The 266,150-nt window shown below is 49.1% G+C and overlaps 2 protein-coding genes across 4 annotated transcripts; both read left to right on the plus strand.

Moving 5' to 3' along the window:
* The first annotated feature begins 17,304 nt into the window (after positions 1-17,304).
* On the plus strand, positions 17,305-136,280 carry WWC3 (WWC family member 3). 3 transcript variants are annotated; one of them, XM_055338204.1, is made up of 23 exons: positions 17,305-17,611; positions 56,119-56,228; positions 61,733-61,936; positions 73,777-73,853; positions 75,009-75,088; positions 87,032-87,161; positions 90,009-90,152; positions 94,263-94,336; positions 107,537-107,779; positions 110,380-110,469; positions 111,460-112,025; positions 117,499-117,619; positions 118,391-118,465; positions 119,240-119,326; positions 120,372-120,564; positions 121,634-121,798; positions 122,154-122,305; positions 122,809-122,974; positions 126,386-126,550; positions 129,354-129,446; positions 131,163-131,390; positions 132,004-132,131; positions 133,526-136,280. In XM_055338204.1, the coding sequence occupies exons 1-23, from the start codon at positions 17,328-17,330 to the stop codon at positions 133,590-133,592; spliced, it is 3,642 nt and encodes a 1,213-aa protein (XP_055194179.1). In that variant the 5' UTR covers positions 17,305-17,327; the 3' UTR covers positions 133,593-136,280. The 3 variants fall into 3 exon arrangements, with proteins under 3 accessions (XP_055194179.1, XP_055194180.1, XP_055194181.1); XM_055338205.1 differs by lacking the exon at positions 17,305-17,611 and adding an exon at positions 55,570-55,609; XM_055338206.1 differs by lacking the exons at positions 17,305-17,611; positions 56,119-56,228 and adding an exon at positions 58,253-58,386.
* A 16,371-nt stretch (positions 136,281-152,651) lies between these two features.
* CLCN4 (chloride voltage-gated channel 4) lies at positions 152,652-217,722 on the plus strand. Its single transcript, XM_055338642.1, has 13 exons — positions 152,652-152,787; positions 153,971-154,242; positions 181,131-181,285; positions 183,592-183,691; positions 188,421-188,608; positions 190,993-191,115; positions 197,282-197,488; positions 197,607-197,687; positions 198,650-199,195; positions 201,157-201,343; positions 203,202-203,600; positions 210,734-210,950; positions 217,557-217,722. The coding sequence occupies exons 3-13, from the start codon at positions 181,142-181,144 to the stop codon at positions 217,645-217,647; spliced, it is 2,283 nt and encodes a 760-aa protein (XP_055194617.1). The 5' UTR covers positions 152,652-152,787; positions 153,971-154,242; positions 181,131-181,141; the 3' UTR covers positions 217,648-217,722.
* The last annotated feature ends 48,428 nt before the right edge of the window (positions 217,723-266,150 follow it).

The following is a 266,150-nucleotide window of genomic DNA, read 5'->3' on the forward strand; positions in this document are numbered from 1 at the left end:
GGTGGCAGCCAGCCCTGAGAACTGGAGATAGCCGACGTGATAAAGGCAGAGAAGAACCTCCTCTCCCGGACACATTCCAGGATCCTAAAGCCTTATCCTGCCCTCCCGAGACCTTTGCTCACCTCCCGGTGTGGCCCCAGGGGGCTTCTGCTTGCATTCCAGATGGGGTCACCCGTGGGGGGGGTGCCTCGGGCCTGATGCCAGCTGGCTTTCCTAACTCGGATTCCTGCCTTGCTGCGCACCGCCCAGCCCGCCCCACCTGCAGCGAACCTCACCCCGTGGGAATCGGGGGACCGGCCGGTACCCGCTCGGCGCAGGGCCCTGGTTGCTGCTTTTTGCTGTAATAAAGTCTGTGTCTCTGACCAAGGCTCTGGTGCTTTCGTCAAGATACATACACGGAGGGACCCCTGGGTGGCTCAGCGGTTTGGCGCTGCCTTTGGCCCAGGCCGTGGTCCTGGGGTCCCGGGATCGAGTACTGCGTCGGGCTCCCCGCAGGGAGCCTGCTTCTCCCTCTGCCTGTGTCTCTGCCTCTCTCTCTGTATCTCTCATGAATAAATAAAATCTTTTAAAAAAAGATATATATAAGTGGAAAAAATATATATATGCTATGCAGGAAAGGCATCCAGGGCGGCGAATGGTTTGAGCTTTGCAAACGTCTTCTCCCCGGCTGTGGCTCGTCGTCCCTCCGTGATATGGTCTATTTGATAGCCATAGGTTAGGGAGGTGTCCAGACTTGCTCTGTATCCTCTTACGGTCCGTCTTTGTAACTGTTCCACGCACGCATGGGCTAACTGTGGTGTGCTGGCTTCTGTGCACGCCCCTGTAGCTCAGGGTAAACCAGGACAGTAACAGTGACTAGCTGGAGCAGGGTGTATCTGTGGGTTGGTTAAAAAAAAAAAAAAAGTGGAACGACAATACTTGACAATAGCCGCATGCAAGAGGGCAGGCGTTCCTGTGAATTAGAATGTTCTGGGCTGTGAGTGTCAGAAACCGTGACTCGGCTGGATCAGACAGTAGGGAGACTTAGAGCCCTTTTAGCAAACCCAGATGTAGCTGTCCTCAACGTTGGTTGAATCTTCAGCTTCGTGATGTCATTATGGACCTAGACTTTTCCATTTCTCTTCCCTACTATCCTTGGTTTAATCAACATGTTGGGAGCAGGACATTTGTAGCAGTTCCAGGTACGTCATCCAAACTCGACAATGTCAAGAGGAAGAGATGAATAATACTGTCCTATGACTCTTTCTTAAAACAAGGGGAGACTTCTCCCAGAAGCCTGCCTACCTGATACATAGCTAGAGTTGGGTCACACTGGTTTTCCTGAAAACAGGACGAACAAGGCAGGAGATAATAAGGTTACTCACGCTGAGTTGATTCTTGGAGCAAGAGAAGGAGTTGGCTTTCCCTTCAAGAGACTTGCTGTGCAGTTCGGGGGTGGCTGCTGAACAATATTCGGACTCTCTCAGGTAGAAAGGAGAGTAGGTGGATGCTGGGTAGGCAACCCAAAGCTCCCGCTATAGGTGACCAAACTCTCAAATTCACCAGTAAAAGCCAAACAATCCAATTAAAAATGAGGCAAAAGCCATGAAGAGGTATTTCACCGAGGAGGATACATAGATGGCACAGACGAGAAAGTGCTCAACATCCCTAGCCATTCGGGAAATACGGATCAAAACCACAGTGAGAAAAAAATAAAATAAAATAAAAAAAACCCACAGTGAGATGCGATTGCACACCCATCAGAAAGCCTGAAATTTTAAAACAGCAACAACAGCAAATGCTGACGAGGATGTGGAGAAACCTGATCACTCTTTTTTTTTTTTTTAAGATTTTATTTATGCATTTGAGAGAGAGTGTGTGCTGGGGGAGGGGCAGAGGGAGAGAGTGTCTTCACCAGACTCCACACTGGGTATGGAGCCCGACTCAGGACTCGATCTTACGACCTTGGGACCCCCACCTGAGCTGAAACTAAGAGTCTGATGCTTAACCGACTTTACCACCAAGGTGCCCCAAACCTGAATGTTCCTACGTTAGCGGTCTGAGTGTAAAATGGTACAGCCACTGGAAAAAACATTTGGGCAGTTTCTTAAAAGGCTAAACATCAAAAAAAAAAAGGGGGGGGGGCTAAACATCCACTTAGCCATACGAAATTCAAATTTCAGAGTCAGAAAAAAATAAAAAAAAACAAATTTCAGAGTCAGTAAAGGCAGTTAGGGTGCACAGCCACATCCATCCACTGACTTTTTTTTTTTTTCATCCACTGACGTTTTACGGGAGTATGTGATACTGTGGCCGCTTTCAAGCTACAGCGGCGGAGACGAGTAGTTGGGACAGACGTACGGCCTGCAGTGACTAAAAGATTTACAGTCTGACCATTTCCAGGAAAGGTTTGCTGACCCTGCCTTAGGTAAAATCAGCCCCCACACAAACACGTGGTGGTTAATCCCGCGATGATGCTCACCATTCCTGAGATCAAATGGGCCACGATGACATCCGACAACACGAATGAATCCCACAAACATAAAGCTGAGAAAAAGAAACCAGATACCCCAGAATACACATGGTACACAGCCTAGTGACAGAAGACTTCAAAGCAGGCCTGACTGACCCACGCTGAGAGGGCTCAGGAGATGGAGACCCCCCAGGGATGGTTCAGCGAGGGGACGAGGCCAGGACACGTGTGTCTCGAGGGCTGATCTGGTGCCAGGGCAGTGGGTGAGTTCACTCCGTAAACATTCGCTGAGGTTTGCACTTAGGATTTACACACCTCCTTGTAGTAAGTTATGCTTCAGTGAAAATGTTAGGGAGGACACAGGGTTGGGGGTGCCGCTGCTTGGCCACATCTGGGAACGGGTGGTTAAACCAAAGCAGGCCCAAATTTCTTCTGTATTTGCTCACCTTCTGTCTCTCAGCCTGTCTTTGCTATCTCAGCTGCCATCAGTTCCTCTCTTTTGTCCCCGCTGAGCTGGGGGAGGGGGGTGACACGGGGACTCCTCTCATGGCAGACCTACTCTGTGAGCAGAGGAAGTAGGCTGCAGGTCTGCGCTTTTGTCCTGGATATTTACCGCCATGCGACAAATCACCTCCAAAATTAATGGCTTAAGTGACAATACTTTATCATTTGTTCATGATTCTGTGGGTCAGGCAGGGCTCAGCTCGGCTCCATGTGGCCTCAGCTGCACTCATGCACCGGGCTGCACAGCCCGCTGACACAGAAGGTTCAGGAAGCCTTAAACTTATCCAGTTGGCTCCCCAGTGTTCCTTGCCACAGAGCTATCCTGGGCTGCCTTGTAGCATAGCGGTCTCGGAGTAATCAGACTCCTTCCACGGTGGCCGGCTTCTGAGAGCAAGACAGCAGAAGGGCCCCTTCTCTCAAGCCTGGGAGTGGAAGCCCTAGCACATCACTTCCACCCAGTTACACTGGTCAGAGTGTAAACAGACCCCCTCCTGATATAAGGATCAGAAGGGCATGTGTGACCTTCTTTAATCCACCCAGAACTTTATCTAGGGTGATAGGACTGGAGTTGGCTGGAGCTTAGCACACTTCCTGGAGCCCTCGGGTGCTAGGGCTCCACTGATTAGAGCAGAAACCTCCCAGCCCCTTCCATGTCACGGGAGACTCCTATAGAAACATCATGTTCCAATCACCCAAGCGCCATTTGCCTTAACTCAATCACAAATATACACATAATTGAGTGATTTAGAGAGAAAACTTGCAGAAAATTTAAATTTTCTTTTTTTTTTTAAATATTTTAATCCTTTACTATTTTTTTTTATTCATAGAGACAGAGAGAGAGAGAGAGAGAGAGAGAGAGAGAGAGAGAGGCAGAGGGAGAAGCAGGCACCATTCAGAGAGCCTGATGTGGGACTCGATCCAGGGTCTCCAGGATCACGCCCTAGGCTGCAGGCGGCGCTAAACCGCTGTGCCACCGGGGCTGCCCAGAAAATTTAAATTTTCATTGAAAACAAATGCTACTGGGTGACGGGCATGAAGGAGGGCATGTGATGTGATGAGCACTGGGTGTTCTATGCAACTGACGAATCACTGACCTCTACCTCTGAAACTAATAATATTCTATATGTTAATTAATTGAGTTTAAATTAAAAAATAATTTTAAAAAATTGGGATTTCACCTTTGGCATCTAAAAGAAGAAGAAGAAGGAGAAGGAGAAGGAGAAAGAAGAAGAAGAAGAAGAAGAAGAAGAAGAAGAAGAAGAAGAAGAAGAAGAAGAAAGAAAGAAAAGAAAAGAAAAGAAAAGAAAAGAAAAGAAAAGAAAAGAAAAGAAAACCGAGTGCAAAAAAAATAAAACTCGGTACTGTGTACTCCATTGAGCAGCAACTCAAGCAGCAGGATATCACCGTGACAGTGATGCTGTCACGAATTCTTCTCTAAACTGATGCTTCCTAAACTGTCAGGAGTGTGGGACTTGCTCGGGGATCTTGTTAAGAAGCCGGTTCTGATTCTGTAGGTCTGGAATGAGGTGCAATGGTGCTGCCCTGTGCACCCCGGAGTCTGACTGTCAGTAAGTTTGGGCACAGTGGAATTCAAACAATCAGAGATCAGGATCTTCCAAAGCACACGGGGGCCGCAAACAGGGTTATTTGGACCCTCCAGCAACACTCCCTAGTTAAAGTAGCACAGAGTTAAGCTGATCCTTTATAAGGAACCTAAACCAGTTGGTTAGGGGTGAAATAATTTATTCAGAAGACAGCCAATCACTCACACACACACACACACACACACACACACACACACACACACACATCTTTAGTGGATGAGCACATGACAAGGGCAGAAAATTAGATTCAGATTATGCAAAAGAACAGAAACATAAGCACCTTGGGAGGAATGCACCTTGAGTCATATCAGACCTTATCAGCTCTAAGCAAGATCTGGAGAGCTGTGTAAGGTTACTGAATTTGGGTGGAATTTATTTGGTAAACAATATTGGTATTTGTTCATATTATTGCCATAGGCTTGCAAAGACGGACTTGTGCTTTTTAAAATGTAAGCACAGTAATTTGTACATTGTACAGCTCTTCAGAAGTGGTGATTACAGCCCTCCAATGTGTGTCTGTGTGCACGCGAGCAAAAACAGATTTACTCCGTTTTACAGATTTAAGAATCAATTTATTTAAGTTACAGGTTCAGGGACGCCTGGGTGGCTCAGGGGTTGAGCACCTGCCTTCAGCTCAGGTCCTGATCCCGGGGTCTTGGGATCAGGTCTGGCATCAGGCCCTGCAGGGAGCCTGGTTCTCCCTCTGCCTGTGTCTCTGCCTCTTTCTCTCTCTGTGTGTCTCTCATGAAGAAATAAATAACATCTTTAAAAAAAAGTTAGAGGTTCAAATGCCTTGTTTACCTTAACCTTCTAAGTTCAGGCTAGAAACCTTATTATTCTTTTTCTTAATTCATTTTTAAGTCAGGTAAACAGTAGCAACCATTTTTAAATACTTGATCCTACTTTCAAACTTAGTTAATTAAATACTGTCATGAATTTGCAAGAACATCTAAAACTTAGTGTGGGAAAAAATAAAATAAATAAATAAATTAAAAAAACTTAGTGTGGGGCACCCGCCTGGCTCCATCAGCGCAGGGTGCAATTCCTGATCTCAGGGCTGTGAGTTCAAACCCCACGTTGAGTGTAGAGGTTACTTAAAATAAAACCTTAAGAAGACAAAAACCAAAAAGGGCCCAAAATACTCCACACAACTTAGTGTACTGCAGTCAGTTTCCTTTTTAATCACTTCAACCCTCTCAATTAACAAATACATTTCCATGTATGCAAATAATTTTTAAGTGAAGCTTAAGTTTTCTTAAAAATGTTCCAATACTGAAAAAGAAAAAAAAAGTTCCAATACTGTAGATAAAATTAGTTTTCAACTAAAATCACAAGTTTAGATTATCTAATTATGCATTTTACAGTGGTTTCCAAGGCTCAGAAAAATCCTTGAAATTTTATAAATGCATAAAACATCAAAGAGGTACAGATTCTTTCTTCACCCCAGATATGAATCCTACAGTTTTGATTCTTTTAAATTTCTGTACTTTACCTAGATTCTCGAGCTCAGAGATTCATCCCCATTACAGGCATAATTAGCACCCCAAGACTGAGGCTGCCTACGCAACCAAGATCCGGGCTGGCCCCTGGCTAGATTCTTGTCAGTGACCCTAATGGGACACGTGAGCCTATTAATGATTGCTTTGTCCACGATGCTGTATTTCATGGGAGGTGGTCCTAAGACCCTGACCCTCAGTTTTTTTCTTCTTTTTTTAAGACTTAATTTTTAAGTCACCTGTACATGCAACATTGGGCTTGAAGTTACAAGCCCGACATCAGGAGTCAAGTGCTCCACCGACTGAGCCAGCCAGGTGCCTCCCGTCCCTTGGTTTTAAGCTGTACCCACTTTGGTGTTTGCTGTGCACCCATGGACATTCGTAAGACTGGCAGCTCGATCCCTTGACTGGATGTTACATTTACGTGGTTCTCACAATATGGACTTTTCTCTCCAGCTCCAAAGACCTTTGCACTTGAGGAATCCTGAGATGTGTAAATACCCTTTTATCTGCTAATAAGACCTTGGGAATCTGTGGAATCTTTCTAGAGGCTTTGATCAGACTGGGTTTGGATTTTAGGGCAGGATTGCCTAAGAAGTGGTGGTGTTTTCTTCCCTAGAGGCACATCAAGTCTGGGCACCTCTCTTTTTGTGATTTCAGCAGGAATGCATGCTTTTTTTGGATATTCCAAATTACATTCAATTTTTAATACCTCACATGGCTCTCTCTGAGCTGTGGTCACTAAATCTGGGGTCATTTTACTGATAAGGTGTGATGTCTATGATGAGCAAACTACTTATTTATTCATTTAACAAATATTTGTCAATGACCTGCTCTCTGTAGATACACAATAGAGAACACAAGGTACTCTTTTCCTTCTGTTACTTCTTGCCCAGAGTTTCTCAACCTCTTGTACTATAGTCCGTGGCCTCTACTCACTGGATTCCAGTAGCACCCACCCGACTCCATGTCTTGACAACCAAAATTGCCAAATATCCCTGGGAAGTAAAATCATCCCTGTTGAGATATGCAGAAAACATACTAGGGTGTCCCGTTTTTTTTTTTTTAAGATTTTATTTATTATTCATGAGACACACACAGAGAGGCAGAGACACAGGCAGAGGGAGAAGCAGGTTCCTAGAGAGGAGTCCGATGCGAGACTCGATCCCAGGACCCCGGGGTCACGCCCTGAGCCGAAGGCAGACGCTCCACCACTGAGCCACCCAGGCGCCCCCATGTCTCTGGTTTTGAACAAAAAAATGTTAAGTCTTTATCAATGTGCAATACCTGGCCTGAATCACATCTGTGGCCGGCAAAATAATGCCCCCCTCGAAGATGTCCAGACACATCTGAATCCCTCAAATCTACGTTTCTTTACATGGCATATGGGACTTTGCAGATGTGGTTAAATTAAGGATCTCGAGATGGGAAGATAATTCTGGATTTTCCAGGTGAGCCCAATGTAATCACAGGGGTCCTCATATAAAGGAAGCAGGAGGTGAGTGCTGGGGAGGGAGGGGTGAGATGTAAGCTGAGGGTAGAAGAAGGACCCAATTGTTGGAAGGGGCCATGAGGCAAAGAATACAGGCAGCCTCTAGATGCTGGAAAAGGTAAGGAAACAGAACCCCCTGGAAGCCCCCAAAAGGAACGAAGTCCTGCCAACGCCTTAATTTTAGCACAATAGACCCATTTCAGACTTCTGATCTCCAGAACCTTAAGAAAATAAATTTCTGTTCTCTCAAGTCACTATATATTTCCAGTAGTTTGTTACAGCAGCTAGAGAAAACTAATCCAATATCCAAAATTCAGATGCCATTGGCTCAGCTGTTTTTATGAAGTTTGGTGGAATTCAAACATTTTTGTTATTACGGAAATTTTAAGCATATATAAGTGACAGAGAACAGTGTAATGAACCTCCTTGACCCACCACTGGCTTCAACAATTATCAACTCCCAATGACCTTGTTTTAAACCCACTCACTCCTGCTCTCCGTCACCTGTATTATTTTTAAACAAATCTTGGATATATCACATTTCCCATAATTATTTCCAAATGCATTTCTAAAATGTATGGACTATTTTAAAAGTAACTGAAATATCATTATCCAACTTAAATAAAAAGATAATAATTCCTTAATATGGTCAACTCTCAAGGAGTGTTCCCATTTCCGGTTGCCTCATAAATATTACAGATGTTTTTTCCAGTTGGCTTATTAATCAGGATTCAAATAGAGCTCACACCATGCTACTGGCTGTTCTGTCTCTTTACTCTCTTTTTCATCCACCGGCTTCCTTTCCATCTCTCTTTTGTTTCCGTCAAAGTGTATTTTTTGAAGAAATAGGCTCATTGGTTGGGTAGAGTTTCCCCAGCTGGGATTTTGCTGGGATAGCATCCCCGAGATGTTAATATATTCCTGTGATGTCTGTATTTTCTGGAAGCTGGTAATCAGGTTTTGATCCGATTCAAGTTTGACTTTTTGGCAAGACTGCATCATGGGCGGTGTGTTCTTCCACGGAAGCGAGGCCGGTCAGGCCAGCTATCTTTTTGTGATCACAGCAGCCATCGAAGCTCAACGCCAGGATGTAGTCAATCCGTGGGGTGGGCAGGGGCTTCATTCAGATTCTGGTTCCATCACTCCTACTGCGGGATTAGCTGAACGTTTTCACAGAGAGGCGCTTCTCGTATTTACAGATCGGACACCCGGTGGCCCAGGGTAGTTCTGAGCTTTGGGCAGCACACGACGGCAAATGCGGACATTCCTGGCTTGCTCCTGGTCCCCACTGGATGTCAGCCACTTCTGCTTATGGAATGGGGTCTTGGAGCTGAGTGTGGCATACCTGGGGCTCCTGGGTTTGGTGGGATTTCGGCGGGCTGTCGTGGTGGGTTTCTGTTTTCTGGGATTTCCTGGCATCGGTTGGGACTCTGTGGACAGAGTTTTATCGATTCTTGTCTCCATGAAGCAAACAGCAGAAGCCTGGGGACAAATTTCTGGGCATATTAATTTTCTGGGGCTGCAGTAACATAGTACCATAGACTGGGTGGCTTAAAATAGCTGAAATTTCTTCTCCCACTGTTCTGGAGGCTAGAAGTCTGCAACCAAGGTGTGGGCAGGACCATACTCCCTCCGAAGGCTCTGGGGGAGCATCTGTTCTGTGTCTTTCTCCTAGCTTCCAGTGTCGCTGGCAATCTTTGGCATTGATTGGCTTGTAGATGCATCACTCCAATCTCTGCCTCCTTCATCACATGGCCTTCTCCCTGTGTGTCTGTGTCTTTTCTTCTAAGGACACCAGTCATATTGGGTTAAGGGCTCACTCATCACCGATATGACTTCATCTTAATTTAACTAATTCTATCTGACCCTATTTCCAAATAAGGGCACGTTCACAGGTACCAGGCAGAGGCTTGAACCTATCTTTGGGGGGACATAATTCAACCCACAACACCAGGGCACCCAGGGCGTAGGAGCAGTGGACGTTCTTCTTGCCAGCAATATCCTGCTGACCTTGGGGAAGTAATCGGCCTGGCAGAGAAGCCTTGGGGAACAAATGGTTTGATTTGCAGGGACAGGGTCTCTTTCCCCAAAACAATCTTCTGTGCTATCACTGAAAATTGCTGTCCCTGCAGAATATTCGAAGGACACGGCAACCAGAAGTCAGAGGCTGGACAGGGCCCTGTGCTCCAGAGGACTTGTGCTAGATTTGATGCTCTACTGTCACCATGTTGAAATTCTTCATTCTTTTTTTTTAAACAAGGCACCTGCTATGGTCTGAATGTTTGTGTGCCTCCCGAATTCAGATGTTGGAATCCTAACCACTGATGTGATGGCATTAGGAAGTGGAGTCTTTGGGAGGTATGTACGTCATGGTGGTGGAGTCTCTTCAATGGGATTGATGTTCTTTTATTTATTTATTTTTTACAAGATTTTATTTATTCATTTGTGAGAGAGAGAGAGAGAGAGAGGGAGAGAGCGAGAGAGAGAGAGTGAGAGAGAGCGAGCACACCAGCAGGGGAGAGGGCCAGAGGGAGAGGGAGAAGCAGACTCCCCGCTGAGCAGGGAGCCCAACTCAGGGCTCGATCCCAAGACCTTGAGATTGTGACCTGAGCGTAAGGCAGACACCTAATAGACTGAGGAACCGGGCGCCCCAGGGTTAATGTTCTTTTAAAAGAGACCTCCCAGAGTCCCCTCACCCCTTCTGCCACAGCAGGAGACAGAGATCCAGAAGGCCCTTCCCCAACCGTGCTGGCGTCCTGATCTTGGACTTCCCAGCCTCCAGAACTGTAAGGAACGAATTTCTGTTGCTTATGAGCCACTCAGTCTGCTGGTCTTTTGTGAAAGCAGTCTGAACGGAGTAAGACAGGGTCCCATGTTCCCAATGCGCACCACAAAACACACACCACAGATCATGTGGCCAGTTCTGGGCAGGGACACCAGGTGAGGAGAGGCATGGAAAGCGAGGCAAAAATCAAACGTTGTTTACAGCGTAATTGGCTTGGGGCTGGCTTTCTGCCCATTTCTTCCTCTGTGCCAGGGAAGTCTGGCTGAACTTCGCGGAGACTCGGTCTGAAGTTGAGTGACAGACCCGGCTCTTAAATGTGCTGATCACGCAGAGCAAGTGTGAACGTGGCTGTGATCATACTTTGCTCAGTGACTGGAGTAGGGCTTGGCACTTTTTTTTTAGATGTATTTATTTATTTGGGAGAGAAAGGGCAGGGGGAACAGAGAAAGCACCGAGGCAGAGGCAGAGGCAGAGGGAGAAGCAGACTCCCCTGCTGAGCAGAGAGCCCCGATCCCAGGACCCGAGACCACGACCTGAGCCGAGGGCCGACTTCACCGACTGAGCCCGCCAGGCATCCTGGGCTTGGCACCTCTTAAATGATAAATAACCCCCTGTTGGTTACGAAGTGAGGAGAACCTTAGGCAGATGGCTCTTTGAGTGGACATTCTGAAATGGTTCACCGCCAGCCCCGTGGCGGCCCCCGTCGAGCGTGTAGCCCGGCTGCGGAGGGTCCGGGCTGGGCCTTCCAGCAAGCTCCCGGGGCTTGCCGCCCGGAGACCCCCTCGGGGAGCAGGAAGGGCTGCAGACACACGCAGCGACTGGTTAGAGAGTCGGAAGAGTGACTGGTAATTTATGTGTTGACCTGACCGCACCGTCGGGTGCCCGGATATTTGGTCAAACGTTATTCCAGGTGCTTCTGCGAGGTGGCTCCCGGCTGAGACGAACGTTTGAAGCAACAGACTGAGGAAAGCAGCTGTAGGCGGGCCTCATCCGATTCCCGAAGGCCTGAACAAAGCAGAAAGAGGGACTCCCCGCGAGTAAGAGGAACCCCTCTGGGCTGACGTGTGAGCCAGGGCGTCGCTTTTCCTGCCCTTGCACTTGAGCCCGCCCGTCAGCTCTTCCTGAGGCCCGAGCCCGCGGGTGCCCCCCTGGTCTCCGGGGCCCCAGCTCGCCCCCTGCACACCTTGGGGCTCGTCAGCAGGCTGCTTACGATGACCCTCTCTAGCCACCTTTCTCCTGTCGGTTCTGCGCCTCCGGAGACCCCCGAGGAACACAGAGGTCAGACGGGAAGGCCAGGCCGAGCTTGCACCCGAGGGCAGGGGCTTTCGCGGTGGCCAGATCGCGTCGCACGGGGGCCTCGCAGTCTCGGAGCCTTGGTTTCCCCACCGTGAGGCCTAGGCAGCGCCACGTCGGCCTACGTGACACATGCGCCACGGGGCTCTCAGACCGAGGGGCCGTCCTGTGCACTCTGCGATGCGGGCAGCCTCTCTGGCTTCTGCCCCCTGCGTGCCCGGGGCACCCTCCTCCCAGAGCCGCCCCCGACACTGCCACCTGTCCTCCGAGGGCCACGATCGTCCCTGGCTGAGAGGCGCTGACGCGTAGCAACCACCGCGTGCACTTGCAGGATCGCGGCTCCAGGATCCAGCGAGGTTAGCTGCGTTCCAAAGCCGGTCCATCCACGCCACAGAAGACGCTAAGTCGTAACACTAGTGTTGTCAAATGGAAAAATAAACGGTTCACGACCCAGAGGCTGTTCCTTTCCGTGTTGCATAAATCCTCCTTCGTGTTTCTGTAAGCGGGAGACGTCCAAGCTGCTCGGCTTGGCTCATAAGGCAGAGGTCTGCAGTTTAAGAATCTGTTTTTCCAAATACACAGGGGACCGGAGTCCTAATCCTGAACCAGAGGGCCCAGCCAGGAGGACGCATCTTATAGTATGCTGGCTCAGGGCGGCTGCGTCTTCCGAAAATTATGGCCTGCTCGGAATACATTTTCGGTTTACTCGTTAGCATTTTGTTGAACATAACCCATGGGTTGGGAAGGAGAAAAAGTAAAAATGTAGCCTTGGGAGGGGAGACTCGGAGAGGAAGGAAGTGGGTGGTTTGGAGCATTCTAAGTTTGGGAGAGAAATTGGGCTGACGTTTTTTTAAATCTGAATTTTAATAACTCAGGTACGAAAGGAGTCCGCCTCCAGCCTGACAGCCACGACCAACTCTGAGAACATTCTGGGAGCTGACACAGGGCAGAAAAATGCACTCAATTGGACCAGACACAGGCTGCCGGGCTCATCCACGCAGCTGACTTTTCCGGAATACCCTGCACGTTTTTGGAGTGGAAGATGAGGAAATGGGAAAAACCTGAATCTCCAAACCGGCTGCATCGACCCATTTGAGAAAAGCGCTGTCAGGCTCTCAGTCCACACTCAAAATCTAAACAACTTCTGATCACAAGTCAAATAAGTGTCTGAAGTTAAAGACATAAAGCCACAAAGTAGAGCACCAGGGAATAACCCCACCCTGTCCCCATTCCGGTCCCCCGAGCCTGCCGAGGGGTTCCAGGGTAGGGATTTTGGGATTTCTTTCTTCCTTTGCTGTCCTGGAACCGGCAAGACAGGAATTAGCAGGAACTACATCCAATCTCCTCCACAGCTTGTGCATTTGCATTATTTAAATATATGGGAAGTGCCCATAATTGAGTAATTATTCTAGCATTTAAAGAATGCCAAACAATGAGCCATTTCTTCTTCAGACCCAATCCGGCCCACTTCCGGTTTCCTCTCAGTACAATGTGCAGAATTAGCCAATGTGTCATTTCCTAGAACACTTGATCGTTTATACAAGTAAGCAAGACTCCTTTGGCAGTCTTTATTTCTCTCATTTTAGACCCGATGATTGTGGCCTTCATGGTACTCCCTCTTCTAGAAGCTTCTCAAGCATCGAATGCGTATAGATGCAATGTTGTACCTTCTCCTCTAAAATCAAGATTATCCTTTGGGAAGAGGGTTGGTGGGAGAAGGTGGAATGTCACGGGAAGGGTAAAAATCTTCAAACTCTGCGTTTGCTCGTCTGGCATGCAAAGAGTGTGCTGGTTTTGCCCCTTAACAAGCATTTTAAAAAAATAAAAATAATAAAAAAAAAACAAAAAAAAACCAAGCATTTTAAAGAAAATATTATTGCAAGCTATATTGAGGGCATTTTAACCGTTTCAGAAAAGGGATTTCCCAGAAGGTCGGTGCAGTGAACAAGTGTTTGTGCCTTCATCACCCAGAGCCTAAGTGGATTTTTCCTGAGCGGTTTTTCCATCCGAAATCTCGGGGAGAGGATAGATCACTGCAATGTTTGTACTTCTGTTGTTGGCAAGGCTGTGGTTTTAATACAGAGGCAAAAAGGAATGCATAATTGTGCATTCAGCTCAGACCAAAGACTTCTTCTGCTACAGTGTCCGGTGTGTGCCTATGTTTTTAGTTCCACATGGAAAGCCCCACTTGACTGTAAGAAAGACGGGCCTTCTTCTCGCCGACAATTACCACGGGCTACAAGACTTCCCAATTCACCGCGGTGCTGGGGAGGCCGCACTCCCTTTCTCGACCACCCCACCGCCTTCTCTTCGTTGTTGTTGTTGTTGTTATTTATTTATTTATTCATGAGAGATGCAGGAGAGAGGCAGAGACGCAGGCAGAGGGAGAAGCAGGCCCCCCGTGGGGAGCCCCATGTGGGACTCACCCCGGGACTCCAGGCTCCTGCCGGGGGCCGAAGGTGTCACTAAACCGCTGAGCTGTCTCACCGCCTTCCCTGCCAACCCAGCTCCCTGCACAGGTCTGCAGGGACGCCCAGAGGCCAGGCAGATCTTCCAAGTCAGAAAGGATTAACGAAGCTGTCAACAGGCCTCAGGCACCCCAAGTTCTGGCCTCTTCCATTAGTTAGCTCATTTTAGGAAGAAAAAGGCAGCAGGCCTGCTGTGCTTCTCTGAGTCAGAGAGGTCCAGGGGCCACGAGTGGGCATGTGGCTAAAGCTTTTTCAGTGAGGGTGTCCCATCTGTCTTCACTGGCACGCCATGTCCCCCTATTTCTGAACTCTCCTCTAATGTGCACACGGAATTAGGAATATCTGCAGACGTTGTCACGATGATCAAATGATTTATATTTGCTCAGTGCTCGGCAGACAGCAAGCGCGGGGAACCCTCATAGGTCAGGCTCCCCAGAAACAGTGCCGGAGGTGGCCGTGGTCAAGCGAGTGCCGGACTGGGGGTGTGCTCACCGAAGGGGGTGTGGAGGTGGGTAGGGTGGGGGGCAGCTAGCAAAGCCATGGCAGCCCATGGGGAGCTCTGGAGTGTGGCCCACTGGAGTCTGTCCCACAAAGGCAAGAGGACGGGCTGTCCCGCAGCAGAATCAGTCCCTGGGGGGGGGGGGGGCATAACCTCTTAGAAGTCTGTCAGCCAAGGGTGATCCTCCAAGAAGGCTGTGCACCCCAGCCAAGGAAATCTGGGTGGGATGCCGCATCTGCTATCAACATCAAGTATTGGGTGCCAGCAGCTCCAGGTGCCAAGGGGACAGGGCTCAGAACTTGGGAACCTGGAGACCTGAGCCTCAGTTTCCTCATCTCAGGTGTCTTCCTTGGAGTCTCACGGGCCTCCTGCATCCTCAGTTTGGGGATGAACCTGAGTTTCATTTGTAGACAAATCACAGTCGTAAGTGCTTATTTCTTTGTGGCATGGGGGGTGCATAGACTCAGTCCTGCTCTCTGCAGCGTGCCAACACCTTGCACAGCGCTCGTAAGCAGTAGGTCTGTAGCACAGTCCCAACGGGTACCTAAAGTCTCCCGTCCTCAGGGAAAGCCCATCCATGCTTGCCTCTCAGCTCCCACCTGGGTGTGGTCCCCCCACCCCTTACTCTTTACCTGATACTCTCTCTTCTTGCCTTTCCTTGTAGGAGTCCTTTGATGTGTGGGTGTGTTCTCTCTCCGTAGGGGCTGCTTCACTCTAACACACTCCAGCCCGATTCAGGGCAGGTTCCAGCGACAGTACCCAGGTCTGTGAAATTCTGGAAGGACAAGATGCCTGGGAGGGTGGACCTGCAGCTTCAGCCTGGCCATGCTAGGTGGCAAAGTGACTTCGGGGTGGGCAGGAAGAGAGAGGAAAGGCAGCGGCAGCCCCCTTGGCAGTAACTCATGCCAACCAGAAAGGATGACGTCAGAGCGGGGATACTTGGCACTTGGGCATCCCCTGGAATGTGCGAGATCAGGAAGTATTAGCCTTTTTGTTACTCTCCCTACCTTTCCCTGGGACATTTAATAACCATTCACGTTTAACTAAAAGGACTCTAGTGGTGGAATTTCCGGCATATAATTTTGGGTGGGGGCAGACACTTGGGGGGAATAAGGAAGTTCCTGTGTTGTGGTGGGAGGAGGGGAGGAAAGACCTTCCTTAGGTATGTCCCAGTGAGCGGTCTCCAAGAACATTTCCCCCTTATGAAAGTAATATTATCATTTTACAAACAATTTGGAGGGTAAATAATTTTTAAAAAGCCACCTCACTGAAGGAACGCAAACTAGTTTTGGAAGGTTTTCCTTCAGTGTCTTCTCTCTATCTAGATTTGGATCACACTGACTTTTTACTAGCTGTTTTTATATCACCGTAACAGTGTTTTAAAACCTTCCTGATAACTTTCCTGCATTTCCTGGCTTTAAGTCTCGTGGCCAGGGAACTGGAGTAGTTAAGTAGCTGGGACACTTGGAGCAAGAGAGAGCCCCAAAGTTGGGACTTCAGTTTCTCCAGCTTGTGACGCGAGTGGAACATAACGTATCATCAGATTTTAGGGGTTGACACAGCTTCCTCCCCAGCAGTGGTCAGCTTGAGTCTCTGCTCAAACTATCAGATCCTTCAGTCTGGAAGGTGGAAGAGCTTAAGGCAGGTCAGGGGGCCTGGCCCAGAGCGGGGACTGCGGATCAGCCCTTCTGGGGCTCTCCTGGCGGGGATGCCTAAGTGGCCACCCGTCCAGCTCTCGGTTACAGGTGTGTCGCCCCAGCTCCACCCAAGATGACTGGCCACGGGCTCCCCCTCGGCCTCCCCTCCGGGGCTTTACCCGGCTTCGCGGGACCATCTTGGCTATTCGGGAGACCCAAGGCGCAGTCCCCCCCACAGTGGGCAGAGGGGCTCTGGAAGCCTGGGGGTGGGTAAAGCGAAGTGACCGCCCTCTCCCCCGGGAATTGTTCGCGTCCCCGGAGTGAGCCCCAGGCGGGCCGCGCCTGCAGCTCGGGTGGGGTGCCGTCTTCCCGGCCCCCCTTCCTCTCCGCGGTGGCCCGGGGGCGGACGGACGCGGCTGCGCCCATCCTGGCCCCCGCGCGGTTTCCCGGCGAGGCCGGAGGAGGGAGGTGATGGAGTGGGAAGAGGGAGGAGCGAGCGGAGCAGGAGCGGGAGGAGGAGCTGCAGCGGCTGGGGGACGAGGGAGCCTCCGGTCGGGGAGCCGGGGGGCAGCAGCAGGAGGGGGCGGGGGCTCGGGTTGGGGAGACGGTGGCCCGGGAGCCCCGGGGGAGCCTGGAGGCGGAGCAGCGGAGGGAGACGGCGGACCCGGCGGCGGGAGCCGGCGCCGCAGGCCGGGGGACGGGGCGGAGGGGCGGGGCCGCGGGCGGGGCGGGGCCTGCGTGCGCCCCGCCCCTCCCGACCCGGCCGCGCCGAGGAACGAAGATGGCCGGGCGCGCCGCGGGAATCGAGGGGCCGCCGGCAGCGGCGGCGGCGGCGACTCCGGGGCTGTGACTCCACGCGTGGCGGCGATCCGAACGACCCGGACGGGCGGGCGGGCAGCGCGGGCGGCGACGCGCAGGGTCGGACGGGCGGCGGGCGGGCGCCGGTGCGCGGGCGCCGGGCGGAGGATGCACCGGGCGCGGCGGGCGGCTCCCCGCGGCCGCCCCCGCGCCCCGGGCGCCGGGCCTTAGTGCTGGCGGAGGACGCGGCGCGCGCGGGGCGGCCGGGCGGCGGCGGCGGCGGCGGGGCCCGAGCGGTCATGCCGTGGTTAAGCGGCGGCCGGCGGCGGCGGCGGGGAGAGCCGCGGGAGGCCCCGCGGGAGCCGCCGCCACCCGCGCAGCCCCCTCGGGAGCAGCCGCCGTCCGCGCCCCCTGCCGCGGCCCCCGCGCCCCCCGCGCCCTCTGCGCCGCCGCCGCCGCGGGCCCGGGAGAGCGCGGAGCTGCCACTGCCCGCCGGTTGGGAGGAGGCGCGCGACTACGACGGCCGCGTCTTCTACATCGACCACAACACGCGCCAGACGTCGTGGATCGACCCCCGCGACCGGTAAGAGCGGGGGTGCGGGCCGCGGCCGGGGTCCCGGCGCTCCATCCCTCAGGCTCTCGGAGGGGATCCAGGACGCCGGCAGGCCTCCGGGTCTGGGCGCAGATCGCGTGTCTTCGGGGGGCCCCGGGCGAGGATCTGGGCGCTCCACGCCCCCACCCAGAGGCCTTGGACGAGGTTCGAGGCGCCCGGTCTCCGGCCTCGAGCCCCCGGAGTGCGGAGCCCCGGCCGCCTCCCGGCCCCCGCTGCGGGGCCGACACAGTGACTTGGTTCCCTCACGTCACCCGCTGACCGGCGCCTGGAAGCTGGTCGCCTGGAATTTCCTCCCCCGGAGCTGACGGATGGCCCTCTTTTCCTTTTTCCGCCGCGGCCTCGCCCATCCCCGCCGGGCCTCGGCCGCCCACCGCCCCCGGCCCCGGGGTGGCCAGATGAGCTGTCATCTTGGAGCATAAACGTGCGCTCCAGCTTCGTGGTGTGGGTTCCTTGTCTGGCGGGCTCAGCCTACTTTCCATCCAAACACTGGTGCCAGATGGGCCACTCAGGGATTCCCAGTTCTCTTGGAATCGGGACACTCTGCTCCCAGACTATGATGGTTGCTCTTTAGCGCCTTAAAAATTGAGTTGAAATTCTGATTGAAATCGCCTTGTGTACTGCAGCCAGAATGCAATATGATTAGACCCATATGCTTTTGCAGTAAACGAAAAACAAGAGCTGAATTTCAGGTTTCCTTTTTGTGCAAGATGTGAACAAGGGCACTAAGTTGTCTTATTATTTATGTGACTATACCATGGAGTGAAACATGGATTCTTCTAAAAGCACTACCACATTGCATTTGATTAAGTTCATGTAATGATGCTTTTCCTTAACTTTCTGTGTGATTGCTAGTTTCAGTGGTTCTGCTCTTTTGGAGAGGTGCTTTTGTGTGTGTGTGTGTGTGTGTGTGTGTGTGAGTGTCTGTGCACGCTCGCACCGCGTAATTGGGAATTCTGTTGAAACTAAGTGTTTCTAGTGGTTACCTGATACCTTGTCCTACCTGCAGCAACTTCTCTCTGCACTAGGCCGGGGTGCTAGAAAGGAAATACTGCAGGCTTCTCAATGATTTTAAGACTCAGGACAGGCTCAGTGTGATGACATTGCTCCTGCTTCCTCCTTACCTGCAAAGGAAAGGCAGTGCTGCATGGCACTGGCGTTTGAAAATAAACTTTGGAGGAGGGAAGCTGTTGCATTATTGTTTGAAGAATCTCTCTGGGTTCAGATAGGGAAAAACAAAACAGCAAAATGAGCGTGTTTCCCTAACATCCTCCCTGAACACAGCAAACTTCTGGACTCAGAAACTTAGGTAAATCCTAGCACACTTTTATGGGTTAAAAAGATGCTTAGTTATTTTGAAAATCAGGTGAGATCATATAATAATTTTACCAAAGGCTAGAGCCACAGCTGTTTGATGAAGTCTTGGATGGTTCTGGAATTGGTGGAACTGCTTGGAATGTAGTGCCCTTTTATGCTGTATGTCTGCTAAAAACCCAAACAACTGGAAAATGAACCAATTAAAAATACTGTTTGGCTTAGAAAAGGCTAAGAAAAGGTTCATTTTATGAGGGTAATATAAAACAGTTGTGGCTACATTGGAGTGGGGATTCAAGATGAAAAATATAAACGTGCAAATTTCCATTTTAATGGTATGACCCAGGACATAGGTGAGCAGACCCTACAGGAGTCAGCTTGTAGTCTTCCTTTCTCTGTGTTTCATACACATTTCCTATGTTCTTTTTTCCAGAAATCTGTTTGTTACTGAATGACATTTTCACCCTTTGCAGGCATCACTTATATTATAGATTTTTTTAAAGTCCCGTTTCTAGTGCTAAAAGTGTCAATTGAGTGAGTAAAAGTGCATAGTTTACATTTTTTTGTAAAGTAAAAACATGTGTATACTTTTATGAGACATTGTTTTTATAGTGAGTGAAAATTCAGCAGGGGATAGCTTGCACTTCAGCTCCCATAATACCTTGCCCGAAATATGTATGGAATGTTCAGCAAGCCACAAACATTTAAGTGGAGTCTACCGAAGGGTGTAAATGGCTATGGTGTAATAGCCATTCTTCTTCCTCTTTCAAAACAGAACCCTGCCGTTTTTTATGGGTGACTGATTATCCTTTAAAGTTGTAATTGATTTTTATCATATGGAAAAAAACTTTGTCAGAGCACATTTTCTCCATGTGCATCTGACAGTTAAAGTCCTTTTTGAGTTGTGTTTGATTCGCGCAAGTGGAAGACGGTGTTCAATGATTTTCTCCAAACAGCTTCCAAATAGAGAACTGACAGGATAGTAGCAAATAAATAGGCTTTTAAAGAAAATGAAATTATGAAGGAATAAATGAATGTAGTAGGTGTGGTGAAAATTGATGCTGACTTAAAACGTTATTTCACATACAATTTAGTAAAAACTGTCATAGTGTAAGATGAGGCCCTGTAAACACAGTAACTGAGGGCCAAGGGTTGTAGATAATCTCTTCTAGAGTTTTATAGTAATTCCCTTCAATGTTGTGTGTAATAGCATTTGATATTGGCAGCTTCAGGGTGTGTGGGTGAATTACTGTAGTTGTAATTTCTTTTTCAAGTCACAACCAAAAAGTTGCAAGCCTGAGGAAATAATCTTTACAGATGTGGCTACAGATGTATAAAAAAATCTCAGTGTTTTCAAAATGGAATTTTCTGGGTTTGATTTTGAACCCTCCTTAGGCTTAAATTCACTATCTCCGCAGATCAGTATTGTCTGTATAGTTTTCATTCTTTGCTGCGAATTGTATCCAAAGACCTTGTTAAAAAATATAAAGTTAATTGATCGTTTCTATGGCTGGCAGTTTCTGTGGGTGAGTCTTGCCTGGTTCACATTGGTCACACGTATGTATTCTACATATATTCGCTCAGAGTTCAGTGATCACTCTATAAGAAGATATTTGCTATTTAGGCAGAAAACATGGGAAGAACATTTTGCCTCCTTTGAAAAAATTTAGTGCCTTCAGCAGTGCCTGTGGGTTGTGTTGATGTTGTCTTATATGTGGACCGAGTGAGTGAAACTGCATGTTCTGTTCTTGGAGCTCAGTTGAGATTACAATGCCGGACTGCCAAGGCCGAGCAGCCAGTCCAGAGGATGGTGGACGTATCACATTTGAGATCAAAACGAATGTGAATAATCCTGATGACGGTGGAAGGCCCAGATTATAGCATGACATAAACTTTTAGGGACCCATTTGTTCAGGAGATGGGATTTGACCTGCTCCAATTGGAGAAATTCTGTGGTATATTAAAATTCCTTTGAACAAGCTATTTTATGGAGAAAACAATCCATGGTTTGGGAAATTGCAAGGCCGGAGCCCCGTATAACAGAGTCGGATGACATCATTGCCACCTCCTTGCGACCTTTATTTAGTATTAATTAATAGGAGGTTTACTATATTTACTCCACAGAGTCTATTTCTGGATTATACAAACTTTCTGAAAAACAAGGAATGATTTCTCCGGTTTTCATTTTTTAAGATTATAGGTACTGGGGATCCCTGGGTGGCGCAGTGGTTTGGCGCCTGCCTTTGGCCCAGGGCATGATCCTGGAGACCCGGGATCGAATCCCACGTCGGGCTCCCGGTGCATGGAGCCTGTGTCTCTGCCTCCCTCCCTCTCTCTCTCTCTCTCTGTGTGTGTGTGTGACTATCATAAATTAAAAAAAAAAGATTATAGGTACTGTTTGTATGAACATGGGGGAGCGTCTTTGCTTTTAAGGCCATAAGGGGTGAGCTCCTGGAAGAATCTTTATCCATTTAGATCATCAGCAATCATTTCTTGGTCTATTCTTGGCTTAGTATCGGTCTTTTTCTTTCCTTCCTTCCTTCCTTTTTTTTTTTTTTTAAGAAAAGTGAATGGAAAAGTCATTTCTGAAAATAGATCCCGGATGTTTAGAAATCTCTAAGTTTCCTTTTCTCCCTTTTCACTCTGCTCTTGGAAGTGGGAATAATGTATTCCACCTTCTCTGGTAGGTTCTGCTTTAGGAACCCATGGGTCAGGTGACATGGTAAAAGCCACCTGGCGAGCCTAGTGAGCTTCTTCTAGCCCAGGTCCTTTTGCTGATGTTGGTTGCCTTCCCAATACATTCAATACAATTAATCTGATGGAATAAAGCAGAGTTAGGGCAGCCCCGGTGGCGGTGGCACAGCGGTTTAGCGCTGCCTGCAGCCTGGGGCGTGATCTTGGAGACCCGGGATCGGGATCGAGTCCCACGTCGGGCTCCCTGCATGGAGCCTGCTTCTCCCTCTGCCTGTGCCTCTGCCTCTCTCTCTCCGTGTCTCTATGAATAAATAAAAAATAAAAAAAAATCTTAAAAAAAATAAAGCAGAGTTAAATTCTTCTGAATTCACTTGTTCCTATTTAAATCCAGTAAAGTGAAGAAATATTTACAGAGATTCTTGGCCTCCCGCGTTCTAGGAAGGCGGATGGAGACCGAGTTTTCTGGGAGATGGGAGACAGACACAGACACGAAGACAGTGGTCACGAGGTGGTGATGGCTTCTGAAAAAAGGAGGGAGGGCTCATTTGAGCTGGGGGCAGGGGAGCGTTGTCTTTATTTTCTTCCATTGAGGGTTTCTGGTGCTTTCTGGGAGCTGGGGAGGAAAGGAAGGAATGTGAGGAAAGTGCCGGAGGCAGGAAGTGCCTGCGGGCTGTTGGAATAAATGAGGTCAATTTCCCTGACCCAGCCTCCGCGTGAGGGAGGTGTGACTGGGGCAGGAGCGCGCGAGCTGGGAACCCTCAGCTTGGGAGTTGGAAGTGCTAGTCTTGTGCAAGCTCCTCATTTCACACTGCAGGGCCACAGCTACGGGGACGGGGACGGCCTGCTGGCAGTTGGAAGCACAGGGACTTGAGCTGAGTCTTCTGGCCAGGAATCGGTGCCCTTTCTCGGATGCCACTCAGCTGCCCAAACCCCTCCCACTTTGAAGCATCCTGCCCGAGTCATTCATTCATTCATTCATTCATTCAAACTGTTGCACAGCCTCTGTGTCTCAGGTGCTCGTGCTCTCCTGTCTGCCTGGATGCTTCCACTGAAAGCCCACAGCGGCCACACAGGGTGTAGGTGGGCAGATGATGAAATAGGACAGGGAGGTTGACTTAGTAACCTCACTGTCCACAGCCAAAGAGGGCTCCAGAGCTCTCTCTGGCTCCAGAGCTGAGCTCAGGTCTACTACCTGGGCTTGACCCTCCCTTCACTAGGGTAACTGTGCCCCTTGTACTGTGTCATACCCAGCAGTTATTTTTTTTTATCTTGCATTCATTGTTAATTGATATTTTGCCCCACCACCTCCTTCATGGAAGGTAGAATAATGGCTCCCCCAAAGATGTCCATGTCCTAGTCTCTAAAACTTGCTAATAAGTGACCTTCCATGGCAAATGACATTTGTAGGTAGGATTAAGTTAAGAATCTTGAGATGAGGTGATTATTCTTGGTTATCTGGGTCTACCTGGTGTACTCATGGTCCTTATAAGAGGGAAGCAGGAGGGTGGTTTTCCCATTGAAAATGGAAGCATCTGGTCGGCTTGGTGTCTTTGAGAACAATCACAGTAGCTGACATTTGTGGCGTGCTTAGGGGTACCATGCTAATAAGCTTTTCACATCCGTCTTCTCCCTGGCTCCTTATAACATCGAGGAGTCCTTGTTCCTTGTAGATTTGAGCTGGGGAGCCTCACCTTAGGCGCCAGGTCATCTGATGAGTAGCCAAATATGGGGTGGTGGGCAGGGGTGGATCTCCAAGAGAAGAGACCAGTTGGAAACTCTAGGGAGGTCTTCATGGATGGCGACAGGCCCTGAGCTAGAGAGATGGAGGGCAGTAGGACATTAGAAAAGGCAGAGATGATATCAGAGAAATTGTGAAAGAAATAAGGAGTGCACGGGACTTAGCCAATACTTGAATTACGGCAGGTGGGATCGGGAGCTCTAGAAAGATGTGGTGAGGGCATCTTGCAAGGGTGCTTGTGGAGTGGTGGAATCTCCAGTGTTTTCTATCTGGCGGGATCTCTTTTTTGTCTTTTTCTTTTTCTTTTTTCTTTTTATTTCTTTAAAGCTCAAGGGTCTAAGGAAGAGAGAGGGGAGAGGAAGGGAGCAGGTTAGGGCAGCCCCTGGGCAACAAGCCCAGCACTTGGGCAGGTGGGCCAGGGCGCCAGGCGGGAGAGCCTCCGAGCGGCCTTACGTGCCAGCCTCGGCGCCACCAGGAACTAGAGCACTGCCAAGGTGCCTATGGCCTTTCCAGGCCGTGTGGAACTCAGGACAGCAGAGAGCCACTGTGCGAGATGAACTCCTTCTGCCCCTTGGAGCCCTGTCCCATGGGAAGGTGCCTGAAGGTGCCTGTCTCCCGCATGGGGGAGGCCTCTGAGCTGGTGGATCACCCTGGATTCACCCTGAAAGTTACCCTCACTTAAAAAATTTGAAAAAAGATTTCCATACCATCAAATGTACTATTTCAAAGTGCACAGTGTAGTGGTTTTTAGTAAATTTGCGGGATTGTGCCCCCATCACCACTGTCTGATTCCAGGACATTTCCCTCGCCCCAGAAAGACACCCCATACCCACTAGCAATCTCTCCCTGCCTCCCTGAGCCCCTGGCAGCTGCTCATCTGCTTTCTGTGTCTGTAGATCTGTGTGTTCTGGACATTTCATCTGAGTGGAGTCATGCACTCAGTGGCCCCCCGGCCTCAGGCTTATTTTGCTCAGTACGATCTCCCCGCGGTTTGTGCGCGTTGCCGCGTGGATCGGCCCTTCGTGCCTTTTCACTGCCAAGTGCTGCTCCACTGAGCGGCTGGGGCCCAGGATGTTCGCTGCCCCGAAGTGCCCGCCTTGTCCAGGGGTTCCCCTGCAGAATACCGGAGCTAGCCGGGGCCTGGAGGCCCCAGTGGCAACTCCAGCCGTCGTGCTGTGGTGGGGGGAGGAGGGGAGGCCCGCCTGCGCGCATCCCCAGCGGCAGGGCGGAAACACGACCCGTGTGTTGCGGGCGCCACGAGGTCCGGGGCCGCCCGATCGGCGGCGGCGGTGGCTTGCTCTGGCTCCTGGGCCCCGGCCAGCCTCCCCCGCGCTATGCCCGGCGGCAGCGGGCGTCCTCGGAGTCCCGGCCCCTGCTCGCGGTGCCCAGGGAGCCCCGTGCTGGAGGCCGCGGATCCTGGCCGCTGCCCGGAGCCCCGGCGGCTTCCGGTTTCCAGCGGCGCTGGCGCAGTGCGGAGTTTTCCCACGTGGGCTGCGGTGGCATTTGCAGGTCGGTCCCTGCGCTCGGCCTTCCGGCGTCCTAACGGACCTGCTCATCCCCGCCCTTGTCACAATGTTTTCTTGCCCTTTTTCCCCGGTGTCTGTTAATCCAGGGACGTGTCCGTTAGCCCGGGACGGTCGGGCGAGCTCGGATGAAGGCTGTGGGGGCTTGGGACACGGGTTCGCGGCGTCCTGGCTCAGGACGGCTGGCATCGCCTGCCGGGGCCCCGGGCCCCCAGGTGCCAGGTGGGGCCCGGCGCTCGAGGCCGGTGCGGGGACGGCCGGGCGCAGCGGCACACGTGCGGCCCCTGCCCCCCTTCTCCCTCCCTCCCCGGGATCGCCCGTGTGCACCCTGGCCTGCTGCTCAGGGAACACGCACGTTTTTAAAGAGGGGCCGATGCTGCCCTGACGGGGGGGGCCCTTCCGAAGCCCGTGGGACTTGCTGGTGAGGTCTCACGCACTTCATATGACCTATCAACGGACGGATGCAGCCAAAGCCACGGGAAACTCCGTAAAAATTCCTTGTTTGGCATCACGGCGCCTCCCAGTCCTCACTTGGCGCCTCGCTCCCGGCACAGCTGTGCGTGGAACCGACTGGCCGCCCTTCCAAGTGCTCGGGCCCACAGGGACCTGGGCTGTTTTTTCTATTACACGGGGACCCCACTGAAGCATTCTTGCCCTGTGAGAATGAAACAGTGCACAAATATGCCGAACACATGGAAATCCCCACCCGCCCCTTCTCAGAGGGAACCTCCCGGAACAGCCTGCCGTGTGTCCTTCTAGTCCCTTCTCTCACTCTACCCAAATACATGTACATAGGGCTGGACCTTTGTCTTGGGATTTTACATAATTGGGATCATACTGTCACCTTTTTTCCCCTGTGACTTGACACTTTCATTTAATAATAGGTCTGCGTGCTCTTTCCACTACTGGAATACACAGATCTACCACCATCCTTTTAACATCTTTTTTATGGAGGGAACTTTCACATAACAAAGTCACCATTTTAAGTGAGCAGTTCCGTGGCACTTAGCGCAGTTGTGGTGTCGTGCAGCCACCCCCTCTGTCCAGTTCTAAAACCTTTCCTTCACCCCAGAAGGCAGCCCCGTCCCGGTAAAGCGGCCCCTCCCCACTTCCCCTTCCCCACGGCCCCCTGTACCCCCCAGGCTGCTTTCCCTCTCTCCGGCTTTGCCACTTCTGGATGATTCCATCTAAATGGAATCGTGTGATATGTGGCTTTTTATGTGGAGCTTCTTTTGTCTACCTTCAAAAACATTTGAGGTTCACCCCCATCATAGGAACCTGGTTTTTTGCTTCTGCTTTTGTTTAAACACAGGGACATGCCCTCCCGTGATCCCGAGGGCAGCTGTGTGGCCTGCGCCCATGGGAACAGCCAGCACACTTGAAAAAAAACCAATTGACCATCAAAGACAGTTTCGCTTTTCGTTTGTTCCTTACTTTAGCCTTTGATTCATTATGTTGAGAAAGAGAGAAGTATAAAATCTCTCACATGTCTTTTTACCATTGGGGACAGGGAGCCAAAAAATTAAATACGTAGTAAGACTTTTCAGTAATCTAGATGCTGGGACGCCTGGGCGGCTCAGCGGTTGAGCGTCTGCCTTTGGCTCAGGTCATGATCCCGGAGTCCGGGGTTCGAGTCCCACATCGGGCTCCCTGTAGGGAGTCTGCTTCGCCCCCTGCCTGTGTCTCTGCCTCTGTCTGTATCTCTCATGAATAAATAAATAAAGTCTTAAAAAAATAATCAAGATGCTGCCTCTGTGCGAGGTACCATGGAAAATAACAAATGAACATCATTGAGGACTGGCCCTTTCCCTCAAGGAGTCGAAGATACAGCTGGGGAAGCAGAGAGACCCTCCGGAGTAATAAGCCAGAGTGGAAGCAGTCACCAGCGTGCTGCCAGGGCTGGGGCCGCCCTCGGGTGTGAGGATGCCCAGGCTCTGGGTTAGCTCCTACCACCCGTGCCCTGCTGCCATGCAAGTCCCGGAATTTCCTCGTGCCTGGATTTCCTTACGTGTGCAAGGAGGATGATAATACTTGTTGTTAGTCGATGAACAGATGTTTAAGTGTAAATTGTTTCCCAGACGTCATGGCTGGCCCCGGGAGATCCTAGGACAGGAGTTGGTCATCAGTAGCCTACAGACTGAACCCGGCCCACCACCTGTTTTTATACAGCCTGCAAGTGAAGAATGAGTTTTCCACTTTTAAATGGTTGAGAAAGAGTAATAAGAAGAGTGGTATTTTGTGAAATTTATGTGAAATTCAAATTTTAGTGTCCACGAATAAAGTTTTGTTGGAGCTTAGTCATGCATGCTGTAGCTGCTTTGGAGCTGTAACTAACTACAAGGACAGAGTTAAATTGCTGGACAGAGACCAGATGGCCCACAGAGCTGAAAATAATACTGTGTGGCACTTTACAGAAAATGTTTGCTGACCCCTGATCTTAGAATACAGGGTTAATTAAGGTAACCATTGGTCAGTGGGCTTGTACGGAGTTGGGCACAGGATGAGACCTGCAGACCCTGGTGGGAAGTCTAACCAACCAAAGGAAAGGAGCTCAGAATCATGAAAGCCAGTGGGGGCCTTTTAGTCAACAAACCCCTCTGTAGAAACTTCTTTTTTATTTCCAAAGATTCTATTTATTTATTCATGAGAGACACAGAGAGAGAGAGACATAGGCAGAGGAAGAAGCAGGCTCCAGAGATAGAGAAAGTTAGATGAGAGCATTTAAATAATATGCAAATCAAGATTAAGAAGCCTGGAAAATAACCATATTTGGAAAGATTTTCATTAGGGGCATCTATGTGGCTCAGTTGGTTAAGCATCTGGCTCTTGGTTTCGGCTCAGGGCCATGAGATTGAGCCCTGTGGAGGGTTGGGGGGAGCCTGCTTAAAGTTCTCTCTTCCTCTCTTTCCGCTCCCGCCCCCACGTGCGTGTGTGCGCACTCTCTCTCTAAAAAAAAAAAGGGGGATTATCATTAGAAACACACATTTAATTCTGGGGATCTAGTGTACAGCATTATGATTATAGTTAACAGTGCTGTATCCTCAAATCGCTAAGAGAGTAGATCTTAGTGGTAATTATGTAATGTGATGGAGGTGTTAGCTAATGCCATGGTGATAATCATATTGCAACATAGAAATATCAAATTATATCATTCACTTTAAACTTAAACAATGTTGTATGTCAGTTATATCTCAATAAAGCTGGAAAAAATGGAGTTAAACAGCTAAGATTTAAAGGTACAAAAAGCTTTAGTTCTTGGGAGAATTTGAGTAAGGGATTCATTCTTTTGTGCTCCTGGGTAAATGGATCCCCCCCACCTGTACTTTAGGAACTTCAGTGGGTTTTAAAGGCCCATGAAGAAAACTGTGTGTGCGCACACATGTGCTACTTGAAACATGCAGATGCAAAGAAGAAATGCAGCCATTCTCTACCCCTCCACGCCTCCTTCTCGCAGATCAGAAAAGAACCCCTGGGACCAGTGTCATTAGCCTGTTCCTCTTGAGAGCAGACTGAGTGGCAGCCCAACCTCAAACCACCATGTGATTCCAAGCAGCACAACACACAGAAGGAAATGAATGTGAGATTCTGTTTGTAGAGCATTCTCGACATAATAACATTACAGAGATGGAGAACAGATTAGTGGTTGCCAAGGGTTAGGGATGGAGGCGGGGGGACACGTGGCTCTAGAAGTGGCTCGAGGGAGGCTCAGAGTGGCGAGGTATTTCTCTGTCGTGATTGTGGTTATGGAAGCTACACATGTGGTAAAATGGCACGGAGCTGGTACATATACACCCAGCCACTGACACACGCAGAGGCACGCCTGCGAACTCAGGATGAGCTGTGCGGCGATTGCAGTGGTGTCACGTCCGTGCTCTGGCATGGTGCCAGGGCTGGGCAGGATGGGACCCCAGGGGGGACTGAGTGAAAGAAACCCCCCATACATGTCTTTGCAACTTTCTGTGAATCCATGATTATTTCAATTTTTTTTTAAAAGATCAGAGAATGAAGGGACCAAGCAGTTAGTCATATATATATATATTTTTAAATCTAAACCATCTCCTTTCCTTTAATTTATTTAGATTTTCTCTGCTTATTCACAGTACAGAGCACGTAGTGGGTCCTCAGTAAATGTTGAATGCACTTATGCACATAGACATGGGTTTTACTTATTTGTGTATTTCAGTATTTTACTTAGTTTTTCTCTTTTTTTCTAGGGTTCTCAAGAGTACCTGTCAGCTGTCAGAGCCCCCATTTTGTTAGAGTGGCCACCCTTGTCTTGACCTAGGGGATGTGTCCCTCTCTGTAGCTCCTGGTGAAGTCCTGCTTGCTCAGAGCCAGTGGGTCTCAACTAGGCATGATTTTGTCATCCCCCCCATTTGGAATGTCTGGAGCCATTTTTGATTCACAACTGGGGGCGGGGATGGGGTACCACTGACATTTAGGAGGTAGAGGCCTGCAGTTGGCTGGGGCAGGAGCACACGGCCCCAAGCCATGTGAGCCATGTGCACAGGGGGAGGTGTGAGATGGGCATAGTTGAGGACCAGGCTCTTTGTTCCGATAGACCTATATGAAAGTAACTCCTCCTCCTGCTGCTGGACGTCCTGTCTCCACCCCACTTTGGAACCGGGCAGTTACATTTGCCACAAAACCTAGGAGGGAGCTGGCTGAGAAGCTGCAGGTGGCAGTGGGGAGAGGCTGCATCCTTGGTACGGTGGTTGGTGGCTGATTTAAGGTTCTAGAGCTACCTGCTTGCAGCACCTTTTCTTACATGAAATGTGAACTGGCAACGTCCACCTAGCCTTCAAAGCTGGTGGAACTAGGGTTTTTTATTATTAGCAACCAGCACAGGTGTCATCACCCCACAGGTGTGGAGCCTGCTTAAGATTTTCTCTCTCCCTCTGACCCCCCCCCCCGTCTAAAAAAAAGCAAAAACAAAAACAAAACCCCACAACTTTAAAAAATGTTTTTGCACTCCCCAGGACGTCCTATGTTAGCATCGTCCAGGAGTTTTGCCCACTGTAAGGGGAGAATATAACCTTGAACAACCCAGTAACCGTTACTAGGTTAAAAGATAGATAGTTTTCATGAAGGCAACTACCTCTTTCATTCAGAGGACTTTAGCTTCTGGGACGATTTATTAGCACTGCGGTTTGTTTTAGAATAGTTGATGTGATACCTGATTATGTGGCAGTGTTTGGAGTAAAATGAAGTTGTGGCTAAAGGACCAATTAACAATTGAGCCTTCACATATCAGCATTCTTACCTTTCACACATTTTTTGGAAGAACCTCTTAAAATTATAGTACATGCTTTTGTTACTCAGATACATTAAAGTGTGACATTTTCTTGACAGTTAGGGTTTGGATGGGTGAACAGGGGCGTTGGTATGTCCCGGGATGTACTGCTAACCATAGGGACCGCCCAAGTGTGGTTAGCCCCAATTTTGGACTTAGAAGGTCTTGAGTCTGACTCTTGGCTCTGCCATTTGATGTGTGCCCTAAGGCAGTATTTGGGCTCTCTGAGCCTCAGTTTCCTCTTCCATAAAGTGGGGGCACTCAGATCAACGTCTAGTGCATAATAGACACATTTTGATTGTTTTTGTGATCATTTTAAATAGTTATTCAGCATTGTGAGTCTTTAGTTCTTTAGTGTCTTTTTTCTTTTGCCCATCAGACTTTGCTCCCGCCGTCATATCACTTTCCTTGTAGCCCTGTGACCCTGGAGGCCCACCAGTGTAAAGACAAGCACTCAGATTTCATGAAAACTATTTTTCTCTCTGCTTGAAGGTGTTCTTTGCATGTTTTTGGTTTTGTGGCTGGTTAGGTTGCTGGTAATGAAATGTTACTAAAGAGTTAACAGATTAAAAAAAAGAGTTAACAGATTAGTGTAAAGCCATCACACTTCTTTGGTAAAGGACTAAATAAGAAATATTTTAGGCTTTATGGGCCACGGGGTCTCTGCTGCAACCACTCAGCTCTGCTGTTGTAGCTCAAGAGCAGCCAGAGACAATCCCTAAATGTGGATGGGCCTGGCTGTGCTTCAATAAAGCTTTATTTATAAAGATAAGAAGCAGGCTGGATTTGGCCTACGGGCTCTACTTTGCCAATCCAAGAATGATGTCATGCTTGTTTGTGTACCATGTTAACACATCCAAAGCTTTCACGTGTTTAACTTTCATTATTGTTATGTTAGCTTAGATACAAATCAGAAAATACCTCAAATATGTACAGAATTATTGATTTCCAGGTTTTGGTATCCTCTTGTTCTGGAACTTTGTATTTGTAGCACTCATTGATGTTGGAGACTCTGAAACAATTCACATCATATGATTAGACCTCGCTCCATAGTTAATGTCGGATACTTAGTATTGGACAGGTATTAAGAATAGGAGAAGTTGGTTCAAGGTCAAGATGTTCAGCTACATCTTCTCAGCAACCTTGTGCAATATCTATAAGACAGTTTTCATATGTGTATTAATAGCCTTTGGCTCTACATTTAACAGATGAACTTACTTTTGGGATGAAATTAAGTTTACCCAAATCACTGTGCTGTTTGGGCCTTGGAAGGGGACTCTCAGAACACATGTCCATGTCCATACCAGCACCTCCGGAAAGTCCTCCCTCTTGTGGGGCTCACATGCCAGTGGGGGGAGCTGGGAAAGTGGGTAAAACGGGGCTCCAGGGAGGCAGTGCTAAACCATGATCAGTCACTTTAGCAGTTACCTTAGGTATTTTCCTAGCAGCATGTGGCCAGAGCAGTAAAAGGTATTTTCCCACCCTTAGATTCACCAATTCCACTAAAACAAAGGCTGTCGGCTGGGGGTGGTTTTTCCCTCCAGAGGACACGTGGCAGTGTCCGGAGACAGTTTTGACTGTCCCAGCTGGCGGGCACGGCTTGGGACTGGCACGTAGCAGGTGGAGGCCGGGGCTGCCGCTCACATCCCACAGCACGTGGAGCCACCCCACAGCGGAGGGTGGCCCGGCCCTTTCAGGTCAGCAGCACTGGGGCCAAGGGCCTGCCCTGGGGGAACGCAGATAAATCCTTCTCAGACACCCTGGCTCCTGTGGGGCTCACACTGCAGTGGTGGCAGGTGGCGATGGCCGACCCCATCGGTACTCACTCGGGAGAGCCCTCCGGCAGGGGCAGGTGGCCGGGGGTGGGGTGGGGGGAGGCCTCGCTGGTACGGGGGCCCTTGCGTGATGCTTGCAGGTGCTGAGGAGGAAGCCTGGCAGTGTCTGGGGGCTGAAGCTTTTGGGGAGGAGTGCAGGTGCCAAGGCACCAGTGATGGGGGGAGTGGTTGGGGCCAGGTGGCTCCTGAAGGGCCTCGTGTGCCGTTGCGGGGACTCTGCCTGTGACTCCCAGCAGGTCAGGGAGCCTTCTGTTGGGGGACTTACCATCCAGTTGGGGTCTCTCTGCCTACTGTGGGGGTACTGAGAGGGAGGGATCTGAAGCAAGAAGACTGACAGGTAGCAGTGGGGGTGCTCCCAGACCTAGGCATGGTTTCTTAAGGACCCGGACCCTGGGTTGCACATGCCCGTCTGCTGGACTCCGCTCCTGAGGCCCTCCCTCAGAGCCCTTGCAGGCTTGGAGAAGCAGGGTTTGGCCAGAATTGAGAGTGTAGCCGTCACATTTGGATCGGCACAGAGGAGCTGAGCCTTTTGCCTGTGCTGTTCCAGGAGCTTTGCTCCTGGTGGCTACGAGGAATTCCGTGGAACCGGAAATGCACAGCGGATGTATTTCGTTCTTGTTATTTTAGCGGTTGAGCTGTGTGTGGGCTTAAAGAGTATGTCTTAAGAGAAGACTTATATATGCTTTTAGAATGCCCCTATCATGTTACAGATACTTGTGTTTAGAACCTGATGTTTTATTATTACTTAAAAAAAAAAGTGGCGGGTAGTTGCTTTCTAATGGTTGGATGATTTGGGATCTAAAATGATAAGGCAAGGGCAGCCCGGGTGGCTCACCGGTTTAGTGCCGCCTTCAGTCCAGGGCCTGATCCTGGAGACCCGGGATCGAGTCCCACGTCAGGCTCCCTGCATGGAGCCTGCTTCTCCCTCTGCCTGTGTCTCTGCCTCTCTCTCTCTCTCTCTCTCTCTCTCTCTCTCCTCTCTGTGTGTCTCTCATGAATAAATAAAATAAAATCTTTAAAAAAAATAAAAAATAAATAAAAAAATAAAATGATAAGGGACAAGCCCGTGGTGGCCAACTCTGCAGAGTATTTTTCCCCACTGTGACTTTTCTTTAGAAGCACTATGGTGCCATTTGTTTGCCGTATGGAAGCTACTTCAGAAGGCATCTCACGTAGATCATTCTGTGATCGATCGGCCTAGGTTAACCCAAGATTGTCATCTCCTTAATCTCAGTATTAAGAGCCGAGACACCAGAAACCAAACCCTTCCTCCTCCGGTATCATAAACCTCCCAAATGTCACCATGCAGATGGCATATTGACAAAAATGTCGAGGATTACCAAGAATAGCTTCTTGCATTCACATGTGTATCTCGGGGAGAAGGACAGAGCAGCATTTCCATTTAAAGTGCCACCGCAGTGGCCAGAACCAATCATTCCTCTTTGAGCAACTCTCAACACTCAGCTCTATCTTGGAGCTTTCGACATGCTTACTTCCAGCTTTTAACTATGAACTTATGCACTTATTGTGCCTTTAAAATTATGAATATTTGGGGATCCCTGGGTGGCGCAGCGGTTTGGCGCCTGCCTTTGGCCCAGGGCGCGATCCTGGAGACCCAGGGTCGAATCCCACGTCGGGCTCCCGGTGCATGGAGCCTGCTTCTCCCTCTCCCTCTGCCTATGTCTCTGCCTCTCTCTCTCTCTGTGACTATCATAAATAAATAAAAAAACTTACAAAAAATAAAAAAATAAAATTAAAAAAATTATGAATATTTTTCTTATGCCACATATCACCCAGCTCCTTTAAAAATATGGATCACTCTAGTGTTTGATATAAACACATAACTGATAAAACCACGTTTTCCCTGAGTCATCGTCAGCATCTCATCTGAAACCTAGTGCCAACTCAGTATTTTGGGATCCAAAGTCTGAGTTTCCTTCAGATGGGCTGATTTTTATCTGGTGTAAAGGGGAGAAGCCTATTGCTTTCTTGCCATCTGTTTTGGGGTGTTTGGTAGCCACTTTTTCATTAGTTGGAGTGGCTGTCATCCCTTTTTTGCACCAGTGAAAATAAAACCCTGTCATGCTACTTTGGGGATGAAGGTTGCTTTTGTCATTTTCAGGGCTATAAAACCATGTGGATTAATCCCAGCCAGGTGGTGGGGAAAGGAGCAAGAGCTAAGCTGGTTCTTCTACCTTCTTGAGCTGTGAGATTAGTTTCTGGAACACTCTCCAAGCTCATGGTAGTTCAAAGACAACTTGGTTTGAACCTAGCACTGGAGCTAGACAGTGTCCTGGTGAGCTCTTCATTGATGGTGCCTCTGAGTCTTTTCTCTTTTTCCTGTGGTCTTTTATTTATTTATTTTAAGATTTTACTTATTTATTTGAGAGGGAGTGTGTGTGTGTGTGTGTGAATGGGAGGAGGAGCATAGAGAGAGGAACAAGCAGATTCTGCACTGAGTGTGGAGCCCAACTCGGGGCTTGATCCCAGGACCTTGAGATCACAACCTGAGCCAAAATCAAGAGTTGGATGCTTAACCGACTGTGCCACCCAGGTGCCCCGCCCGTGGTATTTTTTATGTTCCACTGGTATTTGGTTGCTTTACCTCTCCACCCAGAGTTAAAGAAGGTGCTTTGGCATATTCCAAACTATGAAAATAAATGAAAATGAAAAATTTTCCATGAAGCCGACCAATGACATAATGTTACCACAGGCATATGAGTTACTGGAATTGGTTTTGTGAAGCAGTGGGCTGGTCATGTTTCCATGTTTGCAAAGCTGGGAGGTGTAAGAAGTGGTTGGGTTTTGTTTTTTTTTGTTTTTTTTCTAATCAAAAAGGTAGCCCTGCAGTGAAGTTGATACATTCTTGTATTACTTAATGGGTTTCAAAGAAACTGAAGGGAAGTTCTTTTTTCCTCCTGTGCAAGTAAAGGTGAAACAGGAGGGTGACCTTCAGGCCATCGTTCTTTTGATAGTTAGGTTTTACACTTACTAGACAGATAGGATCAAAGTTAGAACTTTCCAGAAGCAAGGAAAATAAAGTGCTGGAGAAAGTGTCAGTTGCAGCGCAGTTTGCTTATAAAGGAGCAAACGAATACAACGTGCAGTGGTCCGTCGTGGTAACTCCCTCCACGCTAGTGGAACTGTGTAATAGGACAATGTCTCACCATCTCCGATCAGTATTAATACAACGAGATTTCTGAAATACGGTGCGTAGAAGTGGAGCGGCATAGGCTTGAAGCCACGGGCTTATTTCTGTTCGAGGCGGCTCTTGCTCCGCAGCCTCCTGCAGGGATCTCAGACTGCGTGTTGCCGTCGACAGTCAGGTGGCCAGGTCCTTCCTGCCCGACGCCGTCTCCAGCCACGGATGGTTAGCCAGCTTGGAGTGAGAGCAGTGTGTCTATGGTTGGGCTGGCCTGGGCCACAGCGTCAGTGTCACCTACCCCCTTTGGTCCTGGTTGGTTCCCATGAGAGCCTGCTAATAACATCGGCCCTTATTTCACGTTTGTCATGAGCATGCCGTGGTCGGTGCTCCTTGAGGACACCTCCACCGTGCATTCATCTGTGTGGCTGCACTGCGGGTCCTTCCACATGCTGGGGGCAGGATTTCAAATCCACACTGTCCTGGTTATGTTGCTCTCAAGTGCCTCATAACTGATTTCATCACCGCTTTCTATTTCTGAGTGATACATATCTGTATTTTTAAAAACTCACTGATTGGGACGCCTGGGTGGCTCAGTGGTTGAGCGTCTGCCTTTAGCTCAGGGTGTGATCCCGGGGTTCTTGGATCGAGCCCTGGATCGGGCTCCCTGAGGAGCCTGCTTCTCCCTCTGCCTGTGTCTCTGCCTCTCTCTGTGTGTCTCTCATGAACAAATAAAATCTTAAAAAAAAAAACAACTCATTGATTTTTTTTTTTTCAGAGGCAGGGAGGGACAGCGTGTCGTACTCTTTACCCATGATGAGTGTGGCATCGGGTAAAACCTTGGGGTCTTAGCCACAGAGAGGCTTTCATTTCTCTTAAGTTGCACATAGACATATACGGTATCCTGACCTGGTCCTTTCCAATCCTAGATACCAGATTAACGTAGGGGGCTCTGTGTTTGTGTATATTTGTGTTTACGCACACACACACACACACACACACGTGCGTGCGCGCAGCCCCACCGCAGGAGATCCCGACCGGCGGGGCCCAGGACGCCGTGGCATCCATCTTTGTCCTGTTGGGAAAGACCGGGGGGAAATTCACAGAACATGCAATTAGCCACTAGCCATTTTCAGTGGGTGAGTCCGGGCAGTTAGTGCTTCCACGGCGTTGTGCAACCACGATCGCTATCTAGTTCCAAGGTATCTTCACCACCGGAAAGCAAACCTTGTCCCCGTTAAGCAGTCACTCCTCATTCCTTCCTCCTTTCAGGCCCCGGCCGCTTATCTGCGTCTGTTGTTTGCCAGTCCTGGCCATAGCAGAGAAATGGGGTCATGGAATATGTGGTCTTTTGTGTCTAGTGTGAGGCTTTCGGGGTTCATCCGTGTTGTAGCACGTGTGGGGGCTTCAGTCTTACGGACGCATACCATTTCACTGCGTGGAGGGAGCCCCTCGTGTTTACCCTGTCATTGGTTGCTGGACACTGGTTGTTTCCACCTCTTGGCCGTGCTGACCGGTGCTGCTGTGAGCACGCACTACAGGTCTCTGAATACCTGCTTTCAGTATCGTTGGGTATGTAGCTGGGGTTGGGTTTGCTGGGCCGTCTGGTGATTCTGTGTTTAACTTTCTGAGGGGCCGCCCCACCATTTTCTATTCCCACCAGTAGTGTAGGAGGGTTCCGGTTCCTCCACATCCACTCCAGTTCTCGTTGTTTTCTGTTTTCTGTGAGCTTGTTTGCTTGCTTTTTTTTTTTTTTTTTAAAGATCATCCTAGTAGGGATGCAGTGGTATCTGTTGTGGTTTTGATGGGCTTTTACCTGATGACTAATGATAGCATCTTTTCATGTGCTTGTTGGCCATTTGTATACCTTGGAGAAATATCTGTTTAAGCCTCTTGCTCATTTTGACGTTGGGTTGTTTGCCTTTTGGTTGTTAAATGTGACGATTTGTTCCTACATTCTGAATACTGGACTCTCATCAGACATGATGATTTGCAACTGGTGTCCATTTTTGAAACGTTCTCCCGGTGGGTTCCAAGAACCACAGATCTGGACCACTGATTGTTGAGGTATCCTACAAGATACCTAGAAAGCTTTCTAAAAACAAATAACACCCCTCCAAAATGCAACCGCCTACCTTTAAGCCACCCTGGGGTTCTGGTAAGCTCCGTCCTTCCCCAAAACACAAATAACTACATGCAAAGCAATAGTTAGAGGTGACTAATGACCTAACTGAATGGACAGGTGTCATTAAAACAGAGACTCCAGCATTTCCATAGAGAATCAGCCAGTATCAGCTCCCTACTGCCCTTTCTCCAGAATATTCTGTGTAGGGCATTTATTAAATGTGCAGTAGGCTGCCCTTCATCATGCTCACGTGCATTCCAGGATGTCCTGGCTCTTCTGAAGCGCCAGCACAAGGACTTGCCATGTTTGGCCTCTCAGGAGGTAACATTTTGTCTGCCTGTTTCTTCTGTGCCCCGGGGGAAGGGCAGCTCGGCGTTTGCACATAGGCTGCTGAGCTGGGCACTTAGTATTTCTTTTCACTTTCTTCTGATGGAGAGAGCACTGTTGGTGTTTGCTTGAAACATCATTTTAATCATGTTAATGTGGAATATTGAGGTTTTCCACTCTAAAGGAATATATTATCATCCTATTTTCTACCATCCTGTTTCCTCTACCTCGTATACCCTTAATTCCAAAGGATGGCTGAAGGCTTGGCTCAAAACCGAGAAGGTGGGATGGTTGTGGGCCAGTTGATGGAACTTTCTAGTGAAAGAAGGTCTCATCTGACAGGGCATGGGGGTGGAGAGGGTGGGATCCCCAGGGCTCTTGGCTTCATAGGGATCTCTTAGGAGAAAATACCTTCTGCTGACCTGGCCTCCCTGGTGGGGAGTACCCTTTATCACCCTGGTGGGTCCCTCCTCATTCCTGGGTTCATAGGAGCTGAGAGCCTGCCATGTTCTGCGGGCGTGGTTCTTCCTTTCCATACCTTCCGCTCCCAGTGCCACCTGCCTTGCTCTTCCCATGGCTCCAGCTGGTCTCAAAGGACTTACTTCCGTGCAAACTTTGGGAACTACATGGGAACTCCGAAGAAGACGATTTCAATGGGTGGGAGAGGAAAAGAAAAAGATGCCTTAGGCGGATTCATTGCCACAGAGCAGCATGTGTTTTATTAAATTCCAAGTTAGGGCACGAGGTAGTTTTGCTGGGTTGTTTTTATAGATTCCTTATGTGCTCCATCATGTCCAACCTCAGAGGAAGAAGGCAACAAAATCTGTTTTGAATAATTGCCTGATCAGCCATACATCTCCTGCTTATTAGCACGTGCTCTCTGCACCAGTTTTAAAAATCCATGACTATTTTAGAACTACTGTCTTCCCCGTGCAAAAGGAGAAGCTGACGCTGGGGTCAGCATTGCATTTTACTGCTTACGCCGTGCAGAGGCCTGTTGGGAAACGTAGGTGGCCCACGCGTTTGGTTGGCACTTTCTTTTCTGTCCTTTGTGCCAGACTGTGTGCTGTCCGGGGCCTGCCTTCGTCTGCTTCCTAGAGCTCTTCCTATATGTGGCCAGTGGCAATGCCATCCTCTGGGTGGGTGAAGAAATCATTATTTGATTTCAGTTCTAAAGATATTTCAAGTGTTCAAGGTGGAATTCTCGGTTCAAAAAGCTTGTGAGAATAATGGATCACGTGCTCCCCAAACACGCTTCCTGACCCTACTCACTGATCATCTTCCCTCTCGGTGGACATGCCACACATGCAAGAGGCAGAGGACTACGTGCCTTTGAGCATCACGGATACGAGGGTCTCAACCCAGATTTTGGGTTACGGCGCTTAAAAGCCGTTGTTCCTCGGGCTTCACCACAAGCCAGTTAAGTCCAGGTTCTTGGGTAAATCCAAATGTCCCTCATGAGTCCCGCTGCAGTCCGGGTGCAAAGCCACTTTCTCGTGGGCGCCCTCTTGTTCACAGTCACGAAGGAGTATGAGTATTCGTTGTTGGTTACAACCCCTTTATGAAACTTGGGCTGCTCAGCCCTGATCTTGGAAACCAGAGACGTTGAGGTTTGTCAAAGGGAAAGAAAGGTACGGTAGCTACTGATGCTGTTGTATTATTGTTTTGGAGCAATAATGAGAGGGCGAGAAGAGGGAATAAGGACTGGATGTTCTGCTGACCATAAAAATAATTTATGCTCATGTTGAATCGCTTCCTCCTTTAAGTTTCCAGAGCACCCTATGTCCCCAACATCGAGGGAATTTGTCGGGTTGTGGCCATTGTTATTTATTTGCCCCCGGCTGAGATGGAGTCCTTGAGGAAGCTCCTGGCACCTAGCACCTCAAATAGCTTTCCTGCAGTGAATATTTAAACAAGCGGATAGCCCTTTACGGTGGGATTTCCACGCAGCTTGTCCTAGGGTGTGGGGTCCCCAAGCCCTCTCATCCTTAGCCAGGATGATGCACCTGAGATGGTGAGCATCATTTATACCAAGCTTTGTGCCTGTCCCTGCTTGGCAGGAGCTCTCTGTGTATATAGCCTGTTTGCCGGGCTCTTCTCTGGGAAGGACTTTCCCACCTTTACGCCTCACCTTGGCACCCGGATTACAGATGCAGACGCCCACCAGGGCCGGGATCCCCACTTAATGGCCAGATGTCAGAGGTGACAGCGTGTGGCAGGGTCTGTGGCTGGCTAGCTTGTGGCCCCTTCCAAGAGGGATGGCCCTCATTGGCTTTAGTCATTTTTTTTTTTTTTTGTCTTTGGAGACTATGATTCCCGTGTGCCAGTTCTTTGATGTTCAAGAGAGTTAGAAATTCAGGTGTTTGAAATGAGGTCTTCTGAGTTTAAATGTTGGCAGCTCGATGGAGTTTTGGTAGAACACTCTGAGGGCCAGCACTGCAAACCAGACAGGACATGTCTGCAGGCCCGGTTGGCTCCCTGGCAGCTTTGGGATGATGCACTCCCAGCTCTTGCTACCTGGCTTGCCCTCCCCGCCCCGGCACAGAAGCAGGAACCCCAGGGGAATGCAGTGGTAGCCACAGTTGTCTGTAGGGGATCATGGGAAGAGGAGAGGGGACAGGGCTCTGTTGGATTCTGGGTAAACTCTCCCTTTAAAACAATGATTTATTTGTATAAATGCACCACAGTTCAGTCCAGCCATCTACCTAAAATTCTGCTGTGGAGGTGGGCAGGGGGGTGGGGTGACTGGGTGACGGGTACTGAGGGGGCCACTTGACGGGTTGAGCACTGGGTGTTATGCTATATGTTGGCAAATTGAACTCCAATAAAAATAAAATAAATTAAAATGCAAAAAAAAATTCTGCTGTGTTCAGGTGTCTTCTGTAGTCTTTTTTTTTTTTTTGTAAACAAAGGAACCAAAATGTGATCACATATCAACTAATTTTATAGCCGCCCTTTTCCCCTGACCAATGACCAAAGTATTTATTGAGTACTTGAAATGTGGCTAGTGCAACTGACGGATGAAGTTTTAATTTAATTTAATTTTAATTAATTTTCTTTTTAAAGATTTTATTTATTTATTCTTCAGACACACACACACACACACACACACACACACACACAGAGAGGCAGAGACACAGGCAGAGGGAGAAGCAGGCTCCATGTACGGAGCCCGAAGTGGGACTCGATCCCGGGTCTCCAGGATCAGACCCTGAGCCAAAGGCGGCGCTAAACTGCTGAGCCACCCGGGCTGCCTTAATTTTAATTTAATATTAAATAGCCACATGTGGCTAGTGGCTGCCACAGTGGACAGTGCAGGAAAGCCTCTCTCTGGCACCCCCAAATGGCCCACCCTTTCTCAAAGTGGCCCTGCTGAAAATCAAATCAATAGCAAGTTTTGAGGCAGCTTCTCTGTGATTGGCGTGCGGTTACTGTGGAGTTCGGCTCCGGCTCCCTCTTTCCTTATGTTCCAGCCTCCCAGTGAGGAAAGCCATCTAAAGAAATAAAGCCTGATTAAGATATGAAGGAACTGGACTGCCCTCTGGCCCCCTAAGCCTGCCTGGAATGTGTTTGCCCGTAAATCCTGAAGGACCTGGTTTGGGAATTCTGGCTTACAGTTCCCCTTAACTCATACTATTCGCTTCCTCCTTTTCAAGAGCTTTCCTCCCCACTGGCCTATATAGATGGCTTCTTCATCTGTCCACCCCTCCCTTTCTTCTCCATCTATCCCTTCATCCTTCTGCCCATCCCTCATCCATCCCTCTGTCCACTCATCTGTCCCTCCACCCCTCTGTCCATCTAACCATCCATCCATCCATCCATCCATCCATCCATCCATCCATCCATATTTCCATTGACCCTCATCTCTTTTTTTAAATTTTTTTTTCTTTTTTTCATCCAACTCTTATCCATCTGTCCATCCCTCCGTCCACCTCTTTGTCTATCCTTCATTCCATCCCTCCATTCTTCCCGCCATCTCTAGCTTTCCCTCTCTCCCTTTGTCCATCTGAGCCTAGTGCACTCCTGTTATAGGGCCAGGCTCTGTGCCAAGTACGAGGGAGGCAAGACCTCTATGACCCTTGACTTTTTGGTGGACCCAGACTAACGGGGGCACCCGAAGACACCTGTCCTTCAGTGAAGATTCAGAACAAAGTACTGGGAACAAGATGGCCTGGGCTTGCAGTGAGGTTGCCTCTCCAGGGAAAGGGGGCTGCAGATGCTCAGAGTCAGAAGATGGGGTAAGGTCATTTTGGGGTTTAGAGCATGGGGATGGTTTTTGCAAGGATAACAAAGACCAGGGGCCTGTGTCCCTGCAGTGTCATTCTCTGTGATTGTATTGTCGGGCCAATAATGCCAGAAAGCCCCTTGCTCTTCCTTGGTTTCTGGTCCTGGGAACAGCTCCTTCCTTTCCTCGTGTCCCCTCTGACACCACGAAGCTGACCTCAGGCACAAAAGGCTTGCTTGGGTAAAAGACACTGGTCATCGAGCCCTGGTAAGCCTGTCTGGTGCTCAGATGGGCTTGGGCTCTGGGTGCTGGCGGCCCGGCCTGGGAGATGTGCGCTGGAAAGTCTGGCACAACTGGTGTGTTCCGGGAGGAGAGCCGGTCACTTGTCCGAAGTGTTGCTGTCTGTTCGGGAGCCACCGGGTGCGCTGCTTCGGTTTCAAGCGGCCGCAGCCTGCCCCGTTCTCCCAGGGGCTCCGGGTGGTACGCGGGTCCGCAGAGACGAGGAACTGGGCGCAGCCGCAGAGTGCCCCTGGCCGGGCTGGAGGGACGATCCCGCGGGCTGGGTTTAAGGATGGGTGGAAGCCCCGGAGGGCTGGGAGCCTGGCCCTGGGGAACTGACCCCCCAGCATGCACAGCTGGCCTCGGGGGGCCTTGCCCGCGCCCCCGGCCTACACGCATGTCCCCGCGCTGGTGCTCCAGAGACTCGGTGTAGACGTGAAGGGTCTTCTAGAGGCTTTGGGGTCCCGAAGGTTCAGCCAGAGTGGCAGGGGCATGAGAGGAAGATGCGGCGGAGCTGTCGAGCTGGGGTGGGGGATGGGGGGGGTGATGTGCCCTGGCTCGGGTCCAATTGGCGTCAGATTTCAAGTAGTTATGATGCAGCGTATTTACTGTGCGCTTCCAGGTGGGAAACTTTAGCTTCTTTTCCATTGTGGAGGAGAATTTGGGGCTTACCGTGAAGCCACTATGTGGGGCTGCTCAAGTATTATTGCTCTCAGTTCTGCTCTGAGGACTTTGATATTGAGCAAAATGACAGATTGCCTACTGCATCGCCTGCTCTTTTGGGAGCAGCTTCTTACCTTACAGGCCATCCTGACTCCAGCCCAGTAACACCCGGGCTGCCTCCCTCATTCACGTGTCTGCTGGGCTGTGCATTGGGCCCCTGCTAGGAATGCTGTGATATCAGGGCAGTAGTGACCTGTTCCTGCCTCTTAGGAGAGTAGCAGGGGGCCTGGCCTTGTCGAAAGCTTCCCACTGATAACGAATTACCCTGTGGATACGTGCGTACAAAAGACCTCAAACTTAGCACCTCCCTGATGTTCCTTAGAAAGGACACCAGCAGGGTCATGGGAGCGAACGGAAATGGTGACAAAGCAGTGCTGGTGTTCCTATTACTCTCCCTGGGGCACACAGCCTATGTAGGGATGCCCATCTCCCCTGGTCCAGGTCCTGGCCCCGGCCCTGGTCCTGTTCCCATGGCCCCACGCTCCTCCGGCCTCATCGTTCTCTGCCCACACCTCCGGTCCCTCCACCTGCTGTCCACTTTCTCTGCAGCCCAAGGGATCTTTCCACACAGCTGATCAGACCATAGCGTGCCCTGCTTCTGCTCCTCAGGACTTCGTACTGCCTCCAAACTGCAGCCCTGCTTGGTCAGGACGGCCCACGCCTTCTTCGGGAAGCTTCCTTTTGCCACACCCCGCCCTCCCTGCATCTGCTGGGGCCAGGGCAGGTCCCCAGTTCCTCTGGGACCGGCCGCATGGCTCTGGCAGCCTCCCGTGCCCTCTGTGGGTAGGTCAGAGGCAGCCTCGGTGCTCCACTCTTGGGCTTTGAACCTACCACGTGAATCCGGCCCTGCCCCCGGGAGCTGCACTCTCTACCTGGTGCCTCTTCCCCTGGGCGGGGAGCCCTGGGAATAGGGATCCTGAAACTGGATTTCCCGGACTGGCAACATTTCACATATACGTGAGGGCAGCGTTTTGGGTGTATGTGTAGGCACATTTTTTAAGGGAGGAGGTCACTGGCTTATCTCAGATTCCCAAGGAGATCTAAGACCTGAAAGACCCGCTGTCCCTGAGAACTTAACTATTCCCTGTATCCTCTCCTGGCCTGTGTTTCTTCATAGGACCTTGATGGATGACAGAAGGTCTTCGATGTTCAGGCACTTCCCCTGTCCTTGTGTTCGTGTATTCAGTTGGTGACATGTGCAACGATGCATTTATAAAAAGAATGGAATTCTCACCCCAAAAAGAAAACAGACTGCAGAAAAGTTGGCTGTTTTGGTGTGGGCAGGGGTGGGGGGAAGAGGTAATTAATACAAAAAAGGTTGCATGATAAAATCCTTTTACTCTGAAAAGCCTGGTGCAGGATTTTTGCAACTGGGAACGGTACAAAGGGGAAAGCTTGATCTGGGCACTATTTGCAAAGCTGAAATTGAGATCACAGAGCCCAGAGGACTGTGATGTCACCGCTTGTCTGAACTGATGGCCAGGACCCTCCCTGGTCGCCTCCCCCTGTGATGCCATTTCTAAAGAATGTTATTGTTGGGCCTCTCAGCTCTCCTCTGCCTGTGAGGTTTTCCTCTCCCATTTGGGTTGAATTTACTTCTTCCGTCAATTGTTACTATTTGTTCCTTTTTTCCCCCTGCAAATCCTTCCTTAAAACCTCTCCTTTTAATTTTTAAATATCCCCTCCTGTCCGTTGTATTTGGTGCTAAGAATCAAACTTTTCTAACATTGTATTTTATTTTATTATTATTATTTTTTAAAGATTTTATTTATTTATTTGATAGAGCTCACACTAAGCAGGTGGAGCTGGAGATGGGGAAGCAGATTCCCCGCTGAGCAGGGAGCCCAATGTGGGGCTCGATCCCGATCCCGGGGCCCTGACCTGAGCTGAAGGCAGACCCCGTTAAATGACTGAGCCACCCAGGTACCACACTGTATTTTATTTTTAAAGGAGTAAAGTCCCTCCTCTAGCATTTTGTCCATATGAAAAATAAGGTGGTCCTTAACTTCCATAAGTGTACTCCCTGGTGCGTTTATGCTCACAGGCTCACCTTGGGTTTGGTTCCAGACCACTGCAGTAAAGTGAATATCCCTAATAAAGTGAGCCAAATGAACTTCTTGGTTTCTCAGTGCGTATAAAAGCTATATTTACACTATACTGTAGTTTAGTAAATGTGCAATAGTATGATGTCTAACAAAACAGCCTACATACCTTAATCATAACATACTTTATTTTATTTATTTATTTATTTTAAAGATTTTATCCATTTATTCATGAGAGACACACACACACACACACACACAGAGAGAGAGAGAGAGAGAGAGAGAGACTGAGAGAGGCACAGGCACAGGCAGAGGGAGAAGCAGGCTCCATGCAGGGAGCCCGACGTGGGACTCGATCCCGGGCCTCCAGGATCACGCCCTGGGCTGAAGGCGGCGCTAAACTGCTGAGCCACCCGGGCTGCCCATAACATACTTTACTGCTAAAAAATATTAGCCATCGTCTGAGCTTTCAGCGAGTTGTGATCATGGATCACAGATCACGGTAACAAATAGAATAATAATGAAAAAGTTGGAAATATTGTGAGAATTACCAAGATGTGGGAGAGGCATGAAGTGAGCAGATGCTGTTGAAAAATGGTGCCGACAGACTTACTCTATGCGGGGTTGCCACAAACCTTCAATTTGTAAAAAAAAAAAAAAACACAGTATTCGCAAAGTACAATAAAGAAAACCCATATCCTTACAGCATCTTTAGTTCTAGGGTTTTCCCCAGGGATGGTAGCTGCTGCCTGATGGGCTCTCGGCACCCTTTGGGTTTTGCTTGGAGTCCCTCTGAGCTCAGTGGCAGTGCGGGGAGCCAGCCGGTGACCTGTAGGGCCTCTTCCCTCACTGTCCTGGCTGGTCTGGCCGCTTCTCAAGTGCTCAGTCCTGAGTTCAGCTTCCCCCCAGGTGAAGTCGGGGTGATGATAATGGACTCCTCTCTCACGCTGCGCTCACTGAAGGAGATCCTGCCTGTCTGGCCGGAGCACACCTTGCGTTTGCCCCGGGGCTGGCGGGCGTGGCCGTGCACGCTGCGCTGTGTCTGCAGGAGCTGCAGGAGGAGTCCTCCTGCCACCCAAGTGCGCAACGTGTGACTGGGTGCACTCACGTCTAGGTGTATCCCCGAGCGTTGCCTTTCTGAGTGTTGCTGGCTGCTACAGAAAGGAAGGAGACTATTCTGTATCACACGCACAACAAAAAGGAAAGTTTCAGGACATAGCACGTGCCATACAACCCCTGTGAGGCGGGATGTGCTCTAATATATATATATATTTTAAACTAAAACACCGATTGGGACCAACTCAGTGGATTTCACTGCTCACTAGTGGGTTGCGACTGTAGCACGTGTGCCCGATACAGAGTGACGTGATGAAGGAATGTGGAGGATTGGAAGTGGTTGCTTTAGAGAATGTGTCAGCATGTGTCCAGCTCTTTGGAGGGCGTTCTGGGCCCTGTTAGAGCCCTGACTTGGAATTTGGGGATCAGAATTGCCAGATGCATGTAACAACTTAACGTGAGATGACCGTGAGGCTGGCTATGTCCTGTTTCATAGGACCTGGAATCCTGAAGTTGTTTCTTTCCACTGTAGATGAACTACTTAGGAGGAATCTCAACGCATGTGTGTAGATTTTATTTATTCATGAGAGATATAGAGAGGCAGAGAGAAACAGGCAGAGGGAGCAGTAGGCTCCCTGCAGGGAGCCAGACGTGGGACTCTATCCTGGGACTCTATCCTGGGACTCTAGGATCCCACCCTGGGCTGAAGGTGGAGCTAAACCGCTGAGCCACTGGGGCTGCCCGCGTGTGTAGATTTTCAACACACTTTTACTGGGCTGTGATTTATATGCCACAAACTTCACTCGCTGCAGTGTAGTGTGATGACTTTTAGTACGTGTGTACAGCTGTGCAGCCGTCACTGTGAGTTGGTTTTCGGATATCCCCGTCTCCCAGGGTCACCCCCGCCCCAGCATGTGCCTTTTCCTCTTCCCATCCCTCAAAGCCAAAGATCTGCTTCCTGTCTCTGGGTGTATTTTGGAATGCCTGCTTTTCTGGTTCCTCTTTGGAAAAGACAGATTCCACAAGTCAGACTTTCCTGGAAGTCGTCATGTGTCCACCCTCCCTGCTGAGAACTGCAGTGGTTGGGGCTCTCCTGGTGAGCAGCAGCCTGGTCTGGAGCCCAGGGAGGAGGACCAGTTTGGGTCTGTGTGCAGGGGGTGGGCACTGAGGGCTTGTCTGTGCGGGCACGGGGTGGAATATGGGAGGACCTGGAGTTGACTTTGGGTCTCCTGGTGAGGGCCCCCAGTCTGCACTGGCTCCCCTCGGTCAGCACTGTGGGTCCCGGATGCCATTTCTAACTTGACAAGCCCGCATTTCCTATTGCACCAGTAAGCAGATCCCGAGCACCTGTCACTCCCTCCCCAAGAGGAAGAGATGCATCCGCCACGCTGCAGCCCACTCCCTTGGATCCAGTCTCTCAAGCCTCAGTTCTGCACACCTGCTCTTGAGCATACTCTGTCGAGACAGAGACATCTAAAAACAGCTCTAGAGGGACACCTGGGTGGCTCAGTGGTTGAGTGCCTGTCTTCGGCCTAGGGCATGATCCTGGAGTCCCAGGATCGAGTCCTGCATCGGGCTCCCTGCATGGAGCCTGCTTCTCTGTCTGCCTCTCTCTCTGTGTCTCTCATGAATAAATAAAATCTTTAAAAAAATAAATAAAAACAGCTCAGGAGCTACCATAGACGTGTATGTGGGGGTAGATACCATTCTCCAATGATTAGGTCAGGTCTGTGGCTCCCTCCGTGTGTGTGCAGCTGTGGCACCTATGGGACACTCCCTGGTGCGCCATGGGGGCAAGTCACAGTGGCAGGAGATGCTGTTTTTGCCCGGAAGGAACACACGCTTGGGGGGAGATGCGACATGAGCAAATAACCACGTTCTGCTGGTAGTTTTAATAGATGTCCCAGGAGGGGAGAGAAGGTGCTGAGGCTGGCCGCAGAATGGGCAGCTCACCTGCTGGGATGGGCTGGGTCTGGACAGGAGGCGCTGGGGTTTGAATAGGAGGGGGGCGGGAGGGAAGCATGGCAGAGGGAAAGAACGATCCAAGTTTGGGAAAGGCAGTTCTCGAGGGTTGCCGAGAATGTGAGTGGACCACCCAGAGGCCTGAGGGAAGCAGGGTTTTCTGCATGAGGTGTTGTCTTTGAAACCTTTGAGCTCTTGCAAGATCCCCACTAGGGGCTTGTGGAAGATGGCTTTGCAGGCTGCATGTTTCTTCAGGGCTCGCAGTCTCGGGCTCAGTGGGTAGATTTTGCTGTGACCTCTCGTAGAATCAGATGATGATAGAGTGCGGGAGACCCTTGAGCTGTGCTGTCCAGCCCACAGCCGCAGCCACATGGGTGATTCCTCACGTCTGCTGTAGCGAGCCCGAAGCGAGATGGGCTCTGAGAGTAAAACGTAGACTTTGTAGGAAAAAATGTAAAATATCTGTTTGTAATCTTTACAATCATCACATGTTAAGTTGATGTTTTTCCATATATAGGGTTTAATACAATCTATTATCAGACTTAATCTTACCTGTTTAATCTGTTTACTCTTTGAAGTGTGGCTGCTAGAGATCTTTGAATGAAGTGTGTGGCTCTTGTATTTCTGTTGGATTGTGCCGCCCTAGAGAATTCTTTTTTACCAACTGGCCTGAAGTTTGTGTTTATTTCACTGTAAGTTGTATCATTAGAGCTCACGCGTGGAGGTGGACGGAGCATTTCCAGTGATCCCAGGGCTGTGCACTTGATGGGCCCGGTGAGATGTTCACGGCAGAGGACTGTGCTGGGGGAGGCGCTCACACACATGGCTGGGCTCGGACGCCCCCTGGCTGGGGTTTCCTGGGGCCGGTAAGCATGCATCTTGGCCTGGGGTCGGTTTGCTCAGCTCTGTGTTCTAGCACCTGAATCCCAGGCTTTTCAACTATGTTCCACTAGTACAGTATTAGGCTGCTAAATCAGAATAATAGTGACATTCTTCCAGTTTTTAGAGGGAAAAAACTAATATGGAAGGGAAAGGAACATTTATGGAGTCTGTAATAAGTTCCAGAAACCTTGATATTGGTCACAGCCTTGCAGCCTCACCACCCCATTGTAAAGATGAGAAAACCAAGGCCCCGTGAGACAGACATTTGCCCAGATCAGCCTCGCTAACAAGTGCTTAGTGTATAGTTTCCTCAGGTGGAGAATTTCTCTTAGCAAGTTTTAAAAAGTTATTGCAGTCTGTGTCCATGGTCACTATGATTGAATGAAATAAATACCGAGGGACCTTATGCTTATCCACTCACCAGCTCATGGGCTTTTTCAGGTGTTGTGACTTTCGTTCACCAGTGTCTGAACCACTGGAGAACCTGTAGGATCGCTGAGGAGGGAGAGCCTCTGGGAAGTTTGCTGGCCTTCTGAAATACCTCCTAGACTGGCTTGCCTTCAGACAGTGTATTCCTTGCCGAAGGAAAGGATATCTTGCCGAGATCTTGCCCCTGCCTGCTCTGGACTCCCCCTTCCTGGCAGACAGTCCTACACTCAGGAAACCACGGGATAGGTGAGCCGTTGGCTTGGTCAGTAGAGAATCAGAGTAGAAGGATATGGGAGGTCTTCAGGGACATTTCTTCAAGCTGTGTGGCCTGCTGAACTGCCTCTCTTCCTTCTAAGGACGTTTCTAGGAAGAGCTGTCCGAGGAAGGAACGACCCCACAGTGCCTTGGCCTCTTGAGCCCCACTGTTCCTGTAACAGAGGCCTTGTGAGCTCAAATTCTCAGTGCCCTTTTCTCCCTCCCGTCTGTCCTCTTACAATTGTTTCTTGACTGCTGATTGGTTCCATTTTGGTTTTTCTATGGTACCAGTTTCTGAACTGTCCCCATCAGTTTATCAAACCTTCTAATGAAGGCCTGTTGGGTGTGAGGGCTCTGGCTTACAAAGAAGCCAGAATTAGAGAAACAGCACCCTTTCTTTCAAGGAGCTCACAGACCAGTAGGGGAGGTGACTGTGTGTCCAAGCTGACAGCACTGTTGATAACAGAAATACGGGCATGTGGTCCTTTTTACCCCTTTTCCCTCAAGACTCCGTGGTGGAGGAAGGACAGACTATCCAATCCTCTCCAAATAATGCCTGTGCTTGGCTAACATGGCTTAAATCACTCATATGACCAAGTGAGATTAAACATGAAGACTTTTCACCGATTCTGATTGTCCTATGTCCAGATCTCCAAATGTGTTAGCCAACTAACTGCTCTAACGGCTCAAAATCTCAGTTGCTTAACAGAATAGAAGTTTTGGGGCATCTAGGTGGCTCAGTTGGTTAAGCATCTGCTTTCAGCTCAGGTCATGGTCCTGGAATGCCGGATCGAGCCCCACAGCAGGCTCCCTGCTCAACGAGGAGTCGACTTCTCCCTCTGCCCCTCCCCCAGCTCATGCTCTCTCACTCTTGCTTACTCTCACATAAATAAATAAATAAATAAATAAATAAATAAATAAATAAATAAAATCTATATATTAAAAAAAAAGAATAGAAGTTTCTTGCTTGTGTCAGTTCAGTAGGGGTCATGGGGCTTCCCGGACCCTCTGATCCACACAGTCATCCAGGGACCCAGGCTTCTTCCATGGTATGGCTCTCTCAACTTTTCAGGCTTTGTCTTGTTGTCTTAGTTTGTTCACACTTGCTGTAATAAAATATCACAGGCTGGGTTGCTTGCAAACAGCAGAAATGTATTTGTCACAGATCTGGGGGCTGGAAATCTAAGATGAAGGCTCCAGCTTGGTCAGGTTCTGGTGAGAGCCTTCTTTCTGTTCAGAGCCAGTGCCTTCTTCCTGTGTCCTCACATGGTGGAAGAGTTTTAAGGAGCTCTCTGGGGTCTTTTTTAGAAGGCACCAATTCCCGAGAGCTCCACCCTCATCACGTAAACACTTTCCAAAGGCCCCGCCTCCAAATACCATCATATGTGGTACATTAGGAATTCCACATGCATTTTCGGGGGGACACAAACATTCACACCATAGTGGCCATCTTCTACTGGGTTGTCTATTTGTGGCTGACGGGCAAAGGAAGAGAGAGGGCATGCAGGGTCTGTCAGGAAGCTTACAGGACAAGCCTGGAAGGTGTGTACGTTACCTGTGCCCACAGCCCATTGGCTGGAGCCCAGTCACATGGCTTTAACTAGCTTCACAGGAGGCTAGGAAATGTGGTCTTTCTATGTGCCTACGAGGAAAACGAAGCAGGGGATTGGTGGAAACGACAGCATCATTGCTGCTCCTTGTCCCTGTTCCAGCAGGCTGGAAAACTTATTGTGAGCCAGGTATGTCAGAAAAGGTGAAGGGAAGTCATTATAATTTCTTGAGGATTGGTTTGGAACTGAAATAAAAACAAACAGTATCTCCTCTGAATAACATATTAAAAACAAGCATGAATTTGAAATAGAACGATTATCTTGTTCCAGGAGACTGGAAAGTATAGTACAAGTGCGTAGGATCATCCTGGTCTCCTTTTGATAAGGAAAATGTGTGAAGAATCAGTGGTTAAACTTTTCTCTCTGCCTTCACCCTCTGCTGCCCACCTCCACTTCTCTGCATTTTGGTGCGGTTGCTGCCAGAGATTCCAGCCCCCTAAGCATGGCAGGGAAGGAGGGCCTGATCTTTGAGGCACAGGATTGCTACCAACTGCCCTCCCCAGTGGCTGGCAGTGGTTGGCTGAATAATGGCCTCCAAAGATGTCCACGTCCTAATCCCTGGAAACTGTGACTGTGTTATCTGACCTGGCAAGAAGAGACTTTGCAGGTGTGATTGAGTTAGGGATCTTGCAGTGGGGAGATTATCCCAAATATCTGGGTGGGCCCAGTGTCATCACAAGGGTCTCTGTAAGTCGAAGAAGGAAAACCAGAGAGATGGCATCCTGAGAAAGACTCGGCTGGCTGTGGCTGAGTTTGAAGACGGTGGAGGTTGGAAAGTCAAGAGAACACATTTCCTCCCTAGAGCCTCCAGAAGGGATGCAGCTTGACTGGCACTTTGGTTTGAGTTCTGTGAAACTGAGCTGCACTTCTTTTTTTTTTTTCCTAAAGATTTTATTTATTTATTTATTCATGAGAGACACAGAGAGAGAGGCAGAGACACAGGCAGAGGGAGAAGCAGCAAGGAGCCCGATGTGGAACTCGATCCCAGGTCTCCAAGATCACACCCTGGGCCAAAGGCAGGCGCTAAACCACTGAGCCACCCAGGCTGCCCCTGAGCTGCACTTCTGATCTCCACAACAACATTTGTGTTGTTTAAAGCCACCAGGTTTGTCACAGTTTGTTACAGCGGCAAAAGGAAACAAATACAGTCTGAAGGGAGGCTGCTGGAGAGCTGAGAGGGAGGCAGGAAGGGGAGTGGATGGAGCTGGTCTCCGCGCTGTCAGTGGAGAGGCTGCATCTGGCCAGCGTGACCCTGGCAGGCTTGTTTGATCATCCCCATTTTGAAGATTGGGAAACTGAGGCCCAGAGAGAAACCAAAGGAATTATCCAGAGTTTCATGGCAATGAAGGGGCTCTCTTGGAACTGGCTTTGACTGAGATGACTGAGATGGCTTAGTGCCACTTCTTAAAGAGCCCTGCAGGATGTGACAGGCAAAAGGGAACACAATGAAGCCAGCATCTGTGCCATCCATCATTCTCTCCCTTCTGGTGGACCGAGTCTGGTAAGATTGGCCAGCAAAATATATTCATTTCCTTTGCTGAGGCCAAGAAGAGCCACTCATTAATGGGAGGATCTGCAGTGGGAATCTCTCTGGGTAGGGGGTCGAGGGCACCTTTCTGGGCCAGTGTTGCTCAGATAGGGGGATGGGGTGAATGGACCGGTGAGAGCTGGCCAATGTCAGAGCTCGCTTTGAAGCCTGGGGACGGTGGGTACCTTGCTTCTCAGTTGGTTGCTTACCCTGTTTCCCCATCTCCCCTGTGTTCTGAAAACACTCTTAAACTTAACACTGTACTCCCTACCAACTTGTTCCTTGAAAGTAAAACATGATTGTGCCACACGGGTTTCCTCTGAGTGCTTGAGCAAGTGCATTGAAGATATCCCCAGAGGGTAATGAAAAAGGCCATCTCTTACTTCGCCGGTAGGAGTGTGCTGAGGGTAACACACCTCGGCAGTTCATATCAGGTGATTCCTGGAGGCTCATTTCGTTATTCACAGTTAAAGAGCAGAAAATTATTCACCTAAAGAGATGACTGGAGGTGCCTGGTAAATGAATTATGCTTTACTGCAAATGATGGAAGATTCTAGCATGACAGACAGTGGTACTGACAAGGAGGTAAGGCCATGAGGAAATAAGCAAATCAGTGTGTGACATTGTGGTATGATATTAGCGGTGGAAAAATGAGCTGCAGGACAAAGAAGAGAGGAAAATAAACGAAAACATGAATCCTGGGCTTCTGGGTTTTAGATGATTTTATTTCCTATTCTTAATACTTTACTGTGAATGTTCTACATTGAATTTGAGATATAGAGAAAAGAACTCCATATTCTTCAGCCTTGAAAATTTACTTCTTGGACCTTTTCGAGGAAAAGAATTATAAATACAGATTATGAGCTTTATAGTACACATAGATGTTCCTTTCATAATAGTTTTAAAAATTGGGATGTAAATCACATATAGCACGAAACTCACCACTTAAAGGGTACAGTTCATGAGATTTCCATATATTCATGTTGGGCAGCCATCACCACTGTCTCATTTCACAACATTTTTATTACTCCCAACAGAAGCCCCGTACCTATTAGTAGTCACTCCTGTGTCCTCTCCCCCAGCTCCTGGCAACCACTGATCTATGTTCTGTCTCCATGGATTTGCCTGTTCTGGACATTTCTTACAGAGGGATCCATACAACACATGGCCTGTGTCTGGCTTCTCTTACCCAGTACAGTGACTTCAAGGTCCATCCACATTGTAGCATGTGTTGTACTCCGTTCTTTTTTTAATGGTTGTGTAATATGCCATTGAATCGGTAGACCATGTTCTATTTATCATTCGTCAGTTGATAATCATTATTTGTTTCCACCGTTTGGCTAAGGTGAGTAATGCCAGTATGGACATTGATTTGTGTGGACATACGTTTTCGTTTCTCTTGGGTATACATCTAGATGTAGAATTGCTGGGTCATATGGAAACTCAGTATTTAACTGTTTTTGAGAAATGGCTGCAGTGTTTTCCAAAGCAGTGCTTATGAATATAGTAACAGAAGTTAGGAAGTAATGTAGCTGTCAATAGTAGGAGAGTGCTTGGGTGCGTTGTATTAATCCCCTTAGCAAACTGTTGGTAAAAATGCAAGCTCTTTATTCCTAGCTCAGATACTAGGGGTCAAAGGCAATTGAAATGGGATAATTGTTCTCAAGGAGCTAATCTATGATTGTCCTTCTTCAATTGACTTACTTCACTCAGCATAATCCCCTCCAGGTCCATCCACGTTGAAGCAAATGGTGGGCATTCGTCCTTTCTAATGGCTGAGTCATATTCCATTGTATACATAGACCACATCTTTATCCATTCATCTGTCGAAGGACACCGAGTCTCCCTCCACAGTTTGGCTATTGGGGACATTGCTGCTATGAACACTGGGGTGCAGGTGTCCCGGCATTTCACTACATCAGTATTAAAATGGTTTTATAACAGTTCTCAATTAAGAAGTGATGTGGGCTTAGTAGTGCTGTAAGGTTAGGTTTCCCACCTCTATCTGTTGATAAAATGAGATCATAGACGTGAACGTGCTCAGAATGTACCTGTGCTTGGGCATTTTTCTCTTGAGCTTATGTGTGACCCTGAAATGGCAGAGATGTGCCCAGGACTCCATATATCTTAAAGTAGCATTGTTTTTATTGTGGTTTGGTCCCATTCGGGACTTGAATCATGCCTGTCGCCCTACTGTTACTTGCTTGACTTGGAACACACCACCATCACGCCACTCGTGGCCTGCAAAGGAATCGTGCCACAGACATTGGCGTTGTGGAATGGGACAGACGCATGCAGTAGGCTCATCCTGAGATGCTGTGCATTTTCGAGTGCGTTGTATATGGCAGGCTGTCTGCGGTGCAGTTTACCTTCTGTATATTTCTGTTTTGATATTGACTCTGACGTCTTAAAAATGTGTGTGTGAAATGAAGACGAATTATAGTATGTGCCATTCTGATGGTGTTTATCGGTTTCTAAATGTTTCTGGGAGAGACAGAGCCTTGTTGTCTAACCAGTTTGGGGAAATAACATGTTCAGAATTCATACTGGTCATGTGAGGTTTGGCCGTGGTTGTGGTATCTCACTTTCCTGGGGCCAGGGACCTGAACAGAAGATGTGGGAGGATTGAGTTAGTGAAATTGAGGTTATCGGATTCCCATGCATACCAGTCAGTGTGCATTTATAGAGACAGCCTAGGAGATAGCTGCCCAGACTCAGACAATTATAAGGTGTGGCCTATTTTATACAACAGCTGTCTTGTCAATCAGTGTGATCATGGGATATGGGGGAGGGGGAGGTTCTCCCTAAAGAAAGCCATCTGGAAACCCTTTATCTGTCTATGTCAAGAAGCCAAGGTTTCCTTAGTCACATTTACTTCAAGGAGAGAGATCTGTAGACAGTGTGCTTTTGTTTTTCTCCAGAAAACAAAAAGGACCCTTTGCAAATTTCTGACTGTTACAGTATAAGGAACACGGCCAGTGTTCAGTAGGTGTGTCCTTGTATTCTTACCAGGCCTGTTGGGCTTTTTGCATTTGGTCGGTGGTTAACGTTTACCTCCTTAACCAATGACCTCTGGTAGGTGAAACCTACCGATACCTTTTAGATAGATTTCAGCTGTGATGTATGGCGACAGACAGCTGAGGTGGGGGGCATTTTGTAAGGGAATGAGACCAAAATATAGGTGTTCTATCGTGGAGGTTCCAGTGTCATCACCTCATTAAACATACTGCTTGGAAGAAAATGCTCGTTTTACCTGTTTTGTAACTGCCCATATCTATTTTCGCTCTTTAAAGTTGCACGTTGAGATAGGAACGCTTTTAACTGCAAGTGTACTGATATTGTTGCTGATTAGTATTTAGGCAAAGCGGGTGAATTCATTTCCCGACTAAATGGAGCAAAAGCAGTCAGTTAGATGAGATAATATCTAATTCTAGAGTTGATTCAGCAAACTTAATGAAATTGACCTTTCAAATTTGCTTTCATCATTTTATTTTGCAGGATAACAAAGCCATTGACTTTTGCCGATTGCGTTGGGGATGAGCTTCCTTTAGGATGGGAGACTGTATACGATAAACAAATTGGAATTTATTACATGGACCACATAAATAGTAAGTAGACTGCCACATTTGAGTTATTATATGTGAATGGCTTTTCAGGTTGATCTCAAAGATGCCAAGAACTCATTTTGTAGAGCTGAAACAATCGTTACCACCCACTGCGGTGGTAAGCTGGATGTCACAAATGTCACCTGAAGTTTTAGTTTGTTGAGTTCTTCAAAACATGAGGCAGTTGGGTAGCTCCCTTGCTTGTGTGTTGCTCAGGACTGCATGGAATATGTTTAACGGAGGGTTTTATTTTATTTTTTATTTTTTATATTTTTTAAAAATTTTATTTATTTATTCATGAGACACACACACACACAGAGGCAGAGACACAGGCAGAGGGAGAAGCAGGTTCCATGCAGGGAGCCCGACGTGGGACTCGATCCCGGGTCTCCAGGATGACACCCTGGGCTGAAGGCGGCGCTAAACCACTGAGCGCCCCGGGCTGCCCCTAACAGAGGGTTTTAATGTCTAATAAAAGGAATAAATTTCCCAGGCAGTCTGGAAATAGAAATACCTTTCATAGTGAGAAGGTTGTTTATTGCAAAGTGGAGCTTACAGGTTCTTGGAACAATAAACGCCCAAGCGATGACCTTAACTTCATTTTGTCTTACACGTTTAATTTTAACTTCCATATACCAAACCTTTCTGAGCTTTGTGAAGGGAGAAAACTGTGTAAAGACTACGGCTAAAATAACAGTGCGTGCTTGAGCAGGCCAAGGCATCGGTCAGAGCCGCGAGCGCCTCTCGACCAGGGCTGGTTTTGCTTCCCGGGACCAGTGGGCAGTGTCCAGAGGCATCTTCATTGTCACGGGCGGAAGGGTGCTCCTGGCACCTAGTGAGCGGGCCCAGGGTGCTGCCGACCCTCGCACCCGGCTCACGGCTCTGCTCCGGGTGCTCGACGGCCGCTCCTGCTGCCCCAGCGGGGGACCCACTCCTCTGATGGCGTCCTGGCTTCCCCAGTGTCTCTGCGGGGCATTACCTTGCGCTCCTGGGGACACGAAGTGCGGCCCCCCTCAGTGTGTGTTCCCTCCGCGTGATTAAGTGCGGGGGAGGCGGGGAGGGCCCGAGGCGGTGGGTGATCGCCGGTGGGTGATGGGCGCCCTCGCCTTGCTCCGCCCGCCGCCCCCTCATGGCGTCTCTACCTGGCACTTCCTGGCCAGCCTCGAGTCGGTTCGGAACCTGGACGGCGAGGCTGCCGTTCTCGGCCTGGGGCGGCGGAGTTGCTGGCACCGCAGGGGGCCTCGCGCCTGCGGAGCCCGGGGTGTGAGTGGTGGAGGGCTTCTGGGAACCCCACCACCCCCGGCAGAGCGTGGTGCGTGGTGAGGCTGCAGCTGAGGCGGCCCTCCCGGGAGCCCTGGCCCACCTGGTGCCCCAGGACTGGGCGTGTTCCAGAGGTCTTGCTGTCCCACCTTGCCTTCCCCGCGGCTGGTGAGGTTGCTCCCGCAGGTGAGGGGCTGCTCCCGCGGGTGAGGGGCTGCTCCCGCGGGTGAGGGGCTGCTCCCGCAGGTGGGGCTGCTCCCGCAGGTGAAGCTGCTCCCGCAGGTGAGGGGCTGCTCCCACAGGTGAGGCTGCTCCCGCAGGTGGGGACTGCTCCTGCAGGTGAGGGCTGCTCCCACAGGTGGGGGCTGCTCCCGCAGGTGAAGATGCTCCCTCAGGTGAGGGCTACTCCCACAGTTGGTAACCCACTCCCACAGGTGAGGGCCGCTCCCACAGTTGGGTGCCTACTCCCACAGGTGAAGCTGCCCCTGCAGGTGACGGCCACTCCCACAGTGAGGGTTGCTGCAGTCTGGGCCTGGGCACCTGTGCACCAGGGCTTCCCTGAGCCCAGGTGGTATTACTGAATGGCAGAGGCATCTGCCTTACACAACCTTTCTGGAAAGTCTGCCTGCCACTGAGGTCCTGGACCCGTTCTGGCTCGCCCCTTGTAAACCCAGCTTCCTCATCCCTCCATGCCCCCTTCTGTGGGAACCGTGGGTGCTCCTTGCTCACTTGTTCACTGTCACAGGGAGTGTTCTAGAGCACCTCTCTGTGCTAGTCACTCGGGGCTCTGGGAACTCAAGGAAGTGAGACCCAGTGTCTACCCTCAAGGATTCTACATGACACTAGATGTGGCCATGAACCCAAAAACTGAGTAATCACCAAGGACTTTCTTCCAGCCACTGTGAGTATAAGTGGGATGACTCAGCGCTGTGGGTGATGAAGACATCAGAGAACCCAACTTTTTTTTTTCTTTCGGGAATAAGAAAGGTGATTATTGTTCCATAATTTGTACATGGGGGCCAAACACTGCATTCCAGAAAACTTGCTCCCAAGAACCCAAGTCTTCATAGCACAGCTCTAAAACTCTTTAAAGGCACAGAACCTGAGGAGTCAGGTACTAAATTGGAAATGTGCAGGTTGTTGGTGGGGTGTGAGGGACCAGAGGGTCCCTGGGTTGACCACCTTCCAGGCTCCCAAGAGCCTCAGGTGCACTGTACAGAGTGCAGCCAGTGCCTGCGGGCTATGGTGGGCTCTGTGCTGCATAGACAGCAGCGACTCCGGCGGCTTACAGCTGTGAGTCGGCCCCGCCCTAGGCCCCCCAAATGTGAGCTTCGGGCTAGCTCAGGACCCTGATTTTTGTTGTTTTATTTGGTTTCTTATTTCCTGGTGTGAGCTTTTGGGGCCTGGAGGGGCTTTCCAGTAGGGGCCTGGGGTGGCATTGTTGGGGGGTAGGGGATGTTGGCGAAAGGTGGTTTCAAGAGAGAACTTCCTTGAGACATCCTAGCAGGCGTGTGTGTGTGTCTTTGGTAAAGTAAACATGACGTAACATTTACTTTTTCCAATCATTTTGAGATGAAATCCACAGAACATGAAATTAACCATTTTAAAGCACAGAGGTCAGTGGTATTTGGTGCGTTCTGTGTTGTACAAGCCACCACCTCTGTCTAGTTCCAGAACATTTCTTCACCCCGCAGTCAAACCTGGAGCCCATTAGCAGTCACTCCCCATTTCTCCTCCAGGCTCCCAGCCCCTGGCCACCATGAAACGTCCTTTCTGTCTCTGGATTGCCTCTCCTGGACATTTCATATAGACGGAATTGTACCCTACGTGGCCTGTTGTATCCGATTCCTTTCACTCGGTATGACATGTGTGAGGGTCATCCGTATTGTGGCATGAAGCAGCACCTCATTCCTGTTATGGCGGGATGACCTTCCATTGCACAGAGACACCGTGTTTTATTTATTCATTCATCAGTTGCTGGAATTAAGGTTGTTTCCACCTTTTGGCTGTTACAGTGCTGGCCAAGCACACTTAATTAAATTAATTAACTTATTTATTAAGATGTAATTGGTTTTATTAAACAGTTTGGAAATTAGGTGGCATCCCATCTAGCAAATAGAGGGGAGCTCCCCAGGCACATTTTAAAAGAATTACGTTGCACACTTTATTTACTTTTATTTTTTCAAATTTTTATTTCAATTCTAGGTAGGTAACATACAGTGATTTGGATATTTACTTAAAATTTGGGTTGGGGGAATGTTGCCTGCACTTCTCTTGTCGGAGCTCGCTCTTATTTTGTTTTGGCTGCCAGCAGCCTGCATGTGTTTACCAATATGTCATCGGTAAAACAGCCACCATCGCCTGGGGTCTCTGAGTTGGGAACAGGGACATGGCTTTGTGTTTTTTACTTTGTTGAGGCAACAACACTTGTGTTGAAATCTCCGTTAGGAGATCTGCTGCAGTGAAGGAGGCTAGCCTTTTCCGAGTCTGGGTGACTTGCCCCGTTTGCTCAGTCTGTATCCTCAAAGCCCGGATCAACTTTCAGGACCTCGGTCTTCTGCCTGTGGAGCACACGGCCCCCTCCATCCTCATCAATGAGCCTGCAGTCGCCAGTTAGCGATGGCCTTCTGGCTTTCAGGTGAATGGAAGGTCCTGAGGATAGAACGCTGGCTGAGGCCGTGTGCCTGCCTTTGAGGAGCCTGGAGTTTGGTGGGGGCGGAGTGGCGGGGAATGGGGACAGAAGCGTGGCAGCACTTGCGTGCTCAGTGGTAAGAACTGCAGTCTTGCCCATTGCAGAGAGGTGGGTGTGCTTGGGGTAGGGGGCAGAGGAGGCTTCAGAAAGGAGGGGCTTTCACAGAGGGACTTGGAAGATGGTCGGGTTTCCTGGTGGGCGGAAAATGACAGAAGTAGTGGCGCTTGGGAAAAATTGATCCTGTGTAGGGTGTCTGTGGGGGGAAAGGACAGAAACCAGAAATGGAGCTGGTGAGTGAGTTTCGGGACTCCTGATCACGGGGAGGATACTGCTATACTCATGTGCTAAAGAGTCGCAAGCAGAGTTAGGAAGGCGTCTCTGGTGAGTGCACTGAGCGTGGCCTTTGCTGGGATGAGACAGGAAGCCTGCGTGGTTTTGGAGGGGAGTCATGGGGATCTGAGCGAACTTAGGGGAGAGGGAATGAAGGGTATGTCGCCAGTCATTATTAATTCTAGGGGCAGGAATCCCCAGTTCTTGATGACCAGCGGATGATTCTGGGTGAGGGAGACGAGCAAGCTTTGTCTGAGGATGAGTCCCAGGGTGGCCAAGTGGATAGATCCAGGTGCTGCTGCTCACTTCTGGAGGGGAGGCAGGAGGAGAAGCGGGTGATTGCAGGGTCACTGTTCTGGTTCTGGTTCTGGTAGTAAAAGGGAGCTGTGTAGAATGAGATCTGCTTTGGATGACTGACTCAAAATTTCTCTGGGCCTGTCCAGGTAGAGATGCGTCTAGGAGGCAGTTGGAAGAAAAGTGGGAGCCCAGGAGAGAGGCTGGAGCCAGAGGGAGGCATGAGCCTCCCTCGTAGAGTGAGAAAGCCGGAATGGAAAAGGAGGGAATGTATAGGTGGCAGGAGATGAGGAAGCCGGCAGAGAACTCAGAAGGGCTGCAGCTCCGGGGCCGAGGCAAGGGGAAGGGGAGCAAGCTGCATCAGAGGGGCGTCCGGGGCCAAAGAAGCCAGCGAGAAGGTTGGAGGTAGCCGTTAGTTCGACTGTGACAAGGGGCGCCTACGGGCTCAGTGGGTGAAGCGTCTGCCTTCAGCTCAGGTCATGATCCTGGGGTCCTGGGATCTAGCCCCACGTCGGGCTCTCTGCTCAGTGGGGGCTGGCTTCGCCCTCTGCCTCTGCCGTTCCCCCTGCATGTGCGCGTGCTCTCTCTCTCTCTCTCTCTCTCTCTTACATAAAATCTTCAAAAGGTTTGCCTGTGATAAGCCCTCTGGTTTCATCTCCGCCAGTGTTTATTCACAGTAAAAAATTGTGTGGTACCGTCTTCACCCCTCCCACCCCCAGCCCACCATTGCATATCCATAGTTTTCTTCTCACCTCAGCCGTGGACACGTGAACAAAAGGTGTTCCACACGTGGGGAAGCTTCGTTCCGTAGATGCTTCCGGCCCGCGTGTCCCAGCAATTCACTGATTTTCGGGTCACTACCTGCCCGACGGCCGGTCACCCTGAAGACGTTACCGTTAAGGCACTTACGTTCTTGGCCTTTCACTTTCAGAGCTTACCCAGCTCGAGGACCCCAGGGAGCAGTGGCGGCGCGAGCAGGAGCGGATGCTCAAGGAGTACCTGGTTGTGGCCCAGGAGGCCCTCAACGCCAAGAAGGAGATCTACCAGGTCAAGCAGCAGCGGTTCGAGCTGGCTCAGGAGGAGTACCAGCAGCTGCACAAGATGTGCGAGGACGACAGCCGCTCCCACGCCAGCTGTGAGTTGCCACCTCTCTGCTTGGCCGCCTGCGGACGCTCGGCTCGAGTCAGGCGCCGTGGCCTCCCTGTGTCTCCCCACACGCTCATTGATTGTGGGACCGTGGAGCCCGCAAAAGCAAGGGCCCCTGCCCTCCGGACCTTACGTTCGTGGGGCAGGGAGGACATAAACTCGCACGTTTCAGGTAGCCACACGAAACCACCCCATGTCCTAGTCAGTCCGGAAAAGGGCTCCACCCCGAGATCTCTGCCGCGAACGGTGCTCGTCAGGGGTGATCCTTGGGAAGGCTGCATGGCGGTTTCATTGATCCCACGTGGAAGGATTCAGGAGCCATCCCCTGTGTCGAGCACCTGTCTCCTTGTAGAGTCCTTTCTGGAGCAATCCACTGACCGTGGAGGGACTCCGTGTGAGCCAGAGGGCTGGCCCAGTGAGCTGGGTGCATGCTGATGTTGTCAGAGGGAGTCCCTCTTAGTTGTAGAGGCCGCTGGATGTGAGCCCCCATTTCTGAGTGCTCAGCAGATGCTCAGGTATTGAAGGAACTGGGTCCAGTCTCAGAAAGCAAAGTGTTCTCTTCTGGACACACTCAGTCACCGCTTGAGCCTGTCCCCTCACAACAGAGTGGTCCCACTTAACAGCCCCCCACAGGTGCACACGGCCGTGATGGTGCTGGGTGCCAGTGAGCTTGCGAAGAAGGTTTGAAGGTGCCACTGCTCGGTTTTGTGTTACAACAACCTAAGTCTAGTTGGGACATGGAGAGACTTACCTGTGACATGAGTGCCACGTTGCCAGGTATTTGGCTCTGGTGACACTATTTTGAACATTAAAGATGCGGGCAGAGCTTTATTCTGTGTTGCAAGGCAAACGGTGTTAAGGCCAAGGGGCCATTGGCCTTTCTTACTGCCCCTGCTGTTGAGGGTGAAATCGCCTTACAAGCTGTGGGGAGGACGGAGGTGGGACATCCCCTCTGGAACAGGAATTTAAGAGGCAAGGTCAGGCCCCAGGTATAATGGTATGCTGTTTCCAGGTCGTCTTATCTCTTGTTCTTCAAATATTGATATCGACTAGATTGATTTAGTCTCTGGTTTTTGTTTAAACTGTCCGTCAGAATGCAGTGGTCAGCTCGGTGCTAATTTTTAGAGGCTGGTTTCTTATCTCCAGAGTTTCTTTTCTCATGCTGTCTTTCTCTGATTTTGGTTATCAGGCCTCACAGAATGAATTGGGAAGTGTTCCCTTCTCCTCTCTTTTCAGAAAGAGTTTGTGTGGGATTGGTATTTGACAGAACTTGAGAGAATTCACCAGAAAAGCTATCTGGACCTTGAGCTCCTTGTGGGAACGTTTGTAACTATAAATTCAGTATCTTTAGTAGATAGGCTTTTCAGATGTTTTGTTTCTTCTTGAATCAATTTTGTTATTTGTGTGTTTCAAAGAATTTGTTTCATCTCCTCCAAAAGTCAGTAAATTTTTTTTTTTTAATCAAGAGTTAGATAGTAAATACTTTAGGCTTTGTGGACCATATGGTCTCAGTTGCAACTACCTAACCCTGTCTTTATAGTCCAAAAGCAGCCAGAGACAATACATAAACCAATGTGTGTGGCTTGTTCTGATAAAAGTGTAAACACAGGTAAGAGGCTTGATTTGGCCAGCAGGGAACTTGCCGACTGCTGTTCCAAGTTGTCAAGTTATAAAGTAGTTTGTAGAATTCCCTTACCATTTAAAAAAAATATCCAGACACTCTGAGGTGGTGTCCTGTCTTTCATTCCTGCTATTAATAATTCCCATCTTATTTTTTTCTTAATCAGCGTAGCTAGACTTTTAATGATTGTATTTATCTATTACAGTCAATTGGCTTTGGGTTTTTTTTTTCCCCTTCTCCTGTTGTCTGTTTTTATTTGATCAATTTCTCCTCTTTATTATTTTCTTCCTTCTTAGTTTGGTTTTACCCTCTTCTTCCTTTTCTAGCTTGTCTAAGCTAGAAACTTAGTAAGTAGAAAGTAGATCTAGTAGAAACTTAGATCAGTGGTTTCTAAGCTTTCTTACTTTGCCACATAACCTCTAAAGGCATGACTTCTTCATTACGTGCCGTTTTAACTACATGCCACAAACGTTGGTATTTTTTCAGCCAATTCAAAATGGTTTCTCATGTACTTTGTAGTTTCTTTTTTGACCCATGGGTTCTTTTAAGTAATTTTTTTTTTACTTTTAAAAAATACATATTATAAATTTAAAGTCAGTTAACTAATAGATGATGTATTATTGATTTCAGAGGTAGAGGCCAGTGATTCATCAGTCTCACATCACACCCAGGGCTCATTCCATTACGTGCCCTCCTTAGTGCCCGTCATCACCCAGTTACCCCGTCCCCCCACCGCCCCCCTCCAGCCAACCTCAGTTTTTTGGACTCTTATGGTTTATCTCCCTCTTTAATTTTGTCATTTTATTTTTCCCTCTCTTCCTCTATGATCCGCTGTTTCTTAAATTCTAGATATGAGTGAGATCATATGATAATTGTCTTTCTCTGATTGACTTATTTCCCTTAGCATAAAACCCTCTAGTTTCACCCACGTCATTGCAAATGGCAATATTTCAATTTTTTTAAAAAAAATATTTTACTTATTCATGAGAGACACACAGAGAGAGGCAGAGACATAGGCAGAGGGAGAAGCAGGCTCCCTGTGAGGAGCCCCATGTGGGACTCGATCCCAGGACCCCAGAATCATTGCCCAAGCCGAAGGCGGACTCTCAACCACTGAGCCATCCAGGCACCCCAAGATCTTAATTTTTTGATGGCTGAGTAGTATTCCATTGTGTGTGTGTGTGTGTATCTGTATATCTATATCTATATATATCACATCTTCTTTATCAGTTCATCTGTTGATCGACATCTGGGCTCTTTCCATAGTTTGGCTCATGGGTTATTGGGACTTTTTCAACATGTCATGTTGATTTCGAATTTAATTCCATTGTGGTCAGAAAGTACAACTCTGTTGGATAAGATTTCAGTCTTTGGGAATCTACCAAGGTGACTTATGGCCCAGCAACTGGTCTCTCTTAGTGATCTCAGAGGATTAGAAGCCCATGGACTTTGTACCTCGAGGTCGCACCTAGCTGCAGCAGTAGCTTATAACTGTTTTTCAGAGCATATGGGTAGCGATTTTGAGCCTTTTAGAAAGTTAGGATAGAAGCTAGGTTAAACCATATGAAATTGTTACGTTTGTAGCTTAAAAAGGGCTGAACGTTGGCAATTTCATCTGATTCAGTGTGACAGAATATTTCTTCCCACTCACCTTTATTTATTTTTATTTTTTTTAAGATTTTATTTATTCATGAGAGATACAGAGAGACAGAGACACAGGCAGAGGGAGAAGCAGGCTCCATGTAGGGAGCCCAATGTAGGACTCGATCCCGGGACTCCAGGATCACGCCCTGGGCCGAAGGCAGGCACTGAACTGCTGAGCCACCCAGGGATCCCTCCCCCCTCACCTTTAGGGACTTTATCTGTCCCGTGATTGGGTTTGGTTAGGTCTCCAAAGGCTCTCCAGTCGGTTTTTGTAAGGATGGAATGGGAGAAAGACATGTCAGAAAATTTTGGTAGGAAGATTCTTGCCAGTGATTGAAACAAAAAAATTGCCTTGAGGGAAGATGTTTCTTACACATGACCTACTACTAGTGCTGCTGAGACTTGAGTTGCAGTGCAGGTGGGGGTCAGGACCTGAGCCCTTGCTGATGCAGGGACAGGAGGGCCCTTGAGCATCCCATTGGATTCCACACTAGCCCTGAGGGAAGTGAGGGAGGAGGAGTCCCGGGGCAGAGCTGAGCCCGCAGATGGAGAACACCGAGAGCTTGTAGCCCTTTAATGCTGGGATATCCCTCAGCATCAGATTTTTTATTTCCAGGGGCTTTTCTCTCCCCTGACATTGGGGCAAGTAGGGAATTGCACTCACTTATATTCCTTCCTGTGCTCCATAGAATTTAATGAAAACTCAAGATGCTGTCCTGAGCAGTGCATGGGGAAACCTGTAGTAGAGGAAGCAGATGACTCTGGAGTGTTCACTTGAGATTCTGACAAGCTCATCAGAATCCCAACCTGCTAGAAGTCTGTGTAGACGCAATCTCTGCATCCACTCGTGTACGTGGCCTTGGGGGCCAGATTGGGCCCATCTGTTTTCACAGAGGGCTGGAAATCCCAGTGGATTTTGCCGGGGCCTATGGGCTCATCTGGGAAAAAGACTCTGAATGGAATCTAGGCCTTGATCCAAGTCCTTTACCAGGTTGCTGCTGTCCCTGGGGTTTTGACCAAGCTCTTTCAGCTTGCCATTTAACCTGAACTATCAATTATGATGAGGAAAACTCTGTTGGATAATTCGAAGGAATCCTCTCTGGCCACATGGGTCTCACACAGCCCAGATTGCTGTCAGAGCTAGTCTCTACAGTAGGCAGGCTTCTCCTGGTACTGGGAACAGAATAACATTCGGGACTTATTTCCCATTACTTCCCTCATCGGCAATGACTTGAAGCGAAAGGAGCCAGTGTTCAGTGGGCTAGTGTTATGATCTCTGCATTGACAGGATTGCAACATTCTGAGGTACACGAAGCTGTCTTTGTTGTGCATGTGCGTAACGATATTGGGAAGGCTAACTTACATACCCAGTAAAGGGCTTGAACCGAGATCTGTTTGTGTGTGTGGCCTTCCGTGCTTTGTACTGTTTCTAGACATGGAAGAGGCAGCACAAAAGAGCCAATTGTGTTTTTGAAACACCTTGCCCTCTCTGGTGGTTCAAGTTATCTGGAAATAAAGACCGATTGTAAATTGACAAGTCATCTGGCAGTTTTGCAACACTAACAGGGGCAAGCAGATGGTAGAGCACCATCTACTCCTTGGCCTTCTTGTGGCCCATGGTAGGATCGCCAAACTATTCAGTAAGTTTCCAACACATACTTATTTAGCACCTGGTGTTGGTATATACTAAGTGTTGGGGGACAATTTGTCCCTAATGGCCAACTGTAGGGAAAGATAAGGCAACGATAGTGAACAGAGGAATGAACTAAAACAGCCATTTTTAATATTGGAGCAGAAGGGTACAGGGGAGGCTGGGAGGAAGGGGTATGCATTTCTCCCATCCCCTTGACAGATTTCACTCTGAGTTATGGAAATCACCAGAATAAAACTCCATTCACTGGAGAGAAAAGATTTTGTGTCAATATTGGGCCATCTGGAATCTAAGAATATCCAAGCCTTGACCATTTTTTTTTTAATTTTTTTTTTTTTTAGTTTATTTATGATAGTCACAGAGAGAGAGGCAGAGACACAGGCAGAGGGAGAAGCAGGCTCCATGCACCGGGAGCCCGACGTGGGACTCGATCCCTGGTCTCCAGGATCGCGCCCTGGGCCAAAGGCAGGCGCCAAACCACTGCGCCACCCAGGGATCCCGCCTTGACCATTTTTTATCCTCGAGCAAAGTAAATTTGGCTGGATTTTAGCATACATGTCCCCAAAACTCAGAACCCTACTCCACTTTATTTCTGGGGACTGCCTGGTCCCCAGTCCTGTTTTCTGCTCTTGCAGAGCAGGGGTTGGAGCTGCTTGGCAGTGGACGCGTGCTCTCTGACACGCACCCAATCCTCCTCTGCAGCTCTGTTTTGTAGTTTACTCCTATTTCTTCATGTATCGTGTTGTGTTGTGTTGCTGGCAAGGGAGTTTATTAAAATATTTGTAGTGAAGGAATTGATTGCAGCATTCTGGATAACTACAAACATTGAAAACAGAAAGTACTACCTGAGAATTGGAGACCTTTGTGTTTCTTGACCTGGGGAGTTACATTTGTATTTGCTTTGCATTATTAACTCACTGTTTTGCACACTTTTCTTTATGTGTGTTATCCTCCACCACAAAGTAGAAAGAAAAACCAGGAGGAACTGCAGTAAATTGTCAACATCGCTCATATCTAGAGGTGGAGAGAGGAAGGCCTTTTTCTGTTTTTAAATTTATTTTAAAGTTTGTCTCGAATTCCATGCATTTATTTTATACAGTGAGCATAATTCTCTCTGGGTGAAGAATGAATTGGTTCCTCATCTAGAAGAAGATGCCCTACCTTCTTCATTGTAGTGTATCCTTCCCTTTCTTTGCTTTTTCCACTGAATACGTTTGTTATGTCAGAGGTATTTATTCTGGAGCTAACTGTTCAGTTTTCCTGAGAAAATTTAGCTTCTTGATGCATTCAGATGAAGTATATGACCATTGCAGGATCTTTTGGAAGGGGTTCTTGCATGGGGTAAATTATAGTCTAAACCACAGTCAGTGGGCAGCCCCAGTGGCGCAGCGGTTTAGTGCCGCCTGCAGCCCAGGGCATGATCCTGGAGACCGGGGATCGACTCCCATGTCAGGCTCCCTGCATGGAGCCTGCTTCTCCCTCTGCCTGCGTCTCTGCCTCTCTCTCTCTCTCTCTTTCTCGTGAATAAATAAATAAAATATTTTAAAAAAACCACCGTCAGCAAATTATGTATGGCCTCTGGGCTGAATCTTGTCCACTCTGGCTGTTTATAAATAAAATATTAGTGGAACACAGCCACATCCACTCACTTAACCAATTTTCTGTAGTAGCTACCACGGCAGAGTTGAGGATTTGAGACAGAGACTATATGGCCCACAAAGCCAAAAGTATTTACTGTCTGGCCCTTTGCAGAAAAAGTTTCCCAACTCCTGGTCTACATCAGTAGTTCTGAACCCTGGCTGCAGGGTATAGTCTCCTGAGGGGCTTTTAAAAACTGCTGCCTGGACCCCACTCCCAGAGATTTTGATCTAGCTGGCTATGGGTGGGGTCAGACATTTTTTTTTTTTTGTAAAGCTCCCCAGATGATTCCCAGAGGTGAGCATCCACTAGTCTAGATTGACTTGTGATGGTGTTTTCCAGCAGCAGGAATATGACTTTGAAAAAAAAAAAAAGAAAAAGAAAAAAAAAAGGAATATGACTTTGTTATCCTGGCTCCTAGAAACTACCAGAAGTCTGCACCAAAAGTATCTTTGGGTGGTTGGGAGAGTTGGTCTACTCTCCCGTGAGAAAGTGCTGACCCACCCTGAATTCCTGGGTTAGGTGGTGGTGAAGCTTGACCTTATCAGTTATCAGTTTTGCCAACATTCTTTCTGAGGCTTTAAGCCCATCCCACAAAGACTGTCTTCCATTGGTTATCCACCGTAGAGGGTTTCTCCTCTACTATCTTGCTTAGGATAATGGCCACGGTCCATCCATTCAACCTTTTGTTTTCCTTCATGCAAGCGTGTTGGAGCTGGCAGGAGAAAAATGGATCACGCAGCATTTTTCACAGGTATTAGTTGGCAAGACTCAATCTTGAAGGTGATTGCAGGGCATGCATGTCTGTTGAGAGATAATCTCCCAGTCCATCCTGGATAACATTTCTGAGAGATTCTTATTTTGAATTTGGTGGCATCTTGTCTTACTTCTGTAGGTCACCCTGTGAGTGGGCTTGATTTTTTTTTTTCCTTCTTTTGCTTATGGTGGCTTTAAAAACAAATGTCATGCCCTCCTCCATTCGCCTGGGTTATTTACATGCGTGCCTTTGTCACTGCTCTGGTAATTAGTACCTGTCAGCATGGGAACTGTCAGGGCTTGCCATCCTTTCTGCCAGAATTCTCTTGGCTTCCTTGAGCAACTCCCTGCAGTGCTGTTGCCTGGAGGTGCGCACCTGGTCCTCAGGACCAGTCTGCCCAGAGGACGTCTTTGGAGAAGGACTTCTGGTCTTTTAAAGCGTGTCATCCCCCTGGGGCGATCTCAGGTTCTCACAGCACAGAGGAGGCCGGTGTGGAATGGAGAAACAGGGAGATAGAGGCGGACAGGCACACGGGCATGCATGTTTTCCCTTTTCAAGACCCCAGAAAATCGAAATCCAGAATAAGTACTGGGGTCTGCAGCATCTTGAGTGCTAAAAACACAGGTCATGGTCACCTATCGGACAGTTGGCACCAGGGAGCCAGAGGTCCATTGCTTCTCCTGATGGAAAAGCTGATCTGATTAAAGAATCTTGGGCTGTAGGCCCACAGGAGCCCAAGTTTGAGACAGAAAGTCCCTTTTTGACTGATGTAGATCAAGTCACTACAAACTTAGTCTTTGTCAGGTGGGGATAAGTAATCATCTCTCCAAAGATGTTTTATTTTATTTTAGGGAAAGAGAGCATGAGTGAGCACGCGGGTGGTAGGGGAGAGAGTCAGAGGGAGAGAGAGACAGAGTCCCAAACGTGGGGCTTCATCCCACGATCCGAGATCACGACCCGAGCCAAAATCAAGAGTTGAATGCCCAACCGATTGAGTCACTCAGATGCCCCAGTCTCACAAAGATTTTATGAGAATAGGTGAAATTAAAGGTAGAAGGCACCTTCTAATAGCAAGGTACGATAGTTTACATTTCTGTGGTCCAGTTAGATCATAACCTTGTTCTCAGATCCCCCATAGCGCTACTGTATGCCTGCATGGACTCCTTAAGCTGTTTAATAGCTGTGCCCACTCAAGTCTTCAAGAGAGAAGAAAGCTTTAGAGGTGAAAGTCTGGCATTTATCATAAACCTTGAGATCGGAGATGTGTCTTAACAGAAGATAAGGAAGATAATTCTTTTTTTTTTAAGATTTTATTTATTCATGAGAGACACATAGAGAGAGGCAGAGGGGGAAGTAGGCTCCCTGAAGGGAGCCTGATGTGGGACTCGATCACCCCGGGATCCCGCCCTGAGCCAAAGGCAGACACTCAGCCGCTGAACCACCCAGGCTTCCCAACAATTCTTTTTTTAAATGTTGTGAAATGTGTGCTGTGAAAAATGGAGTTTGGAGTCCGGAGGTATTCCTTGGACTCTGGAAATGGGTTACATTAGACTTACTGGCGGATGTAAGGAACTAAGAACTATATGAGTTGAATTATATTATTCAAAGTTATGCCGGTGTTCACGACTCTCCTTAGGGTTTGAAGATAAGTGTGCTCGCTGTTTTAGGTAATCGAGTTGCCTGTTCCCTCCTCCCACTCTTGGAATCTTAATATTGTAGGGACTGTAGCAAAGCTGACATGAATGCTATCTACATAAGCCAAACCTATTCCATCATTTAGGACGGTCTCAGCTGTAAGTAACAGAAAAGACTAACTCCCGTGGACCTGGACAAAGGACACCTATTGTCACACGACAGAGTCCTCCTGTCATGGGGTGACTCGGCGGCTTGTTGACGCTACGGTTTCTCAGGCTCCCCCTCCAGGGCTAGGTACACACCGAGTCTCCCAGGGCACAGGTGCATACCCGACAAGCTCGAGGTCCCGCTAGTTAGGAAGGAGAAACTGGGGGACAGGTTGCTGTGTGTTTGTCCAGCTGCATCCTGTTATTTCAAGTCTCTTTGCTGATTTTCCCTATGACATTGCACAGGAATTTTGTGGCAACGATTTCAGGCCAGGGTGTGACTGCTGTTTAACATCGCAGTTACCTCCCCTGGACTTTGGTGATGGGGTTACTTTCTACCCCAAAAGGGAACAATCCCAGGTGGTAACTGTTGGCATTGTCTTCCTCAAATGCCAGGTGACGAGTTGACACACGTGGAAGTGAGGAGTCAGCAAGCCCGAGGCTCATGGGCTTATTATCTGGGTCCATGTGGAAATCCCTTCAGTTCAGGTCTGGGAAACTTCTAAGTCCCTGGAGTTTAATGTGGAGATTTTATATAAATGATTTCTGACTTTTTAAAAAAGATTTTATTTGTTTATTTATAAGAGACACAGAGAGAGGCAGAGACACAGGCAGAGGGAGAAGCAGGCTCCCCGCGGGGAGCCTGATGTGGGACTCGATCCCAAGACCCCAGGATCACGACCTGAGCCAAAGGCAGACGCTCAGCCACTGAGCTACCCACGTGTCCCTGATTTTTTTTTTAAAAGATTACTTATTTTTCATGAGAGACACAGAGAGAAGCAGAGACAAAGGGAGAGGGAGAAACAGGCTCCCCATGTGGGACTTGATCCCAGGATCCCGGGATCAGGACCTGAGCTGCAGGCAGACACTCAACTGCTGAGCCACCCAGGCATCCTGGTGTCCCTGATTTTTGACTCTTAAGGGCTTTGTATAAGGTGTCACTCTTGTGCTGATCTTCCATGAAGCCAAAGAGCTAGTCAAGGTGGAAGTTTCTAGGGTTTGGAAATAGATATTCTTTATCTAAGAAAGAATTCTATTTTAAAAATGTTTTACTCCCTGTCTTTGAGATATTATGATTTTTAAAAAAGATTTTATTTATTTATTCATGAGAGACACAGAGAGAGAAGCAGAGACACAGGCAGAGGGAGAAGCAGGCTCCCTGGGGGGTGCCTGATGCGGGACTTGATCCCAGGACCCCGGATCACACCCTGGGCCGAAGGGAGGCGCTCAACCACTGAGCCACCCAGGCGTCCTGAGATACTATGATTCTAAATATAAGAGCATTTAAGATAAAGTTGGCAAATGCTTAGCTCGTCCAGATAATTATTTCTGGTAGATTCTAATGGTTTGAATTTCTGACTGATAAGGACTTCAGTGGTAAGTATTTCATAGAACTGTTTTTTAAAGAGCTGTCCTCCGAACTGCTCAGATTAACTTCGGGTGTAGTTCTGGTTGGGGCTGTTGAACAATCTTGCTGCGTAAGCCGCTTGATGACTTGGAGTCATCCTTCTCTGATACAAAGTCAGGAAAGGCTTTTGCACTAGCTTCTAGCAGTTGGCACCTGGTTATCTGAATGACAGTCAGCCTTCAGGACCAGGTCAAGGGAGTAAGGGGAGGGTGCTGGCACAGCAGCTGGGTCTCCTGCGCAGGTGGAGTTCATGTCAGTGGCCCGGAAGCAGATCAGACTGGTGTGGGGTGGCCACGGTGCAGACAGGCTAGGGTAGAGCTAGGCCGGGGCCCTGCTGCGCACACGCGACGGCTTCCGAAGCCAAAGAGAAAGGATGCAGGAGCATCAAGAAGAGGCGACGCGGAGAGGTGAACAGGGTGATAGAGGTGAGCAGCAGCCGCAGGCACCAGAGCCGCTGGAAGGCTGGGGGAGGCTCTTCAGTCTGTGCGCCCGCAGAAGTTGGCTGTGCCCAGCCCCCCGGTACTGGCTGTCGGGCTGCCGGTGCTGTGGCCGGTCGGGGTTTGGGCCCCGCGGGCTGTGCTGCCCAGTCGTGCAGTGGGTTTCAGCCAAACCCGCAGCGAAAGTAGCTGCCGGCGTCCCAGTCGGGGTGCCGCATTGCGGGGTGCCCGGACGTGCGCCTGGGACCAACAGCTTTTTGCAGGCCTGCCGGATGCGGACACGTTACTAGAAAGTTGTCTCTTATTTTCGAAATCTTTGGTAGTCGTTTGTTTCTTACATCAAAAATTGTTCACCTGGAGAATATAGATGTGAAGAAAATAGAAATGAAATCTTTGGTGATGAAACCATCGAGAATAACCATCCGTATCCGTCCTTCTAGAGGCATCCATGTGTGTACGTACGCATGTGCAAAGAGTGTCAAAATGGATTCAGGCTGCGGGTACTATTTCTGTAGTAAGAGCCGGTGTCCATACCACAATCACCCCCGCACCCTGCTGAGTGTATCTGTGGTTTTTAAACCTGAGTAAATTTGCAGTCGAAGTGAACAGAGTTTTGACTTACCGACAGCCATGGATTTCCTCATGTGGAATCACCCAGAAAGGCAAGTGAAACATCAAGATTTGAGGATGTGAAATGTTAATCCCTTAGGAGCCAGGGCCAGCTTATAAATCGGAGACTTAGAATTAATGGTTGATTCAGAAGTTCCTGTCTATGTGTATTTACTTATTTTAAAGGATCCATTATAAAATAAAGTATTTTCCTTCTGTTTAGCCTTCTCTGGATATTCAGCAAATACAAAGTACGACCCATACCAAATTAAAGCAGAAATAGCAAGTCGTCGGGATAGGGTGAGTAAAATGAGTGCTTTCATGACTAGAAGCTCCATATGTATTTTTATGTAACATAACTTATCATGGCTCACTTCATGGTGGTCAGTGTGTGTAACACTCGTATCTTGGTAAAATTTTCAATTTCGTGGATTATTATTACATTTGGTTTTACTTTTCACTTTTTTCTAATAGGAGGGGAAAAGTTTCTTTTTGAAACCTCAGCCCGTCTATCAAAAAATGGCCTGTATATCCCTCTAGATATACAGAAGAAGTCTAGAAATAGAGCTAGACTCTTCCCACCCAGTTTGGAAGGATTTGGTGACATTAGGCCCCGATCTCAAAGGACTGCTTCCCTGTATTAGAGGGATGCCAGGTCTGACCCTTGGCAGCTTTAGCACCCGCTGCTCTTCCCTGGTTGCTGTATTCCTAGGGAAATCCTTCCTGCAGTGCCATTATGACCAGAAGGTTCTGATGCTCCTTCCCCAGTGACACTGGAATTCGTTATGTGCCACCCTGTCTCATCCTTTCAGCCCCCTGTCTTGGTTGTAGGGGAAGGGGGACGGTTTTGTGGCATTGGCAATGAGGCGTGGGAGACATCTTGGAAATGAAGCCTCCTCTTCTGGTGTCTCGTTCCCGAAACCAGGGTTTCTTTTCTAGTGCAGTGGTTTTCAGAACTTAGTGCACCTGAGAAAAACACCTGGGGAGTTGATTAAACACATAAGCTCCCAGGCCCAGCCCCTGAGTTTTAACACAGGCCTGAAGTGGGTGCTGGAATCTGTTGAACTAAGCACTTCAGGGGATTGACTTTCCCTACTGGGACAGCATGTTTTTAGCAACAGTGTTTCATGCATGGGATCTAAGTAGTAAGTAGAGGGAAGATGAAAAAAAGTATTACATAGTTTGCTACTTGTAATGTATAAATCACTGCCTTGAAAAAGAAAATGGTTGGGGGTTCCACATAGGTAGGAACCTGTCAATGATCTGGGATTTTTGTATCTAAGCAAGGCACTTCTTCCAGGATGGCTGTTATATATGCCCGTGGATGGAAGTTCACAGAGAAGATAGATGATCCAGGGGGTTGTAAGCTAATCAGGAACTTGGATGACAATGCTAACAACTGTAGAAATCATTTTCATAGCTTTTTTTTGGAAAAAAAATGTAATTTGTCTTCAGCTTTCCAGATTAAAACGAGAGCTGACCCAGATGAAGCAAGAACTGCAGTACAAGGAGAGAGGGGTGGAGACCCTGCAAGAGTGAGTTGCCTGTGATTATAGAAGGGGCACTTTTCCTGTGATTTCCTCTTGGGCTGACCTGTGTGGTGCCTGGGCATGTGTCCCAAAGCTTCATGGGTGTTCGCTTTTATGCTTTTATTTGTGCTTATCTTTTCCCAGTCCTAAGCCTCAGACTCTTTCTTTTGCTTGAAGATAACTTGGTTCCTTTAAGTGGAAATATGTGAGAAATAAGACCTTTATTTTCTTTTTATGCATGTTCTCTGTAGCTGCACTGTCCAAGACACATATGGCTGTTTAAATTTGAATTCCAGTTTTACTCGGATTAGTCTCAACATTTTTTATCCTAAAACTTAAATTAATTAAAATGGAATAAAATTACATATTTATTTATTTATTTATTTGTTTTTTATTTATGATAGTCACACAGAGAGAGAGAGAGAGAGAGAGGCAGAGACACAGGCAGAGGGATAAGCAGGCTCCACGCACCGGGAGCCCGACGTGGGATTCGATCCCGGGTCTCCAGGATCGCGCCCTGGGCCAAAGGCAGGCACCAAACCACTGCGCCACCCAGGGATCCCCCAAATTACATATTTAGAACCTCAGTTGCATAGCCACATCTGAAATGCTCAGCAGTCACTTGTGGCTAGTGTAGATTTTTCTCTGCCTTGGCGTGATTGATGTTTTGGACCAAGTAACTCTTTGTGTTTAGCTATGGATGTTTAGCTATGACCCCTTAGATGCCAGTAGTACCCTCTCACCCAGTTGTGACTGCCAAAAATGTCTCTAGACATTGCCAAATGTTCCCTGGAGGGCACACGAGGCCCTGGTTGAGAACCACTGGGCTAGTGGCCACTGCCTTGGATAGCACAGATAATGGAACATTCCCATTGTCCCAGAACATCCTGTTGGACAGTCTGGTCTGTAGATCTTCTTCCTTTTGGCATCTTTACAGTTAGAACTTTATCCCTACTTAAGAGTTTGGGGTTGAATTCTTTTTATGTGAGCTGTATTAAGTCAGCAAGTTCAGTGAACAAAAGTTATTTTCTAACTGGTGATACTGTTCTTCCGAAAGAATTAATTTTCTTGAGAAAGGGTATTACATGCTTGTCTGTGGGTTGAGAGTCTATTCTCTCTTGATTCAGAGCCTGGCTTCACTTGTTGAACTTGAGCATGTGCTTCATGAAACCTTCTGTGCCTGCTTTTTTCATGGGTCAGTGGGGATGGTTTTAGCATGGGCTGCTATGACAAACTACCACAGACTGGGGGAGTTAACAGCCAACATTTCCTCCTCACAGTTCTGGAGGCTAGAAGGCCAAAGTCAAGGCACTGGCAAATTTGGTGAGGGCCTGCTTCCTGCCTTCTTGCCATGCCTCTCCATGGTGGTGGTGAGCTCTGGTTTCCAGTGTCTTTTCCTTTTAAGGACACCCAATCCTGGGGGACCCCATTCTCATGACCTCATCTAATTGCCCCTAAGACTCTGTCTCCATATACCATCACATTGGGAGTTAGGGCTTGCCTTGTGAATTTTGGGGGGACATGCATGTTCAATCCAGAGCCGTGATCATTGGGCTGAATTGTCCAGAGGGCCGGACACCTGGGTGGCTCAGTGGTTGAGCATCTGCCTTTGGCTCAGGGCGTGGTCCTGTGGTCCGGGATTGAATCCCCCAGTAGGCTCCCCGCAGGGAGCCTGCTTCTCCCTCTGCCTCTCTCTGTGTGTCCCTCATGAATAAATAAATAAATAAATAAATAAATAAATAAATAAATAAATAATCAATCTTAAAAAAAATTGTCCAGAGGGCAGCACCAGTGCCTGCCATAGTCAACCTTCAGCAAATGGCAGGGATCTGTGTGGTTACTATTCTCGGGAAGGGTGGGCAGCATGCCACTCTCTTGAATCCTGTATGCAGATACAATGACAGTGTGTCACATGTGACCAAAGTATTGCTCTTTACAGGGAAGTGATACAAGAATGTCAGTGTTTGACAAGCATAATTATCTCAGCCCCATATAAAGGGTAATTACTGGGCATGTCAAACCCTGTTGTTTAATACTAGGTTGAGATTCACTTTCTTAATCATCCAGGATTGGTTTGGTTGATGATTTGTTTGCCCATTTCTTTCTTAAGGACATATAATAGGCACCAACGGAGTCAAAGTAGACAGGTGAGCTGGGTCCTGCCAGGGGGTCTTGGCTTTCTCTGGCCCTGAGACATAATCATGCCCTCTGCAGGTCCCACCACACAGTGGATTTTGATAATCCCATCCACATGCTTACTGTGGCCTGGAGTCATTTAACTTTACTGTCAGCTTTTTGCTTCTCTACCATCATTATCCAGTGGTGTGTATGCACGCCCACCTTCTCCCCTGATTTCAGTCCATGGTGGTGGTTACTTTAATTAGCCCTGGTCAGTACAGCTTTTAAAATTTTTTTTTAAGGATTTTATTTATTTATTCATGAGAGACCCAGAGGGAGAGACACAGAGACATAGGCAGAGGGGGGAGAAGCAGGCTCCCTGCAGGGAGCCCGACATGGGACTCAACCCCAGGATCACGCCCTGAGCCGAAGGAGGATGCTCAACCACTGAGCCCCCAAGGTGTTGCAGTACAGCTTTTTAAAAATTTGCTTAGACAAATCGGTCTTCTTTTGTTGCTCATCTTGTCCATTCCCAACGCACTAGTACAGGTTCTGTTACCTTCTCCTTACTGCCAGCCAGCCTCCAGATGCTCATATGCCTGCTAGGGTACATCTCTGGGCTGTGACTGCATTTTCCTGTGTCACTTTTGCTAAAGGGCCAGATAAGAAATAAGCAGAAGCAAACAGTTTAATTTTGGAGGTCTTCTACTAGGCTGTCCGCTTGAATCGGAGATTGAGTTCATTCTTTCATTCGGCCACACGGTAGCTTTCTCTCGTTACCAGGGAAAGCTGGGACTTCACAGTGTGTCTAGGTAATATGCAACTGAATGCTAGGCATTGTGCCATGTGGATGTTGCAGTTAGGTCAGTTTTCCCTTGTAGAAGTTCTAGGGAAGGTGATTGAGATTCCAGGTGGGTCAGGATCACTCTGAGGCCACACAGGACCCCCGAGCCTCAGAGGGGAGCCTGGCCCGGCACTCTGCCCCCCTCCCCCCCGCGCCGGTGGCACTCTGGCTTCAGTAGTGAGGTTGCCAGGCCTGGGACCCATCCCTTTGGCCCCCGCTGCTCTGGCCATGGCTATTTGCTTGCGAGTACAGGTGCCACTGGCACAACTGTAGGCTGAACGCTCGAAAAGCAAAGGTGCCGGGGCTTGGGGTGGGGGTGAGTGGGGAGTGGTTGAGGAAAGCCCTTTCCGTCTGGGGCCCTGGGAAGCCGATTCATTGCTTGGAGTGGAACTAATGTCAAGAAGAGGAAGAGGTGGCCTCGGTTTCTGCGGGTTTATGGGATGGGAAGCACCCAGCACAGGGAGGGCTGTACTTGACACCTGCAGCCAGAGCAGAGAAGGGCCAGTGCTCTTCGTAGTTGCTTTCTGCTTTCCTTAGCAAGGTCTCACGTTGGGGACTCGCAGGGGTAAATGCATCCCTGCCCAGGGGGCAGTCCTCACTCCCTGCCAGAGTCTGTGGGGATGCCTACCCTCCCCAGTGGAGGCTGAGGCTTGGCATGGGAGAAGGTTCTGGACTCACTGTGGGTCCCGGGGGAGTCACTGCAGCTTTCTGGCTAGCACTGCCTTGAGAGGCAGTGTTTAATTGGCTGCGTTGTCACGGTACATGCTCACTCTGTCCTCTGAGGAAGGAGACAAAACATGGGCATGCATGCCATGCTCAAAATTCTTTGCAAGTGAAAAATAATCTCACAGCCTTCCCCTGAGTTAGGCTGTGTAGGAGACAAAAGCAGCCTCATTTTTCTGGTATTGAAGACTGGCTCTTATGTTTCTATCAACTCAGGTGGATTGGTATTATTATTGAGAAATTTGGAAAACCTTCTGTGAGCATTGATAATGTGATTAACCCTGCCCCTACTATAAAACCCTAACTCCAAGCACAGATGATACACGGGGTGTTGTACGTAAATGGGCTTCTTGGATGTTATGACCAATATTGACTTAAGGCAGAGACCCTAGGTTTTCCTCCAGAAAATTTTCTGCTCTTCTTGCTTCCCAGAATATCCAGTATATTCTTTTCCAGAACACCTCGCCAGGAATTTAGCCGCTTATAACATTTTAAACTCTTACTTGTTTATCTTGGTGAGCTTTCCTGGCTAGCAAGGAAATCCATCATTACGCTTGGGTCCAAGTGAAGAAAAAAGAACCTTTTGTATTTTTTTTTAGGTCTATGTATGTTGTTAATTTTTGTAAATGGGAGCTGGCCATGAGTATAATCTCTGGGTTAATGATAGAATTAGGTACGTGTGTGTGTAAGTGTGTGTGTAATATATATAAACTTTTAATGATGGAAAATGTCAAACATACACAAAAGTAGAGAGAATAGTATCATGGAACCCTTTGTGCCTTTCACCCCACTTCAGCAACTAACCACAAAGGGGCCAGTCTGTTGGCCACCGCATCCCCCAAACCCTTACTGCCTTATTGAAGCAAATCCTAGAATCATAGTTAATCCATAAATAGCTCTCCTAAAGTTAGGGATCCTTTTTGAAAACATAACTATAATGCCTGTACCTCCACTTAATAACATCATCTCTTAACATCACCTCCTTTCCAGCAAGTTTTCCCATCTCTCCAGTGCGTCGGGTCCAGCTTCGGAAGAGGCCCACGTGGTACGTTTGGTGGGTGTGTCTCTGAGTCTCTACTCCCCATCCTTATTTTTGTTTTTCCTGCCAACAACTTATTTGTTGAAGAAACCAATTTGCTTGTCCTGTAGAATTTTCCTGATTCTGAATTTTGCTGCTTCAGTACTCATGGGATCATTTAACACGTTCCTCCATCCCCTGCTACTTATGCAAAGTAGTGCAGTTAGTTTGAGAGGCTTGAACTGATTTCAGTTCAAGTTCTTTTTGTATTCCTTTTTGGGGGCGAAGTATGTTTTGTAGCTGGTGGTGAGGGTACTTACATCGGGAGATGCAGATTCCCCAGTTGTCTTTTTCTGTGATGTGGAGAACGTCACGTACATCCATTCATAACGTTTCCCATCGACTTTACTCCTGATGCTGTGCACGAGTAGATGTGAAAGAGCTCAGGATAAGTTCCCAAATGTGGATTTGCTGGGCCAAAGGGTAAATGCATAGATTGTATTTAGGAGACGTTGCCAAATCCCCCTCTCTAGGAGTTGTGCCATGTTGCCTTCCCACCACTAACAGATGAGTTTCTGTTCCCACAACTGTGCCAACAGTATGTATTATCAAGCTTTTGCATTTTTGCCAGTCTCAGAGGTGAGAGATAGTATCTCAGTGTAGTTGTAATTTGCATTTCTCTTGAGGCCCTCCTTAAAAGTCTTCAGAAAATAGGAGCAGCATTTATGAGTACAAAAGTCTTTAGAAAAATCGAGCTTTTCCTGTGAAAACGCTGCTGGGCTCCACTGCCCTAAAGTTTCTGAAGGTTGTTTGGAAAAAGTGTCTTAATGTAACTTGTTAGTGACATCCAGCGGGAAAGGCAGAGGACTCAGGACCAGGATGTGCGCAGTTTCGCAAATGGGTGATGTACTATGATGTGCTGAGTGTGCCAGTATGTGTGGGAGATTTCCCTGTGTAGTTATTCTAGATCTCCTGGAGATACGGAATGTACCTCGTGTTAGATTCCGTTGTCCTGCAGCCAGAAAGCTCATTTGACATTGCTTCACGCTGAGTTTCCCACGCTTACATGCCATCGAGGCCTTTCTCCACCAGGACACCTGTAAGGTCCCCGAGTTCTGGCGTGATGGGCCAGGACGCTTTGGGGGGGTGGGCAGGAGCACCGTCCTGCCCGCCTTTTTACCATCCATTCATGGTGTGCTGTTGCCACAGCTGGCACCCGTCCCCTTTTCCGAGCTTCTGCTGTGGTCACTGTGACGGCTCACATTTTCATGCCATAGTCATGGGGACTCGTACAGTGTCTCCTGTGCTTGCGGCTCCTTTGGGCTTTCTCTCTCACTTAGAATACAGTCCCCAGGACTGAATGAGTTGGCCCCTGCCCGGACCGCGTTTCCCCCAGTGTCACCCCCACTCACCTGCATCCACCCCCTGGCCACCCTGTGACTCTCCCCACTGGAATTTGTAGCTCCAGGTGCCAGGAACACCCTTTCTCCCAAATTCCACATGCCCGTTCCCTCCCTACTGTAGCTTTCTGGATAAAGAGTGTCTCACCAGGATCCTTGGTTCACCACTGGATCTGAAAAGGACCCTTTTCTGTCACACACTGTCCTGGAACCTGGCTTCCTTTTCCTTAAAACACGGATGGTTGCCTGCCCTAATTTTTGTGGTCTGTTTCCTTGACTAGCATAACGCCACACGAGAAGGACGACTTTGCTTTGTTCCTTGCTTGGTCCTCAGGACTCAGACACTTGCGGCCCAGGGCAGGGCTGAGTGGCCCAAGTGGACCCTGGCCCAGGTGCTGTGCAGAGCAGCTGATGTTGCTGCTCCTGCCCGCCAGGAGCCGATGCTTGGCTCATGTCACTGCTGGACACTGGGACCCTCCGAGTGAGGGCCTGGGCTGCCCGTACCACAGGGGGGCTCTGTGAATTGGCCCCGTCATCTTCTTACTAACTGCCCTCTAGTGCTCGCTTCCTTCTCTTCTTCATATTGTGTTCCATTGTGTTTTAAGAAATCCTATTCCTATTCCTGCTGTTCAGATTACAGAAAGGGGTGTTTGGTAGATGTTCCAATAACCAGGTTCCATGTGGCACATTCTTCACTACGAGGTGAACCTTTTTGCTTCGAACCTCGTAGCTGCTTGATGAACTTCTCTTCCCTTTATGGGTGGTATGAATAACACCCATGTGTCTCCCCTCCCGAGCATTCTGTACTACAATGCCGCACTGTTAGATATTGGAATTAGCATTTTCTGTCTGAGGGGAGTTAGTGTTTTCAGAAGAGAATGAGATTGTTCACAGTTGGGACAGGCTCAGGCCTACAGTATCGCATTAACCTAGCACATAGGGTGTGGTCCATGCAGAACCCCCAGCGCTGTTGCGATAACTGTGCAGCATACAGCGGCAGGGGTGGAAACAAAAAGAGCATTGTTTCCGGTTGTGGGACAGGTCTGGTGCTCCATACAGGACCTGCTGTTGATAGAAAGCTGCCAGAAGCTGTCTGAAGTGCATTCAAGGCCACCTGCCCAAGCTGGTGATGTAAAAGGTAGAGTTGTGACAAAACTTCTCATTCTTTTGGGTTGTAATGTGTGGTATTAATATAGAATATCTTTCGAGGCCTGGCAGCCCTTTTCTTCATGCTGTGGGTTAAGAAGCCATTTAGTTTGGGGCCCCTGGATGGCTCAGTTGGTTAAGCATCTGACTCTTGATTTTGACTCAGGTCACCATCTCAGGGTCATGGGATCAAGTCCCACATCGTCGGGCTCTGCACTCAGTGGAGGTCTGCTTTTTCCCCTTTGCTCCCCCACCAACTTGCGTGTGTGTGCTCTCTCTCCCTCTCTCTGTCTCTTTCTAATAAATGGATAAATCTTTATTTAAAAAAAGAAGCCATGTGGTTTTACTCTTGCCAGTAAGTTCTCTTAGCATCCTAAATTGGACAGCAAATATGGAAACTGTAGAGCAACGGGAGGCAGGGGTTCAGAAAAAACTCTAAGCTGCCTTCTCAACCACACTTCTGTCATCATGCGAAGCTGCACATTCTTCTCTTCTCTTTAACCATTTCTTTCACAAGCAGACCATAAAGAGCACCAGTGTACTTTGGGACGACATTTGATGGGCTGTGTGGGCGGCCTTTGGGTTTGACATAGTGTGAGTTTGGAGGCCTTGACTTTGAGTGTATTGCTAACCCAGTGAGGAAGAGGATGAGTGCCGATGTGAGGGTCCTTGGTGTGAACCTCACACTGTGCCCCTTACTGACTGCGTTACCTCAAGCAAGTCACCTCACCTCCCGGAAGCTGCTGCAAGATGTTGAGAGAAAAGTGAAGACTCTGGTCTGTGTACTAGATTTTTTTTTTTTTACACTGTGCCTTAGTCCATTTGGTCTGCTATAACAAAATACCACAGACTGGATGGCTTATAAACACTAGAAATTTATTTCTTTAAGTTTTGGAGGCTGGAAGTGCCAGCATGGTCAGGTTCTGTGTCCAGTGAAAGCCAGCTTCCTGATTCCTAAATAGCCATCTTCTTGCTGTGTCCTCCTATGATGGAAGGGGCAGGGAACCCTGTGGGTTGTTTTATAAGAGCACTGATCCCATTCATGGGGACTTCTCTCTCATGACCTGATGACCTGATCACCTCCCAAAGGCCCCACCACCTAACACCATCACCCTGGGAATTACGATCCCAGCATGTGAACAGGGTGGTGGGACATAGACATTCAGATCATAGCATACTGCATAATAACTTAGGTTTTCATTAGTACCACCTTTTGTTGAGTGGGTATTGCTTTTCTATCATTTTTTTCCAGATGTATAAGCACTCTCTTGGGCTCTTAATTAAGATTGAAAAAAGAAAAGACAGTTCTTTGGCAGTCACAGATGTTATGATTTTCTTTATGAAATGGAATATATTGGTATTTTAGAAAACACCAAATCACTGACCACATCCTCTGCGTTTGACCAGAGTTCTAGAGGGAATTTGACCAAAGGGAAAACACTCCCAAAGAAATGAATTTTGCAGATGTAAAGGAAAAGTTTTCCTCCTCTTTGAAGTTTTTATTAGATGAGAATTTATCATAGTTGCAAAATTGGAAGTGTTGGGAGTTCTGTGAAACATTGCTTGCCCTTATAAAAGCATATGGGCCCGACCTTGGCCGCCCTGAGTGGGGGCACGCCTGCTGTATCAAGGGGCATCACTGCACTTGGCGATCCAGTGCAGACTTGAGCACTGGGGGACGTGGGTTTGAATCCTGGCAGCTCTCCCAGACCTTTGCTTGTCATCTTGGGCCAATTAGTTCATCTCTCTGAGCCTCACGTCTTTCCTTATAAAATCTGAGAAGGTTATGCTTACCCCATAAAGCTGTTGAGGGGATTCCAGGAAGTGACAAAGGCAAAGCAATCAGCCAGACCCTGGCACCTAGTAGGTGCTTGATACATCAAACTATTTTAATGTACTATGTATATAATTATATAATATAATCGAATAATATGTACTATATAAAATGTTTCTAGAAGGTTAGATTTGCATAATATATAATAATCCTTATGTATAATTATATTTTTATATAATGTAATATATAATATTAATATATGAAATGTATACTTACTTAAAAATAGTTACATACTATTATTATATAACAGTATTTGCTCTGAAATACTAGGACTTCAAGATCACGTTCCCTAGTAGCTTTCACACTTTTTAAACATTTTAAACAGTGGAATCTTTTTCCCTTTCCTTTCCTGCAAAGGACATCCTCTATGAAACCAGAATGTCTGAGACAGAGCAAAGGGGAGGTGCTTGCTGAAGCGGGGGTGAGGGTCCCCAAGCCCTAAACAGGCTCTCCCTTTAGTTGCTCCTGCTCCCCATGCCAGGGCACCCTCAAAACGGTGGAAACAGCCGTTCTGGGCCACTGTGTGTTCTCTTCAAGGTCTCGAAGCCACTTGGGTCAAACTAAGGCCAGAGCGCATGTCCGTGACCTTGAAGTTGAGCTGTCCTTGTCCTAGGTGCTCTGCAGTGTCCGCTGGCAGGATGAATTATGGGGCTGCTGATCCCTCTTCCTAAGGGGACTTGGGGCCTCCTTTCCTCTCTGTGGCAGCCATTCCCATCGTAGAACTTGGTGCCTTGACAGGCTGCTGGCTCAATCCCTGGGTTTACTGATGGCCACACTTAGCCTTTATTGCTACTAAAAGCCAGAAGGAAATCCCAACACTTCAGTATAAAGCCGGAGCTGACATGAGTAGCGGCTCGCATTACAGCCTTAACACTGGGTATGTGTGTCTGTACTTCTGTGGCTATTTGATTAGCTTTGGTTTTCATGCAATTGAAAACGTTTTGCTCGATGCAGTGGAGTTTCATTTCTCCATATGGGTGTCAGTGTCACATGATGATCAATTTGCTGTACTTTTCATTCTAGAGGAGCAGTAGACCTGGTTAGCAGAGGTGCTGGTCATTGACTGTTCTAGAGAAATCTGATTTCTCTGGCCTTGGGTTTTTTGTCTGAGAATGATGTAAACCTTTTCTTTCTCCTTCATCAGCCTTTGTGGGTTATTGGTTGTGACATTAAATGAGATGTATTGGAAAGCCTTTTATCAGAAGATGAGTATAGGGAGACCTTATTACATGTCTAGATTTTTCTCTGCAAGAAAAGTAGGGCCGCTTCTTTGGTCGATGTGAGATGGATGGCCTTCTATTTCTGCCTTCTGTTAGAGACTCCTGGTTCTCTGTAAAACAGCTAAAATGGGAAAACACATGGCCAAGCCATGTTGGGATGTAGGGATGTCACCATTGAGTGTGTGGGGACCCATGATGCGCTCACATCCACTCCATGCTTCGAAGAGGACCCAGGACCAATTTTCATAAATACATCATTTCTAGCTGATGCAAGTCACAGCAGTGCTCTTGAGCCCTGAAGCCTGATTCCAGAGGGAGAGAACGGGTTCCTGCCTGTTTTATTTGTCCTTCTCTTATTCCAAGGCTGCTGATAGCACAGACCATCTCTGGCTTAAAGTAGTGGAGTTGGTCAATTCTTTACTTTGTCTTCCATGAGTTCGCAGATTCAGCACCATCCTGATAATAATAATCACTTGCAAACATTACATACCAGGAGCTCTGCCAAGTAAGCTGTCTCCGGACATTTTCTCAGTAAATGGGGGAAGCATTAAACTGAGGTGTAAAGAGGTGAAGTGCCTTGCCCAGGGTCCTGCTGTCATGCTGGAGTGTCACTGGGACTCACCAGCATGCCAGGATGCTTTCGTGAGTGGAGAATAAAGGGAGTTTGGGCTGGCCGTTAAAGAGCCAGATTTCCTGGTCACATAGGGGAAACTGTTGAGCACCAGGACCTGTGTGATGGAGGATCTGGAACTGAAAAGCATGCTAATGGCTTTCCAGAGAGGGAGTTCATGCCATTTCTGGACCAAAGTATCCAACCTCTTTAGCTCCGAGGGCTTCTAGGTCTCCAGACCTGGGTAGGGAAGGTAAGACAAAGGGTGTGCTGTAGGAGATTGCCTACTCTGGGAAAACCAGAGCCAAGCCTTGGCTTGGTCAGTGCTCTGTTTCCAGCACCCAGACCGGGGGTTGTGTGCACAGGGGCAGACTGCCCAGGAGGAGAGAAGGAAGGGGAGGAGCAGGGGAGGGAGGAAGTTTAGCTAGATGGAAGGAAGGGAGGAAGGATGAATGGATATTTGGATTGCAGGAAAGAATTGAAGAGGTGAGTAGTAGGGAGAGAGAAAGAGAAATTAGAACCAGAATGAGATAAAAGAAAGGTAGAGGAGACATAGAGCTGGCGAATTTATGTAAGGCATCACTATCACTTCACAACTTTTTGCCCTTTCCCATATGTTCTTACACACAGGTGTCATTCATGTGTTTATTAATAGACATTTTTGACCACTACCCCAGATGCTGGGGATAAACAAATAAGACACGATCCTCCTCTCAGAGAGGCGTTTAAAATCTCAGGGAATTACTTAAGCCAATGTTTGTTGCCTAATCATTAGTAGAGGTCATGGGAATCCTGACTCGAAAGTCCTCACCTGCATTGGATGTTCCTGGAGCAAAGGAAGTCGTCCAGTGGCCAACTCTCATCTCTGCGTATTTACCACAAGCAGGAAAGGTTTTATGGGATCTTTATTTCTCTTTGCCGAACCAATGAGTTTAACTCTTTTCCACCTTCCTATAAAGCTTCTGAGTTTTTCCTTGTCATTCAGTGAAATGCTTTAATCTTGCGTGGAATGACTCTATTTTTCTTTTTTAACCAGGATTGATCGTAAGATGTCAAGTGCTCACACCAACTACAAACTGGATGAGGCACAGGCTATAATGAGTGAGCTCCGGACCATCAAGAAAGCCATTTGCACAGGCGAGAAAGAGAGGCGGGACCTGATGCAGGTAGGGGCCTGACACTCTTCGGATCCCATGTCCGTTTGCCTGCCTGCCTGCGTGTCCATTTGTCTTTTTTTTTTTTAAGATTTTATTTATTTATTCATGATAGACGCAGAGAGAGAGAGAGAGAGAGGCAGAGACACAGGCAGAGGGAGCCTGATGTGGGACTCGATCCCGGGTCCCCAGAATCACGCCCTGGGTCGAAGGCAGCACTAAACTACTGAGCCACCGGGGATGCCCTCCATTTGTCTTTTTATTATAAATATATTTGTTATGTATTATAAATACATTTGTTATTTATTATAAATATATTTGTTATGTATACAATTCATATATATTTTAAAACATGTATGTGTCATATACAAATATATGTTCTTTATATGTGTATAAATTTCTGTATACTATATATTAAAATACTTAAAAATAAGAGTGTTAGTTTCCTAGGGTTGCCATGACAAAATACCACACGCTTGTATAGAACAACTGTGATTTGTTCTTTCGGAGTCTGGAGGCCAGGTGTTCAGAATCAAGGTGCCAGCAGGGCCACGCGCTCTCTCTCTCTCAAGGCTCTAGGAGAAGACCCTCCCTCACCTCTTCCAGCATCTGGTAGCTGCTGGCAATCCTTGGCATTCTTTGCCTCATAGATGCATGGCTCTGATCTCTGCTTTCATGGTCACATGGTGTTCTCCTTGTGTTTCTGTGTCCAAATTTTCTCTTCTTCCAAGGATGCCAACCACTGGACTAGAACCTGCTCGGATTCACTATGACCTCTCCTTAACTTGATTCCATCTGCAACAATTCTTTTTCCAAATAAGCTCGGATTCACAGATTCTTAGGACTTGAACATATCATTTGGGAGGACACAATTTAAGCCATACTGTGATAGGTGATACGTATTGTTCAATAATCAAAATAATGTAAAAAGCCTATGATGAGAAGTCTTGCTATCACCTCATTCTCTCATCTCCCGTAACTACTTCTGTTAGCGTCTTGTATACCCTGCCAGTATTTTTGTGGACACGGGAGATAGTGAACACATGTTCAGCTGTCCCCACAGAAAGCTAGGGCTGTGCCTACTGCTGTTGTGCCCTGGCTTCCTCACGTAACGATAATACCCTGTACCTTTTCCCGTATCTGTACACAATGAGCTGCTTTGTTCCTTGACATGGCTGCATAGTATCCTACTGTGTAGGTAGATTTGAATTAAATGGCTGGGATCATTGAGCTTTATACTGCTTTATTTTTTTGTCCCTTGAACATCTGTAGATTTTGTTATTTTTAGAAAAATGTTGAGTTTTTGCAGACGGATGCACGCTGGCCTTTTTGCTTGATCCTAGTATGCATTCGGATGTTTCTGTTATGGCTTTCATTTTTTGCTCAACACACTGGGTACCTAGTAGTCATTTGTCTACATTCTGCAGAATGTAAGACCTAGAAGGACATGTGAAGCAGAGCCCGGACTCGTGGGCCCAATGAGACAGGTTCACACATAACTGCCTTGCATGCAGTGTTTCCAAAGGTCAAGGATGCAGGAGACTTGTGGAGCGTCCCCACAGTGGCCATTAAGTTGACCATTGCAGGGCCCTCACCCAGGCCTGCTAGATTAGGCTCTGGGGATGTGACCCCCAAATCTGTATTTTCAGATGCCCTCTCCAGGTCATGAGAGGTAAACGGTCAATGGGTAGATTTTCTCCGAGCACTGGTGGCAGGAACAGCTACTGGCGTTTACTGAGGTCCCTGAGCACAGTGTTGGATGGGGTGCTACATGGACATCACCCATCTCATCTAAGCCCAAACCCCAGGGGTGAGCCACATGATATTTCACCCTGGGGGCTTGGAGGCCTTGCCAAATGTGCAGGGCTGGGGCAAGCCACCCAGGTGCCTCAAGTGGTTTGCCCACCATGGAGGCTGGAGATAGAGTTTAGATAGGTACACCTGCACATTCTGGTGTCTGCAGAAATGTCTGCTGAAGATAAATATATTCAAAAGTCTTCTAAAAAGCTGTTGAAGATCTGATTCCTTTTTGACTTTCACCCAAAGGAGTTACATATACCAGAAGGCATGCTTACTCTAGTTTTTGGCAAACTAACATCCATATGAGATGACTCTTGACCATGTAGAATTACGACTGAAAAATCAGGTTATATAAAATATCTAAACATCATCTGGGAGTGGTTTTCCTTCTGTGTGGTTTATAAAAATCTCAAGTTGGCACCACTCATCTCTGTCAGACTCATTTATTGATACAACATTTTGGATGGTAGTGCCCCCCGTTTTTATTGAGGTGCGATTGACAAATAAAATTTTATAAATTTAAGGTATACGACCTGATGATTTGATATACACATATACTGTGAAACGATTACCACGATAAAGTTAGTTAACACATCTGTCACCTCACATAGATACGTTGCTCACTGTAGTCACCATGCTGTACATTACAGCCTGGAACGGATTCATCTTGTAACCGAGAGTCCTTGCCCTTTGACCTACCCTCAGCCCCTGGTGACCTACCATTCCAGTCTGTGTCTCTGAGTTTGGCTTTTTCTTGACGGGAGGGTGGGATTGCTTATTTTTTTTCTTTAGGAAACAAAGGTTTAAGAAACAATCAAAATGGTACCACAGTTCTCTACACTCTTGACACGCTGCCAGGAGGACTCGGCCATTCTCTGATGTAGGTGGCCGTGCATTGTATCAAAGGTGCACCGCACAGCGGTGATGGCTGTGTCTTCTACATCTGGTGGGGCTGGGGGCTGGCGTGGGCCAGGTCTCTGGTACCAACGCAGCCGCCCTGGAGCCAGTGAAACGAAGCATTACCACCTCTGCTCAATAACTCGTTTCCTTCTGTTGCAGAGTCTGGCCAAGCTGAGCGATGGCTTCAGGAATAGCTTTTCTCTTAGCGACCCTCCACAAGAGCTCCCTCACAACCCAGCTGCGCTTGGCGATTTACCTCAGCAGTTCTGCGATGCTGGGTCTCAGACCGACATCATTGGAGAGGTATGCCAGGAACAGGAAAGAACCGAGTGTGCCCAGGGGGAGGAGAGTTGCTTTCATGTTGCCATCACTCATTTGTTTGACTTTGCCACTTTCTCTTCAGAAATGTTTTGGCTTTGGTGCCATTAAATTTGAAGGAAGAATCCAGCTGTGAAGGTTCCATGGCCTGGAAGGCAATCAAATTGCTTATTACCTCTGTCCTGGTGATTTGGATTTGGCAGAATCCTTTTGAGAGTTCAGTTTAGATGTGTGTGTGTAGTTTTTTTTTTAAGACTTATTTATTTATTTTAGAGAGAGAGAGAGAGAGAGAGAGAGAGAGAGAGAAAATGCAGAGGGGAAGGGGCAGAGGGAGAGGGAGAAACTTAACTCCATGCTGAACATGGAGCCTGACGCAGGGCTCAATCTCATGACCCTGAGATCACGACCTGAGCCAAAACCAAAAGTGGGACACTTGACCAATGGTGCTACATAGGCACCTCAAGTTTAGATAGGTTTTTAACAGACATATGACATTTTATTTTATTTTATTTTATTTTATTTTATTTATTTTTTAAGATTTTACCTGTCATTAGAGAGAGAGTGTGTGAACAGGGGGAGGAGCAGAGGGAGAGGGACAAGCAGACTCTGCGTTGAGCATGGAGCCCAGTGTGGGACTCAATCCCATGACCCTGAGCTCATGATCTGAGCCGAAATCGAGAGTCGGATGCTTAACTGACTTAGCCACTTAGACACCCTGACATATGATATTTTAGAGCAGGGATCAGCTAACTTTTCCTGTAAAGGTCCACATAGTAAATACTTTAGGCCTTGCAGGCCATGCAGTCTCTGCTATAACTACCTAATTGTGTTGTTATAGTGCAAAGGCAGCCATGGGCAATATGTGAACGAATGGGCAGGGCTGTGTTCCAATAAAACTTTATTTATAAAAACAGGATTTGGCCTGTGGGGGCCATAGTTTAGTGATCTTTGGCTTAGACCAGTGATTTTCAGAGGCTTTGTGGCTGTGTTGCCCTTGGGTTATGCTTTGATGCTGTTTCTTGTTCTAAAAGAATGTCAGGAAATTGAATTGAATCAAAATTAATTTTGCTTGGAATTTGGAAGGATTTTATAATGCCCCTTTTGATAATTAGTGAAGCCTTGAATTAGCCACAAAAACAAAGTTGGCAATCATCATCTGAAGTAGGGTAGTGAATACTTAAAGACATTACTGTTGTAATGTTACTGAGTGAAGTTTATTACAAACAGAAAACAAATGGGAAAAAAAAGATGGCTTCTTTTTCTTAGGGCTTATTAAGTAAAGATGAGCCATCAGTGGAATGTGGAATGTCCTCCCCAAAATTAAATAAAGAAAAAGAAAAAGGAGAAAAAAAGCCATTGACAAAAAACACTGGGTTTTAAATAATTAGTGAATATTTTGAAATTTGAGCAAATAGTAACTCTTTGAGTATAATGTGGTAAATAGTGACTCTTTCTGGACGTCCTGAAACAGTCGTATTTTCAGTTTTCCTGTCATTGCTCTCAGAAGTACACTTTGACAGTTTTTTGTTTTGTTTTTTGGTTTTTTACACTGAGACATTTTTGACAAGGCAATTTTGGTTGAAAGAATATGATGATCACCATCTGTATAACACACAGAAAAGAGTCTGTAGGTCAGAAACATCTTCCACTTTTGCCTAAAGATTTTGACATGTGGGAAGGAAAGAAACAAGTCTCATTGAATTCCATGAATAATTTATTACTTTTATCATAGGTTAGAGTTAGAATTTAGAGATTCAACTAGTTAGGAACAGGTAAGATCAAAGATTCTAATCTCTAATGATCTAGGAAGACTTTCTAAAAATGTCAGGTGCAGAGTGGCTGGTTATGCTGTTGCAGTAACTTGAACAGTAAATTGGCATGTTTGTGAGGTTACTGGGGCCCTGGGTTGACAGCTTCATGGCTGTTGTCTTGTTAGTTGTTTCCATATCCTTTTGATAGATGAGGGGATAGAGGTACCAAGTCACCTAAGGTCATGTAGCCAGGGAGAGGCAGATCTGCTTGGGTTTCAGTCAACATCTCTGATGCCTAAACCCACCCCTGTGCTTTCCACTATATCACGTAGTTATAAAAAAAGTATATTGAAAGGCTGTAATGGATTAGTTGGCTCTTGCTGCATAACAGATTACTCCCAAACCTAGCATCTGAAAACAGCACTCTTGTATTATCTCAGACTCATCCTGCTTCTCAGGAGTCTGGGCAGGGTCCTGTGTATTGGGTTCTCCCGAAACTCCAGGTAGGGTGTCACCCAGGGCTGCGGTCTCATCTGAGGACTTGACTGGGGAAGGGGCCACTCAAGCTCACACGACTGTTGGCAGGATTCACTTGCTCACAGGTTGTTGGATGGAGGGCTCTGCTGCTTTACCATACAGAGTATCCTCTCTGGCACAGTAGCTTGCTTCATCAAAGTGTGCAAACTTAGTCTGGTAGCAAGATGGAAGCTAATCACAGGAATGGCTTCCTATCATCCTTGTTGTATTCTGTTGGTTACAGGCAAATTATGGCTCTAGAGCGCACTCAAGGTGATTTCACTTGGGGCAAATCTGAAGAAGTGGAGACCATTGGGGACCATCTTAGACATCTGCATACCTGACTCTGCATACCTGACTTAGTTAGCACTTTGAGTCATCGGTTTTTTTAGGATGGGCCTTGATGTAATTAGACATACTTTTGCAAACACAAGTGTGTCTGCACTACAGGCCTAACATTGGGATTTAGTGATTGCGGTATGTGCTGTAAGACTACATAGAAACTGTGAAGGGGGAACCTGTTGAATCCATTGGGCCATAGGTTTCTCCTTTTTTTGACTAAGATGTCCATTTTGTTCTCAAAGAAGAATGCAGAAACAGAGCTTAGAGATCTATAGACAGCATGAAGAAGAGGTTTAAGAAATGACATTTACTGGTCTTGATGAGGGGTCAGCTGCAGGAGTCTCTAACAAGGTGATAAGGTAACCAATAGCTCATTTCTAGCGTAGACAATTTCTAAGAGATGTAATATAGCATCCATATATTTATACTGAAGAAACCATGGAGAGGGGTACCGGATGAGGCTGTTAAAATGTGTACAATTATTACCCATCCCATCAGAGAATGCTTGCTCAGTCCCCCATAAGCCATTTCTTCATCTCGCCATTCAAGGCAATGAAGATATGAAGAAATTCCTATTAATGTATATCAAAACTGGTATCAATAAATTCGTCACCAATCATTCAAATAGAATATTTTCAAATGTTTGTTGATACGAGATTAGTAAAAAAAAAAAGACTTAGTGGCTACAATATATGGTCTAGTTAAGGTCAGATCTACAGCAACAATTGATTTAATGAAGTAGTGTTATATATTTCCAAGAATGAACAAAGAAATAACCAAGGTGAGCTATAATTATCTCCATACAGGTCATTTTTTGTTTTGTTTTAGGAACTTCTTTAGTTCAGTGTGATTGATATGAAAATATTAAGTACAGCTAGTGATCACACCAGAGCACCACGTCGTTTCCATTCTAACTCTGAGGTGATGTGCCCTCAGCGGGCTCTTTCAGACCTTGCTTTCTTTGCTTTTGGCCTTTGGTGCTTTAACATGCCACGTAACATTTGAAGGAGGCCTGTAGCCCATACCTCACATAGCTTGTCTATCTCCTTCAGGTCTTGTGACTTCTTAGGAGAACATCATCATGCTGTATTTATTGAAGAACAAGAGAATGTACTGTACAAAATGGGATGAATATTTTTGCCTTTGTATCAACTTTTGCTAGACAATTATTTTTTTAAACTTAATTTTTTGTTGTTGTTAGGAATTACACAGTAGATGAATACACTTACATTGTGGGGGAAAAAAAAAACAAACAAATCCACCAGTGTTTGGGAAGCAGCCTTCCCAGCCCCACTCACAGCTCCCACCAACCAGAGGTAGCAACTGAGCATTGTTTAGTGTGTTTCCTTCCAGAGCCTTGAAAAATGGAAATTTAAGGACATATTAAGATATTATTCATTGTTGCTGCAAGTTGAAATGAATTTTCTCTTTTAAAAATATGTTTTTAATATGTCCCCCTCCTTTTTTTTTCTTCTGTTCCTGAAAGTTTGTCTTTGATGATAAAACAAGACTTGTAGACCGAGTCAGGCTTAATTGGCAGTATGAGGAAGCGAGAAAGAGGTAAGAAGTTCCTTTTTAAAATCTTGCCTTCTGCTCCCTTTCTTTCTCCCATGGGAAGAGGTTTTGTGGAGCGCCAGCGTGGGGCTGCCACCAGAAAGCAGTGTCTGCTTGAATAAAAAAAATCTAGGATCAAAAAAAAAAATCCAGGATCTTTCTTTCTGCATAAGCTTCTTAATACCCACACTAAAATTTCATGTGCATTTAAAACGTGAAATCCTTGCTGTTGTGAACAGTTACGAAGACAGGATCTAATAAAGACAGAGACTTTGTCGGCTTCCTTATCGTCAGGTAGCTCAGGACTCCAGCTCTGCGAGCAGCAACAGTCCCTCAGACCTGCTTCAGCATAATTGCCTTATCTTTTACGCATGTCGTTCCTAATTAATGGGAAAAGTCACATATCTTGGTTGAAAAGACAGTTTAATAAGGACTAAGGTCAGCAGGTGACAGCAGTACCTCACGGGCTGGATTTCGATGGAGAGAACGGAAGTACAGCCATTCCTGTTGACCTTCGCGTAAATCATCTGCCCTCGGAAAATTGAGACTTGACCCTGTCTCTCCATTTTCAGAATTTGTCTTTCTCCCCCCCCCCCCCCAGCCCTTAACTGTAGGACGAGGGCAGAAATGAGAGGCAGCATGTAATCCTCACCGGCAGGCAGTATTTTTAGCATGTCACGTCCCTCTGCATGTTCGCAGGACCCTGGTTTCGGTATTCTCACCCCACCCCACCCCAGCTTTCATGGTCTTTTTCTGGAGACTTTCTTTTGCATCTTCTGAAAAGAGCCTTAAAACCAAATTACTTCCAAATATGTGCTTCAGAAAGCTACGAAGATCTTTTTTAAAAAAGTCTCTTTAGTCACATACGAACTATTTTCCCGGAGGGTGGGGGGAAGGAGAGGAATGCCAGGTGGGATAAAGGAGTCCTTTCTGGAAGCTAACTGGTCGGGCCTGCTCAATACACTGTATCATTCATGATGTCTGGAAATCCACTTTGTCGCCTTTTTAGAAAATGTAAAAATAGCAACAAAAGCAGATCATATGACTCCCTGCTAGAAGGCCGGCATGCCCTGCACGGGCCTTCTGTTTGCTCAGAGCGTTCATGCCCGCTTCCTCCTGGCTTCTCACCCCGTGTCTGTGGTGGACTTTACGTTTCCAGCCGGACCGCTGCCAAGTCCGTTGGGCCACGCTGCTTATCTCGGCGATCAGAGTGCCCGTGTGTCATGCGTTCCTTCTGAACGTGGTGCCCGTTTCAGGGGCTTTTGTGCCCTTTGAATATTCCTCTGCTCATTCTTGCATGTTTCTCCTGGGCCGCACTGTGTGGGTGCTGGAATGTGCTATGCTGTATTAAAATGCAGAAAAGGCATGGTTGCTTGCCTATGAACATCACTGTTACGTTTACGTGTTTTGCTGTGACATTTACTGAACATAGCAAGTGATTTCTTTGTTTTCTAGAGATAGTATCGGGACACAGTAACCTCTTGAATGTTGAGATAATATGTTTGGGCGAAAAGGCAAGTATTTAAGAAAATTATTCAGGAGAAGACACTGCATTTCATCAGTATCTTTTAAATGACAGTGATATCTCAGGATCAGGATTGCTAGGACCTTGTTAGGAAATGTGCTGCAGCTATGTGGGACGGGGCTGGGGGAGCCCTGCCCCCTGCTTCAGCCTTCGTGGGACAGAAACGCCCTTCTGGGCTGCATTGGCAACATTTAAATATCAGACACACATTGTGAAGACGTCCTGGATTGGCTTGCACAAGCACTGCCTGTCCTTTTCCCACTAGCACAGTGGTTCCCGACAGAGGGAGTGAGGACTTTACCCCCAGGGGACTTCTAGCCGCGTCTGGAGGCATTTTTGTTTGTCACAACTCTGGGGGACCTGCTATTGGCATCTAGCCGGTAGAGCCCAAGGCTGCTGCTCAACATCCTGTGGTGCTTAGGCCGGCCCCACAGAGAGAAGGATCCCCCCATATGTCACCAGTGCTGAGGCTGAGAACCCCTGCTCTGTGCTGGAGGACTGTGCTGCCCGAGCGGGCCCGGGCCCATCCCTGTGTGATTTCCTGCTGGCCGGTCTGTGTGGGTGACCCCAGGAGCTTCATCCACACCCCACAGCAGTGGGCAGAGAAGCTGCTGGGAGAGTGGGAGATTGTACTTCTTTCTACCCAGTACCTGCCCTGTTCTGGGCATTTCAGAAAAATTGTGTGGTTTATGCGATGCTATTTTACATGGTCTTTAACCAATTTGGGAGATAAACTCCTCCCCAACTAACAGAAATATTTCAGTATCAGTGGCTCTGCCTGGCGGCGAGGACCTCTCCCTACCCACACCTGGACAGTATCTGCTGGGGTTGCGTATGTACACGTCTGTACACACATGCCAGAGTCAGAAGCACATGCCTGTGTGTGCTTGTACATACACATAACACATGCATGTTTACAGATGTGCATGCCCACTTGTATTCTCCCCTTTTTAAAAAATTTAATTTATTATGAGAGACACAGAGGGAGGCAGAGACACAGGCAGAGGGAGAAGCAGGCTCCCTGTGGGGAGCCTGATGTGGGACTCGATTCCAGGATCCTGGGATCACTACGTGAGCCAAAGGCAGATGCTCAACCTCTGAGCCACCCAGGCATCCCTCTTCTCTTTGTTTTAATTACAAAATAGTACATGAATTGTTTTTGTCACAGGCACAATCCGTAGAGACCACCCTCTTTCCCCTTCTCTGATTGCACTTCCCACCATTAATGGTTTGGCGTGGCATCTTCCAGGCTTCTATCTAAACATTTAAATAAATTAAGTTCAGTGTAGTTAAATGTAGTATGGATGCATAGCTTAGCATCCCTCTGTGGACAGACATCCTACCTAGATGGCTGCAGTTCTTCCTTTCCACAAACAGTGCATATCTTTTAATGGCCTCAGCCTTGCAGAAATGACTGTGTCCTTGGACTGATACTTAGTGAAATGTATGGGTGTAAAAGCACGTACATTGAAAAGTTTTATGGGTGCGCCTGGGTGGATCAGTTGGTTGAGTGTTTGACTCTTAATTTCAGCTCAGGTCTCAATCTCAGGATCCTGAGTTCGAGCCCTGTGTGGAGCCTACAAAAAAAAAAAAAAAGGGAAAAGAAAAAGTTTTGATAGATACCCCCAAAATGACTTAGCCACTTTTGCACTGCCACCAATGGTCATGGGGAGCTCCGATTTTCATATTTGCTTAGCGTCATTAAACATCTTCATTCTTTGTAAATTGTACTGGAGTAACAGGCAGAGACCTTCTCTCAGTTGTCCTGTCCTTCTCCCTTGTGTGAATGGTGCATTTCCTGGTGTGGTGCAGCATAATTTGTGTGACTTTTGGTTATTTTAATTGCTATGTCTGAATTTTTTTTTTTTAAGACAAGTGATCCTTTCAGAACATGGTAGGTGCTATCATTCCTCTGTTCCACATGATCTCAACCATTGAAGGAAGCAGCTTCTCCCCGGGGAACATCTGTGGTCCTCCTGACCAGGGACAGGGTGCTGCACCTGGTGGGTGGAGCCCAGGGAAGCTGCTGAATGACCCACAGTGCACAGGGCAGCCCCAGAGCAACGACTTAGGTGGCCTGGGGTGTCATTCCTGCCTTCGCTGATAAACCTTATTCTTGGGCTTCTATTTGGCTCCTAAATCCCTCCTGTGTTTGGGCAATGAGGGTCCACAGGAGCAGCTTTCCACGAACTCAGGGCATTAGCCCACTGCCCTGTATTCCTCCCTCCGCCTGTTCCAGGCAGGTCGGCTCCCCAGTATTCCACAGACACGCCGGGTATCAAACCTGCCAGATGAACTCCGGATTCAGTGCCTGGAATCAGCAGAATCATGGCCTCCTCGAGGTGTTCACGGCCTCATCCCCCAGCCCTATAGCTGTATTGCCTTCCACAGCAGATGGGACTAAGTTAAGGACCTTGAGATGGGGCGATGATTCTGGGTGATCCGTGTGGGCTCAATGTCATCCCTGGGGTCCTTAGAAGAGGGACAGTCTGGGATGGAGATATGAGGAGGGAAGCAGAGATCAGAGTGGTGTGGGCCACGAGCCGAGGCCTGTGGGCAGCCCCTAGAAACAACAATGCAATGGATTTTTTCCTAGAGCCTCCAGAAGGATCATGGCCCTGTCCTTTTTTTGATTTTTGACTTCTGGAACTGTAAGATGATTATGTGTGCTGTTTTAAGCCACCAAGTCTGTGATCTTTTGTTACAGCTGCAAGAGAAATCTCATGCAGTGCCCTTGGCCTTTGCTGTTTCCTCTGCCTACTGTGGGATGCTTTGCCTCAAATTGTCAGGTGGCTTCTGCTCTCCTCTTGGTCACCTTGTCAGACACACATCCCTGATCATCCAGAATAAAGTAGCATGCCCCATTCCCGTCCCCATCACCCTGATCCTCCGAGCAAATGTAATCACCTAACCCATTCTCTCTGTACATGTTTTGTTTTGTTTTGTTTTTAATCATTTGTTTTTTTCCCTCCAAGCACGTAAACCCCCGAAGGGCAGGGATTTTTGTCTGCTTAGGTCAGTGCTATAATTCCAGTAGCTAAATACTCACTGAATATCTATCAAATGAGTAAACGAGGACTCCAGTTGGTCACATTTGCTATCTGGCCTTTGCTTCTGCTAGTGGGCAGGCAGGAGGAGTCCTGGGGGCCCAGGTCAGCTCTAGGCTGACTGCTTTGCTCCTGGCTCCCGACCCCCAGGCCCATGTCCTGATGTGAGCCTTGGGATATTTCTCCTTGATCCGAGGAGAAAAAAGGCATCAAGATATGCATGTTTTTAGGGTGCTAACAGAGGCAGGGGTGGTCTTTCCATTTTAAGAACTGTGTTCGCACGGTATGTAATCACACCGAGCTCAGTTTGCCGTTCCTGAGCCTTTATGGACATCTGAAAAGGCTCGTGGTCTTGGATATTTCTGTAATGAATTCTCTTTTTGGGTGCTGGAGAAAACGGCCTTGGAGCTGCACCCTGAAGGATGCTGGGATCCTGGCTGCCTATGCGCCTGGGAAGGGCTTCTTAGCCAGAGGGGAGCAGAGAACAGGGTGGAAAGTTGTGTAATTGCAAGTTTCTTAGGGTGTGTGTGTGTGTGTGTGTGTGTGTGTGTGTGTGTGTGGTGGGGGGATCAGTCTGAGGCAGCCTGGCCCACCTGTAGCTACAGAATGAAGGGGAGTGAGGAGTGGGATGGAGGATGCCACAAGCAGGGAAGCAGGGCCACGTCATGGGGAGCCAGTAGTGCCTTGGAAAGGCGTTGAAATTGCTGGGCATTCTAGGACTTTTGAGTTGGGAGTGTTCAGTGTGAGCCATCCAAATGGTGACACGTCCAGGAGGACAGCTCGAGGCAGGAGTGTGGGAATCTTGAACATATAGATGGTGCTTAAGTCGTGGAGTGGCTGAGCTCACCTTGGGACAGAGCATGCGCTGAGAAAGGAAGAGAATTTGGGGCTGGGTCATAAGGAAGTCCCATAGCCGATGGCTTAGTGAGAGGGAACTTGGCCAGAGGATGGAAGTCAGAAGTCCAAGAGAATTGGGGTAGGAGTGAGCAGAAAAGAGAAGAGGAAGTAAAGCCTCAGAAGACACTCACCTCCCCGGGACCCACAGAAGAGGAGGAGATGCTGGCAAAGGGCATCGGGAAGGGAACAGAGAAGGAATAGCAGGGGGTGGACAGACAGACTGCTGCCCAAGCACTGCCCCGAGGTGTGTCCCTGGTCCATAGTGCACAGGGCAAAGGAGGGCAGTGACGGATTTGTATCAAGCCGATTGGCTTTTTGTCCATGCGAAGAACTCTTATTCTGATGTTTTTTGTTTGTTTGTTAAGATCTCTTTCTTTTACAAAATAATGATGACAGTGCGAGTAGGTGTCTTCAAAATCTATACTTGGGAAAATAAAAAGTTGGCAGCCCTACATCGGCCTGTCCCCCTTCCTTAAGTCACACTGGCCTGTGCCGAGTGTGACCTCTACTGAGTATGACCTGTGCCAGGTGTGACGTAGATGGCTCCCTGGAACTGAAGGAGGAGAATGGCCCGGAAGAGAGTTCTCTGTGGCTCCCTTCATGGCCGAGGATCATTTTTTAAATTTTTATTTTCTTTATTTAAATTCAGTTTGCCAACATTTAGTCACCTAATGCTCTTCCCATCAAGTTTCCTCCTCAGTGCCCGTCACCCAGTGACCCCATCCCCCCACCCACCTCCTCTTGTTCATTTCCCAGGGTTAGGAGTCTCTCATTTTTCTGATTTTTCCCACTCAGTTTTCCCTCCTTTCCCCTATAATCCCTTTTACTATTGTATTCCCTGTATGAGTGAAACCATATGATGATTGCCCTCCTCCGATGGACTTACTTCACTCAGCATAATCCCCTCCAGGTCCATCCACGTCGAAGCAAGTGGTGGGCATTCGTCCTTTCTGATGGCTGAGTCATATTCCATTGTGTATATAGACCACATCTTCTTTATCCATTCATCTGTCGAAGGACATCGTGGCTCATTTAAAGGTGGATCTTGAGTTTTGATACTCAGTTTGTGTTTTCATCGGACTTGAAGCTGCTCTAGGATGTCTGTGAAGCATTCCTGTCGGCAGAGCCCCTCAACTCCTGTTCACCAAGCCTGTGACCGTGGTGCCCTCTGTTGGGCACCCAGGGTTCTGGTTCCCTGTGGTGGCTGCAGGGCACATTTCCAGTCCCCATGGAGTCTTTGATTTGGTCTCTAGTCGCTGATGTCAGTTCTCCTAGATCTGCTTTCTGGATCTGGTGAGCAAGTGAGGCCTGACTTGTAACCTCCTCAGCTGTGCGTCATATGATGGCCAGCCGCACCTGGCCAGGCGCTGGATGGGGACACACTGTGGGACCATGGTCAGGATGGCCTTGCGTCCCTACCCCGCAGTAGATGTAGGAAATGAGGGAGGGTAGGTGTCATCAGGTCCCAGGGGCGGAATCATCCAGAACCACATCAGAGATTATACTCTGGTTGCCGATTCTGTTTTTTCAGACTGCCTCCAAATGGGACACATGATGAGAACAGTGTAGACGTGGGAGGAGCGCAGTGGCAGGCAGTTCTCTACCAAGAACCAAATCTAAAACTGACATTAACGTTTAAGAACCCAAGCAGTGAGGACCACACTCAAAGCATAGTGGCTGTGATGTTCTGTCCGGGGACGTTCCACGTGGCCACGTCCGTGACAGTCCCATGAGTGTCACTGCAGGAGGGTGGCCCCCATACAGGAAAGCAGTTCACCCACCAATGCGGGGCAAAGTGCATCGCTTCAACTGGCAGTGTTAGCAAAGAATCATGCGTCCTTCCTGCTCTTTCCCTCTGAGGCTGGGAATGGCAGGTGACTTTTTCTTTTGCTGCAGGACTTGAATTATTTGAGTGGTACGGTTCGGCGTTTGGTCTTGTCATTTCTACTGCCTCACCTGTGGACATCACCTGACCCCACCCCCGACCCCGAGAAGTTCAGCCCACCTACCCTCTGCAAAACCTCCTGGGCTTTACCACTTCTGAGTTGGGGGGAGAAGTCTGTGCGAGTGTGTATTGCAGAGAAGTCTTCCCTTGCCTATCTGGATTTGAGATGTTTTCCAGAGTTGGGAAATCATCCAAGTGCAGTGGTTCTAGACAATCAGAAGTAATCGGGATGTAGTCACATTTAAAGGAAGTTTGTGGAAGTGGGACTCATAATTCCAAGTGGTGGCGGGAGTGCTGGAGAATTCCCTGGACCAAACCACAACTATCATGGTGATTAGTTTCATGTTTTCAACTCAGGGTCATGTGAAATGTACCCAAACAACTGCTTCTTTGTTTCCCTTTGGGAACATCACTTTGGATTCTCAAGGCAGACCTTATGATAGGGGTATTTTCACATTATTGGTTAAAAGTTGTAGAATTTTATTTTTCAAAGCCAGCTTGGAGGAACAAGTCTTGAAGTAATTTCAGTGATGCAGACAGTTCCTTATTTTAAACCTAAGAGCTCTTGTTCCAGAACTGTGCACAAACTGTAGCTGTTTCCATAGAAACCCTCACAGCACAGATAGGAACAAAACATTTGGCCCATCCAGTTTCTCTGTGTCTTAGTGTTTGTTGCCGGGATGGGTCCTGCTGTTCGTCTGTTGTCAGGAATCACTGTAGTGTTAGGATTCCAGTCGAATTGGATCAGTCGCTTGGTGTTTTCCTGCATCTCTCCAGTGACTCTGGATCTGGGTTTGGGGGTGAGGCAGACCTGGGGCAAACACGGGAAAGCATCCTAGGCCCTGTTGCTCCTCCTTCCCCACTCAGGCCAAGAGAAGGAACCCTGCAGGTGTCCTGCTTTTCATTTAAAGAAGTCACTCTCTAAAGCTCTGGATGCTCAAAGGGGACACGGCATGAGGGCAGGGAGGGATTTGGGGGTGTTAGTAGATCCTGCCTACACCACATATTCTAGATTCAGACTTCTCGAATTTTCCTTTAGGATAGAGAGCTGAGCCAAATGGACACCAGTTTATTGATATTTAATTCAATCAGCTGCAGTGATTTTTATCTATCTGGCCTAGATCTCAGCTGAGATTTTCTTGAACTTTTGCTTTTCACTTACATGGGTTTTTGCAAAAAGAAAACTCAGGAGAGAAAACATACGAAGTATCAAATCTGTAGCTGAGATTAAAATCTGAAGGCACAAGTTTCTAAGCTGACTTCGTGCCCTGGAATGTGGCATTGGGGTCTGTCATGTCCCGTAACCAGACAGGACCATGGCTTGCCTGGAGTTTCGTTTCTCTTCCAGAAAGCAACCGTATTTTAGGAACTTGCAAAAATATAGTAGGCTGCAGAATTTAGGTATAAATTCCAATAATTAAGGATTATGTTGGATATATAAAATATACCTCAAAACTGTTATATTAAAAGTGCATTTCTAAAAATAAAAATGCAAATCACATTTAGGATTTCCATGTGAATTGTGAGGGGCTCAGAAGCTTTTGCAGCATAAATGCAGGTTTCCATTCATGGTTTAATGGTGGCTGGTTTATAATAGAAAACGTGTTCGGGGAAAAATAGGGAAAAATAATTCATATTTTATTTCTGTCTGCATTAGACCTGTTCAAGGAACAGAATTTGGAGATCACATAATAAATATGAAACCTGAATGCTTGAATGAGGGTTTGCTCTCATTTCTTCTCTATCCTGAGCACAGGGACATATATTTTAAAGCTTTTAAAGGCATTTGTGAGAGATTATATATCGGCCATAAAATGTATTACCTATCAAAAATTAATATCAATACAGATTAAAGTTGACTAATAGGAAAAAAAAAAAACCTCACCAATTTTTTTTTTTAACCCTCACCAATTTTAAGTTGATCTCAGTTTTCTTTAAAAATGACCTTGGAAAAAAAAATAAAAAATCAAAAAAATTAAAAAAAAATAAAAATGACCTTGGGAAAGTTTCTTTTTTGCAAAGTTTAATCATGACCTTGCTTTGCTTTCATGTATTTAATGTCACCTAAATGATATTTCAGTGGGCAGTGGGGCGGGGGAGGCTTTCTAGAGATTGTTTTTCTCATATTGTGCAGAATTAGAATAATAGTACTTGCCAGAGTGGGGCTCCGGCCTTCGGCTCAGCCGTGTGGTGTGGATGTAGAAGAAGGGGCGCTGTACCTCTACGTCTGTGCTTAGCCTTAGGTGCCAAGTCTGTTCCCTCCAGTAAACCTAATGCACGAAGCATACTCCTCGCAGATGGCTTGTTTCTAGGCCAGCAGCACAGTAGACGAGGCATACTGCGTCAGAGGTAAAGCCGTCTTGTCTGTCCCTTGGTGAGTGCACAAGAAATCATCGAAGGAATCCTTCGAGAGCTTTTGGCTTCCAGTGCAGACAGGCGAGACATATGTGCCACACTCTCAACCTGGCTGAGAGCAGGCCCCAGATGTCTGCGTCTGGAGTTTGGATATAGGGGAAAAAATGACACTTGGCAATATATATCGGTATTCTTCTAGATTCATAGCTAGCTCGGAGATGACCATGCAATCATTTGCATCATTGTGCAATTTAATTATTTTAAAAAGCACTTGTCTTAAGCGTAGACATGCTCGCCTTGTGTTTAGCGCAACTCAAACAACTTTTCCAGATGGATCGCATGACGTCAGCTTCATCCAGATTTTGTTTCTGTTACAGAGGTTGTCCCTTGCCCTATGTCTGTGCATGTTTCCCTTGTAAGCTGTACAAAGTCACAGTACTGTGCTTCACCTTGGCCCCAGTACTATTTCTCTTGTACCTTTGCTGGACAGACCTTTTGAAGAAGTTTGCCCCTTGCCTCTCTTCCTGCCTTTAATTCTTTCCTTCCCTCATTCTTTTTTCTGATAGTGGATATTATTTGAGATTTGCCTGGATAGAGTAGGATTATCTAGGGTTGGAGCTCCTGCCACCTTCAGCAACTTGAATGCTTGTAGAGCAGCAGCTGACGCACCTGGTCAGCACACGTGGAATCTGGATCACCTTCCATGTACACCTCAGAAAACTCTAAGGGAGTGCTTTTTCAAATGTGTGTGCTTGTAGTATATATATGTGAGAAGTAATATATGTTACCAAGTAATAACGGCTAACTTTATTTTTTTGTATAAAGATTTTATTTATTTATTTATTTATTTATTTATTTTGAGAAAGAGAGCATGTGAAAGAAAGCATGAGTGGAGGAAGGGGCAGAGGGAGAAGCAGACCCCCCACTAAGCAGGGAGCCTGATGCAGGGCTCAATCCAAAAACCCCAAGATCATGACCTGAGCCGAAGGCAGATGCTTAACCAACCTAGCCACCCAGATCTTCCATATGGCTAACTTTAGCTGGGTTCAGAGAGACTTTCCTGAGGATTGATCAGATAAATTAAATGAAAAATTATGAGGACACAATGGATTTGCTTAGGTTTGTTCATCTTTCATATTTATTCCTTACTTTTGGCTTGTCTTGATCTCCAGTAGAATGTTCCAGAAATTTCATTGGGTATAATGTCTGATTTGGCACTAACTTATTTATGGGACGACTTGGAGTATATTTTCCTTGGGCTTCAGTTATATGACTGCCATAAATTTTCATTACACTAATTAGACATAGATGGATGCTTGAGCCTGGTTGGATTCCTAACCCTGGTCAGCTGCCTCTGCCAGTAGTATTTTTCAGTGACATGATTTGGCACCATTTTCCAACACATTTTCAGGAAATTAGTTTTAAGTTGGGAAAGAACTTGCCTAATAAAGCTACTGACGTTCGGCTATTTTCTTTACCTTCTTAGGGAATTGGACTTGAGTAAAATGTGCATGTTTAAACTATAACTTGTATACTCTTTTTAAAAAAAGATTTTTTTTTTGAGAGAGAAAGAGAGAGCACAGGGAGGGAGGAGGGGCAGAGGGAGAGAGAGAAGCAGACTCCCTGCAGGGAGCCTGATGTGATGTGGGGCTCCATCCCAGGACCCCTAAGATCATGACCTGAGCCAAAGGCAGATGTTTAACTGACTGAGCCACCAGGCACCCCTACTCTTTTTGTGTGTGTGTGTGTATGTGTGTGTTTGTTTGTTATTGTTTTTGTTGTTGTTTTATTGGTTTGGTATCTGAAGGTGTCTTACCCAGCCCTCCAGCCAGGCTGGGTAGTCCCCAGGCTCATGTCTAGCTCAAGAGGAGCCTGAGCTGGTGCAGGGCTGGCCAACGGGCTTTACCATGAGGACTGACAGCAGTTGATGGGCAGTATCTGCAAGGGAGCACAAAGAAGGATTCTGAGGTCCGGACCTAGCAGGTGGGATGCCAGCTTTGATTAGTTTGTGTGCCCTGGGCAGGGGACAGGGTAGTGTCAGGAGCCCTCCTGCCATTCCTATTTTAGTGAGGATCATTACAGTGGAACCTAATGCAAGCCCCTAAGAGCTCCATGGCCATTTAGGATGCTTCAGACAAGGCTGGGCTGCCTGAAAGCAGAGGGTTTTCAGACTTAAGTAAGCATCAGAAGTACCTGGAGGACTTGTTAAAGCCCGGATTGCCCACCCCCATCCCCAGAGTGTCACATGCAACAGCCTTCGGGTGGCACCTGAGGTTTCCATTTGTCATGAAGCACCCACTAATGCCAAGGCTGCCGCTTAGGGACCCCACTTGGAGAGTCGCTGCCTTAGAGGATACAGGGCTATGAGCCCCTGCCCCTTCGCTGTCTTCACAACTCTCTGTGACCTCAGAGAAGTCCCTGGATTTTATTTTTTGGGCATGTATGCCAACATCTGCTGTCCACAGCACCGGGGTCAGGGCGAGTCCAGCATCCCTCGTCTGTCTGAAAACAGATAGCCCTCGTATTTAGCCTCGCTTAAACTTGAGAGGCGGAAATCCTTCTCCTCCGCCTGTGAAAGGGTGCTCTGAAAACACGAGCCACTTCCATCTCATTTCACCTGTGTTCAGCAACAGCTCAGGATGCAAAGCGATGCAGTGTGTGCACCAAGCAAGCACACGGAGACCTAGGCACGTGGAAAGTGACCCCAGAGCCCGTATTTGACACCTGGAGGATGGTCGTGCCGATACATTTAGCGAGGCTGGCTGGTTTGCACGCCCCTGCTGAGCTCACGCCACGGGCACGCTTAGCGGAGCCGACTCTCATGCTTTCGTGTATTTGCTGCTGTGTTTGCTCCCAGTTCGTGCGTTCGGCTCTTGCTGAGCGTGTGCTCTCTGCGAGGTGTTCCGAATGTCCCCATGCTCAAGGTCCCTGGTGCCGGAGAGGGCCCACCGAGCTGGAAGACGGGAGCGCCGGACTTGGGGGGTGGGGGCGGTGAGGCGCGGCAGTGCAGGCGGGAAGCCAGAAGCGTCTCTTGCACATCCAGCACCGTGTTAAGCTACTGACGATGGGAGCCGCAGGGAGAGGAGCTGGTTCCGCCTGCCCTGGGGCGGTGCCATGCAGCAGGGCTCGGGTCTGAGACAGCACAGTGCACGGCTGTGGGAGGATGCCAGCCTTTTCATCAGTGCTTTGACACGAGCATGCCATGCTTCCTGCCCTTCCTAATCTCCTAGGCCAGGGAGGTTATGCAGAGAACCTCCACACTCTCTTTATTACCCGCAATTTCCCAGTGCTTTGTTTTTGTCATTTAAGGGTCACTCGGTGCAATAATGTCAGTATTTACTTAGCAGAGTGAGTTTCTAGACTCAGTGTGATGGTGTTGAGAAGGTGTGAAGGTGATATTTTGACCTCACGGACTTTTCTGGGCCCATCTCTTGCAGAGTCTCTACTATCCAGCAGCAGCTGGCCCAGCTTGATAACGAGTCCTGGCCGGGTCTGGCCGAGGCCGACAGGGACCGGCTGCAGCTCATCAAGGAGAAGGAAGCCCTGCTCCAAGAGCTACAGCTCATCATTCAGCAGAGAAGGCCGGTGGAAGATGTGGCCCGGCTGGAGGAGGAGAGGAGGCGCCTGGAGGAGGAGATCCAGCGGGCCCGGGCCACATCTGTGCAGGGCGCCACGGAAAGGTGCGCTGGCTCCCGCGGTTTTGGGAGCATGCAGGCCTCAGCTCCGAGTGAAGAACCAGGTGGAAAAGCCAAATCAGAGAACTTGCACTGGGCAGCATCGGTCCTCAGTGTTGGTACTCAGGGATCTACCGCCTGCTATTTTCTTGCCAAGTAGTGGGAAGGCAGGAGGGGCAGGGAGCGTGCGCCCTCTCTTCTGCGGGCGGTGCCAGCTCTGTCCTGGGCTCGTGTTCAGAAGCAGGAGGGGATGGAGGGCGGGAAGATGGGAGCCCCCGGCTCAGCCCCCGCCCCTTCCCACTACTGGAGTGCTTTCCCCTTGTCTGCCCGCCAGCGGCCTGGACAGATGGGGTTTGGCAGCAGGAGGGTGGGAGGCAGGCGCTGGCACGGAGACGGAGCCCCGTGGCTTGCGACTTAGGTTTCCACCAGGAAAATCTACGCGCTCTGTTGCAGCAGGAAGCCGGCAGCCCGGCATGTGGCCGGTCTCAGATGTGCCTCTCCTCAGTCTGTGCTGGGCGCTTTGCTGGCGCCGAGGGTGTGAAGCTGGCCTAACATCCCGAGCCCTCGTGCTCAGCCCGGTGTGTGCCCGGCTCCCGGCTTCCACTCGCCACGCATGATCAGGGGCTGTGTCGCAGGCTGGGCCGGCTTTGCACATTTCACAGCTGCCAGAAGTTTATCTGTGGGTATCAGCTGAGCTTTGGAAAGCACCCTACTCCCCAGCATTTGATAATCTACTGGACCTTAAAATCCAGTGTGGTTTTTTTTTTTAAAGATTTTATTTATTTATTCATGAGACACAGAGAGAGAGAGAGAGAGACACAGGCAGAGGGAGAAGCAGGGTCCACGCAGGGAGCCCGATGCGGGACTCGATCCCGGGTCTCCAGGATCACTCCCTGGGCTAAAGGCAGCACTAAACCGCTGAGCCACCCGGGCTGCCCAAAATCCAGTGTGTTAAAGGACCACACACTGAATCTGTATGAGCATTCTGTACATACAGTTTAATGGTCACCTGAATTATTTCGTCCATACGGATGCCCTGATACCTGTTATCTAATCACCTGTTCTCAGTATGTGATGGGGGCTATCGATGCTTGATATTCATCGTTAATAGAGGTCTGTGTGGGGACATTAGTGGCTGATGTCTGTATTGGCGGGAAGTGGTATTTGCAGAGCCCAGCTCATCGGAATAGGTGAAGTGAATTTTAGTTTGCTTAAGATGGTCATGTGCCCTGTCACTTCACTCAAACAGGGAGTTTTGAGTCTGAAAGGGGCTGTGAACTGAAGTTTTCATCTGTGCTTCTGTGCCCTTGGTATTCTGTTGTGTGTGTGCTGGGTAGGAGGGGCTGGGAGTTCGTTGGGTTGGTTCTCTCTTAAGGGGGGTGGAGTCTGTCCCATGAATGTCACCTGCTTCTCAGGACCCCACACTCATGCACCCTTGACTGTTTTTGCCCTCGCCACATGGAAATGCTGGCCCACATGAGTGCTGGGGTCCCAGAATACAAATCTACAGACCCCCACAGAGCTGATGTTACCCTTGATGCCCAGGTTTAGGAACTGAGCCCGCCAGGCTCGTGCAGCTGAGGGAGTCTCTTGTGGGACCAGCCCAGGAGCTGAGTCCTGTGTTGTAGAGCCCTCCCCTGGGACCGATTTGGCCCACATGTGTCCTCCGGATCTGCGGCTAACCGGCACGGGCCCCTGAGGCAGGAGGCTTTCCCTGGGAAGGCTGGGGGGCCTTAGACCCGGTGTGGAGCCAGGACAAAGTGAGGAAGGTCAGTGTCTTAGGACTGAGATGTGCCAGCCGCTTGGCCAGTCTGCCTGTCTCGGCTCAGGGGCCCTCGTTGTGAGGTAGGAAGTCTGCGCTGGGGTAGTGAGTGTCACTGGGGGTTGGGACAGCATAAAGCCTTTCCCCTGTCAAAGGACAGAGCACCTGTCTTAAGGGTGCCCACGCAGTCACACAGTAAATGCCATCGTTTGATTTATAAATAAGGACTGTTTTGTTGTGAGGCAAGCATATTCATTCAGTAACTGTTGAGCACATGTAGTGTCGGGCTCTGTTCTAGGCAGTGGACTTAGTACAGTGGAGAAAGTTCATTTCAGAAATAAGAAAGAAGAAAGTGGAAAGAAGAAAAAAAATTACCTTCAACCCTGTGACAGTTGCTGTTTTATTTGTATCTAATCTTAATTCTATGGATTTTAGAATTGCATGCATTTTTGCCCAGAGCAGGGCTTAAGTGAGGGACTCTGATTTGTTCTAAGAAATTCCAGTAGATTGCTGTGTTGCTCTGTGTCTGAGCCCATCTTTTAGTCTAGCCTCTCATCCCTTCTGTCTGTTCACACACCTGTCCTTCCCCCCACCCCATCCGTTCACATCCCCCCATCTGTGGAGCTCCTGCAGTGGCTCAGGCACTGTACAGGGTGCTGGGGGCGCAGTTTCAAGCAAGATGAAACAGCCTCTTATCTTGGTGTCTGTGACCCAGATGTGGTTATTAGAACTTAGTCGTTGAAACCTAAATCATTTGGGGGAATTTACAGTTGAATTTCTGATTGGGAAGATCATAAACTCACTATTTTTGAAATCCACCAATGGCCTGTTTTCTTACCTACAGGATTCTGCTTCAGGAAAAAAGAAATTGCCTCCTTATGCAGCTGGAAGAAGCCACCCGCCTCGCGTCCTATCTCCAGTCCCAGTTAAAAAGGTAGGTAACTTTGATTCTGATTTTGAGGGGAGGAGGGGCAGAGGGAGAGAGAGGATCTCAAGCAGGCTCCGCGATCTCACCACCCTGAGATCAGGACCTGAGCCGAAATCAGGAGTCAGACGCTTAAGCCGCTGAGCCATCCGGGCGCCCCTGGGAAGGTAGGTGGCTTTAGAAGAGGAAACTACCGAATTACCACGTTATAATGACGTGTCCTTGAGCTTCATCATCCCCTTTAGCTTGTTTCCCTCCTCCCGGCACTTAGAGCCCGAAGTGCTGGCACACACAGTGGCAAGGGGCTACGCTGTATTTTTAAGAGGAACTGCTCATGTGGGATCCGGGGAATGTGAGGAGAACCAGGTTTGGCTGCAGAATAACGAGTCTGAAGTCAAGTTCGGCCAATGATTCTGTGATTGAATTAGCAGCTTCCGAAGTGTGTGTATCCATCTCCACATGCACATGGATGGTTCTATTTTGTTGTTTTAAAAAAAATGATAGGAACATTTTTAAAGGAAGATTGGCATGCTCGATAATAGCTTTGTTTTCCAGTACTTACTGTATGGTGAAGCGTAATATGAAGGGCTTTCTATGTATTATTTCTTTGTCATTCCTCCTAAAAATGCCTCGGGGTAGAAATGATAGTCTCCCAGCCCCCAGTGACAAAGTGGGGGGGGGCGGTCCTGAGGACAAATCACTTGACCCAGTGGACTCGCTGGTCCGCGTTTGAGCTGGAACTTGATGTTAGGCACGTTTCCCTGATGTTACCTACCACTCTCTACTGACACTCAGAGGGAAACGAAGGAAATATTAGTGATGGTGCCTTAGAAGTGCTCGTGAGTGGTTAAGGACGTGCTCTGGTTGGTGGCAGGATGGGGCTGGATGTCGTTCCCTCTGGAACAGACCAGGTGCTCAGCTCAGCAGTGGGGGACAATGGGGCTCCAGCATGGGCCTTCAGGCCACACCTCAAAGAGTGTGGGGTATGTCTCGTTTCAGCCTGTCTGCCAGCACCCTGACCGTGTCTTCAGGGAGCAGTCGCGGGTCCCTGGCCTCCAGCCGGGGCTCGCTGGCCTCCAGCCGCGGGTCCTTGAGCTCAGTCAGCTTCACCGACATCTACGGCCTCCCACAGTACGACAAGCCTGACGCCGAGTGTAGCCAGCTGCTGCGCTTTGATCTCATCCCCTTTGACTCCCTGGGGCGTGATGCCCCCTTCTTGGATCCCCCGGTGCCTTCAGGCTTCCACAAGCAGAGGCGCTCCCTGGACACACCGCAGTCCTTGGCATCTCTGTCCTCGCGCTCCTCCCTGTCCTCGCTGTCCCCCCCGAGCTCCCCCTTGGACACGCCTTTCCTTCCGGCCTCCCGCGACTCGCCCTTGACCCAACTGGGGGACACTTTTGAGGTGCCCGGCCTGGGTACCCTTGACAGACTGCGGGCTCAGGCCTCTGCTTTGGGGGATGAAGACTTGCCAGGCACGGTGTCCCTTCAGCCACACGGGTTCCCTGGGGATGGGGAAGGACCTCGCGAGCGGGGACCTCAAGTGACCACTGCTCCCACGGCTGCAAGTAAGTATCGAGAAGTCCTGGGGTTTCCTCCATCCGGGGAAGAGGAGGCTCTTAGATTCGGGGAAGAGACCGTGGGCCGTTGCACTGAAGTCCGCTGGCTCTTCAGTTCCCTAGCGAGCTTTAGGTTTCAGACTGTCGGCAGGGTGGGGAAGCATGCCCGCCTGTGTGCTGCGTGCTTTCCTCGTGGGGCTTGCACGCTGGGCCCGGAGAGGTCACGGAAATGGCACAGTCGTCTTTTCCCAGGTGTTCGGCCTATTATCCGAACATGCCTAATTGATGAAAACGATGGTGAGAACCGCACTCTCCCCTGGGCAGCAGCTGCTCCCAGAACCTTCCAGGGTGGGGGCCACCCAATAGCAGCACGTGGACTGTGTCTGCCGCTGGAAATCTCTACTTCCTCTGTCCCTGTGACTTCATCTCTTCATCCTGTGTCCTTACAGTTGTCAAAGGTGTAGTTTATCAAACATGGGAATGAAAATAATTGGTGTAATTTCAAAAGACGTGCCGGTAAGCATCCGTCATTTTTACTGAAGCGATTTCTCTGGTCCCCAAATTGAGCAACGTGAACTTTGTCCATCTGGTCAGTGTTAATTCAGCTTCTCCTTGGTGCCAGGCCCTGTCTGGTTGTAGCCCATATGGAAAACGGAACTCTTGTCCTAAAGAATATTCTAGCTGATGGCTTATGCACAAGGCGGGGCCCGGGCCCTGACTCTCCTGGTACCTTGACCTTATGTGCTTTCCTGAGCCAAATTGTGGCAACTTTTAACTTCCTTAGGTTCCAGAGAGGATTGAGAGCAAGGTCTCATTCCTGGAGTTCCTGAGCTGTTATTTACAGCAGAAAGGTTTTAGCCATTCTGTGTAGGCAAACACCAGGTATTTGTATAGCTTAGTGGATCTCAACCAGGGGAGCTTTTGAACCCTGGTAGGTGCTTGTCAGTGGCTGGTTGTCACAACTGAAGGCCGCGGTAGGGAGGGGCCCCTGGCCTCTGGTGCGGGTGGGGGGTGGGAGTGGGGGCACCAGGGATGCTGCTCCACATCCTGCAGCCCTACGAGGGCTGACCCAGCCAAAATGGCAGTAGTGCTGAGGCTGAGAAGCTCTGCACATGTGCCGGGGACTCCTTCAGCAGCAGGGGCTAGAGAGAAAACATGAGGACACAGCCAGGGTGGTGTGGTGGAAACGGCGTCAGCCTCGCAGCTTAGAGGCCCAGACTCTGCTGACTGGCTAGCTGTGTGGGCATGACCCGCCTGGGACTTGGCTGAGTCTTGGCTTCCCTGCCCGTGAGCAAGGCGCTCTTGATGGCTCTTCCATTCACCCCCGTTCTGTTACCCCGACTTTTCTGTATATAACCACACTGCTTGTCGTCTGTATAAGAGAATCTTAGTCCCGTTAGCACCTACATGCTGAACCAGAAATCTGTGAGGCCCTGAGGCAGTCTCGTGGCTTTTTGGCATCTGTTATTTGGGTGTCTCCTGTGTGTTTGTGAACGCACCTTTCATGTTCCCACCTCTGCTGCTTCTGTAATTCTCCTGTGCAGGTGCCCTTCGTTCACTTCATTCTTTATGATCACAGGTTCAGTGCCCCCTGTGTACTCCTTTCATTCAAAAAAGAAAATACAAAATCGGGCCCAAATTACACATCCATTGTTGCTTAAGCTGATCGCGGTCACTGCCTTGCCTCCCTGCCAGCCTGTCTTCAAAGGGTGAGACCCAAGAGTATCGGTGCCGTGAGACGGAAAGTCCACACAGGGCCCGGGGGCCTGGGGAAAGGCAGGGTGGGAGGGAGAAGGGCTGACTCGATTTCTGATCCTGATTTCTTTTTTCTTCCCACTCTGGCTGACTGATAATGGTTCAGACTCCTTCCACGGGGAGGTATTTGCTTTATGCTGGGTTCAGATACTGCCACCTCGTGGTAAATTCTTGTGTGACGTTGTCCGGTGACTTGGGTCTTTTCTTTTTTTTCTTTTATATATATATATATGTTTTTATTGGAGTTCAATTTGCCAACATATAGTGTGACACCCAGTGCCCCCCTCGGTGCCCGTCTTTTTCAACTCGAAGTAATTAACTCAGTGAATGCGTTGGTTGTGGAGGGTGCTCGCAGAGCGCTGGGTTGGGAAACCAGCCTCAGGCATGGACACAGGGTGACTTCTTGCCTCTCTTGACGTTGGGGGGAACGCTTGAGCCTAGTGTCCTCATAGCTTCACAAAGCTGGCACAGATCCTTCTAGTCCTTATGTTACTCCACCCCCCGCTTATGATGCCTGCTGTCGCGTAGTTCCCTCTGACTTTCTAGTTTCCTGAGGAAGAGGACAGTTCAGGTATGACCTCTGGAGAGTTTTAGAAAGATGACATTTGGGATCTCTGGGTGGCTCAGCGGTTTAGCGCCTGCCTTTGGCCCAGGGCATGATCTTGGAGTCCCGGGATCGAGTCCCGTGTCGGGCTCCTGGTGTGGGACCTGCTTCTCCCTCTGCCTGTCTCTCTCTCTCTGTGTCTATCATGAATAAATAAATAAAATTTAAAAAAAAAGAAAGATGACATTTTACTAAGATAAGATTCAAGATTGCCCAAACCTACAAAGCCAGCTCTGGGAATAATTCCTTCCATTGTGTGTTAAATCAATCCGAGGACGCAGACAGTGGGAGGGGGGAGTGGGAAAATACACTCTAACCTTGAACATTTTGAATATTTTTACTATACTTTTATCTTTCTGGGATTTTATTTATTTATTTTTTGAAGATTTTGTTTACTTATGAGAGACACAGAGAGGCAGAGACACAGACAGAGGGAGAAGCAGGCTCCCTGCAGGGAGCCCAACGTGGGACCCGGGATCACGCCCTGAGCGGAAGGCCAATAGTCAACCGCTGAACCACCCAGGTGCCCCTCTTTCTGGGATTTTAAAAACCAAATGTGTCAGGATGCCTGGTTGGCTCAGTTGGTGGAGCGTGCGACTCTTGATCTCAGGGCTGTGAATTCGAGCCCCACGTTGGGTGTAGAGGTTACTTAAAAATAAAATCTTAAAAAAAAAAAGTCAAATGTGTCATGATTTTGAAATCTTTTCCTGTTTTCATTTCCCATCAGTACTCACTAATCTAAATCTGGGAAAACCTTGATTTTGTTCATCTTACTGATATTTCTATTATACTCTGTTTAAAATTGTTGGCTTAAATTCTGCAGTTTTTTCACTTTGTGCTTTTCTTTTATCTCTTTTCTCATGCGGCTCGACAGAAACGTTCACTGTAAGTGACCTTGGAATCCTTCACCTCGTTGGTCAGGCAGCAGGCACGTCTTTGTGCAATGAATCAGTGTGTTTAGGATGGGGGGGTGTGGCCGAGAAGGGCAGACTGCATAGTTGTACTTTAACGTAGCTCACTAGTTACTATTATTATTAATTCAATATTAATATTTATTCTGGCTACTAAAGTTGTATAAGAACTTTTCTAAAAGCTTGCAGTACTTATTCCTCTGTATTTTTTACCAGACTTCAGTGGCTTTCATTATTTTAGTGTATGCCAGCTGGCAGCTTTGCCCCAAATGTGACTTTCATTATATTTTTTTCCGTCAAGCAGTGTTGATATCCTTAGGTCTCAGTGTGTGTGTATCTGTCTGTTGTGATGGAAAGGCCAGAGATTTTTAAAATGCAGGTTTGGAAGATTGTTTATTCCTGCCTTCACTGGCATTGGTCCCTGTGCCCCGTCTCACCTCGAAGCCGGAGAGCAGATGGCGGGGGGATGTAGCGTGGGATCTGCTGTGCGCTTTTCTTCACCCAGGACGACTGCTCATCATACTCCCTTCCAACAACTGCTTCCAGTTGCTCCGTGAGCGCGGGGACTAAGCCTGGGAGCAGTGAGGATTCATTCCTTCATTTCCTTTTTCTCCTCGTGGACTGCCATTGCAATGAGAGAGACATTCTGTGCGGGTTGTACCGTCGGGTGAACCAGGAGTGCTTAGGGTCACGGCTTGGTGTTATTTCCTTGAGGGAATGCAAGGCTGTGCCCAGGAGCCGTGCTGAGCAGCAGGGCCAGGGCCGGAGATGGGGAGCAGCTTTGTTTGCTAGAGATCCACGCAACGAACAGTTCCACCTGCAGTCCCCAGCTGGGGGGGGGGGGGTTGGGGGCTCCCTTGTGGCAGGAGTGACAAGAAGAGCTGGGCTTTGAGAGTCCCTGCGTCCGGCCACCCTAGACTGGAGCCAGCTTTGTTCCCTGACCCTCAGGGAGGAGCCTGTAGCTGCCCAGGCTTGGCATTGCAGACCTTTGGAAGGACAGCTTTTGTCTACAGTTGAGGTGGTTAAGACTGAACACCACAGCCCTGTATGCTGTTTAGTGTGTTCGGATTAAACTGTTGTGTGTGAATAATGGTTTAGTTGAGTGAGCTGGTCATCAGTGGACTGGACATTTCCCTCAACATAGGGATGCAGAGATGCCCAGGTTTTCACGTTCAGAACTTAGATGGCTAAAGAGAAGTGCAAAGTGGCCAGAGGGACCTGCGCTGTTAACGGGAGGCATGGCGATGTCAGAGTAAGGCTCAGTTCGGGGCTCCGTGTGAAATTTCTGTATTCTAACCAAGCCTGCCGCTCTGGAAAGTGTTGAGACGCCTGTGTGCACCTTCACGCTTGGCACGGGAGGATTGTATGCCTGCATTTATTGGCTTTGTGGGAAGGAACTTGTGCGGGGAAGAGCAGAGACAGTTGATGAAATGCTGAAAGGAAGAATGTTGATGCTTATTTTCGGCTCTTGATCAGAAGGGATACAAGGCAAAAATAAGCTGCCTTGTAACAGTAGCTTGCTAACCCCTGGAAAGCAATTTTGGAAGCCAGTTTGGCCCCAGGGCTGCTGCGGAGGATACCATCATCATAGGAGCGTTTCCAAAGGCTGAGTCTGGGGTCAGCTGGGTCCTCTGACTTGAAAGTCACTGTGTCTTGTTAGGGTTTATTTGGATAATTAAAAAAAATGTTTTTTTCTGATAAAATATATAGTATATGTTTAGTGTATGAAATACAGGAAATACCAAGCAGCATAAAGAAGGAAATGAAAAATGCCCCATGCCGGGCACATACATTTAGGTAACACATACATACACATAGGTAACAGGCACTGTCCACATTCGGGGTAACATCTCTTCCCCGTCTTTCCTGTGTGATGGTCTCTTTTAAAGTGTGATACAAATGGGCATCCCCCCTTCGTATTCTGTTCTGTGTGCTCATTAAAGAGGTGAAGAGAAATTTGTGACTGTTCAAAGAGCTTTTAAAGAAGTAGCCAGAAGTCTATTTCATCAGTTTTTCAATATTCAAAAAGATTTTGAGTGCAACATATTCAAACATATGTATGCATATATGATGTATGCATATATAATGGCATGTCCCTGGAACACTTAGTAACTTGTATGTGGCCTAACTTAGAGTGTTCATTTCTTAGCATCATGGTCCCTGGCCTCCCGTGCTGTCACCTCCTGACCCCAGGTGTGTCTCTTGTTTGTAGCAGTGACCCTTCGAGAAGACAGCGCCAAGAGGTTGGAGAGGAGAGCACGGCGAGTGTCTGCATGCCTGTCGGATTATTCGCTTGCGAGCGATAGCGGGGTATTTGAGCCTCCAACCAAAAGGTTAGATCTTACCCCTAAGCCCACTTCCCACAGTGTTACTGTTAAGCACAAAACGTATGCATCTTGGGACTTCTGCATATTGAAGGTTTGTGTGTGTCACCAAGGCTAGAATCTTTTCCCGACTTCTCTCAACTCTGGTAGGTCAGACCTCAGCAACCCACGAAGAAAAGTCCTCTGGCTTCTGTGTGACATCTGGAGGTTGGCCCTCCTCCTGTGGTTCGAGGATGACTTCCTCCAGGCAGGCCCTGGGCAGTTGAAGGCCTAAGCCCATGAGAGCTGGGGAAGGAGAGCCAGTGTACAAGAGAGACCTGCCCTTTTAGAAAGGGCATTCATTAGAAATGAGGTTCTCCCTCCTTCTCTTCTTTCCTAAGCTAGAGGAATCCGTTTGTAACAATAAAACACTTTTGGGATTCTGGACTTTATCTTGATTTGATATGTTTGATGTCATTGTTTCCTTCCAGGTGTCTGTCAGACATTTCACTTAGCACAGATGGTTTAAAAGTTAGTTTGGAACTTTGCCCTGAATAGCACATGTGATTTTGAAAAGTATCCCAAGTTATTTTCTCAAAAACAAGAGCACTTTGTAGGCAGGTGCCCACTGAGGTATGACGGGCCTGCTTTGTCCTTTTAGTCACATAAACTATTTATTTGTGTCGCAACTTAAGAAAGCCTTTCTCGGTAAGAAGCGCCCCTAACACGAGAGAGCTTCTGCTAAAGCTGCAGTGACCGGTTCCCTGTGGAATAACCCCAGTGGCTTTCTGGTTTGTTCAGGAGTGAAGATACTGAAGAGTCTACACACGGGGACATTTGTGGTAATGAAGGGCCCCAGATCCACGTTGGATTTTTGTGAGTATAAGAGAGCCCTACCCTGTTGTTACTAGAGATGACCTCTAGATTGGGCCCACCCAGTGACTCACACTTCCAGGCCGGGAGAGATGCAGGGACCCCTGTGGTCTGGGTGCTGCTCTGGGCCTGGACACCCCCGGACCACTTCAGGGTCTCCTGTGAGGGGACACAGGTGGCAGGAAGGAGAGATGAGGACGAGCAGCTCCACTGCTGTCCTCCAACACTGCTGTGATGTCACGGAGGTGGGGGGCACGGAAAGCCCTGGGCAGTTACCACACATTCCACCTGGAGTCGCCTGTGTCCGCCACTGCACAGGAGGCCGGTCCCCTCCTGCCCAGAGTGAGGTACCAGGTGGGCTGCCACACAAAGCTTTCTGGGTTCTGATCGCAGTTTCGGTGAAAAGCAGTAACCAGTAGTGTCCAGACTGGCACGGCAGAATGCTTGTGTCCCCACGACTTTGTTTTGCTCACTTATCACTCCAGTCGAGGTGGCACCATTGCCATCTGGGACTGGCTCCTTCTTCGCTTTGGGGGCTGACCTATGCGCTGGAGGATGTCGAGCAGCATCCCTGGCGGCTGCTCAGTAGGCGCCAGTAACACCTGGCCTCCCGCCTGCACCCAGTCCCGGCAGCAGAAGTGCCTCCAGATGTGCGCGTGTCCGGGGGGAGGGTGCACGGGCACCCCCAGTGGAGGGCCACCACTGGGGGTCGGCGGCGAGGAGCCTTCCACCGTGGGGCACGTGCAGCGTGTGGACCGCCTCCTCCTCCTTCTCTAGGCTCGACAGTGCCAACGAATGTCTTCTCGTGAACGTGCTCCAGCTGAAGAACTTTGCGGGGCTGGTCCTGAAGGAAGACTGCAAAGTGTAAGCTCGCTTGCCGGCAGCGTTTCCCTTCGGGGCCCCGGGGGGCACCCCCAGCCCACGATGGCAGCTCTTGGGCCGCCTGCCCGGCAGCTCCGGGACAGAAAAGATGGTTTTGGAACCCGACTTCCAAAGTTTATTCGTAATAAAATACCAGGGAATATTTGAAATAGAAAGGATTATTACATGTTTTAAGAGAGAGCAGTTATTATTTGAGGCAGACGAAGTTCACACACCCGGGCTGCATAGGTGCCGCAGCGACGCTAAGCAGCAGCGCTCGGTTTAGACCGCCTGGGCCGCGGCGCCGGCTCTGCTCCTGTGCACCGGGGAAGGGCTCCTGGTGGGACCGGGCCGTGGTTGCAGCGAAGGAGGAGCACGTGTCGGTGTCCTGGGAGACGCAACCCCCCGCGAGCCCCGCAGCCCGGACGGCTGCCCGGGGGGTCCCGCTGAGCGGGCGGCAGAGCGCCCGGCGACGGGCCCTTCAAGGCCAAGGTGCTCCCCTTCGCGAGTCTTGGTGAACTCGGCTTCTAAAGCCCTGGGAGCAACCCGCTCGTAAGTGGCTGAGGGCTCCGCCAGGGACTTTGCTCCCCCCGATGGTGTACTTTGCGGCGTTCACCGGTGTTTGAGTTTCCCGTCGGTCGTGGGGGGCCGAGGGTGGACGGGGCAGGCACCCCAGGCTGGCGCGCACAGTCTTGGAGGCGAGGCAGACGGAGCTTGAAGAGGGAGCCAAGGGGCCGTGGGGAGGTCAGCGCAGGTGGCTCCCCGACAGGCTGCTGGAAGCGGGCCCCCTGTTTGAGTCCTTCTGAAGTCCTAACGACTGACTTTTAAGCCTCTCTCTGTGAGTGCTCCCACCCCCCAGTCTCCAGGGGCATGGAAATTGTTGGGCTTCCTCTTAGTTGAGAAAAGGACCTTTCTTGGGAACAAAAGACTTTAAAATTCTGCCCGCGGACGTCCGAACAGGGAAACCCACGTGTGTGTATGCGTGTGTGTGGTTCGTGTGTGTCATCGTGTCACCTCTTTGTCTTTTCCCCCTTCTTTCTGGTTCCAGTCACATCCGCGTTTATTTGCCGCCCATCGACTCTGGCACACCGAACACTTACTGCTCTAAGGCTCTGGAATTCCAGGCTCCCCTGGTGTTTAATGAAATGTTCCGAATCCCTGTGCATTCAAGCATGTTGACGTTGAAGTCGCTTCAGTTATATGTATGTTCCGTGAATCAGCAGCTGCAAGAAGAACTGCTGGTATGTCCCCCATCTACCCCCCCATTTCCTGTCCCTCCTTCCTTTCTTTGTGTTCCCCTCAGTCTTTGTCTCTCCCACCCCTTCTGGTCTTTCTTTGTTTTTCATTCTTGTCACTCCACCTTTTGTCCTTCTTTCATTCTTTGTTTTTGCCTTGTCTTTCTGCCTGTCTCTCTTCTCTCTCTCTCTCCCTCCCTTCCTTCTTTCCCCTCCTCCTCCCTCTTCTCCCTTCTCCCCCCCCCCTTCCTTTTTCCTATGATAGGCTGCTTAGAAATTGTCATCATGTTAGGTGATCTCTGTAGCAGGGAATACAGGATTTGTCTTGCCAGGCGTGTTATACTTTAAATATATTATCTCGACTAATACTTGTAAGACTTCTATATCTCCCCCATTTTCAGGTGAGGGAACTAAGTAGGATTGAGAAATTGGGCAAATAAAAATGTAAGGTGATCAATTAAATGCAAATTTCAAAAAATCTGTGGATTTTTTTTAAATATAAGTATTATATTAATAAATAATAATATATGTTCCATGCAATATTTGGGACATACTTATACTTCCATTCACTGGCTGCTCTGTATTTTATCTGGTACCTCTAGAACTAAGAGCATGAGCAGCTTGTGTTCAGTGCGCCCACCCATGCACCGTCCAGGGCCATGACTCGGCAGCCAGAATGGTCTTTTTGCACAGTTGGAGTTTTGTCCCTTGGTCTCCCCCCTCGGCAGCAGAATTCGATTGTGGAGTTCAGGAAGCCCTAGAAATCTCAGAGCGAATCTGTAGCTTGTCACTTGGCAGACCCGAGCCTGCCCCCCCCCCCACAGGTTGTCCATCTCTGCCCCTGTGCCCCTCCTGGCACTTTCCCGCTGGGCTGAACCAGCAGTCGCAGAGCTTCCCTCAGTAAGATCCTCTGCTACCACTTTCACTTTACTGCGGTCCTTTGAATAGCAGTGGCACATTCTCCCTGTCTGGTTAAGATTGGAGGGTGACCTGGTGTTGGACAAAGTTCCTGTTGGTCGTTAAGGTGGAATCATTCAGTGCCTGTTCTGCTTTTTTTTTTTTAACACTCATGCAGGGCATTGCTCAGATCAACTTGGCCGACTATGACGGGTCCAGCGAAATGCAGCTGCGTTGGTACACAGTGCAGGTGTTCGGCAGCTGCGGGCCGCCCAGAGCGAGGGAGAGTGAGAGGGCGGGGGGTGCCGCCGGGGACCCCGCACAGGCCGCTGCCGGGAAGACGGTACGTGCACAGCGCCACTGCCCTCCTGCCACCGACGCCCGCTGTCACTAGGGCTTCAGCTGTCCCGAGCGCCTCTGCACACTTGGTGTTGGGTGCAGCGGTGCCCAAGAGGCGGTTTCAAGGGAAGGCATGGAAGTGGGAGGTTTTGAGGTATGTGGGCATCACAACAATGGTTTTAATGCAGACGAACTAGTGATCGGCAGTGACACATTGATGGTTTTAAAATTTGAGCCCCTGGAGCTGCACGAAGTGGCCAGGCTACGTCCTGCTGGCACGCAGTGTGTGCGCTTCTTGCCACTGGAGAGCAGCAGCGGGTGGCCAGACCCAGCTCAGGAGCACCCCTGTCCCCCCGCAGGATGCAGTGACGGCGCTGCTGGCCAGAACCACAGCCCAGCTGCAGGCCGTGGAGCGCGAGCTGGCCGAGGAGCGGGTGAAGCTGGAGTACACAGAGGATGAGATCCTGGAGATGGAGCGGAAGGAGGAGCTGGCTGAGGCCGTGTCTGAGAGGTAGGGCGAGGCCCTTCTGCACATCGGGGACACAGAGCGCACTTTCTGGGGCCGTCGCAGCCCAGTGCTGGGCAGCTGGAGTCCTGGCGGAGGACTTCAGTGCAAGTGGCTTTTCTCGCCCGCACCTCTGTGGAAACATGCTGGGCACGCTCGGGGCCACCCAGAAGGCAGGATGCTCACGGAGAGTGTATTTTATTATCGTGACACCAGAGTTCTGGCAAGGGGTTTTTACCAAAGTCAGCAGAGGTTACACAGAACATTCATGTACAGGATGAGGAGTGAAAGGAACCGTCCACAAAAGGAAAAACAGAAATGAAATCCTGGAGAGCTGTTAGCACCTGTTCCACTCCACACTAGTAAGATTCACTTAAGAATTCCTGATAAGGAACAGAAGACAGGGTGGTCAGGGGAAGCTGGGGAGGAAATGTTGGGGAAGAAGAGGTGAAGGGCCAGAAGACCACCTTGACACACATGTTGTGGGCTTCGGCAATGTCTGCCCGTAGGAGTTGGCAAGCCGACTCGGTCGACAGTGGCTGCAGCAGCTGCGCCCAGACCAGCCCCCCACACCCAGAGCCCTGCTGTGTCGGCGTTGACCCCCTCCATGGACATGCGTTTGCTGGCCAGGCAGATCCTTACAGTCTCGAGAAACTTCAGCCTCCACCTCTTAAGGTAAGTGGAATGGTCAGGGGACTTACGGGGGCCCCCAACGTTCTGCCGCACGACAATGGGCACTGCCCTGGAGGGGGGCATGTGTGCCCATATCCCCTACGCAAACCACACGGGGATTGGTGGGGACACGGATGAGAAAAAACTGAAGCTGACAGGCTCAAGTGCAGGAGTAGGACAGTGTGGCTTAGTGCAGACACTCCCCGCGACCGTGGCCGTGGGCAAGGTGCAGTGCACGACAGACGGTGCTGTGGGGCCCGGGGCCATCGCCTCGACGGTGTTTCATGGAGAGCCCAGGGAAAGAAGTGAAGAAGCCACTTAAAATGGGCACAGCAGGTGCCATAGAAATGTCTGTCAACTCTCAACGGAACAGAAAGGATAGCTGCAGCTTGAAGGTGTAGATGTGTCCTCCATGTCGTGCGGTGATGACCCACTCCTGTCTGTAGGGCCCCTTATAGCTCAGGATGGTTCACTTGTCATCACCTGGACACTTGTAATCTCTTTTCTCCCATAGTGACAGTGAGTATTATGAAGTGCCCCTTTGCTCCCTTCCGTTCACCTGATCTTAGCTGTGCTCATGGCCGTACCCTCGGTGAGGAAATCAGTCACGTTTGCCATGACACGTGCCTAAGGAAGCCCGTGAGGTCTGGAGACACTGAATCAATGCTCTATGGAACCTTTTGTCCCAAAACTGCTCAACTCTTTGAAACGTGCGCTCACCATGGCCCCTGCTGTCCCCCCACAGCACGGGTCCTGAGAGAGGTGGCATCAGCTGCCCACGCTGCACACATGCAGCCCCTCTAGGGGAGCTGTTCTGTGGACCAGGCCGCCAGTGTCTGCTGTTGGCCAGCATTTTAAGACCTTTAAAAGCGTGGGCTCAAATGGGGGAGGGAAACTGTGGGAGGCTAGATCGATGTGTGGTCGTCATCCCCACCCCCTGATTTTAATTTCAAAACACTTCTAATATACAGACAAGTTGCTAGACTAATAGAACAATTACCCACATGCCCTTCACCTGAGTTCCCCAGCTGTTCATTCTTGGCCATGTTTGCATTCTCTCTCTGCATGGGCGGGGCTGAGGGGGGGGAGGGGTGCTAGGCATTGCAGATGCAGCAGTGATGAAAGCGAATGGGAAATCTGGCCGTCCAGGGGGAAGCAGGTCACAACATCGCTCAGGAAAGTTCAGGAGTGCCTGAGAAGAGGGGCTGCTGGAGGATCAGGTGGTAGGGAAGTGGGGTTTGCGTTTTTAGAAAGATTTATTATTTTAGACGGGGTTTACATCTAGAGAGATAAATTTGCCCTTATATTTTAGAAAGATCGGGATTGTAAACTGGTGCAGCCTCCATGGATAAACAGTAAGGAGGTTCCTCAAACACTTAAAGATAGAACTGCCATATGATCCAGCAGTCCCACTTCTGGATCTAGGTCCAAAAGAATTGACATCAGGGTCTCCAAGAGAGATTTGCACACCCATGTTCACAGCAGCACTATTCATGATCACCTAGAGGTAGAAGCAACCCAAGTGTCCCATCGTCAGATGAATGGATAAGGAAACTGCGGTCTATCCATACAATGGAATATCACTGAGCCTTAAAAAAGGAAATTGCCTTACATACTACAGCATAGACAAACCTTAAAGACATTGTGCTAAGTGAAATCAGCCAGCCACAGAAGGGCGAATACTGGATGATTCCACGTACGGGAGGTCACTAGAGTATCCAAATTCATATGGACAGGAAGTACAGAGGTGGTTGCCAGGGGCTAGGGGGTGGGAGGATGGGGAGTTATGTAATCTGGACAGAGTCAGTTTGGGAAGATGATAAAAGTTCTAGAGCTCTGTTTCACAACAACGTGAATATATTTAACACTACTGAACTCTACACTGAAAAAAATGGTTAATGTAAATTTTTTTTTTTTTTTAACAACAAAAAAGAACAAAAGGTCATGGAAGCTTCACCGAGAAGGCAGTTTTTGAGCAGAGGCCTTAAGGCAGGAGTGTCAGGAGCCATGTGTGGGGCTGGGGAAGAACATTCTGGTACATGGAGCTGCAAGTGCAGGCCCCCGGGTGGGGTTGTGGGGGCTGATGAGAGAACAGCAGTGGGACCAGCATAGGGCAAGGGGTTCGTCAGAGCCAAGGATAGAGGGAAGGGAAAGGACCAGGTCATATAGGGCTCACTCCAGACTCTCCCTTTTCTCTGAGAGGATTGAGAAAGTGGTGGGTGGTTTTGAGGTCTGGTTGACATGATCTGACTTAAAGTTTTCCACTGATTTCTCCCTCCCTCCCTGCCTCCCTCCCTCCCTCCCTCCCTTCGAGAGTGAGCATGCAAGTGTTAGTGGGGTGGGGGTGGGGGGAATCCCAAGCAGATTCCGTGCTGAGTGCAGAGTTTGACACAGGGCTTGATCTCACAACCCTGAGATCATGACCTGAGCTGAAGTCAGGGGTTGGACTTTTAACCGACTGAGTCACCCAGGTGCCCCATGATTTTTCTTTTTCTCAAAAAATTTTTTGACATGAAATATGCAGAGTGAACAGTTCAGAGGCATTTAGCATATTCACGATGTGGGCAACCACCACTCTATCTAGTTCCAAAACATCTCCATTGCCTCCCAAATAAAGCCTTGTACCTATTGAGACTGTCACTCCCCAACCCTGCTCCCCCAGCTCCTGGCAACCAGCCATCTGCTTTCTGCCTAGGGGGTTGCCCGTTCTGGAAACTTCACTCTGTTTCACGGCTGAGTAGTATTCCCTTGATTGGCCTGCTGCCCTTTGTATCCATCCATCCATCCGTCTGTCCGTCCATGCATGGACATTTGGGCTGCTTTTACCTTTTGGGCTACGTGAATAATATGTTGTGAATGTTTGCGTGGAAGTATTTGTTTGAATACCTGTTTTCATTGTTCTGGAGTGAATGTCTAGGAATGGGATTGCTCGGTCTAACTTCAGCTTTACCAGGATCTCCCTGGTTGCTGAGTTGAGAGATTAAAGGGGGGAAAGAGGTGTGGAATCGGGGAGACCGGTCAGAAGCCTACTGTACCAATTGGGCATGAGATGATGGTCACCCAAATGGAAGGTTGGTGACAAGTGGTCAAAACATGCTTCTTCATAAACCCGGAACCAGTAGGATTTGATCTTGAACTGGATATGGTATCTATGAAAGAGCGTAGAATCCAGGGTGACGTGGAGGGTTTTGTTTTGTTTTGTTTTGTTTTGTTTTAGCATGAACAACTGGGAAGTAAGAGATTCTTATAGGAGGAGATGCGTGTGTGTTGGGAGGAGGAGTATCAAAACTTGTTTTGGACATAAGGGTGAAATCCCAGCTAGAACTCCAAGGGAGAAGAAGGTTAGGATGGCTCATGTGAAGCTAATTGCTCATATTCTAGAACAAACCATGGTAATAATGAACTACTCTCTAGGTTGATAAGGAAACCAACACTGAAGATGTCTTTCCAGAAGAAGTAGCGAGTCTTCCGAAGGAGAGGCCCAGCCGCAGGGCCCGCGGGTCACCTTTCATCCGGAGTAGCACGATTGTCCGTTCACAGACCTTCTCTCCTGGAGCACGAAGCCAGTATGTTTGCAGAGTAAGTTGAAATTCCTTTGCCACTTGTCTGGAGCATTTTCTTTTTTTTCCTCCCCCCTTTGTCATGTTTTATTTTTACTGTTCACGCTAGAAGACCTGTGTGTTCTCACAAGTAGTGATAATGAGCACCACACGTGTGGATATGCAGTCAGGTTTGTGACTCCGACTCCTCCGCTCCCACGCATATCTAACTCTGGATCTCTTCAAGATTCTAATACATCTCTCCCTAGATTTTCAGTGTGTATGTGCCCCAACTCCTGGTCGGCAAGCAGGGCGGGTTGTTTCCACATCAGCCTGAGGGCTAACAAATTGGAACAGGGAGTATCTATCCTCAGTTGAGTTGAGATTGGGAAGTCAGCCCACTGAGTGGTTGGAAGTCTTGCAGTGTAGCTGTAGCAGGGTCCCAGGGTGATGGCAGCCTTGAAGGCTCGGGGCACTGAGGCAGGGTTCTGACCCCCCCCCCCCACGTAAATTATCACCCCAAGGGTGAAGGCAGGAGACACCGGTGGTTCTCAGCCTTGGCCGCACTGCACAATGGAGTCAAGTCGGCATGGTGGGGGGTGGAGGGGTGAGGGCTTCACAAAATGCTGGTGCCCGGGTTCCACCCCTGAGATTCGTCATTGGTCATGGTGGAGCCTGGACATCAGAGCATATGGAAGCATCCAGATGATTCTGATGTTGAGAACCCTGAGAGAGAGAGGGAGACCCAATCCTCTGGGTCCTTGAGGATAGGACAGCATGTCAGAGGTTGGCTGGCTGTGGTGGTGTGACAGGGACAACACAGATTAGGAAGGAGAAGGGAATTTGGAGGATGAATGGTCATGGCACAGTGGCCTGATGGGGCTGTTTAGATGGAGGAGACCTTTGACCCTTCCCACCTCTGAACTGGGCTTATTGAAGTAAAGCACCTTCTGCTGAAGGGGATGACCAAAGAGCTGGCTCTGTTTGGGCAAAGCCGAAGTTCAGTCATTGGAGAGAAACGGCGTGAGAACTGTGCAGGAGACATCGGGAGAATGGTTCAGGGGTCCCTGAGCCCATGCTCAGGTTCAGTGACTTGCTAGTACCCACGGAATTCAGCAAAGCCACTATATTCACAGTTGTGGTTTATTACAGTGAAAAGACACAGACCAGGGTCAGCAGAGGGAGGAGGCACGCAGGGCAGCATTCAGGAGAGACCTGGCACAAGCTGCCGGTTCTTTCCCTGTGGAGTTGTGCAAATGGCTCTTGTCACTAGTCACTGCTGGGAGAGGCCGCGTGCACGGAGGGTTGCCAACCGGGCGTTCTGTGGGAGGTTGGTCGCAGTGGCAGAGCTGATTGCCTGCGTGGCTGACCTTAGTCTCCAGCCCCTCCAGAAGTCAAGCTGACGGCCTAAGGCCCCCACTAGGAATCACATTGTTAGCAGAGAATGTGCCGCCTGGCCCAAGGTCCCCAGGTAAACAGAGACACTTAGGCAGGACATTCCAGGGGTTTACAGGGCACTTCCTAGCAGCTGGGCAAGGACCAAACCTTCTTTGGAGCAGAGCTAACCCTTCACCCTACAGAGGGCAGGGGGGGTGGGGGCAGTGAACAGCAGGATGCTGGGGCCCGGTGGCCCAAGCTGCCCCTGTGCCACTTGCAACACCTGCTGCGCTTCTTCCCACAGAAGCAAGATGTCCAGTCATAGCTACCCTGGGTCACACGGGGTCAGGCTCGGCCACTCTGCCCCATCAGGCTACAGCCCCATGGGGGCTTATGCTTAACCAGACGCTTAGAGATACTAGATCGAAGGCGTCCCTCACGGCCCTTCCTTAGGCTCTGGCCAAACCACCGCAGAGTGGGCTCAGGTCTGCTCGGTGAGAAGGGTGTGGTGAAGGAGGAAATCCTTTCCTTCCCCAAAGAAAGGTTTCCAGCTCCTGTGCCGTGTTCTGTGCCCTGCCTAAGAGCACGCATTTACAGATGATGCTTTTAGAGGCTTCTTTGTTCTTATCTGTCTGTAACGATCGAGGTGGGGGGCATACACACTGCCGTGCCACCGCATTTCCTGGGCATTTGGGGTTAACTGGCATGGACAAGGAGGCCACGAAGGCAAGGAAGGACTTCGGCTTTCACACAGATCAACTTTGATCCTGAAGCAAGAACCCACCACGAAATGTCTCTGCTCCCATAAAGAAGGTGCTGCTACTTTTTTTTTTTAAGATTTTATTTATTTATTCATGAGAGAGAGAGAGAGAGAGAGAGAGAGAGAGAGAGGCAGAGACCAGGCAGAGGGAGAAGCAGGCTCCATGCAGGGAGCCTGGCGTATTTTTCATTTTAAAAGCAGTCCCTTTCCCTTGACTGGCAGAGGGGATGTAAGTGGTGGTGTCTCGTCCTACTACCAGGAACGAGTCTCTTTTTGGAAAGCCGTTTTTTCCCAGGTCTTGGCAAAGCCAGAAATAGAGCAAATGACAATGAGCGAGAGCAGGCGAGAGGCACTGAGGTCCGTGCTGGCTTTGTGAGCGCTGCACGCGACAAGTCCCAGTCGGTATTAGTAGGGCGGGAATTTGTTGACTCTGTCCCCCTGGAAACTTCACACGGTTTGGGTGAAGGAGGGTGGGGGGTTGGTTTGCTTATTTGATTTGTTCTTATTGGTCTTTAATTTTACTTGACACTTGCTTCAGTTTTGTCTTCACAGAGACCAGAAGGCTTGGTAAAAGTACCAGCCGTCATCAGTGGGTTCGGGTACCCGTGAAGGAAAATGAAATAATGCAGTTCAGATACATGGAGAGAATGAATATTGAATTTCTGAGAAAGTGTTTCTGAACATTATTATTATTATTCTGGCACAGCTTTATCGTAGTGACAGCGACAGTTCGACGCTGCCCCGGAAGTCCCCCTTTGTCCGAAACACCTTGGAAAGACGGACCCTTCGCTATAAGCAGGTACGTGCCATGTCAACTAATGTGGAGTGTACTCACCCCGGGAGTCATTTTTATAGAACTTAAAAGGCAATATTTTAGGTAACAATAATTAAAAGTAACTTTTTTTTAAAAAAAGGTAATGTATTTCCTTTTTAACTTAGGTATAAGTTTTAGGAGCCTATATGATATCAGAACATTACCAATATTTCTTAATTTCCTAGGATAACATCATGATCTAAAATAATTCATGATCTTCACGTTTTTAAATATGGTAATATAGAATCAACTAATCTGTACGAAAGATTCTTTTTTCTTTTTTGACAAGGGAGTATGTATAGTTGAGAAAATCTGCCTTTTTCGGCATCGAGCATTCTACATAGGCCTGTTCTGCTTTAATTTACTTTACCCACCATGTTTTTTCCTCCATATCACATCAGTTTACAGAGTTTGTTGCTTTCTGTTCTAAGCGGGTAGTTCCTTGTCTTTTTCAGGATAAGACTGTATTAAAGAAATAATAATAAAACCCAGATTTCCTTGCGGTGGCTGTACGTAGAGCAGCTGCCAACTGGGAACAAGAAGAAAAGACCCAATTCAGCTATAAAAGTGTTTCTCAGCAGCCACGCTGTTGACATTTCGCACTGGGGCCTGGTCCTGGGGACTGGCCTGGGTGCTGGAGGGCACAGAGCTGCATCCCTAGTTGCCATTAGGCGGCCTCCCACCCCCACCCCGACTTGTGACAACCTGAAATGTCTCCAGACACTGTCCAGTGGCCCCTGGAGGGCCAAGTCATCTCTGGTTGAGAACCACTGAGCTCTACCATGAATTGAGTAGTTTTAAATGAACTTGTGTTTATGAAATCCTCTCCTATATTTGCATTCACATTCCATATGTGTGCAGAATAGTGTTATGTGCGTGTAAGAAGCCTGCGGTTATTCAGCCCACCAAACGGCGCTGCTGGGTGTTACAGTAATTGCTGTTCCTACGGGCGTTTCCCATCCAATGGGAAGTACTGTTCTCAGCGCCACACACAAAAATTCTCCTCTTATCTTAGGACTTCTCTCGAACGTGGCAGGTTTGCTTGCTTGAGGCTTATACGGGGAGGAAAGGTTTTGACAGCTTGCGTGTGTGGGTGTATAATCTTTTAAACAAAAAGCATTCCTATGGTTTATGACATGCTTTTCCCCCTTTATATGGTGGATCATTTAAGATTTTCCAATATATTTTTTTCTGCTTTTTACAGTGGCTGTGTTTTATGCTGGCCTTGTAACTGACCTAATCCATTTTCTCTTGTTATATGTTTAGGTTTTCTGTGTCATAAACTTTAACTGGATCACTTTTGCATGTCATGAGTTATGCCTTTCAAAGGCAAGTCAAAGTGAAATTTCAGAACCAAAGAAGTGCACGTTTTGTGCCTTGACGTGTACTGTCAAGTAGGCCTTCAGAAAGGTGATGCCCATTTTTGACCCCACCAGCTCCATATGAGAGGGTCTGTTTCTCTACACTTTTGCAGATGCATAGGTCACCATTAAAGCAGACAACTTGGTGTTGAGCTGGAGATTCAAATTAATCTGGCCCCAATCAGTGTTCCCCTCGGCCATGCGCAGAGAACCGCCCCTCGGAGAGCTCTGATCCCCGGTCCCCTTTCTCGGTGGACAAGCGGGGCTGGGAGTCCGGGCCGCTGGCCGCGTGGTGCCCAGTAACAGCTTAGCACGTGCTCACAGCCGCCGTGTCCCGCAGCCCTGCAGGTCGTCCCTGGCCGAGCTCATGGCCCGCACCTCCCTGGACCTGGAGCTGGACCTCCAGGCCTCGAGGACACGGCAGAGGCAGCTGAACGAGGAGATCTGCGCCCTGCGGGAGCTGAGACAGCGGTTGGAAGACGCGCAGCTCCGAGGCCAGACTGACCTCCCGCACTGGGTGCTGCGGGACGAGCGGTTCCGGAGCCTGCTGAAGGAGGCAGAGAGGCAGGTGAGAGGCCGCAGCCCTGCGCCCTGGGGCCCGCCTGGCCCTGACGAGGACGCTGCACGTCGGCGCCGCACGGGCCGGGCTGCAGGAGTTGGCTGTCTCCCTCCGTGGGCCCCGCGGCTGGTGCTCCTGGGTGCATGGACACCTGCCTTCTGCAGCTGCCTCAGGTGGCATGGGGTGGGGAGGAGGGTGCTGCCGGCGGGCATCGCCACTCTCCGCTTCGTGGTGGAATATTCTGGGCCTGCCGTCCTCAAGGCATGATCCCAAGGACCCCAGTAGCTCCTGGGAGGATTCCCTGTGGTGGGGCCGTGTGAGGACGAGGCAGGCCTTTCTCCCCTCCAGGCCCCCAGAGCTGGGAGTGGCTTTCCTCATTCTTCCGTAAAACCAGAAGTAAAAGAGGCACCTGTGTGGCTCAGTGGTTGAGTGTCTGCCTTTGGCTCAGGTCATGACCCCGGGATCGAGTCCCACCCATGTCAGGCTCCCTGCAGGGGAGCCTGCTTCTCCCTCTGCCTATGTCTCTGCCTCTGTGTCTCTCATAAATGAATAAATCTTTAAAACAGAAACAAAAAAAAACTAGAAGTAAAAGGGCCCTGTTCTTCCAATGTTGCCGTTCCAGACAAGACAGACCAAACTTGACTTCCATCAGGAACAGGCAGCTGAGAAGATGCTGAAGAAGGCCTCCAGAGGGGTGTGCGAGCTGCGCGGACGGAGCCACAAAGAGCCCATCCAAGTGCAGACCTTCAGGTAGAGAAGGCCGCAGGCCCTGCCTCCTTGCTGGCTTTATACTGTCATACCTTCGTCATCATAAAAAATAGAGAGCATTAAAAAACAACCCACAGGCAGTTAAGGATAAAACCAGAATCCCCACTGCTGTTAGTATTTTGATGTTTTCTTTTCCTGATCCTTTTTGGTTAGGCGCTGGGTTTTTTTATGTTGCTTGTCATCATGATGTGGGTTCGAGTTTGCATTTAGCTTTTTTTTTTTTTTGATGAATATATCCTGTATTGCCACATAATCTGCTCTCTTTTGACTATAATGTTTCATCTAAGATATAATTTGCCTATTTTCTAAACCTCTTTCCAAATATTTGCTGTTGGGAACACACACAGTGGCTTACGTATATGTACACACGTGGCACCTTTGCCTTTTTACTTTTTATTGAGGCATAATACACATGCAGGGAGGCGTGCGTTCTGTCGGTATGAAGTAGTTCGGTGAGTCGTCACAACTCTGCGTGGCCAGACTCAAGCCCTCTGGGCACCCCGTCCCTAATTTCCCACACCAGAATAACGACCGTCTTGAATTTGAATAGTACACGTTAGTTTTCCCTGTTTTTCTTTTTCATATGAGGAGAGTTACAGTTACATCCGTATTCTTTTGTGTCTGGATTTTTGAAAAATAGGCAAAATTCACATAGCATGAAAGTTACCATTTTAAATGAGCAGTTCCGTAGAACTTAGCGCAGTTGTGGTGCCGTGCAGCCACCCCCTCCGTCCAGTTCCAGAACCTTTCCTTCACCCCAGAAGGCAGCCCTGTCCCGGTAAAGTGGCCCCTCCCCGCTTCCCCCTCCCCACGGCCCCCTGCACCCCCCAGGCTGCTTTCGCTCTCTCTGGTTTTGCCACTTCTGGACATTCCGTGTAAGTGGACTCATACACTCTGTGATCTTTTGTGCTTGGCTGCTCTTAAGATAATGAGTTCGAAGTGCATCTGTGTTGTAGCGTGCGTTAGAACCTCATTCCTTTTTATGGCTCAACAATTGCCTTAATTTTTTTATACCCTGGATTTTCCCACTCCCACCAGAAAGGAACCTAAAACATGGTAACTATCTTCCTTCAACCGTGATTTAGGACTCCTTCATTTGTATAGCTTTTCATTTATTCATTCATTTACTAAAAAGCAAATATTTGCAGAGCACCTACTATAGACCAGGCACTGTTCTAGGCACTGGAGATAAACCCTCGTCCTCGTGGGGCTTCATAACTTCCGTTAAAATTTAGAGAATCCATATACAAACCGATGTTGTTAGGAATTTAAGTTCAACTGTTTCTGTAAGAAGAGCTGTCACTGATAAGGGAGCCTCCCACCAGCTTTCATTGCATTTATGTCCACTTCTAACCTGTAATTCTTTCCAATCCCAGGGAGAAGATAGCCTTTTTTACAAGACCAAGGATCAACGTACCTCCTCTGCCTGCCGACGATGTCTGATATAGTACTTCGTACACTTGAAGTATTTATCTGCCTGTTTTATTTTCATGAAGTTCTTAGACTAGCTAAATTTGTCCTTAAAATATTTGTGCAAAGCTATTAATATACACACTTTGTAAAAAAACACACATATATCTATACATATATATTTTATAATAGTGACGGCAACAGGGCTTGGTTTTTCCTTGTTGTGAAATTGACATCTCTGAAGACAGGTTATTTTATAAAAGATCAACTATCTTGTTAAGAGTGTACAGTTTTTACGCTGTTTTATTTGACTTAAAGGCTGGAAGACAGAAACAAAGTGAGTTCAGGCAAATTCACTGTATTGTAATTTATTTATAGTACTTTTTTTCCTTGAAGGAAAATACTGACTTTAAGATGTATTTTAAGACTAAAATTTTGTGCTTCAGTATTTGTCATGCAGTAGAATGGAACTTTGGGGCCGGTTTTATTTCTGACACCCAAAATGCAAAAACACCGCTAAATTCGTCACTTGTATCAGTTACTTCTATGTGTATTTAGCACGTATATCGTACCCTCCGCACTCGTGTTAAGATACGGACTGCGGTGGCTCAGGGCTAGTTCACATGTCGTGCGTGTGGTGCCCGACTGCGCACTGACGGCCTCTCATCCTGTTGTCGCCTTGTGCGCACTCGTGTGCGGGCCACCGGCCCCTGGCATCCCGGCCTTTAGCCTGCCTGCCCGTGGTGGCTGTCCACACCCCCTGCCTTCGCCAGAGCAGCTCCACCTTTGAGTCTGCTCCATCTGATCATGACCAACAAGGCAGCGTGGACCTCTTGCGCTATGACTCCGTCTGTCATGAAGGGAAGGGACGAGAACCAGGAGCGCACGTCTTCAGAGTCCGTGGACCCATGGACAGACGTAGCGCTTATGATGTGGACGTGATGGCCTTTGAAGGCGATTTTTCGTGGAAGGAAGCAAGCATGCGTGGGTAACGACAGTTACCCAGTGAGGCACTTACAGGAGAGTATTTGATTTAAATCAAAATCTGTCCCCCACTCCCCCATATTGGAGTCTACCCAGTATTTCTTAAAAAATCTTAGAAGTAGTTCATGAGGGGAGAAAAAATTTTTTTATGCAATAAAACTATACCAATGTCCTTTGAAAATGTCAAATGATCTAAATATTTTGCCGAATGCATATTTATTGTATCTGAAATGCACTCTCCTTTCCGAGGCCTCAGACAAGTAAATGAGATGGGTCGTGTGAACCGTAGAAGAAGCCAGAGCTCTCTTCCAGATCTTTCTGCCCCTCCCTGGGAAGTGGCCCCCTTGAATCAGTGTCTCCCCCCAACACACACTTTCATCTGTAACCGTCCCCCTGTATAACCTGCCGACCTCTACATTTGTTAAAAATGAGTTTTGTAAAAGCATTTCATCGACACGAGACCTACCACAGCCGGTGGAGTGGGCAGGTGCTGCGGGCTGAGGACGTCAGGCTTTCACGGCGCAGCCCTGGCGCTCTACTGCTGCCTCTGGTCGCGCTTCTGTCGTCATTGTCATCTTCGGCGTCCCGCTGATTTCTCTGTGTACATAACCCACAATGGAGGCAGAGACGCACCCACTGTGAGCCCCTGCCAGAGCCGCCCCACGGCAGACGGCATTGCCAAGCAGGCGATGACAACGGCAGGCCCTCTGTGCCCCCAGCTGCCGAAACTTGGAACTCCAGCGAAGAAGCTATCTGCAGCCAGACCGAGTGTGCAAGGGGCAGAGCGTGCGCGTGTCAAGCGCAGCGCTCACCGGCTGCGGAGATGGCCTTGGGTGCACGAAGACCTCTCTCCTGGGCTCGGGGCCTTGAGGCCGCTCCCCGCCAGCCTCTCTCAGGCAGTGTGGGGAAGGCCCCCTGTGCCCATGCGGGGGCCCTGGCCCCGGTGCACGCAAGCTTCTGTTTGGAGCGCCCCCCCCCCCCGCAGCTTTTAGTGTTCTGTGTTTCCGTGGCTGGGGTTTTTCGTTGTTGTCAGTTGTTTTGTTTTGTTTTTATTTTTTTAACTCTGCCCCACCAGAAACAAATGCAGTCCCTCTTGCGGTGTCATCCAAGGAGCACTTGGATTCGCCACCTCTCTAGTTGACGTCTCCTGCCTCCCTGCAAGGATCTGCCTTTGCACCCGAGTGGGACCAGAGTGAGCAGGAGAGAAAAGCCAGCAAGTGGAGGAGGTGGACGGTGATGGGTTCTGTGCTGCTCCCCGGCCGGGCCGACGGGGCCCGCGGACAGGGACAAGCTCGCCGAGCCTCTCTCTCCTGACCTGGTTTTGCAGCTTCTTTCTGGTGAAGACAGCCCCCCCCCCCCGAGAACACCCCACATGTCAGAAAAGTGAAGTCCCGTTGTTTGCAGGGGCGTTTTCATCTTCTGGGTAAATTTGTCCGTAACCGCGCTTTGGGATAGGAAAGCTGCCGCGCTTTATCAGCAGCTCCGGTCCAGAGACCGTCCAAATTGAAGTCTGCCCACTCGGATTCTCTAGCAACAGTGCAGCCAGTGAAAGGGAATTTGGTCTTCACGTCTTCTGATCACTAAATTGTCACTGCTGAAATAAATCACCTTCTGTCAAGGGATTAAGTTATAATCAGTATTCATCTCTGTTTTTGTCACCGTTCCCAAATTGTGTCATTTGTATTGTTTGAAAATATTCCTTCTATGAAATTAAACTAACCTGCCTTAAGAACAGAATGGAAATGTGTGTTTTTTTTAAAAGAAAAATGTAATTACGTGGACTTACATATAGGAGTATACTAATTTGGGGGGGGCAGCCCCTAATTGGCTCAGAGTCGGTTAGGCATCCAACTCTTGGTTTCAGCTCAGGATTCTCTCTCTTCCTCTGTGTCACCCCACCCCACACCCTGACCCCCGTGCACACAATCTCTCTAAATAAAATCTTTTTTTTAAAAAATACTCATTTTTCAACATAAAAACATATAAATGTAGAATAGTAAAATGAACACATATGCAGTCCTCCTCTCTCTGAATTTTGGATCAGTCATGGCCAGCTTGTTTTGTCTACACCTTTACCTGTCTCACGTCCTGTGTTTCAAAGCAAATCCTGTACACCTCAGTTCAGCTGTAAATATTTTCAGTATGTGTTGCTTTTTAAAAGAGAAAAGCATGCACAGTATCCTTACCACATTTTAACACTTAATAACTTCTAATGTCATTAAATATGCAGGGTTCACTCTTCCAGGTGTCTCATATGTCATTTTTTTAACTGAACAGAATCCAAATATGCATTTATTGGGGATTTTTTTATGCTCAAGGTTTTGGGGGTTTTTTTGGTAACAGTTCTCTTGAGATAGAATTCACATACCATATAGTTCACCTGTTTAAAGTGTGTAATTCATTGGTTTTTAGGATATTCATAATTATGCAGGTGTCACTACAAGCAATGGTAACTTTTTCATCACCCCAAGAAAAAACCCTAGACCCCATTACCAGTGATCCCCAATTCTCCCAACCCCTGGCAACCACTAACCTGTTTTCTGGCTCTATGGATTGATTTATTCTGGACATTTCATATAAACGGAATCACACAGTGTGTGGCCTTCATGTCTGGCTTCCTTCACTCAGCAGTAGCTTTTCCAGGTTCATCCATGTGGTTGCAGGTATCAGGGCTTCACTCCTTCTTATTGTTGAAGAATATTCCAGTGTGTGGATAGGCCATTTTGTTTATTCGTTCACCAGTCGATGGGCGGTTGGGTTGCTTCCACTCTTTGGCTAGTGTGAATAATGCTGCTACCATCGTTCATATTCAAGGTTTTGTGTGAACATATATTTCCATTTCTTTTTTTTAAGATTTTATTTATTTATTCATGAGAGACACAGAGAGAGTCCAAGACACAGGCAGAGGGAGAATAGGCTCCACGCAGGGAGCCTGATGTGGGACTCCATCCCGGGACTCCAGGATCATGCCCTGGACCAAAGGTAGGTGCCAAACCACTGAGCCACCCAGGGATCCCCTATATTTCTATTTCTTTTGGGCCTAAAGCTAAAGGTGGAAATGTTGGGTCAGACAGTACATCTGTGGTTAACCTTTCGAAGAACTGCCAGACTGTTTTCCCAAGCAGCTGCACCATTTTGCATCCCCACCAGCAGCGTCAAGGGTTCTAATTTCTCCACTTCCTGGCCAACACTTAACGTCGTTTTGATCATGGCCATCCTAGTAGACATGAAGTGGTATCTTACTGTAGTTATGTCTGTCTTCAATCTACAATGTCTAGCTCCCCGCCCCAGTAACACACCAGGATCCCATGTTCTGGGCCTGGCTGATTTTATCCCTAGGCTATAGGTTGACATGTTCCTGTGAACTCTATTCTCTGTTAGTAAATACTGGGGAGAAAAGCTGTCATTGAATCTAGAAGCTTGATCAGATTCCAGTTCATTGGGACGCCTGGGTGGCTCAGTGGTTGAGCATCTGCCTTCGGCTCAGGGCGTGATCGTGGGTCCTGGGATCGAGTCCCGTGTCGGGCTTCCTGCATGGAGCCTGCTTCTCCCTCTGCCTGGGTCTCTGCCTCTCTCTCTCTCTGTGTGTCTCTCATGAATAAATTTTTTTTGTTTTGTTTTGTTTTTTTTTTTTATGAATAAATTTTTTAAAAAGGGAGGAGGGTAAATGCACATGGGATTTTGCTGGATAGCACCCCATGTCTCTCAGGGCTGTGCCATTTTGTGCTGTCACCAGCTCTGTATGCACAGTTTCCCCACAATGGCACCAATGAAACGTCGTTTGCCACTTCGAGGGACGAGAAATGATACCTCAGCAGAGTCTAAATGTGTGCGGGGCTGCTTTCATTATAGAAGTTTTTGAGATGTTCTGTTATCTGTTGGGGCTGGCCCTCTTCTCTCTCTTTTTTTTTTTTTCCAGCATTTTCTCAGCTGCTCTTGCTTACTTGTTCTTCCAAATGGACTTCATAATCAACTTGTCTAGCCCCAGGAGTGGGGGGAAATGATGAAATCGTTACCAGAATGCATTGAATTTACAATTTAGGGAGCGCTGACATCTTTATAGTGTTGAATCCTCTCATCCAAGAATGTATTATATATTTCCATTTGTTCAAGACCAATTTTGTGTCTTTCAGGAATGCTTTACAGTTTTCCTTATTTATATCGAAGACATTTCTTGATAGATCTTGGCTATTTTCTGTCTTTAAAGAAAGATAAGATACAAATACTATGCATACTAGGCTAGATACCTTTTTTCCCCAGACTTAAGTTTAAAAGCTAGTGTTTCCCCTTTAAATAAAATGTTGGCCTCAGGAGGTGAATTTCACACACATATTTATGATGTTAGGGACAAGCCCATCGATTTCTATTTTCTTGAGTGTTTTCAACATGGATGGGTATTGGGTTTTTCAAATCCCTTTTCTCCACCTACTGAAGTCATATGATTTTCCTTAGTTCTAAAAATATGATAGATTATATTAGTGGCTTTCCTAGTAGAGACCTTTTGTGAATTAAACTCCATGTGGTCATGATGTACACACATTCACGTGCTTTGGATTGGTCTGCTAGTATCGTGTTTATGATTTTTGCATCGCTACACTAATTTATTTTTAGTGCGCTCTTTGCAGGTCGAGGGTCAATGCCGTACTCTATAAAGCAAATGTGGAAGTTTTTCTTCTTTTTCTTGGCTCCAAGAGAGAAAGTTTGGAAGAATTCTGCTGAGGAGCCTTTTGGGTGTGCTCTGTGCTTTTTATCACAGGCACACTCTTGAAATTACTTGCTCTATTTCCTCCATGGAAATTGAGCATTTTAGACCTGTCCCTTGAGGTCAATTTCGGTTGAGTTGTGTTTTTCTTAAAAATGACCCATTTCATCTGTTTTCCCGTTTGTCAAGAGCACACAGGAATGTTTTGGGAGGGGATGCTGCCTTCCTTTCTAGAGGGTTCTTTCCCCCTGGCATTTCCAACTTTCTATATGTGTTTTCCCCCTTGTTTTTCCCTGATTAGGTTAGTGATTGGAATATTTTTGGGTTTCTTTTCTCTTTTCTTTTTTCAGGAGAACCAGCTTGGGGCACCTGGCTGGCTCAGTTGGTGGAGTGTGCAACTCTTGATCTCGGGGGCTGTGTGTTCGAGCCCCACGTTAGATGAAGAGCTAACTTAAAAATAAAAAAAATTAAAAATAAATAAATAGAACCAGCTTTTGATTTCATTTGTTCTATTGCTTTTCTGTTGTATAACTCATGAAATGTTGCTTTCATTTTTATGAATTGTTTTCTTGGGTCTTACATATAGTTGCCTTATTTGGGCAGTTGTTTGAGTTGGGTGTGTTTCTTTGAAGCTTTGTAATGCTAAACCAATGTAGTGCTATACATTTTCTCTGTCAACTCATCTGTTGAGTTTTCATTATCATTATTCCTAAGAAATTCTGTGATTTCACTCTGTATTTCCACTTTGACCCAAAAGGTGTTATTATCATGTTTTTTAAGTTTTTTTTTTTCCATAAATGGGCACCTGGGTGGCTCAGTGGTTGAGCTTCTGCCTTTGGCTCAGGTTGTGATCCTGAGGTCCTGGGATCGAGTCCTGCATCGGGCTCCCTGCATGGAGCCTGCTTCTCCCTCTGCCTGTCTCTGTTTCCCTGTGTCTCTCATGAATAAATAAATGAAATCTTAACATTTTTTTTTCTAGATATAAGGGTCTTGACAGATTTTTATTCATTTCTACTTTCATGGCAAAATAGAAAATCCTGTTGGGCAGCCCTGGGTGGCTCAGCAGGCCTTTGGCCCAGGGTGTGATCCTGGAGACCTGGGATCAAGTCCCACGTCGGGCCCCACATGGGGAGCCTGCTTCTCCCTCTGCCTGTGTCTCTGCCTCTCTCTCTCTTTGTCTCTCATGAATAAATAAATAAAATCTTTAAAAAAAAAAGAAAATCCTGTTTGTGTTATTTTTATTCTTTGGAATTTATTGAGATTCTCTTTATGGCCTACAATAATCAGAGGGAAAGAGTGTGTGAGCACGAGCAGGGGGGAGAGGGAGAGGGAGGATCTCCAGTAGACTCCCCACTTAGCGCAGAGCCCAACGCAGGGCTCTATCTCACGACCCTGAAATCACAACCTGAGCTGAAATCGAGAGTCGGGTGCCTCAGTGATTGAGCCCTCAGGCACCCCTACATTTTATGAATGTTCCATGAAAAGCAGTGCATTCTGCATACCTCGGGGTTAGAAGCTGATTGCTGTATACATACATACATGCGAGGTGAATTTTCCAGGGCTGCCATGATGCATTAGCACAAACCAGGTGGCTCAGAACAGCAGAAATGTTGTCTCACAGTTCTGGGGGCTGGACGTCCAAAATCCAAGTGCCGGCAGGGCCGCCCTCCCTCCGGGGGCTCTAAGGGAGGAGCCTTCCTGCCCCTTCTGGCTTCTGGTGGCTCTCGGCGGCCCTTGGCTTGTGCGTCGCACCAAGCTCTGCTTCATCTTCGCGTGGTCTTCATTCCTGTCTCTGTCTCCAAACTCCCTCTCCTTTCTCTTAAAAAGACACCGATCATTGGATGTATGGCCCACTGCAAGTTTCATCTTGAAGATCCTTAAATAATGACGCCTGCGAAGACACCATTTCCAAATGAGGTCAGGTTCTGAAGTTCTGGTGGACGTGAATTTGCGAGGACGCGACTCCACGTACACACTAAGCTCTATTTTGTTGGTTATTCATCACGTCTGGGTTTTCTGTGTCTTTACTCCTGTGTCATCTCCTGGAGCCGCCCTGGATGCATTTGAGGGAGGCTGTTAGCATTTCCGGTTCTCTTTACAGCACCGGTAGGTCCACTAGTGAAAGCTCTTGCTGTCTTGTTAGCATAAACATCGGTGACTCTTCAAAATCATCGTTGTGTGCTGTGGCCTCGCGCGCCGTAACGTGGCCTCCGTCTCTAAAGCTGTTTGCTAGGAATTCCTTCTTGTTAGATGTGATGGATGCGATCCTTTCATGTTATTTGCGTTTTCCTTGTGTATCTTTCTTTGTACATCATTTATTTCCGTCTTTTTGTTTTAGCTGCATCTGTTCCTGCACAGATTGTTATATTCTGCTTTGTTAGATATTCTAAAAATGTTTTCACGTTTTTACATCGATCGTTATGGGCTATTTACATTTGCTATGTGATCTCATTTCTGTCATTTTTATGTTTATTCAAAATTATGGCTCTATCGTTTCATGATAGCTATCATCATGATATGGCTATCATTGTGTAGCCGTTCTCTCTTCTTCGTATGCATGTGTGTGTGTGGGCATGTTTGTGTGTGTACAAGTACATATGTATGTGTGCAGAATTTAGGAAGGTTTACATTTTATTCGAGCGGTTTCCTTGTATTTTTTTAAGGATTTTAAAAATTTACTCATGAGAGATACACAGAGAGGGGCAGAGACAGAGGCAGAGGGAGAAGCAGGCTCCCTGCGGGGTGCCCGATGCGGGACTCGAACCCAGGACCCTTCTGCCTCCCTCTCATGAGGACTCTTTTTTTTTTCTTCATCCTCCTTTTTATTCAAAGAGAATTAAAAGGAAAGATCTCTACAGCACGGTATAATAGAATTTTCTGCAATGAGGGCAATGTTCTGTTTTCTCCAGTATGGAAGTCAACAAGGCACAGGTGGCTATTGAGCATTCAGAACGTGACTAGTGACTGAAGAACTGAGTTTTCTAAAATTCATTTTTAATTAATTTAAATTTAAATAGCCACATTTGGCTGGTGGATATGATACTGGACAGCACAACTCTAGAAAGTCCATGTGAGAGAGATTAGCCCCAGGTATCCAAAAGCAAAATAATAATGAGGGCAAAGTGTACTTAGTTTATTGATCTTTAGTTTTCTGTTTGTTAGTATATCTTAAGGCCTGAACACTTCGTAAACACACCAATATTGTGGTCAATGCCATCTGGTTGGCTTTATTTTTCTGGACATTCATGCTTCGCCCTCATCATCAAATATTATTTCCTCTGTAGCACCATTTATCTGATTTCTTGAGAAGTCTGTGTGTGTTCCTTTGCTATTCTTAACTTTTAAAATTGTTATCCTCTCTCTACCATGTTCATGAGGACCCTTGTGAGGACACTGGACCCTCCGCATACGCCAGGGTCATCTGCCACCTCAGGAGCCGTAAGCTAAGCACAGCTGCCAAGTCCCTTTTGCCATGTGAGGTGACCTGCGGACGTCTTTGTGGGGTCACCACGCAGCTGGCCACGGAAGCTCTCATCTTAGAAGGGCCTGTTCCTTTGTTCTAATGTGTGGGCCTTTGTCATGCATCACAATGTTTGCTTTCAGACAAGTGATCAGACACTGTCCTCTCACTTTTTTTTTTAATAAATTTTTTATGGGTGTTCAATTTACCAACATACAGAGTAACCCCCAGTGCTCATCCCGTCCAGTGTCCCCCTCAGTGCCCGCCACCGTCACCCCCACCGCCGCCCTCCTCCCCTTCCACCAGCCCTAGTTCGTTTCCCAGAGTTAGGACCCCTAACTGTCCTCTCACTTCGGAACAAGGTTTGCCCGCAGCGAAGTCCGAAGGCAGAGGCTGCGCGTCTCAGGGCGTTTGGAAGCGCGCGCCGGGGCCTGCGGCTGGAGGCCCAGGGCCTTCTGGAATCTGCTCTTCCTCCTTCCCACACGCAGACGCTCCGGTCAGATTGCTTTTCCTGCCCTGCAATTGTAGGCAGATTCCCCTGGGTAATGAGCATAAACGGTTTCATCGCAGTGGAATTAGTTTAAGGGAAGCGATTCACAGCACCGGCTAATCGGCCCGTGTGACGGCGTCGCTGCGCGCGGGCACGGACCCGGGGACAGCTCGCTGCTCCACGGGGTGGCTCGGAGCGCGCAGGCGTGCCCGGCACCTGGCGGCGGCGGCCCCCGTCCGAGCCCTCGACGTGCAGCCCACGGGCCTGGGTCCGGGAAGGGCCGCGGGGAGGCCCGGGCCGCTCCCCCGCGACGTCCGGGCGCCCTGGGCGCGGTGGCCGGCGGCCGCGGGGGACAACATAGGCCTCTGGCCGCCTGCAAGGCTGCGAACCGAGGCGCCCGGCCTCTACCGCCCGAGGGGGAGCCCCGGGGCGACGGGGGTGGGGCGAGGCTCTCGGAGGCGCCAGCGCTGCGGGCTCTGCGGGCTGGGGGGGGGGGGCCTGCACACAGCTGTACTGCGCCTGCGCGGAGGCCCCTCCAGGCCGCGGCCCGGGTTAGCCCTTCCCCAAGACGTGGCGGTGCCAGGGCCCACGACGGCAGCTCCGAATGGCTGCGGCAGGCGGGACTGCATGCCCTCGGGGTCCGCACCGTCACTCGGGCCGCTCCGCTTTCCTCCAAGATGTTATCCGTGTATCTGAGCGAGAGCACGGACGCACAGGGAGAAGCTCGTAAAAATCGAAATTGGTGCAAAAGGTCACAGCGAGCAAACGCTCACGTCTGAAAACCACACGCAGGCTGCTGTTTGCCGACCCCGCGCTCCGGGGCCGGGGGACACGCATCTCCAAGCAGCCAGCGCGCGTGCGGCCTAAAGCGGGGTGCAAACAGGCTGGCCGCGCGCGGCTCCAGGGAGAGCTGCGCGTGCGTGTGGGCGCACACTGTAGCTTTGCCCTCTTGCCTCAAAATATCGGAGGATGTTTTCATAAGCATATGTCGGGGCCGCGGCCTTCCCCGTGCCCCGGGCTGCGGCCGCTTGCTCTTTGCAGATCCCTCCCGCAAGTCTCGCAAGGCGCCGGCGCTGGGCGCTACGACTCCTGCCCGCCGCCGCCGCCCACTTCACAGAAGGGAAAAGCAAGGCCGGCAGAGGCACAGGGCACAGGCCTGCCAGGTGATGCGCCCACGGATGACCTCGGGCTGCGGCGCTGGTCTTCGGCTGAGGACATTCGGAGACGGTTTTGGTTCTGGCTTAGCGCCGGGCCTTCGGAGGCAGGAGGTAGACCCAGCCCGCCTCTGCCTCGACGTGATGTGAGCTACGCTGGGCACAACTGCATCGCGCTCCGGAGGGGCTCAGGGAGCTAGCGCAGCGCGGGGCGAGGAGCCAAGAGGACCCGGCCTGCCCCCCCCCGCCCCCCCCCCCGGGCGTGCCAGCGGGAGGGGGGGTGACTGTTGTCAGGGCTGTCGGGGAAATGGGCACAGCCCAGCTGCCTCCCCGTGTCAGCAGGCTGCTGCGAGGGTCAGGTGACCTGCTGCGGACCAGTGGGCCCCGTTCGCTGAGTACCTGGCGTTAACACAAGGCGGCTTGAAAATGGCTTAAAACCCCCACCACGTAATTAATGTGTTTCCATGTCTATGCAGACTCCCCTTCTACCTCGGTGCCCGGCCACTAGGTTCGCCTCCTCGGACAGAAGGACCCCTCAGTTTCCTCCGCACGGGTTCCAGAATAATGTGCGAATGTCTACAGGCCACGGTACTTCCCACCTGCCTGAACGACTACACTTAAGGGGTTCCAAATGAAGCAGAGTTAGGGTCTATGGTGAACTCTTAAAAATGGCTGGGAAATGGAACATTTTTTAAAAAGATGTTATTTATTCATGAGACACACACAGAGAGGCAGAGACACAGGCAGAGGGAGAAGCAGGCCCCATGCAGGGAGCCCGACATGGGACTCGATCCCGGGACCCTGGAGTCACGCCCTGAGCCGAAGGCAGAGGCTCAACCGCTGAGCCCCCCAGGCGTCCCGGGAAATGGAACCTTTTTGGCATCGAATTATACTCGAAGTAATTTGAGGCCAAGCCTGGTCCACCCCCGCGCTCCCGGTGTTGGGTCCCGCGCGCCGTGGGATGCGGAGCGGCAGCTCCAGCCTCTGGCCACCAGATGGCAGTAGCGCTCTGCTCCCAGAGCGGCCGCCGCCGCCGAGGTCCCAGCCGCCGCTCCAAGGGATACAGTGCGGGAAGCTGTGGAGAAAATAGAAGGCGCCACTAAGGAGAGATTAAAGCTCAAAGGTTGCTGCACAGGTATTTGCAGAATGCTTTCGTGACGGGTGCTAAGGGCTAGGGAATTTATACGGAAGAGAGAAGGAGACCGACCGGCGGCCGATGAAGCATTAACACCAGTTTTGGGCTGGCTTCTTCTTTCCTAAAGATTTTTAGGAGCAGAACAATCTAGGAGGACTGGGAATTGTTCTCTTGGGGTTTTGCAATTAAGATTTGAGAATCTTCAAGTAATGAAATCTGCATTAAAAAGCAGCCAGAAGGGACGCCTGGGTGGCTCAGCGACTGGGCGCCTGCCTTGGGCTCAGGTTGTGACCCTGGGATCTGGGATCGAGTCCTGCATCCGGCTCCTCGCAGGAAGCCTGCTCCTGTCTCTGCCTCTCTCTGTGTCTCTCATAAATACATAAATAATATCTTTAAAAAAAACAGCCAAAAATATTTCTTCCATGATTACTGTGTCTACTTGAGTGTTTTCAAGAAAACAAGCAAAGACTGTTCCCTGTTACAAAAGTAATACACCTTAATGGTAGAAAAATTAGAAAATGTAACCAACCTAAAAAGAAGAAAAATGTAAAACCCCCCCGAATCCTGCTAGGCAGTGAAATCCCACGGGTGGTTGAGACTTCAGTGGATTTGTTACCTGTTTTCTATGTTCAATGTAAAGGCGTCTCGTAGATGAAATCTAGTACATCGTTCGGGGCAGCACACTTTACCCTTCGTCCCTTCTGGGTTCTCTGGCGAGTCTAATAATGAATTTGACAGAAGACAGATTAACAGGAGAAAAATTTAATTGTGTCCGTATGGGAGCCCACAGAAATATGAGATCCCAAGAAGTGAGCACAGCAAGCTTTTAGACAAAGAAAGCATAAATCGGGGAACAAGTGACCGAAGCCGAGGCTTGGGGTAGCACATCAGTCTTTCCTTCCCCAGTGGAGAGCAGAGAGACTATATCTCAATTCTTTCTTTTTTAAAGATTTTATTTATGTATTCATGAAAGACACAGAGAGAGAGAGAGAGACACAGGCAGAGGGAGAAGCAGGCTCTCCGCAGGGGGCCGATGTGGGACTCGATCCCGGGACACCAGGGTCACGACCTAAGCCAGCAGCAGATGCTAAACCACTGAGCCACCCAGGCGACCCCTAACTACTTTTTTTTCTGAGTTTTGTGCCCAAGACACAGCAAACATTCTTAAAACAAAAGCTGTAAAGCGCTCTGAGTCTATTTGTATGTCTCTATGTCTGTGTGGGTGTGCTCTAGATGTGTGATATTTTTCTACCTCTGGATGGTATTGCCGAAACTAATTTGCAAAGAGCTCTATTTAATTGGCTTCAAGAAAATTAAGTGTTTCTATAAATCAAGTATACTCTCAGAAATGTAGAAAGGAACCTAAATGTTTTTTTCAAGTTCACATGACCTGCGATGATCTTCAATAAATACAAAATAAATTTGTTGGTTTAATAGAAGCAAGTATTTCTTCAGTAGTTAACTATTTATTTGATATCTTGTCCAAGCTTCATTGTTCAAAAGAAGTAACTTACGGGGAGGGGGGGCTGGATGGCTCAAGCAGTAGAGGGTGCTACTCTATCTGGGAGTCGTGAGGTTGAGCCCCACGTTGGGTGCAGAGATCACTTAAAAAATAAAATATTTTAAAAAAAGTAATTTAAATAGATATAAATTAGGTCAAAGCTTATGCTAAGTTAAACCCAATAATGGCTATTCAGTGAACATCTAAGTCATTTCCAAATAAGATTAACATTAAATGGGAAAACTAAGTTTATCTATTTTGGGTCTTTAAATTTGTACAGAAAGAAACAAATGTATGGCTCTATTAACAAACACATTTTATGCCACACTGAAAAACATTATTATGAGAAAGGATACACTTTCAATAACTTTTAAATGTATCTATCAGTTTGCTAATCTGCCACAGGATGCTAACACAGGATAGACAGCTCAAGGTTGCCCGCGCCCTGGTTTTCCCCGGAAAGCAAAGATTACAAATAGTTTCAAAAATTGGAAGAAGGGCTGCGACAGCGAAATGAATTCAAGCGAGTAGGTCAGAACCCTTGGAACAAGTGAGCTAACTGCACGCAAGCCCTGCAAGGTCGGCAGCGCAGGCGCAGCAGCAGGCGCCCCAGTGCAGGGTGAGAAGCAGTGGGGCTCCCCGGCCAGCTCCTTCCTGCAGCGTGAGGATTTACCATAATTTCCGGTTTCTGAAACTGTGCTCACAGACCCTTGGTGGGCGAGCATTAGCATTTATTTAAATAGAAAATACACGTATGATCTACAGCTATCTAGATAAGTGGATCCTATATATCTTCAATTTTGTCTCTAATGTATAGTTGGGCTTATGGATGGATTGATTATCCGTATGTAAAGAAAAAGGTAATTTCATAAAGTGCAAAAGAGTGAATGCATATCATACTCAAAATGGGAAATACGTGTTAGTTCATTAAGCTTTTTTAAAAAAATATTTTATTTATTTACTTGAGAGTGAGTGAGAGAGCACAAGCAGAGGCAGAGGCAGAGGGAGAAGCAGGCTCCCCTAATGAGCAGGGAGCCCGACATGGGGCTCGATCCCAGGACCCTGGGACCCCGGGCCTGAGATCATAACCCGAGAGGAAGGCAGATGCCCAACCGACAGAGCCACCCAGGTGCCCCAGTTCATTAAGCTTTTATTTTAGGTGGTTTTATATGTGTAAGTATGGGCTGGGCCGGAATATACACTCTCTTTCTTGCTGTGGAATGATCCAACGTGTTTGAAAGCCACCACTCTTGAGCCATGGAAGAGTCTGCGTGGCCAGCTGAAAAGGCCAGTACAAGAACAACCACCCTTGGAAAAAAAAAAAAAAAAAGAAAAGAAACGTAAAAGAAGAACAAAATGGGGGGGGGGAGGAAGAAAAAATCATTTAAAAAAATCCTTCCCCTATTTCCCGTAACTACTTGCAAGGCCGGGAATTCTGAATTGTGGTTCCCAATAATTCACAACCCTGCCATCAGCTTAGACCTAGCTGTCCCATCTTCCAGATTGTTACTCTGCTCAGCTTAGAGCAAGCGCCTTCCTCAGTAATGTGGGCATCTTGCCGCCCCTGCCTGTCATAGGGTCCCCAGGCTCACAGAGCCATGTCAGGGGACGCGAGTGAATCTTATACTCTAATTTTCAAAAAGCCTATGGTTTGTTTTAACTGTGTTACACAGAAAGGATGTATTAAAAAAAATAAAAAATAATAAAAAATAATAAAAAAAAGGATGTATTATTCACTTAACGTAGTGCAGAGGCGACTGTGCCACCCTCTCTGAGTACATCTATAATTAATACCTAGTGCCAGCTTTGGGCCATTCCTTTCCTAGATAAGCTTTGTAAGTCTTTGAAATCAAGGAGGTAACATCTGAACTAATAAAGCTGAGGTTGTCAGGAAAAAGGGGGTTTCGTTTGCTTAGTTTTTGTTTTTTGTTTTTTTACAGAATCACTAGAAACAATAAGGATGAAAGAAAATGGCTGTATATGAAAAGTAGGAGGTGTGTTTTGGGTAAAAGCAGGTATGAGGAATGGAGATGCATTTTTGGTAAAGGGAAAAAAGAAAGTAATTTCATCCTAAAGGAAAATCGTTATTTCAGAATAAGAAAGAAAAAAGGACAAAACCCAAATGGATATAGAAAGTTGTAGAAGGTTTGCAGAAAAGGGATCTTGAGAGAGGAATCTTATGTGTGGCAAAGCAGAGATTAAAATAGATTTATTGAAATTTTAAAAAAAGATTTTATTTATTTATTCATGAGAAACACACAGAGAGAGGCAGAGACATAGGCAGAGGGAGAAAAGCAGGACCCTTGAGGGGAGCCCATGTGGGACTGGATCCCAGGACCTGGGATCACGCCCTGAGCCAAAGGCAAATGCTCAACCACTGAGCCACCCAGGTACCCTGGATTTATTTAAATTAAAAAGAAAAAAAAGGGGAGAAATTTAATATCAAAAGTACCGTGGTGCAAAATTAGAATTTGGTTTTCTCTCTGTTCAAAGGACAAAGTTTTCTTAGTTATTGGTCTGCTCTTTGTTTTTTTTTTTTGTTTTGTTTTTTTTCGGTCTGCACTTAATAAGAAATTGCAAACAAAGGTTTTTCTTTACCTTCAATGTAACCTGCCTAGAAAACAAAGATTCTGTGTTTTGTCTTTATCAGGTTTAGTTAAGCAAACTTATGTAAAAAGCTAAGTTTTTTCAAATAGGTTTTTTAAAATTTATTTTTACATTTTCTAAAGATTTTATTTATTTATTCATGAGAGAGACAGAGAGAGGCAGAGATACAGGCAGAGGGAGAAGCAGGCTCCATGCAGGGAGCCCTACATGGGACTCCAACCCCCGTCCCCAGGATCACACCCTGGGCCTGGGCCGAAGGCAGGCACTTAACCGCTGAGCCACCCAGGGATCCCACTCAAATAAGTTTTTAGTGTTATGTTAAATTTCACAGGAAGCATTGTAAAATAAGAAGTGATGCTAAGCTTTCTTTAGGAAATATTTACATGGAAGTTATTAATGTAAACATTCCTGAAATTATATGAAATTCATGAGAATCTGATGTACTGACATAGTGTTATCAGCCATAAGTCCAGTCATTGTCTTAAAATACTGCACATTGGAGAAATAACCAAATTTTCTTGTCAATTGCATTATAATGAATTCTCATCTGATCTTTAGCCATTGCCAGTTTTTAAGTCTTTTGTCATTTAAAGGTAGTCATTGTTTTATTCTGATGCTTTTGCAAAAATGTTCCTGCAAAAGTGCTTTATCTTTGAGGAGATTCTTCAAAAAGACCCTGACAAGCACCCTATAGAATACAGGTCTCTGCTGACCTTAAGATCTTAACACTGAACTGGGTAAGAATTTCTAAAGCTTTCATGGAAAAGTGATGAATTCATCAAATAACAAAAGATTGAGATCAACAAGAATTAATTACAGGAGACCAAAGGAACTAATGAAGATAATTAGAGTTTTTTATAACTTCACTTAAAATATTGCTGGTTCATTAATGTCTTGTTTGCAGATTTAAAAGGATGTGAAAGAGCATGATCCATCACTATTTTTGCTGCACTCAGAAATAATCAGGCCAAGTTTATTAAAAGTCGACTTAATTTGCAAAACAAATTAGTCTTGCCATGGTTGTCTTTGATGGAAATGATTATGGAGAGAAAATTATGTTTCAGTAACACACCCTTGTGGATTTTAGATTCTAGTGCCGTTGATCATCTGAGGTTTATTTTCTACCCGCAAACTGGAGTGGATCCTGAATTCTAACTTCCTCCAATATTTGGCTAAAACCCTGCAGCCTAGCATTTCCAATTTTCTCCCACTATTTTCACTTGGAATCACTCTGAGGCTAAGCCTGCCTTTTCCCCGAAACCCTGCAGGCTGCAACTGGACAACTTGATAAAAACTTCAAAGAAGTCACAGCAGCCCATGTGCGGCTCTTTGTGCCTGCAGCTGTGCAGCCCCTCAGAGAGATCACCGGGGACACTGACACTGCGAACAGGACGATCTGATTGCCCGCCCGCACTGTTTGTGCTCTGCCTAAAGATACTTAGAATCCGACTTTTAGAAATTTTCTCAACTGACCACTCTGCAAACTCAGAAAATGGAATTTCTAATTTGCTTAAACTATTCATGTTTTTCTTTTGTTTCCATAGAAATGCCTCTCATTAAAATTACCCGGTTAGGGCAGCCCGGGTGGCTCAGCGGTTTAGCGCCTGCCCTTGGCCCAGGGCATCCTGGAGACCTGGGATCGAGTCCCACGTAGGGTTCCCTGCATGGAGCCTGCTTCTCCCTCTGCTTGTGTCTCTGCCTCTCCCTCTCTTTGTGTCTCATGAATAAATGAATAAAATCTTCAAAAAAAATAAAATAACCCGATTGCTCACATTGTATGGAAGCCTGATTCAGGTGGAAGCCCGCCTCCTGAAACACAACCTCCTCAAGTTCAGCCTTGGCCTTCACGAGGTTCCGTGTTTGCTGATACATCAGGTTGTGCCTGTGTAAATAACCTTAAAAGTTCTTTTGCAGATTGACTTAGGTGAAAGCTGAATCTGATTATAAGCCATTGGGATTTATTTGGTTGGTGAAACCTTGGCTCCCGGGTAGCTCTGCTCTGGGGAAGTTTTCAATCCTTGCCTGTTGTTTTCCCTATAATCATACTGACCTTTGTAGTGCATTACATATGACTCAACTAATGGAAACAGCAAGTGTGTGATCCTGCCGCCTGACTGCACCCAGCACGTCGAGGAGGAGGAGGATGCTGCGAAGGCTGGTCCTGCCCTGAGCCTGCTGAGAGAAGGGCCCAGACGTGGGGAGGGGCTGTTAAAATCAGAAACAAAGCGAGTCCCACCTTGCGGGGTCCCTGAGCAGAAAGACCCGGTTTGGTCACGCAGGCGAGGCTTGATTCGGCTTCGGCTGCCAGGCTTAGTGGACCTGGTCACTCCTTGCTCACGTGTCTGGAAATGAGAAGCAAAGCTTGAACGCTTCCCAAAGTTGATAAAGGACTTGGTAACCACTGAAAATCGTAATTATTGTCACTAATCAGTGCGAAGAATGAACAGTGGCAGCTTTGTCACTAACAGGGGCACCCTTGAGCCTCATTTCGGGCTGAGTGTCGGGGTCTGCCAACTTCTGGTGTGTGCACAGTAATTTTTCTTTTTTCCCCCTGTTTTTGCTTCCCTTCCCTTCCCTTCCCTTCCCTTTCCTTCTCTCTGTGTCTGTCTCTGCGTCTCTCTCTCTCTCTCTCTCTCTCTCTCTCTCTCTCTCTCTCTCTCTCGCTGCTGACTCACGGGTCTGAGCCTGGCTATTGGGAACCTCTGACAGCAGTCCCCACACGCCGTGCGGAACGACACGTCCGTCTTAGGCCTTCCCTGAACCGCCCGCCCGCCCTCCTGGTTTTTCACATTAGAGCGTGCCCTGCAAGAGGAGGCCAAGCTAAGCCACCCGCAAGCAGCAGCGCCCCGCAGGGAGGACGGCGCCTCCACGGCCGCGGAAGGCCGCGCTGGGGACCCCCGCCGTCGCCGCCGCCGCCCGATCGCCCGGGTCGCGGCGGCAGGTCCCCCCGGGAGGCGAGCGGCGGCCGCGCGCGGGGCGGGGCCGAGCGGCGGGGCCCGGCACGTGACGGCGCGGCCGGGCTCCGCGGGGGGCGGGGCGGGGGCGGGGCCGCCCGGGGCGCCGGGGCCAGGCCGACGCCTGCCCGGGCCGGAGAGCGCGGCGCTCGGGCTCCGCCTCCGCGAGACTCTGAGCCCCCGGAGCCGGGGGTTTCGGTCGCGCTTGAAACTTTAGAGCTCGGGAACCGGAAAGCCGAAGGTAAGTCGCTCACCACCTAGAAAAATCAGCCTGGGACGAGTGACCTAGAAAAAGCACACGGCCACATTGTTGGCTTTTGAAGTCCGGTGCAGAAAATGATGGTAGATCGCTGTGAGGGGCAGAGGGCCCGTATCCGTGCCCCGAATTAGAGACCTCCCGAGCGGAGATGTGCTTAATCCGGAGGGAATGGTGGGAGAAGGGCCCTGGTTAAATATAGAAGGACGCGAAAGCCGCCGCAATAAATAGCAAGTAGGTAACTCCTGGCTGCTTGCGAAACAACCTATTTCACGTCTCTTTCGGCGGCCAGGAGGCCAGGCCCGGTGAAAAATCGTGATTGAAACTCTGGAAAGTGAACCAGTGTATGAAACTGGAATACAAGTGCGACCAGTTTCTGCTCTTGTCCTTTCACATTTCAAAGCCGTGTCTATGGCTTGGCAGAGGAAAGTTGCATTGGGTTCACTGCTTACGTTTGAAATATGCCATTTCGAATGGACATGACCACTGTTGGAACTTTCTGAGGCTTTCTAGGGAAGGCTTTGAGTTGTGAATGGGAAATGTTGACATCGTGCGTGTTTTCTGTAATAGTAAGATGACTCACTTCTGCAGAATGTGATAAAAATTAAAAAGCGTGAAACAATGTTACAGAGTTATTATGAATTAACTCTTTCATGTCTCTGAGACATCAAATTCCTGGCCACAACGTTAAAAAAAAACCACTGACACGAGTACAACCATGCTCATGCATTAGTGCTTTATTTTAAATAAATACTCGAGTAAGCAGTAGAACTATGTGGCATCCCTTTTTTTTACCTTTGGCAAATACAAATTCAATAGTAGAAAGTAGCTGTTGAGAGTAAATAAAAGCATTATTCATCAGCGCGAATAGCCTAATGGTCCATAAGGAATATGCTTCAAATTACAGTATTTGGTATCTTTGCTACATAATTTGAAACCCTGAACCTCTATGCAGGGTATTTCCAGACACTTTATATTTTACCTGTCACTTGGATCTGCACAAAATATGTTTCTCCGTTGCATCTCATGAAGACTTTGAAAACTAAGACACCAAATTGTTCCCTTTCATTACTAATCCCTTTATTGCTAACTCTTTTGAAATCCAATTACGTGCTCGGAGCCTGTAATCACTCGGATTTCGCCCTCTGTGCTGTTTGTTTCCCCGTAGTTGCTGAACGCCTGGGCACGCCGCGCTCCTCAAGCGAGCTGCCCGGAAGGGGCGCGGGAGCGCTGCTCCCCGGCCGCTCGCTCCCCACCTCCCGGGACGTCCAGGGTCTTCCTCGCCCCCCACCCCCTCCCCGCCTCGCCCCGAGGGCGTCACGTGGCAGCGTGGGGCCCGCCCCCGGTGACGTCACCGCGCTCGCAGCCGTCGCGCCGAAGAAAGGATGCTCTAGGATGCCGTGCAGGTGGGCGGCGGGGATGCGCCATGCGGCACTGCAGGTAAGGGACGCGCGGCGCCCACGCTGCAGGCGCACCCCGGCCTGCAGGCCCGCAGCCCGTCGGCGCCCCAGAAAGCGAAAGTGGGGTCTTCGGCGGCTGCGGCTGCTGCAGGCACCAGGCGGGGGTGCGGGGGGGGGTGTTGCAGGCCCACGCGTGACTTCGGGCTTGGCGTGCCCATCCGGGAAAGTGGGCAGGGGCCAGACGGGAAGACCGGGGCCTCTTGCCCCGGCGAGAAAAAAAATCCGGAATGATCCCCACACATGCATTATAAAGCGAGAAACGGGCTGGTCCAAGAGAACTGTCCACTGCTTTCCAGCTGTCATTGTGCTTCCTAAATAACGCCACATTTACCGATTCCCCCTTCAGGACGTTTGTCCTCAGTCTTTAGCCCGATTTCTTCTAAAGCAAGAGCTGCTTTGCTCTGAATGGAACGGGAACTTACTGGTTAGCAATTTAAAGAGCTAGATGTGCAGCGTAAGTCGTTTGGCGTTGTTTTGCAAGGTTCCAGCCTTTAGAGGGGATGTGTCAGAAATGCATTTTCTCCCCCTCCAGGTGTCTTAAGTAGATGAGAAAATGACAGTATCCAATCCGATCAAATCCATAAAATCAAATGCAAGCCCCGAAGATTAACTGCGAGTGTAGGAGACAGCGGATCAGCTACATCTCTTAAGAACAAAATGGTTTTTAGAAGGGGGTGGGGTGGAGGCGAACACCCAAACGGAAGAATTCCCAGTGTTCTTTTTAATTCCCCGTGCTGAATAGTTAGCTTGCTGAAGAAGGGGCTTGATGACTCAGCGGCAGATGGAGGGGGTCAGGTGACTTTTCATTTCTGGCCGGACAGGGGGTGGGATTTTAATGGACTCTGTTAAGCATTCTAATCTGCTCACATTCCTTTCTCTGGTTCAAATAGGACCTGAGGCCAGGACACGGGTGGGCACCCTTGGGAGGAGAATGTGACGTTGTTTTCTGTAAAACGTGACCCCCCTGGAAGTTAGGGCATCAGTAAACTGTGCTGGAACACACAACATGAATAATCTGACTCCCCAGTAACTAACTGTTGGAGGACAGTATTAAAAAGCAATGCTATTTTAGTTGATAATATAAGGAAGGGTTTTTATTCTTTACCCCCTGCAGTGGGCTTACTGTCAGGCAGCCCAGATAGCTTTGGCTCTAAGGAGGGGATTTATATACTTCTCCCTCTGCTTTTCTTTTTTAAAAAATGTATTTGATTTATTTTATTTTTAATTTATTTTTATTTTTTTTCCTTTATTATATTTTTATTGGAGTTCATCTGCTTTATTTTCTAACCGATTTCCAATTAATTTCGGAGTAAGGCAAAGCTATAAAAACGATGGAGAATTCTCTTCCAACTTAGAACTTTGTGAGATTGCCATCCAGAAGACATCAAGGAGAAGAGGGGATGTGAGCCCTGTTTAGAGAAAAATGGGGCTAGAGATGGGGGGGGGGGTGAAGTCAGCAAAGAAAAATGGGATGGGGATGGGGTGAAGTCAGAGACTTACCATTTGCTAAAATCAAGATGTTTCTGAGAAATTAATGCTATGTCAGAAAACGAGCTGGTTAAGATATTGGGACGTAGTCTTGCATATACTTGGATCTAGAGAGCCAAATGTCAAAGTCGTACCTCTGTCCGTATCCTCGCCTATATATGTCCATACATTCGTGTCTGTATCTCTACAGCTGTGTCTTTGCTGCTGTAGTCTTGTTTTCATGAATTCTGCTTATATAAGAAAACACCAGGCTATTTTCCAAGGTGGGTGTACCGTTTTGCATTTCTGCCAGCAACGTATGAGAATTTCAGTTGCTGAGGATCCTTGCCAGCACCTTGGTTTTGTTTGTTTCTTTAATGTTAGCCCCGCTAGTAGGTACATAGGGGTTATCCCTTTGTGTTTTGTTTTTTTTTTTTTAGGTGACTGAGTCTTATTGTGTATAAATGATTCCCTGCCAGCACTTGAGTATTGTCAGTTTCGTTAAAAAAAAATTAAGCATTCTGGTAGGTAGTTATGGCATCTCATTGTGGTTTCTTTCTTCTTTATAAATTTTTAAATAATTTACTTATTTATGGTGTTTCGAGTCTGTTTGTCCCTGCTAGAATAAGAAGTCCACGAAGCCTCGGGTTTGTGTGCTTATTGTGCGTTCCTCTGTCTCCAGCACTGGGCGTGGTACCGGGAATATTTAGTTACTGTTTAATAAATCAGTCGGATGTTTAGTAATTGAGCAGGTCCTGAAGGCCTGGGGGAGCTACCCTGCTCACACCAGAGGGGGTTAAACCATCGCGGGGGGCCTCTGCACTTCCCGCTGGTGGAGGAGTCAGGGATGAACGGGATTTGCCAGCACGGTTTCAGGCTGAACTCGTTCTCAGGGAGCTCGCTAGCAATTTTCATTACCTAGCTGGTAACTGATCTTCATTTTTCATTAATTATTTTCAAGTCCCTGGATCCAACCATGCTTGAAGCTTCAATAAAAAAAAAATGTCTTTCTCCCCTGCCTTGGCAACCACCAATCTGCTCTCTACGAGCTTGATTCCCCGCGGTATTTGACTTTCTCTGTCTGACTTCCCCTTAGGTCCATCCAGGTTGTTGCAAATGGCAAGCTTTCATTCCTTCTTAGGGCCGAATAATATTCCATTGTAAATATGTACCGCATCTTCTTTATCCGTTCATCCATCATCCGTCCGCAGACGGATTCTTTCCTTGCCTTGGCTGTTGTAAATAATGCTGCAGTGAACACAGCAGGGCAGATATCTTTCTGAGCTAAGTGTTTTTGTTTTCTTTGGATAAATACCCAGAAGTGGAATCGCTGGATCATGTGGTAGTTCTATTTTTAGGTTTTCTGAAGAGCCTCCATTCTGTTTTCCACGGTGGGGGCACCAGTTTGCATTCCCACCAGCAGTGCTTGAGGGTTCCCTTTTCTCCACAGCCTGGCCAAGGCTTGTTATTTCTGGTCCTTCTGTTAATAGCCCTTCTAACAGGTGTGTGGTGTTATTTAGTTGTGGTTTTGATTTGCATTTCCCTGATGATTAGTGATGTTGAGCGTCTTTTCATGTGCCCATTGTTCATCTGTCCATCTTCTCTGGAAAAATGTCTCTTTAGATCTGTCCATTTTTTGATCAGATTTTATTTTCTGCTGAGTTGTGTTCTTTATATTTTGGGTATTGGCTTCTTATCAGATAGATGATTTGCAGATGTTTTCTCTCATTCAGCAGGCTGCCTTTTCGTTTTGTAGATGAATTCTTTTGCTGTGGAGCTTTTTATTTTTTTATTATTTTATTTTTTAAAGATTTTATTTGTTAATGAGAGAGAGAGAGAGGCACAGAGACACAGGCAGAGGGAGAAGCAGGCTCCAGGCAGGGAGCCTGATGCGGGACTCGATCCCGGGTCTCCAGGATCAGGCCCTGGGCTGAAGGCGAACCGCTGAGCCACCTGGGCTGCCCTCTGTGGAGCTTTTTAATATGACTTATTTATTTTTGCTTTTGCTTTTGGTGTCAGATTCCAAAAATCATCTCCAAGACCTGTGTCAAGGAGCTTACCGCCTATGTTTTCTTCTAGGAGTTTTATGGTGTCAGGTCTTAGGTTCAAAAGTCTTTATCTCGAGTTAATTTTTGTATCGGTGTAATTTTGTATATGGCATTTCTTACAGAGCTTGGACGTCCTGATGTGTTGTTGCAGTAATTCAGCAATTTGTTTGTTGCAATTTCCTTCATTTGGTTCAGGTTGGCTACAGGGAGTAAGATCCTTGGGTCCCTTCCTTCCTTCTCCCCCACTCAGCCCTAGATAGAGCAGAACAGGTGATAGAGACAGATGTCCTAGAGACTGGATTCTACTTCTGGCTTCTGGACTGTGTAACCTTGGGCATGTTACTTTGTGTCTTTGGGCCTTAGTTTTCTCATCAAAGTAACCAAGAAGTTTAGATCAGGGTTTCTCTGCCTCAGCACTGGTGACCTTTAGGGCTGAATAAATGTGTTGTGGTGGGGCCATCCTGTGCACTGTAGGAGGCTTAGCGGCATCCCTGGCCTCTGCTCACCCCGCCAGGAGCGCCCCTCCCTGGGTTGTGACAAGCAGAAGGTCTCTGGCCGCTGCCACCTGACCCCCCGGGGTGGGAGCATTGCCTCTGGTTGCAAACCACTGATGTGGATGGTCTCTAAATGTTCTTCTGGCTTCAGTAGTCTAGAATTCACTTTCCTATGGTTGGTTTGACCTAAGCCCTTGATCAGAGATCCGATTCCCTTTCATCACGTCATAAATATTGGAAAATACAACGAGAAGGCTTTTTGACACTGTGGGGTTCCAGAAGTAGCTTCTGTCCAAAAGGGGAGGCCTGTGTGTGCCACTGAGAGCTGGGAAGCTGGGCCAGGAGGAGAGAGAGCACGGGGCACCAGAGCGGCGTGTGCTGGAGCCCGGGGGCGCCCCGACGCCCCTGTCCTCGTCACCTGAGACCCCGGCACAGACCTCACAGCCGCGTCCCTTCCTCATCGGCCCGCGTGGGCCGGCGGCGCGTCACAGAGGTGGTGCTGGCAGTGACCGCGGGGACAAGACGGTGGCGGCCTCTCGGGTAGCTGGTGGGAGGCCGATGCCAACTGCCCGCACAACCTAGCGGAACCGCCCCCCCCCCCAACCCAGGGCAGGGCCTCCAGCCTCGGGACAGGACGCGTGGCCCGGGATCTGGCTCTGACACCCGAGCCTCTTTGCGTCACTTCCCCTCTTGGCGCAGTTGCTGGGTCCCTGACATGGGACCCCCGGGATTTGCTGGTCCTGCTGCCTCCTTGGCTTTGGGGGGGGGTCAGAGGGATGTCCAGGGTCTGCAAGAGACAGGAAGCAGCGAAGGCAGTGGCATTGCAAGGCGCGGGCCGTGTGTCGCGTGGGTGGGGGTGGGGGCTCAGATTGGCCAGGAGACTCCTGTCGTGTGCCTGGGACCGCACTGTGCCTGTCCCATCGTCCCCGTGCCATCAGCCTTCTCTCTGACTCTTCCAGGCCTCATCAAAATTGGTTTGGCCTGCAGTGAGCGAGCTGCTGTGCCCAGGCCAGGAATTCTGTTTCTGGTCGCAGCTCAGCCTGGCCCAGAGCCGGCCCCCCGCTCCCCTGCTCCCCCCGGGCCTCCCCTCTGCCGGGACAGAGTACCAGAGACCAGGTGGCTCGTCAACAACAGCCTCCTCTCACAGCTCGGGAGGCGGCCACCCCGTGGGCTCCGGGGAGGCCCCCTGCTGGGTCGCAGCTGGCCACCTTGCCCCAACAGCTAGCTCTCCGGATCTCCTTGCCGGGTCCTAGTCCCATCAAGGGGGCGCCACCTCCAGGACCTGATCACCTCCCAGAGGCCCCGCCCCCAGATGCCATCACCCTGCAGGGAGGTTTCAACCTATGAATTTTGGGAGGACACACGCGGCCCGTGACGGTAACCAAATATAAGTTGTAGCCCTTGATTGGGCCCCGGCCTGAACAAACCTCTAAAATACGGACTCGGGGACACTTGGGTTATTTGTATGTGACTGGCTATTAGATGATGTGAGGAAACTACTCTAAGTTTCATTAGATGTGATAATCCTGCGGGGTCGTAGGCACCCAGCTAAGCCGCTCGGGGATTTTTTTTTTTTTAAGATTTTTATTTATTTATTCATAGAGACACACACACAGAGAGAGAGAGAGGCAGAGACACAGGCAGAGGGAGAAGCAGGCTCCGTGCAGGGAGCCTGATGCGGGACTCGATCCCGGGCCCCCAGGATCACACCCCGGGCTGCAGGCGGCACTAAACCGCTGCGCCACCGGGGCTGCCCAGCTCCGGGATTCTTGACACAGAAACAGTGAGATAACTCGTGTGTGTTTCCTGCTGCCGTGTTTTGGGGCTAATTTATTACACAGCAGTAGGTACTAACACGGGAGTATGTGCAAGAGTCTTATTTTTTGGTGATGCATGCTGAAGTATTTAGGGATGAAGTGTCATGATAGCAACAAGTTCCCCTAAAAAATTTTTTTAAAGCATTTTTGGAGATCTCCTTAACATATGGCTGAATGCAAGGCAGATGAATTCTCGTACCTGCTTCTACATTCAATCTGTTGCAATATCACGTGTCATGTAGCCTCTGGAAAATTCTACGGTACTCTCACAAGAGAATGAGAATGGGAAAAAGGCAAATAACAATTTAAGATTATGATAAAAATATTTTTGACTGCATGGATCCCCTAAAGAGTCTTGGGGATCCTAAGGTGTCCCCAGATCACACTTTGAGAACCAGTGCTCTAGAGAAATAATTTTTTTTTAAAGATTTTATTTATTTATTCATGAGAGACACACAGAGAGAGAGGCAGAGACACGGGCAGAGGGAGAAGCAGGCTCCATGCAGGGAGCCCGATGTGGGACTTGATCCCGGGTCTCCAGGATCAGGCCCTGGGCCAAAAGCAGTGCTAAACCACTGAGCCACCTGGGCTGCCCCTCTAGAGAAATAATTTACTTGTAAGTGGTTCAGTTAAAATAGGGAGAGCAAAAAAGGCCAAATGGGAACACTTACTGAATTTGACTGCTGTTATTTGTTGGGCTCTTCTGGATAATGTTCTGTGTATTTGAAAATGTTCATGATAAAAAGTTTTTTTGTTTTTTCTTTTTTAAAGATTTTATTCATTCATGAAAGACACACAAAGAGAGAGAGAGACAGAGACAGAGACACAGGCAGAGGGAGAAGCAGGTTCCTGCGGGGAGCCCAATGTGGGAATTGATCCCAGGACCCCAGGATCACACCCTGGGCCGAAGGCAGACGCTCAGCTGCTGAGCCACCCAGGCGCCCCAATGAAAACTTTTTTTTAACACGATAGAAAAGGGGGTGCCTGGGTGGCTAGGTCAGTTAAGCTTCCGACTCTTGGTTTTGATTCAGGTCATGATCTCAGAGTGGTGAGATGGAGCCCCACGTTGGGCTCTGTGCTCAGCGGGGAGTCTCCTTGAGATCCTTTCTCTCCTTCTGCCCCTCCCCCTGCTTGCACACTGTCTCTCAAAAATAAATTTAATTAATAAATGAATTTAATTAATCAATTAATTAAAATAAATAAAATCTTAAAAGAAAAGAAATGTAGACCTTTGGCCATGTGGGGATTCTGACTGAGTAGGTCTGGAGGTGAGGCCCAGCGGGAGCATTTTTTTTTTTTTTTTGGTTTAAGTTTTTATTTTTGATTTTCTTTTTTTTTTTTTAATAAATTAATTTTTTTGGTGTTCAATTTACCAACATACAGAATAACACCCAGTGCTCATCCCGTCAAGTGTCCCCCTCAGTGCCCGCCACCCATTCACCCCCACCCCCCGCCCCCCCTCCCCTTCCACCACCCCTAGTTCGTTTCCCAGAGTTAGGAGTCTTTATGTTCTGTCTCCCTTTCTGATATTTCCAGCGGGAGCATTTTTGATCGGAGTTCCAGGTGCCCCTGGTGGATCTGAGGCCCCACGTGAGGCCTGCTGGCGCCAAGGTTACCAGCACACCTACCTGTCCTCCAGCCCTCCACCCTCCTGAGCCAGATTGAGGGGTGTTAGTTAGGGGTGGGGCTTATCTGTTTTCCCAGCACCCGTGGGGGCAGGTGTTGGGGCCAGTATGTTCCCCACGCACACTCTCCCTCAACAAGTCTGTTGAGCCACTGCTGTGCCGGCTGCGGGGAGGACCTTGTTATCAAACCGTTGCTTAACCACTCTTTCAGTGGACAGCAGAGATAAACTTTCCTTTTTAAGGGCGGGAGTGGGTTTCCTTCACAGATCGTGATAAGTGTTTTATTTTTTTATTTTTAAAAAGATTTTATTTATTCATGAGAAACACAGAGAGGGAGGCAGAGACACAGACAGAGGGAGAAGCAGGCTCCCTGCGGGGAGCCCGATGCGGGACTCGATCCCAGGACCCCGGGATCACGACCTGAGCCAACGGCAGATGCTCAACCACCGAGCCGCCCAGGTGCCCCGGGATAAGTATTTTTTAATGACTTGTTTTCCATGTTCCATGCACGTGGTGAGAATTTCCAGCAGGATCAAGGTTATGGAAAGAAGACGAAGTCTCCTTCGCATGCCCAGTCCCCTGAGCCCCCTCCCAACGGCAGCCACTGCTAACTTGGGTATATATGGTTTTTGAAAATGTCTGTGCAAATACAGTCATCTGTAGGATGTATATAGCGCTTTGTTTGTTTGCTTGCTTTTATTGGGATGTAATTTGCATGGAACAAAATGCGTGGATTTTTAATTCAGTTGGTTTTGACGGGGAACATTTCCAGCAGATATTCCCCAGAGGGCCCCTTCTTGCCCTCCTTTAGCCAAACCCTGTGGCAGAGGCAATGGCTCTTCTGGTTTGTGTTAGCACAGTTTACTTTTGCCTGTTCTTGAACTTCAGACACCTGGAATCCTATAATCTGTACACTTTCACGTCTGGCTGCAGAGATGTTTCGGTAAGACGTGAGCCTCGATACTCATTCATGCGTTCATCCCTCATTTAGTTCCTTGCTCAACGAATATCTGTTGGGTCCTTGCTATGCGTGCAGGCCCGGATTTTTCGACCTTGACACTATGGACATTTGGACTGGATGATTCTCTGTGGTGAGGACTCTCCTGTGCATTGTAGGACGTTGAGCAGCGTCCCTGGCCTTTACCCACTAGGTGCCAGTAGCAAGCACTGCCCTGCCCCCTGGCTGTGACAGCCAAACTCCAGACATTGCCAAATGTCCCTGGTGTGCAGAATTGCTCCTGGTTGGGGTCGACCAGTCTGGGTAATGGGATATACTGTGGTACCAAATAGGCAAGGCAGGGGCCTGAATAAAGTGAGGGAGAGCCAGGTGAGCGTCCAGGGCCCTGAGTGTTCAGGGGTGAGGGAACAGCGGAGCAAAGGGCCCGAGGCAAGGCCCGACCGGGCGCATTTGAAGACAGCAAGGAGGTCGGTGTGACCCGAGGGGAGCAGCCCAGAGAGCCCGTGGTGGGAAAGGTGTTCTGAGGGGCGGCCGGGACGGAGCATGCGGGAACCTGGGGGGGGGTGGCGCCAAGCCTGGATTATTCTCTGTGCTGGGAAGCTGCTGGCTGCTTTCGGGTGTGGGAGTGACATGTGGGGACTTGCATTTGGAACGGTGACTCTGGCTGTTGTGAGAAGAGTCAGAGGTGGGCAAGAGGGCAAGGGGGGCGGCCGGCGAGGGGGCTGGCGTGGTGGCCGGGTGACCTGACCTGCATGTGCTCGGCAGGGGGCAGGCCTGGGCCGCCCCGGGAGCCCCGGCTGGTCAGGCCTGTGCGATGGCCTCTTGTGCCCGGGTTGGGGCAGTGTTACCCTGATGGGCAGCGGAAACAGGGACAGCAGATGACACGGTGCCCGCGTTCCACGTACGGTGCTAGAAAGGCTGTCCTTGCGGCTGTCCCATTGGGGATAGAGCCCCCGGGTCACCGTCTGGTGGCCCCGGCCCTCATTTCACACGTCGAGGTACCCCGCGACCCAGAGTGCAGCCTCCTTTGGAAATGGGGTCTTTAGGGAGGTAACGGAATTAAAACGAGGTCACTGAGGTCCTGGAGGGAAGGCGGGGTGCGGGGAGGCCGGAGCCAGGGCCGCCAGCGCACCCCCAGGCCTGCGGGCTGGCCCCCCGCGCCCCCCCCCCCAGGCGGCTTGGGTCCGCGGCCTCAGTTAGCTCATCCGTGGTGCGGCCCGAGGTCCGCGCGGGGACTGTCAGGAGCCCCCGCCGCTGAGTATTTGCGAGGCGCCCGCAGTGGCCCAGGCGCGGAGCCCCAGGAAGGGGTGTTATTGCGAGAAGGAGTCTCTGGGGAGGTTCGGACTCCTTGGCCCTTGGCACCGGGAACGCAGAGCCTCACACCTCCTCTCCCTGGCCCTGCGGTGGGGACTGCAAACACTAGTCCATTGTGTCACTGGAGGCCACATCCCCTGTCCAACACGCAGGCAGGCTGTGTTCCCAACCGTGACAAGTGGCTGTGTGGCCCGGGGCCGGAGGATACATGCCACGGAGGGAGGGAAGGAGGGTCATCGGCCCCCAGCGGCTCCCCAGTCCTGCTGGGGGGGCAAGGAGGAAGGAGAGAGGGCGGAGGAGGAGGAGGAGGCCGAGGAGGAGGCCCTGCCCTGGCTTGTTGGCTCCTGGCAGGGTGTCATTCTCGGTGTCTTTCCGCCAGTCCTTCAGCTCCCAACTTCCCTGCCTGTGGGACTGTCCCCTGGCCCTTGGCCCCTCGCCGCAGGGCCACCAGGGCCTCCTCTCACCGGCAGCGCCCTGGGGAGCCCAGCTCCGGGTCTGGAGGACTGGCTGGAAGGAGGGGATGGATCGTGGCCCCTCGCCATCGAGAGGCGGCTGCGTCTTGGAGAGTCTGTCATCTCAAAGGATCTTGAAATTGGTGTGGTTCCGGGCAAGGCGCGGGGTGAGATGACAAGCGTGCGGCCCAGGGAGCCCCCCTGCAGGGTGGGCCCCCGTGACCCGCCTCCTGGCGCGCAGCCTGCTCCCTGCTGGGCGACCTGTGCCGCCAGTGGGTGCCGCGCGAGTGACGCTGGAGGACTGCCAGGGCCGGGCCGCAGGACGCTGCTGCTTCCACCTCGTCCCCTCGGATCACCTGCTTTGGAGGAAGCCAGCCGCCGTGTCCCAGGGACGCTCGAGCCATCCTGCCGAGACGCGGGTGGGCAGACCTGAAGCCCCCCGCAGCAGCCAGGGACCCTCCCTGTCTGGGAGCCCACGGGGAGGCGGCCTCCTGCCCTCAGCCAGCCTTCAGGCCCGCGATCCCGGGGGACAGCGCCCGGAGCCGACCGCGACTTCGGGAGAGACCCCGAGCGGGGGACCCGACCAAGCCGCCGCCCAATTCCTGACCCGCAGGAACTGGAAGATCGTCTGTGTTTATTGGTTTAAGCTGCCGGGTTCAGGGCTGAGGTGTTGCACAGCATTGCCCGGCGAATACAACGCTAAGAACCCGAACTAGCGGGGCGGGGGGGGGGGGCTGGTGCTGGCCGCCTCCCTCCTGCCCCTTCTGAAGCTCCACTTTTCTCTGATTGCTCCGCATTTGTTCAAGCTGTGGTCTCTCTCCCCCTCCTCCCTCCCACCCTTCCCCCCGGCTGGGGGGTAGGGGAGCTGCATGCCAGGGTTAGGTGCGTGCATCGGAAGTTAGGGTGCATGGATGATGAGTTCGAATGGGTTGATTTTCAGGAAGGGGAGAGCCGCCTGTACATCTGTCCCTGTATCTGCCTGCGCAGCCTGGGACTCCGTACAGTGACCCCCAGCTGCCGGGGCCCATTGGATGTCTGGCCGTCACTTCGAGCACCCAGCATTCGCCAGTGCTACGTGGGCATCTCCTTTCCCTCGTGCGCAGGGGAAGCTGCCCCCTGACCTGTAGTGTGGCATGGAGCCCGTGCCCGCCGCCCGCCGCGTCTGCCAGCCCCAGTGCCTTGGTTTTGTCAGAGGGCTCAGGCCTTGCACGTGAGTTATTTCAGCGGGAGATCATTTTGGTTAGACCTGATGTGATGGGTATTTCAAAAGAAAGGAAAGTATATCACAGGCTGCTCAGGGAAGTGTCGCAGCGTGCCAGCTAAGCCGAGCTTTTGTAAAGCCCGGCGGTGAGATTTCTACTGGATGGCTCTTCATTGCCCTTCAGTGGAGCTTCACTGAAAGGCACGTGCAGAAAAGCGTGGAGAGCACGAGTGCACGGCTTGCTGAGTAGTCGCTCAGTGAACACACCTGCGTAACCAGTGCCCGGATTAACTGGAACGCGGCCAGTCCCCAGAAGCCACCTGCAGGTCCCCTTCCCGTCACTTCCCAGCCCAAGCGTATCTGCTATTACAGATTGGTTTCGCTTGTTTGCGACTTTATATTAAAGGACTTGTGTATTCCCTTGTGTCTGGCTTTCGCCCAACGTCAGGGCTGCGAGCTTCACCCTTGTCAGTGCCTGTGGCGGGATATTGTTTGTCCTCACACTTGGATGTAGCTGGAGAGTTCTCTGTGCATATGTGTCTTGTGTCTTTTGGTGCTTTTATTTATTTATTTTTAAAAGATTTTATTTATTCATGAGAGAGAGAGAGAGAGAGAGAGAGAGAGAGGCATGCAGAAATACAGGCAGAGGGAGAAAGGGAGAAGCAGGCTCCCTGCGGAGAGCCCGATTTGGAACTCGATCCCAGGACCCCGGGATCACACCCTAAGCCAAAGGCAGAGGCTCAACCACTGAAGGCTCAACCACTGAGCCACCCAGGTGTTCCTCTTTTGCTGCTTTTAATATATCCTCCTTTTCACTGGTTTTAACAATTTGGTGATAATATGCCTTGGTGTGGTTTGTTTTGTTTATTTATTTATTCCTGGTGCTTGGAGTTTGTTGAGCTTCTCTATCTGGGATTGTAGGCTAATAGTTTAAATCTTTGTGTAGAACTGGAATTCCTATAGTAAATGTTCTGATCATCTAATCCAAATTTATTTCAGAGAAACTTCTTGAGAGAGCTTAAGGGAGTTTTCAACCAATGTCCCTATCGCCTCCCTCACTTGGATGAGGAGGTCATTTGATGGGATGAGCACTGGGTGTTATACTATATGTTGGTAAATTGTATTTAAATTAAAAAAAATGTGGGGGGATCCCTCGGTGGCGCAGCTGTTTGGCGCCTGCCTTTGGCCCAGGGCGCGATCCTGGAGACCCGGGATCGAATCCCACGTCGGGCTCCCGGTGCATGGAGCCTGCTTCTCCCTCTGCCTGTGTCTCTGCCTCTCTCTCTCTCTGTGACTATCATAAATAAAAAAAAAATTATAAAAAAAATAAATTAATTAAAAAATGTAAAAAAAAACATAAAGAATGGTGAAGGGTTTGCCTAAAGGAACTGTTCAGCTTGTGGTGCTTTTAGCCACTACCCTGGGTTCAAAGTCTGCTCCTGGGGCCCCAGTGATTCTGTGTCAAGTCCCTGCGGCTGGATATCAGCCAGGACCCTGGGCTGCTGTACTCGCCAGGATATCTGTCTGTATATTTGTCAGCTCAACTTTTTTCACGGGTGAAAAGTAATAAAGGAAAATCAAGATGAATCGAGCAGTTGAAAGAAAAACCTGCAAACCTAGTAGGGAAAAGCACATTGTGCTCTTCAGACTTGCATTGTTACAAACTATAAAACTGTGGGATAGTGCGTGTGAAAAGAGATGTTTTGGAGCCACCCACATTTTATATGTGTAGTGACTTCAACTTAGTTTATATATTCTTTTTGTCCAAAGTGTATGCACAGAGGAAATGTCTTTCTTGTGTATGTTGTTGAGCATGTCTGTGCAGTGATGTCGAAAGCGTTTAGCTGACTGTTCCATAGAGTTTTATATCTATAGAGGGATTATAGTATCAGCAGTGCGTTTTGTTGACTAGAGATAGTACATGTGGTTGGCTAAGCTTTTTGGGTTTGGTGGATAATATTCCCGAAGAGCAGGGCTCAGCAAACACTTCCTCAAATGTCCAGGTAATAAATAAGAGTATAATAGGCCGCTGACCTCAAGGACCTCACAATCAGATATGGGAGGAAGCGAGCTTGTAAGTAATTATTCCAGCAAAATGTAATTTATAAATAAGATCAATACTAAAAACATTAGCGTTTAAAACACCATGGGAAGGATGCAGGGCACGCAGGAGAGTGGGGATTAGGAGGGGACAAGTGGTTCACCCCAAGTACAGCCCATGTGCCAGCAGCATCAACCTCCCTGGGAGCTTGGTAGAAATGCAGATCCCTGGGCCCCACCCCAGAGCTACCGGGGTGGGCCCTGGAGCCAGCTCTGCTGGTCATGCTGATGCACACTGGAATCTGTATCTCTAGGCGGTGATCAGCCACCAGTGTTCTGTCGAGGAGCGTACGGCAGGCCACTTTGAAGCTCAGGTTGTCCCACAATTGCTAGAGGCGTCAGCACAGCCTGGACCTTTTTGTTGGTGGACTGTTCTTCCGTAGGAATCAGTTGAATATATCCCAGGGTTTTCCGAATTCTTCCAGGGATGGGAAGTTTGACTTTGCCCATTGGTATAATTCATCTTTTTTTTTCTTTTTAAATATTATTTATTTATTTGACACACAGAGAGAGAAAGCAGGGGGAGGGGCAGAGGGAGAGGGAGAAGCAGAAGCAGAGTCCCCACTGAGCAGAGAACCCCATGCAGGCTTCGATCCCAGGACCCCAGAATCATGACCTGAGCCAAAGGCAGACTGAACCACCCAGGTGCCCCCCCATTTTTTTCTTTTATGGATCACACTTTTGGTGTCCTCTCTGATAACTCTGATAACTAGCCCCAGGTCATGAAGGTTTTGCCTGTTTTTACAGAGCCATGAAAACATCACTCATGGGTTTCACGTAGGCAAAGGCCGTACTGGTTGATGAAGTAGAAAATGCCATACTGCCTTCATTTGGATTCTCTCACAAGTGGACCCTGAGACAAGGATCCCAGTGCAGGGAGCTCTCTGGGAGATGCAGGGGCTCCTGGGAGGGGCATGGGCAAGTGTGACCAGGAAAAGAAGGTGGCCATTAGATGCTGGGCTGTTAACGCAGCTCACCCAATGGGCAACTGTTGGCTAATGCTACGCTTTGGAAACTCTAGGAAACAGCTTGCTGTGTCCCAGGTCCTCAGGATCATCTCTGGGTTCAACTAGGAGTACTCAAAAGACAGCATGTAGTTGTTTTCGGGGTTTGGTTTATTATCGTAAGGAATGTAGGAGAGAGTCAGCAAAGGGAAAAGGCAAGCTTGTTAGAGTCTTAGTACCCATGAGGTTTAAGATTTTATTTATTTATTCATGAGAGACACACAGAGGCAGAGACACAGGCAGAGGGAGAAGCAGGCTCCCTTTGGGGAGCCTGATGCAGGACTTCATCCCCAGACCCCGGGATCAGGCCCTGAGCTGAAGGCAGACACTCAACCACTGAGCCACCCAGGCGCCCCAGTACCCATGAGATTTATTGGAGGTTGTTCCTGCAGGTACTCTCAGTCTAGCTCATTATCAAAATTCCAGACTCTTAGAAGGAAAACAGGAGTTCAGCATAAATTACATTATTTGGACAACCAGTGTAGTCACAATGAGCCATTCTTACCAGTTCTGGGAATGGTGGGAACTTCTTGAAATCCAGGTTTCCACATGCCAGCCAAGGGCCAGCCTTGCCAGCAGCAGGCCTTCCCAAGGGGAGCAGTCTCAAGCCTGCAGTGGTAAATCTTTCCTGCCTGGCTATGAAACACATGCCTTGTGATCCCTGGGTGGCTCGGTGGTTTAGCGCCTGCCTTTGGCCCATGGCGTGATCCTAGAGTCCCGGGATCAAGTGCTGCACGGGCTCCCTGCGTGGAGCCTGCTTCTCCCTCTGCCTGTGTTTCTGCCTCTCTCTGTCTCTCTGTGTGTGTCTCTCTCATGAATGGGTATATAAAATCTTAAAAAAAAAAACAACACATACCTTGAAATGACTCCATTCCAAGGGTGAGGGAGTGGGGGTATTTATATACCAGTTCCTGAGAGGTATCAGTTAATACCTGCTCCTAATAACACACTTCAGGCAGGCCATGTCAGCAGAGCCCCTTTCTGTGGGTCCTGAAACAACGATCTCAGTTGGAAATAAGCTGGAGCTTACTAGAAGGTTTTGAAGGATATGGGTGGGGCACTGGCAGCCTCAGATACAGTAGTTATTCTAGAAATTGGGTGATGACAACAAAGCCACATGTATAGGGCAGTTCATGTGCATGTGGCCATGCGGTGGTTTTACAACTGTGGGTGAAGAGACCAACGTCAAGGCTTCCCTATAACTTCCTTTGTGTGTGGCAGGAACTCTGTACAGGCCATTGCTGGGCCTGGAGGCACAGGGAGAGCCACAGATGGATACTGCCTTTCTGTATCTTATCATGGGCTGGTTGGGGGATGGGGGAGAGAGAGAGAGAGAGAGAGAGAGAGAGAGAGAGAGAGAGAGACTGTGTGTCTGTGTGTGTACTTTGTGGGGACAGAAAATCCTGGTGCATTTGTTATGTTTTATTTTTATTTTTAAATTATTTAAATAAATATTTCTTTTAGAGAGAGAGAGAGAGAGAGTGCATGTGCATCCAGGCACAAGTGGTGGAAGAGGCAGAGGGAGAGAATTTCAAGCAGACCCCCTGCCGTGGCAGAGCCCAACACCAATGCTGGAGGCCCTTTGCCAGGGCTCCATCCCACGACCCAGGAGATCAAGACCCATGAGATCATGACCTGAGCCTACATCACGAGTCAGACGCTTAACCGACTGAGCCACTCAGGCGCTGCCACTTGTTATATTTTAAACTTCCTCTTTTAATCTTTGAATTCAGGGCAGCAGAAATGGCAGATAAACAGATGTTTGTGACAGCCTCGGATTTCATGGCAGTAACCCTTTCCTTGCTCTGTCCACATGAGCGAGTTGAGAGAACCACGCTCTGTTGTGTAATTTGAAGCCAGCGATGAGTTTGTATTGGATCACACCCCTTAGGTGTGTCCTGGTGGTGTGTGACAGAGATCCTGGGTCAGAATAAAGGCAGCCGGGTGGGGGGTTTCTTCGTTCAGTTTAAGCTCCTGCTTCCCTCCCCTGTCCGAGGACTGAGTACGGGTCAGGAGCTGGCCTGGCCGCCCTCGGAGGAGAGGCTGGATGGCGAAGGGGTCAAGTTAGCTGGTCACGCCGACCGTCATAGTAATGCAGGCCTCGCACTGAGGTGACTTACCCATTGCAAGCACAGTTTGGGAAGCACTTGAGTCAGAGCATGGGTAGGAGAAGAGAAGCCACCAAAGGTGACAGGTGTGGCCGTGGGTGATTGCCCTCCAGTGGCTCAGGGCAGAGAGCCAGAGCCGCGGGCTCTGGAGGTGGGAGGTTTTCAGGACCTGAGGTGGGATTTCCAGCTACAGGAGGCCAAGGAAGGACAGCGGGTGAGGCAGGGCAGGGTGGGGAGGGTGTCCTGCCTTCTCTTTGAGCAGAGGTGGGACTCACATGTCGAAGAGACATGGGGAAGGAAGAGGCAGTCCCCGCATGTGTTCCTGGGCCCATAGGACCTTCCTCGGGGACTCGAGGGTACCCAGGCCGAAAGGCTGCTAGCAGAGCACTTGCTGGTGGCCATGTGGTGTGATGACACCCCCGCTGAGACCGGGGGCACCTAGCCTGGTGGTCTTTAGAGTAGCGGCCGGCACAAGGGGCTGCAAGAAGACGGACTTAGTAGTGGCTGCTTGTGATGACTTTTGGAGCTTTTGGAAAAGATGCAAGAAATGAAGCTTTTCTGAGTTTTTGGTGTTTGGTGTTTTTTGTTTGCTTTTTTTTTTTTTTGTGCCATCTAATCAAGATCTGGCTCTGAACTCCATATTCTTAGATCCTTTCGTCCTTGGGTCCTATGCTTTTTTGCGGTGTCTTGTGAATATGGGTGACCTCTAGCTCTAGCACTTTGTTAGAGCTGTGGTATGATCCTATCTTCATTCATGAGCCAAAGGCATCTGGAATCTTGAAGCATTAGGATAGCTAATTAGCTGGAGAAACTTCTGATTGTAGGATATCCTATAAACCTCAAAGTGTGTGTGTGTGTGTGTGTGTGTGTTAGAAATGACCTTTTCAATTTTCCCAAAGCTTCCAGGTTGAAATGTTGCTAGTAAGGTCCCTTAGTTTCATTTTTGGGGTCTAGTCCGTTCATCAGTTGATGGCATTTTTGGGTTGTTTTCACTTTTTGGTTAGTATAGGAATATGGCTGCTCTGATCATTTGTGTATAAGTGTTTGTGTGGACATGTTCTCAGTTCCCTTGGGTATAAGCCTGGGAGTGGAACTGCTGGGTCATGTGGAAACTCTGTTTAACCTTTTGAGGTGCTGCCAGACTGAAATCACATTTCTTAACTGAGCCTTTTATCTATAAAAATGCAAAAATCCTAAGTGTGCACCTCCTTAAGTTTTTTGCAAAGGGAACTCACCTACATAACCAGCACCCAGATCAAGGAACAGCACGCAACTGGCCCCCAGAAGTCCTTTCTGGCCCCTTCCAGGCCCTATCCCACCCCTGAAAGGTAACCACTATCCCTACCCTCACACCACAGATTAATGTTGCCTGCTTTTGAGCTTTATATAAATGGCAGCTTTTATTTCCAGCTTTTGTTTTACATTATGTTGTAAAATGTATCCACATTGTTGGGTGTCATTATCCTTTGTTCATTCTCTTTGCTCTATACAGCCGAGTTTTTCTCTTCAGGGCCAGACCATAACTGTTTGAAGCTCTGTGGGCTGGGTGGCCTGTTGGAACTATTTAACTTGGCCCTTGCCATGTAGAAAGCAGCAGGAGACAATATACAAATTAGCGACTGGGGCTATGTTTCCATAATGCTTCATTTTGACACTGAATTTCGCATGATCTTTGTGTGTCACAAAATATCATTCCTCTTTTCAATTATTAAGAACAATGTAAAAACCATTCTTAGCTCGTGAGCCATACTAAAGCAGGTGGTGATCTTTCTCTGGCTCCTTTAGGTGTGAAGTTAGCCTGTGAATTTGAGACTTTTCTGGTTTCTTGAGAAAGGCGTGTATTGCTCTATTCTTCCCTCTTAGGACTGCCTTTGCTGCGTTCCAAAGGTTTTGAACAGTTGTGTTTTCATTTTTATTTGTTTCCATGAACTTTTTAAATTTTTTAATTTCCTGGTTGACCCATTCATTCTTTAATGCAAGCTGGTGCAGCCACGCTGAAAAACACAACTGTTGGAGCTTCCTCAAGTTAAAAATAAAGCTACCCTATGACCCAGCAATTGCACTACTAGGTATTTACCCCAAAGATGCAAATGTAGTGATTCAAAGGTGCACCTGCGTCCCAATGTCCTCAATAGCCAAACTATGGAAGTAGCCCAGATGGCCATCAACAGATGAATGGATAAAGAAGATGTGGTGTATATATATATATATACAATGGAATATTCCTCAGCCATCAGAAGGGATGAATACCCACCATTTACATTGACATGGATGGAACTGGAGGGTATTATGCTGGGTGAAATAGGCCCATCAGAGAAAGACAATGATCATATGTCTTCCCTCATATATGAAATATAAGAAATAGCACAGAGGATCACAGGGTAAGGGAAGGAAAACTGAATAGAAAGAAATCGGTGGGGTACCTGGGTGGCTCAGCTGGTTAAGTGACTGCCTTTGGCCCAGGTCACAATCCCAGGGTCCTGGGATCAAGGTCCATGTTGAACTCTGTGCACAGTGGGGAGTCTGCTTCTCCCTCTCTCCTCATTTTTTCTCTCTCTCAAATAAATAAAATCTTAAAGAAAAACTCAGGGAGACAAACCATAAGAGGCTCCTAATCATAGGAAACAAACTGAGGGTCGCTGGAGGGGAGGTGGTGGGGGGAGGGGGTCACTGGGTGCCGGGCATGAAGGAGGGCACGTGACGTGACGAGCACTGGGTGTTACGTGCAACCGATGAATCACGACCACTGCATCCGAAACTAATGGTGCTCTATAGGTTGGCTAAGGGAATAAAAAAAAAAAATAGCAGGCGGGAGCTGGATCTGGCCCGCAGGACGACGCACTCTGCCGGCTCCCGTCCTGTAGTGTGCGGGTGGGGTCTAGACCCCATGTCCTTCCGCCCCGCCATGGGCGGGCATCTGGGGGCTTCTCCCGTGGGCGCCGCGATGAGACGCCGCCGAAGCCCCTCCAGCTGTGGCCCTCCCGGCCGGGGCCTCTCCCACGCAGGCCGCGCTCCTCGCCGCCAACCCCTGTTGGCCAATTCCCGGACGAGCTGGGCAGGTGGAAGAGAGGATCAGAACCCTGGGAAGAGCCGCGGGTGGGTGGCCGGAGGTGTCCCCTGCTGTCCTCGCTGACGTGCCGGGCGGCCGGCCGGATGCGAAGTATCCCCGCTCCGTGGCCCTTCCAGCTGGGCAGCAGCTGTCGCCCGCGCGGCCCTGCGCCACCCCCCCCCTCCAGCACCTGGCGCTGCTGGATTCAGCCCGTGGCTGTGCCCCTCCCTGGTGACAGGTGGGGAAAGAGGGCATCGTGGTCCGCTGGGAAGGATGGGGGGAGTGGGCGACCTAGATGCCCATCAGCTGGACAAAGAAAATGTGACGTGCACGTACAGTGGCCTTTGGAAAGAAGTCCTGCCGCAGGCGGTTGCAGGAGGACACAGTGCGCAGTTTCCTCCATAGGAGGCATCTCAAGGAGTCGAACTCATAGAAGCAGAAGGTAGTGGTTGCCAGGGGCTGGAGGGAGAAATGGGGAGTCGGGGTTCACTGTGTAGGAAGTGTCCCTTGCGGAAGACAGAAAATTTCTAGAGATCCTCTGTAGGACATTGCACACATGGTGCCGTACCCTTAAAATTTGTTAAGAGGGTGGATCTTGTATTGTTATTTTGTTAACTGCTGTTCAAAAAAAAAAAAAAAAAGAAAGAAAGAAAAAAAAAGAGAAGACTTTTGATTGCCAAGGAGGAAGCCCCCAACTCTCTCTGGGGAAATGAATGCACGTGACACAGAGAGAGAGGAAACAGCAGAATCCTGGACGGTGAATAGAAAAGCTTTCCAGGCGGAGGGTAGGAAAGCTGTTCTAGGTGGGGGAAACAGCACACTCAGACGTACCACTTTCTGCCTGCCATGCTGATAATCCTTATTAGCCTGGCATGGGGTGCTCTGTATTCAATTTGGCCTCTATTATACTTAGAACCTGTCCTTCTTTACCTTGATCTGGGAGATTTCCTGCTTTCTTTCATCTTCTAGAAACCGTTTTGTTGTTGCCAATATCCAACCAGGCAAAATCCAGGTTTCCTTTAAATGATACAGATCCGTATTGAGAGTGAGCCAAGCCGTCCAGAGTTGTTTTCAACATCAAAGTCATAAATCACATCAGTGCTACCATCACAGCTAACACATGCTGTGTTCATTGGTCCCTGGGTGAAGTGAGTTTTACTGGACGGGATCTGTTGTTATCATCTGTTGGTGAACATTTTGCCCCCTGCCACTCGGAGTCGTCCTCCTGGAAGAGCAAACTCCTAGATAACTTTCTTGCCGGAAAGGACTGGATAAAAGATCTAGATGCCTCGTGTATCTTCCAAAGTCCCTTTATAGGTAAATATGCTTGTGTAGGAGAGGTGTTATTTTGTCAGGCCACCTACCTCCAGATGGGATTCCATCCCATCTCCGTTGGCAGTTTTATCATCAATCATTGTTCCTGTCCTCCTCCTCAGAGTCAGTCTATGATGCCACAGCCAACTTCTCTGTCTTCATTATCCTCTCCCTCGGAGCCCAAGTAACAACATTAAACACTGTTACTACAGGACGACTCCTTCAAAAAACCCAGTAGCTTGAAACAATAGCCAGTTATTCTCAGGGTCCGTGGGTGGCTGGGTGCTTTGATAGGGCCAAACTCAGCTGATCTTGCCTGGGCTCACTCAGGAATCTGTGCTTGGTTGGGCCTAGGTGATCTAGAATGGCCTCAGCTGAGATGACCCACCTGGCTTGATTCCATGTGGTCGCTCATCTTCCAGCATTCTAGTCTAGGCTTCTTCTCATGGCAGAGGCAGAGGTCCCCTCCCAGAAAAGCAACCACCTCTTGGGACACACATGCATGCTCGTCACTTCTGCTGCGTGCCACAGGCCAGTCCAGATTCAGTGGGTGGAGGAGTAGACACCACCTCTTAATGAAGAGGACCCGGAACTCCCACTGAAAGTGTGGCAGGTACAGGGAGGGGTAGAGGATATGGGCATTTTTGTAATCAGTCCACTGCATACATTACGTAGATCAGGGATCAGCAAAAGTTTTCTGTAAATGGCCAAATAGTAAACGTTTCAGGCTTTGTGGGCCACGTAGTCTTTGTTGTAACTACTTGCTCGTGTAATCTGAGCGCAGCCAGAGACAATATATAAATGCCTGGGCGTGTCTTGCGTTCCGCTCAAACTTTCTTTACGAAACCAGGCCGCAGGCCACAAGCTGCAGTTGGCTGAGCCCTGAGCTGGATGATCTGGACCGAGTAGGAGTCTCAGATCCAGGTCCCAGGATGTTGTCCATCCTAAAACCAAGGCCTCGAGGCTATAAGCTTGGGAGTCGTCTGCCAGCAGAAGCGCTCTTATTGGAGAGAAGAAATGAAAACGGATAAAGGAGGAAGGGCTCCCGACTAAGGCACAGATGACTATTTGTATCCATTCGGGGTTGTTCCTTGTGCCCTAATGAGCTTATATAGGTTGAGTTGATTTCTCAGTTAGCAAGTCCTTGGACTTCACTCCTATTGCTCCCTTATTTGGCCAGATTCTCATTCCTTATCCATCCACATCCCCCAGATGGATTCCAGATAGAATTCTTTCCATTTTTCTAACCTCGATGCCCTCTTCTTATACTTCTCTCGGACCCTCCTGTCTTTCTTAATCCCAGCGTCAGAAGTGACCTCACCACCTCCTTCTGGGCTCCCAGGGAAGCCTGGACTAGATCTATGAATTACATACATCTTGCTTGTTTTCCTTTACCAATCATGTGTCTAATTGTCACGACCATGACACGCTCCGTCAAAATTTAAAGATGTTAGTTGTTTTCAAGAGTGACTTTTTGATTCAACCTGTATTGCCTGGAGTTGTTGCTTGACTAGAGATTTGGTTAAATTTCAGGTAACATGAACTCCCTTTTAATAGAATGTCCAAGTCTCTGCTGTTCTTCTATCTGCTGGTTTGGTTTTTCTCACGAGGGCTCCCGATTGTGGGTCAACAGCTCCCTTACTTTTACCATCAGAGGTTTTCGGTGCCACATATAATACAAAGCTCTTACCACCTTGTTTTTGTAGAAATGAGAATGAAATCTTGGCTTTCTAATTTTACTCCTTCCCTTTTATTATTGGTTGCTACTGACTTATGCAACATGATTCTTCCCTGGGTACTCATCAACGGGTATAGTTTTCAGCTTGGCATAGCTCAGACCTCAAACTTTTAAAGTTTTAAAGCAGCCGAGTTGCACAGACGGTCAATAAATCACTCACTATCACCACTTTATTGCTTGTAAGGTGGTTACCCCGCTTTACCCATAGCGACTCTTCAATTTGATTAAAATGCAGTTTCATCAGGTCATGGTTGAGTCCTCCAGATATAAAAATACATAAAGCAAAGAGAGAAGCCTGTGCTCAAATATTTTTATAACTACCCTTCACCTCTTTAACCATCTACTCTGGCACTTTTGTGGTCCTCATCCTGTAATTCAAATTTCCATGCTCTTTGCCAAAGTAATTTTTATTTAGTGCTTATTCCAACCTCTTGTCTTTGTGAAAGTGCATTATTTTTTCCTGCTAACTGGTGGGGAGCTCTGGTCCTGCTGCAAAGCATTTTCTACATCTCGAATTAGCTCCTATGTGATCTGTAAATCAGGCTCTGAGGGTGGTATAACATGGAAGGTGTCTTGGTTTATTTGCGGTTCCTTTCCAGACACAGGGAGCCAGGATAGTGGGAGTGGAATTGTTATCTTAGGCAGGAAAAAGAGAAAGTCTCAGCTTGGCTACTGTCCTGGCAGCAGGAGCCCTTTTGAGTGTATTTTAAGAAAAATTAAAAGTGAGCGTCTGTATCCAGGGCTTCCTTGCCCAGGGCAGTGTGCTGCCAGCCTGGCATGGCTCTTGGCTTGTCTTAGTCTGTTTGGGCCGCTATAATCAAATCCCACGGACTGGGCAGCTTAGAAACAATAGACATTTATTTCTCAGGTCTGGAGGCTGGGAGTCTGACATTGGGGTGCCAGCACTGTTGGATGAGGGCCCTCTTCTCAGAGACTTCTTGTTGTGTCCTCACACGGTAGAAGAGGTGAGGGAGCTTTCTGGGGTCTCTCTTATAAGGGTGCTAATCCCATTCACAAGGGTTTTGCCCTCCTGATCTAGTCACCTCCCAACAGCCCCCTACCTCCTAATACCATTACATTGGGGGATAGGATTTCAACGTACGAATTTTGAGGGGGCACGGATGTTCCGACCATAGCACGGGTCGTGTGGCAGGTTGTCCTATTTCCTCGTCTATCTCCAGGGTCTCCCCCTACACCCCACCCCCTGTCTCTGTGGATTGCCTTGGCTCTTCCACCAGTGAGTTAATGTCTCGCCAGCATGCCACCCTGCTCTTGCTGTACATGTCGAATGTCTGCAGTGATGACACACAGGCTGTCTGCCCGAGTGCATCTGACAAGAGCACGAGTGGTTGGTCTGGTTGCAGTGATCGGATTTGGAGTGGTGTGCCTCAACCCCGTTTGCTTCTCCAGCCCTCTTGTTTTACGCCGTGCTTTTTTTGGGGGTGGGGGAGCATTTTATTTTATTATTTTATTTAAATTCAGTGAATTAACATATGATGTATTATTGGTTTCAGAGGTAGAGGTCAGTGATTGATCTGTTGCATATCACACCCAGTGCTCATCACATCACGTGCTCTCCTTAGTGCCCGTCACCCAGTTACCCTGTCTCCCCCCACCTCCCCTCCAGCGACCCTCAGTTTGTTTGATTAGGAGTCTCGGGCAGCCCCGGTGGCACAGTGGTTTAGCGCCGCCTGCAGCCCAGGGTGTGATCCTGGGGACCCGGGATCGAGTCCCACGTCGGGCTCCCTGCATGGAGCCTGCTTCTCCCTCTGCCTGCGTCTCTGCCTCTCTCTCTCTCTCTCTCTCTGTCTCTCTGTCTCTCTGTGTTACTCGTGAATAAATAAAATCTTAAAAAAAATTTAAAAAAAGTCTCATGGTTTGTCTCCCTCTCTGATTTCATCTTATTTTTTCCTCTCTTTCCCTTGTGATCCTCTGTTTTGTTTCTTAAATTCCACATATGAGTGAGATCATATAATTGTCTTTCTCTGATTTCTTTCACTTAGCGTAACATCCTCTAGTTTCATCCACACCATTGCAAATGGCAAGATTTCATTTTTTTGATGGCTGAGTAGTATTTCATTGTAGATATATACCACATCTTCTGTATCATGCATCTGTCAACGGACATCTGGGCTCTTCCCACAGTTTGGCTCTTGTGGACATGGCTGCTATGAACATTGGGGTGCAGATGCCCCTTTGGATCACTACCTTTGTATCTTTGGTATAAACACCCAGTAGTGCAGTTGCTGGGTCGTAGGGCAGCTGTATTTTCAACTTTTTGAGGAACCTCCATCCTGTTTTCCAGAGTGGCTGCGCCAGCTTGCATTCCCACCAACAGTGTACGAGGGTTCCCCTTTCTCCACATCCTCAGCAACATCTGTTGTTTCCTGACTTGTTAATTTTAGCCATCCCGACTGCTGTGAGGTGGGATCTCCTTGTGGTTTCAATTTGTACTTCCCTGATGAGCGATGCGGAGCGTTTTCTCATGGGCTCGTTGGCCGTGTGTAGGTCTTCTTTGGAGAAATGTCTGTTCGTGTCTTCTGCCCATTTCTCGACTGGATTGTTTGCTTTTTGGGTGTTAAGTTTGATTTCTTTACAGATCTTGGATACGAGCCCTCTATCTGATGTGTCAGAGTTTGCAAAAGATCTTCTCCCGTTCTGCCGGTTTGGTTGTGTTTTGGCTTTGTCGCCTGTTTCCTTTGCTGTGCAGAAGCTTTTTATTTTGATGAAGTCCCAATGGTTCGCTTTGCCTTTGCTTCCCTGGCCCTTGGAGACGTGTCTGGTAAGAAGTTGCTGTGGCCGAGGTCACAGAGGGTGCTGCCTACGTTCCCTTTGCTTTGGCAGAACTTGAGATTTTTCAGAAATGCATGTGATCGATCTTCTGTATTTGTGAATCTGACTGCTCACGAAAATTCCCTTGTAACCCCCAGTGAGCACGTGCTTATTCACAGACACGTGCGTGTGCAGAGTGGCAAAAAGTTTGACTCCCCAGAAGGGCACGTTCCTAGCTCCGCCATCGTATTTCGGCTCTCAGACTATAAACAAACGTCCTTTGTACGGACTGTCTAGTGCCATGGTTTTCACATCTTTGTGCCTTTCTTTTTTTTTTTTTTTTTTAAGAATTTTTTTTTTTTTTTTTATTTATGATAGTCACAGAGAGAGAGAGAGGCAGAGACACAGGCAGAGGGAGAAGCAGGCTCCATGCACCGGAAGCCCGATGTGGGATTCGATCCCGGGTCTCCAGGATCGCGCCCTGGGCCAAAGGCAGGCGCCAAACCGCTGCGCCACCCAGGGATCCCATCTTTGTGCCTTTCTGTTGGTAATGCTGCTGTCTGGCACGGCCCCGGAGTGCCATGCTGGCGTGCGCCTGCTATTGCGCGTGCCTCATGGAGAAAAGCCGTTTGTCAGATAAGCTTCAGCCAGGTGTGAGTTGTAGTGCTGTGGCCGCGACTTCAGTGTTAATGAGTCAGCAGTATATATTCAATAAGATGTCTTTAAGCAAAAACACAAAACGCAAGGTTGTACGTATATTGACCGGTTTACTAAGTTGTGACCAGAGGCCTGCAGGAACCTAGCCCTACAGATCACCCAGGAACATTGCCTCAGAATTCTCTAATTTGGTGTTCATGGTGACTTTATAGGACATAACGACCGCAAATAACAAAAATTGACTGTGCTACACACCGACTGTTGGTGTCTCCCCCAAGTTATGTGTTGGAACCTAACCCTCAACGTGAGTCGTTAGGAGGTGCAGCCCTTGGGCTGTGATCAGGCCGTGAGAGCTGAGCCCCCCTCAGTGGGATTAGTGTCCTTGTAAAAGAGACTGTGGAGAGCTCCTCTGATGTTCCCAGCATGTGAAGACACAGTGGAAAGGTGGCTGTCTGTGAACCAGGTTGAGGGTCTTCACCGGACACCAAACCTGCAGCGCCTTGGTCTTGGACTTTAGTCTCCAGGACTGTGAGAAATAAATTTCTGTTGTTTCTAAGCCGCCCAGTCTATGGTGCTCTGTTAGAGCAGCCCGAAGCGACTAAGACGGACTGGATAGATATTTCATTACAGCACAGGGGCCCATGCGGAGATGATTCTTTCTGGCATAAGAAAATACCATGCGTGGCTCCTTCTGTTGTGTCTGTGCAGATGTCCCGTATGATGGTTTCAATCGCAGGCTTTCTCTCCCAGGTGTAACTAGTATGGTCAATGCAGGAGCGATGAGTGGCTCTGGAAACCTGATGGATTTCCTCGATGAGCCATTCCCTGATGTGGGGACATATGAAGACTTCCACACCATCGACTGGCTACGGGAAAAGTCACGGGACACCGACAGACACAGGAAGGTAGGTGGCACTCATAAAAGACTTGTTGAAGAGGATCCCTCCAAACAGCTAGGCCATGCTTTCATGGGATAGTTACCGAGCCAGGGTTAGGGTCGCATGTCACAGACGGGGCTAGATTCTGAAAAGGAGAAGGACTAGCTGGAGAGGCAGAGGTGTGGACAAGCAATTACAGTGTTACCTGCTCTGGGTGGGAGGCTGTGTCATACAGAGCTTCGGTGTGGAGGGCGATGAGGGGACTCTGGAACCAGACAAGTCAATTACAACCTGCCCTTGACACCTTTAGGCTGGGTGATCTTTGGGGTGACATTTCTAGACCTGGCTTCTCATCTACAAGGATGGAGGTCATTATATCCAAATATTGAATGAGTTGCGTGTGTACGAAAGCACATATTCCAATGCCTGGCATCTAGTTGGCGATCGCTATATATTTTAGTGGCCACCCTAAGGTTGGGTATCAGATGCTGTGGGATCACTCAGGAGGGGGGGTTAGAGAAGGATGATTTAGAGGGTGACATTCCAGTTGGTTCTTGAAGGTTCTCTAGGAGTTTGCCAGGCAGAGAAAAGGGAAAGGATTCTAAAATCAGAAGCAGCCCTTCCTTAAGTCACAGAGGCAGGAGAGAACATGGCCCGATAGGTCGGGAAGCTGTGAGGCCTGGTGGAGGGTTCACAGAAGGGGAGGATAGAGGTGAGTCTGGCAGCCCAGGCTGCGGAGCAGAGCCCCTCTGGGGTGACCCAGCAGGCCGTGAAGGGGCGTTCGGGTTCCATCCTCCTGGTCCCAGAGTGCAAGAAAGGGGCATCGCAGACGGAGAAACAGGGAGCTTGGAAACTAGTTCAGGAGAAAGAGGAGGCAGGTGTGACAAGGCAGTGAAGTGCGGATGGAGAGGGGCTCAGGGCCAGTTACTCAGAGGAGCCCCTGACAGGGTCAGGGGGCGGGTGTCGGGGAGAGGCAGGGCGTGGGGTCCTGAACGAGGCCTGGCTGCGGCGGGCAGGGGGTGATGTCCCTGTTGGCAAGAAGGAAGAACAGGGGAGCAGCAGCTGTGTGGGGGCGGCCGTGAGTCGCGTCTCAGCCCCTGGGAGTGAGCGCTGGGGGCGCTGGGCAGGTGGCTGGAACCCCACAGTGCGGGGGGGGGAGGTGGGGCTGTGGGGGTACAGAGGGAGAGGTCGGGAGGTAGTCAGAACTCTGGGCACTGCCGGGGTTGGGTAGGTGCCCTGGGGGGCCGGAGGGGTGCCTGCAACAGACCCTGCGGACCAGGCGGGGACCAGCAGAGGGGTCCCGAGTAAAAGGGTAAAAGGAGGCGGCGGTGGGGATGGGGCTGCTGGCCAGGTCACCTGTGTGGAGAGGGAGGGGAGGAGACAGACCCACCGTGTGGGGACTGCTGGTGGCCTCGGGGCAGCCCCCTCCAAGCGGGGGGGGAGAGCTGATGTCAAGAGTGCCCACGTCATCCCATTTCTCGCACGGCCCAGCAGAGAGTGGGGCGGAATCAAGAAGAGGACCCAGCCTCCTGGGTGCCAGGTGGAGGAAGCGCAGGGGCGGCCTCGGGCCTGGCGCCCTGGAGCCCTGGGGCCGAGTCCTTGGGCCGGTCCCGCTGCCACCTGCTGGGGCACCTGCTGGGGCACCTGCTCCTCCCAAGGAGAGTGTTCTCGGAGCCCCACCCGCTCACACACACAGTCCTTATGGCTCCTTTGGTGCTGCCGTAGCCATAGCCGGGTCGAGGGGCTGTGACAGAGGCCAGGCCACCTGCACAAAGATCTTTCCAGAAAACGTTCCAAGGGACTCCGAGAGGCAGGTCGGGAGGGCGGGGGGTGCTGTGACAGGGCGCCCGGAGGCGGTCCAGGTGGCCAATGCGCAGTCCTCGCCGTCAGCACTTGACCTTGCAGACGAAAGGAGGAAATGAAGGAAATGAATTCCGTGTCGAAGAGCTGCTGCTGTGGGCAGACCGCGAGGAGGGTTGAAGTCACTCTGATATAAAATGGTGACAATGAATTGCTGTCTCCCTCCAGTATGGCTTCTGAATCATCACAAATCAAGTCACACTTAGCAAGTTTTCTTTTAATTGAGTGAATTTGGGGGCGGGGGCTCCTAAGTCCTTGGCGACCATTATGGCATCTCTACAGCTCTGTGAACCAGAAGGCCCATGTTGTCATTGCACCAAGTGGCGGGAAGGGTAATGGAAGTGGCACTTTAGTCGCTTAATTACATTCATTTTCTCACTCTCCCCCATCTCCCCCAAGGACACGCTTTCAGGGAAGGAAGCGTGAGTTGGAAAACGTATCCAGCCTCAACCACTGTGTCTTTTTGTTTCCAGATAACCAGCAAAAGCAAGGAGTCCATATGGGAGTTCATCAAGAGTTTGCTGGATGCGTGGTCAGGATGGGTGGTGATGCTGCTCATCGGCCTGCTGGCGGGTACGTGGAGGGCGCGCGGTACCCCCGGGCCACAGCTGGAGGTGCCCGACCTGAGCGCCAGCCGCTCCTGTCGGGGATGGTGTTCTGAAGACGGAGTGTTTCTCTTTTACCCCGTGCAAGGGGTTCATGACTTGAAATAGCGAAGAGCAAAACACACAGCCGTACATTTAACATGAAAGGTATCCCCAGTAAGGCAGGACCCCAAGGCATGGGCCCAAGCGCGTTATTGCAAACAGGCCGGAATTAGAGAGCCGGCCGGCCGTGTCTGCACAGCACCAAGGTTTATTGCCAAGCTGGATTTTATCGAAAGCACATATTTTACATCCTGTAGTACTCGGTTATGCAGAAGGCAAGCGAGTACAGGAAAACTTTGATCTCTAATAATAAAAAACACCATATGAGAGTGGTCTCTAGCAGCACTGCCGGGCCTTGGAATGGATTTTACGCATCCTAAGACACTCAAAATAATTCGAGACCCCCGCAGGGTCTGAGGTAGGCCCAGGGGAAATACCTCCAGCCCATGCGTTGTTCTGACCCACAGGGACTCTGCGTCCTTCAGTTTTATAATCCCAGCACCATGCTTGCGAGCAGTAGATGCTGCCAGAGGTGAACGGAGGAGTATCTGGGGGGGAGACCTGCCCTTTTAATATCAAATGTTCCAGCTCTCCATAGCAATCGTTTCCGGAGACGTTATTTCCTTTAGAAGGCTGTGAAGGTTAATGTCTAAGAATAAGAAATCTGAGTGCACTAAAAGCGATTCGCTTAATAAAAATCACCTACCTGTAATAACATAATAGTTGTGGTTATAGGATTGATCAGCGAATGACTGTAGTAAAGGCCGAATATAGCAAATGGTCCAAGAAGGACGGAATACTAATGAGCCATAGATACAAATTTTGTGATTACAGAGGATTTTGATTTCTGCGCATTAAATTCCGTACCCGGTTTCAGGAGGGGGCTTGGTCGCCAGGGAGGGCCCCCATCAGCCGCGGCCCAAGCTAAAGAGCCAAGAGCAGTGCTCACGGGGGATCCTTTTACTCTAGTCACGGCGGCTCTTCCCGCATTTCCCCAATTTTAGCCTTCCTTTCCCAGGGGCAGCCCCGGTGTAGAATGGCAGCGGTGTTGGCAGGGAATTCGGTTTCATGGCTCCTCGGTGTTTCACCACCAATTTGACTGCTGCCATGAACACCTTGGAAAGCGGGCAGGGTAGGCATTTGCTGTGAATTTTGATGTCTTTATTTAGAATAGATTTATGAAACTGTATACCGTGTCATTATTCTTGGCTTCCAGGCAGGAGAAATAAATAGAGGAAATGAAGAAATCCGGAATAGATGTTGTAGCGTCTGGCCAGAGTAGACAGCCCAGTATGGATTTATTGCCTCACACAAGAGCCCGATTGGGCTGTCTTTAACAAATCTGGTATTGACCAGTTCGTTTCACTGTCAACCCAATTTCCACCAGTTCTTTCAGGAAGAATCACCTGGGGAATGAAAACAAAAATTTTGCTCCCTGGGCTTCAGATAAATAGTACCTCTGGAGTTGGTACCCTAGCTTTGGGGTAAAGCCCCCCTCCTATCACTCAGCTCCCCATACCTGTGATTCTTTTTTTTTAAGATTTTATTTATTTATTTGACAGAGAGAGAGAGAGAGAGAGAGAGCACAAGCAGGGGGAGCAGCAGAGGGAGAGGGAGAAGCAGGCAGGGAGCCTGATGTGGGGCTCCATCCCAAGACCCGGAGGTCATGACCTGAGCCGAAGGCAGATGCTTAACTGACTGAGCCCCCCAGGCGCCCCTGCACTTGTGATCCTAATGTGCAGCCAGGGCTGAGCACCCCCACTGCAGGGCGCTCTGTGGACACCCCAGCAGACCAACACAGGAGGAAGGTGAGAAGGGGGTGATGCTGGCGGTGAAGGTGGCTACAGTGTGCCTTGAAGGGAAAGCCAGCGAACTGTGTCCCCTTCACTTTTCTGTTCCCGGGTTGTTCTTACAATGGGGGTTGGGACTCAGCCCCGCCCCCCCGGCCTGTCATCTCCCCTCCACGGCACCCGGACATTAGGACATCCTATTCTGTCTCCGGGATGCAGAGGCCGCAGTTATCGGGAGCCGCCACTGGGTGTCGCTGTTGCTCCACGAATGAAGCCCGCGGCGCTGTCGCCGAGTAGGCCTGGAAGCTGGGCCTGGAAGCTGGGGCGAGGGATGGCGTGATTACCAGCGGGGGACCCCTCCCTCACCTCCTTTAAGGCTTGGTTCAAATGGCTTCTTTGGCTTGAGGCGTTCCCTGACCACCTTTTTTTTCTTTTTTTCCCTGACCACCTTTTCTAAAAGTCCTCTCCCCCCTCAGCCTTGTGCACCTCACCCCAGTGTGTGTGTGTGTGTGTGTGTGTGTGTGTGTGTGTGTGTGTAAAAGCTTTATTAAGATCTAATTCACATTCCATACAGTTCACCTCGTTAAATTGTACAATGCAGCCATTTCTAGCATATTCCCAGTTGTAAAACCATCGCTGTGCTCAATTTTAGAACATTCTCATCAGCCCCCAAAGGACCTCCGTACCCCTTAGCTATCAAGCCCCAGAACCACCCCCCCTTCCTCCCAGCCCCAGGAAGCCAAGAATCTACTTTGTGTCTCTACGTATTTGCCTGTTCTGGACATTTTGTCTAGTGCAGACGTACAGCACGTGCTCTCAGGATGAGCTGCTTCTCTGGCATCATGTCTCCAGGGTTCGTCCTGGAGCACACATCCCTGCTTCGTTCCGTTTTGCGGCCAAATGCTGTTCCATCGTGTGCCTGGACCGCGTTTTTTATCTCTATTCAGCAGTACGGGCCTATGGGTTGTTTCCACTTTTTGGCTCTCGTGGACCGTGCTGCTGTGGGCCTTTGTGTGCAAGTCTTCGCATAGACGTGTGTTTTCATGTCTCCTGCGTGTACACCCAGGAATGGGATTGCTGGCTCAGATGGCAGCTCTACGATTAACCGTTTGAGGAACTGGCAGGCTGTTTGCCAAAGTGGCTGCGCCCCGGTAACGTGCCGTACTTGCCTCCCTAGCACTTACCACCTTCCAGCAGAGGCCCTGGTTTACTTGTCCGGTGTCTTTCCCGCCGTGACGTGGGATTCCACAAAGGCAGGGGGCCGAGTCTGCTTTGTCCACTGCCATCTCCCCAGGGCGCGGAGTAGGGACTGGCACATAGTAGCCCGGTACTTAGTAGATACCCCTTGAGTGGATGGATGGATGCACCTGGGTTTTCTGATTCTCATTCATTATTTATTGCACTATGGATATAAATTCCTGCCACTTACCCGACACAGGTACAACAGTGGACAAGGCGAGTGGCTCTTGCCCGCTTAGAGTGGACACAGAGCCTGGACATCTGGCCTGACCCCTGCCTTTGGCATGCAAACCACACAACAGAATTTCCCCTACCCTGGCACACACTTACAGACTAGACACTGTACACACATCTGCATGTGCGCACACACACACACACACGCACACACACACTCATATTAGGATATGAGAGGTATGGTGATATGGTGATGGGGGAATGCGTGGGAGGTACACCTAGCCCAGACTCAGGAAATTGGGAAAGGCTTCCCAAGGGAGGTGATGAAAATACTGAATCTGGAAGATAAATAGGAGGTTGCCAGGTCTGGGAAGGACGGTGTTGCCTGAGGTGGTGTAAAGAGGAGAGCTCCAGGAACATGGTGTGGGCAGGATGGGGGGTTAGTGATGGAAAGAGAGGAGGCAGGAAAGGAATGAGAGGCCGGCTGTTTGAGTCAGAGACCTGCTAAGGATTCAGGCTTCCTCTCAAGAACAGTGAGCAGGTTTCAGTGTAACAGAAGAGCAGGGAAGGGTGAGCCCTGATGCAGGTGTGTGGATGCAGGTGAGGAAGTGATATTGTAATAAGGATCTAGTCAAAGTTAGAAAAAGTCAGTAGCCCGGAAGTATTCCCTACCTCTATAAAAGACTCTGGAATGGATTATTCTAGAAAGAGCTCCAATGTAGCCTTCTGTGGCCCGCTGCACGCTCTATTTTATCTCACTTCTGTCAGCCTTTGAAGTAGTTACCTAGAGGCACCTGGATGGCTCAGTTGGTGAAGCAACTGCCTTGGACTCAGGTCATGACCCTGGGGTCCTAGGATTGAGCCCCACATTGGGCTCCCTGCTCAGTGGGGAGTCTGCTTCTCCCTCTCCCTCTGCCTCTGCCCCTCTTCTCTGCTTTCTCTCTTAAATAAATCTTTAAAAAAAAGTCACCTACTTACATAGATCCACAATCCTTTATCCATAATTTTAAAAATCCAGAAAGTTCTAATGGGGATTTTCCAAATTTGGTGGCAAAACCTTACTTAACAATGAGGCTATTATAGTCATTATGCCTCCATTTTGTCTGAAGTGTCAAATTTGCCTGAGAAATATCAATGTGTGTGATCCCAGCATCGTGTCCCAGAAGCCACTGAGGGGGTTACCTCCTCTATAGGGCTTATGTACCCTGTTTCTAGAATTTGGAATGGGTGAATTCTGAAAGGTACTTGGCCCCAGTGGCTTGTGATGACTTGAGCCTTGTGTGTCTGTCACTCCTGTCGGATTTAAGCCAACCACGTACCAGGTATCCTTGGTCACCTCCTCCTCTGGCATGGCTTGCCTGGCTGCTGGGCTCCTGCGTCGGCCCCCAAGCCGCGTGTTCTCCTGCGTCATCACAGGCGGTTCCTCTAAGTGACTCTTGCTGCTTCTTCCAGGCACCTTGGCTGGGGTCATTGATCTCGCCGTCGACTGGATGACCGATTTGAAGGAGGGGGTCTGCTTGTCTGCCTTCTGGTACAGCCACGAGCAGTGCTGCTGGACTTCCAACGAGACCACTTTTGAGGACAGGGACAAGTGTCCCCTGTGGCAGAAATGGTCGGAGCTGCTGGTGAATCAGTCGGAGGTGGGTGTCTGGGCAAGGGCCTGGCCGGGACCACCCGCTATTCCACAGGCACTTTGGAACACCACTGGGCCTTCTGTGAATGTCTGTGCTTTCACGTTCAAGGGTCTGTTCTGATCACCGTCCTTGGTGCAATACCAGTGCCACTTGGCTTTTTCTAGCTCTCATGTGCAAACTTAAGTCGGAAAAGCCTTTCCTCTTGATTCACATTCACGAAATATATATATATATTTGTACAAGTCTTGTTAATTTTCTTACTGAGAGAGTGGTTTGCTGAGGGTGCTAAAGAGGTAGGGTTGCATTTTATACCTTCTAGTAAGAAAAGAAATTATCTTTTTTTTTTTTAACAAAAAAACAATACCAGCTTTATTGAGCTAGAATTCACTCGGTATGCCATTTAAAGTGTACAGTGCACCGGCTTTTAGAATATTCAGAGTCATGCTACTGTCACTACAATATAATTTTAGAACATCTTCGTCATCCCAAATGAAACCTTGTACCCATTAACAGCCACTCCCCATTCCTCCCAACTCAGCAGCCCTAAGCAACCCCTGATTTTCCTGTCTCTGAGGGGAATCCTACTTTGGTGTCCGACTTCTTTCACTCAGCATCATGTTTTTCCGGTTCATTCATGTCCCGGCGTAAATTGGTATTCCATTTCTTTTTGTGGCTGAATCCTATCTCACTCTGTGGCTAGACCATATTTATCCACTCATTAGTTGAGGAACACGGGCTGCTTCCACCCTTTCACTGTTAGGAATGATTTTGTTTCGGACATTTGTGTGCAAGTTTTTGTGTGGGCATATTTTCATCTCTCTGGGGTCTCTGCTTAGTTGGGGAATTTCTGGGTCATGTGGTAACCTTTTAAACCCTTTGAGGAACTGCCTGAATGTTTCCCGGAGTGATTTCATCATTCTCTATCCGAAACAGCCACATGTGAGGGTTTCTGTTTGTCCACCTGCTTGCCAACACTTGTGAGTGTCTGGATTTGGTTCTAGCCCTCCTGGCAGGTGTGAAGTGTCATCTCAGTGAGGTTTGTGTTCTCGCCCTCCGATGTATTTTTATGAGTGCATTGCAGAGTATGTTCCTGGGCCTTCTGTCAAGGGAGGGGCCCAGGCGTAGCGGGTGTTGTGGGGAGCTGCAGACTGGGTGTTTGCCTTTGTGGCACTTAGAGCTTCAGATCTGTACAAAAAGATCTTCATTAGGGAAAAGGGTTAGCTTGTAACTGAATTCAGTGGTGACTGCGGTGACTATAGGTCATCGACATCAGAAACCCAGGTAGAGGGGAACTAGGTTGGCAAGATTCACCCTAAGGGTAGTGCAAAGATGTATTTTTGGAAAATGGATGTGATTTCTCCCTTTTCTCCCACCACCACACACTTTTAAAACTAATTAATTAATTAATTTTGCCCAATAGACTTAGCATAGCTGAAGATATGTGGAATGTACTTTGCCATTTTGCTAAACCTCTTCCTCCATGGAATTGAAAACTAATTCCTTCCCATCTCAGAAGTAGATGGGGCTCTTGAAATCTCACACGTTCTCGGTGTTCTCCATTACTTCCCAAAATAAATTCTCTACTGGGGTTGATGGGAGTGGGCAGGCAAAATTGGCTGGACACCTTATTTTATTTCTTGTCTCCTATTTGCAATAGGTTTTCTTTAGGGGGAAATAGGGCTGTCCATGTTTTCAACCGTTTCTAAGATTTATACTTTGATTCAAAGAATGCCTGTTAGGAAGAGTGAGAAGTGATTTTTAGTCTCAAAAAAAGTAGGGTTCTAAGTGGGTGAAATGCATTGCTCGGCCCGACTTCTCTCGCATAGGCTGTGAATATATGGGGCCGCAAAGGCCAGAGCGGCGGCCTGGAGCTCGCGTTTGCAGTTACCAGGTGCCCGGAGCTGCAGCCTGTCCTTCCTTTCGGCCCTCACTGGGGTGCTGCGGGGGTGGCGGGAGGCCCCCAGGCCGGTCCTCGGCGCAGAAAGCACTGTTAGGCCGTCGGCTGGCTCGGACTAAAGGGTTCAGGGCGTTCTCCCGCAGGAGGCGGTGGCCCTTCCCCTGCAAAAGTGCCAGGCGGGCTTGCTGAAGCGCATTTTGCTGCCCTCACCTCGGGGGGTGCAGCCTGTGCTCCCTGCCGAGGGAGGCCAGTCCCCCGCAGAGCTGGCCGAACCTTCCACGGCCTTCGGCAGAGGCCTCCGCTGCACCCTCCGTGGCCCCGGTGGGAGTGATGACGTCCACGCAGGCGGGCGCCCCGGTGGGAGGCGGTGTCAGCAGCTCCGGGAGGGCCCCCCATCGCAGGAGCAGCGGCCAAGCCCCCCGGGGCGCCCAGGGGTCGGGGCGCTGCTCGGCCCCGCGGCGCCTCACGGTTCGTCCTTGCCTCGCGTGTTTAGGGGGCCAGCGCGTACATCCTGAACTACCTGATGTACATCCTGTGGGCCTTGCTGTTTGCGTTCCTGGCCGTCTCCCTGGTGCGCGTGTTCGCGCCCTACGCCTGCGGCTCGGGTATCCCGGAGGTGAGTGCTGCCCCCCTTGCTCTTGCGCCCGCACAAAGCCCAGGCCCGAGCACCTGCTACCTGTCAGCCCATTTGGCCCTTACAGCGAGCCTATGAGGTAGCTTCTACTTTTCACTTGATGGCTGAGGAAAGCGAAGCGCAGAGAGGGTAAGTAACGTGCCCGACGTCACACAGCTGGCTAGCTGCAAGTTGAACGCGGCGTCTGGCTTCAGAACTCATGCTCTATGTCCAGAAGCTGTGCCCTGTTGCTTCTCAGATGCTTAAATGCTTTGCAAACCGGGCATAACCCTGAGAGCCTGAGGAATCAGAGTTCATTAACCCTGTGCCTACATGGGGCACCTTAGAGGCCTGTCAGTGCACCTGTGATGTAATGAGAGGCAAAGACCGTAACGGAGGTTTGTTGCTCAGAAAGTTTACTGATGAGTCAACTCTCTTATGAGTAAACTCCCTTGCCACGTTTAGCTTTGCTGGTGACAGGGTAATAGCAATGTTTAAAAAACTTAATTCCACATTCAAGGCTTGTGCTGTGAATACACCCCTGTGAGGTTAGAGTTCTTAAGTTTTTTTTTTTTAGCACTTTGATGTAAGCCAAGTGTGAGGGAAGTGACCTCATTGATCAAGAGGAATGCTTGAGATTAAACTTCAGACCTAAGAGGATCTACTGTAGAATAATGGCATTGAGCTAATTCCATCAAAAGCCCAGGCAGTAAACATATTTAGCCAGAAATAAGTCTAAAAGTTCTTATATTGGGGCGCCTGTTGGCCCACACTGTTAAGTGACTGACTCTTGGTTTTAGCTCAGGTCATGATCTCAGGGCGATGACATGGAGCTCCGTGTGGGCTCCACACTAGCATGGAGTCTGTTTGGGACTCTCTTTCCCCCTCCCCTTTCTCCCTGTGTTCTCTCTCTCTCTCTCTAACAAATAAATATTTCTTTAAACAAGTTGTATCACTATAATCAATGCAGTTTAGTTATCCTTCAAGCTGGTGCTTCAGAAGTGCCCCAGAGGTGGAGATGGCGAGTTGAAAGACGTGACCAGTTGTGGCGACAGACCTGCACGGGTCCCTGCTCCCCTGCACTCACGCTCTTTGGTGGCACTTGCCAACACTGCTGCTGTTCCGGGCAGTTCTTGGAAACAGCTGGAGTAACTGAAAGATTGTTAAAGGAAAAGCCCAACGTTGTCCTGATCCAGGAGAAAGAGAGAGAAGAATACGTCATGCTGGCTTTTTGTTGGTTTGTATTAACATATTCCTGCCGGAACCCGACAGGCAGGCCGCGGACCATCCTGTTTACACCTGTTCAACAGTGAAGAAACCTATACTGCCCAGTGCACGTGCGGACTGGTAGACGCTCGGGGCCCGTGCCGTGTGCGTGCTGTGTGTCCTGCACGCGGCCCTGCAGCCAGTGCCGTTTTCGGCCTTCGCTCCACCTTTCTCCCAGATGAGATTGTGCAAAAACAGATGTGAAACGTGCATCACGTCCAGGTTCTTCCCTGATGCGAGACTCACATGGGAACAAATATATGTTTTCAAGACAAGCATCATGGCACAACTGCCTGCGTCATATTTGGTACCGAAGACCAAGGCATCCCGGGTGCTAAAAAGAGCAGACTCATGTTGGCCTCTCGGTTTTATGATCACACTGTCCGACAGTAGGCTTTTTTGGGACCCAGGCTTCCTTTCCAAAGTGAACAGGTGGCCGGTGGGAAATTGGAAAGTTTAAAGCATCGATAAAAGGGGTGATGGGCAATCCCATCTTTCCATTCCAAGAACCAGAGACACCTGGCTCAGCTTGTGGTCTTGTGGACGGACAGGTGGCCTGGGCGTGGGCTCTGTCTGTGAGGGGCTGCCTGGACTTGGTCTTCGTCCAAAGCGGGCATCTATTTGTGACAGCTGAACTCAGAAGGAGTTAAATCCCAAGCTGAGCATCACGTTTCCTGTGGCAAATGTGCAAGGCACACCCTGGTGGGGATGAAACTCAGAAAAGCAGTAGCAAGTGAAAAAAGTGGCAAAAGAATGTATAAAGTATGATTCTGTTTATATAAAGTCCACAAACAGCCACAATGAATCCACATACGGTTTAGTCACACACACACACACACACACACACACACACACGTATGCTAAAAGTATGAAGAAAGGCAAGGAAATGATTGGGCTCAGGAAGGAAGAAGGTTCCAGTGAGGAAGCAAACATAGGGCTTTCATAGTTACTCTCCTCTCTGAAATGTGGTGGGTTCAGGAGTGCTTGTTTTATTAATATGCTTTTAACTATATATATATCACATAGCATTCATTTCTCGATCTGTGAAAGAGTCCATAATAATCTTTTTTTTAAAAGATTTTATTTATTTGAGAGAGAGAGGGAGAGAGAGAATGATCAAGGGGAGGGGAGCGGGCCAGAGGAAGAGGGGGAGAGAGAAGTAGAGTCCCAGATGAGCAGGGAACCCAACATGGGGATTGATCCCAGGACCCCGAGATTGTGACCTGAGCCGAAGGCAGATGCTTAACTGACTAAGCCACCCAGGCGCCCCACAGTAATCTTTTAAAATGCCAGGAACCCAATGGAGGTTTTATAAAGTTTTGGTTACTATGACTCAGTAGTAGCAAAAGTTTCATTATTATTATAGTGGAGCTTGAAATTCCTAACCTTAAGGGTGCAGTACCCACCCCAGCCCTTGGAGGAAGGGGCAGGAGTGAAAAGGACTCTGGTTCATGTGTAAAAAGAACCTTCTGGTCAAAACCCAGCTCACCATGTAAACTTCACTCAAAATGAGATATAGGGCCATTCTCCCTCATTTTTTAAAAAATATTTTACTTTTTCATGAGAGACACAGAGAGGGAGAGGCAGAGACACAGGCAGAGGGAAAAGCAGGCTCCATGCAGGGAGCCCGACTCGGGACTCGATCCCGGGACCCCAGAATCACGCCCTGGGCCGAAGGCAGGCGCTAACCCGCTGAGCCACCCAGTGGTTCTTCCTCATTTTAGCAAAGCTACTGGCTGAGCTATTTAGGAAGTAAGCTTCTCTTCGTCCGAGGTGATGTGCTCCGAGCTGCCGCATGGCGCGGTGTCCGCGGACTTAGGTGGTGGCGCACTGTGGCACGCCGTACAAGTTGCTCGTCCTCCCTAGCATTTGCTTCTGATACATTTTGATTGCTTAGGATGGACATTTTTTCAAACGCAAACTTAGAGAACATTTATTTTTTGTAATAAATGCTCTGTGTCAGCTCTATTTGAAAAGCACGCACTAGTTCTTGGACGTGGGAGTTAAAAGCAGGCAAGGGCGCCCTGTCTCTCGTGCTGTTTGCTTTGTTGGTAGAACCACTGTTGATTCTATAAGAAATCATGTCCTCTTTTTTTTAATAAATATTTTATTTATTTATTCATGAGAAACCCACAGAGAGAGGCAGAGGCACAGGCAGAGGGAAAAGCAGGCTCCCCACGGGGAACCCGATGTGGGACTTGATCCCAGGACCCCAGGGTTAGTTACCCTCTGAGCCAAAGGCAGACACTCAACCACTGAGCCAGCCAGGCGCCCCAGAAATCATGTCCGCTTAAAACTTACTTTGAATTGATGTTTCAGTTCATGACAAAACGTGAACACTCTCGCAAATATTTATTTACCAGAAAGATTGTACAGTTGACACCAGCAAGTTGCAATTCCCCCCCATACATCCCGTGAAAGCCCTGCATGATTCAGTCTCTATTAATTCATATTAAGCAAGTGATTAGGATTTGGCATTTACTTGGAATGAATTTGCTTTCTTTAGTCCCTAATTTGATCACGACAATTTTATAAAATCATTATAGAGAATTACAAAATACCTATTACATTGTTCAATTCAGCACATGTCACGGCTGGCAGAGGCTCAGGTAATTTAGATGCTTGTAATCTTCTAAATGGTATTACGCTCTTAAACTGTACCCTAGGGTCCAAATCCACATTAACTAACTGACAAAAAATTATAGATAATTTTATTCGAGGCAACACAAAAGGGCAGGATTGTGTCAGGCATAATAAAACATCCCTTAAATAAAGGGATCTGAGATTCCCCCGAGCACGGGCTCAAATAGGCCAACTACCACTAGTTAAAGACCACTTTAACCACTGCTAGTTTGTCTGCCGTTAGTGGAAGGCTAGTTCAAGAAACACTGTGTGACTGTATAAGCTAGAAGACTTCACTTGGGCTTTATAGGAAGGAGCCCCCCGACTTCTTCGGAAATGCGTGTCCGCACGCTCTCCTGCTTGGTCTTCCTCCGTGATTTATGCAGCAGATCTCTATCAAAAATGCTGGAGGTAAATGTGTTCCATTTATATATGTCTTTAAAATTTTGAGGATTAGATCACTTCACAACCCTCCCCAAATTGCCAAAGGTGACATGATGCTAGAGAGCATTTTGGGGACCATCCCGTAAACTTGGAAAAATTAGGAATCCCTTCAGGAATGGAGCGGTGGTTCTCCACGTGGGCTGCATTTTTGAATCAGCTGGGGAGGCTGTAACAATCCCCATGCCCAGGATACACCTCCGACCGATGGCATCAGATCTCCAGGGGAGAGCCAGTCCTCACGGGTAGCTAATCTCCCAGGTGATTCCAGTGAGTGCCAAGGCCCAGAGAAAGGCTCGAGAAGGACTGAAATAGCTTTTTGAGAAATGGATTCCTTGGCGGAGCAGTGTCCAGTAGGCACTTTGAAGAGCTGCAAATATCCTGACACTGACAAGGGACAGCACTGTCCCGATCTGTGTTAGGCAAGAGGAAAACAGAACCTGACCAGATCTCACTGGCTGATTCACTGCAGGCTTGTAAATCGCCAGCTCACACCATAAACCTTCACTCCGGGGCAGCCAGTTACGGGAGAGGCTGCAGGTAAAGAGTTTTTTATCCATCAGTGATGCTTCTGTATCCAAAGAACAGGGGTTTGGGGTCAAGAGGACTCCAATATGTGAAATCAACCGCTGAGATTGGCACCCAGTTGAATTCTAACAGCGTAAGGCAAACTACACCTTTAGGAAGAACACCATTATTTGGCCTTTGTTTGGCCTTTACAAAAATGTGGCCCATCTGAAAATGGAGCAGGACGACTCTACCTGTAGCCAAAATCCTTATCAGTACAGGAGGGCAGGATTCGACGGAAGGGAAGGAGTCGTCCTGGAGTCAGTCATCTTTACATCCCCTGGAGATGCACGATTAGAGTGTTGAGCATCTTCTTTTTCCAACATCGTGTTAAGAATATTTTCAAACATAGAGAAAAGTTGAAATAAGTGGACGGTAAGCTCCCATACACCTGGCCTGCAGTAGGGGTCAGCAGACTTTTCCAGTAAAGGGCAGGGAGTCACTATTTTAGGCTTTGTGGACAGAGAGCCAAAATCTAACAACTATTCTCAGTAAAAGATTAGTAGTCTTGTTTACATATATTTAAAAATGCTAAAAGCCCTCTTAGTTTGCAGGTCATATAAAAATAGGCAGTGGGCTGGATTTGGCCCGTGGGCCATAGTTTGCTGACCCCGACCTACCATTCAGGTGATATTTTGTTCTATTTGCTCTGTCATATAGCTAGCCAGCTTTCCGTCTCTTTATCTTGGACGTCCCTCAATAATCAAAAATTAACAGTTAAAATCAATAGATTTGATGACTCTCTTCAACACAGCAGAGGGTACTGTGAACAGGATAGAATGCCATAAAGAAAATGAGACCTTGATAATCGCTTTTTTGGTCCTTATGATCTCTTATTACTTTAGAAGGTTTTTAAAAAGGTAGATAGATAGATTGATTTTAGAGAGAGGGAGGGAATGTTGGAGTGGGGGTGGAAGGGCAGAGGGAGAGGCAGAGAATCTTAAGCAGACTCCACGCTGAGCGCAGAGCCGGACTCGAGGCTCGGTCCCATGACCCTGAGCTCAAATCAAGAGTCAGACGCTTAACGGACTGCACCATCCAGGCGCCCCTACTGTAGAAATTCTCAAGATTTCCTATGCATCGAATGGTTTCGAGTTACCATGAATATAAAATTATATGTTATTATAAATTCTCTTAGTATAACATTATAGCCAAATCCGAAACTAAGGTAGCCTCTCCTCTGTGGGATCGAGTGAGTCTAGTGCAGGGAGTTACCTTCCTCGCTGCGCATCGAAGCAGCTCACTCCCCCTCGTTCTCCATCCCCTGTTTCAGATAAAGACCATTTTGAGCGGCTTCATCATCAGGGGCTACTTGGGGAAGTGGACCCTGCTGATCAAGACCGTCACCCTGGTGCTGGTGGTGTCCTCGGGCCTGAGCCTCGGGAAGGAAGGGCCACTGGTGCACGTGGCTTGCTGCTGCGGCAACTTCTTCAGCAGCCTTTTCTCCAAGTACAGCAAGAACGAGGGCAAGAGGCGCGAGGTGAGCAGGCTGCGCTCCCCAGTGTGGGACGGTCTCTTCTAGAAGCCCCTTCCGGCCCAGCCGCGCGCAGGTTTGCTTGGCAGGGCTGGGGGCTCACACACAACACTCTTCCCTGCAGGTGCTCTCCGCCGCGGCCGCTGCTGGAGTCTCTGTTGCCTTTGGGGCTCCGATCGGGGGTGTGCTCTTCAGTCTTGAGGAGGTGAGAAGGGGCAGCGGGTGGGGGGGGTCCTGCTTGGGGGGGTGCTGAAGAACACACGATGGCCAGCCCAGCAGGAGGCCACATCTCCAACCCTCTAGGGACTGCCGAGATTCCTGCAGCTCATTAAGAAGCCACGATTTTCGCTGTTAAATACAGTTTCAAGCATTGCTTTAAAAATTGCCAATATAATTTTTTTTGGAAGGTTGCAGTCTCTCTTTCTCATAACCAACTTAATGAGGCATTTTTGGTTTTGGCAACCCGAGTGGATCTCTTCCAGGGGTCAGCAAACGTTCCCTGCAAAGGGCCAGAGAGTAAATATCCTGGGCTCCGTGGCTCTTCCAGCCTCAGTTGGAACGACTCAGCCCTGTTGTCGTAGTGGGGAAGCGGCCACACACAGCGCTCGCATGAGTGGGCATGGCCACATGCCACTAAGGATCCCTTATGGATGCCGGAGTGTGCATTTCGTGTCATTTTCACAGGTCCCAAAATACTGCTGCTCTTTCGAATATTTCAAATATCACAAATATACTTCCCTTTTACCCCGAGCATTTAAACACGGAAAAACCATTGTTCACTCATGTGCCATACAGATACATTTGCTGGGCCAGGGTTTTCTGACCCTTGACCTACTCTGTTGTCCATAGAATCATATGCAGAGGTTTATTTGCTTTTGGGAGGATCTTTGTGACATAAACAGAGTTATGAAATGTTTTCATTTCTCTTAAGAAAAACAGCTCAAACACGACTTGTATCTATTGCACTTTCAGACACAGAATCCTTTAAATGTCTTCGTTGGTGCGTGTTGGTTATAACGAACCCTAGCTTGAGGAAGTCAGTACTGCCCATCTTTGGTCCCAGAGTGACTGTCACACTCAAGTGCCAGGGGGTGGCTGCCAATGAGGGGCTGGGGCTCCGGGCAGCTCTTTCTTCAGCCAGTCTGATTGTCCACTTGTTGGTCCCAGGTCAGTTACTACTTTCCCTTGAAGACCTTGTGGAGGTCCTTTTTCGCGGCCCTGGTGGCAGCCTTCACGCTTCGATCCATCAATCCCTTTGGGAACAGCCGTCTTGTTCTCTTTTACGTGGAATATCACACACCCTGGTACATGGCCGAGCTCTTCCCCTTCATCCTGCTTGGGGTCTTTGGAGGCTTGTGGGGAACCCTCTTCATCCGCTGCAACATCGCCTGGTGCAGGAGGCGCAAAACCACCAAGCTGGGGAAGTACCCGGTGCTGGAGGTCATCGTGGTGACCGCCATCACTGCCATCATCGCCTACCCCAATCCCTACACACGCCGGAGCACGAGCGAGCTCATTTCCGAGCTGTTCAATGACTGCGGGGCCCTCGAGTCCTCGCAGCTGTGTGACTACATCAATGACCCCAACATGACACGGCCAGTGGACGACATCCCCGACCGGCCGGCCGGCGTCGGGGTTTACACAGCCATGTGGCAGCTGGCCCTGGCGCTGATCTTCAAAATCGTCATCACCATCTTTACCTTTGGCATGAAGGTAAGTGAAGGGCAAAGGAAGATGCGGGGTGGGGGGCAACTCTTCTCCTTCTGGGGATAGCACCCTACTCGATGGGGACGGAAACGGGGACTGACCTTTACTGACAGTTCTCTCGTGCTGGGCACTTGCCATTCTTTTTAATCACCAAGAAGCACCACTTCAGATAGTCAACATGCTTGTGAAATAGATTTTAATCATTTTACAAATGAAGAAGCTAAGGCTCAGAGTGTGTCATCCGTGCAGAGACGCGTATAGCTTGAGGAATTTTCATAAAGCACGCGCTTGTATGGGGAGCACCCAGGACCAGAAGCAGAATATTTCAAACCCTGCAGAACCCTCTTAGTGTTCCATTACTGTTGCTTTCTCTGTGCCACTTTAAAAAAAAAAGATTTTACTTATTTATTTGAGACAGAGAAAGAGCAGAAGCAGGGAGGAAGGTCAGAAGGAGAGGGAGAAGCAGGCTCCCCGCCGAGCAGGGAGCCCGATGTGGGACTCGATCCCCAGGACCTTGGGGTCATGACCCGAGCCCAAGGCAGATGCTAAACTGATTGAGCCACCCAGGCGCCCGTGTGCTACTTTTATGATTTGCTTCTTTTAAAGTCTAAGAAACTGTGTACTTGAGTGTGTAATGGTCAATCATTTACCTGAGGTTTTGCCTGAAGACCAAGGTTGGGTGGACTTTATTAAACAGCCAATTGGGATCCCTGGGTGGCACAGTGGTTTGGCGCCTGCCTTTGGCCCAGGGCACGATCCTGGAGACTCGGGATCGAATCCCACGTCGGGCTCCCGGTGCATGGAGCCTGCTTCTCCCTCTGCCTGTGTCTCTGCCTCTCTCTCTCTCTCTGTGTGACTATCATAAATAAATAAAAATTTTAAAAAAATAAACAGCCAATTATCTCTGGTTTATCATCTCCTAGCAAAGGAATTATTCCTGTGTCTGAGGAAGATGCTAGCAGCCTCTTCTGGTGCCTGCTGAGAGAAGCCTACTTCACAGTTACAGGGAGCTAAATGCCTGGGGATCAGGGGCCACTCAGAGAGGACGTTTCTTCTTCAGGAACATCCCAAAGTCTAGAACTCACACTCGAGTTCACTTGAGGATCCAGACTTACCTGAAATTTGGTTAGGAATCCACTCCCATCCTCCCATGGATGACAGTCTTGGGAGGGAGCATAAAGGCAACTCCCAGTCAGGGTTGGCGGTCACGTGCAGTCCCCGTGGACACGGGGACTCAGGCATGTTCTGTAGCACACGTCCGATGACCAGATAAACTAAAACGCATTTGCACACACGCTACCACCAAGATCTTCTAGTTTCCATTGTCTAGTTCTTTGCTGCCTCCCACCTGGCTTGAAAATACTCAGAATAGTTTTTGGAAAGTGTACTTGGTAAAGGAAGCGGGAAGGGCCCCTGTCCCTCTGGCAGGTGTTCGGCCGCTGTGTCCTCACGGGGCCGTGGGCCGGTGAAAAGCTTCGGGAGGTGCCGGGCAGCTGCACCGAGCGGCTTTGTTTGACCCGGGACCCGGGACCGGTCGCACGCCTTTCTTTTTCATTCTCATGCTGCGGCTTGACATTTAATTTTAAAAGCTAATCTGAATGACTCGCAAGGGGAGAGAGAAAGCGGTGAGCGTCTCAAGTGACAGATGCTCACTTTGAATGTTCTTTGCAGCGGGGCTTATCATTCTTTAATCCCCAGCAGGAGAACCGGGCCCGCTTTTGAAGGAGGGGAAACGAAAGTGTAGACTTGCATTCTGGCCCAGTCACAGGAGATAGGACTGACTAAATGGGCCAAGTCCCTTGTCCCTCTTTGTCGCAGCTGACTCCCCTTGGGAAGCGTCGCGCCGCCTCCGGAGACCAGCAAAATGCAAGCCTGTTGAGGGGGGCAGGGAACTGTTCACTGGGAGTGGGGCCATGGGCATGCGGACTCCTTCCCTCATACTTCTTTTCCTTGTGTGCCCCCCGGAGATCCCCTCGGGCCTCTTCATCCCCAGCATGGCCGTGGGGGCGATGGCCGGCCGGATGGTGGGAATCGGCGTGGAGCAGCTGGCTTACCATCACCACGACTGGATCGTCTTCAGGAACTGGTGCAGGCCCGGAGCGGACTGTGTCACCCCTGGACTTTATGCAATGGTGGGAGCCGCGGCCTGCCTAGGTATAGCCACGGCGGGGGGCGGAGGACGGGGGGACAGGGCACGCTGGGGAGGGGCCGAAGCAAAGGCCAGCTCGGCCAAGCACACAGGCTGCTGCGCCTTAGGGCAGCAGTGAGGAGGGTGACATGTACTCGGGTGGTGGCATTCTCAGGGTAGGCCAGGTTGTGTTGCTATCACAGGCAAGGCCCCGGGTCTCAGCGGCGCAACACACCGAGGCTTATGTCTTGCTCATGATAGGCAGTCAATTCTCTTTATTTGTGGAACTCATATTAGGGAATTTGCCTACTTGCTGACATGTATTTGTGACCCCTAAATCAATACTTGTGGTGCGTTTGTGGTCATCCTTGGACACGCACAGAGAAGGGGAAAGTTCAAGTTGTCTCGCACGTACGTTCCCACCTCAGGGTGAACAAGGTAAAGGTCCCCCTTGTTTTAGTTCCTGTACCGTACACAGGTATCCTTCTCGTCGTCTATTTAGAGCCCCATTTTTTTGCATTTCATTAATGATTTTGTTGTTTTAAATCGCCCCCAGCCGTAGTGCTGAAGTCTGGGATCCTAAGCACAGGAAGGCTGGGATGTGTCCTATGGAGAAAATAGGTATGTCAGGGAAGTCTTCCCAGGCAGGAGTTACAGTGCGGTTGGCTGTGAGCTGGATGTTAATGAATCATCTACATGTATTAAGTAAGGTGTCTAAACAGAAGTACACGTGAAATAAAGTTCCCTATTGATTGGTTGACAGCAATGTTGTTAGCAGAAGCTCGCAGAAACCTAACCTTATGTTTCCCCTAGGGCAGTGATTCAGTATTTGCTCATTCGGTGTTTGTGGCAACTCTGTAGATCATGACTCCCACGAATGATGAGAATCAAGCCTGCATGTGTATGTGTGTCATTCGAGGCCCGGGGTGATGGAGCCTCCACCATCCTGCAGCTGCACTGTCTAGAATAGTGCCTTTTTTTTTTTTTAAACAAAGTTTTTACGTTTCATCTTTTATTTTTTTTTAATTTTTATTTATTTATGATAGAGAGAGAGAGAGAGGCAGAGACATAGGCAGAGGGAGAAGCAGGCTCCATGCACCGGGAGCCCGACGTGGGATTCGATCCCAGGTCTCCAGGATCGCGCCCTGGGCCAAATGCAGGCGCCAAACCGCTGCGCCACCCAGGGAGCCCTAGAATAGTGCTTTTTAACTGGGGGCAGTTGTGTCTCTCTGGAACCATGGGTGATGGAGGAGACATTTGTGGTTGTCACACCTACGGGGGGAGGTGGCAGTAGCATCTAGTGGGCGGTGTCCGGGGATGCTGCTAAACATCCCCTGGTACACAGAGCAGTCCCCACTGCAAAGAATGATCCAACCCCAATTGTTCCCAGTGCTGAGGTCGAGAAACTTCAGCTTAAGCTCCCTGGCAGATTAGTAGGAGTTGCTATGGATTCTTCGTTTAAATACCAAGGGACCCAAAGTTGGGCTCCTCTCCTGTCCATTAGCCACTAAGAATCTCTATGATTTTCCAGCTTATGGGGTTCTGGAAAAGAGCCACATTTGCTGTGTCAGAGACTGGCATAGCCCACATAGGATCCACTCATCAGAAAGCCAGGCACGTGGTCTTGGGTGAATGGACAACCCAGTTGTCTTCTCACTGAAGAAGAGCCCCCCGGTCAGGTGTGGCTTACAGCCCTCTGAGGTGAGGCTGCATTTACCAGAGCCTGACCAGCGTTCCAGAGGTCTGCCGTGGGCAACATGTAGGAGCGTCTCTTCGGAACAGGCGACTGGAGAATTTATAGCCAGCTTGTCCATTTCCACAAGTCATGCCTTCTTGAGGGTCTGGACTTGAGTTTCAGAATTCCGTTTCCCTTTTCGGTTGCAGGTGGAGTTACCCGGATGACTGTGTCATTGGTGGTCATCATGTTTGAGTTGACGGGAGGTCTCGAGTACATTGTGCCCTTGATGGCGGCAGCCGTGACCAGCAAGTGGGTGGCTGATGCCTTCGGGAAAGAAGGCATCTACGAGGCTCATATCCACTTAAACGGGTACCCATTTCTGGACGTGAAGGACGAGTTCACCCACCGCACGCTGGCCACTGACGTCATGCGGCCACGGCGGGGAGAGCCCCCGCTGTCCGTGCTCACCCAGGACAGCATGACCGTGGAGGACGTGGAGACGCTCATCAAGGAGACCGACTACAACGGCTTCCCGGTGGTGGTCTCCAGGGACTCCGAGCGCCTCATTGGATTTGCCCAGAGGAGGGAACTGATTCTTGCCATAAGTGAGTAGGGAGGGGGAAGCCCATGCTGTGCTAAGAGGCGGACGGCAGCCTTGCCCACCCTCCCCCCACCCCACCAATTCTCAGAGAGGTTAGAGAGACTCCAGGGGTCAGAGGGCTTTAAGCCCGGCCTCTCATACTTTCCGGCATATTCATGTCCCCTGGGGACCTGGTGAAAAGGCAGATTCTGGTGCAGTAGATTTGGCGAGGGCGCCGAGACTCTGCCTTTCTCCCAAGCTCCCCATTCATGCTGGTGCTGCCGGTCCCCAGGTCACACCGAGGAGCGATGTCTAGGGAGAGACACACTTGGCTGCAAGGTGACCACTGCATTTGCACGCAGCCTCTGGGGCTCACCCCTGCTAGGTGGCCAGCTGCTGCTGCCACCTTTTTTTTTTTTTAAGATTTTATTTATTTGAGAGAGAGAGAGAGAGAGAGAGCACAAGGGGGGGGGCAGCAGGGAGAGGGAGAAGCAGACTCCCCACTGAGCAGGAAGCCCCACTGATGCAGGGCTCGGTTCAGGACCCCAGGATTATGACCTGAGCTGCAGGCAGACACTTCACCTGAGCAGCCCAAGCGCCCCTCGGCTGCTGCCTTTTTAGGGAGTTGTCAGGTGAAGCTGGGAAGGATAGAGGTGGGAGAGGCTGCGCCGATCCTGGCGAGCTGCTCTCAGAGAGGTTTTCAGGCAGTTCTTTGCCTCAGATGCCTCCCTGGGCTCCGCACGAGCCCTTCACTTCGCTTGGTGGCACTGTTGTCCCATTCCGGTACTTAGAGGCCCGCGTGGGTCAGGGCCATGTGCTGCTTTTCCTGCGGGGTGCTAGCTGCAATGGGCTGGGCGGAGGGGCTGGCTGCTGAGTTAGGTGATGCCTAGGTGGGGTGTGCCAGAGACAGGCGGCTCGGAGAAGCACGCCTGCGGGCCCAGCAGCCGGGAGGCCCGCGCTGAAATGGAGGTGGGAGGTCGGGTTCCCGAGATAAAGGCCCAGTGTGAGTCATGTGGAGACCTAGGGAGAAGGACAGTGAGCCTCGGAGCCCCCCTTGGGGTGGAGTCCTGCCGGGGCTCCCGATGCCGCAGGGCAGGGGCCAGTGACATGCACCCATGGCACAAATGCCATCCGGCTCAGCACACCTGACCCGGTGACTGCATCCCGGCACCTGACGGTGGGCTGGACCCATGGCGCAGCTCACCTGTGCACTTGATGGCTTTAGCACACGGCTCCTGCTTCCGGAGGACTGAAGAAGTTTGCCAGTGGGACTGGCCCGGCCGTGACTGCCCAGTGTCCTCCTGGGAACACACCTTCACCAGAGGACCCTTTGCTTATCCCTGGCCCTTGGTTCATTATTTCTAAGGCTCTTTCAGTGTTTAAAAATCTCTTTGTGATGTTGAATATCTTTAAATATCTCTTTTAAATATCTTTAGAGTATCTTCAGCAAAGGCTTTATAAAAGTAGGTTTGGATAAGCCGCATCTCTAATTTTAGTTTGCGGCTCAAAGGTATTTACCTCCCTCAAAGCCACGCTGGGTTTATATTTTGGACACGATAGCTCACTTGTGCTTACGTGCTCAGTGATGCTTCTCTATTATAGGTATTGTCGCTTAACAGGTAGGTGCCTGTGGGCATAAATATTACCTTAAAAGTAATGAGACTTGTTTTAAGCTGTATGAGCAGGGTTGGGTTTGTTTTAAAATAATGTAATCAGCAGCCTTGAAGAATTTATTCAGTCCCTAAAATCTTTTAAGCAGAAGCTGAAATTTAAAAACTAAAGTAACGTCACTGGATCCATTTCCTATTGTGCAGCTCCTGGCACACCTGCTAGGAGACAGCTTACTAATTTGGCTGAAACCCATTACTGTAATCAAGTGGGAAGCAGTAATTGTCATCAACCGGTTAGTGAAGAAATTTAAGCTTGCCGACGGAGCGCTCTCTTAGAAGCTATGTTTGGAATGTCTGAAGAGGCAACACGCCGTGTAAATAATACCTATACGCTTTCAATCAGACCGATAATAGTATAGAAGCTGTTGTTCACGTGGTTTGTGGAAAGGCAAGGAGTGTTTCACTCTGAGCAATCAGAGAAGCTGTTTTCCTGATCTACGGAAACAGAAGAGTCCCTGTACTCTGGTGGAGAAATGTGTGACCTGTATTTGCGGAATTATGGGGCCTCTCGTGATAGAGAAATAGGACTTTAGCATTTAGCTAGTGACTATCTCCTGCCAGTTTCATTTTCAGAGGAATTAGGAACAAAGATTATAGGTAGGTCAAAGATCGTTTGAATAAGAACAGTAGGGGAGGTAAATAAGGGTTTTTCTTACACATCATGTGGAAACTGTAGCACCTGGGGCACCTGGGTGGCTCAGTCCGTTGAATGCCTGCCTTCGGCTCAGGTCATGATCTTAGGGTCCTTGGATGAGTCCTGAGTCGGGCTCCCTGCCCAGTGGGGAGTCTGCTTGTTCCTCTGCCTCTCCCCCCCGCTTGTGCGCGCTCTCTCTGTCTCCAGCTCTCTCAAATAAATAAATGGAATCTAAAAAAACAATCCTAGCAATTGCTCACATGAAGCTGAAAATGCTTTGTTATTTTCAAACCATGGGACGCTGAGCTGTAGCCAGTGTCCTTGTTAGCGGTTGGCCCCACCGAGGACACGTGGCCCGCTTCCCCGTCACATACTGACACATGGGGCCGCGTGAGACCCATGTGCAAATTCCCAGTAAATGGGACTTTACCTCTCGGTGCTATTTGCAAATATGAGGCTCTTTCTGTGCTCAGCGGGGCTCAGACTCTTCTAGTCTTGAATTCTGCAATTAGGTGAGGACGGGTTCAGAGAGGACTCAGCGGGAAGCCGCAAAGATGATTAAAGGGATGGAAAGTTAGAGTCACAGGCAAGAGTTAAGGGAACCCTCATTTTTTTTCATCTGGTGGATGATTTAATGATGATTCTCCAGCATGTGGAAGATGCTTACTTGCAGAAAGAGATCTGCGTCCAGAACTGAACAAAGTGTCAGATCTGTTGGAAGGGCTATTTAGGGATAAAGTGGTTTCTTCCTGGGAGGGCTGTTCATGATTGCAGTAGGCCACGGAGAGCGGCGGTGTCATCTGCTTTCTGCTGGGGCTTGAAACACATGTACAGAGGGGCTTCTCCACGCAGCAGCAAACTAACGTATCATAAAATCCTCTGGTTTTTCTTCTAAATAGTTTTTGCTTTTTAATTTTTTTAAAAAATCACATCATCTTTGTACCGACCACCACTATAGTTGCTTTCAGTTTTCCATTTTAACCTTTTTGGTTAATGACGTCTGTTACATGGAAGCATTTTTGATGAACAGGATGATAGGTTATTATCTCTCTAAAGACGTGATTGATTACTCCGAAGTAGAGCTTCTCAGCTTTATCACTATTGACATTTGGAGCTGGATCATTCTTTGCTGTGAGGGCTGTCCTGGGCACCATTGGGTGTTTAGCAGCATCCCTGGTCTCTGACCACCAGGTGCTAGTAGCATCACCATCTCCCAGTTTTGACAACCAAAAATGTCTCCAGATAATTTCCAAGTGTCCACTAAGGGTCAGCTGAGAACCAGTGCTCTAAAAGCATGGGAATAGCTTACTGAATGTGTGATTATTTCTAGTCTTAACATTTCCTGGTCTGTCATAGTTTGTGAAATTTACTTTACCAGCACTCACAGTTTGTGAAATTTGTAAGCACAAATTACCCTCCCTGTGCTTGGTGTTATCCTCGTATTGTCCGCTAGACAGTGGAATGTACCTTAACAGGTACTCACAAAACGTACCTCATTTTTTAGGAGCTGTGGCCACTGATACTGGTTCTGGTAGAAGAGATAACAAACCTCCTGTGTTAAGAACAGTTGAAAACAATTAAAAATACAGTTTGTTACATTTTTATTAATTTTTTAAATTTTAATTTATTTTTATTTTTAATTTTTCTTTAAAGATTTTATTTATTGGGATCCCTGGGTGGCGCAGCGGTTTGGCGCCTGCCTTTGGCCCAGGGCGCGATCCTGGAGACCCGGGATCGAGTCCTGCGTCGGGCTCCCGGTGCATGGAGCCTGCTTCTCCCTCTGCCTGTGTCTCTGCCTCTCTCTCTCTCTCTGTGTGTGACTATCATAAATAAATAAAAAAATAAAAAAATAAAAAGATTTTATTTATTTATTCCTGAGAGACATGGAGAGAGAGAGACACAGGCAGAGGGAGAAGCAGGCTCCATGCAGGGAGCCCGATGTGGGACTTGATCCCGGGACTCCAGGATCACGCCCTGAGCCAAAGGCAGGTGCCCAACCACTGAGCCATCCAGGCGTCCCTTTATTGTGTTTTTTTAAAGCAATACATAGGGGCGCCTGGGTGGCTCAGAAGGTTGGGTGTCTGCCTTCAGCTTGGGTCATGATCTCAGGGTCCTGGGATTGAGTCCCATGTCACGGGCTCCCTGCTCAGCGGGAAGCTTACTTCTCCCTCTGCTCATCTTCTCTTTCTCTGTATCTCTCTGTCTCAAATGAATAAATCTTAAAAAATAAATAAATAAAATTAAACGAAAGTAATACATGTTCCTAGAATATTGGGGAAATCAGAAGCAAAAAGGAAAATTAAAAAAGGCACATACTTTCTCAGCAGCATAGAAGGCCGTGGTTAATATTTAGTGCATTTCCTTATCTTTTGGGTCTTTTTTTATTAATTAATTTATTCATGAGAGACAGAGAGAGAGAGAGAGAGAGAGAGAGGCAGAGACACAGGCAGAGGGACAAGCAGGCTCCATGCAGGGAGCCCGATGTGGGACTTGATCCTAGGACTCTGGGATCACACCCTGAACCAAAGGCAGACACTCACCACTGACCCACCCGGGCGTCCCATCTTTTGGCTCTTCTACATATGTAAACATTGGGCTTTTTAGGGGGTTTCTTTTCTAACATCGGCTTCCACGAGTCCCTAGGGCCTGGGAGTCTACACTCTTGTAGCACTGGATCATCCCCAGGGTGAGGAGTCACTATTTCTTGTGTACCTGCCATGTGCTGGTCCTGTCCTAGTTGCTGGGTGAACAGGGGTGGCGCAAGCCAGTCTCTGCCCTCTATGAGCATACATGCTGTAGTTTGTTGCAGACATTTGGGTGACTGATGAAGATTTCTTGTCCAAACCGGGAGTAGATGGTTCACCCTAGCAGAGAGATGCAAAAAGCTTTCTTGTTGGTTCTTCCATTCATCAGGTTTTGGCCTGTGTGTAGCACCCGGGTCTCCAGGACCACGCCCTGGGCCGAAGGCAGGCACTAAACCACTGAGCCATCCAGGGATCCCCTCCCCCCCCCCCCCCCGCCGCCAGTGCGTCTTATGTGAAATAGGCTCTGTTCTACATGGGAGGCAGAACCAAGTACACTGCCATTTAGTAGAACTGCTCACTCATTCTTTCACTTATTGATTGATTCATGCATGGTTTTGGCGATCATCTGTTTTGTGCCTTCTGTATACCAGGCATTGTCCAGGCACTGGGAATGTACTGGTGAGCAGGAAATCACTGAACCAGCTGCTGTTAGAACCAGGGCTTCTAACCCAATCAGGAGATTCAGTGGAAATAGAAGGTTGTTATTTACTTCAACAAGTGGATTGACAGTTCACTAAGTTTTATTTGGTTTTACAAGGGGTTCAGCAAATCATGTGTCCAGTTCTTGATTGAGGTTCGTGGCTCCAGCCAGTCCTGATGTGGATTGATCCTTAATCCAGTTGATCCGATTGTTGAACTAGATGGGATTCCTGTTATGTGGGCCATTTGGAGAATTGGTCAGTCTGTGCCAAACGAGCAGCACATTAAGTATGTGTCGATTGTTGTCTCCTCACCTTAGTGCTCCGCGTTGGAACCATTCTTGATTTAGGAGAGAAATGTGCAGTGCGTATCGTGTAGCATTCACATTTAAAAACGTTGTGTGTCAGCGTCATCTGGTATTTGTGGTTGAATCCTATCCCATTTGATGTAACTAGATTTAACCTGACCCACATAATGTGCCGGCATTTGCCCAGCGGGCCCACTGTTTCTCTTTTAAACAGAGACCCCTTTTCAAACTCAGCCTGACCCCAAATGTGGCCAGTTTTCCATTAGAGTACTCTATTGCAATAAGTGGCCTTAGAGCAGGCAGTTAGAATTTTATTTTTCAAAGAACAATATAGGTGAATAGTAGTCTTTGAGAAGGCAAGAAATGTATTATAGAAACCAGGATCCATTTTAAGGCAAGGCTCACTGTACATTTTTCCTAACCTTTTCCCATGAACCAAAAGAAAGATTAAAATTCCAACAGAAGGAAAATCGCCTTGGAGAAATATCTTGAGACCGATGGATTTATTTCATGTGTGACTTAAAATAGCCTGGGTTTCTAGTACTGCATAAAGCTGTATTTCTAATGAGTTCCTGTTACCCTACTTTTCTTCAGCTTGCTTTTGCATGTCCTTGCCTACAGATAGAAAGAGGCTAATTGTTACCATAACAGTTTTACTATCTTTCTTTGAGGAATCCACAAAATGGTCCGTTTTTAAGAGAGGAGATCCAAGAGGTGGGGGGAACGTGGCTTTTCTGGAGTTATTTCTTTGGTCCCAGGAGTCATGTTTGGGATTGAGCTGCATTTCTGGGCTCTGAGCCTGGGATGGTCCTACTGGTTTCTGTTGCTTTCAGGATTCATAATGCCATTTGGGCCAGTTAAAAGTTAGTTTGTAAAAAAAGAAAAACAGCGTATTGAGGTCATTGGGCAGCTCAGCGAGGTTTCTTATCATGTCCAACTTGAGCCCATGATGAGGTGAGGGAGTGTTAGGAAAGCAAAGGTAGAGGGCCCTGGGCCTTCTGGGTGCCCTGGAGCCCAGGAGGAGGCAGTACATGCTCCTAAAGAAGTTGCCCTGCTCGGTCCCACGTGTCAAGACTCTGGCCGTGAATGATCGGGTCACAGCAGGGCACCCTTGCACGGCATTGGCTTCCAAGAGATGCCAATTTCACAGATGTTTGGCTGAAGCTCCTCATTAAGAACGCGGCATTTGCCCTCTGCACCGCTTCTCTGTGGGATTCTAGGCTGCAGATAGAGGGGAAAAGTGTGTTTCTGTGGATATGGGGCAGGGGGAGTTGCCAAACAAGGGCCTCTGTGTGGCTTATTGATCCTGCTTGCCCATTCTAGAGAATGCCAGACAGAGGCAGGAGGGCATCGTGAGCAATTCGATCATGTACTTCACGGAGGAGCCCCCTGAGCTGCCGGCCAACAGCCCGCACCCCCTGAAGCTGCGGCGTGTCCTCAACCTCAGCCCGTTCACGGTCACGGACCACACCCCCATGGAGACGGTGGTGGACATCTTCCGGAAGCTGGGGCTCCGGCAGTGCCTGGTGACGCGGAGTGGGTGAGTGGCCCGACGGGTGTGGATGGATGAATGAGTCACGGTCTCAGCCCCCTGGGGCCTCGCGGGTGACCAGGGTGGACCAGTATGGGGCAGGGGTGGGGAGCACGCGTGGGGAAGCGAGGGCGAGTGTGCAATGGGAATGAGGTGGGAGCCTGGGGAACTCCGCACCGAGGCCACTGGCCACCACCACCCCCCCCCGGAAGGTGGGAGCAGCTGCTTTCCGAAGGGCTGCTGTCCCGCCTGAGGCTGAAGGTTGAGTCCAAAAGGGGAGGAGCCAAAGGAGGTTGTGGCTGCTTTGCCGCCCCCGCAGCAGCTCTTGGCTCGGGGAGAAGGTACAGCCCGTTCTGCTATAACAAGATCTGCACATTCGTCAAAGACCTGGCGCTGCACAGAAGTGAGCAGTGAAAGGCACAGGCTTGTGGGAAAAAGGCTGGGTGTACGACCCACAGCAGTTCTGGGGGCGTGTGCACACACGCACCAGGCGGACCTAATGAAAAATGTAGCACAGCTTTGCACCTTAAGTGGTTAAGAAATATGTAAATCCTCTGACACACAGATCACTTTTCCTTGAAAAAGCCCTGCGGTTTTTATTGTAGAAGCGGGTGTCATAAGGGTTGCTGCTAGTGAGCCGTGTACAGGTGAAGGTGGAGTGACCCTGGGCTGGGGGCGCCAGCTTCCTCTGCAGTCAAACATCACACAGAACTTTGGACTCCCCAAAAACTTACCTACTGGTAGCCTGTCGTCGACCAAAGCCTTACCGATAACACCCAGGGTCGATTAACGCATATTTTGTCTGAACGTGTATTACATGCTGTATTCTTGGAGTAAGGAAGCCAGAGGAAATGTGATTAAGAAAATCATAAGGAAGAGACAATACATCTCTAGTGCTGTCCTGTATCTTTTGAAGAAAATCTGCATATAACTAGACCCATGCAGTTCAAAATCCGTGTTGTTCAAGGGTCGGCTGTGTGCCTGTGGCCCTGGGGTTGGCCAGGTGCAGATTTCTGCATTCACCTGGAATTTCTCACTGATGAGATGACCCATAAGCAAATGTGAAGTTCACATTATGCTCAGATTCTTCCCTACTGTAGCAATCTGTTCAGAACAACCTCACATTTTCCAAACATCTGTTACTGAAGAGCTGAGAGATTTGGTGGCCCCACGGCATTGTCTGTGCCGTGGCAATAGTACTTTTGTTTTGTGTTATCGTAAGCCAGGAAACTAGTGTGGCAAAGATCAAAAGGTTCGTGATGGTGTGAGAGGTACCGTGCCCCAAGGGCCATTCCTTGGGTTCAGAGGTGTACCCTAAATCCCATGGCTTTAGAAGCTTGGGTGGAGGAAGAGATTGGCTCAGTGAGGGTAGCCTGGAACCTAGTATTGTGCGCCCAACCTACTCCTCTGTAGGCTGAGGGGAGGAGGGGAGCTTGGGCTGTGGAGACGTTGGCACCCTAACTGTATTGAGGCCTCACCTCTCTAACGTAGTTTACGTTGCAGAGCCCACACTCCAGTGTAGCCGAGCAATTCTCAACCAGGGTGGTTTTGTCCCCCAAGATTTTGGGTGTCACAGCTAGAGAAAGGGGAGGCTCCTGGCACTTAGTGGGTAGAAGCCAAGAATGTTGTCAAACGGCCTGCGGCGCATGGGACGGCCCCCCGTTGCAATGAAGGGTCACTGGCCCGGGATGTCACCAGCTCTGGGAGTGAGTGACCGAGGACCAGGTACCTTATTCCCTCACTCCCTTCCTGCCATCCTGGCTGCGTGAGGGGCCGAATGTGCACCCTGGCCCAGGGAACTCCTAGGCTGCGTGACACGTGCCCTCAGCTCCAACCTCAGCTGTGGGGGGGTTGGTGTTGCACATGGGAAGGACAATCAGTGAGCAACAAATAAATGTTCGGGGCTAGAGGGGACTTCTGCTGCTGATTTTTTAAAGGTACCCAGTGGGCCACAGAATCCCCCCGAGTATAAAGCTCTAGGTGAAACCCCAAATGCTGGCGCCACTGCAGTGACTGAGCCCTCGGGTCTGGGAGGGTTCTCGAATATATATGTCTGGCCAGCTCCCGGGCGCGCTGCTGCCAGCCGGACTCCACTTTGCAAAAACACTGAAGCCCATTTACATACTTGAATTTCCAGCGCTCGGCAGAAATACCACTGTGATCACCCGTGGCGTCTCAAGTGCATAGCAGTTTCTCTTTTCCTTTAAAATAATAATCCAATGTCAGTTATCATTGGAATTTCCAGTTCTGGCAGGAAATTCTGCCCTTAACGCCCGCTCACACCTCACGCAGCCCCATGAGGTTTTCCTGTGAAGATCTGGGTGCCGAAATTGGCTCCGAATGTTCTGCGAGAAAACAAAATCGCACTCTCTCTCGCTCTACATATTTTAAACAAACACAGATGCTGATACGTTCCTGCTGGCAAGGGATCCTTGTTTGCGGGCCTTTCATCTCCTCGGGCTTGCAGCCAGGGCAGGCATGTCTTGAGCCAGCTTGCGTTTTTGATGTACTCCGTCACCATGTGCCTTCCCTGTGCTCGTCCCGTGGACCTGCCTCGCCTGCAGGATGGCTCGGGGCCCCGGGGTCCAAGCCGACCGTGAACCCAGCCCAGGAGCCGCAGAAGTCTCTGTCCCCAGAAGGCCCGAGGCTGCGGAGCCTCCGGTGGCTGAGACTGCATTTGGGTGGCATCTTCCGCGCAGGCCGCCTCGACAGGCCGGGCGGGCGGGGGAGGTGGTGTCAGCTTTCCCCGAGCCTGCTAGGTGGGCCCCCAGACCCCGCACGGGGTGGCCCGCCCAGAGGAGCCCGCCCGGCTCTTCTAATTGGGTGCATTCCTGGTCATAGATGGACCGTTTATCAATTCCCTCGATTCACTTGAACTGTTACCCAAAGGGGCTGGAACACTTGATTTACGTCACATAGGACCGGTCATGCCACTAACGATCTGCGCCGGATTCCGGGGGGATGCTGAGCTGTCCCCTTCCGCCGTCGTTGTGGGCCAAGGCACAGCTGGCGCCCGAGCCCAAGATTGCTCTGAATTCAGACTTCCCCAGAAGGGCTGTGAGAGCTTGAAGGGGAGGGAGGTCGTCCGGACCGCTCCAGGGTGAGGAAAGGCAGCAAGACCAGGCTTTATAGATATGGGAAGGGTGTGTGTGTGTGTGTGTGTATGTGTGTGTGTGTGTGTGTGAGAGAGAGAGAGAGAGAGAGAGAGAGATCTCAGAGATCACAGAGTCCTCATCACTTTGCGAACAGTAACAAGTCCTACTTTTTCAAAGTAATATTCACTTCATCACCAGCTTACTGGGCTATTTGTTTGCTTTTTTATTTTTTAAAGATTTTATTTATTCATGAGAGACACAGAGGCAGAGACACAGGCAGAGGGAGAAACAGGCTCCCTGCGGGGTGCCCGATGCAGGACTCGATCCCAGGACCCCTGGATCACGACCTGAGCTGAAGGCAGATGCTCAACCGCTGAGCCGCCCAGGCATCCCAACTTTACTGCATTCTGATAAATTTGGGAAATGTATTTGCAGTAATATATAAACAGAGTTGAAGCCAAGTAGCTGTAAACAGCTGAGACAGAAAACAGTTCCTGGCTCTGTCCTTCACGGGCACCCTTCTCCCTTTGGGCAACCATTTTTCTCCCACAAGAGTTTCTTTTCTTTAATTAGTAGACTATTTTTTAGAGCAGTTTTGAGTTCACAGAAAAGTTGAGCGTAGAACACCAAGTTCCCATACACCCTCCCCTGTCCCCCCAGCTTCCCTTATTAACATCTTGCGTTTGTTATATTTGCGGCCTCTGATGGACTGATACCGATACCTTATTAACTCAGGTCCCCAGTTTACATGAGGGCTCACTCCTGGTGTGGTACATTCTGTGGGTTTTGATAAATGGAGAACAACCTGTATCCACCATTGCAGTATCACCCTGAGTGGTTTCTCTGCCCTAGAAATCCTCTGCCCCCGCCTCTTCATCCCTCCATCCCTCGCTCAACTCCGGTGACCACTGATCTCTTTACTTTCTCCATAGTTTTGCCTTTTCCAGAATGTCATAGAGTTGGAATCATGCAGCATGTACCCTTTTCACACTGGCTTCTTTTACTTAGTAAGAGGTATTTAAAGTTCCCCCATGGCTTTTCATGGCTTGACGGCTCATTTGTTTTTAGCGCTGAATAATATTCCATTGTCTGGAGGAACCATGGTGTATGGACCATGGTAGGTCCATTCACCTACCAACGGGCATCTTGGTTGCTGCCAAGGTGTGGCAACTGTGACTCAAGTATCCATCTTCTAAGAGCTAAGGAAATTCTTTTCTATCAGCACTGAACCATAGTTATGCAAAATTAACAGTAATTCACCATATTCAATATCCAATTCATAATAAATTTCAACCCAGAATTCTTTCAAGGTTCACACATTGCATTTGCTTATTTTGCCTCTTTAGTCTTTCATCTAGAAAAGTTGCCTGCCTTTTTTTGGTTGTTATTTATGATACAGGTTTCCCTCCTCCCCGCCCCCGAAGGATCCAGATCAGTAGTCTCACTTGTAGATCCGTAGTCTCACACTCACTATGGAGTTTGATTGCTTCCCCATAGTTTGATTTGGTTTAAGTAGTTTCTGACAACATGCCAATGTAGATGAGGTCATGATATCAGCTCTTCCAGCTTTGTTGGTGATAAGCTCTGCCACTTAGATGAGATGGTGGTGGCTCGAGTCCTCCATTGTAAAGGGACATGTCTCTCTCTCTCTAATCTGTGGAGGGGTCCTTTGAGACCAGGTGAATTTTTTGTTTTCCAGCAGCCGTTTACCCAGTGACTTTGAAATCCACTGATAATTTGACTAAACAAACTTACATCGGGGACTCCAAAATGTTGATTTCCTAATAAGTCAGTCCCACTTTTACATTTCCCCGTTTTTTGGATCATCACGATAGAGTCATGACGGTTTGTTTTGACATCCGTGTTGTCACTATTCTTTGGATTTAGCATGCTTTTTTAAAAAAAGATTTTATTTATTTATTCATGAGAGAGAGAAAGAGAGAGAGAGAGAGAGAGGCAGAGACACAGGCAGAGGGAGAAGCAGGATCCATGCAGGGAGCCTGACGTGGGACTCGATCCCGGGTCTCCAGGATCATGCCCTGGGCTGAAGGCGGTGCTAAACCGCTGAGACACCCGGGCTGCCCCGGATTTAGCATGCTTTTAAAGTCCCCTTTTGCTATTTTCTCCTCTCCTGAAGATGTTGCTATGAGATAGAGGGGAACAGTCGTACCTGCTGTCTCCCCCAGGGGCATAGGTGGTCAAACCAGTGCAGGGAAACAATCACTTGGTCAGGGTTGGTTAAGGGCCAGGGTGCTCAGGGACAAAGGAGCCAGAATGCCGGCCTGACCCTTTTCACTAACCGGCATCCATTTCACCAGAGGGAACTGAGTCGAATGCTGCTCTGATACTTAACTCTTCCCTCTTCATACTCCCTTCTGTTACCTAGGAGAGGAGTTTGACTATATTTGGCTTTAATTTAAAAATAAATCACAGTGTATTTTAATTGTGTTTTCTGAGTTGGGGGTATCTCATTATTTTACACATAGAAATCTTGAGACTGTTTACTTCTCTCTTTTTTTTTTCTTTTGGTGTGCTGGCGATCAGGCGAGCAGCATCCTGCAAACTCACTTGGCATTGGAGCTTTCTTTCTCCAGGGATGCTGTGCACATCCCTTTCTTTCAAATCTTTTACTTTACTGAGGGGGCATGATTCGTGCCAGCAGATGGTCATTTAAGTATTTGATAAAATCAAGATTGAGGCAAGGGCTGCTAGGAATGGTTGTGGAAGCGTGTTCTGCGCTGTCCGTGTACTCTCTGCATTGTCGTGTTTGTGGACAGTGCTCCTTGGGGTTGTGCAACGTGTAGTCCAGGCAGCCTTACACAAGGCACCCTGGGAAGAGGCCTTGTTTTTTATAAGTTTGAAAGCAGTAGGATTTTGGAAGAGGAGATCATTTACATATATGATCAAACTTTACCCATCCAGTGCGGTAGACTTAAAATAGAATCGGTTATCTTATACTTAAAATACCTTATACTTGGAATTTCTGTAATGTGGTTAAGTTTCCACAATGGCTTTCACAAGGCCTTTTTTGATTGATTATGGTCTTGAAATTTAGGAGAGTGTATTAGTCATTGTAGGTTTATGGCTGTAATTAGCAAGCTTGCCATCCCAGTGGCCTAACACGGTAGTGATTCATTCCCCCCCACATCACATCCAGTGTGGGCTTCAGCAGGCGTGGGCTCTGTACCATACAGTCATTCAAGGACTTTGAATGGTCTTTGAATTTGGTGGCTCCTGAGTCAGTCCCCTGTGACCTCAGAGTCCTTCACTGGCTCCTCTGCCTCTGGCTGCCAGTTGAGGAGTGAGGGTATCAGGAAATGTGCAGGTGACCTGGGAAGGGCATCTCTCCTCTCTACCTAATGCCGTTGGCCAGAGCTCACTCAGTTGTCCCCACCCGAGTGCAAAGAAAGCTGGGAAACGTCTCCCCATGTGTCCAGGTGGAAAAGGCCCTGGGCTTTAGGGCAGGCATGAGTCAATATTGCAAAGCTGACCTTCTTTCTCTATTTTGTTTCTTTTCCAGGAGACTTCTTGGCATCATCACGAAAAAGGATGTTTTGAGACATATGGCCCAGATGGCAAACCAGGACCCTGAATCCATCATGTTTAATTAGAAACAAGGTGGCATTTATTTTGAGAAAAACACAACTGTGTCATTTTAAAAGAAATAAACAAGTGATATGTTATTATCCTAATGAACGATTATGCACTGGGGGCAGTGGAAACAAAAGCTTTGTTTGAAAGGAAGGATGAAGCCTTTTTTAAAAAAAAGACATCAACGAGTAGGCATTTTATAGCTTTAACCCCTTCGGAGTTTCCAGCTGTGTTTCTTAATGAGTTTATTAACTGCCATGGGGGCATGTGGGTGGGTGCAAACGATGTGGTTTGTCCAAGGACATGGAACACAGATGCTGAGTCCAGAAGGTTTGCCCCTTCTGTTTAAGGCTGATGTTTGTGAAGCTTTGAGTCAAAAGGCAAAGGAGCACTGACCTGTCAGCATCCTTTATTTATTGGTTTCTGATGTTTTGCTGCTATTTTACCAAATCGGACTAAAGATATTTGCACTTACTTTGTTGCAAAAGAAAAATAAATTAAATTGGAACATAGTGAAAGCTGAAAGGGTGCCAGTGGGTTCACTCATGACCATCCCCTTTCTTGCTCCTGTTCCAAGCCTAGTGTTTTGCTTATCCATCAGTTTCCAGATCAGCATCGAGGTTTCCTGCAGTGATGAGTATGAAGAATTCTTTCTCTCTGCAAGCCCAGCATCTTGGGACTGCATAACGAACTACTGGGGTGTTTAGTGCTGCACGTATTTCCTCTCGTACAAAGGGATTCATCCTGATTTTGAGGGTATACGCACCTGTTCGTTGTTTTGCAAATGTGTTGCATGTGCTCCACCTGTTTATTGCTGTTGCCTGTGCATTCTGAATTATTGATCAGTCCAGCACTTTCCATGGGCCACATCCTCTATGTTGCCAGCTTGCCATAAGTGTGCTTTAATTTCCAAATAGCGTACGTGAGAGTCAAAACAGGCTACCCAGTGTTACTACTTATTTTTCCTCTCAGATCTTATTAACTATGGCTGCAGAGAGGGGGAGGCATACGAAGTCTCAGTGGGAACTCCTCCAAATGGATTGCAAGAGAAATACTAAATTGATTCTAAATCTGTTCCATTATCTTCTCTGTAGGATGCAAAACGTCCGGCTTTAATGTCTAAGCGTGCACTCGCATACTCGTAGGCAAAGCACAGAGTTAAATTGTAGACACCAGTTTGAGCACCGGGCATCTTTGTACTGATGGTGCATTTATCTTTTGAGTCAGGACTTCGGTCTCTTCTTCTGTGAGAAGGCACGGAGCTGTAGGTTAGTCCGCTGTGTGATCCGTGTGAGTACGATTGCTCCCACTTGCCTCTCACGTCAGCCTTTGCTCTTCCCAGCTCACCAAGTGGCCCTCACCCTTTGTAACCTCGTTATTGGATATTGACCTACCAGGTGTGCATTTGGCTGCAAGTAATAGAAAAATCCAACAAACGGTGGAGAGCTGAATGAGAAACCTGGGGTCGGACACTCTCGACTGCCCCTGTGTTATCATCGAGCATTCGTGCCCTTTGGCACTGTTTTCTACCATCCTTAGGCCTCCGGCTTCCTGCCTTGTAGCCACAGGTGGCTGCTGCGCTGCCAGGCAGGATATCTGCTTTCCAGACACGGAGGGGGAGGAAGAGACCACGTAACAAGGCGCAGTGTCTGTGTGAGGAAAGCAGGACTTGCCCAGAGATGCTCAGCTCACATCCGTTGGCTAGAATTCTGTTGCATGACTCCCCCAGCTGCATGTGAGTGTGCGAAGGGAAGTTTTTAGCTAGGCATATTGCTCTCTGAACGAAATTTAGATTCTCTTAATAAGGAAGGGGGCTTGGTCCTTGGGAGGGAATACTGTCCACCCAATTGGATGCCATCGTCGTGTCCCTGTCGTTGCCCTTCCTGTTCTCCTTACCTTCTTTCTTGCCGGACCCACTAGACCCTCTCTTCTCACCTTATAGTTTCCCACCCCTTCTGTCAGATTCGACATAGAACTGCCAGTCAGAAGCCATCCTTTCTTAGCCCTAATGAAAACGTTCGTTTTGGATAAAAACCTAGAAACTTCTAGTCAGTATCAGAAAATGTACCGATACGTTCTTTGGGTTAAAAAAGTTAAGTCAGAGCATGCTGATAAACTATGGAAGATTTCTTTCTGTGATCGGTTGACCTCCAAAATCATATCAAAGAGCCTCTTCAGCGTGGAAATACCAGTCAGTGGTAGAGAATTCGATCTCCCTGCCTCCTTCGCGGCACAGAAGTATCGGGTAACAGATCCTATTATTAGTGTTGTGACTGAGGTTTCTATGGCACATACGCAAGTGAAGCTGGATTCTTCTGGACTTTAAATCCTAAAAGGTCTTAAAGATCACTTCATGTGGTTCCCTCTTACTCCCACGTGGCCTCCCACAAAAGTATTCGTCATAGCCTGGATTTATATAATCCAGGACATGCTTTCAGCTGAAATCAGGAGCTTCAGGAGGGAACACGAAACAGTGAACAGATAGCCAAAGGTCAGTGAAACCACAGAATTTCCTCCCCCTCCAGCCGAGGCCATGGAGGGATGTGAAGGGATAGCTTACTCCAGACCAAGGTCACCGAGGGGTGTCGTGTTGTGTCCTTCTCCCCAGTGCTTAGTGTAGAGGGCTCCACAAATTCATGGGAAACCATTGGGAGTTGTTCCTTGACTCAGACAACCCTGTTTTCTTTCATAAGCTGGGCCTCTAATTTGTTGTGGGGTTCAGGCTCTTGGCAACAGAAGGCCAGGGTCAGACAGGCGGGTAAAGGTCGGGGATGGGGAGGTTTGCAAGCGGGGCTCCTGGGGTTGCTTGCCTTCCTCCTCTGGACTGGCTCCCCTCTGCGGTCCACTTGCCCACCGGCCTGGGGTCTCAGACAAGCTGGATGGGGAGCAGGCTCCCCGCACGCTTTGTCCCTCTTCCTTGTAAAAGCACGTGGGTAGGCATTCTGCAGCTCTGTGCTGTGTCCCGATGTAGTTCATCCACTTTACCAGGTGATCTGATGAGCTAGAGGACTAGAACTGGGGTGTGGAAGTAAAAGAAACATTTCTCAGAATAATGTGTGTGTATCTTTTTCCAGAACCAAAGCCCTTAGACTTTTTGTAGAGCTTTCTGGATTCTTTCTGAATCGGTGTTTTGTGTAAATAAACATAAACGCAGAATGGAAAAGGAATTCTCTAACGAGGCACGTCACCCTATTTCTTGTTCTCCCGCTCTGCTTCGAAGGAAATCTGTCGTAGAAGGACAGACACCAAATAAAGAGTAACCCGAAAGGGACGTGCGAATTTCTTGCGTTTTCAGTGCATTCCCTGGGAATGCAGATGTGCGCATGGCATTAAGAGGAAGGTTAAACGTGTTAGAAGCAAATCAATATTCAGTGTTTGCTGTTTCACAACCAGGCGGTCTCCGATTGCTCTGTTTAGTGCTTCCCAAGGACCTGACCGAGGGGAAGACCTCTCAGTAGTTGTATTTTTGGCCCTAGGAAGCCACAGAAACTGAAAAATTGGTTTCACTTAGGCGAGAACTGGTTACTTTAAATTATCAACATGCACAAATCTGCTCGGTACTCCTTATCAGATGGAGAGCTGGAAAAGATGAGAAACGCGAGGAGCAGCGCTGTCGAGTTACATCATTGTAATAGTATGCCTTCATTTTAATTTCATGTGGGCAGTGTTTTATCACACTCCACTTGGAGCCTTTGAAATGATTTACATGAAGGGGGGGAGCATGTATATCTAACCTGGGAACATTAACCAGACTCCGTTTTCACCGACGCAGTAATAACTATTTATTTGCCGTCCTAGGTGTGCTGGGAATGAGCCTGCGTGTGACTTTTATGAGATCTATTCGCATTTGGTGTTGGAACAACCACGGTTGTTTTTTTTTTTTTAATTGTAACCCTCTGTGTAAACGTTGGCACCTTATTAAAAATTAAATGTTTGAACTTTACTTTTAAAAATAAAACAAGCACAGTCCTCAAGAAGCATGTTGTAAATGGAAGAGATAACTGATTTCACAGCATGTTCCCACCCAGCGGAACCTCTGGAAACCTGATTCCGGTGACTGCCGAAACGTCTGGGGAAGTTAAAGAGTGATTCTTAAGATTTTCATGCAAGATTGTGACGTCGGTTTGGTCAGCTTTAACATCCCTTGGTCTGAGCCTGGTGGGTGATGGCCAAATAACAGTTCAGACGGGAGCTATAAAATTTCCAAGGATGGGGCAGGACCACTGTCCCCAGGCCATCCGTGTGTCTGCCCTGCACACGGGCTGGGCAGGACAGGTCGGGCTGTGGTCTAACGTGAATTCTTTCATCCCTTCAAACTTTATATCTATTACTTTGGGAATCACAAGAGATTAAATTATGCCCTTCCCCACCAGTGTGCTGGTTTTTCTTTTTTTTTCAGCTTTACAAAAATCGGAAGGAAAAAATGCAGAGAATGCCCACATCCCTTTGACCACCTAGAAGAGGCAGTGAGAGGGATCCCTCCTAATTAGGGGGAGGGAACCAGCTGGGGGACAGCCCACAGAGGATCATCCTCAGCACAGGGACCAGCAAATGCAAATGTCCTGAGGTGGAAATAGGCCTAACTTCCTGGGGTCCCACATGAACGAGTGGCTACCAGATGGGTGGTACTTGGAGAGGCAGAGGAAGGTAATCGAAGTGGGTTTTGTTTTTCCTTCGGTGGGAGGGTAACACAGGCAGATGCTTCAGAGTCTTACAGGGCCAGGTACAGACAGGAATTTAGAGGAATGATGTGCTTTGACTTGCATCATACACAAACCATTCTGGCTGTTGTACAGCAGGACTGGAAGCCAGGAATCTGGCTCGGAGGCTATTTCAAATACATGAGTTATGATAGAGGCTCGTCCCAGAGAAGTTCTTGAAATCTGGATATATTTCTGAGGTAGAGCCAGCAGATTTGCTGGTGGCGTGGTTATAAATGGTACAACTAAGTTGCCGTTTACTGACATGGGCTGGACTAGGTGAAGAGCTCCGGGGGGAAGTGCTACCTTGGAGATACCTGTTGGACACCGAAGTCCAGAGTTCAGGGGAATTGTCGAGGTTGGAGACGTAAGTCAAGCCATTGGCATATCAGTGGGATTAAAGCCATGCCTGGAAACTTCCACGTCTAATGATACCCTAACAACAAACGTCCAACATTCTGTCAGAATGTCAATATTGAGTCTTCAGGAAGCCACCCTGACGTAGACACGGATGGCTGGGATGCACAGTTGAAGTCCAGCTCCACGACCTTTTGGCTGTGTGACGTAGTCAAAGAGATTGAACCTGTCTGAGCCTAGACTGGCCCATCTCTGTAGAGTGAGTTACCGCTCTTGACCAGCAGCATGGTCATGAGACTTCAACAAGAGACACTGTACGTAAGGCGGTGGCATAGAACAGAGCGCGCAATGGTACATGGTCTCATCGTCTCACCTTACGAAGCCCTTCTGGTAGCTTTAGTTGGAAATTAATTTTATGTTGCTTTTAGTTGAATTCTAAGACCCCTGAATTTAGTAACACAGATCAGGCTAACGAACTGCCCTCTTGCCAGCTCCATCTGCAGTCATTGCTAAAAAATACAAAAGGGAACCAAACAAACAACTCCGATCTCTTAAGGAATGTAAAAAAAAAAAAATCTCACTGACTCCAAATTAATAGAAAATTAATAGAAAATTATTAGAAAAAAATAACTTGTAAGAAATTCCATTTCCCTGTAGCTTTGTAGTGGCTCGAGGAGCAGAAAATCATAAATATGCGTGGACGCTGAACTATCGGTCAGCTTAAAATTTGAAGCCAGAGTTCACGAAACCCAAGACCGTGTGTAACGTGCTCATTTTCAGACAATGTAAAACCCAGTACCACTGCACCTCCAGACAGAAAAATCTCTCCAGCGTGGTGTTAATGTAGAAATAAGTCTTATTAGTAAAACTCATGAAAGACCAGCTTTCTGTGGGCCTTGGCTATTTCCCCTCGACACGATGTAGTTAAAAACCAGAGGGGAAGAATGAACAAACAGGATTTGTCCGAAAGGTGACAACCCATCAGTTTTAATTCTGGGAGCTTAGCCAGAGCTAACCAGAGTGGCCTTGCAAATAAACGTGTGGGTCAGGCAGGCTTCGTCCTGGGCTTCCATGCATTGAGACAGGACCAGAAACTTCCGCGTCCTCCTGGGACGACGTGCTCTGGCCGAGCGCAGGAGAGCCCTGCACGCCTGTTGTCACAGCTCGTCCCCAGTTCACTGGTAGTTAATTGGCTAGAAAGAAGCTACCATATGTGAAGGCAGATAGGGAGCATCTATTTTTGGCAGTTCCTCAACATTGCATTTCATTAAAGAAATGGTCTTTGCTTTCCGAATGAGCAATAAGGAAAGAGCACCTTGTGGGGATTTCCAAACCCCTTTAGTCAGGGTTTGGCTCACAGAGCGAAGGGAGCAATTTCTACGTGATTCCAGCGTTTGTTATGGAACACATATTCCAAAGATTAAACAGCCGCCCTCAATCCAAACAGATTCTGTCGGAGAAATTGGAAACACATACATAAATTCTCGTCCCGCAGGCTGCCTGTGACAGGTTGAGTCCAGAGGATGCTTGCCGGTAGAACATTCCTTCCTTCTGCGGGGCTCCGTGTTCCTTTCACACACACTTGGGGCTTCCACCTGTCTCCCGCCCATACCACCCCGGGCGGAAATTGGAGCGAGCTTGCCTCTGATGGACTGGTTTCCTTGTCTGACATTTCTCCAGCTGCAGCCTGGCCCTCCAAAGATGAGCGTTTCCAGGAAAGGCTGTGGGTGATCTGCATTCTCCAGGCAGTTGTCAAGCGTCGGGTTGCTCCGTGGGGGCGGGAGTCTCAACTAGTGTTGGGAGAACTGGGGAGAACTGGTCTGCAGGCACTGGGGATGCGCATCCCACAGCGCTCCCAGCTTGCCGTGCTCCCACAGGGTGCTGCTAGGGCCCGAGGAAGAGTGGCTTCTGTGGTTAACTGGAAAGTTCTATCTCCCGGGCCCAGGCTTGCAAAGACCGGTCCTTGGGGAGCACTGCTAAGGGGGCGGGAGTATGGGGGTCCAGGAAGTCTCCTCTTTAGTTTCTTTGCAGAGCTGAGCGACCTGGGAGAAGTGTCGCCTCTAATGGCCTTCCGGCGCACCACCCGTGGAGCAGGGGCCTTTCCTTCTGCTTGACAGCCGGAGTGATACTCAGGGCCTAGCCCCTCCGCGTCCCTGGCCAGAGCAGTTGAAAGGCACCGTTCCCAGCCCGCTCGGGGCCGCGGGGCGGGAATCTGCATTTCCCCGGGGTTGTATGTGCAGAGTACAGTGTGAGCACTGCCTTGGGAGCCAGGCCTGACCGAGAGCTCCTGAGTTGACTTCGGACGCTAAGCTCCAGAGTCTCCAAGGGGAACTACCAGGGGAAGAGGGAGCAGTGGCTGCACTGAGTAGGTCCCCGAAGGAGCCTGTCCGGAGAAAGGAGGTGGAGAGGACTTGGCGTGAGGCCTCGGAGGCCGACTTCTGACCCCCGAGTCCTCCTACCCACCACCTGGCTGCCGCGCGGTGCTCTGGCTGCAGTCGCTGCCAAGTGCGTGCGTGTGCGGGGCCCGGGGGAGGGAGAGGCGCCCCCCCCCCCAATGGTGCAGAAGGGAGCCCTGGGCTTTACCAAGCATGGACAAAGGGACCTCGCTTTGGGGTAGTTTGGGTGAGCTTTTCATCAAGCCGGGTGCAAACCTCTGCTGTCAGGCAAAGACGAGGTGGACACAGTTTGGTGTCTCTGGGTGGCTGGGAAAGAGTGCCCCCCCCCAGGCCCCCGAAGCCGAAAGCAACAACGTGGGGGAGGGAGAAACATTTGCCTCTTTCTGGGAACCTACGTGTGTGCCCGGGAAGACTGCGGTCATCTTATTTGGGCATACACTTGGCGCCAACTGGTGATTTTGAAGTGCAAGCCTGCGCTTCCCCCGTGGTGCAGTGTGCCCCCACCCCAGCCCTCGGTTAGCCCGTGGTCCGCCTGCACACACGCGAGCTCGAGTAGGAAATGCCTCTCCGCCTGCTACGTTGCATTCAGAAGATTCCCCGTCGCTCTCTTGAGTCACCTTCCAACATGTTTTGTATCTTCCTTGAAAGTTTAGAGCAATGGTTGGCCCGCCGCAGTGCAGCGGCCCAAATCCGGCCTGCCACCTGTTTCTGTAAATAAAGTTTTTGTTTTTAAAGATTTTTATTTATTTATTCACGGGAGACAGAGAAAGAGGCAGAGACACAGGCAGAGGGAGAAGCAGGCTCCGTGCAGGGAGCCCGACGTGGGACTCGATCCCGGGACCCCGGGATCACGACCCGAGCCGAAGGCGGCGCCAAACCGCTGGGCCACCGGGCTGCCCTGTAAATAAGGTTGTATTGCACACGGCCCCGCGCATCCGTTTACAGCCCCGGCCTGGGGGTGCGCGCAAGGTGCAGTGGCGGGGCCGTCACCCCGAGGCTGCAGGGCCCGCCCCACCAGCCGTATTGCTGCTCGGCCTTTTCCGGAACCGCGTGCCAAGTCCTGGCTGGGGGCGGTTAGAGGCAGCAGACCACTGGGTGGCGAGGCTACCAAGCGGCTCGACTGTCTTTCGCTGGGTGGCAACTATGAAGGGACGCTTTCAAAACAAAAGCAAGGAGAGACGTGTGTGTTAGTGGCATAAGACGAACATTTTAAAGATTTGGGCAGCCCGGGTGGCTCAGCGGTTTAGCACCTGCCTTCAGCCCAGGGCGTGATCCTGGAGACCCGGGATCGAGTCCCGCATTGGGCTCCCTGCATGGAGCCTGCTTCTCCCTCTGCCTGTGTCTCTGCCTCTCTCTCTCTCTCTCTCTGTCTCTCATTAATAAATAAAATCTTTAAAAAAATAGATTTTAAAGATTTTATTTATTTGACACACACAGAGAGAGAGGAGCACGAGCGGGGGAGCAGAGGGGGAGGGAGAAGCAGACCCCCTGCTGAGCAGGGAGCCCGATGGGGGCTTCGAGCCCAGGGCCCCAGGATTGTGACCCAAGCCAAAGGCAGATGCTCAAGCGCCTGAGCCACCCAGGCACCCCTGAGATGGACATGTTAAAACGCTTTTCTATCCTCCCGGTTTCTCCAATAGCTTAACTTGTGCCAGAAGCCATCTGTCCCGATGCGACACTAAGAGGTCTTGGTGACCTCTGTTAAAATTTCGGTCTCCCAGGGAAAGTACTTTGACTGGCACTTTGTCGTTCACGAAGGGATTCTTAATATCTATTTCTGTTTTTTCTTCTCAACGGTCCTGTAAGGTAAAAAACGATTTTATACCCATTGTTCAGAGGGCGACACTGAGGCTCAGGGAGCGTAGAGCACAGGACGGTCACCCGCGGAGCTTGTACAGTGCGATGCCCCGAGGTTGGGGTTCGGCACGACCGGGGCGGCGTCTGGCATCCCGTTTGGGAAGAGTTGCCGGGGCCCCTCGAGCGTGGTGGGGGTTGAGGAGCCCGGGCCCCAGGGCCTTGCCCGGCCTCGAACAGCTGGTGGGCGGCCCGGCGGGAGCGCAGACTTGCCTCTTCTTGCAACCGGCGGCCTTTCCCGGCAGCGCGAGCAGCCGCCTCGGCTCAGGTGCGTGTGTGCGTGGAGCTGGTTGGCCTAACCCAGTGCGGTCCCCTGACGGGAGACCTCCGAGGCGGCCGCGGTGTGGTAGAGAGGCAGAGAGGCCCTTGCCCCGCCCCGACCTGGGGATCCACAAAGCTGGGGGGCAGCCCCGCCGCCCGCACCTTAACGGGCCCTCTGGCTGCTTCGGTGATGCCCAGGCCCAGGAGGCGCCCGTCTAAGTAGCGGGCGAGCGCTGAGGGAGAGAAGGTTCGAGAGAAGCTGCCAACGGGCACCCACGGCCGCACCCGCCGCGCTCTGGGACCGGGGCCGCCGCTGGAAGTGAGGCCTGGGCGTGGAGCCAGAGGGAGCCCAGGGGCAGCAGGAGTGCATGGGAGCCTGGGCAGGGACCGGGGCTCTGGGTGCAGAAAGCAAACCATCCTGACCCCCCGCCCCTGCGGGCACCCCCTTAGCAGGGATCCCTTGCTGTGCCAGGCCAGTCCGGAGGGGTTTTCGGCTTGGTTTTTTTTTTTTTTTTTTGGAGGTTCGGATTTTTCTGAATTAGGCACTTTGTAGAGGTGAACATTCTTGTCTGATTAAATGAGTCCCCTTCCGCTTTGGAGCCAAAGTCGCATTCTTTTGCTCGACGCCAGCCAGGTGCTCCTCTTGCATTGCGCGGCGTATTCAAGCGTGCAGCCACCCCCTCCATGGGGAGGGCTGGCCCCTGACCCACACAGCGTGGCCCCTGCAGCTGGGACTTCAAAGGCCCCAGAAGTCAGTGTAACCTGAGCTCCAAGTGTCCCCGGAAAGGCATCTCGGTGGAGTCAAGGGGAAGGGACACCTCCGCGTGGCATGGGGCGAGGGGGATGGGGGCCGAGAGAAGAATCCAGCCTCGTCTTCAGTGCCCCCTGAGAGCCTCCCCCTGCGAAGCCCTTGCCGTCCCCAGGGTGAAAACCGCCCCGAGATGCATAATCCAGGCCGCGCAGGGCCACCCCGAGCGAGGGGACAGGCGTGCGTGCCCTGGGAAGGAACGTTTGCTTCAGCGGATGGTTCACAGCACCAGCTGCCAACGGGAGAGGAAAAGCAGAGAGGGGGAGCCCGGCGGACTGACATGGGAAAGTATAAACAACACTTACGGGCCCCAAGCGGGGCCGTTGGGGGCTGAACTCACATCATCTGATTTGGGTTTTGCTTTTGCAATTACCTAGACGCTGGGACTGCCAGGCACGTTGCTGTTCCAAGACGGGCGGGCCCGTGTGAGCTCCTGATGGCCTCACGCCTGCGCTTTGACCTCCAGCTCGGACTCCAGAGCAGGCCTCGCCGTCCGGGTAGCTTAAGTGTCCGTCCCGGAGCACCGTGCCTGGAAGCTGATGGGGTCCCTTGCGGCTCGCTTTCATTTCTTCGGCCCAGAGCTACCAGAGCGTGTTGCTTTGTAACGTGGGAATTGCGCGGGTGAAAAACTGGGAGTGGTTTCTTGGTCACACTGCGAGCTTCGCCAGCTCCAGGAGCCGTGCCTCCGGTACTGTTCTGCAGCGTCAGTCCTAGCATCGTGTGTATATATTTTTAAAGATTTTATTTATTGATTCATGAGAGACACAGAGAGAGAGAGACAGAGACAGAGACACAAGCAGGCTCCATGCAGGAAGCCTGACTTGGGACCCGATCCCGGGACTCCAGGATCACACCCTGGGCCGAAGGCAGGCGCCAAACCGCTGAGCCACCCAGGGATCCCCATATCGTGTATATTTTTGATGATAGTCACCTGTGTTTGGAGAATAGCAAAGGGCGGAAAAACCTGCTCTTTAGTTGGAACCTTCTTAAATCAAGAAAATAACCCTGGCAGAGTTTTCTGGAGATATAGAGCGTTTCCCCCAAAGAGACCCATCTACCATTGTGTAAAATGTCACATAAAACACTCGGTGTCAAAAGGAAATGGTAATCGGCTTGGTGTTGCATGGCCTGGGAAGGGCTGCTCGGTTGAGAGATCCTGAACTTCCAAAGGCTGGATATGAAAGTGGAGTCTGCAGACTCGACGTGTCCTGGTGTATCTTTGATCAAACTGAACCAGAGGGAAGTGTGGCAGGCTCTAAATGCCGCGGAGACTAACGGCTCGGCAAATCCATGCCCATGACTTTACTGAACATGTCACATCAAAGGGAGAAATGCCCCACTGACTGGAAAGTTCTTTTGCTGTTCAGTGTTGAGAGAGAATAGAAATGAGATTAAATTTCAGTATTTCTGGATTTGGTTAATAGATTCTCTTTTAGATAGAAGAACTTTAAGCGGATTCTGTTTACTTAGCAGGAAAATATGCAAAAGGTGCATCTAATCACCGCGTCTGAAGGGGAACAGAAAACGTAACTGCATAGAAAGAGCATCGTAGTCTTCAGAGAAATGGTTCTAAAAGTTGCTTGCGGCCGTGACATCCAAGGCGGACGAAGTTCACCAGCACGGACACCCCCACGGGGGGACCCTGGTCTGTGGGCAGATCCCAGGGCACTGTTTGCAACTCGACGCCTGTCTCGGGGATTCAGGGGGGCCGAGGCAAGACGCTGGGGAATGCTATTGGAGGACTAAGCATGCCAATGTGTATTTTATAAAAAGAAGAGATACTCTGCATAGCTGCGTGCTTGGTATTAGCAACCCCCCCCCACCTGGCAGCTGCTGATGCAGAGCCGCGTTGGTGGGGATGTCTCCTCCTGCACCCTGGAGTGGCCAGAGAGGCTCATGGGGCCCCCCATGATGCACCCGGAAGAATCCATTCTTACCTAAGCTCAGGGTAAGACAAAAGGCAGTGTCTGAAGGGGCCCCGACTGAGAACGAGGTCTTTCCGAAGGAGCACTGACGCGGCTGGGTTCTGACTTAGGATCATGTTACCGCCAGCCACCATGTTCGCAGAGCTGAGGCCGGGTGGAGCTGAGCAAGCAAAGAGCTTCCACTGTGGCGTGGGGTGGGCCTGATTTTGAGTCCAGGCTCTGCTACCCCCCCAGGCAACCTTAGACAAATCACTAAGCTCTCTAAGTGTCGGTTCTCGTCCATGGAAGACCTGCGCTCATCTACCCTGCAAACCTGGAGAGCGCAGTACCTGACACAACGTGAATGCTCAAAAAAATGGGACTGTGCAGAGAGACAGGCCATGCTCAACAAGTCTGTGCTCTCCCCTTCCTCCCGGGCATACAGCTAGACTACACTTCCCAGCATCCCTTGCAGTGAGCTGTGGCCACATACTGTACTGGTTCTAGCCAAGGGGATGTGAGCAGAAGTGAGGCCCATCCATCGAAAACCTCCCATGCACAACCCGCTGCAGCCTTCTGCTCTCCGGGGGTGGGCGGGAGATGACCAGGGTGACCCTGGAAGCCTCTGAATGACTTTGGAGGACGACTTCCCGGCTCCCTGTTTCCTGCCCACTACTGTCATGGGAGCAAGAAACAAAGCTCTGTGGTATTGAGTCATTTTCCATGTTGGGGGCAACTTTATAAGGTAGATAGTCTACCTCGACGATGCATTTATCACCATCATGAAGTCCTAGGCGGTAGAGTGATGAACTTGGACCAGCTCACGAGACGGATGGTGAAAGTGGCAGGAGTCTTGGGAGCCGGATGCTGTGACATCCCTAGCTTGAAATCGGTCATGGTGGGAATTTCTACACCACAGAAATCGGCAGATACTATAAACTGGGCTCCCCCCATAATCCCGTCACCCCCATTGGACATTTACCCGCACACCACTGACTGGGAATGTATCTTTTTCCTCTTGGTCTTATCCCGAGGCCTTATAACCTAGCGCATTGTATATTTGTATGGCTCAGAAAGTGTTTGTGGTTATGAATCCAGGTCAGGCTCGAGTAAATTAAAAGAGGACACATTCCAAAAGGATGAAAGCTAACACCTAGGGTTAGATAGAGCATAGTGAAGGGCGAAGAACTCTCATCTGTGCCCTTCTCAAGTAGGGACATCGGATCTAGGGGTACATTTTTGTGTCCTGGGCCATGTTACAAGTTACAGGTCTTCAACTTTATTACCCCTTGCCTTGTCCGGTTGTCACTTGTCCACCTGGTGAGTGGGTGTCTTCTGAAGCACGTGGATTCTGCTCTCACTCCCAAGTGCTCCGTAATGACAGGCAGCAGGGAAAGTGTCTTATTCTCTTGGAGCTCCTGGGGCCGGTGCAGGCAGGACTGCTTCGGTCTGGACTCCCCCGACAGCACACCCTGAGACAAAGATTCAAGTGCGAGTCATTGACTTGCAAGGTGATGCCAGCAAACAGCTAGGGGGGCAGGGAGGAAGATGGCCAGAGAAGGAAGGCAGCCAACAAGGGGGTTATCCGGCAAGTTGCTGCTGTGGACAGCTGGGGACGTGGGGGACAGTGTAGAGCGTGCCCCTCAGAGCTATCACCCCCATAGGGCACGGGGGTGCTGGGGCGTCCAGTAGCTCCCTTCAGGCATTGGTTGGTGTGGCCTCTATGTCTAGGATGTCCCTTGCCAGTCCAGACAGCCAGACGGTCTCTGCTCTCTCACTACCTGGCCCCTGGCACTCTCTTTACTCCACGAGGACTTCCGTGACTTATTGGAGATGAGCTGACTCCTCTCTTCTGACCTCTCTCAGTCCAGACCTCACGTGTGTTCTCGTGGCTGCTCTTGACTGCGACTCCAAGCGTGTGTCCACCTTGATCTCTGTGTGCATCAGATCCCTTGAATGCATTCACGTGTATGAAGAAAGATTTCAATCACAGTCTTAAAAATGACAGACCCAGAGAGTTCTTCTCTTAGGATCTAACATGATTATGATCATCTAGGATCAGATCTGTGCCTCATCAGAAGTTCCGCACTGTGGCGGACACAAAAGTTGCCTCCCAAAGATGTCCACATCCGAATCCCCGGCAGCCATGAATCTGTTACCTTCTGTGGAAAAAAAAGAATGTTGCAGATGTGATTGAGTTAAGGATCTTCAGAGGTGGAGACGATCCTGGATTAACGGGGTGGGGGGATGATGTCATCATAAAGGCTCTGGCAAGAGGGGCAGAGAGGTGTCAGTTGGAGAAGGGGATGGGACGATGGAAGCAGATTGAGGTTACTGCAGGCCACGAGCCAAGGAAGGCGAGGGTGGGGGGTGGAGATAAGGAGCAGATGCTCCCCTAGAGCCCCCAGAAGGAATGCAGCTCTGCTGATACCTTGACCTAAGCCCATAAAACCTGCTTACACCTTTGTCCTCTAGAACGGTAAGACCATACGTTTGCGCTCTTTTAAGCCTCCAAGTTTGTGGCGATTTGTTACCGCGGTAAGAGGAAACTCATACACCCGCATAGTCAAATTCTTTGACGTATTTTTGAATTATTTTGTGGGGATCCAACATAGTTGTGACGTCTGGCAGTTTATTTTGACTTAGTTTGGGGAATCAGCTTTGTGGATTCACTGTGACCAAATGGAGTCTGGGGCCGGCGGCCCCTCGGAGCAGAGAGCCCGACCTCACATGCAGGCGGGCAGGCGGGCAGGTGGGCAGCGAGGCGCTGCCGGGAGCTGGGTCCGCTCCTGCCGGCGGCTGCTGACCGAGGCCCAGTTATTTCTGGATTAACTGCCGCTTTTGATTACCCACCGGATCTGGGGATAATCCCTCATCCAGATAATTGAAAATTCTCTGCCTCAGCACTCTCTGTGTTGGCCCACGCAGCACCTGAAGCTTTTGCAGCTCTGCGCCTCTGGTACTGCCTCGAACGCACCAGTAACTTTTATGTTCCCGGCAAATTGGTTGGCTTCCTTGAGAACCTGCCTCATTCTGGATAATCACGGCGAGTACTTCCTGAACACTTTACTCTGCCAGGCAGACTCCAGGCCGAGCACTTTTTAAAAAAAGATTTTATTTATTCATGAGAGAGGGAGAGAGGGAGAGGGAGAAGCGGGCTCCCCGCGGACTCGACCCCGGGACCCCGGGATCACGCTCTGAGCGGAAGGCAGATGCTCCGCCCCTGCGCCGCCCAGGCCCCGCGCTGGCTTCAGCTGCCACCTGGCGAAGAGCGGCAGGTGCTGGTCCTCCTGGTGTTTCAGGGAGCGAAATGCACTGGGAGGGCCCCGCTCGTGTCCCGTGGCCGTTCGGGGAGAAAGTCTCACCAACAAAAAAGAGGGGTGCTGCTGAGCTCTGCAGGGCAGCTCCCACAGTTCACTGCCGTCCCCGGGTCCCTGGCCCCCGCTGCTGGGGCTGTGCGGTGGCTGTGAGGTGATGGCCTCTCCCTCCTAGATCCCAAGACTCCTTCCCTTTGGAGCCCAGGAGGTGGGATGCTAACGCAGCGCTTCCCAAGCAGGGCCGGCTTGCTCCTCGGGGACAGTACGCAATCCCTGGAGACACTTTGGCTTGTCCCGGCCGGGGGAGGGGGCCGTGGGCATCTGGGGGCCTGTGCTCGCTTCCCGAGGCTGCTGCGTCAAGCTCCCACGGACCGAACGGCTTATGACAACGGAAATCCATTCTCTCGCAGTTCTGGGGCCAGAAGTCTGAAAGGTGCTGGCGGGGAGGGAGGTCGTGAGGGAAAATCCGTCCAGCCTGTCCTTGAGCTTCTGGTGGCTGCCAGCAGCCTTCGGCGCTCCCCGGCTTGTGGCTACATCGCTCCAGCCTCGGCCTCCACCTTCGCATGGCCTTCCCCCTCGGTGTCCCTGTGCCTCAGTCTCCCTCTCCTTCTCTTGTAAGGACACCTGTCATTGGGTTTAAGGCCCACCCTAGGTGATCTCATTTCGAGATGCCTCACTTAATTCCATCTGCAAAGATGCTATGTCCAAATAAGGTCCCGTTGACACGTCCTGGAAGTTAGGACTTGGACGTACTTTTATTTTTTTGGGGGGGTGGTGGACACCATTTAACCCACTGCCCGAGCAGGGGCCGGGGATGCCAGGAAACATCCTCCGATGCACAGGACAGCCCCCAGCCCTACGACGTCGAGAATCCCTGCTCTGCTGTGAGTGAGAAAATGGATTGTGGCAGAGACCACCCTTCGGTGTACCTCAAGTCCTCCGGCCACCTGTCCTGCAGTGGGGCCCAGCGCAGTGTCACTGCCCAGTTCTGGAGTGGGGATGATCTTTTCCAAGGAGCGGAGGCCGCTCATGCCCAGCAGGTGGCATTCAAATACCCACTATGACCCAGGCCGGAGCGCAAATGACACAAAAGGTCAGAAATCAGTGCTACGCTCAGAAGTGTGTGTGTGTTTGTACACGAAGATACAGCCTGCGTCTCTCTTTCAAAGCCACGGTAAGAACCTCTGACTTCCCGTCATAGGCTCTTGAGGCCTCCCCCTTCTGCAGCCCCATCTTCACCTTCGTGAGTCAGCTCCTGGACAAAGGGTTTATGAGAACTGACACAGGGATCTCACACTTACTCTGTAAATATTTCAGGCTTTGCAAGCCAGGAGGCCGCATTGAGGCTATTATGTGGGTTCGGGGATGACAAGGGAGATGTCCCTCTGCGCCAGGCCCCATTTGCCCCCGGGGGCTGGGCTTGTGTGGTGGGCAAGCCCACGCCCAGTTGTCATGGGCCGGAGAGGCCTTCGCCCCCTACCGTGGGGGCCTGGCGCTGGGTGGAGCGGGGCTGCAGCGGGCGGCGGGGGAGGCACCCTGCCTTGGTCAGTTCTGCTCCCTGCTTTAGTGACCCCCAGGTCCCGACACACTCCCCTCTCCTCCCAGGGGGGACAGCCATCTCAGCTGGGCAGCTGGAGGGTCCCGGGCTGCTCGCTGCCCCGCAGATGCCGATAGCAGAGGTCCCAGTGCGTAGGCGGTGACTGGTACCGGGCCTGGGCGGCAGGTCTGGGCACAGAGGGGCCTGCGGGGCAGATGGGGCGCGGCCAGTCTCCTGGCTCCCCAGCCAGCCTGCCCCAGCCATGTCTGTGGGCCGCACAGCCGGGCCCGGATTTGGCCCGTGGGCCACAGTCTGCCAGTCCCTGGTTTGACCTCCTGGCAGATACTCAGGCCTTTTCCGCCGGACAGACTGCGCACCTCATTTACCAGATCATGGTGTCGAAAGCAGTAAGAACCATCAGACACCCCGGTGCTCAGCTAGTCCAGGGTTTTTATAGCTCATACACGGAGCCTTAGGAAACTGGGTGCCGTAAAGCCTCTCTTTGCCAATGAGTGTGCGGGCCGAGGAGAAATGCGGACTCAGGGAGGTGAGCGGAACAGTTTTGCCTTTTGCATTTTGAAGCTCAGCTTCTTCACCCCTCTATGCCCCCCGCCACCTCACCGCAGTTCAGTCCACGATCCTGCAGAAATGTAGGCACCAGGAACCGGATTCTGTTGATTCCTACGACAGATGGTTGGGTTTTGGCAAATTCACCCTTTGGGAACGGTGACCGGTGGATTTAGCTTGTCTTTACTAGATGCTCCTCAAAGGCAAATATTAGAAGCGGTGGGGTTGGAAGGAGTAAAAGGGCAGAGAAAACCAACGTTTGAAGTTTCAAATGTCATTAGGAACTGTGTGCTGCGCATGCCAACCGTCTGGCATTTACAGTGTGGACGCGATGGTTGAGACAAAATGCCTTCCTAGTCAAAGCCCCAGCAAATTGTCTGCTATCACAGTAGCGACCGCTGTCTGTCAGCGAGTATTTTTTCCTCGCTTAGAAACTTCATTAAAATGCCTTCTCAAAAATCAGCTGTCACCTCCCATTTTATTCAGCTAACCTCATACTGCATCCTCCTTGGGAGTGCGCTTCCCCGTCCTGTCTGAGCCCGTGCGATCGGGGTTGTGCAGGGTCAGCGCTCCCCCATCCCCTCTCCAATCCCCCCGGAGGCACTTGGAGCCTGATGGAGAAGCCTGGGGACCTTTCCCGAGTCCTTAACTGTGCACAGATTGGGAATGAAGTACGTTTCAGGCCCGCCCCTCCACCGTGGAAGTGATCGACAACCACCAGAAGCGGGGAGGTGGTTAATGGGAACACGGGAAATCGAGGGTAACAGATTAGAGAGGAGAGGCTAGTGCAGAGGCCACAACTTGGTTCCCAGCACCCCCAAGTCTGCCCCGGCCAGGAGTCTTTAGTTATCTGATTGGGTTGACAAAAGGAACTATCTCGGAGGGAGGCTTGATGCTCAGAGGGGTGGCCGATGATGCTAGAATGGCTTCCTTTCCACCCCCTCATCCAGGTTCTTTTTCTTTTTCTTTTCTTTTCTTTTTTTTTTTAGATTTTACTTATTTATACATGAGAGACACAGAGGGAGGCAGAGACACAGGCAGAGGGAGAAGCAGGCTCCCTGCAGGGAGCCCGATGTGGGACTCGATCCCAGGACCCGAGATCATGCCCTGAGCCAAAGGCAGACGCTCAACCACTGAACCACCCAGGTGTCCCCCCTCATCCAGATTCTTGCTGATGCCCAAGTGTCTGGAGTCTGAATGGGGGAAAAGGGGCCCCAAAGAGGGTTCGGCTACCTCCCAGGCACACCCCCCTGCCTACCTTCCACAGCACCTGACATTTTGCTGCTGTGATTTCCTCTGGGCCTGTGGAACATGCCTGCAATGTTGGGGAGAATCACATCGAGCAACGTTTCCTCCAGTGCATAACCATAGGGCTTTCGGGGCTCTGGCCTTCACCTTCTCACCTGTACAACCTGCTTCTGCGACCTCATCCAGGTTCTAGGTTTGGATCAGCTCTCCTCCATCTCCCTGGCCTATCTCTGGAACTCCAGACTGGTTCTCTAACTTCCTGTTTGGATGCAGCTAGAGATCCCCCAGGCAGTTCCAACTCATCATGTTGTCTATAAGAGACGCACTGTAAATTCGAACATCAGAAGGTTGCAGGATTTGGCATTGGGCTGTATGTGAGGGAGATGGATGGGGAGGAGTCATTGGTGACACTTCAGTCTTCTTGGAGCTGACCGGGAGGGTGGGGAGATATGGGGAGCATGGAGGCAGGGTGATTGACGGGGGTGATGAGTGACTTAGAAGAGGAAAATAGGGTGGTGAGGGTTGCAAATTACAAAGACTGAACCCAAACTAGCTTAAACACACACACACACACACACACACACACACACACACACACCCCAAAGAAAGAAAAAGAAAAAAAGAAACTATATTGCTTCAAGGAATCAGGAAGTCGAAGGGACAGCTGGATCCAGGTGCTCAAAGAGTGTTATCTGTCATAGTCTGGGTTCTTCCATCAGAGAACCTGAGACAAAGGCTCAGTGTGCCAGTAGTTCATCTGGGAGAGGCATTAGAAAGGGACCACAGGGAAACTTAGCGAAAGATGTATGAATGGGTTGCCTGACGATGGGAAAGTGGAGCCTGGTGCCATGGGATCTTCAAAAGACAAAAGGAGAAGCATTGCTTCAGTGGCTCTGTGCCCCATTCATCAAGTGTGGCCCATGGGTGTTGACTCCTCCCACATTTATGGGTTGCACCTGTGAGCCCTGAGCAGGTTCCATAGGTGTGCCACAGGACAGAAGCCCCCGGGTAGAAATGAACTTGTTGCAGCGTCCGAGAATTCCTGGGGTGGCAAGGTTACCCCTGTGTGAGGCTGGTCAAAGCCCCATGGAATCCGTGTCGGTAGCACTGGATGGAGTAAGAGCAGAGGCCAAGAGGATTTGAAGTGGCTCATAAATGTGTCTCACACACCGTCAGCATGTCCCCGTTTCCCTGTCTCTTGTTCTATCTCTTGACCATGCTTGCATCTTTCTGGTCCTCAGACAGGCTTACCCACGTGGTGACAAGACGCCCACAAGAGGCAACAAGCTCTTGTGGTCCGTAGAGTTCATGACTGTGGAGAAAGAGACCCTCACCACCTTATGACCAGTGTTCAAAACTGATTCCCATTGTCCCTCCTTGGGGCTTGTGCTCATCCCTGTGACCCAGAAAGCAGAGGCTCCCAACTCCCTGCCCTGCTAGAGTTACCTGGGGTTGAGAGTGGTGTTAGTTCCCCATGGAAAAACGGCTGGTTATGGTGACGTGGTGCCCAGATCCTCCTGCAAGCTTCCAGAAAAGGCTTGCTGCTGACCTGCGAGGAGTGTATTTGGCCAACTGCCTCAGCTTGAGAGCCCAGGTCATGCTCTTCGTAGGGCAGTCCCTGGCCAAGGACTTCGCGAGGCAACGTTCCCAGGATTCTGGCCATTTCTTTCCAATGCGGGACTCCTGTAGGGGCAGTTCTTGCTCTGGAGCTGGCCGTTGGGCTCAGAGAGAAATCGTCAGGTCGGCATCCAAGTCTGGCAGCTCCCTCTGCCCAATCCTCTTTCCTCCCTCTTTTCCCAATGCACCTTTTGCATTCCTGTCTTGGTGCCTGCTTCCTGGGGAACTCACCTGGCACACGGGCACATGGAAAAGTGACTGCTGTTCGCTCAGCACATGAGAGACCTTAAAGATGAAGGGAGGGAGGAGGAAGGAGAGAATGCCAAGCTTTGAGTGGGCACAGCAGAGGGCTTCCAATCACCGCCTCCCCCGTGCTGCTCAGAACCACTCCGGAGTTGGCCCATGCGCCACACCGAAACCAGCCCCAGAAATCAAAGGCAGGCCTGGATTTCGAATCCGTGCTTTTGGGTTTGATGTCCTGTCAACGGCAGGGCCTGGACCGCACCGTCATGGGTCAGGGGCTCGACATTGGCGTAGTCAGGGGCCACACCAAGCCGTTGACCCAGGGCAGCACCCGACGTAGGGCCACAGGAACCCCGAAGACCACTTTCCCTGCGAGTTGCCTGCTGCCAGCAGGCACGTTAGGGAGGGTTTGGAGCCACCCTGTCTGGGGGGTTGGCTTGGGCCTTCCTCGCCTGGAAACCCAAGGTCTGAGAAAACATGTCATTAACCTGGACTCCGGTGGTATCATTGCTCTGAGCTACTCCGTCTAATGTGTCTCCAAACACCTGGTTTGCGCATCATTGGCTTTGGCTTTACAAACTGGGAGTGAATTTTATGGGAAGGTGGCACGTAAAATTATGAGTCTATAAATGGCCATCGGAAGCCAGCCAAGTAAAAGGCGTACATTCCAAGTCATATGGTATGAAGAAAGTGAGCTGAAATTGCTGTTATTTTCGCTGGCAGGCTAACAAAAATGAACAAAATCCTTATTTTTCTGTGTGAACGAGTGAACGAGAAGCAGAATGCATTCCCATAGTGACTTCTCATGCCCTGCATTCAAGGGAACGAAATAGAAGGTCTGATTCACCAACCTTGCTTCTAACTGCGGAGATATGACGTGAATACAAATAATAATGCTCCCATGGTCCTTAGGAGCAAGCGTAAGGCAAACGATGTTATAGTCATGCCTGTAGCTGGATAAACCTCACAAGCAAAGGATGATCTGATTGCTACTTTGTACGTTAAAGACCTGGGCTCTTTTTGCGTCCATTCTGTTAAATCATAAACTACAACAAAGGAGAATGACTTTATTTAAAAGTTGTACCGAGGGGGATCCCTGGGTGGCCCAGCGGTTTGGCGCCTGCCTTTGGCCCAGGGCGTGATCCTGGAGATCTGGAATCGAGTCCCACGTCGGGCTCCCTGCATGGAGCCTGCCTCTCCCTCTGCCTGTGTCTCTGCCTCTCTCTCTCTCTCTGTATCTCTCATGAATGAATAAATAAAATCTTAAAAATAAATAAATAAAAGTTGTACCGAGGCCCTGTGGCCATGAGAGAATGTGGGTGCGTCCAGGGCAGAAGTATTTGCTAGTGCAGTTAGAGGTGAGTGAGGTGAGCTGAGGTGGTAGGCTGATGGTGTAGGCACTGCGGGGGTCACTATGGTCCGGGTTTTCGAGAATAGAAAGCCTATTTTATCAACGTCACCAGAGATATTGGGTCCTTGGGAATTGACTCAAGATAACCAATCCCCTAAGAGACTGAGGGTTAGCACAGAACACAAATGTAAGCACTAACTTTGGATGGGAGCCTTCTGTCTTGGTGTCCAGGCATCTGGGGAGCTGGCTTAGAAACGAGAAGACTCAGTATATAACAAGAAATCAAAACTGAGGCTGGTGGGAGCACCTGGGGGGCTCAGTCGGTTAGTCTGCCTTCATTTTTTTTAATTTTTTTTAAATTTTTATTTATTTATGATAGTCACACACACACACACACACAGAGAGAGAGAGAGAGAGAGAGAGAGAGACGCAGAGACACAGGCAGAGGGAGAAGCAGGCTCCATGCACCGGAAGCCCGACGTGGGATTCGATCCCGGGTCTCCAGGATCGCGCCCTGGGCCAAAGGCAGGCACCAAACCGCTGCACCACCCAGGGATCCCCGGTTAGTCTGCCTTCAGCTTAGGTCATGATCTCAGGGTCCGAGGATGGAGCCCCACATCGGGCTCCCTGGTCAGCAAAGAGTCTGCTTGTCCCTCTCCCTCTACCCCTCACCCCACTCATACACAATCTCTCTCTCAAATAAACAGATAAGATCTTTAAAAACAATTGAGGCTGGTGGGTGATCCCAAGGGCTCTTCCCTCCAGGTCCTGGTGACTCTGAAGAACCAGCCATTTGTCTCAATAATATTTATTTCTAAGGAATGAGAGTATTTGTATTTGTCAGATTCAGTGCGTGCTCTCTCCTGGGTAGACACCGCCGTATTTCGCTTTTATTATACACATTTTTCTAGTCTACAGGTAGACTGGTACCATCCGCCCCGCCCCCCTTAAGAAGAAGCTTTTTTTTCAAAAGACTAGAACACGATAGAATCACTTACAATCACTTTCTGACCTGCCTCTCTAAGTTGATGCTGGTGTAATTCTGGAACTTACCAACCAAGATCAAGGACAATTTATTCTCTTTGATAGTCCTAATGATCTCATTGGTTCTTGAAAGTTTTTATTTTTTAAGAAGATTTTATTTATTTATTCATGAGAGACACAGAGAGAGATGCAGAGACACAGAGAGAGGGAGAAGCAGGCTCTCTGCAGAGAGCCCGATGCGGGACTTGATCCCGGGACCTGGGATCACAGCCTCAGCTGAAGGCACCTCAACTGCTGAGCCACCCAGGCATCCCGGTTCTTGAAAGATTTTAGATGGACACTTGAAAACACCAAGAGGCAGGCATACACAAGAGGCTTCTTTTTTTCTGTGACAATATCAAGTAATAATTACAGTTGACTCTTGAACAACTCAGGTTTGAACCGTGTGCGTCCACTTATATGTGGAGGTTTTGCAATACGGTACTATAAAGGCATTTTCTTCCTTAAGATTTCCTTTTTTTCCCCCTTAAGATTTTCTTAAGAACATTTTCTTCTCCCTAACCTACTTTAGTGTAAGGATACAGTATATAACCCAGATACCACACAAAACATGTGTGAATTGACTTTTTATGTTAATGGATAAAGCTTGTGGTCCACAGTAGGCCATCAGTAGTTAAGTTTTTTGTGGGGGAGTCAAAAGTTATATGGGAATCTTCAACTGTGCGGGATGTCAGTGATCCTAACCCTTGAGTTGTTCAAGGGTCAACTGTACATGTTAACCTCTTTGGGATTTTTAGCTCTCTGTTGGTGAGATTTTCTTTATCCTTCAACTGTTGGAACTGACGGGTGCCCATTTCAAGATGGAGGGCTGGACAGATGGGGCAGGCCAACAGTCCAACTTGGCCAGCATGACCCAGTGATTTTGTTTTCTCTGGGGCAGAAATGATAAGAATTGGTGTTTTCTGCTTATGATGTACTCTTCTCATTGGAAGCACTGAAGGGCAGGCTTTCCCCCTTTTTCTCTCATAGCATCAGTAAGATAGCAAGGCACCATTTTGGGAGAAGAAGCTGTATCTCAGGAATTTTAGACTAGTATCTGTAATCCTCTTCCTTCTCAACCTCATGTCTAAATTATATTTGGGGTTGAAACAAGAGTCTTGCAGCACCTTTCCTCATTGAGAAAAGTGTCAGTTTGGGAATCCCTTCTTTCCCAGGCAAAGGAAGAATTAACGCAGTGCCAGGGACCCAAAGCATCCGTGCCTGTTCATCTCTAGATTAACCGGAGATTTTCCAGAGCAGCAAGCTGTTCCCGGACTTCTGGATGCCTCCCAGACTCCTCAGTCGCCCATTTACCCACATGCTCCTGACTTCCTAAGCGCATCCTCACTATGTGGATATTGCCTTGTTTCACTTGCTGATAGCGATCTGATTTCCCTTATATGGCAAAGATAGTCGGTCATCAAATTTACATGTGCTCCGCTATAGTCCCCAGCTTCCTTTGGAGTGAAACGACAGCCATCTGACAAATTCTAGTGAATGCACGGTGCGTGGAAACGGCATGTATCGCTTATGGGCCGGGGAAGTGAAAAAGCTGGTATGCCTTTCCACCCTCTCTTTCCCAAGCATGGCAACCTGGGGATTCACATATTATGATGGCAGCATCGCCAGATGGAGGAAGCCTGGACCCCTGAGTCACCAGATGGAGGTGAGCTCTGGCCAACTTGCATCGGTCTTTGCATAAGTGAGAAGTGAGCCTGTGTCATGCCAAACTTTTGAGAGTTTTATTACTGTAGTGTAGCCACTCTGTGCCGACTCAACCTTATATCCACGTTCTTGCAAAAAGACACACGGTCTTCTCTATGAGCTGATTGCAAATATATTAAAAGTATGGAGAACGCAGCCTCCAATATCTAAAGTATCAGAATAAGCTAGATGGAGAAGCCTTCTGCTTAGATTCCTCTAGGACTCAAGCTAAACAAGTGAACAAAAATAAACAAGCAAATACAAACCCAAGTTTTCTGTTCAAATGGTCTTCTCTTTTAAACTGCCCAGGAGCCCAGAAGTCATGAAGTCTATCAAAGCAGAATGGCCAAGTTTTGTCTTGTCAGGGGTATTAAGTTATCTACAAGATGGGTCAGAGTTCGGCTGAAAGTAATATTGAATGTGTTGTGGGGCGGTGGGCAGGGCTGGAGGGCACTGGGGAAAGTTGTGCATTTGCCAGAGTTTTTAAAAAACTCTGTCCCTTATCTTCTGGCATTTGTTCTTTGGGTACTGGGCTAGATTTGATTATGTGATGGGGCTTGGGACTAGTAACACACACCCACACTCACACACTCACATCCCATTTTTTGGGGCAGTGGGGGAGGAGATTAGATATCTTGAAAAAATACCTAACAATCAAATGAAAAATCAGAAACTTGTTGGACTTCCCTACATCAGTTTCTTCAGCTCGGTATTGGTTTTGTTTAGGTCGACATTTGGAAAGGGGGTCGGAAGTGGATGGAGTTCCTGTCCCACCTTTCCAAGCTTCGGGCCTCTACAGCTCTTCCACAGGACACTGCCCAGGTATTTCTTCACAATCACATCTCGTATCGAATTCTTCTCAGATGGCTGCTAACAGGCATTTAATACAAATTAAACTTTAGTTTTTTTTCAAGAACAGAGGGTATTTACGTTTTGGAAAGTTAGGGCTGGGTTACTTAGAGTTTGTGGCAAAGCCTGGTTAGTCGGTCACCAAACGGTTTTCCATTTCTTTTCTAGGGCAGGTGGCTTGTTCACATTTCCCAGCATTCCTTATAGTCAGAAGGGCTGTGTGTTGTACGCCGTCATCGGGCCTGGCCTATCAACACTTTCCGTGCTGTCCTTTCCCTGAGGGATGACCTAACGCAGAGCATCTAGTGAAGGACTTTTTTTTTTTTAATAATAAATTTTTTTTATTGGTGTTCAATTTGCCAACATACAGAATAACACCCATTCATTTGGGGAATATAGATAAATAGTGAAGGACTTGAAGCCCCCCATGGATGTTGAGCCGTTACGTAGAAAGGACCTGTGTCCTTGAATATCTATATAGAGCAGGGCCTACCTGACGGGCTGGCTGAAGTGCGGTAACTCTGAGGAAAAAACCTGTCAAGTGTGAGGCCACTGCAGTCTGAGAGCTGTTGACTGCAGCGAGGAACGCCCCCTGCCTAATACAAACCACTTAGCCACTCACCATTTATTTTTCCCTAAGAAGTGTGCATTTATGAAGCCATTTAGGGTCCCTAGACAGCTCTGCTAAAGTTCAAGGGTTTGAGGATGGCCACAAAGGGTTTGTACTTTTGTGAAGAATTTTCAGACGCACTCTTCCAAAATTAGCGTTAGTTCGTTGTCCTTTTCTGACAATATGGCAACAAACGTTGACTTCTTTTATGTAATCTGTCGCAGCGTACTGAAATGTATTGTTAGTGTGTCATCCCACCATCTCAGGCAAAGGGGGGAGCTGACCCCGTATTAGGAAGCGCGGGAGGTAATCTGCCAAGATGGCCACCATCGCGGCCTCTCCTCCCTGTGCAGGCGCAGGCGCAGGCGCTGCTCCACCCGTCAGGGGGTGGACTCTATTTCCCCCTCTCTTCGCACCTGCCCTGTGGCCTGTGCCTTGCTTTGCCCAGTAGATTGTCAAGGCTACGACCTTCTGGGACTTCTGAACCTGGGCCTTGAGAAGAATGGCTCCTCATGGTCTTCCCTCATGGAAGCCAGCCGCCATTTGAGGCACCTGACTGTCCCGAGACCACGGTGCTATGAGAAAGAGCAAGGCGACCATGTGGAGAGCCCACTTCAGCACCGGAGGGGAGTGAAGGCTTCTCGGCCCTTCCGGCCCGCTCGGAGGCCAGCTCTGCACAGAGCCAAATGGCTCAGGAGAACTACCAGCCGAGCCCAGTCAACTTTCTAGAATCATGAGAAAAGAAAAATACATGGTTGCTGGTTTAAGCCACTAAGTTTTAGAGCCTGGAGCCCGGCAACAGGTAGCTGACACAGGAGGGGGTTTCCGTGTGGCCTTGACTGGGGAGGGAGAGAACTGTAGCTCCCATGGGCCTGCTCCTGTTGTGTTGTAGGTCCCGGAGGAGGAAAGGCGGCTCTCACAGAGGTCTGAGACAGGTTATTTCTGCTCAGGGGCACGCAGTGGCCACTTCCCCACGCTCGTACGTGAGCCTTGGCAAATATTTCTCCAACACAGGTTTTTTTTTTTCTCAAGTGGAAGTAATGATTCACTTACTTCTCGGTCCCCTGTGTGAGGCCATGAGCTCCTACAGGGGGTCATCATACGTCCTGGGCATGGAGCAGGGCCTCGGTAAAGTTGCCGGGTGTTGGGGTGGGGGTGGGGGGACCTCGTCCTTTGAGACAATAAAGAAGCGAGGAGGAGGAGCCCTTGCCTTACCCCAGTGCCTCACCCAGAGGTCAAAAGAAGTGGCTAAATGAAGAAAGATTTGGTGCATGTTGACAGATGCGGTAAATCAATAAATATACCGCTGTGTGTTGTGAAAGGGAATTCACCTGCCACTCAATAGAAAGAGAAAGAAGTTCCTTATCATTAGGCCAGAAAGCACTATCTGAGGATAAAGATCAATCAAGTTGCATTTCAAACACTCTTATTGCTCCTAATGTCCTTTTCTTGAGTAATGATTTAGCGCTCGTGGCAGACAGTGTGATGACCTCGGGGCACAAATCACGGAGGCGCTGGCCCTGAACTAGGAAAAGCAGATGCGAGATGGAGCACATCTGGACAGAAATAAACCTGGTGGAGACGAAATAGGCAAGGGCTGCTGCTTACCTGTTTTGCCCTCTACGCTGGGTACACTTATCTTTATTTCACTAACCAAGTGGAGCTTGTTCAGTTCATGTATCAATTTATAACATAGCCAGAGGGGTTCCTTAACCTGGGACTTTGTGAAGGCAATAAAAGGGTTGGCTGAGAAGAGATGAGCCGTGCTATGGAAAGAGAACCATATCCATTTTCCATATTGTTAAATAAATATGTGCTGCACACTCCAAAGAATACCCTGTAGGGCTGTGCTATAACTTTCAGGTACTGCTTTTAGGGAGCTGATCAGAACTTCCAGGTAGTTTGAACAAAGGATCCAGGTTGGTACGCTCTTCCTCCCTCCCTCCTGCCCTCTCTTGCTCCTTTCTTCCACCCGCCCACCCCTCCATCTATTCACCCACATACCCATTCAACCATTCACCCCCCCATCTGTGCGCCCACCCTCCCATCCACCCCCCATCCGTACGCCCACCCTCCCATCCACCCCATCCATACACCCACCCTCCCATCCGCCCCCCATCCGTACGCCCACCCTCCCATCCACCCCATCCATACACCCACCCTCCCATCTGCCCCCCCATTCGTACGCCCACCCTCCCACCCGGCCCCCATCTGTTCTCATCCCCCCCATCTGTGGAGCTCCTGCAGTGGCTCAGGCACTGTACAGGGTGCTGGGGGCGCAGTTTCAAGCAAGATGAAACAGCCTCTCTTATCTTGGTGTCTGTGACCCAGATGTGGTTATTAGAACTTAGTCGTTGAAACCTAAATCATTTGGGGGAATTTACAGTTGAATTTCTGATTGGGAAGATCGTAAACTCACTATTTTTGAAATCCACCAATGGCCTGTTTTCTTACCTACGGGATTGTGCTTCAGGAAAAAAGAAATTGCCTCCTTATGCAGCTGGAAGAAGCCACCCGCCTCGCGTCCTATCTCCAGTCCCAGTTAAAAAGGTAGGTAACTTTGATTCTGATTTTGAGGGGAGGAGGGGCAGAGGGAGAGAGAGGATCTCAAGCAGGCTCCGCGATCTCACCACCCTGAGATCAGGACCTGAGCCGAAATCAGGAGTCAGACGCTTAAGCCGCTGAGCCATCCGGGCGCCCCTGGGAAGGTAGGTGGCTTTAGAAGAGGAAACTACCGAATTACCACGTTGTAATGACGTGTCCGTGAACTTCATCATCCCCTTTAGCTTGTTTCCCTCCTCCCGGCACTTAGAGCCCGAAGTGCTGGCACACACAGTGGCAAGGGGCTACGCTGTATTTTTAAGAGGAGCTGCTCATGTGGGATCCGGGGAATGTGAGGAGAACCAGGTTTGGCTGCAGAATAACGAGTCTGAAGTCAAGTTCGGCCAATGATTCTGTGATTGAATTAGCAGCTTCCGAAGTGTGTGTATCCATCTCCACATGCACATGGATGGTTCTATTTTGTTTATTTTTTAAATGATAGGAATATTTTTAAAGGAAGATTTTTTTAAAAGATTTTATTTATCCACGAGAGACAGACAGAAAGAGGCAGAGACACAGGCAGACGGAGACGCAGGCTCCTTGCAGGGAGCCCGATGCGGGACTCGAACCCTGGACCCCGGGATCACGCCCTGAGCCAAAGGCAGACACTCAACCACGGAGCCACCCAGGTGTCCCTAAAGGAAGGTTTGGATGCTCACCCCTGCGAAGCCGTCCGTGACCCCCCCCCCCAGCCTTTTTAGCTCTTGGGGACTTGTTGGCATCTCCTGCAAGTGCATTTTCATTGCTATTGATGAGTTTCTTGAGATGTGTGACAGTGTCTGTTTCCTCATCCCCTGGCACGGGCAGGGGAGGCATGATAATCAGATGCAAACAAATAATTGAATACTGCCCTTTGTGACTTTTCCTATCTTGTGATGACTTCTTTTAATCACCACTTTATCTCTTGATCTTGACATTTCAGCGCTGGTTTCTCTAGATCTGAGGGATCTTTGAAGTTCATTTTAACCTGATTTCCCCCAAGGAAATATATCTCAGTACAAGGGGACTGCATCCCATGTGACTTGCCCCCAGGCCCCAAAGCCCTCCGGAGCCAGTCCCAGTCCACGGGCAACACACACAGGGAATTTTAATGCACAGTTAATTGGAAGGTTTTTTACCAACCTTTGCCCTTTTACTTGCCCAGAGAGCACAGTGTTTACCATAGAAAATAACATTTGAAAAGCTTGCAAAAAGCTAAAAAATAGGTTGTGACTTGTCATATGTTCTCGTGTGGGAGTCTTCATTATGGTGCAAGATCAAAGCTTAATGAGTGAATGCACTTATTCGGTTGTTCATTCTTCTGCCTCACAAAAGAGCTGGAGGCAGCCTGCAAGAAATGGGAGCTCTCTCTGGAACATCAGGACGACCAGTGTGAAGGACAAGGACTCCGCGACAAGGTGGACAATCATGCGCCGTGAGTTTCATTCAAGTCGCTTGTTCTCATTGGGGCTTTGAAGGAGGCCTCCGTATTCAGAAATGTCGTGTGTTCATCATTTTTCTGGATCTGCCCATTGCAGGCTCAAAAGCATGGTCAGTGGAAACCATGAGATAGAAAAGACTTGCTTTCTTGCTGGGCGGGAGAGTAAGGAGCCATCACACTGCTGTGATACATAGGATTGTCAATTTGTAAATTCTGAGCGGTAAATTGTCACTTGCTAAGGAACTAATGATGCTTTAACTTGCTGATGGGAAATAGTACCTTCTAGTTCCCAGTACAGTTAGCCACCCGATTGCCCGTGCTGGCATCTGCTGGGCTCCGACCACGTCTAATGAAAACGTTCTGCTTATTTCGACACCGTGTCTAACGTGGGAGACATCCTGGCACCTTCTACCGACAGCCGGGGAGGCCGGCGTCTTCTTCAAGGCAGGCACGAGCTTGGAACACATGAGCTGTTGGGCACAATTAATTCACGGTCAGCCAGGGTCAGCCTGATACAGACGGCCTGACCTTCTCAAAATACAAAAGGGCATCACAGCCCGGCTCGCGTGCAGCTGAGCTGGGCACAGCCATTCGCCACTGGAAAGATCCTTCTCTCTGTTCTCTCTCCAGTAAGTGGACTGTGTCCCGGGTCACTGTTTGTTTGAGGCCGCAGTTTCAGAGATGGAATATTTAGTGAGGTTGAGGCCCCTGGTCTCTCATCCTCGGAGTTTATTTTGACCCTGAGATTACATGAAAGTCTGTCCTATGAACTGATTGCCTCTTAATTTTTCTGGTCTGTATTGGCCCTAAGAAACGAATCATCAAACATAGAGAAACCCGATATCATAAAATTCATACACTTTTAAAAAATTGTTTTATTTTTTAAAGATTTTTATTTCTTTATTTGAGACAGGGAGAGCGAGAGTATGAGCAGGGAGAGGGGCAGAGGGAGAGTGACAAGGAGCCGGCCTGCTGAGCAGGGAGCCCGACGCAGGCCTCGATCCCAGGACCCCGAGATCATGACCTGAGCTGAAGGCAGACGCTTAGCCGACTGAGCCACCCAGGTGCCCCAAATTCATATGCTTTTTAAAAAGAAAGAAAAAAGAAATTTCTGTATACAGATTCTTAGCTAATATTTCTTAAAAGTAGTTTTCTTTTTTTTGTAACCTACAAGCTTATTCTTTCAAAACTAGTCACTGTTTTGTGATTGATGAATGTTTTCAGCTTAGGAGCCATGGGCATTTTTCCCGCTGCCCGCTTCCTGTAGGTTACAGCCCCATCCAGATATCACACATGTGGGCTCCCGGTCTCATCCCCAGGCTGGAAATTCCGTTAGCAGCCTGGTGTGGGGCTGGGTGTGCTAGCTGTGTGTCTTAGACAAATGGAGGCCGATGGAGGCTTTGTCTAGAAAGCTAAGCAGTTGCTCGAAGGGTCCAATTGAGAGGGCGATGGACCGGGGTGAACTGGCAGGAGCCCCTAGTTCCAACTCCAGTCATTGGTAACTTTATGACTTTGGATAAGTCACTTAAACAATCTGGCCCCTCCCTTCCCCCCCAAAGGGAAAAGGTTGGCCGTGTCTTCTAAGGGCCCGTCAGTTCTACGATTCTGGCTTCTAGACCTGCACCTACCCGGGGTCACCCAGAGTGGAGGGCCTACTTGTCTGGAACTTTGCAGCAGGAACTCGGGGTTCCTGCCCTGGGACAGCACTGCTCTTCAATGTGGAAGACGTGAGAGATTATAATGTGTTTGCCAACTACCAGTTTTTTCCCTACAAACTTCCAATTTGTGCCACATCCCTGTCCTACCTACGTTTTTATTTACGAGGTATTTTCCTTTGAGGTGACTCACTAACACTTAAATTTTATACATGGAAACATTGTATTGTTTCACTCAAGGGACACACAGGTAGGTCCTGATTGTAGCGGAAACGCCTACAATGACCAGGAGACACTATCCGGGGCTAACACCTCTCTAGCTATGGAGGGAGGACTCTGGTGCCTTCCGCTTCTCTGCCTCCCACAGACTGGGAGCAAAGTTCGTGTCCGGCTCACTGCTGAGTGTGCGCCCCAGATTTGCGAGCACTAAACACAGGGCTACCTTGGGGTCCCACTTGGCTCACCGCGAGGTCGGCTCAGCGCAGAGTCTGTTTAACTTCTGCTCCCCGTTAAGCCCAGCCCTGACTAATGGGCAACAGAAATGTTCTGGTTCTCTAGAAATTACTGTCAGCTCAGGGTCCTACAGAGGTTCAAATCCTGCCACCAAAGGAGGAAAGTCCCAGGCACCCCCTGCTTCCCGTGATGCTGTGTTCCGATGTCTCTGATGAGCATTTCCCTTGTCCCGGAGCAGGTGTCCCCCCAACAGCTGAGAGCTCCCCAGAGTAGAGCCCGGGCCTCGCCCTCTCTAACCTGCGGTGCGACGCCGGGTCAGGTTTCCGCAGGGGCCCCATCCACACCCACGATGGGCCTTCGTCTGACGCCCAGACCCAGTGCCTTCACCTGTGAGGAGCCGGGTGGTGCGAGTGCCCTGTGGCGTTGCTGTGGCAGGAGCCTAAGCCACCAACCACCGCTGCTGGGCTGAGCTCCAGCTACTCAGAGTCCTGGAAACCAATTTCTGTTGCCGGAAAGCCCACATCCCAAGTGAAGCTTCATTGTTTTTTTTTCTCCAAGTGAACCTTTAAAAGAAGACGGTGACTGCCCCGTTGTCTTTCAGGGACATTTATGAAGCCCCCACCTGTGGCTGCTCATTGCAAAATGTTATCTGAAGCGAGCGGAGGCCCAGGCCGGCTTCTCCAGGGCTTATGATTGAAACCAGACTGACTTGTTCTGCGCTTTCACCGTCGACTGTCCTGGATGCCGCCTCCAAAAATTTCCTTCCAGTGCACAACTTTTGGTGGGAATGGCATTCACACGTGGAAAGGACCCAGCCTCTCTTCTGTAACCAGGCCCCAGCCTCCCGTGGTCTGCGCCCCAGAAAGCAGATCTGTAGAGGCAGTGGCTGGTGGACCAGGCACCCCTGGATCTTCAGCCTGAGTTGCTTCTCCCTCCCCCTGGGGTTCTCTCCCCCGATTTCCACACTCGCCACTGTCCTCCTATCCTTGGAAGATATGCCGGCACCCTGGGAACATCAGCCCCCCATCTCCGTTCCCCCTGACAGATGTGAGAAAGGCCTTATTCTGAATATATTCAAGAGTAAAAAGGAAACACAGTAAGGGGGGAAAATCCAGAACTGTAACTCAGAAGAGACTTGGCTAAATCCCAAGAGAGCTAAAATGAAGTGGATGCAAAAGCAGCTGTGTGATAACCACCCAGCGTAGGCACACTGGCTAGCTCCTGCATGACCACCGTCTTCCCTGTCTGAGGCAGCTTCCTTCCAGGCCCTGGGGTCTGCACTCACCCTCTGTTGGCCTCTCCTGAAATCCTCACTCCCTGAACCCACACTTCGTCGCAGGGTTTCTCCACCGCAGCACCGTTGACACGTAGGGCCGGATAATTCTTGGCCATCCGGTGCGCTGTAGGATACTGAGCGGCCCCCTGGCCTCTGGGTAGGTAGTGTCCGGAGTGAATTCAGTTGCAGGGCACCCAGTTGATGTGGGGAATGGAGAATTGGGCGTTGCTGGAGAAACACCAGGGTAGTTGACGGGATCACTGGGACATCCAAAATGACAGATCTCATGCTTCTGGTGAAAGTCTCCTCCTGGTTACATATCCAAAGGTATAGCCAACATTTAACAAAGTTTTTCAAGCCTGAAGGAACACTTAGGCAGTGATAGGATGTTGATGGAGCATCACTGTGATGTCATCGAATGTAACTGCACTCACACAGATGGCAACATTAATTCTCCTGATCTTTCGGAGCCGCTAACTGTTGCAACGCCTGATCGAAATTGCTGGCTTCCTGGCGGTGTGGATTATGCATCTCTATCACAGAGGACTTCCTGGCAAAATGATACAGTATTTTTCTTAAAATATTTTAAATGGTTAGGCAAATTGGGAAGCCTAACCACCTTTGTGGCAGTTGTTCAAGAAATAGGGGACACAGTGGGGTGGGGGTGGGCAGGAGAAAGTGTCCTTCCTTTTGGTGAGGTGCTCTTTCTGGAAGAGCCTCCCCAGACCCCGTGGGCCGCCATCTTTGTGTCACCTGCACCACATCCCGATGAGTGACACGTTCCTAACACGAGACTGGTGAGGTGGCCGGGAACCTGGTTTTGCCCCCCCCCCCCCCGTTGGCTGGGGAATCTTGACTGTGACGGTAAGGCCACTCTTATTCCTGGTTTCCTGTGGCTGAGTTTCCTACGGCTGCTGTAACAAATCGCCACAAACTTAGAGGCATGAAGCAGCACAGTCATTAACTTACAGTTCTGGAGGCCACAAGTCTGAAGATGGGTCAAGATCAAGGTCTTGGCAGGGCTGGAAGCTTCTGGAAGCTCTGGAGGAGAATCCCTTTCTTGCCCTTTCTGTTTTGCTGGCTCATTGGCTCCCTGCCAGCCAGCAATGGCGTCACTCCAAAATCTGCTCCCATCTTCATGCCTCTTCTCTGACTCTGACTCTCCTCCTTTCCTGTCGTAAGGACCCTTGTGATGACTTTGGGGCCATTTGGATAATCCCAGATAATCTCCCCATCTCAAGACCTTTAACTGTATCACATCTGCAAAGTCCCGTTTGCCGTCTAAGGTAACACCTCCTCAGCTTTCAGATGACAAGGCTTAGGATGTGGACAGCTTTGGGGGCCATTTCTCTGCCTACCCACTGTGGCCTGCACAGAACAATCCATGATAGAGTTCATTAGCCCAGAAATGTGAAACGTGAAAGAAGGAAGTGTGGACCATCCCCAAATGCAGCTATAAAAATGACTCCATGAGGTCCTGTTGTCCACGTGTGGGTCCTAGTCATCAACAATCCTTACTGGGCAGCTGCCAGGATGTCCTCCATTTTGATCTGGTTTGGACTTGTCTCTCTCTCTCTCTCTATCCTCCCAACTCTGCTGAGCTTCTCCTCAAGAAAGGGTGTGTATATAGAAAGGAGCAAGGATGTGGGATCATTGTACACAAGGTACTCAACTGGGGTTGCATATGGGAGTTGCCTGGGAAGATTTGCTCGTTTATTTACTTGTTGGCTTCCCTGGGAAGATTTAAGCAGTACCCTTGCTAGACCTGCACTGCCAGAGATAAAAGCTAACTGGTCTGGGCATCAGAGTTTTCAAAGTTCCCCAGGTGATGCCAATGTTCAGTGAGAGCCGAGAACCACCGAGTGAGGAATTTGAGCCACGCGGTGCAGAGAGCCCCTGGTGAGGTACCCTCGTACTCATAGAAGCCATCTACACCAGCCATCTACACCTGTGCCTTCGACTCTTGGGGGTCTTGTTAAAATCCAGGCACTGATTCAGCAGGTCTGGGCAGGGGCCTGAGATCTTGCATTTCTAGCAAGCTTCCAGATGATGCTAATGCTGCTGGTCCAAGCACCTGACTTTAAGGAGTGAGGATCTCTCAACCCATTTTACAGAGGAGACAGTGGAGGCCTGGGAGTATGAGTGAGTCACCAAAGGTTTGTGATGAAGTTGGAACCAGGATGGAATCACCTTCCTCCCAGTCCAGGGACCATCCTGTGCTGCATGCCTGTCTCAGGTGAGAAAAGGATTCAACTTTGCTAGCCGTCAGTGAAAACAGGGCATCGACTGACGATATAAAAATTATCCAGATTTAGCAACATGCAAAGAGGAAAATCATGATAGTGTGAATCAGTCATATTAATTTTTTTAAAAGATTTTATGTATTTGTTCGTGAGAGAAACACAGAGAGAGGCAGACACACAGGCAGAGGGAGAAGCAGACTCCCTGTGGGATCCTGAGGTGAAGGCAGACGCTCTACCACTGAGCCCCCTAGGTGTCCCAGTCATATATTAGTTGTTTATGAGTAAAATGGGTATAATTTATTTGCTTAAGGGACCCAACTGTATTTGTATTCAGGTTTTTTATATATATGATTTTTTACATATATACATAGATACTTTTTCCTTTACAAAATACCATTTTACTTATTTTTAAAATTTTTAAAATTTATTTATTAGCAAGAAAGATTGTGCAGAAGGGAGTGGCAGAGGGAGAGGGAGAATCTCAAGCTGACTCTGAGCTGAGTGCAGAGCCTGGCCTGGGGCTCGATCTCACAACCCTGAGATCACGACCTGAGCCAAACCCAAGCATCGGCCGCTCAACCCACTGCGCCACCCAGACACCGCATGAAACACTATTTTAATGAGAAGAAAGCCTGGTGACTGTTAGAGGGCTGAGGTGAGACTGGGCTCTGAACTCGGCACATCCATTTGGCCTTCCTTCCCCCTGGAGATGGCCCGTTAAGACCAGGAGTGCTCAGATGGGCATGCGGGCGGCTCTGCTGTTGGGGGTTCTCTGGTTGGTGTCACCACCCACACACATTCCTTCCTTCCCTTCCCTTTTCTTTCTCCTTTTCCTTTCTCCTCCTTTCCCTTCTCTCCTCTTCCCTCTCTCCCTTGCTCCCTTCTTTTTGCTCATTAACATTGAATGCATACCCTTAAAAGTCTTTCACCTCCAACAATCACCCCACCCAATTTGGAACAAATATTTAGAATGGTTAATTCTGATTTTAAATCCTTTGTATTTTTTGGTGAAAAGAATTTTTATTCAAGTAGAATTAGCATACAATGTTATATTAGTTTCAGGTGTATGGCATATTGATTCCACAATTCTGTATATTATGAAATGCTGGCCGTGACAGGTGTAGTTACTGTCTGTTCCCATATACCAGTATTACAATATCATTGACTGTATTCCCTACGCCGTACTTTTCATCTTAGAACTGTTCTTTTCTTTTTTTAATAAGATTTTATGTATAGAATGCATGAGTGGGGCGGCGACGGGTGGAGGTCAGAGCAGAGGGAGAGAGAAAATCCAAAGCAAGACTTCGATGAGTGCAGAGCCCATTTTGGGGCTCGATCTCATGACCCTGAGATCATGACCTGGGCTGAAATCAAGAGTCAGATGCTGAACCAACTGAGCCATCCAGGTGCCCCTGGAACTGTTAATTATTGAAGCTGAGTCAATGAAAATTAAGGCAAAAATCAGTGTTGCCAACTTGGCCCTTTTGTGACATGGCCACATGGAAGGAGATGGGCTGCACTAAGAGCTTGTCATCCTGGGCGAGTACTGGCCTCGCCAAGCCTAGACCTTAGACCTTTAGTAACCCCACTGCTTGGAAGAGGGCAATCGGGTTATTTTTTTAGAGTTGTTGTGAAAGATAATTCAGAGAAAAATGGAAAATTCTTCCTAAAAGGTGCTGCTATTGTTGTTTGACTAAGGGGAGCTCTGATCAGGACCACCGCTTAAACGGGAAGAAGACCCAGGAAAGAGCACAAATGACTCTATCGGGGAGTAAGTGAAGTAAAAGGGGGACTGTGGCTTTACTTCGTCATCCTGTGTGCCCCTGAGAGTGGCCTGGCGCCAAGAGGACTCCAGGGGTCCCAGGCAGACGGCCACTCAGCCTCTGCGGGCTTTTAGCACCCTGTCTGAACTACGCTGGCAATATGATTGCTATTGCCAGTCTGAGTGCTTGGGACAATAGGACCTTATGAAAAACAAAATGAAAATCCACACTGCCTGAGAAATCACCGCTCAGAGGTGGCATTTATTCTGCAGGAATGACTCGAAAAAGAGTGATGTTGAAGAGAAAGAATTGAATGGGAATAGACCCCTGAACCCTGTAATGCCAGTGGCCGCTGTCATCCACTTCTGTGACCTTTGGGAGGCTACACTGTTTGAGCTTTTATCTTGCGGTTGATATTGACTTAAAGCCTGTCCTCCATCTGAAAATAGCAAGGGCAATAAAATGTGACATTAGCCTGAAGATTATAATGCTGAAAGCAGTTCATGACCAAAACAGTTTCTGGTGCATTTTTTGTATTTTTCCTGTGTTTCTTGGGTTGGTCTTCCGAAAAGGTGCAGCTTGGCTGTTGTACAGGGGTGTGAGAAGCGCTCAGGGATTGTGAGTGAGGAAATGGATCATGACTGTGATCCATGTTCATTGACTGTGAACAACTCAGTGCGACTGGGGTTGGGGCTGGGAAATAGTATTTTGAGAATTCCCCTGTTGGTTCTATAGCTTTCCTAGATTCGACACATACTAGACCACATAGGGACTCAGGATCCCCTAAGACTAAGTCCAGGACCTTTGGCCAAATCTGATTGGTAATCAAACTAGATCAAGAGGGGCCGCGGAGGTTTGGAAAAAAATTAGTGGTTCTAGAGAAAGGGACACAGCTAGCCATTCTTGAATACTTATTGGGGGTCAGCCACTGTGCTGAGAGCTTTACAGAGATCAAACCTGGGCATTTATTTACTTGTGTATTTGTTTTTGGCAAATGAGGAAACCAACACTCAGAAAGCTACGGGCTCTCGGCCTCAGTCACAAGTATTGGGAGTGATGGTTCCATGGCATGTCTGTGTAACTCCACAGTTCAAAACCCAAGGGTGAGGGGAGGGGAGACAGAGAGAGAGGGAGGGAGAGAGAGGAAGCCGTGCCGCCAGCCCCCAAAGACATGCAGTTTTTCTTTGCGAGGAGTTAGATGGATTTACATACAACTATGGCAAGGAACTGACAAAAGAACATAAGACGATTTTTAGTAGCTGTTAAAATTCTCATTATGTTGGGGGGGGGGAATAAATCTTATTTACTGTGATCCAAACACGGAAAAATTATAATCAGATACTAAACATTTGTGTGACGAATTTTGTTTGGTTGACACCGAAGGCCAGTGTATTTTCTTGGTACGGCCTTAAATGTAATAAATTGATGTTTTAAATATAATATTAGCTGCATAATTTTATTCTGCTTTGTTAGCTTATGCTAGCCCAATAAAATCTGACAATGGAACAAAAGACCCTCCTTAGGGTGATATTTTAATTGTCATAAAAATGTCATATAGATTAAGGGGCCAGCTGAGCCCTTATAGTTTCTCAGGGACTAGAGAAATCATTAAAAAATGCATATGCTATTTCCAAGATAAAATACTGGCCACGATTCCAGCCATAATGTTCTTTTTATGTGAATTTTGCCAAATACAAAGCCATGAATTATATTAATTCCCAGAAATCATCTTCCAAAAAGCTTACATGAAATATTAGAGACTTTTCCCCCCTCCCTCCCTCTCCTCCCTGCCTGCCCGCCCGCCCCCTGCTTTTTATTATGGGGGATTTTGAATTAATACAAAAGCGCACATCATTGTATAAAAAATTCCTGATACCAAAACATTTATTTCCATAGCAATTTCTGCCCTTCCGCTGCTGCTACGTTTTGAGTCAAACTTTGATTTCTGGCAAGCTTTCCCCGCAGCAGTTGAGCCACACACACGATGAATGGGTGTCTCCGCTCAGCTATGATTATCGCCTCCCTCCGTGGAGCGTCTATGAGCCCTTCCCTGGCCAGGAGGAAGGGAGGACTGAGGTCCATGCGAGTCTAGAGTCATTGGCAAACTGCAGCCTGCAGGTCAACTCCGGCTGCTACCTGCTTTGGTAGAGACAGCCTTCCCGGAACCCAGCCACCCGGGTTCCCTGACTGTCCCCGAGGCTGCTCCCCTGCTGCAGTGCTGGGTAGGGGTGGATGGTTGTGACAGAGACCGTATGGCCCGCAAAGTGGAAAATACAGAAAAAAACTATCCCCCGCTTCAGAGGAACTGTTGTTCAGACAAGGGTATTAAATGAGGTCAGCATCTTTATTGGTCAGGGTCTAGTCGGAAAAACTGAGCGTCTGCCAGATGAGAAGTTGATACTAGAAATGGGGACCCGGGCTGAAAGTACATTTACCATCTGGAATTTGCTGGTCATCGCGGCCAAGGAAAAGAGGGCCGTCCATGGCTCTTAAAGCTTCTGCCTGCAAGTGACACACATCACATCTGCTCACATTTTATTAACCAGGGCGGATCAGATGGCTGTGCCTTGAAGGAGGCACGATGCATAGTTCCGCTATTGCTGGGGACCCTTAGGCCCAGCCCTCCCGAGATCCACCGTACGCATGGGATGAGTGCTCAAAACCCGGATGAGCCGGGGCCCTAAGCAGACGTACACACACGTACAATGCTGACTTTTGTCTCCCCAAAGGGATGACAACATTTCTAATATTTTAATTGAGTCGCAATCTTGCATCGTTTTCAATACACCGAAGGCTTTGCTGAGGAGTTTCCCTCCTAAGACTCCAAATGCCTTTCCTCTTTGTCAACGTTATGTGTGTATATAAATCACCGTGTTGGCGAAAAGAACTAAGATGCACATGTCTGTACCTCATTAGAATTCTTTTTGTCTCACCCAGACTATTAAAAGGGACTTAAAAACCACGACTAGCGGGAAGAAGCAAAACGACGGCCCTTGTATATAGTTGGTGCTCGCCGGGAGAACTCTACGTGTGTCGATTTGCAGGTGCAGCACCGGTGATGCTAACAGGCGGAACTCTCTCTGCCAGAAGCAACATCCTCTCAATTCCCAAGAATGTTCTCTGGAGCCTGTGGTGGTTAAAGTGGCGACGACACGTTCTCAACATCAGCCCATCCTTCCTGCGGAAAGCCGTGCTCTTCTCAACGTGGTTTGCTCACTGCCGACCGTGAAGAGAGGGAGGGCCTGGAGAGGTGGAATTCTAGATGAGGGGCCATCAAATGAGGGTCCTCGGGCCAAGTCTAGCTCACTGCCTGGTTTTGTAAATAAAGTTTTATTTGAACACAGCAGCACTCACCACATACGTGTTGTTTACAGCGGCGCAGTTGCGTAGTCGTGACAGAGAGCAGCCTGCAAAGCTGAGAATATTTATTGTCTGGCCCTTTGTAGCAAAAGTTTACTGACCCCGCTTCTAAAGTCCTTCTCATCCTCAGAAGAAGGTCTCCACCCAAATTATGTACCCACAGAGGAAGCACCCGAAAACTCTCAACCATTTACAGAGCACGATGCTATGACACATTAATTCTGTATGGAGTCATCACTGCTTTTGTAGACTGGATATTTTTCTTCTTCATCTTCCTGTTTTCCACATGACACCTTTTCTTCAGCCCATGGAAAGCTCAAAACCATTCTTGGTTGGGCATTAGTGTCTCCATCTTGAAATGTGTTTCTCTACTGCTTGCCTTTTGCTCCTATTTCCCTGAGAAATCCTCTGCGTGCCCTTGCCAGCCCTCCCTTCCACTCATCCTGTAAACATTGGCGTTCCCCAGGGCTCCGCCTTTGCTTTTCTTCTCACTTCCCTATGTCTGCAAACTTCTTGGAAACTCTGCTTTCCGCCCGGATCTTTCTCCCGAGGTCTAGACTCTCAATTCCGGAGTTGTTTCTCCTGCACATCTCTGCTCACGGGGCCCTCAAACCATGCATGCTCATATCGGACTCATTGCCTTCTCCCCCAAGCCTGGTCTTCATTCTGTCTGGTTGGTGTATATCCTTCTGCAGCTAGAGACTCAGGAATCCGCACTGACCGCTCCTCTACCAATTAGCCACCAAGACCCACTGATTCTGTCTTCTAAATACCCCCCCGATACGTGGCCTCCTGTCCATGTCTGCTGTCGCTTCAAACTCTCATCACGTCTTGTCTGAACTGCCTCTACGTGGTCTCCTGGTGACGTCCATCCAGACTCCACATTACTTGATACCCTGCACTGACACCAGAGCCACCTTCCTCAAACCCAATCTGATATGCCAGTATGCTTCCCATTCCTCAGTGTGTCCTCATCACCTTCAGGGGCGTGTTCAAACATGTGGGCGAGGAGTTTAGGTGCTTTCGTGACAAAGCTTTTGCTTAGCTCTCCAGCCCCATCTCCGAACCTCCGGGTTCCTTGCTCAAGCCAGCACTACTTTTGCCCATGGTGTTATCTCTGACCTCAGTGCTTTGTCTGTCTTGATGCCACTTCCTTCTCTTATTCATCTTTTAAGCTTGAGCTCGGGAATCCCCTCTTCTTCTTACCTATACGAGGGGATGGATGTTAAGTAACCCGATCGTGATAGTCATTTCACGATATTTATGAATCAAACCATCATACCAAACACCTTGTACAGTGATGTCAATAATTTCTCAATGAAACTGGAAAAAATAGAAATTTCCGTTACAAATAATATTGGTGTCTAGTTTTCATATCTGTATACCGACGCAGGCTATCGATATGTACATCTACATAACACACACACGTACATATAACGTTATATATAATATATAACACACACAAGGCCCAAGGAGATGGCCACGGAATGTACACTTTTGAGAATCTTCTAAGTTAAAATTTGACTCTAACACTTAAGGCTTTTTTAACATTTAGGACACAAGAATAGTTCAAAAATATCGTTAAACATTTCCCACTGATGCTCTGCTTAATTGCTCGTGTGAAAAGATTTCGCCTCCTCAGGCTCCCTGCCGATCCTGCTTTGCTTCCAACTAACCTGCTTTTGTTTCCAACATCTGCTCCCGGTGACTGACCTCCCATCGTGTGGCTGCTAGCCTTTTCCTCACCACCTGGCCCCGACTCTCTGTCCATCATATGGCTTTGAGTCAAACAGTTGCTTATGCCCTGGCACTCTCAGACATGCACGTGTGAGCCTACATTTCAGCCCTGCAGCCTTCTGTTTGGAAGCCATGCATATGGCAGGCAGATCTTCTTTTCATCGGGATCAGGTTCAATGCATTTGTTGCGTAAAGTTCACTGGATGATGCCCCGATCAAAGACTGGTTTCCTGGTCGCTGATATCAGCCCCTCCATTTCCCAGGTTCAATTTGAATCACGTTCAGCCAAGTTGAAATTCTCTTTAGCAGTTGGGGCCAGGGGGTAGTCAGGATAAGAAAAAGTTCAGACAATTCTTCAGTTCCCTTTTCTTAAGCAGTAGAATAAATGCCTTCACTAAATTCTTAGCCTGTTGGCTGGTCAGGTGGCTGGAGTAACTGTATTATATTTGCAATGATAATCATAGTCATCAGAAGAACTGATAATGTTTATTCTGGACACACTGGGGCAGGCCTTTGACATGAATTGTCTCATTCATTCATCCTCGGATGTCAGTAAAATGGCCAAAAAAGTCATTTGGGGGAGAGGAAAGGGAAAACTGACTGTATTTCTCTCTCTCTCTTTCTGACTTTTAAAAATATTTTTTTCAGTTTTATAACTTTTTGTTTTGAAATGGTTTAAAACTTATAAGAAGTTGGAAAAAATAGCACAGAGAGTTCTTGTGCATCCTTCACTCAGCTTCCCCAGTGACAATATCATACACGAAGATACTGATTCATTGTCAAGACATTGTGTGTGTTTCTGTGAAATCTGATCACACACGTAGATTCGAGAAGCCATCGAAATCAGGGAACAGAATCGTTCCATCACCACAAAGAAACTCCTTCATGTTACACCCTAACTACTACTGATCTGTGCTCCCTCACCATGATTTTGTCACTTTGCGGTGGTTTTAGATGCACGGAATCACACAGCATGTAACCTGGTGAGATTGGCTTTTGCACTCAGCATACCCTTGAGATCCATCTGAGTCGGGTGTATCAGTATTACTTTTTGCTTCCTTTATTAAAAAGAGATTTTTTTTTTTTTGCAGAGTCCTACTTGGAGTGTTCAGTTTTCATCCAGCTGCTACCCGGTTCTTTGGCATGTAACCGGCGGGGTCCCCTTTAGGCAAGGTCAGCCATCGGGCAGCCTGGGATCTAGGGGGTTTGTCTTGGTAAAGATCTTTCTGGCTTCAATCGCCTCTCGCCTCTCACCCAAAGTGCACAACCTTCCCTCAGCACCTTGTCTTTTCTTCCCTCCTTTCCAGCTGCCTCTTGCTTGGTCTTAGCCCCTGAGATGAGCGCCTGTGATAAGGACTTAGGTGCAGGTTATTTATTTGAGAGGTGATCGTGGGAAGCAGGAGTGAGGGAGGGAGTAGAGAGTGGAAGGGAGGGAGGGTGGAGAAATGAATACAGAGCACTTGAACGAGGGGGTTTTAACTGTGGGCACCTAGGGCTCAGTCCTACTGGGGACTCCTCCAGAACAGTGTAGAGCATGCCCCAGAATTGCCACTCTGAAACGGGGGAGGTGCAGGCATTTATCCTCCCATCTCTCCTTAGTTGAGGGTTGTTCCAAGCACATGAACACCCTGCATTTCTGGATGGTACCAGCTCAAGTGGAGTAGTGAGCTCCGGGCTCTGCAGGGAGCCCCCCTCCGCCTCCGCCAAAACCAAATGGAGGGACACAGCACAGTGTTGATGCAAGAGAGCAGCAGTGAGCTGGGGAGCTGGCCACCACCCAGGCACAAAGTCAGGTGGGGGTGAGACTGCGCTGTCTCCAGAACACCCTTGATGGCAAGAGCTCTCACACTGATTCCACATTCTCAGGACCCTGCAAGAAGCTATCTTCTTGGGGGCATGGTTAACTGACTGTTCCGCTTTCTTGAGTGGTTCATGCAGCTAACTTTGAAAGTGTATAATTATTTGGAAGGATTTTATCTATGTAATTAAATTAATCGAAAGCTAGATCTATATTTCATGCTGAGTAGCTTCAAATAATTTAAATAATAGTTTTTTTTTTCACTCCAATGCTTTATCCAGGTTCCCGAACTGCTGTTTTTCTAAGCAGTCCTTTGCTGGGGTGCTGGGTGGCACAGTTAGCTAAGCATCTGACTCTGGATTTCAGCTTAGGTCGTGAGATTCAGCCCCGAGTCGGGCTCCGTGCTCTCCTCAGAGTCTGCTAAAGGATTCTCTCCCTTTCCCTCTGCCCCTCCCCACCTACAATCAATCATACATAAATTTAAATAGTCCTTTGCCTTTTTGCACCCAATGCTGTGCACTACTGCTGGGATTTACGTGTTTATCAGCCTCCTCCGTTAACCTCTTTGTTTTCAGCCTTGGAGTGTTAATCTCTCTGAATCGTGGGCTACTAGCACAGGGTCCCACACACATGCTTGGGGGTTAATAAACGTTTGCAGCTGATATTGGGGATGGAGGCAGCAGGTAAACTGCAAAAGGAGGTTTCCCATTTGAGCCTTCAGGGAGCATAAGACGGGGATCTCGATTTTGGTTCCATGGAGGCAGTTCCAGGTGAGGCTGCTGTGTGGCAGCGTGCGGTCGGCTGTGCCCACGTGGCCAGCCAGGCTCACCACTAGTGAGGGGGGGTGGGTCAGATGGCTTTGGGGATTAAAGTCCTGTCGGTGAAAGGGGGAAGCATGGTACAGAGAAAAGAGCAGGAGTGTGGAAGTCAGGGCTAAATCTCAGGTAAGTGACTTTATGGAAGTTGCATCAACAATTTGCACCCACATTCTTCCCAAAGTACCAACTGGCTCATACGGTTTGGGTGAGGCCAGAATGCCATAAGGAGGGAAAGACAGGTCTGTGGTAGCAAGCGGTTGCTGCTTCTCCCTGGTTTCCTTTATGTCCAGTAGGTAGGCACCTCCTAGACCTCCATCTGCCTATCTGGCTGTTACCCTTTCCCTGTTTCACCTTATGAACAATATTAGTGAAAACAAGCTATCCCACTGTTTCGGTTAACACACTAGCCCAAAGCTTAGAACCTTCAAACAACCAGTTGTTATTTGTTACAACACGGTGGGTCAGGAATTGGGGCAGGGCTCAGGTGGATGGTTCTTTTGCTGCGTGTGTGTCAGCGAGGGTCATTCATTTGGCTGCATCACCTGCCAGCAAGGCAGAGCCAGAGCGTCCAAGAAATCTTTGCTTATATGTGTGGGGATCTCCATGCTTCTCCACTAGGTCAATTGGTTTCTCTCTCTCTCTCTGTTTCCACATAGCTGATTTGGTTTTCCTTGCCTTGTGGTGTAAGAGTTTCCTCACCAGGATGGTCAGACTTCTAATGTGGTGGATAATTGCCAGGAGGAAGGAAATGGACGCTGTCAGTATTGTTAAGACCTGGGCTCAGAAGCCCCAGAATGTCTCCTCCACTACAGTCCTATTGGCCAAAGTAAACCACAGGCAGCCCAGATTCGAGCAGAGGGAAACAGAGTCATCTCTTGTAGCATGCACATGTTGTGGGGGCGGGGAGCAGAGCTGTTGGGGCTTTCCCTGGAGACTTGTCATCACACACATCCAAGTAGGTGAGTGGCAGGAGTGGGCTTGACTCAAGGGAAGGCAAGGTGAGGCTGTCCAGGAAACTACTGTATGGCCCAGCTTGATAGAGCCACCAGCCATTTTCTGGAGGATTAGGAGGGAGGGAAGGAGAGAGAGAGAGAGAGAGAGGTAACGAGCACACCATAGAGCACAGCTGAAGGGGAGAAGATCTGTGAGAGACTAGGAACCACGACAGGCCACAGGTGAGCTGGAGGCAAGGAGACGCAGAGAGAAGGGGGGACACTGAGGCAGACTGTGACTTAGAGAGGCAGATGGCATTCTAGTCTTTAGTGCTGGCCGGAAACTTTCTGTTCCAGAGTCACTTCCAGTTAGTCTGTGTGCATTAGAAGATACACCCCCTTTTTTTTTAAAAAAAAGATTTTATTTATTTATTCATGAGAGATACACAGAGAGAAGCAGAGACATGGGCAGAGGGAGAAGCAGGCTCCCCACGGGGAGCCCAATATGGGACTCGGTCCCGAGACCCTGGGATCATGCCCTGAGCCAAAGGCAGAGGCTCAACCACTGAGCCGCCCAGGTGTCCCAGAAGATACCCCTTTATACCTGAGATAAGCAGGTGTGTCTCTTGTCTTCATTTTCCAACAAAATGATTCAAGAAATGAGTTGGAATCCCAGATCTGCCATCTATTGGTTCTGCGTCCTTGGGCAAGTTACTTCTGTTGGTTCAGTTTTCTCATTGGCAAATGAGAATGATAATTATGCCTAGATCACACGGCTGTTTTGAGTATGACAGCATTTATATCATGAGGGTTAATACATTTGTAGGCTCTTGGAACAAGGCTTAGCATGGACCAGGCATGGTGTAAGTTTTTTTTTTTTAATTAAAAAAAAATAAGATCATGTTTGGGAGTCGTGGGTCAAGAGTCTCTTTGGAAAACAAGTAAGATATTTCGTTGGGAAAAATACAATATTTTCCTCCGTGATCAAGATGGATCAGTCCTACCGGGCTGTTATTGCGTGCCACCGAACTGAAAACATATATCCTGAGAAATCCGGAGCCAAGTTGTCTACGAGGTTAGACAAAACTGTGGGTATAGTAAATCACATAAGCTGAGGCACCTTGATCCTTATCAGGAATTTAGAGCTTCTTTGAGCTTGCTACGTACTCTTTTCTCCATCCTTTATCTTCCTGCTTGCTTCTCCCCTTCTCGAGATAACCCAATTTATAGAATTGCCTCAATATGTGCCAGTTGACATGACATTCTGAGTAGAGAAGAATGCCAGAGAGACCCAGTTGTAACCTGTTGATTTATGGTCCGTCCTCCTCACTGTCACTTTCCGAGTTAACATCAAAAGAATGGATGAAGAATGCAATCACGCTGGGCAAACAAATAAACTGTTGCAAATGACTTTGCGCAAAAAAAAAAAAAAATTCCCCTTCTGGCCGTGTATAAAATGAGCTAAAAGTGGCCCTTGGTGCAATCTTTCAAATACCTTCGGGCCTTGCACCATATGTTTCCTACGTTTTCTTTTATCGCATGTGATTGCATGTTATAACACGCGGCCATTCCAAAGGGGAACCAGATGGCTGCGTGTTTCCCGGTTCGGGATTCTCCGGCAAAGAGGCAGAAAGGATCTGGGGCTCTATTTGGTTCTGATGAAAGTGACAGGCCACTGGAGGTGATAATCAGTGGTCTTTAAGGAAGGCTCGCATTTACGATAAGAAGTGTAAGTGCTCAATCACGTCTGAATGTGTGTTTAATGGGCACATCTTTGAAAAAATGGATTTAATGTATTCCTTTACGTCTGCTCGGTTTGAATATGTCGAGACAAGCACTATTTTAAACTAGCTTTTCTCTTTGAAACATACACGTTTCAGAAAAAGCGAACCATTTCTTGGAAAGACAGTTCAAAAGGTGGCCAATTTTCTACTCTTGTTTCGGCTGCTAAAGAGTCATTTGCTCAGTGAAAAAGAGTGGGCTAACCCGGAGACAAGGAAGCCGGGAGGGAGGCGGGCGATGGGGTGGTTTTCCCCACGCAGGCCAAGGGCTCTTGCGCACTCCCGGTGTCACAGAGGTGAAAGCCTCCTGTCCTCGGGAGTGGGATGGGACGGTCACAAT

This window comes from Nyctereutes procyonoides, unplaced genomic scaffold (genome assembly GCF_905146905.1).
Source record: "Nyctereutes procyonoides isolate TBG_1078 unplaced genomic scaffold, NYPRO_anot_genome, whole genome shotgun sequence".
Classification (NCBI taxonomy): domain Eukaryota; kingdom Metazoa; phylum Chordata; class Mammalia; order Carnivora; family Canidae; genus Nyctereutes; species Nyctereutes procyonoides.

Bases quoted from the DNA above. Each gene is read 5' to 3' on its own strand.
- WWC3 (XM_055338204.1), top strand. From the start codon at position 17,328: ATGCCGTGGTTAAGCGGCGGCCGGCGGCGGCGGCGGGGAGAGCCGCGG. The intron at 87,162-90,008 runs GTAGGGGCCTGA...CTTCTGTTGCAG, and splicing joins AGAGGCGGGACCTGATGCAG to AGTCTGGCCAAGCTGAGCGA. The intron at 132,132-133,525 runs GTAGAGAAGGCC...TTCCAATCCCAG, and splicing joins ATCCAAGTGCAGACCTTCAG to GGAGAAGATAGCCTTTTTTA.
- CLCN4 (XM_055338642.1), top strand. From the start codon at position 181,142: ATGGTCAATGCAGGAGCGATGAGTGGCTCTGGAAACCTGATGGATTTC. The intron at 188,609-190,992 runs GTGGGTGTCTGG...TCGCGTGTTTAG, and splicing joins TGCTGGTGAATCAGTCGGAG to GGGGCCAGCGCGTACATCCT. The intron at 203,601-210,733 runs GTGAGTAGGGAG...TGCCCATTCTAG, and splicing joins GGAACTGATTCTTGCCATAA to AGAATGCCAGACAGAGGCAG.